Genomic DNA, 241,501 nt, shown 5'->3' with positions numbered 1-241,501 from the left:
TGGTTTACAATGAAGAAAGTTAATGGGGGGGGGTATTAAAAATTAGCTCTGCTTTTCAAAAGACGAAAAAATCCAGTGGCACTAAACTTATTTATCTCTGGATACTTGGAGTAGGGAGGCACAAATAACTTCCAGTGTCTTGCCTCAGTCACCTGTTGTGGAGGCAGTAAGGATAAGACTGTTGAGGGTCAATGGCATCGTATACTGCAGATGAAACAATTTAAAGTGATTTCAGGCTGCATCTGATTGAGTTGTCATTTCCCCAGGGTCATTTCGTAGAAAAAGAGCTGGAGGAATTCATTACCATAACTCATTAGCATAATTCATTAGCATATGCCATACCTCTTGCCACCACCGGAAGTGTGTAATTAGTATAACTGATTTGCATATGCCACACCCCCTGACATCACCTATTCTGGCTGTTTTGGACCCAATCCTGGCCATTCAGGGGCGAAATTGGGCCCAAAATGGCAAAAAGGGGCTGAAAATGGCTGAAAAGGGATCCAAAATGGTCAGGATCAGGCTGCTGCTGAGCAGGAGAGTGATCCACCACCCGTCAGAGGCCCAATCCAGGCCGTTTCAACTCCAATCCAGGCCGAAATGGGCCCAAAATGACCGAAAGTCGGGTGGACGGGGCCACCTGACATGTGACCTCTTTGGAGAACTGCCGGAACTGCATTCCTGTGCGTTCCCCCTTGAAATGAGCCCTGCCCTTGATCCCAGAGATCATGGGGTTTGCAGGGAACAATATTAGTAGCCGTGTCAAAGGGCCTTTTCTTCTCCGTCTCAGTAGAGTTATGTAGTGGGTTGTTAGTTGTTTGTCAGTTTCAAAGATGGAGACCAAGTAACAATCTTAAGAGCAGTGGTGGTGCACTGGACAACCAGAAAGAGGCTGTGGAGGTTTTACTGTGCTACTAATGCCAGGATATGATAGAGTAGTACAAAAGAGGAACGTGGGCAAACAGCTTAAAAATCCCTTCCTGCCCACTAAGTATGCAACTTAATAATCCAGTGCCCACCAGCTCACATAAAAATGAGGATGTAAACACATCATTCCCAGATAAGGCAGCTTCACTTAGGTATATTTATAATAAATGCATAGGATATAAATGAATAATAAATATGCAGATGATATTCAGTGAGGCCTCTGGGCTTGATGGACACAAATCAATTATAGATTTGACTCTTAAGGATCTGGAAGAGAAATCCAGGATTTTGTCTTCAGGATGCATGAAAAATACAAATAAGTATTTCAAGATGGAGTTGTATGGACACACTTCTTTCTTTGTGATTCCTGAGGGGGTATCATCACTTGTTGGTTAGTCCAGCCTTCTCCTTGGGTGTGCTCCATGCTTCACAATCCAGGTTATTAAGAGAGCCTGGGGACAAATCTATTATTCCCACCCCCTTAAGTGGGTTTATTCAAAGCCACAAAATGGGACTGGAACAGACCAAAGTCAGTTTTTGTGACCCCTCTATACACTGCCAGATTCATCCAGGCCCTCGCTTGGCCTAAGCCATCGTCCTCTCTGCTGATGGATACAAAGACTGGGTGCGGGAACGCTTGTATTGTTGCAAGTCCTCACCTCGTTTGTTCCTCTTGGGCTCTTTTTGAACTGAAAAAAAGATAAAACTGATACTGAGCATGTGGTGCCAGAAATTTCCCTGTTACTACTACATAATTCTCTGGTGAGGACTTCTTCCATAGCATCCTGACTGTGGAACCAAAATTTATACAACAGACTTTAGCAGGGAAAGACTGTTCGTGTTGCTCACAGCCCTAAAATACCCTCAGCTTGAGAGGGAAAAGACTGCCACAACACCAAAGAGGTACCTTCACCCTCTTCCCTACATGGTGACATATTTTATATCCAGCCTTTCACAATTCAGTCTTTGTGTTGTCATTCATTACCTCGTTTTTTTAATTGCAAGGAAGAGGATGAGGGTTTTCGCTCTTTCTACCATTCTTTGGAGGAAAGTAGTTAGAAGACAGATTCACTTGTTATGCTGTGACAATTCCAAATAAAGCTCAAGATTCCAAAATCACGTAAATGTTGTTGACTTGATACTGGGTGGGGTGATGCTAGGAGAGACGGTAATAGAACACACAGAACTCTTTTGTGGCTCTGTTTTCTCCCCTGATAATTTATATCCAGCCTTTGTCCTCTCAACACAACGTAGCTTATAATCAATAGTATGAAAACAAAGTAAAACAGCACTATAAATAAATAGCAAGAGAATAAACAATGCAAACATCATAAAACGAATCAACAGCTAAAAGCACTGCAAAAGTCAAAGGCTTTGAGAAATTTGTGGGCAGAAAAGGGCTGTGTATAGGCTAGATTCTGTCTGGGCAGAGTGTTTCAGATTGTGGAGCTGGCTGGCTACTATACTCCATCAGATGCCATGCTGGAAATTGTCTGTCATATGTGCCTTGATGATCAATAATCTGAAATGGTTTTGCTGCACCATCTAGCAGCTCTCATCGAGGTATTGCTTCTACTTACCACTAGAGAGTTAGCAGGTATGGCATATTCATGCACACCTGGACTGATCACAGAAGGGGGTATCAAGCAGAAGTGTGTTTCCTTAAAAAGAGTACTAAGAAAGCAGTGGAATGCCATTTCTGTTTAATATGCACCATAGCTCATTGCTTGTCTATGCAGGTCTTGGCCAGAACATTTTCATATAAAACCTAAAGCAAAAGTGGGGGATACAACTTTTAGAAACAATTTTATTTCCTTTGGAGATGGTGTTATACAAATCTTTTTACTCTGACTTGATTTACACATTTTTGGCCATTGTGCAGCGGGATAAAATTGCATTAGTTGTCAGTTGGCAGTTCTTGGGATTCTGCATTTTGCAGTGGACCTGGAAACATGCATTTATGCTTTGTATCTTCCTAGTTTTCAGCCTGCAAATGGGAGCTTTGAAAAGGAAATGTAGCCCCAATAGATCCAATTGGGCAAATTAGATAGTCTTCATGACACCAATATGTCTGTCCTCGTGTACTTGCCTGTCACCGACAACTTGAGAGTGTCTCTTCTAATAGGCTACATTGGAAACAAATTCCTAGTTGGACTGAGGGAATTACAAAAGAAAAATGGTAAGGCACCTTACAAAACCAGTAGCCAACCTGATGAATCTGCAATTCTGGAGTGCATGCTTATCACCAGCTTTTATGTTTGAGAATTGGCCCTTCCTGATCAAACATCTGAGAGCCAGTTTAGTGTCATGGTTAAGAGCAGCAGGACTCTAATATGGAGAGCCAGGTTTTGATTTCCCCATTTCTCTGCTTGAAGCCCGCTGGGTGACCTTGAGTCAGTCACAGCTCTTCCAGAGCTCTCTCAGTTCCACCCACCTCACAGGGTTATTGTTGTGAGGATAATAACAACACACTTTGTAAACCATTCTGAGAAGCTGTTAAATTGTCCTGAAGGGTGGTATATAAGTTAAATGTTATTAACAGTATTGCTAACAATATGTTTCAGAGCAAGTCCAGTAACAAGATTATGTATGACCAGTCAATCTTTGGAGAGGTTACAAAGGGGTTTTGACATCCCTTCAGTTCCTGTTTATGTGTGGACCAGAGAGCTAAATTCGATTTTCCTGACTGAGATTTTGATTAACCAATTAATTAAGACTGATTAAATGTAGTGAAAAGTGTGCTTTCAGGCCTGCATACCTTGGCTAGAGATGAAATGGTTAATGGATAAGCATTGCTAAAGAGAGGGAATTTCCAGAGGAGACTTGCTCCCAGCCCAGGTGCAAGTGGGAGTCCAGAGAGCCAAGGCCGAAGCATTCCATCCCATTAGCTTATCTAAGACCAATTTTGGATCTTAAGAGACACTGGTACGTGCACAGAGCGATGCAGGTGGACATAACTGCAGAGTGTCTTCCTCCCACGTCACTGCAAAGGCCCTGATTGGTCCATGAAATCCCCCCACACTACCTGGCAATTTGGGATGAATGGGAGAAGTTCAGTTATGCCTTTGTCTTGAGTCAGGGGTCCAGTCTGGATTCCTGTCCACTGGCTGCTTTGTCTTGCAACCAGGCTTTGAGGTGTGGAATCTGTGAAGCCAGAAGCTGCATTATCCTATCATCATACTTAGGCTGCCAAAAAACTTTGCCAGGTATGTTAAGCATTAAGTTCTTTAGCTTTTATTGTTTTATTTATCCTTCTGCATGATCTCAAAAATAGTCTTTTACTCGCCTTGCATGCCGTGACCTGGATAGCCCAGGCAAGCCTAATCTCATCAGATTTTGGATGTTAAGTAGGGTTGGTTTTGGGTAGTACTCAGATGGGAGACTTCCAAAGAAAAGGGTTGCAGAGGCAGGCAACGGCAAACCACCTCCGTCAGTCTCTTGCCTTGAAAACCCCACCAGGGGTCACCATAAATCACCTATGACTTGAAGGCACATTCTACCACATTCACCATATCAAACAACTGTGCGGTGTATGTCAGTGCCCAAATAAAGGGCTGTCACTGAACTGTTAGAGAAGGTTAGTGTGATTTCTGGGGTGCAAGTGTTGCCCTCTACCCTGCCTACTTAGGGAGCCAATGCTCCAGGTGAGCCAGGAGGTGCCCAGGACAGCTACACTGAGAATGGCCACCATTTGTAATATTTTGAACTCCGTAATACAACATGTGCCCTGACCTGGATAGCCCAGGTGAGCCTGATCTCATGAGAAGCTAAGCAGGTTGGCCTTGGTTAGTAATTGGATGGGAAACCTCCAACAAAGACCAGGGCTGCAAAGGCAGGCACTGGCAAACCACCTCTGTTAGTCTTTTGCCATGAAAAACCCCACCAGGGGTTGCCATAAGCCAGCTATGACTTGAGGGCACTCTCCTCCCCAATACAATATATACTGCTCGAACTTATTACTTGGGATCTGCAGTCAAATGCATGGGTGCTGATTTTGAGTTTATATGAGGAATTCAAACCCCTTCTTCACTCCCACACTTACAAATTTTTGCTAACATACCCTATTGTATCTGTTTCACTGAATGTCCTAACTGTTCATTATTGTACTTTGCTCAGTGAATGTCCTATCTGTTAGTTATATTGTGTATCACTTCCACTGTGTAATCCACCCTGGATCTCAGTGAGAAAGGATGACTATAAATACATAATAATAATAATGGCATGGAATAGGTGGCAGAAGTTTCCTCAGTAGGCACTATGGCCTTTTGATAGCTCTGTTAAAATACCCATCAGAGGTTGGACATGACCCTTGCCAGGTGTATCTGCGTGTGTGTGTGTGAGAGAGAGAGTGCACACAGGTTTCAGTTTGGGACAGACTACCTTGAGGTTCAGGATCCCCCTTAACATCTGGAGTGGACTACAAGGTGTGTGCCTCGAGGGCGCACCTTTTGCACAGAGAACAAAAGTGCCCCAAATCTCTACAGCTCTCTCCTCCAAAGAAACTCATTTCAGGAACTGCTGCCCAGTTTTGTTTCTTGGGGATGGGGCAAATGTATCACCACATCTTTAAAAGTCCTCAAGATGCCTTTCAGCCTTCTGTTCCTGTCCTTTGAGGTGAAGAGGGCCGTGGCACAAGAACCCCCTTATTACACACAGCATCCCACGTGGATTTTGCCCATTCAGGTCCTCTCATCCCCACAACAGCCTTTCAGCACGGTCCAAGGGGACCCTTCCCCCCTTTTGTCATCAAAAAGTGGGTTGGATCCCACCCAGAGGGTGTTTTCAAGTCGGAAGGGGCCTCGCCTGGGTCCCTGCTCAGTACACGTCCCCCATCCAGGCAGGCGCTGCTGACTCCATCCACATCTGCTTTGTATGAATGCAGTTCCCATGGGAGTAATCCTAAACTGATTCACACAGTATTAAGTCCCTGCTGTTCAGGGAAGTTTACTCCCAGGAAAATGTTATCCTGCAATCGAGTGGAGCACAAGTGAATGGCAAGTGAACAACTTGCCATTCAAGTGTAATTCGTCACTTCTAGCTTGGCCCTTTAAGTTTCGTTTCCTGATCTCTCTGCAGCTTCTGGCCTTAAGGGAAAGGCTCAAACAACTACATACTACCAGGAGCGGAAAGGCCTCTTTGTTCTTGCGGGGAGCGAAAGGTAGGAGCCGGAGATGACCATTCGGTTTGATTTAGGCTCGCCGGGCATTGATCATTGAAACCTCCTCCTCCTGCCAGGCATTTGGCCTCCGGCAGGCATCTAACTGGCCTTGGTCTGACCCAGCAGCCTTGTATATTTTTACCTTTGCATCTGAAGGAGCACCTGCAGTTAATGCTACCTTTCCAAACTGTTTGAGAAGAAAGGGCTTTTGCAGGCTGCATCAAATGACATCAGGCTCACTGTCTAAAACTTTAAAAGCGCGGGACTCTAATCTGGAGCACCGGGTTTGATTTCCCCACTCCTCTGTTTGAAGCCAGCTGGGTGACCTTGGGTCAGTCACAGCTCTCTCAGCCCCACCCACCTCACAGAGTGTTTGTTGTTGTGGAGATAATAATAACATCCTTTGTAAACTGCTCTGAGTGGGTGTTAAGTGGTCCTGAAAGGGAGGGGGGATATAAATCGAATGTTGTTATTATTTATTTATTCATTCATTTATTTGCTCGCTCACTCACTCACTCACTCACTCACTCAGCCATGCACTCCTTTTGGTCAGATCCCCATTCAGTTTATGTGAATAGGGGACAAATGAAGCAAATAGTGTAATGGTTAGATTGATCCACTATGGCGCACCCCCCCCTAAAATTTCCACATTTTAATGGACAGAAACTCTTGTGCCTTAGACAGCTGCATAACAGGCAGAACTCAGCAGATACTGTTTAAGTGGCACTTGCTGAAATTTCTGCCCCCCAGGTAGCCTATTCTATTTAATTTCTTTTTTTTTACCCAGCTAATTGTTGTGGGTCAACAGGCGCAAAACAAAGTAAAGAATTCCTGACTCTTTGAGAATGCCCACTCGGTTGTCCAGCTAATCAACTTGAATTTGTAACATCTGCCTTCCTCATCCTCTCATGATAGAGCGGAGAGAAAATTTTCTCCCGCTCTTTTTAAGCTCCCATTTCCTGCTTAAACAACTCAAAATATTTTGTGCTCCTCTCTTAGCTGCTGTATCATAGTAGTTAAGTGCCTGGGCTTTGAGCCAGCACGCTGCTGGTTTGACTCGGGTCGCACTACTGCCATGAGCTGCACAGGTGGCCTTGAGTAAGCTACTCCTCTAAGCCCCCGGATAATAATAATAACACTGATTTTGTTAGCCGCTCTGAGTGTGGCACTAATCTGTCCTGAAGCACACTGTTGTTGTTGTTATTCTTAAATTAACTTCTATAAAGTTTTCTTTTCACTTCTTAAAAACCATTTCAGCTCCCTCCACCATGGCTTCAGCTGAAAAGCCCTCTGACATTGTCCAGAAGGCCAGGGGGAAGTTGACTGAAGCTCTTCTTCAGATAGAGACCGACTTGATCCTGGATGTGGTGGATTCCCATCTGCTCCTCACTCAGGGCGAGTACTTCTCCCTGAGTTGCACGAAGGATCCGCAGGAGTTGCTACAAAACCTGTTTGACACAGTGTTGAAAAAGAGAGAGTCCGCACAAGAACAGTTCTTAGACTGCCTGGAAAATCTGAGACACGCCTTCCCCAGTTTGCTCCCAGTTTCTGAATATTTGGAAAATGGTGGGTAGTGCTTTCTGGTGTTTTGTGTCTGTTCCTCCTCCTCCTCTGGAAAGTAAATGCTGCCAACTTTTAAAAATTAGCTTCTGTAACTTTAACTGAACGTTGACTTGTGGTAACTTGTGTATGCCTTGAAAAGCATTGCCTACATTAAAAGTTGTTTATAAAGGCACAGCATAGGCCAAGCGGTGTTTTTTCCTTGTTAGTTGTCGAATATCTTGTCATTTTTGTCTGATGGGGCTTTTGTGTTTTTAAACAGCTGCATTACAGGCAAAAATTCAACAGGTGCAGCCTTTTTGCCTCTGTGCCTGGCATATCTCTAACCTGTTGAATGTTGTTACATCACACACAATGTGTGTTGTGCTTGTGATGGTATGACTATTCACCCAAGTATCTATGTAAGAATCTTCCACTTTGAAGTGAAATGCTTGGGAATTAAAGACAAGCTGCCAATTCAAGCCGACTTCTCGAAGAAGAGGTTGATTCCCTCCTTCCTTTTCCCATTTGGAGTGACAGAGAGGAAGCAATAAAACAATTTGGAGGCTAGTGAGGGAGACGAAGGACAGATTTCACTCTAACCTGTAAGAAATAGAGAAATTTGGGGGGCAGGAAAGCAATAAGAAGGGGGGGGGTAGCCATTCTTTGGTTGTCATGCTTTGAAAAGATACAGAGAAGCAACCACCAAAGAAAGCAGAGATTTGCAGACATACCATTGGATGAGAGATGACTAACCAGATGAAGAAGGTAACTGGGATTATTTGAATCTGAACAGCATCCTTGGAGCTGATTAGTAAAATTTGCATTTCTTTTTAAACATCAGGGAGAAGTGTAGGGAGAAGGAATGTTTTTACTTATATTTTCTTATACTCAGATGTTGTAGTCATATACTGTTTGACCTTTTTTTTTATCTATCCAGTATTTGCTGTCCTCTTTTTAGATTTAAAAAAATTCTTTTTCTGAATTTGGAGCAAGAAAAGCCTCGTGCTTTGCAATCGATCAGGCACATCAAGGTATAACGGAGAAACAGGTAGCTCCTGCTTGGTGGAGAACCTCTCTGACAAGCAAGGTTTTAAGAATGTCCCCCCCCCCGCCTTCACATTGTCTGAAAGGAAGTGCGGGGGAGGGGAGGGATTCTGATGCTATTAAAAAGTTTCTCTTTCAGGCTGGCAGATTGTAAACCTCATAGAGTTCTGTGGTGGTAGCTGTGAGATACTCCAAAAGGGTATCGACTGAGTCAAGTGAAGGCTGGAAAGTAAGGAGAATTCATTGCTGAGGTCTAGCAACTTGAGACCAATCAGTCCTCCATTCCAAGAGAATCTGAGTCCAGTGGTACCTTAGAGACTGACAAGATTTTCAAGGTGTAAGCTTTTGACAGTCAGAGCTCCCTTCTTCAGACACCTGAGGAAGGGAGCTCTGACTCTTGAAAGCGTACACCCTGAAAATCTTGTCGGTCTCTAAGGTGCCACTGGACACAAGTCCAGCTGTTCTACTGCAGACCAACATAGCTACCTACCTAAAACTATCATTCCAATGGATGAAACAGGTATGTAGACATGCTTTATTACAGTACTGTCTCCAGTTAATGGTAAAATGGGGATGGTGGTGGGGGTGGTGGAAGCATTTCAGTGTTTCGTAGGGATATTCAATATGTTAGAGATCTGTATTTGTGTTTAATTCCTTCTTTGGATTCTTATCAGGTCCTGTAAATCCCACAAATAAACTTCAGATCACAAGCAATACCATGTTTTCTGAGAAAGGAAGCAGTACTGAAAATAAAGCTCAGAACTTGAATTCTGGTACATCCTTCATGGTTCCAAAGACGGAAAACACGGACAAGAATCCAGATGCTTCTGCATCCTCAGAGGCTGGAAGAGACATTGAGAAGCCAGATGCCGCTTTGCTTTCAGGGGACATGTGTGGAGTTAGGAATCCGGACGCCATGGACAATGGAAATAGAGTGGAGAATGTAGACGAGGCTGCCTCGTGCCCTGAGAAAGAAGACCGAGATGAGAACGTGGAGGTTTCTGTGTCCCTGGAGGCAGGAAGTGAGGTAGAGAGCCCAAACGTTTCTCCATCATCCAGGACAGGAAGTGGCATTGAGATGCTGGGTGCTTCTGCATCCAAAGAGAAAGAAAGTGAAGCCAAGGGCCTGGATGCCTCAGGAGGACAAAGTGGAACCCCATTCCCAGTGAGAATGGAAACAGCTGAGAGCCCAGACCATGGTTTGTATCCAAATCAAGGGTTGGTGGGAGGGGCCCAGGTTTCTGAACTGCAGTGTGCTCTGGCAAAGCTGTTGATGCTTGAAGTGAGCTTTTCTCTTTAGCAATTAGTAAGGAAATACCTGCTAGGCTGGCTTTTGGAAACCGCACAGAGCTGCCATTAATGGTGGGAGAGGTGAGGTATCAGTATTTTGATACATAAAATGAATTGATCGCCCTCTCAGATCAGCTTTACTTGTTAGTTCCTGTGCAAATAAAGTTGAGAAATCTGGATCCTTTTGTGTCCTCAGAGGCAGGAAGGGATGCTGAGGGGCCAGATGCTGGTATGGTGCCTTCAGGAACGGGAAACAAAGATGAGGACCGAAATGTGGCTCTGTCCTCCAGCCAAGGAAGTGGAGTGAAGAATCGGGATGCCGCTGAGGATGGAACTGGAGTGGAGGACCCAGGTGTGGCTGCTGCGTGCCCAGAGAGAGGTAAAAATTCTAAAAAGCAAAGTAGGATCCAGTCCCCAGTGAGAAGGGAAAGAGCTGTGGGTTGTGCGTAAGAACATAATACGGGTCCTGCTGGATCAGACCATTGGGCCATCAAATCCATGATCCTGTTGCAGGGAACCAACAACCTCACCTCCCAGTTGTGGGTGCTGACCACAACCACTCCAGCAACCAGGCATGCATTCCACTTGCTTGTGAGACTGAAAGCTCTCCCTTCCCAAATGTCAGGCTTTCCAGTTTCGGGTTTGTTTCTGGGATGTAACCAGGCACAAAACATGAATTCTCAACTCAACTTAGTAGAAGGTAAGTTTATTGATTAAGGAGTGTCTCCAAAAGCATTACGCTCTCTCACTTAGGCAACAAGCATTAAAACAAGAAATCCCTACTGTTGCTAAATATTAAAACTGCATATCCAGAACTTGCCTTGACCTGCATAGCCCAGATGAGCCTGATCAGATCTTAGAAGCTAAGCAGGGTCGGCCTTGGTTAGTAATTGGATGGGAGACCTTCAATAAAGACCAGGGTTGCAGAGGTAGGCAATGGCAAACTACCTCTGATAGTCTCTTGCTATGAAAACCCCACCAGGGGTTGCCATAAGGCAGCTATGACTTGAGGGCACCACACACACACACATCTAAAATGTAAGAACTAGCTACCTAAGCACCTCTAAGTGGTTTGCATTGTTTTCTCACCCCTCCATTAGAAAATGAGCCCTCTCTTATGCTTGGTTGATTCAGCATAAGGCCATGCTAAGTGAGTTGAGAGGGCATATTTTCAGGCCTCGGTGAATCACTTGGCAACTCAAGAACCAATCAGGGCCGTCGTCACACGGGCATCTCTTCCGTTAAATTTACAGCATATAGCGTCCTACCTGTTATCGGCACAGTAACGTTTCTTTGGGTCACCTAACGGCTCTTTGCGCCACCAGCTGTCCACACCGAAGCACTCTGTTCTGTTCTCTCTAACCGCGCAGAAGCAGCTCCTCCCCCCTTTTTTTTTATTATTCTGGCGTTTAATTCCGCTATAACGGAATAACAGCATATAAACATTCCGTTAGAGCAAAACATTACGACCCTTTTGTTTTTCCAACTTTGAAATTATATAAATAGCCCTTTGCCCACAGAAAACTCCCTGTCTGACGTGATCCCCATCGCTGAAGACTCTGCCATGGCGATTGAGTCATTTTTACTTCAGCAGAAAGTTTGCATTGTGTTATGTCGTTATGGCGTTATAAGGACATAATAAAATTAAAAAAGGGGGAGTTGCGGGAAGAAATGCATTCTGGGATTGAAGGGAGGGCATAGGGTGTTGCGAGGCGAAATACATCGATGTGAGGCATTCACACTGAGGCACAAGATGTCGCGACTATCAAGCACAAAGCAGAAGAGAGAAAATCGCTACAGTGTTGGAATAAGGTAGGTGTTTGCCGGGAAATAGCACCATTTTAGCGCTAAATAAAAGCCCGTGTGACGACGGCCCAGGTCTAAGCCATCAGTTGGCATTTCAACTGTGTGAAAACTGGGGAGTTAAGCACAGAGCTCTCTGAGAACAGTCTCTTCAAGGATGGATCTCTAGGGAACATAGAGGCTGCTCAGGTGTTTCCAATCCGCTCTGCAAACACCTTCCTGGGCTAGGCCACAAACCTTACAATACATACAACCTGAACCTAAGTTCAACCATTTTCTTTCAAAGACCTAGTCTCAGGTTAACAACTTCCATACACCTGTTTTCACACAGTGGTCAACCAGTTCCCTTGGAGGGCCGACAAACAGGACAGAGAGGCTAGGGCCCTCCCCTGACATTGTCCCTAATTCAAAGCCTCTGAATAGCAAGATTCAGATCCAGTAGCGCCTTAGAGACCAACTAAATTCCCAGGGTATGAGATTTCAAGAGTCAGAGCTCATGCCCTGGGAATCCACTTGGTCTCTAAGGTGCTACTGGACTCAAATCTTGGTCTTCTACTGCAGACCAACAAAGTTATCTACCTATATCTGCCTCTGAATATGGAGCTACACTTTACTGACCATGCTTAGTAGCCATTGATGGACCTTTCATCTGTGAAAAAAATTTACCCCCTTTAAAAGCCATCTGTGTCTGTGGCCATCACTACATGCTCTGGCAATGAGTTTAGTTACTTGTGTAAATAAATATTTCTTTTGTCTGTCCTATGCCTATTGCCCATCAACTTGTCCCCGAGTCCTAGTATTATGGGAGAGGGGGAAGAAACTTCCTCTGCCTATTGCCTGTATCCCTCTTTTCCATACCATGCATAATTTTATAAGCCTTTATCATGCCCCCCCCTCAGCTGTCTTTTTCCTGCGCTAAAAAGTTCCAGACTCTCTAGCCTTTCAGCACAGGAAAGGTGCACTAACTACTTAAATCATCTTGGTTGCCCCCCTTTGTACTTTTTTCAGTTCAGATGCATACATGTGGCCATATGGTGTAGCCTTATACTGGATCAGGCCATTGGTCCAGGAAGTGCAGTGTTGTCTCCTCAGGCTGGCAGCTGCTCTCCAAGGTCTCACGCAGAGGTCTTTCGCATCATGTGCTACCTGATCCTTTTAGCAGAAGAGGGAAGGGATTAACTTGGGACCTTCTGCATGCCAAGCAGATGCTGTACACAGACCTCCCCACCTTCCCTTGAAAAAGAGCCAGAGGAAACGCGCTTCACAGGATTTAGTTTGCGGGCAATTTCAGCTTCCTGGTTCCAAACTCCCTTAATTTATGTTATGTTCTGGTAATTGTTTTAGTACAGAAATCTGGGTTTGAGGAATAAACCAACAACTCTTCTTGGAAAGTGATGATTTTGGAAGCGGTGTTTAATCTGCAAAAATGTTGCCTGCTAATACAATTTGGATTAATTTGCTGCAAAATCTGGGCTTCAGTTTTCTTTTTGGTGCAAACCACACACGGTCCTACCATGATTAGGCTATAATCTGTTTGTTTGACTCAGTAGTAAAGTTGTCAGGTCTTCCAGTAACTGGCAGGAGACTGACCCGCTGCTGGGGAACCCTGGTAGACAAACATCATCATGACACTGCTGGTGACGTGCTGATATCATTCCCGAAATTGCAGAGCGTCCCTTGCCACTTCCGTTTGAAGCCAGAAGTGGTGCTGGTGTATTGGGCACTTTCCTGCCCTTCCCCCCCCCCTCCCAGTTTTTCCTGCACATGCCCAAGGCATCAGCAGGCATCAGAGGGAATTGGTGGGAGATTGTCCACCATAAGTGGAAACCTGGCGAGCCTACTCAGTAGAGAGAAACAAAGCAGGGAAACCCCGGGTAGTCAAAGGCTACAAGAAACAATACCAGGAATATACAGACAAAGAAATTTTGGATTTTTGTAACAATATATTAGTGCAAAGTGTGCAAAAGTGCAAAGTGTCCACAATAAATACAATTTCATACAAAGTAATAAATATATAATAAATACAAGGTAACAGTTATACAAGATAACAGTTGTTTGTCCGTGTTTTTGTAATGTTCATAGAAAAGCGTCTGGTTGAGAGCTGCAGTAGAGCCTTCTTAGGAATGTAGGCAGAGAGTCCCACAGGGAAGGGTGACCACAATCCAGATCAAATGAAAATATGGATGTGCCAGCGGGATTATGCTTGCATATTATACCATTCCCGTTTCGTATAAACAGCTTCTTCCTGGGCACAGTTATTGGATGTACACCTTCCTAATGGTCTTCAGTTAGAACAGCTCACCACATGATATCTTCATTACTGGCATGAACCACCATTTCAGCGCAACGGAAATGTCCGTTGCGCTGAAATGGTGGTTCATGCCAGTAATGAAGATATCATGTGGTGAGCTGTTCTAAGTGAAGACCATTAGGAAGGAGCCTACTCAGGGCCAAGCTACAAGTGACAAATGACACTTGAATGGCAAGTGTATTTCTCCCTGTTCACTTGCCCTCCACTCAATCCACTTGCCAGGCAAGTGTCTTTCGTCATGTGTAGCTTGGCCCTCAGTAGCCTGTTGCTGCTGACAAGCTAGGGAGATTGCAAGCAATTGTGGGAGCACCTCCAGATTGTGCTGTCGGCCCTGCAACTGACCTGTTTGTGTTCCTCAGTATTTCTGCACTGGAGCCTGGATAGCTAGCACACTTAAGCTAGTATGGTGTATATGTCCAAGTGTCAGGCTTGGGAGATCTGGGTTCAAATCCCCACTTAGCCATGATGTTCACTGTGTGATCTTTGACCCATTTTTCTCTCTCAGTGTAAGTTCTCAAGGTTGTTCTTTGAATAAAATGGAGGGTGGGTGACTTTTGGCTGTATGTGTCGGGATAGGTTCCCTTTCCACAGTGTATAGCTGGACACAGGCAGCTTGCTGTGGGAAGAGCTATGGTTCAGTGGCAGAGCATTTGCTTGGCCTGCAGAGGGCCCCAGGTTCAATCCCCAGCATTTCCAGTTATAAAGGACCAGGTGGTAGGGAATGTGAGAGACCGCTACCTGAAATCCTGGAGAGCTGCTGCCGGTCTGAATAGACAATACTGACTTTGATGGACTGGTGGTCTGATTCAGTATAAAGCAACTTCATGTTTATAAAGAATGTATAGGCATTTCTATGAATGTATGGAAAGTGAGGGGTGCAGACAGCAACTGCCATCCCAACCCCTACTCCAAACATTCACCATACAAGGATACATCTTGTGAACTGTGCCAGCCGATTTGCGTAATGTATCTTTGATTTCTAGCAACTGCAAAGGATCTTGCCATGCTGCAGGACACAACACACACACCTGAGCCAACATCTGTTGAAGAGAGATCCTGTTTAGGAGAGGACGAAGCAAATCTGAAAGGAGATGTTTCACTTGGACTTGCCCCTCAAGCTGTACTTACAGGGCAAGGAGTTCTGCAAGGTGGGTTCTGCTGAGAATCTCTGGTTCTGTTGGGCTTTGTTAGTTTTTTTGTGGAGGCTTTGGGTCAGTGGTTGCTCTTCTGTGTTTGGGTAAGCCTTTCTCCTAGAGAAAGCATGTGATCCCCCCCCCCGCCAATAGGCTACAATGGATAGTGACTGGGAGGACCTTGTTCAGGGGCCCACAGAATGACCCCCATAGTCCAATTCCCTTGAAACTTGGAGGATATTTAAAGGGCTTGCAGCACTCACTATGCTGCAATACTGGCGTAGTTTGCTTTAAAAACAGCCCCTACAGCCCCCTGGAAAGATTCTCCATAGGGAATGATGGGCCTAGTTAAATTGGAACATGTTAGGAATTAACTGGAAAACCAGTACTGGTACATCTGAAAATCCTGAATTTGATTGGGATTCCCAAATATCCCTGAAAAATACTGATAAGGAGATTTTTGGGAATACATTCAGACCAGATATACCAAATTGCACACCCCTAGTCAGTACCTTGACCATGTAGGGTATCATGATAAAAGATAGTAAGATATAAACAGGAAAAGCTCCAAAAGCAGCACCAGTGCCCTCGTCTTCCTGCCCTTACTAAGGCCCTTGCCAGATGTTCCAATATGTCTTATGTGCCATCAAGTTGCCTCCAATCTATGGCAACCCTGTGAATGAAAGACCTCCAAAATGTCCTATCATTAACCAACTTGCTCAGATCTTACAAACTGGAGGATATGTCATCCTTATTCAGTCAAGCCATCTCGTTTTAGGTCTTCCTCTTTTCCTACTGCCTTCCACTTTTCCTAGCATTATTGAATTTTCCAGAGAATCTTGTCTTCTCATGATGCGACCAAAGTATGATAGCCTCAGTTTTGTCATTTTAGCTTCTAGGGAGAATTCAGGCTTGATTTGAACTAGTACCCACTTATTTGTCTTTTTGGCTGTCCATGGTATCCGCAGAACTCTCCTCCAGCTCGTTTCAAATGAATCCATTTTCTTCCTGTCAGCTTTCTTCACCATCAAATATAGGTTCCAATATATCGATTTCTAAACATGTACGTTTCATGAAGCTATATTATAAACTGCCATACCTTCCTTCAGGGAATTCTGGGCCTTGTAGTTTAATGAGTTGCTGAGAACTCTCTTCTGCTTCTGGAAAATGGAATGGCATTTCCTTGGATTTCTTGGGAAGTGCTGCTTGCCTCCCTCCGTGTCTCTTCTCTTACACAGGTTTAATCTGTGGGTGACCAAGCAGGGCATTTCTTTTGGTGATGCCGGTCTGGATGGCTGTTCGGAGGGAGATCTGTCCTGTATTTGGTTTCACTTTCGTGTTAAGGAATTTTTTTAAATTCTGCTGGTGCTGTGCTGATTTCTGTGTATTGTTGGATTTTAGTTTTTGTTTCCCAGTATTTGGCTGGCAATATGGACAGGGCTGCTGTTTAGGTCTAAATGTTTTTATTCCTGTGTATGCCCATTTGCCTGTAAAGCGGGAGGTGGGGAGTGGGTCTTTTTTGTTTGTTTGTTACCTTAAACAGCATGAGGGCAAGGTGACCTTGGGGCTGCCCCCTTCTCTATATTACCTTGTTATACTCCATCGCTTAAAGTTTTTATCTCTGGCCTTGCTTCCAATGCTAGAAGTGATGACGGCGCTGGAAGAAAAATGCTTTGAAAAACGAACTGCAGGCAGTTACTGCAGAGAAAAAGCAGGGATATATTGTCGAAGGCTTTCACGGCCGGAGAATGATGGTTGTTGTGGATTTTCCGGGCTGTATAGCTGAGGTCTTGGCATTGTAGTTCCTGATTGGAGTTTGTTCCCCTCATCTGCATATTATTTTCACTAAAAAAGAAAAGCCCCTCCTTATGGGAATGGAAGGCAGGGAACGGTGCATGTTTTTCCTGGCTTCCCTCATCATACATTCTCCATTTTATGTTTAAAAGTAGCTCCCCACCCCCACCCCCGCATGTAAATGAGCCTGCACCAAATCTAGTTTGCCTGTTAAGTGTTTGGTAGCTTGCATCTTTTAAATTGTATTTTAAATGTATTCTGCTATGAGCTTTATTTTATTAGTTTATATATAGTCTTTTAAACAATCACTCAGTAATTGATCCTGAGGCAATGTATAGTAATAAACACGGCACCATAAAACCATCATTGTAAAATATAGTTTTGATAAACTAGAGCCACTCAATAGAATTCCACATAAAACCAGAGAATAAAATGCAATATACAATATTGAGGAGCTAGTTGTATCTCAAACAGTCCAGGGAACCTATCTGAAGGCCTGGGTGAGCAAAAATGTCTTTGCCTAGAATAATAGCTGGAGAAACTTAGCACTCGAGGAGCCTGTGGGGAAGGGGAGCCACCGTCAGAATGCCACGACTGAGAAGTCCTGTTCATTGTAGCTGTTCAAGTTATTATTGAGGGGATCTCTGGGGTATATCCATTGGGGACTTCTTGAGAAAGGAACTTGTTTGAGTTATGAAATCAGGTTCAGTATAGATATAGTCAAGCTTTTAAAAAACAAGATCTGAGGTTTTTTGAAACCACTTAAGAGCGTGTTTCCAAAAGCAACTAAACCATTACCATTTTGCTTTTCCAGCTTGGTAGTTAATTGTGAGTTGACAGTTAATTGTGACTTGACATTTCTAGGTTACAGTCTGGAGCAAAGCCTGGAGCAGAAAGCTGAAGTTCAGCAAGAACTGGAGCAAGAGGAGAAACACCCTGCCAAAGGTATTATCTTACCTGTTGCCCACGTAAATCTTTCACTCATATTGTCTGCTGTCCCTTTTAGGGCCTTATCCAGGCAGGGCCACCACAAGGTGTTTGCATCCCAAGCAGGTTCCAGGTGCCACACATTGGGGAGCATAGCACATGCCTATCAGTGCCTCCTGTAGCTTTGGTAGAAGGGAAGAAAGTGCCACTGGAGTATACCTTGGACCTGGCCAGCAGCAGGGCAGGTCTGTGAGATGACCAGTGGCCACAAGTGAACACTAGCCACTGGGTCCATGCCCTTCTCAAATTGTGCCACCCCTAGCAATCCCTTGGGTTACTTGTGTGGTGAATTGGTTTAGTTGACCAGGATCAGACCTGCTTTGCTGCACGCATGGAAGCAAAACAAGGTGTTTTCTTCCTCTATGGTTTGACGTGTCAGTTGAATTAGGTTGGGAAAACAAATTGTTTTACATTTGATTGATAACTAGTTAAAGTTACCCTAACTAGGAGAATACAATAAAAAAGAAGCAGTGAATAAAGTGGCTTAGTATAAAATCCACAGTAGTTATGTTAGAGTTTAAATCTTACACCTTCAAAAGCCCAATTCCCCCCCACACACTTAGGACTGCCATTTCCTTGCTGCTGGCAGAGAATCCCCCAGTGCCGTCAGGAGCTTCCCACCATATAGCTAGCAGGGGAGTGGGGGTGGAAGGAAAATGGAGGGACATCAGCAGCCTCCCAACATGCTGTAGTCTCTTCCCATGCACCTTAATATAACATCAGCACATTGTCAGGGGGTGCTGGGAATATTCTGGTATTTAGGGGAAAGTCTATGATTAAAGCACAGAGTTTTGCCCAAATACCAGAGTGTCCCCAATGCCCTCCAACAACGTGCTAATGTCCTTCTGGGTGCATGGGGACTGACATCAGTGACACGAGCCCCTTGTGACCTTGTAAGGCCCCTTCACCCCCCCCCCACACCAGTTGCTGGGGGTACCTGGCAACCCCCCATTCCTTTTTCTTTTTAAAAGCTTCTTAATCCTGGTGATTTCGACTCTTCCCTTCCTCCTTGAATTTTCCTGGTAATAAGTTTCAATTGCAAAATAATACCTTATGCAGAACCAAGCATTGATATTTGCAAATACACTTAAATGTATGTCAAATATTATGAATACTGAATCTGGAATTTCTGGCCAACGTTGTAGATGACTTGAGCTCTGTGTGCCTCTTGCTGTTGTTTCTTATTGAATGGATGTCTTTGACTAGAGTTAGCTCAGTTAAATCATCTGATGAGCCTTCCTTGCTTACTTCTGCTAACTCAGGACCATCGGGCTGCCCTTCCTGCTACTGGATTGGCCTGGCAAGTGGTGAGGCCAGCCCCTGGTGGCCATAATGACCAATCTACCCCTGCCTTGACACTAGTGTGAAAAACAGAACCATTCTGTGTAAGTGCATAGGAGAGAGACGGGGCTGTCTAGAGTCACTTCTGGCTCCCAGGCATTTCACTGCTCAATCTCAGCCCAAACAGCTTCTGAAAACAAACCGCACGACTTGTCTAGTTCTGTGGACCACCAGGGATAACCTGGAATTTTGACTCCCTGGCTCTCCTTCTAGTTGGCCCTGGGAAACCAGTAGGGAAGTGCAGGGGCTAAAGCTCCATCACACCTGGACCCCTTTGTATAGATGACTCAGTCCCTCCAGAATTCACTTGCGACTGCTGAGTCCATGAAACAGATTGTGCGAAAGAAGAAAAACTCTTTCCGTAGAGAATGAGGTTGTTGATTGTAGTCACAGCAACCTATGTCTGGCAGGGGAGGGTTTTTTTAAAAAAACCCGTCTCCCCTGAAGAAGAAACAACAGCTGTTATCTCAGGGATATAGTTGTGTTCTTTTAGCCTAACCAACCTCTAAGGGTGGTCATCATAAGGATAAAATGGAGGAGACCTGTCCTGAGCTTCTGGAAGGAGATGGGGGCAAATAATCATGTGGTGGACAGCCAGATAGATAGAATAGCAGTGGCAGGAACACTTTTAGGACCGGGGAGAGCACACCAAAACATCTGCCCATCAGTTATGTATAGGTTTTGCTACTTGGCCCTCACTTTAATAGATTTTTTAAGTTGCTTTGAGGGCCGTATGCTGTGAAAAGATAGGGTAAAAAAAATATTAAGTAAAATGTTAGGAGAGGCTACAGCAGTCTTTTGTGATCCACAGCGGACTAGGTTGTAAAATATAATAAATTCCCCTACAATCTCCTCCTACAGAGAGAGAAAAAGCAATTAAGGACGTTTTCAGAAAACTAAAATTGCAGAAGAAAAAAAGCAAGTTCTCCCTACAAGAAGTCCTGGAAATCAGTTCAGGGAGTCTAAAGGAGAGCATCCCTTGTGCCGTGGGGGACCTGCCATGGCATTTTCTGAGGAAGGTCTTGGCTCTGAATGTGACAGCCAGGAGCACCAGCCTTGAGAAGGAGGCCTCTGATGATCAGAAAACAAGAGAAGAAGAGGAGGAAAATATGATTGATGACAGTATTTTCTGTACTGTCAGGACTGACGAGAGCATTTCTGTGAATCCCCTTGATGTGCTTTGTGCTGTTCTGCTTTATTCAGAGAGTTTCCTCCAGCGGGAGATCCTTTTCAAAATGTCCATGTGCCAGTTTGCCTTGCCTTTACTTCTGCCTCCTTTAGAGACTTCTCAGTGCACCCTAATGCTCTGGGCCATGAGAGACGTTGTGAAAAAATGGCGGCCCCATTCCCTGGCTGACAGCAGGGGCTTTAGAGAGGAGAGCCTGGTGCTCACGTCCATGCCGACCATCTCCTTTGTGCGGATGGGGAGTCTGAGTTTCTCCAAGTCCAAATTTCTCAACGAGTTTCTGAGCCCCTCCCAACAGCACCACGATTTCTTCGTACACCGAGACATAGAGGGTGGGAACATCCCTCGAAGAATCGCTGATGGATTTGTAGAGATTACCTGGTATTTCCCGGGAGGGCAAAAGAGCTTGGATCTTTTCCCAGAGCCACTTGCCGTTGCTAATCTCCACGGAGATGCTGAGGCACATTGGGTACAGTTTAGCTTTTTATCTGAGATATCCTCAGCAATATTCATATTTGCTGAACACATTGGTATAAGAGAATATGCCCTTTTGTCATCGCTGAAGGAATCATCAACTAAGTACTACTTTATCTTGGAGAATCGTGGTGGAAAAGTTAATGAAACTTTGAATTTCTTAAAGAAATTGGTTCCAGTGCTTCACCTCAGTAAATCACATATCCTAGTAAAAAATAGCATGACTAATACAGCAGAATTTGTCGAACAGCTAAGATCCACCATTGGAAGAATAATCAACTGTCCTCTGAAATGTGTGAGTATACAAGAGATGGCTACTGTGGCCCATGAGCTTACGATACAGGTGGATGAGGACTTCAAAGAATGTCAAGATGCTCGTAATTGTGCTTTAGAAATCACGAGAGATGTAAGAGATGTAGCAGATTACAAAAAAGACATGCTGAAACTCCAAGGTGATCTCTGGAAAAACTTGGCAAAAGTGGAGAAAGAATTGTGCAGGATGGATAGGCAAGGGGACATGCCTTCCGAAAAGTATAGATCTGAACTGACAGGCAAATTGATGGTTCTGCGTCAACAGCAAAATGAGTGCGACCTCACTATTGGTTTGATCAATTTCATCCATGGCATTAAGGATTCACAGTCAGCAAAAAAGCATTACTTCTTAAAATGGATGAAGTTCAACCTGGATTGCATTGCTAGGGCGAATCTCTCCAAGTTACGAGCTGAGTATAAAGAGAAATGTAAGCATTTAGGAGGCGAGGTCCGGAAGATAGCAGAGGTAGACCAGCTGATTTCTTCTTCCTCCCTGGGTGTTGAGCACTTCATGAGAGAGCTGGGTCAGTTTTATGAGGCAGAATATTTGATGGTTAAAGAAGGAAAATTAAATAAAAACAAAAGGCAGTTTGCCCATTTCCCCAGCATTGCTGCTGACCTTTTGCTGGAAGGATTTCCTCTAGAGCTGATCGATGGAGATGCCTCCAACATTCCTCTGCAGTGGATAACTGATGTTCTGACTGTATTGAATAGCAAGCTGAGAAGTCGATCCAGAATGTTTGTGATAACTGTACTGGGGGTACAGAGCACTGGCAAGTCCACCCTTCTCAACACCATGTTCGGATTGCAGTTTGCTGTGAGCAGCGGCCGATGTACACGCGGTGCCTTCATGACCCTTCTTAAGGTCAGGGAGAACTTGATTCATGAGCTGGGTTGTGATTTCATTCTGGTGATAGACACAGAAGGCTTGAAAGCTCCTGAACTGGCCAAGCTGGAAGACAGCTATCAACACGACAACGAATTAGCCACTCTGGTGATTGGGCTGAGCGATATAACAATAGTGAACATGGCCATGGAGAATGCCACTGAAATGAAGGATATCCTGCAAATTGTGACCCATGCCTTCCTCAGGATGGAGAGAATTGGGCAAAAACCCAACTGCCAGTTTGTTCATCAGAACATCAGTGACGTTTCTGCACATGACCAAAATATGAGGGACAGGAAACATCTCTTGGAACAACTCAACAACATGACCCAGGCTGCAGCCAAAATGGAAAAACTTGACAAGGACATCAAGTTTTCAGACATCATGGATTATGACCCAGAAATACACAACTGGTACATCCCAGGCCTGTGGCATGGAGTCCCACCTATGGCCTCAGTCAACAGGGGCTACAGTGAAAAGGTCTTTGAGTTAAAGAAGTATCTATTTGAATTCTTAAGGGAACGTTCAGAGAAAAGGAGTCCCAAAGACATCCCTCAGTTTATTGAGTGGATCAAGAGCCTGTGGAATGCCGTGAAACACGAGAACTTCATCTTCAGCTTCCGAAACAGCCTCATAGCAGAAGCTTACAACCAGCTATCTGCCAAATACTCTGAATGGGACTGGGGCTTCCGCAGAGAGATGCACCTCTGGGTATCCGAGCAGGAAACTTTCATACAGAATGCCTCACCTGATGAACTTGACTGCTGGAACTGGCAGCTTGAGCTTCAAGAGAAACTTTTGCCTGGAGAGCAACAGATTTTGGAGAATTTGAACAAATATTTTGAAAATGGAGCATCAAATCTGCATTTGGTGGAAAGGTACAGAGAAGACTTTGTCAGGAGCACCAAAAGCCTGAAAAGTGAGCTTGAAAGTTATTCTTACAACAAATGTAAAGATAGCATTCACATTAAAAAGGGTTGTCAAAGGATTGACACCCTTCAAACTGAATACTTGAAAGTAATTGAAGGAAAAGTTGACAGGCTCCTTGAAGAATGCAGGAAAGAGGAGCGCAGACTGGATAATGAAGAGCTGAGAAGGGAGTTTGAAAGAATGTGGACAGAAACGTTGTCAGAAATATCACCCATTCGTTTAGAGAAGAGGCAGATATGTGTAGATGTTGAACGGTGTTTGAGGAAAGACTTGTCTCATCGTGGAAGTTCGGTCAACCTAAAAGTACAAGGAGCAAAAAGTTTGTTAAACTACAGGATGATTACTTTTCAAATGAAACCAGAATATATAAAGTCATCCTTATGGAACAAAATGAAGTGCATGTTTTCTAAAAAGGAGCATTCAAACAAAGCTGAGGAAGTTGCCAACTCATTGATGTCCAAATGCATGGTGTACATTGATGAAAAGGCCAGCTGCAGAGGAGATTATGATGAAACCTATTGTGGGGAACTTCTGCATATGATCAATCAGAAGCTTCAGCAGGACGAGGTGCAAAAGCTTCATACCACATCCTGCTTCGAAGTGGACCTAAAACTTCACATTTTAGGAGAGGCAGCTCATGTATTCCAGAACAAACATGAAGATTTCATTAAGGAAAACGATCCCCAGATACGCCTGGAGAAATTAAAACCTCAGTATTTCTCCATTTTCAGAAATCATTATCTGGAAAGAGATGCCCAACAAAATCGGGCTAAGGATTTTTGTGACCAGTGCCTCCATCCTGCCCTAGTGGATTATGTCAACAAAAAACTTGGCATAGAAATAGTGGATGACATCCTCAGTGGTACACAGTCCATTGGGTACACCAGTCGGAGCTTCTTCCAGTTTACGGTCCTGAAGGAGCTGTTGGAAGAGAGAAATGTCAACAATTATGTGAAATATATCGGATCCTATGAAGAGTTTGTGAAGAGCTGGATCATGAGAGAAATACTGGGGCACTATGCAGACAAACAGCATCTGCTCAACCTGGAGAAGGATATTCTCTCTGCAATAATAAAGAAAACTGTAGAAATGCTGAAGTACCCGCAACATGAAGGTTGTAACACGATCTCAGAATTCTTGGCAATTTTTTGCAAAGCAATGCAGAAGGATTTGGTTATTTCTAAGGACAGCCTGGTGGGAATACAGTTTAAGAACATTACTGATCCTGGGCAGTTTTCTGTCTGTGTTGCAAGTTTTCTTCCTGATTTGGAGAAACAAATACTATCTGAGTTTGATGACTTGGATATTGAATTGAAACTTTCCAAACTGCCAGTGAAGCCCCAGGATGAGTTCTTCAAGCGGGTGTTTGGCTGCAGGAAGCAGTGTCCCTTCTGCAAAGTGCCCTGTGAGGCTGGAGGAAGTGCTCATAAGGCACATTTTGCATCTGTCCACCGGCCTCAAGGACTGGGAAGATGCAGAGAAAAAGATTCACAAAAGCTAGTGTATAGCCTGTGCTCCACTGATGTGGCTTCCCAGTGCCGATTCAAAAATCTAGAAACAGGCTGGGAATGGCATCCGTACAAAGATTACCGAGTCTATTATCCAGACTGGTGCATCCAACCGGATCCCAGCATCAATGCTTCTGACTACTGGAAGTTTGTTTTTAAAGAGTTCAATCATGATTTTGCATATTACTATAAGGCTAAGCCAGCAGATCTGCCAGAGGACTGGAAAAGTATTACTGAGGAACAGGCACTGGAGGCTTTAATGGAAACCTACAATATGCAGTAAGCACTACTATCGTGAAAGCGTTTGGCTAATAGTAAATACTGTGAGTTTCACCAAAATTTGGCATTAATGAAACAGTTTAAAATTTCTGCAATTATTTTTTTGCTAATGTCAGATGATTCCACAAATTATACCCAAGGTTACACATCTAGCTTGGCAAAACAAACCATTTTTAGTCATCGTCACATGATATCTCCTCGAGCAAATCAGTGGTAACTCAGCAGCACAAATGCCTGTTTTGTGTTCTCTGGCAAGATCTGTGTTCTCCAATGAAGGCTGGATAAGGGAATCAAAGCTCCTCCCCACTGACTGCTGATTTTGTTGCTCCTGAGATCTAGTTGAGAACACTTGGAAAAGATGAAGGATCTCACAAAATCCTGCAACCTTTTCTGGGACAACACAGAAGACACTTCCTAGATGGACCCCCTGGAAGGCTACCTAGTCTTAAGATAACGTTGATGTACGTACAAAGCTTTGGCCAATCTCAGTCAAGAAACCAAGTTTTGAGCCACCACCTGGAGAATGTTTTCAGCAGAACGGCTGAGCTGACCTTTGCCTGCCCCCTCCTCTTCATGTAAAAGTTTCTCTGTCTCCTGTTGCTTTCCTCTTTTTTCCCATTTTCTCTTTCCTTCTCCAATCTGTGCAAAGTTGAGTTTGTTTTCCTGAACAGCAACTGCACTCTGTTAACAAACTGCTCCAAGTTTGAAAAAGAAGCTTGTGACAGCCACAATTCACACTTGTGCAAGTTCATGCATATTCGTAGTAGAGTTAGTTGGACAGTAACCTTTCTTATACTTGTTGTGAGTGACTCATAACAATTACTTTCTTATTACTGGTGCATATACATGAAAACCATGCAGGGGAAAACCCTTTATAAATATCATACTTAAGCAATGGCTGCATGTATTGATTTTTATATGTAGAATTCTTTTCATATATTGTAGAAGTCTTTTCATATATCGTAGCATTTTTGTCTAAAAATGGAAATAAAAATAATTATTGGAAGAGGCACCAGCTTCCAGTTGCATTGTATTGTTTATCTATGTGATTCAATGGTTTACAATGAAGAAAGTTAATGAATGGAATATTAGCCGGGTAGCCATGTTGGTCTGTAGTAGAATAGCCAAAGTTGAGTCCAGGGGCACTTTAGGGACTAACAAGTTTTCAGGGTGTAAGATTTCAAGAGTCAGAGATCCCTTCTTCAGATGCAAGTAGGAATGGAGATCCCTGAGTGTTTATATCCCAGCCAGAAGGTGGGAGAGATGTTATGCTGAATGGCATCAGGATGCAAAGGTACAATGCAGCTTGATTGGATGCACTGGGAGTGATCCCTAGCAAATCCATTCATGAGTATACCCCTGATGGCTCTAAAAGGAAAACCCCTGGGAAAGTTGCACAGGGAGGGCAAGAGAGCGGGACCAGCCCTGGATGCCTGGCCACACTGCTGAGGCCAGCCCTGGGGCTCACCCCAGGCAACCCCCTGCTGCCGGAGGAGGGGGAGGACTCAGGGCATGAGGGTGCAGACCCCTGCCAAAACATCCCCGAGCAAGCCCGTCCATGTGCACCGGCCTGCCAAGTTGCTGTCCTCAGAGGCACTGCCAACCCCTTTGTGCTCTGGTGACCCTGGGACACAGCATCTCACCTCTTGTGCCAGGTCTGCAGCCACCTTTGCTGGATTGCCACACACATTGCAGGCAGAGTGGAGGGGATGTTCTCTACCAGCTCCAGGCTCCATGCCCAGGAGCCTATCAAGGCTCTGCATCCCCCACACCTTCGAGGACCACAGTGACTGCAAGGGCTGGACCAGGCTGCTCCACCACTCCCTTCCAAAGACAGTAAGTCTGCCTGCTGGGACAGCTCCTCCACAAATGCTACCTCTGAGGACTCTGTGAAGCCCAATGTTCTATTCTCCAAGCCACCAATACACATCTGGAAGGGCTCAGGGTGCAAAGATGCTCCATGACACCAACAGAGAACATCAGGGCACAGGGAGTTCCAGGGGGAGGACAGAAATGGAAAGCAACCCCTCAGTTCATGGGGAGGAGCTATGCTACATGGGTCTACGGCCGTGCCCTGTGCCCGCAGCCATCTCACCTCTGACCTCTGTTTCTGGTGGCTGCACCCAAGGCAGCCACTCCACTGTCAATTTCCATAATCTAGACCTCCACTGTGGGATGGGTGGGGGATGGTTCTGGTCACCAGATTGTCTGTGAAGCCCCCTTTGGGAATGGATGAGGGTCCAGAATGGCACTGATGCCCTCTTCCTCTGGATACAGTGCTGGGCGCCTGATCCCCAAGTTGTCAGCCAGTACAACACTCTCCCTGGAGCTGCCACCTGATGGTGTCACCCCTGAGCAACTCATCTGCAGGACAGAGAGATGGGTGTGAATACATGCCAAGGTAGGACCACCCACACCCGAGATGAACCAAGGCCTAGACACCCACTGGCTAAGACATTGGCAGCCATCCACCACAACAGGAGGGCTTTGAGAATGGTGGACTATACATATTGTAAATAAAGTAAGTAATAGCCGCAGAACCAAGAAAACCCTCTACAACTGTCCACTCCAGTGGGGTGCTCTGAGCCATGAGAGCTCACGTTCTTCTGAGCCAGCCAGAAGTTGTTCTGCTGCAGGGCGGATATCTCCATCTGGGCAGCCTGGCCCCACTCTACTACTAACATATGCCACAAGGCACCGAAATGAGCAGTAGCAGAGTTGCCCCTAGACGTGGCGAGTCATTAAATTGTCATGAGGAAAAATCTTGATTCTTCTCTGAGATATGGACCGTATATATTTAAATGGAACAGCTCCCACACAATAGACGAGAGAGACAGAACTTTAATGAATAAAGGCACAAAGGCCTAAAGTTCTTTTAAAATCCAAGTAAGCTTCACCTGATCTAAAATAACTTTTCTTGGCAGTTTTCTAATGTCATCCTAAGCAAAGTTAAGTCCATTGAAGGCAACAGGCGTAGAAGGGTGTAACACTGATTCAGACTCTACTTGGAAAATATATAGGCTGTGTTGATAGAATTCATTTCCATATCATCAGTCAAACAATTGAAAACGAGTGGACTTTGGCACCGGAAATAAGTTCATAGGGGCGGTGATGTGGGAATCTCCTGTGTGCTGACCACACTGAGTGGGTTATGGAACTGTCAATCAAGTTCCCTCCAGGATGTTTGGATATGAAAGAGTAGATGTTGAGGCCACACCCAAACGGTTTGCCACTTCCACAGATCCCAGAGACCTCAACTATTGGGGGAGTCCACGTAAGTAGTTGCATTTAAGTCTTTTCCACACACTCCTTTTATGTTCACTGGTAATCTGGCAGTTTTATCTCAGAGTGTTAGAATGGTGCCAGAAACCGAACCGCGCACAAAGCATGAAATCAGGGTGAGGGGAGAGGAATGGTAAAGGAGAGTTTGTTGCTGAATTCTGGGACACAACAGAGTAACAGATGTCAGGTGAGTAGCAGAGATACGCACATAGAAGCTGCTCTACTGTGACATAAACCGAGGCAGCTTTTTGTATCCCATTAAGGGGCATAAACCTCAAGGATATTCTCCTGGGAATGCCTCTTTAAAAAGAATTAGGTTTTTTTTCACAAGTTAAAGCTTTGTTGTGTTCTTGTATAGTTCTTGACAGAGACAGAGAGGTACAGAATCCAGCCTCCCAGCACAGCTAAAAGACATTGTTTATTCTTGCCCCAGCAGTAGCCATCAGCCTGGACTCCCTAAGATTTTGTGCATTTGAGGTGTAGTCTAATAGTTCTATAATCTAAAAATGAATGAAGTAGTTCAGAGATGGGACCTTTGCTGAAGAATATATGACGCTTGAAATGCATCCAACAAGAAAACGGAGTGCTTCAGGCTCCCAGCTCCTTTGGAATTTTGACACAGGGTGATGGTAAAACCGCAAAATGGCTGCTGCAGGAGGTGGAACCAACAACAAAACGTCAGCAACATGCATAACTAACTCTTCAGCATTTCAGGCAGAAGCTTTGGTTAACAGAGTGCCTTCTAAAATGAACTTTTTAAAAAATAATTTCTTGCATACACAGAGCAACAGAGTGAAGATCCTTGCACTGTGGTGGCAGCTGCTGCTGAAGCATCTTTTAAAACTTGCACAGCCAGTCAGATCTCCAGTGGCCAATCTGGGCAACTGCCCCACGAGGCACCATCCACTTTCTAAACACACTTGGCAAGCCCCAGGAAAGATGTTGGTGGGCAGCGTGGCACCCACGGGCACCTTATTGGGGACTTCCAAACTAAGAAATAGAGCCTCTCTGCTTAGCACTCTTTGAGGTTCACCTCTTTCCTTGATTTCAGAATGGTCCATCTGAGGACCCTCAAGTGGAGGATGCCAGAAGCCGCACACCAAAGAGAATCTGGGCCCTCGGTCTGTGAACTTGGCTGTTTCACCAAACACATAATCAGCCCTGTGAGCTCCTGAAACACGAGAAGGGACCACAGCGTGTAAGGAATAAACGCAATCATAATCACCATGTGTGAGCTAAAAACAGCCCACGCACGGTGATTTTGATTCTGTGAGCTCCTGAAGCATCTGTGAGCTTTTCACATATGCACGAGATGTGTTGCAGAATGTGGGGTTCTAAAAAAGTATGATTGCATTTAAGGGGGAAAGAACTGCAAGCTTCTAGTCCTCGGGGTGATATTAGGTCCTGTGTAATTTTTCCTTGACTTTTTTTTTAACCGACATGCTGTTATGGGGTTGCAATCTCTGACAGAAATGAAAGGATCAGAGGAGCTTCTTAACCATTTCCTTTCCAGTAGTTTTTTCCACAACTGAGCTATGCATTGGAATGTCTTCTGTTCTTTGCAGGAGTTTCTGGCATTTTTAAAACATTAATATAGAATTTTCATAAAAAGGACTGCTTCTGAGGTAAGAGTGCTTCTCCTTGCAGTTTCAGGCCCTCCAATCCCTCAGGGAAAAGAAACATTTTCATCCATTTCAAATAGTTCCAACAACAATCAAAATACAAACTAACAGCTAATTAATATAAACACAATCTTCCCTCCCAGTAATTAGTATAAGAAATTCTCATATCTAAAATACTAATACAGAATGTTCATAGAAAGGAGTGCTTCTGAGGTGAGAGCGCTTCTCCCTGCAGCTTCAGGCTCTCCAGTCTCTCAGGGAAAATTGCGCCTTTTTTTCCTTATATCTCCCTCTGGTGGACCAAGGGTTACACATGCACAAACCCTATCAGAGGGGTGTCAAATTCTCATTGCAAATATCAGCCTCTGCAGCTCCATTTTTTTATAAGTTGGTGGGGGGGGGGACAAATGTCACGTAGTTCCCCCGTGTCCCCTCCCCGTTCTGAATCTTAGCCATTTTACTTATATTTCCCAATTTTCCTTTCTGTCACCCCAGGGCAGGATTTCCAGCACTTGTGCAGATGACATGCCCTCTGTGCTTTTCGCGGGATTCTTACTGTGAGATTCTCGCAGCTTTGAGCATGCGAATTAATTCCTATTGCTGGTGCATGACCTAAAACACAGAGCGACTGTTTTTAAAACAATCCCATCTTGGAGCAGAGTCTGCGTTGTTGTCAGGAGGCCTTCAGCTAGCGGTGGCCTTTTTATGTAAAGCCCAAATTTTCCACAGCGCGCACTCAAGCTTCATTGAACCGCTTCGCCCTTCGAAACCTTTGAGCCCTTCTCTTGGGAGGGACACGCCACGCCAGGCTTTCAGAAGAAATACCGGTTTGCAGTTTCCTTCCGAGCAGCGGCTGCCCCCGGGAAAGAGCGATTGGAAAGTCCGAATCAACTTTTCCGAGGGAGGAAAGGTAACAGAGAAAAGTGATCCCATGTAAGGAGGGGGCGCCTGAGGGAGCTGATTTCAGGTGTTTCTTCTGAATCAACACCCACGGGCTAAGAAATCCTAGGATCTTAGCGCCCTGGACCCTTAGCGAAGCTAAAACTGACACGAGGAAGACTGCGCCTGCGCGATTTTCTTTCCTTTTTGTACAGTGATCTTTGTTAATGTTTGTTTCCGCGCGGAGGCAATCCAAGGTCACGGTGGAGATGGTTTAAAACACGTGATGCAGCGGGAAAGTAAACGAGAAATCACAGCCACTGTCTCCCTAAAAAGAGAGAGGAAGTGTATGATCGTACAGGTCTCCAAATGAGATCGCCCTCACCCACTTTCCTAACTTGCACTTCCCACTTTAAAACATCTTGGATGTAATATTGCAAAAAGCAAATCCGCTCCTTTGTTTCTTCAGAAGCTCTGTGTAGTCAAGAGAACAAAATTGCACAAGTCCTATGAGAAATCCCAGACATATTCATCATAAAACTTCTATAAAACTAATAAAACAAGAGTCCAGTGGTACTCGTAGGGCTGCCAACTTTGGGTTGGGATTAATTCTTAGAGATTTGGGGGTGGAGTCTGGGGTAGAAAGGGAGCTCAGCAGACATTTAATGACATAGAGTTCGCCCTCCAAAGCAAACATTTTCTCCAGAGGATCTGATCTCTGTTGTCTGGAAATGAGGTGTGATTCCAGGAGATCTCCAGATTCCAGCTGGAGGTTGGTAAGCCTAAGTGGCCATTTAAAGACTAACAAAACTTATTCCGGCATTAGTTTTCATGGGTTAGAGCTCACTTTGTTGGATATAAATTCATCAGGCCCAATTTCTATACACAACAGAGAGTCGGGGGTGAGGGGAGCATTGCCCAGTTTGTCCAATGCAGAGGGCAGAAGAGCTGTGAGCATTGTTGACATATTATGACATGGATCACATTGTAAGATGAGCAGGTGAATGAGCCTGAGATGGTGCAGCTGTTCTTATAAAGTCCTGTAAGAATATTGCCTGAGAATATACGTGTCTCCATTCTGCCCTGAAACTGCACTTAAATTTCACTGCATACAATTGGGAGAGAAGAAGCAATGTTCACTTATACTTGGAAGTAGATTAGACTTGCCAACTTCCAGGTGGGACCTGGTGTTCTCCTGGAATAGAAACCAATCTCCAGGCTACTGAGATCTGTTCCCTTGGAGAATTTGGCAGCTTCAGAAGGTTGACTTTGTGGCATTGCATCTCTGCTGAGATCCCTTCTTTCCCAAAGTCCTTCCCCCCCCCCCGCAAGTTCCACTCTCAAATCTTTAGGAATTTCTCAGCCTAGAGTTGGCAACCCTTAAGTTGGAAGATTCTGTACTGACCCATTCCTGCAAGTTTAGATCAGCGCACTGCCACTGGCTTGAGGTCCCTTCTTTTTGAAATTCACACTTGACTGTGACAAGATCCATGGCCTTCTTGGTGGTGGCCCCCTTGCTGCAGAATGCAGGGTTGTCAATTCCAGCTTGGGAAATTCATAGAGACAGTGGAGCTGGAGGAGAGGAGGAAGCTCAGAGGGGATATGATTCTTTAAAGTCTGCCCTCTGAAGCTGTCGTTTCCTCCAGGGGGCTTATCTGTAGTTTGGAGATGAGTTGTAATTCTGGGAGAACTCTAGACCCCGTGGCCTGCCACTTGAGGTGTGTAGAGCAACCTGTCTGGCAAGGGTTAGAAAGCTGCTGTCCTCCAAAGAGCTTTTGGAACCTGATTGAGGTCCTGCTGATGTTGTTTGCAGTTACATGCCGATACGACATCTATGACTGGACTGATGGTATCTTCAGTTTGTTCTTGAGGAATGTTTGAGTCTGTTTTCTTTTTTCTTTAATTATTTTATTATGGTTGCTTTCAGCTTTATTGCGGTATATAATATGGCATTGAATTACATTTGGAAACTGCTTCATCAAAAGCAGAATGAACTGAGGTTGATTTCTTCCGTTTCTTTCTTCTGGCATCAGTGCTTCTAAATGCTGGGCAGGCATTAGATCAACAGGTGAAGAACTTATGGCAATGAAAGGTACAAGAACCCTGCCAGAAAAAAGTAGGCCACCTTCAATCAAAGAAGCAAGATTCCATGATGGAGGGTTTGTTTTTTTAAGATTAGGCTAGTCTGCTCTCATGAGGGTCAGCTAAGCAGGGTCAGCCCTGCTTAGTATTTGGATGGGAGACTAGCAAGTAAGATGAGGGTCACTATACATAGGCAGGCACTGGCAAACTTGACAGCACTTTCCACCACCACTCCTCACCCACATTTTGTTCCCCTTACAGCTGTTTTGTTCTCTTTACATCTCGATCCCTTTGCTGTAAGCAATGCCCAGAGAACAAGGGAAAGATCTCAAGCCGGAAGGACGCCCGGAACTGGGCGAAGTAGGCGGGATTCCCCTGCCAAAGACTACCTGCAACGAATGGGCCCGGATCCAGAGCTTCCAAGCGAAACCAGATGATTTGCTCATTTGCACCTATCCCAAAGCAGGTAAGTGGGGTGAAGCGGCATCCGATTGGTTGACTAGTGTTTGCAGAACAAACGTCTCTAGGCTGGATTGTGCTGAATACTCTATGCAGGTTTTTTTTAATGTTATATTTCTTTGGATGGTGGTTAGGGCATGTAATGCCATTCATTCTTTTATTCATAAAATATAAAGATGGGTATCTTGGTTTTTGTTTGAATCAAGTTTCTAGTCCCTCTGATTTGCCAGGATAAGCATGAAGCCCCGTAAGCAATTCCTGAAGAAATCTCCAAAAGTACAGAGAGGATGAATAAGATTTGCAGTGCTAAGGAGTTAGCAACTTCAGAGGTTTGTTTTGTCTTTTATGTCTAGCAAAAGCATCTTGAATTAAATAAAATAAGCACATCTTCTTTCGAGGTGTATTACCTGTTCAGACTGCAGAATTAATCTCTTAGTGCAGAACTGGATTGCTTAAGTAAGCACAGCACTGGACAGATAAAACTGATCCCCTCCCTTTTCCTACTGAAAGGTACTACATGGATACAAGAAATAGTGGACATGATCCAACAAGAAGGTGACCTGGAGAAATGTCAGCGGGCTCCTGTGCATCACCGACATCCATTCATCGAGTGGGCACGACCACCCCAGCCCTCAGGTGAAAAGATTCGTGGGATTTCTGAGTGTTACATGCCAGGGCTTTCCTCAAGGAAACCTGACCATTGTGGTTTTAGCAAGATAAGCTTTGAAGCAATCTCTGCAGCATTGCAAAACTACAGTTCCCAGGCTTCCCTGGAGTATGAGCCATGTCAGTTGAAAATGAAATCCCACCCTCAAGTCATAGCTGATTTATGGCAACTCCTAGTGGGGTTCTCATAGCAAGAGACTAACAGAGGTGGTTTGCCATCACCTGCTTCTGCAACCCTGGTAGTCGTTGGAGGTCTCCTGACCCTGCTTAGCTTCTGAGATCTTATGAGATCAGGTTCTCCTGGGCTATCCACGTCAGGGCAAGCCATATCAGTTAACCCTGATTAAAAATTGACTCATTTTTCACAAATGAGGTAGGATCAATTGTTTGACTACAGTACCTGACTTCTTTGGGTAGGGGTGGAGCAGGCCGATGCGATGCCCTCTCCACGGACTCTGAAAACCCATCTGCCTGTGCAGCTCCTCCCACGATCCTTTTGGGAACAGAAGTGCAAGGTGAGGATGCGGAAAGGGCCCTGGGTGGCTCTCAGGCAACAGCTGGCCACATGGCCCTTCAGGCTGTGTCAACCAGTCACCATTTCTGATTGTTTATGGGAATGGGATGAACATCCCCCTGCCTGACTACTTGCAGGGAGACCACAAGTGAGTGGATTCCTTCACGCTCATGTCCCTTTCGGTGAGTCCATAAGCCACCACTTTGCAGTGAAGAGATCTCCGGATCACGGACGGCGCAAAGGCTGTTTCTTGCAGCCTTTCTGTGGGCACAGGATCCTGGTATATTGCTGAAGCTATGCTAGTTTCTCAGCGCCATCCTAAGCAGAGTCACATGTTTCTAAGTACATTGACATCAGTGGACTTATAAAGGCATAATTCTGCTTAGAACTGCACAGTCAGTATGCTTATGGTCTGTGCGAGAGACTGTCTCTAAACAAGACCACTGAGCTTTCTGGAGAAAAAACTGGCCATGAATTGGTCAAATAAATATATACTTTGAAAGATTAGTGTGTCAGACTATAATCTGGGAGACCCAGGTTCGAATTCCTGCTCTGTCATGGAAGCTCGCTGGTTGACACTGGGCCAGTTACTCTCTCTCAGCCTAGCCTACCTTGCAGGGTTGTGTAGCACGGATAAAGCAGAGGAGAGGAGAATGCTGTTGTCAACTGCTTTAGGGAGTCCCCATTGGGGAGAAAAGAAGTGTATTTATAAATAAATAAAATGCTTCTTCTCTGTCTCTCTGGCTGCATCAGTTCCTGTATGTGGCAAGGAACGCCAAGGACTGCATGGTGTCCTATTTCCATTTCCAAAGGATGAGCAAAGTGATCCCTGATCCCGGAACCTGGCCCGAATATTTCGAGATTTTCATGGCAGGCAAAGGTATGGAACCGCCTTCACAACATTTTATAAAAAGTTAAAGATACCCATAATCAAAAGACAATGACATGACCACATACAGTAAAGAAAACATGTAATGCAGTACCTCAGTGTAGATTCCTTTCAATAATTGCACTCAATAACACCCTTTTAAAGTGGTGCTGCCTATAACTTGCCGCCTTGTGTTTATAGTTCAGTGTCTTATTTTGTTCTTTCAAAGAGAAATGCCCTAGTCCCTGTGGCTGTAAAAAACATATGGGAATGTGGAAGTGTCTGTGGTATGAAAAGGTTCAGAAATAGTGAGGGGAGATCTTTGTGAATGAAGACCTTTCGTGGTCAAGAGGTGGAGCTGCAATCCTTTGCATAGTCACTCCTTTCTACGTTCACTGAAGTCAGTGGGCATACGGGACTGCACCGTAAATGGGTTCCCCTAGGCAGGCACCCAATCCCTTTTGAACCCTCTATTTGCACACAAAAAGATGTCTCGTGTAGAGAGACTCAAAGTGTCCACATTCCCAGAGTCTTGTGTATCTTTTTTCAATTGAGCAGTCCAGTCTTATACGGGGAAGCATGCAAATTGCATGATACTCAAATATATAATTTGTCCCGTTTATTCTTATTGCGTAAGTTAAAGACTTTGATCTAGTAGCTAAAGTTTATCGTGTCTAAATTTCATTGAAATTGTTAGTGGTGACTTGATTCCATTGGTTTCAACACGTCACGAATAACTGTGGCTGGACAGGACCTTCGGGTTTTGTGCTACTTCTGACTGCTGAATTTTTTTCAAAAGTTTTGAGAGTGCCCTCTGCTGGAGAACTGGTTTTTATATACCTCCCCATCCTCTTGTCCTATCTGTATCTTCCAGTGGGCTGGGGGCCATGGTACGATCATGTGAAAGGTTGGTGGAAGGCAAAAGACAGTCACCGTGTGCTCTTCCTCTTCTATGAAGACATGAAGAAGGTGAGCCTTCCTGGAAGGAGCTTGCAGGATGCAGGTGGCTCTGCAATACCAAGTCTTGCCTGCATCTGCGTGGTTTTTTTTCAAGGGTGGGGAATATGATGGCTAGATTCTCCTTTAATCTTAAGAGGAGGTATGAAGTCTGGTGAATGCAAGGCCCTCCTGAATTTCCCAGAATTCTCTTCCCTTTCCCATCAGCCTCTGCTTCCCTGCAACACAAAAGCTGGGTTGGTACCCTTGCCGGGAATGTGTTGCTGAAATGATTGGCTTTCTTGCCGTTTTTATCCCACCATCTTCCAGCCTACAATCTTGAACACCTTCCCAGGCAAAGTCCAGCAAAAAGTATTTCCTGTCATGTGTGTTCCCTACCATCGTGAAATCTGCTCTGCACCCATGTGATAATAGAGGGAGGGAAGTGAGGGCTATCACCGTCTCACTCCCTTGTTCAGTCAGCTGCACTCAGAATCAATTGCGGCTGAGAACCAGGTAGCTGCCCTGCTGCCATTCATGCCAACCTCCAGAAATCCTTGCTAAAGGAAGAAGCTACTAGTCAATAGGTCAAGGCAGCTGCCTAGAGTTGCCAACCTCCAGGTGAGGCCTGGAGAGCCCCTGGAATTGCAACTGATATCTAGGCTACAGCGATTAGTTCCCCTGGAGAATATGGCTGCTTTGGACGGTGGACTGTATGGTATTATATCCCAAGGAGATCTCTCCTCTCCACAAACCGTGCCCTCTCCAGATTCTTCCCCCCCAATTCTCTAGGAATTTCCAACCAGGAACTAGTAGCCCTAGACTGCTGCCTCACCACTCTGTCTCCATGCTCACCATTGGCCCTCTTCCCCTCCTTGGCTTGTCCCTTGGTTCTGCAAACTTTTCCCAATCCCTGTTTTTTAGATTTGCCTGTTTCCTGCCTTGATGCTTTCAGACAGGATCTTGCTTTGCTTCCTACATTAGAGGGCCTCAGAGGGGAGGGAACACACAGCCCATGAGACTAGACCGTATGGAGGGACAGCTGCAAAAACAAAAAGCCTTGTAAATTGGCTTGTATCACTTTAGAAGCTCCTATGCACAAGTTCTCCATTCAGGGCAGGCTTAGAAGGTTTTAAAGTCTAAGTAGTTCCTTAGACCAGGGTCCAACCTGCTCTGAACCTTCACACCAGGTCTCTGGGCTTTGCCAGGTAAGATCTCCAGGCACGAAGCTCTCTGCCTGGTTTTATTTTCTTTTGCCAGTGCTGCTTCATTTTTCTCCATCTCTCCAGAACCCGAAGCATGAAATCCAGAAAGTAATCCAATTTGTAGGGAAGCAGCTAGACGAGGCGACTGTAGACAAGATTGTCCACCATACCTCGTTTGATGTCATGAAGGACAACCCCATGGCCAACCGGGCCGGCGTGCCCCTCTCGGTCATGGACCAGTCTATTTCCCCCTTCATGCGGAAAGGTAAAAATACTGCTTGTTTCAAGCCAAGCCAGCCATGCCTAGTCTGACAGATCATTTTACCCATACATTATATCTTCTTCACATCCATGACACACCATGGAATCAGAATAGTTGGTGGGGAGTTGGCCTTTTCTCCATATTTGGAGTATAGAGGACCACCTCAATCCCAGAATATGGACCTGTATAATCCTTTGTGTCATTCAGTTTTGTAAATGAAAAAGAAGCTTGTTAACTTTGCCCCAACCACCCACAACCGCTGTTCCTGGGGCTGAGAAATGGGGAACATCACATAAAACTCTTCCCTACTCCATTTTTGAATGGGTTTCTGTGTGTGTCTTATAGGGACAGTTGGTGACTGGAAAAACCACTTCACTGTGGCTCAGAATGAGCGATTTGATGAAGATTACCGAAGAAAGATGGCGGACACCACTCTGACTTTCTCAGTGGGGTTCTGACGGTCAAAAATACCAGTACTGGAAACCCTTAAGGGGATCTCATTTGTAGGCAAAGATTCCACTTATTCAGCTTCCTCTAGAGCTCCACTCATTCCAGCTATTTCCATGAATGTGTGCACCCTTATTACAACCAATTAGAAGCCTTCATCATGCCAAATTTAAAAAAAAAATTGTCTTGGAAGTCTTGAGTTTTTCATACTTATGTCACCTTGGACACGGTGTTGTAGCATGGTTGCATTTGCAAACGGCAAACTGTTTGGTTTCTGATGCAGAACTTAGCCTAGCCTCTTACGTATGTACGTACGTGCTATCAATTTGCAACTAAATTATACTGACCTCAGCAAGGGGTTTCCAAGGGAAGTACGAAGCAGAGGTACTTTGCCATCGCCTTCCTTGGTGGTCCCTCATCCAAGTACAGACCCTGCTTAGCTTCCAAGATCTAAGGAGATCGGGCTATACCGTGCTGCCTTCCCTCCCCAGCCTAGCCTCTTAGGCTCTTAAATATTCTCACTGTGGCTTGGGGCAGGAAAAAAATCTGGCCTCTGTTCCTCAGGAGTGCAGGCAAGATCTTAAAATTGTGAAGATAACATCTCCACTGACTGAGCTGAGACTTAGGGCTCAGGTACACATTACTCTGGGAGCGCCCTTGAATGGAACTACCAGTTTTTTTAAAGTTCCTTATTAGGCATGCAGGGGCCCAATTCAGCTTAGGACTGCTGTGCTGGGGGGGGGGAGCTTGCCTCTGGACCATTTTCTTGGTGAACCAGGCAAGGCCCAGTAAGCCATACGCAGTAGAGTCTAGTGGTAGGACTTCCTTTGACCAGTGGAGAATGTTTTTATACCTTCCACCCTGTTATCTGTCAGTCTCTCTACACCATGTTGCGAATTACCTGGGGATGCTCAAGTGCAAGATTTTATGCGTGGCCCTCAATTCACGTGCAGGCTGTTCTTGCTCGACGCACGTGCATGCCGCTTTCACAGGAGCTCCCTTTGTGTGATTGTATCTGCAAGTGTGTCTGGAGGACAGAGCACCAAATCAGCTCTGTTTTCACTGCAAGTACGTGTACTGTGGGCTCCTTTGACTTGCCAATTTGCATTTCTTTAAGATGTGAGAAAGTGTCAAGATCTGCATTTCAATGAATGGATGTGGGGAAAACTGGGATACTTTTAGCAGTCGAGGAGGAACTGATTGCACATGTGAACGTACTCAAGGGGAGCAAATTGAAGTGTGATGGTGCAAGCGAGTGCATGGAAAGTCGGAGGGGGGACACATGAAATGAGGTTCACTTGAGCATCCCTAGGTACCTCGTAGTGTGTAGAGAGACTGTGTGTGCCCGCCTCTGCTCCAATCTGGTGCATGCCAACATTTCTTGAATCCACCATTTCTCAGCTGCTGAAACGGAGGAGCAAGGAGCTTTGTAGAAATCAATCCTCAGATCCTTGGGCTGCCCCAAATCCTGTTCAGCCCCATTCTGGATTCTGAGTTGTCACCAGATTGGTTTTCAGCTTCAGAATCGTAGCTTAGAAGGCTAGGAACTTGTTCAAAATAAAGAGAACCTGGTGACGCCTGAGGTTCTCTGGCCTGCCTGTTACCAAATCTTGCACTTCCTTGGCATAACTGCTGGGGGCAGGAGACATCTGTTTCCAGAGAAGGTGGATAACTTAAGACTATTAGAACAAGCCAACACAGCAGCAGTGAGAAACTGATGGAAATATTTTACTACATTCTCAGCACACGGAGTGGCATATTTCCATGTTCGCTTATCGTCTGAGCATCTGCATGGTGATATCATTTCAGCAGCGACCCAGGAACCTCCCTTCATTTCCTCTCGCTTTATTGTCCATTTGGATTTGGGACAAGAGAGTCGCTTTCAATGGTTCCTGTGTTTTGGCCAAGGGCCGGGCTATGCCTCCTCTTCCTATTCTCCTTCTCCTTCACCCACTTATGCAGCACTGCTTGTGGCCAGTTGATTTGGTAGTAGTATCGGTTAACTTCAGGGGCGGACTGGCACTGCCATTCTTGAGGAACACTGGATGTTGCCCTGTTCTGAAAATGCTGGAGATGATGGCCGTTCGCCTCATTGGCTGTTGCCCCAGTCTGAGAATGCTGGAGATGATGGCCGCTCATCTCATTGGCTGTTGCCCTATTCTGAGAACACTGAAAATGATGGCTACTTGTCTCATTGGCTGTTGCCCAATTCTGAGAATGCTGATGGCCGCTCGTCCCATTGGCTGTTGCCCCATTCTGAGAACGCTGAAAATGATGGCCACTTGTCTCATTGGCTGTTCCCCAATTCTGAGAATGCTGGAGATGATGGCCGCTCGTCTCATCCTCTGGTTCTTTCTCAGACTTCTTTGCAGAAGTCTTCTTGGCAGATTCTCTTGGAGGCATCTGAACCCCTGTGTCTGCAGATGGGTTCACAGCAGAAGGATGTGATGGTGCCGACTTTGGATCTCCTTCATGATGTCCCCTCCAAAGAGTGGGATGGGATGCTCTTTGGCTGGCTGCCTGCATAATGGTATGCTTGTGACCACCGAGAAGGCTGGGAGGGGCAGGTCTCTCTTTTGGGCACGGGTTCATACACTAGGCAACACACTACCAAGGTGGGAGGCTGAGGCAAATTTCTAAAACAAGATTAGGAATGCAAAAAAAGGGATGAAGAGAGAATTGGTAATGAAAGTAAGGCAAACAGTCAGGCGGTGTCTAGGCTTTCAAACCAGCTTAACTGTTGTGGTTTTCCTCTTTCCCAAAAAGTATGCTGAATATAGTTTTCTGAGGGGCTAGATGAAGGATAGGCCATCCATTCCACCCATAATGTTTATTTACTTCATTTATACCAGGCCATTCTTCCCAATGGACACCCAAAGCAGCTTAACCTTGTTCTCCCCTCCCCAATTTTATTCTCGCAACAACTGATGTGTTGTGAGAAGTGTGACTGGCCCAACGTTACCAAGTGAGTCTCTGTGGCAGAGCGGCGACTCAGACGTGGGTGCCCCAGATCCTAGCCTAAGATTCTAACCATTACACAACACTGCCAATAAGCACATGCCAAGAAATGGAAAAGCAGTGTCCTTGGGGATTATCACAAAGCGTAATTACCTACGACTTCATGAAGGACAAGTAATTACATTGAATCTGAGGCAATTACCTTTTTTCCTGGAGTAAGTGTGACTTAATCCTGGCCAAGTTGCTTCTGGGTAAGGACTTCAATTGTACTACAATAAATGAAGTCTCCTTGCCACTGCAAAATTAATGCCCTTGGGCATGTTCTTAAAGAGAGAGTATGAGAAAAGGAGGAGAACGACAGAGAGTGAAACCTGACCACAGGCAGTGACTGACCAAGATGGAGAATTTACAGTCATATTGGATTGTTCACTGCTGGGGTATAATTTTAACACAAGAAGGTCAGCCCCGCAAATTACATGAGATTACCAATATTAATGTCTCGTAACCCAAATTAATATATAATGTTCAACAAGCACGAAACAAAAACTAGAAATATGCACAGAGCCAATTAATCTGAGATCTGTTTAATGGTGTGTGTGTATGTTATGAGGGTACACACACATATAATAAAAAACTATACTGAAATTCACTTTTCTAATTAGTTTTATACAGGGCTTTTTTTCTGGGAAAAGAGGTAGTGGAACTCAGTGGGTTGCCCTCGGAGAAAACGGGTCACATGGCTGGTGGCCCCGCCCCCTGATCTCCAGACAGAGGGGAGTTTAGATTGCCCTCCACACCGAGGGCAATCTAAACTCCCCTCTGTCTGGAGATCAGGGGGCGGGGCCACCGGCCATGTGACCATTTTCAAGGGGTTCCGGAACTCCATTCCACTGTGTTACAGCTGAAAAAAAGCCCTGGTTTTATCATTTTCTGTTAAGCGTAAAAAAGACACCGTAATGGTAATAATCAGGCTGGCCAGGCCCACCCTTTAAAAAAACTAGCTAGACGAAACAGCTTAACTGTTGTTGCCCCATTATAGAATATCTGCAGTCTTTGATGAGGGCTAGCTTGCTGAAACTTCTTTCAGCTTCTTCCCCCGGCACTGGCAGCGTGCAAAGAATCCATGGGGCACACACCCTTCACTGCAAATTAGTTGCCACAAGCTCAGTCTCTCTATCGAAACCATTTTCCATCCTGATTTTGTTCATCTGCTTACCTGCATTGTTGCCTGACTACAGCAAGGCCTAGCCTGTTTTGAAAAACTGGAGCATAGATTGGTTTCCCCGAGTTTCTTTTTTGTCCTCTTTCTTACCCCCTTACTTTTCTGACTCCCTAATTTGTATTTATGGTGACCATCAGACCAGGCAGCATGGCGCATGTGTGAGTTTGTAACAGTGAGCGAATTAGACACATATATGTTGGGCCTGCAAATCCTACCAGAAGAAGCAGCAGAACTTGCTCCCAAAGTCTTATGGTGCTTTTCTTCCTCCTTCCCACCAGGTGTCCCTCTTTCCAGCCTGCTTATGTAAAAGGAGCTCTGGCCCTGGTCGTTCTAGGTATGATAGACCTACGAGACCCAGCACAGTTCAGAACGTTGCTCGAGTTTGCTTCTCTAATACTTCTTCAGACTGGCTCCAGCAGATCTCACAAGATCTGGGCAGTAGTACCTTATTAATGTCCTCTGGCATGATTTACACCTTATCCTCAGTTTTTTCCCTCTTATGGTAATGGTACGGTTGCCAGATGGCCTCCCCTCTAAAACAGACGAGGGCTCTGGCACTCACCAAAGTGCTCCTTTTCACTCCTGACTCCTGTGTAATGATGTCACTTCATTGAGATCATCAATGCTGCCCCCACCAGGGTATGTCTGCCACGCACTTCCCTGACATGCAGGAGGAGGCTGGGTAGGGTTGCCAGCTCCAAGTTGGGAAATTCCTGGAGATCTGGGGGGTGAAACCTGGAGAAAGTGGGGTTTGGGGAGGGAAAGGATCTTGGCATGGCATAATTCCATATAGTCCACCCTCCCGAAGTAGCCATTTTCTCCAGGTGAGCTGATCTCTGTGGCCTGGAGACCAGCTGTAATTCCAGGAGATCTCCAGCCACTACCTGGAGGCTGACAACCCTAAGGCTGGGCCAGCCAGTCGTTTTGCTGGCTGAGCACTTCTCTGGCACTCAGAAAGGCAAGTGGGCCTGCCACTTCCTGGATGCCTAGGAGGCTGGGCTAATGGGGGGGGGCTTCTCTGGTGCTCAGCTGGAAGCAGGGGGGAAGGTGGCACAGGCATTGCAGGAGGCTGGGCCACCACCGGTCACTCACCTGCAGGGGAGGTGGTGCAGGTGGCACTGGAAAGCCTGTTGGCACCACTGCCAGCTCCTGCAGACTAGCTACCAGCCACCTCCTCTACCAAGGGCCATATCTGGTATTTTATCCACTTTCCCTTGGACAGCCCAATTAAAAAATGGACTGTCCAGGGAAAACCGGACACCTGGCAATCCTAGGTAACGGCGATTGCAACATTGGCCAGTACGAGGGTTGCCAGCAGTCTCAGGGGCCCAAGACAGGGTGGAGGGGGCTAGGTGGCAGGGGAAAGTGGGAAACTCTCCTCTGGTGCACACGGATTGAAGGCACACTCTCCTGTGCTCCCCCTTCGCAGAGGAATCCGTGTGCACTGAAATGAAAGTGAGTGAAAACCGCTCCTTTGGAGACAGTTTTCACCCAGCTCGTTTTCAGCGCATGCACACACACATACACCGCAACTCCTTCCTTTGTCCTGTTGGAAAATGAGTGTGAGGCTGCCAGGTGAGTGAGGCTGGGGCATGACAGATGGCAGTGGGGGTTCTCCCTCCCTAGGCAGGGGGATGGCAAGCCTAGCCAGGCCCCTCTGGAGCTCTGGGCCCCAGTAAAGTGTACCCTTCCCCGCATGTGGGGTCTCTGATAGATGGACCATTGGACTGACCAAGCAGGGCTCTTCATATGTGAGCAATTTAACCAGGATCGTGTATTCATGCCAGATATGGGGAAATAATTGACCAAACACTTTGATATTCCTAAATCGAGAATAAAGTTCAGAAATGAGGCTATCACAGACTCACTTCTTTTAGCTTGCTAGCCAAACCAGAATTATGCACAAAAGGTTTATGTTATTTGGCTAACTTTTTTTTGTGGAGCAGATATAATCTGGAGTAGAATACTGCATCCTGATGGATCTGAGTTCATCCTCCCCTATAATGGATTCACTGTATGTTCTTGGCAGATCTCTCAGCCCAATCTCTTTTTATCTGTGCTGCAGGTACATCAGTGAACTCTATCACAGGCTTATTTCAAGGGTGAACATGATAACAATGGTATAGCAGGATGCTCATTAGAAGTCCGCTACAAAAAAGCCCAAAGCTGCCTTTTTCCACCTGTAGAAGAGCAGTAGTGGAGCAGAGTACAAACTCTAAAGGTTCCAGAATCCCTCCCCAATTTCTTTTTAAATCAATGTCTCAACAGGAACCAGCTAAGCCCAACACACATACCTATGTGAGATGTTTTGCAAGGGAGTGATTCCTAGCATCCCAGATACCATCTAGTAGCCTCCACAGCTTGAAACAGTGCAGTAGCCTGAGCAGAATGGGTGTGGTTGCTGAGACCTGGAATTTAATCTTTTGTTAGCATGACAACCAAAAGACCCACTAGTTGCCAAGACAACTGGAATTCACTTGAGGATGAAATTTCCATCCCTCAAGCCAAGGTCGAGCTAGAAATCCAAGGTACCTTTTTGCCAGGTAGCTAAGGTCTTTCCATTCACAATGATATTTTAGTCTCTACTCCAGTGTTTCCCAACCAGGGTTCTGCAGGACATAAGCCGGGGCTCCATGAGAAATTGGCCAAGAATTCAACATTTATGCAAAAATAAACAAGCCCAAGTATTACGCTGAAAGTAAATTTTATTTTGACTTTGGTTGTGAACTTTAGTTTGATGTTAAAGTAAACTTAATTTTAATTTGATATGCTTTGTTTCAGAAAACATTCATCTCTGTGCTAGGCTTTATACTTGTTTTCAAATTTTCTGCTACCAGACTCTATTGTATCTGTTTCACTGAATGTCCTATTGTACTTTGCTCAGTGAATGTCCTAGTTGTTGATTATATTGAATTTCTTTTGCATTGTGTAATCTGCCTTGGATCTCAATGAGAAAGGCAGAGTAGTAGTAGTAGTAGTAGTAGTAGTAGTAGTAGTAGTAGTAGTAGTAGTAGTAGTAGTAGTAGTACAAAAAAGATAGGAAAAATGCTTCACTTTTTTCTTACAATGTGATATAGTGGTTAGATTGTTTGACTAGTATCTGGGAGATGCAGATTCGAATCCCTGTTCTTCCATGGAAGCTCACTTAGAGCAGAACCACAAGTGACAAAAGGCACAGATTGGACACTTGTCAGCTTCCCTCAAGTTTTGATGGGAAATGTAGGCAGCTTGGCGGAATGTTGGACAAGTGACAGTTGAAAAGTCCATTGGACAGCAGTTGGAGAGCGAAGCCGCAAGACCAGGATGCCTACATTTCCCATCAAAACTTGAGGGAAGCTGACAAGTGTCCAATCTGTGCCTTTTGTCACTTGTGGTTCTGCTCTTAGTGACCGTGGTCGTCACACACTCTCAGCCTAACTTACCTCATTGGGTTACTATGAAAATAAAATGGTGAAGAGGAGAATGATGGGTCCCCAATTGAGGAGAAAGAACAGGGTATAGCAGCTCTTTACAAATAGGTTTTCTTGGCAATAATTTACCAGGAATTGAATTGTGCTCCTTACCATCAACTTTTTCTGGCCTGTAAATGTTTTCCTAGGTTTCTATGCTGGTTTTAATCCTTTTTAAGCTAATTAAATTTTTCCATTACCATTTTGTTTTTCAAAAATGCTCCTTTTAAAAAATGCTATAGCTGTTTCTTAATCTTTTATGTGGATTCTCGCTTTAGATAGCTAATGTTTTTAACGCTTAATTATGTTATCTTGGAAAGGTAATTAATGAATGCTCAATCAATCAGTAATTTAGGAGGACTCTAGCTGCTGTTTATGATGGGTTTTTATAGTACAACAACAGCCAGTGAAATGTCTTTTTCTTTCTCCTTTTAGTCAGTCATCATCCATTCAGGCATTTGTTATTACATAAGGTGGGTAACATTTTTACATCATTAAAAAGAAAAAGATTCTATTAAACAGCCGTTTCAAAGAACTACTAGTGGGGAGATATCTAGAAAAGGTTTGCAACAGGAATCTGCAACCTATGGCTCCAGAGCCAAATGAAGCCCAGTACAGAACCAAATATGGATCTTTAGAAAATAAAAATAAATCTTTGAAAGTTAAGGTATATTGGAGGAATAAGTGGGGTTCTAGAACAACCAGTATGAGAAGGGAATGGGGAAGCAAATAATTTGATGGGACTAAAGGCCTTCTTGGAGATGTTTTAGAGAAAGGGAAATGATAGAGATGGACAGTTGTCAGTAATCCAAGCGCAAGCTACAGACAGCACAAAACAATCATGCTCGCAGGCTGCTCCTGTGTATATTTATCACTTATTATCACTTATGCTACAATAAAGCTGGTTAGTCTTAAAGGTGCTACTGGACTCTTTTTGGTTTTGTGAAGACCTCGTGTGTGCCATTTCTTAGTAAAGCTTTTGCAACAAGCAAGTGTTTGTGCTATGGAAACTTTATGGATTATTAAACAACCAGCGAATTATCAGTAGTGCTCAGTCATATATTTTCAGCCTTCTTATATTGTCTCGTTATTGGTCTCTTACTCTGAATTTTGGTGTAGTTTGTCTCTTTAATTATAAAAAGTTGCTGATCCCACCTTTAAGCCTCCCATCTCACGAAGGTGAATGCTTTCCTAAATTAAATCCCTACCCTGGAAGTTGAGTGGGTGTCCCCTTCCATCCTAATGTTTGTCGGTTCTCCTTTCCTTCTCCCTTCTGTTCCTCTTCTAGATTTTGTCTGCTTGACTTATTCTGGTCTAGATCCTTTTGCTTGTTTGTCCTTGCCTGCCTCCATAATGTGCTTGTCCTGCTCTGCCCGCCCCCCCACTATACTTCTGGTCCTTCCACCCCAATGTGGGCCACTATTGCCCTCAGTCTAGAGTCATAAAAATCTGACCTGGACCTGGCCTGCACCAAAGCATTCGCTGGACATCTGCAAGGTCATTTTGTTATTGAGCCTGATACCTATTTTTGACAGGAACTTCTGCACTGGGCTAGTACTCAAGAAGCACGCCTATAACTCTCTCAGGATTCATATGTAGAAGTATCTATACAAAAGCAGCGAAAGAATGAAAACCTAACTGCAACATTTTAGTAATGAATGAGCATACTCAATGACTGCACCACTGTGAGACAGAATAAGGAATCCCTCCCAAAAGTAATTGTCAGGCATGCTCAAAGACCTTCTTTCTAGCCTCTGTGCCCCTGCCTAGACAGGTGAGATGGTGGCCACTAGAGACAGGACTTTTTCAGTGGTGGCACCTCACCTTTGGAATTCCCTGCATCTTCCTTCCTCTCATTTCCTGTGACCAGCATTCCTTTTTTTAAAAAAAATGGTAATTGACGGTATAATTTAAAAGCAATATTTGATAGAATGCTATAGTTTAGTGCTATAGCAATATGTTGATTGGTGGTGGTGAAAAGTGCTGTTGAATCATAGCTGACTTACAGTGACCCCTGATGGACTTTTCAAGGTAAGAGTAGTGGTTTGGCACTGCCTGCCTCTGCACAGCGACCACAGTTTGCCTGGGCTATCCAGGTCAGGGCAAATATGTCAATTACCAATGTTTTAAAAAGCACTCTAGTGCTGCACGGGCCAGTGCCAGGAGAGATGACAGCTGCAGGGGACTGAGGAAACAAATATGGTAATCCTTCCCATCTCCATAGTGCACAGAGGATAAGTGGTCATAGATCCTGAGGAGTTAGCCGTGTTAGTCTGTAGTAGCAAAATCAAAAAGAGTCCAGTAGCACCTTTAAGACTAACCAATTTTATTATAGCATAAGCTTTCGAGAATCAAGTTCTCTTCATCAGATGCCTGATCAAAACTGATCAGGCATCTGATGAAGAGAACTTGATTCTCGAAAGCTTATGCTATAATAAAATTGGTTAGTCTGAGAGGATAAGTGGGTGCTCCAACTCACCCCCTCCCAGGAGTGAAACCTTCGTGTGAAAGCAGCCTTGATCTCTGTGTGTGGTGCAGCTATTAAATTCATGGAGCCACTTCTACTTTTTTTAAAAAGGCGGCATCCCTTATATCGACAGATTAGAAAGATCCAGAAGCGGTTCCCCTGAATTAATTACGGCTGAAATGGAAGTGTGATCCTAATTTGGCACATCTATTTTGCATGATTCATTGTCAAGTGAATCCCAGGTTTTTTTTTATCTAGGCCGCTGGCCTAATTTCCTGGGTTGCTATGCCAACGCCCTCAGGCCATTCATGAATAGCTAGGCAGGGCCTCAAAACTGGATTTAGCTTGTTTCAGAGCTGAGTCTTGTTCAGTGGAAGAAACCATTCTACACACATAGAAACCACTGCTTAATATTTAACTTTTTGTAAATGTGACAGCTACTGATAACAAATAATAATCAAAATAAAATTATTATTTTTGGTCTGAGAGTGGTAAATTTCCATAATGATAATTTGTTCATGATACCTGTTTAAAAAGCTGAAGGAAAGTGACTGAGATTTTTATTTTATTTTTGAACTCCATGTATTCTTTTGATCTTAGATGCAGAGGAGTTAGCCGTGTTAGTCTGTGGTAGCAAAATCAAAAAGAGTCCAGTAGCACCTTTAAGACTAACCAATTTTATTGTAGCATAAGCTTTCGAGAATCAAGTTCTCTTCGTCAGATGTACCATGCATCTGACGAAGAGAACTTGATTCTCAAAAGCTTATGCTACAATAAAATTGGTTAGTCTTTTGGTCTTGGTTCAGAAATGAAATAGGATCCCTTTGTGTAGGAAGGGTTTCCCCCAAAACATCTGAAAAGATCATTTACGTCTATCACCTTTTTCAATGTGAGGGAGAAAAATGCTATGATTTTTTCGAGGACTATTCTCCCTTGTCATTCTCTCTTCTATCTTAAAGAAAGAAAAGGACGGACTTCATAGCCTGCCCTCTCTGCTTTCTCTTTGAGACTATCAAGAAGAGATGTCTGAAGATGCTGATTGCTTTCTTTTTTTTTGTACAGAGATGAATTTGCATTCTAATAAAGCTGCCTTCCAATCGCAAAGCTGGATTTTTTTAAAAACAAAGCTCTGGCAAAGTTCTTCTGAACTCCTTAGCTTTGTTTTCTAAGAACTTTGAACCAATGAGCGTTTCTCCAGTTGCTCCCAAGCACCAAAACAAAAATGCAGTCTATAGATCAGAAAGCTTTTTGGGGACAGGCTTCCCTCAGGAACAGGATTTCAGAGGGCATTCTGGGCTGCCCTGAGAGGAGGGAAATTGCGCAGTAGAGGCAGAAGTCTTTGCACTCGCAGAAAAATTCATCTGGATCCAAGTCTATGTGAACTGGGCCTCATCAACCAAACCCCTGGAGAAAGCAATGAAAAGATACACATTGGGCACCTCGAGGGAAATATACTCATTAGGATCAAGATGCAAGAGATTTGTTTTACGGGAGTTAAGCCTGCATTAAAATCAGTGACATTTACTTCCAAGTAAGCATGCATAGGATTGGATTTCACAAAGCCTAATTCATAGGGTCATATAAGTGAGAAGCAACTTGAAGACACATGACACACATGTACACCATAATGATAATTTATTTCTATAACCCCTTGATTTACATGGAGTTTACAAAGGAAACTTTAAAAAAGACAGGTCTTTGTCCAGAGAGACTTACAAATGAAATGTTGACAGAGAGGAAACGCGCAAAAAGCCTAAAAGACCTTGTATTTTCCTTTAGCAGAAAGAATGTTTTCAGGGTGTGTTTCCTGCACCCCCCTCACCTTTCTGCGTAACCATGAGGACATAAGTCTTTTGAAAGGGAAAGTATATTCTTACAACACTGGTCAAATAATTAAATTATGTACCACAAAACTGGTGGCCAGGTCACTTTCAGGCCGCTTTCCCTTCCCTAGAGATCTACTTCCCTTCAAACTCTATATTCAAATTTTTACAGCCTTATTCCCATTTAAATATAACCCATTATTTTCTCCCCTGTAATAATTATTTGATATTCCACAAAGCCAACTTGTGTTAATTCAGAGTTTGAAGGCCTGGGTTCAAGCGCTTTCTCACATTGTGTGGCCCCATTTACCAGACAGATTGGAACAAACCATACTTTCTCATGCTGGGAAACACAGTAAATCTGATAGGGTTATTCAGATATCAAAATTTATAGCATGTTTTGAACTTTAGATGTAATGTATATATTAATAATGCATCAAGTTGATTTATTAAAATCTATTATTCATGGATGCAAAATAATTAAATTGGAATCATTTTGTTAGGCTTGATGCTGGTGCCACTGGGTATCTGTTTAATTTCGATCTGATAGGCAATGCAAATCCTACCCAGCGTTACTTCAGTCGAAACTCATTGAAATCACTGGGTTTAAACTAAAGTAACTGTGCATAGGATTCAGATAGGTAGTTCTATCGGTCTGCAGTAGAACATCAGGATCCGAGTCCAACAAGATTTTTAGTGTATTGGCTTTCCAGAGTCAAAATTCCCTTCTTCGGGTATCTGAAGCTTTGACTTTGTAAAGGCTTATACACTAAAAATCTTGCTGGTCTCTGGAGTGCCACTGGACTCAAATCCTGCTGTTTTCTATATGATTGTGCTACAGCAGTTGCTTCGGACATCCAATGTATCTTCACACTGAAGACCGCCGCATGCCTCATACTCATATAGCTGAACTATACGGATTTTTCAGAACCTCCTCACCCTCGCGTGCTACTTTGGTTGCTTCCGATGTTTCTCCGTCACCCCCCCCCACTTTGGACTGTACCATTTGTGTGCAGTAGGGGAAAACAAAGAATCTCTGCAGTCCTGAAGCACATTTTTTTTGGAGACTAGTCCTGTGGGCATCAGTGAGCTTTAGCACCTACACAAACACGTTTTACGTATAAAGAATGCTAAGAAGCAATTCGGCAGTTAAAAAGCAAAACTGGCGCTAGGAGAGCAGTACTGAGATTTCCCCCCCCCCTTCCACCTTTCTCCTCCTCCTCCCCTCCTGCTTTCTCACATGGTCTAAGCCAAAGGCAAAGGGAGGGGCGGTATATTTGGGGTGAAGGGTGGGGGGAGGAAAGAGATTTAAGCCGAGGAAGCGGCCGGAGAGATTGCTTTGGCCCACGTGGAGGGGAAAAGGGGCTGCTGCAATGGCGTCGAACGGTGAGAAAAGCCGTGCCAAAGGCGTCCGTTTCTAAGGCGCCGGTGAAGGGCTTGCAGTGCCTCTCAATGGGGTTGAAGAGGGGAGGGATCCGTAGGCTGAATGCCTTTAAAGGGGGTCGATCTTTCTGGTTCTCAGGTTTGAGTAGAAAAATGTAAAGGGAGGGGGGCTTCTCAGTAGATCGGGGGTTTCCCGGGAAGGAGGAAGACCAGCTCGGAAGGCGACCGAAATGGAGGGGGTGCAGGCTTGGCTCGAGTCCGGCTAGCTTGAATTGGTGTCAAGAGGCGATTTGGGTGGCTGGTGGAGAAGCCGGCGTTTTTAAAGCGTTCAGTGGCGGATGCCTCTTGGCTGAAAGGGGTTTCGGGCGTGCGTTTTTGAGGAAAGAGCAACAATCACTGCACATTGTACGCAAGAGGGAACGAGGCTTTGGTGTGGGCTTTGTTTCAAGAGCTTTTGGGGGGGAGATGTTTTCTTTTGCTATTTAATCCTCGTGTAATTGGGGAGGGCAGGAGAGAGCGATAGTTAGGGAGCCTTTGCTCAGTGTTAAATGGAGGCCTCGGCTTCCTTTCGAAATAAGACTCTGGAAAGCTTACGCCCTGAAAATCTTGTTTGCGAAGCGCAACTTGACTCCAGGCCTGCTTTGAAAACAATGTTGAGCTGTTATTAATAAATGTTGGGACGTATGTGGGCGTAAGGGATGGTACGTGGCTTTCTCCCCCTTTGTCGTGTTGTGGGGGCAGACGGAGAACCTTTGAATCCTCTCGACTGCGCAATTAACGGCCGCCATTTTGTGCGAGGGCTCGGGAGGCGCGGCGGAGAGGAGAAGCTGCGGCGTCGATGCCTCTAGAAAGGCCTGGCGGGCGGGAGCGAGGCGCACGGGGGTTCCAAGGAACCTTCCAGGGGCAGAGGGACCTAGGCGGGCTAAGCAGCTGCGCCTGCGCAACCCGGACTGGTTGAGGCGAGTCCTCTTGCCCTCTTGGCTGGCGTCCGGGAGGGGGAGGGGAGAGAAACGTGGGGATGACGTCTTGAAAGAGGCGGGAATTTATTTTGAAAAAGGTAGGGAGGCCGCGCATGCGTGTCGAGACTGCCTTTGTCGCAGACTTGCATACGGGTCCTTTTAAAAGAAAACCTCCCTGTGTTGCGTTGTTGCGGCAGAATTCTTGTTTCGCCAACTGCCAGGTTGCGCGCGCCCAACTGGCGCTTGCAGTTTTTCTGCCCCCCCCCGCCCGCGTTTTTAGCCCTCAAAGGGCCAGCCACCCTTCCCCGCGCCTTTGTCTGAATTTGAGAGGTGGGGGATTGCTCTTCTGCGTCTAACGCCTTGACCACGTTTTTCCATGGGTGGGTAATTCCCACCCCCCGGGTTAAATCAGTAGCCTCGGGTTTGTGGCTTTCTGCTGGAGGTGGCTGTGTTACTTAGCCTTGAAGAGAACATGCTGGTTATTCGACTTGTATTGGACAAAGTTGTTGAGAAATTCCCTTAATTCCTCTCTACCCAGTTACTCCCTGACATCCAACCATTCTTTTCCTCTTCTTTGAAATTTGAAGTCAGTTTCTAGTCAATTCCTTTTTGATCAAAGAGAAATTTGAAGAGCAGATGGGCAGGAAGGGAGATTCGGCAGAATGTCAGAACATCACTCTGTAGATGTTCAGAGGCAGGTGATATCTTCCCAAGCCGCCTTACCTTCCCACTAGAGCAGCACCCTAGGGTGGTGGTGGGGGTTAACATTAAAAAACTGCAAGGGAGGAAGGTAAAAAAGGGTACGGAAGAGGAACGAAAAAGAAACACTGATCTTAAAAAAGAAAAAATAAGAGTAATCAATGGGTATATCTAAAAAATTGAATTTCAGAAAAAAGTTTGCAGTGTCATAACCCTAAAATAAAATCAATGTTTATAAATGTGGTGCAATAATTCCATGCCTTGGAGCTGTTACAGCTCTGTTAAGGACAAGTTGCCTCTGTCGCCTTGACTTTGGAGGAGGAGGAGGAGGAATCTTTTTTTCGACCAGCATCCTGTTTCTCACAACTTTCCATTTCCTATTGCTATTCCTTTTGGGTGCAGATTGTGTGGGTACCTTCTTTGATCAATGCAGTTTTTGTGAGTGCATTGGAACTGCAATCCTCTTATAACTGGTGTGTATTTCCTACTTAGTGTTATTTATCTAAAGATTCATGCCTTGCACTTGCCTATAGCTCAGGGCAGCTTGAGTATAAGAAAGTGCCTGGTGCAAGCATCCACATATGCTTTGCTTCCTCAAATATACCCCAGCTCTACTTAAACGTTGATTACTTCTTTGTAGAAGTTAGATAATTAAAATAGATCACATAGAAACCTTTGTTTTAAAATGGCTCTCTTGTTTTTTTTCCCTTTGCAGATTACAGCCAGTCGGCAACACAGAGGTAAATAAGCCGTTGAATTATTCATCTTGCATGCATGAGTAGTGTGTTTGCCAAGTTTTTTGCATGTGCCTTGTACATAACTATGACGTTAGCTAGATGTGAGTAGCACTTTTTTCTTGTGGCCTTGATGGAGGTCACGCTAATCATCTGTGGAGAAACGTGGAGGATGCTAGAATGCCATGAGGTGTTCCAGTTAAATAGATCTAGCGCATCACATGGATGGCTTGACTAATCTCAGTTTTCTATTATGAGATAAGTCTTAACTTCCTAATAGAACTGGATGCTCCTGGAAGAATTTCTATTAACGCTTGTCAGGAAGCAAATAAAAAAAAATACCAAGTTCTGTTTGGCAGTCTGAATAATAACAGTTGACTGCAATATGTCCAGGAGTGCTACGCCTTCTAAAAAGTGATAAACTGTTAATAGATTTTAACACATTTTCTTGTAGGTGGTTTTTTATTTATTCATTATTATTATTAGATTTTTTTTCATAATGCTTAAAGTTCTGATTATTCTCAGACATATATTAACTTTTCTTATCCAGATTCCTATTACGGGACTTGTGCAAAGAGAATATAATTTTTTGTAGTTAGGGACGTTTACCAGGTGATAAGCCTACTGAAGGAAGGTAGTTCAGCTTTAAAACTATAGTTCTGTCCACTTTGATGGGTCCCATTTGCCTGGGAGAAAGGCAGGCTTATTAACGTTTCAAATAAATATGTATCAAATATGTTGATACATATTGGTGTGTGTTTTCATACAATCGTAAACCAGTTTAGTCTTTTAGGAGCCATGGCACTTTTTGTAGTCTTCCTTGTGTGTTTGTGATTGTAGAAATGTTGAGATGCCCACACTTGGAAGTGGGAGTAATGTTGATTGTGGTGTTTGTTGTTTGCTTTAACTGCATTTTTCCTTACTTGCCTTTGTTTCAGTTACGGGGCATACCCAACTCCACCTGGGCAGGGCTATTCTCAGCAAGCTAGCCAGCCCTATGGGCAGCAGAGCTACAGTGGTTATGGACAGTCAGCGGATACCTCTGGATATGGCCAGAGTAGTTACAGTTCTTCTTATGGCCAGACGCAAAGCTGTGAGTATTATATCAAGTTATATTTCTTGACTTCCTGACTGTACATAGTGGTAGACTAGGAGACAAATTAGACTACAGAAGGTCCTTCCTTCCAGTATGAAGAAAATGATAAGTATTTTATGTCTTTATTCAAAGTTGGAGTAAACTGTGCTTAAAGTATTTTCAGTCTTCTTCACACTACTGTGAAGTCAGGTTGTAGAATGTTGAATTATTAAGTTTATATCTGGGCTTTTGTCCATCATGGAAGTCAAAGTAAAATGCTTAAAAGTTTCCTGGAAACCTATTCAAGTATTGGCAAGACCCATACCTGCTTAATTCGAACAGAGTCTGCACATTATGTGCCATCCAGCTATATTCTGGGGTTCTGATATGCTGATATGGGGCTGAATCTGATCTTCCATTCTAAGCTGCTTGATGGTGCAAAATGGCTTCTGTATTCAGAGTTTTGAGGATTTGTTGGCTTAGTGATTGCCACTGTGTTTGGTTGCAGGAAATAGGCTACTAAACTGCCAGAAGTCTGTCTTCATTTGTCCTTTGAGAAAAACTTATCAGTCCTAATTAGATACAACGGCATATTGTGGGACAACAGATTAGGTAAAGTTACTGGATTTAAGAATGAATTCTCTTTTTAACAGCTGGCTATGGCACTCAGTCAACTCCACAGGCGTATGGCTCATCAACTGGGTATGGCAGCAGCCAGACTTCTCAAACATCCTATGGACAGCAGTCCTCCTATCCCAGCTACTCGCAGCCACCAGCCAGCTCCACCACCGGAAGGTAACAGTTGAGAAACCTCGTGTCTTTCATAACGGGAACTCCATGGAGGGGAATGCTAATACTTTCTGCCAGACTTGGGCTACATCAAAACAGTCTCCAACTTCATTGTAGCTTTTAGGATATCCCTTATTTTTTTCTTACTTAGCTAGAGCACAGTGGCTAGAGGATAGATTCCAGACATACTCTGCTTTAATGCTCTTAATTCCTGTTTGAAAGCACTGTGTTTAGTGCATCCACAGTAACACCCAGGAACCCCTTCATAATGGGTCAGTTTTGGGTAGAGCCTGAAAAGTATTGTAGGTTATATTGTGTATTGAAGTCCTGCACATGTGTGTATATGTCTCTTTGAAATCTGCAGTTACGGTAGCAGTTCTCAGACCTCCAGCTACGGACAACCCCAGAGCGGGGGCTATGGCCAGCAGTCAAGCTATGGCAGCCAGCAGCAAAGCTCCTATGGGCAGCAGCCTTCCTACAACCCACCACAAAGTTATGGTCAACAGAGTCAGTATGGCAGCAGCAGTAGCAGTGGAGGAGGTGGTAGTAGTGGATGTAAGTTACTTTTCTTTCTCTCTAGTCTGTCATCTGAAAAGTCAGCCATGAATTACAAAGCACACTTTAATGCAGTGCATGCACCAGAAGCCAGTGGTTGCTGCCTAGTGAGGAGCCAGAAGCTACACCACTTTGGACCCCCATTCCATAGGTCTTAATTCCCAAAGAATCTGTCCTGGAGTTTGGTGGGGGGGCAATCCATTCATGGATACCCTCTTCCACCAATGTAAAATCTCTTTTGCCTGAGAAATCCTGGTTTCTGGCCGGCTGCTGTTAATCTAGATGTTATTGTTACTTCCCTCCTACTTCTCTCCAGCTGGTGGCTATGGCCAGGATCAGTCCTCCATGAGTGGAGGTGGCAGTGGAGGTGGCTATGGCAGCCAGGACCAAGGAGGATATGGAGGCCAGCAAGACCGCAACCGTGGCAGAGGCAGTGGAGGAGGTGGTGGTGGTGGATATGGGAGAGGTGGATTTGATCGAAGTGGTGGCAGAGGTGGCAACAGAGGCGGTCGTGGAGGCATGGGGTAGGTGTCCAGCCATTTGTTGTGGGAGAGGGAGTGGGTTTCTCTTCATTAGCTTCTAGTGTTACAATGGAAAAAAAATGCTAACCTCTTTTGGGAGGGTGCAATGTGTGACTGAAACATGTAGTGTTCTGGATACACAGGTGGGAAACCACCATGTATGTCTTTGAGGTCACAGTGCCACATTTCTGTATGGGACGAATTTTAATCGATGTCAAACGTTGGTGGTTTTTCCTGTTTGCATGTTAAAGGAGTTAAGCTCTTTTTTCTGACAATCATTTGTTTCAGTAACAAGTCTGTGCATGGGGGCAAAGCATTTTATTTTTGTCCTTGAATCCTACTTAGATCTGTTTACGACCTCAGAGTTGCACTTGATACAAAAACTATTATTGTTCCTCAAAGGTGAATTACGGTCTTCTCTCTTTGAGCCGTGTACTGTTCTAATTACCATTATATATATATGCACACACATACAAGGATTTCAGTACTTGTATCTTATGGGAAAGTTTATCTAGACAGTAGGATCATCCTTCCACTTCATCCTAGTGTTAACCTGATGAGATGTACTGAGGGGGATTTTGTTCTATAAACTACTGATGAATCAAGGGTTATAAAAATTTATTCAGAAAAGAAATGATGCTGGGCAGGGCTTTGATACAGATTGTGAGCCAGCTTGCCTCGGGGATATAATTTTGTGGTCTAGCCACATCATGGTTACAAATACAGGTAAAAGGATGTGCGTTGGTTTTCCCTATGTAATGGTTGCACTTGTGGTTTAATGTGTGGCAAAGCAGTATCTTTACCTGCTCTTGGGTGTGTGATCCACCTCCCTTTTTGTGGAGGAATGTTTCACAATGCTGTTCAAGAGGCAATGATTGCTAAGCAACATTTGCTGTATGGCTCCAGCTGACAGCAGGAGAGATGAGATAGTAGAGAGGTGAGTATAGGTGGGGGCAGCTGAAGGGTTGTTTGCTTATGAAAAGTAATTATCTGTTAACAATAACTGCTCTGTTAACAAATTCTGCATTTTGTGTGCCACAGGTGTGAAAGTCAATGAACTTTTATCAAATCTCCACCTTCCACTGTTAGTAAAGGGTTTGAGGAAGGGAGAGAGATCTTATGGCAAGCAGATATGCAGTCTTTAGAGCTGATATAATTTACTATCTGAGTACACTATGATGAGAGAACTTGGTTTTTTACATGCTTTCAAAGCAGATATTGGTACTTAGGGTTGTAAAAGCATTGCCGAAGCACAAGGCAAACTTGAGAAGGGTGAACTGGAAATAAAATGTGCACGGTGTACAATATTTTAAAAAAGAGCTTGGTTCACCGATCATGCCAAGAAATAGGACGGCAACAAGGAAAGCAACATTATCTCGAAAGCTGCATCACGACGCCTCACGTAACGGTTCAAGATCGGAAGCAAGAATGGCTAAACATGCTAGAGCTGTTTTTATTTGCAAACCTTCTCAAGGGTGTATTGATACATTTTTAAAAAAACATGCTGAGGATCAGGAAAAAGGTGGAGTAGGTTGTCTTTAGATCTTCAGGAAGAACCAAATCTAAAAGTGTTGGCCAGCGTCTTAGTGAAACTGGTGTAGTTTCTAGCAACAAACCTTTTTAGCCATGGAAAAAAAGCATCATTATCTTCTAACTTATCTCCTCAGCGGTGGTGAGCGAGGTGGTGGCTTCAATAAATTTGGTGGTAAGTCCAAAGAGTTCAAAAACTTGAACTGCAAAAGTGTATTTCTATATATTATTTTTCGGAGACTCTGATGTTGTATGCTAGAAACGTTTGAGAAGCCACCATTTATCAGATAAAAACCTATGGGAGCACCCCCTGTTGTGGCACATGTGCCAGTATGGTCATTTGTATCTGTGGTGTTGACTTCCACGTTATGGGGCTTTCTGCTCAGGCAGGTTCTTGGTACCAGTACAGCACATTTTGGTTGTATGTTTTGCAACAAGATGGGAGAAAATGAACCCCAGACTTGTGTACTTTGGAGAATGTGAGAAAAAAATGCCACTTTGTAAGTGTTGGGTTTGTGTGTTGATCCCTTCTTAAAAACACACAAGTGAGCATTGGGTTAAAGTGTGCTAATGGAGGTGCATGCAGTCCTGAGAAAATGTGGTAAAAACCAAGGTTTTATGGTACCTTTAAAAAAGTTACTTGTACAGGGTAACAATATGGGAGGAACAGCTCCCTTCAAACTTGAAAGTGCAATTTTTGGTCTGAATGAAACTCATTTAAGAGCTCTTTTGATGACAAATAAGTGGTTTCATGGGATTCCGTTTTAAGCAAGTTCTTACTATTTTGAAGTTTCACAAAAGGTATTTTTGAGCTTGAATGTACCAAACATAAAGGATTGGTTTTAAGGAGAGTTCCCATAGGGTTTGCTGAAAAAGGCTTGGCATGAACATTTTAAAACTCATTTATGCAGGGTTGGTTAATGCATTGAGACCAGTGTTGGGCATATGCTTTCAAAAACTATTTATTAAGATTGGGTGCAATAAGAGGTGTCAAAATGGTAAATCAAATGTTAACAGCCGAATGGTTGATGGAAGTAACCTGATGGTTTATATAAAAACACACACACAATGCTGTTTGTAAAAGAGCTGATTCTTCTGAATATGTTTGCTATGATGTGAGGCTGCCATTTCCTATGTGTAAGTTTAAGTGTCTTTGTATCATCAAATGAGTTGAGGGTAGATCGCAGTGCGCTGCTACAGACCTCATGGTGCTGAAAACATAACCTGATCAAAGGTCCATAGGAGACTCTGGATAGCAGTGGTTAATGTATCCTGTAAAAGATCTGTTCATAATAGATGCATCTATATTGTGGTCTTGACAGTGTTTCAAGTATGTGTGTCAGGAGGCTTTGCACCTTCCTTGAAAACTGGAAATTAGATCCAGTGTGAACTGGGAAAAGAGTGGTAAACTGGTTTTTCAATAAGCCGTCTTGTCACTAAGACATGGACCACTTGTGATTTCTCTTGTCCTTGTAGTAGCCCAAAGGCTGCACATGTTCCAACACTGGCCTGTTTCTAATGTGGTCGTGATGGTTATGCTGATGTGAGAAAACGGTAGGTAGTGAGAACTTCTAACTTAATCTCTGTCTCCTTATTTTCATGTGCAAAAGGGCCACGGGACCAAGGATCACGCCACGATTCAGGTATGCACTGAGAATAATGGATTTTGAAACAAGGGGAATGAATTTGGAGTCTTTGGCTGTCTATTAGTGCTGCCTCCTCCATACAGCTTGCCTCGGGGGATGAAGAGGCCTGTGCCAGACTTGCTGCAGTTGCGTGGTAGCATTTTTAAGAATAGTATGGAAAAGGGTTCTTTTGCTTATCTAAAAACATGGTTCAGGTTGAGTGAAATTGCTTGAATAGTTGATGCCTAAGTTATATGAGCAGGATTGGAAGTCATTTTTTTTGATCAAGACACAACTGTGTCCCTAAGCGCCATCCCAGACTTGCATTTAAAATTTGTATCTGTCTCCCACAATGTGGAATCCGGCAAATGCCACACACAGCATTTGCTGGAGTACTAGCTTGAGCACTTGATGTAAAGGCTGCAGGGGGTGGGGGCTTGAAAGGGAAGCAAAAACTGCAGTCTGCTCTGGATGCTGAGGAGGGTGGGAATTGAGTGTCTTGCTCTTTGTTTTGCAGCTGGCGAGCAGGATAATTCAGACAATAACACAATCTTTGTCCAGGGACTTGGTGAAAATGTAACCATTGAGTCAGTAGCAGACTACTTCAAGCAGATTGGTATCATCAAGGTAAATAGGTGTGCATTTGTGCTTGCAAGAGGGGCTACTTTTTTGTAGGTTGCTATTTGCTACTTTGGTAGCTTGCGACTCAAAAGACAAAATGAGGCTTCTGAGGAAACCTTCAGAGTCTAAGCAAGTTACTTCTAGTGGCTTCTAGACCAAAGACAATTTCTGAAAGGTTAGACTAAGAACACCTGCGGGGAGGGGGGTATTGGTCATCCCTTATAGTCATTAAAATATTGTTGTGTTCAAGTATGTGCACGTGGATTTCAGCCCCCAAGCATTTCAGATTGCTTGCAAGAACAATAGCATTCCATAACAGATGCAGTGCCAGACAGTTGTTCAAGCAGTCAAGCTACATTTGTCAAACAATGCTGTTTGTGGTGCTTGTATTTGTAGACAAACAAGAAAACTGGGCAACCCATGATAAATCTGTATACAGATCGTGAGACAGGAAAGCTCAAAGGGGAGGCCACAGTTTCATTTGATGATCCCCCATCTGCAAAGGCAGCTATTGACTGGTTTGATGGTAAGACGCTGATGTTGATGACATACCTCCCAGTGTTTGTTGTAAGGCAACTATAAATGCAGAAGAGAGCATATATGCCAATGGTGAAAATGTTCACGTCTGTGTTAAACTGGGCGGGTGTAATTTGCTCTGCTCTCCTCTGTCCAGGAAAGGAATTCTCGGGCAACCCTATTAAAGTTTCCTTTGCCACCCGGAGGGCAGATTTCAACCGAGGAGGTGGGAATGGACGTGGAGGAAGAGGCCGTGGTGGTAGAGGAGGTATGTGTCAAGGCTAAGAACTGGGAGAGTTTGTGGAGAGGAGGAATTGTTCTTTGGGCAGTTCTGGGACATAAAAGAGCCTGTTTTGTGTTAGGTCTAGAGAAGAAGATGGGTAAAGCAGATTATTTCTCTCTCTAAAAAGCATTAGCTGTGCATGCATGCAGGAGACCAGTCCAAACATCAGTAAGAAATTGTTTGCAGAGACCTTTCCACTTGGCAGTTACCACAAATTTTTCTCTTCTCCCTAGGACCTATGGGCCGTGGTGGATTTGGCGGTGGTGGAGGTGGTAGCAACAGTGGTTCCAGTGGGGGCAACAGAGGTGGCTTCCCTAGTGGAGGAGGGGGACAGCAGCGTGCAGGAGACTGGAAATGTCCCAACCCGTAAGCAGCATGCTTTTAATTGTTTTGAGTGGTGGCCAGTAAAGTTTTGCCAGTATTCATGCTGTTGAAACAAGTGGAAAACAAATTGAAGCCTCAGCCTTTTTTTCCTTTTTCCTCTCTGCAACATCCCCCCCCCCCTTCCCGGTTTGCTTTAGGACATGTGAGAATATGAATTTCTCATGGCGCAATGAATGCAATCAGTGTAAAGCACCAAAACCAGATGGGCCGGGAGGACCACACATGGGTGAGTATAGAATATGGACATTCTTGTGGAATGTTTTGAACCATTACCTCTCACTTTGTTGTAAGACACAAATATGTCGTGTGCCTTGTGGTGCATAACACATGATAATCTCCTGCTTGCTTGGTTGTGGAATGGACATTTATGTGAGCAGGAAACCACCCTTTTGGCCAGCTTTTTCGTTCTGCCAAATTTACTGTGTGCTGTTCTTTACCTTTAATGTTCTGTGAAGGACGGCATCTGTGTTCAGTATAGCAGTATAATCTCAATCACCTGTTTTTCCCTTTCTTGTCAGGAGGTGGATTTGGTGAAGAGCGCCGTGGGGGCCGTGGGGGCTTCGATCGAGGCGGTTTCCGTGGAGGCAGAGGTGGAGATCGGGGAGGATTCAGAGGTGGAAGAGGTGGAGACAGAGGCAACTATGGACCAGGAAAAATGGATTCCAGGTAAAGAGAGTACTTCTGAAAGACTTGTGGGATGGATCACAACTGTCTGGATTCACATCCTCTCCATTTTATGCAAAATCTTCTTTGTTAATCCCAGTTTAGTTGTATGTTTCTCACTCTGTGATGAGCAGGTGCCCTAAAACTACGAGTCTGTAATCTAAACTTTTTCTTCTCTTTTCCACAGAGGAGACCACAGACAGGACCGCCGTGAGAGACCCTATTGAGCCTGTACAGGATCCCAGACCATGTGAATTTATAAACTTTTTTATTTTGTATGACGTCAGACTTTGTTGCAAGTTTGTGTACTCCTTGTTCTTTGTGTATAAACTTTGTATTCCCTTTTTATTTTTGTTGCCTGTATTTGAAAGTAACCCCCATACATTTACAAGAAATGGAAATGTTTTAGTCATGTGCATAACTTCTCAGTAGGGTGGGGTGGGATACGAGAGTTCAATAATAAAGACTTTTCAGTCAATACTGAAAATAATGTGAGCGTTTTTGTGTTGTGCAGCAGATACAGTCTCTTTAAAAGCATTTTTTAAAATTAAAAACTAGGTGAAATTTTATTATGTGTTTTACATTTGAATGAAATTCAGCTTTGAAAACATTTGAAAATGTGGCTGATTCATAGTACAAGTATCTTTTACAGAATTAAAACATTTTAATATGTTAAGATAATAAATAGTACAAAAAGGCGCAGAAAATAACCAGAATGTTCAAGAGTGGCATAAACAGATATAAATAACTTAGGTGACTGTATAAAAAAATTCTCAGATTTGTCATTCAAAAAACTCTCAAATTAAGCAACGAAATTAGCCAGAAAAACTGCGAAACCAACAGTCTGAACATTTGCTCTCAAAATTGGTCAAAGTGGGCCCAGAAATAATTTCATACTCTGTGCAAATATTCCACACCAGTAGCTAGCTCCCTTGCTGTATTTCACACTTGTTGGACTTTCGATCAATTGTCAAAGGCAACCCCACGTACAATGTTATGATAGTTCAAACTGGATGTTCCTGGTTGTGACTGAACACTTTTTAGAAAGTGGGTACGGTCAAGTGAGGCTTTTATCCAGCTGGGCTTCTGATTGGCTGTGCAGTTTTTTTTAAAAATTGTAGCAGCTGCTGCCACCATAGCACCAAGGATCTTTACTGCATGATTGAAGGAAACTTTATTCACAAAAAAATACTTTCAAACAATAGGGTTTTCAGCAAGTTTTTTCCCCTGTTGGTTCTGAACCCTTGCTATTTTGGTTTACCCCCTAATTTCCACACACATTTTCCCCTTTGATTTTCGTTTCTAATCCCCCCCCCCTTTTATGTTTCTGGTTCTTTTAAGATTACTTTTACCCAAATTTGGGCGGGGGGGGGGAGCCAATTTTGAGGCAGTTCCTCTTGTATAACTTTTTGGGTTTTTTGTACCACCTATCTCTAACCTACTTTTCAGTGATGGGAAATTTCTGATCATCAAACCAGTCCTCCCATCTTGCCTTTCTTCACCCCCATCTGAGTTTTGTTTTCTGTTTTTTTAATCATCAGTTTCATATCACTATATAGACCTACCATTATAATAATAGATGCAGCAGGTTCTTGGAATTCCTAGCTTTCATTTTAAAGAACTCTAGCCTGTTCCATTGCTGAAGTATGCCTTTTTCCTTGTATCTCCACAAAGGACAGGGCTAGATACTTTTTTTAAAAAAAAAAGAAAGCAGGGAGTCCAGAGAACCTGCTGCATCTATTAATATAAATTAGATTGATAAAGTGATACGAAAACAACAATTTTTTTAAAAAAATGGCAGAAAACTTGGTGGCCAGAAAAAGAAGCGCAGGTTGAAAAGCTCATTGCTGCTGCTGCTTTGGGCCTGGGCTCAGTTCCAACAGGTCGGCTGGCTCTGGATCAGCCAGGGCAAGCCTCTCTGGTTTGGACTGCTGGTAGTGAGGGGAGGCTTAAATATGGGTGGTGATGCCGCTCCCTTTTTAGGCTTCCCCATGCAAAGATTGCCTGTGTGTTCATTTTCTATCTTTGTTTTAAAAAATGAGCCCTTACATCACTATGGGGGCGGTCCTATGCCATTGCCGCTGATGCCATTGATGACAGCAGCATACTCATGTGAAAATCCTGATTAAGGCATGTGCAGAACGAAATAAAACCGATTCCACAGTGCCATATCCAAAATGATTCCGATGCTTGTGGATTGACTGCTGAGAAAATCAGGAATAAGTTGCAAAAAAGCCCAGTATGTTCATTTCGTAAGGCATTCTGTTAAACAGCTTCTGCCTTGAAATCTTCATAACTTCACTCCCTGGTAATTTGTTAGTGGGTGGGCATTCTGTGGTAAAGGAAGACCTGACAACAGCTAGAGCATTCTGTTACTGGGAGCTTGGCCCACTGTTCTGAACTGTCTGTTTTAAAGGTGTAGAAAGATGCCAGAATCTCCCCTCTCAAGGCTTTCCTAAGGAATGGAAATTATGCCCTTAAAGGAACTTCTTTTTAAGATAGTATCTCAGACGTGCGGGGGAGAGGTTTATACGTGAACCTAACCTGTCTTGTTTATTGTGCAAACTTGCCATTCTTCATAAAACTGTAGTAAACTCATTTTTATCTCTCATTTTCTCTACATATTTTTCCCTTGTTATATCAGTTGGGGGTGTAATAAAATAACTCCACACAAAAATGAGGGCTGATTTGTCAGTAATTGAATCTGTTTACTCAAGCAACATTTTCTACAAGATAAAACATAAAAATAGTAAGTTGTACCTTAGGCTAGCTGGGCTTTTTTCAAACTCGCCTCCTTTCTGACACATGTAAAGAGGCTCAAGCCTCTGAAGTTTTCCTCCTGCATCTGGGTGACATTTCCCCGCCTTCAGACAGCAGTGGCTGGCAATGCACTGTTGTAAACCTGCCAGAATTAATTGGTGTCCCCTTTTAAGTCTTGGGCGGAAACACATGCTGAAGTCCATACAGTGTGTCTTTGTACTGTCTGGATGATCAGATGTCTTTTTTCATTTTGTCCTGTCAGTAAGAACTCAAGAAATAACAAGCAGTAAAGCTTGATGCTTAAATGTCAGCCAGAATGTACATACAGAAAACTAAAAGCAAGCAGTCCTAAAAGTGCTTTGATATAGGAGATTGAACTGGGAATTGGGCAAGCTGATGCATTGGCACTAACAAAGCTTTCTTCCTGGAGCATAGATCCAGAGGAGTTAGCTGTGTTAGCCTGTAGTTGCAAAATAGTGGAGTCCAGTAGCACCTTTAAGACTAACCAAGTTTATTGTAGCATAAGCTTCCAAGAACCACAGTTCTTGCTGCATCTGATGAAGAGAACTGTGGTTCTCGAAAGCTTTCATCCTCTTAGGTTTGCACATGAGAAACTTGTACTCAAATTCTCTGAAGCTGTCTCAGGTTGTGAGGCTCAAGTACGCATCCTTTCCAGTGGCAGACTTGGGGATTACCAGATACAGCGTGATTGAACCAGGACTCTGGTGGATTGTTCTGTGTTCTTTTGTTACATCATATGTGGCTGATGCCTGGGTTTGCTTCTCCCCAATCTTAGCCTTGAGCAAAGGAGCCAGTCTCTAAAACCCCTGACCTTCCCATAGAGAGAAAACCACACCTGAGAATGGATCCTTGTATAAATACTAATTTCCGCCCTTGGAGATGTTAATAGCATTGCATTGTAATTTGTCCAATTAACTGTTCATTTACTGCAGGCCACAACGTTCTGTAATAGCCAGTTTCCGGTTGTCAGGGAATCCAAGCTTGAGTTGGCCAAGCAAGTGTGCGCTTGGGTGTTATGTAATGCTGCTGCTGCTATCATCTGTTCACGTTTAACCCTGTGCATTCTACTGCCTCCCTTGGTGACTAAGGGCCGAGTAAGGGAGATAGCGCCAGAGCCCTGAGCAGGTGGTTTTTGGGTTGCTCAAAGGTCAGGTGAAGAATTACAAGGGGAAAAAAGGTTGCTGGTTGTGTCATGCAGAACCAGCGTGACAACAGAATGGATTACTTGTATCACCGAAACCTGAGTTCAAATCCCTACTTGGCAGAGAAGCTGAGTGCCTGTGTTCCAATCCACCTTCAGTCTAATGGATCTTACAAGCTTCATGTGGAGATAGCATAGGTAGACAGGCATAGCAATCGACAAATGACTGATGTAAAGTAATATTCAAAGTCACTTGATTTGGAATATCTCTTTAAAAAACAGCAATCCTGTGGCGTGGACTGTAAAAGAAAAACACGCATACGGTATCCCTGCTGAATTCCTGGCTGATATAAATCTACACAGTGTATTGTCTTAGGCTTCTTGCAGACCACCGAAACACAACTTCCAGCATTTTTTTGTCACTGTTTACTTTGGGCAGGTTTATACATAACTTCTGTAAGCAAAGCACACCAGAAGCAAACGTCATTTTAATCATTACCCAAAGTTATTCTTCCTCCAGGAGGTACGTTCTTCAGTCAATAATCCATCTGACATGAGATGTGTGTGCACTGAAGCCTGGAAAACTGGTTTCGGTAACCACTGAAAAAATGTTATTTTTGGCAGGGATCGAGAATGGAGATAAAGTAGCAGCTTCTAGTACCTAGGTCGTGTGGGAGGGGAAAGCTTGCTATACAGAACTAGACCTATCACTGTCTTCCTCTGGATGTTTGATGTGGAAATGGATTGCTAGAGAGGGGGGTAGCGATAGGCAGATGTTAATTTTTTTTATAATTTATAAACTGATCTGGGGGTAGGAATGGCATTCTGCACATGATCAAAAATATTTTCCCCTCTATATTACAATTACATGCATTCCAAATCTTGCACCTTAGTGAATTTGTCAGGTGCAGGATTGTGGGGGTTTTCCTTCTCAAGGTGTATTATGCATATGTTTGGAGATACTTTTTGGAAGAACTTTGGCTTCTCAAAAAATACAGCTTCAGCTTCACCAGGTTCAGCCTTGTTCTTCACTCATACATGCAAAGCCCTAATTTTAAAAATGCATTTCACTTTCACAATGAGTATTCACAGCTGATGGATCTGTAAGTAGGATTTTCCAGATGAGTGTGTGTGGTTTAGGAATACTTCAGACTGCATCTCTTTCTAAAAACAAAGTTCTGTTTCAAGTATGGTAACTAATACAGTCCAAGGCAGAAAACAATAGGAAACTTTGCTGGGATGAGATCTGCCAATTCTAACCAGGAAAATCATACCTAAGGGTAGGTTAGATTTTCATTACCTCCCAAGCCCAAGTGTTGGTGTAACCATGTGTAAAAGGAAAAAGATTTTCTGGAATGTCAATCCAGTTGCTTTATTTACACTGGTTTGGAATATTTCATTTGAATCTGACTGTGGTATGAGCTTTCTTGTAGTAAATTGGGGTCCATGGATTATGTATCACAATGTAACATGACATTTAGACAGTTGTAATAAGAACCAACTTTTTAATGTCAGAAAAATGTCCCTTTCTCTGGCATACCTACTTTTTGCCTTTCCCATTCCTGACAGTTTCCTGGTTTATTGGGTGGAGGGCATAAGAAGATGGGTGTTCTGTTCAAGTGTCCAATCCCTTTCTTAAATATTTCTGACGGCCCCTCCACATCATCTTCTGTTTGGGCCTCTTACCTCTGAAGGAAAGGGGGCCAATGAGGCCATGGTAACTCTTCCCTGCTTCAATTTAATGCCTCACTGTATTTCCTCAGCCAAGTTTATACAAAGCTCTTGAGATCACATACACACAGTCTCTATAGTGAAGTTACATTTTTGTGTGGTTGGGCTGCAGGATAGGTAGAAATCCACACAGCAGTCTGCCAGAAGTGTTCCTTGGAAAAGCCACCCTTGTTGAGTTTCTCCCTCCCGTGCCACTATTAAAGACAGGGAAAAATGAATTTGAATTAACTTCCCCACATTGATTCTTTCCTCATAGTATCATGGATTGTAGGTACCATCCCTAAGATGTCCCACTGTGAACCAGCTGCTCCCAGAATCTGTGCTCTGAACAGTTCCTCTTGCAGCAATGATCAGATAATAATGACTCGCTCCATCAAGTCATGCTAAGTTCCCCTTATTTTTGTATCGGTCCTCTGTTAAAGGGACCATCAGCAACCTGAAGCATAGGCTGCTTTCCCATCATTGCATCGGTATAGTTACTGCATGCGTATTGCATTATCGTCATTTTTTATTTCTTCCAAGGAGCATATGTGGAGCTGCTTTGTTAACAACCCTCACAACCTTGCGAGCTTGGTCAGTTTGAGGGATTGCCCCAAGTGCTGCTGGTGGTTTTTATTTAGATGTTTATACCTTGCGATCCCAATGGGGATCGAAAGCAGTTTTACAGCATTGTTCTCCCCACCCTCATTTTCTCCTCACAACAGCAACCCTGAGAGGTAGGTTGGGCTGAGAGAGTGACTGGACCAGCGTCAGCGAGCTTCTATGGCAGTGTGAGGATAGTTTCCCAGATCCTAGAGTGACACTGTAACGACTGCACCTTGTCAGAAACTTTTGGCTGGGGTTTTCGCATTCAGCCAATCCAGTGCTGTACCACACTTCTCTTAAATACACACAAGCCACCTTTAAAAAACTGCTCATGCAGAAAGCTACACCCACTTTCAGATTGGTGTCCTGGCGCTGGGAAAGCTGCAGGCAGCCTCTAAGCAAACCAGAGAAGGCACCTCTCAATTTTGGCCCTGGGTTCTGCCCTCTTCCTTTCCATTCCCTGAGGCCTGTCTTGGGATCACCTGCTCATCAACGGTTCGGGCTCATGTGCAGCCAGACAGGAAACCTTTAATTTTCCTCTTGCTTCCTGCACGCTGTTGAGTCACTCCTTCACGCGTGTCATTTGACAGGCAATGCAAAGGTTCGGAACTCCTGGAATGTCCACAGCAGAACACGAGCCCCTGCCATGGGAACATGTAGCATGAGAAAGAGCTCTTTGCGGCATCAACAAAATATGATAGCATGAAGAATTATTACTGTCATTAGGAGCTGTAGCCGAAACTATCCAGTTCAAGCAGATCAGTGTGCTACATGCAGCCTCCCTCCCACTTCTGTGCTCCCCCCATCCCCAGGACTCTAGTGTCTCAACCTCTAGTATCTTTCTCTGACTGTTCCCAGCTTGTCCCTGCTGTTTACCCCAGTTCCACCTTTTCTCTTGATCTTCTTTTGCCCCCAAGCAGATTCTGTCCTCCTCCACCCTTACTCTTTCAACTCTTGCTTCTCTGCCATCTTGCTTAATGCCTGTTCTGTCTCCTCAGCGCCCTTGCTTTTTGGAGCCCACAGACCCTTTGTGTTAATAGCTCGCTGGACTTGTTCTTACTCACTTTCTAAATGTTATCCTGTGTCTTCACAATCTCAGCCTTCCTAGGCCCTATATTTGGTTTTTCCTCATTAAATGAGCTTTTCACTTTCTCCTAAAAAGCTGCACGGTTTGTCAGCACTATACTTCTGTAGCTTCTCCCTGAACAATTGGAATGTTTATGAACGTTCCATGTCACAGCATCGTCTAACAGCGGGCTATGCATTTACCCAATGATAAATCTGTATATTGTACTTCTAGGGTTACCAGCCCCCCATCATGTTTCACGTGGCCAGCAGCTGCCGGGGGTGGGGCGCAGACACAGGAATGGGGCTGGAAACTCTGGAGTGTGTTTGCTCATTCTGGGAATAACACCATTCCCAGCATGACATGGAAACAATGGGTCAGGATGGAGGCCAATTCAGTAAAAATCAGTCCCAAATACTAAATTTCCAGTGCCCTACTAGTGCATACCCCCCCAGTAACCCCCATCCCCTGCTTTCAGTTCCTGGGGACCTGGCAACTCTAGGTACTTGCAATGTACAAAGAAGAGAGCTGGTGTGATGTAGTGGTTAGAGTGTCAGACTGGGATCTGGGAGGTTCCACATTTGTATCCCTGCTCTGCCATGGAAGCGTGCTCAGTGACGTTGGGCCAGTCACACACACAGCCTAATCTACCTCACAAGCTTGTTGTTAGGATAAAAGAGAGGTCAGGAGAATGATGTATGCCACTTCAGGTCCCCGTTGTGAAGACAAGCAGAATATAAATATCCATATAAATTTTTCTTGTCTGCTCACATCAACCCTGTGAGGTTGAACTCTGTTCATAGGCAACTTTGAACAGTGCTGTGGAAAAACAACACACAAGAACACACACAGGCCATGTAATGGAAAACCCAACAGTAATATTGTGACCAGTGTAACGAGACCTCACAAATTCCTGGATAATGTTACCCTACAATAATAGATAATTGCAAATGGTGCAATGAAAGATGTGGAAGGAGATACCACTTAAGACAATGTAATGGTTGGGAACTGGGTGCTGTCATACACAGGAGTGGGAAATATAGAAGCATGGTGCAGGGGTTAGAGTGTCAAAACTAGGATCTGGGAGACCCAGGTTCAAATCCCAACTTTACCATGGAAGCTTGCTGGGTGTCACTGGTCCAGATGCATACTTTCTCTTTCTACCTCACATGGCTGTTCTTGTGAGGATCAGAGCAATAGAGAATGATATCGTTAACTGTTTTGGGGTCCCTACTGAAGAGACAAATGGGGTATCGATATCTAAATAAACAGTCAACAAAATAAGAATGAACTCACAATAATATATATGAAACAGGCAGCAAAACACCCGCTTCGCAAGTTCTATGTGTGTATTTGATGTGACAGGAGCTCACACATCCTCTGCAGTTTTCTGTCTAATTTCCTAATGTTTTAAGATGGAAGCACAGAAATATCATGTCATAATAAGCTGGTAAGAGTCAAAGTAAGGCCACAGGTGATGAGTTGGGCTCAGATCCAAATGTTCTTGAGTCAAATCTTCCCTGAACAATGGGGTAAGCAGGTGATCTCCACAAGTCAGTGACTTAAGACTCAGTTTCCTTTTCTGTAAAAACAAGTCCAAGGCTGATCTCTAAAGACTGTTGTGAGAACACACAAAAGAAAAATATTAAGTGATTCACTACTTGAAAATGCAAATTCAGAAGACAGCTGGGCTGGGAAGACACAAAGTGGAAAAATAGCTGTCTTCTGTTCAACTGATGCACATCGGCACAGGTGTATGCACGCTTTTTGAGCGTCACAGAACTCTTCAGCTTCTGCCTGAAGAGGTCTCTGAAAGTCCAATCCAGTAAGTGTTGGTAACAGCATTCAAATCAAATTATTAGCAGGTAGCATGAAAATCAGATGCATTTGTCAGGATCCACGAGAGTGATACATAGATGGGTCACACCAAGGCACTGCAACAATTTTTTGTTGTTTGCTGCGTGCACACATGGGAGAAAAAGGGAAATACCAGATGTAAAGCAGCAGCTCCTGAGCCTTGAAAAGTTGTGTATAACCAGGTTTATTTATGTTTCTGAAGAAAGGCGCTCTAACACTTGAAAGCACTCTGAAAATCTTGTTGGTCTCTAAGGTGCCACTGGACTCCAATCCTGCAGGTTTATTTACTTAATTTATACTCCACCTTTCTCCCAATGGGGAACCAAAGCAGCTTACAACATTCTCCTCCTAGAATCATAGAGTTGGGAGGGAGCTCCAGGGTCATCTAGTCCAACCCCCTGCAAAATGCAGGAAATTCTCAACTACCTCCCCATCACACTCCTAGTAACCCCTGTTCCATGCCCAGAAGATGGTAAAAAAACTCCAGGATCCCTGGTCCAACTAGCCTGGAGAAAATTGCTTCCTGAGCCCAAGGTGATGATTGAAAGGGCCACAAGAACTAAGCACTGATGTAACCCTTCCTGCCCTCCTTCTCATGAGAATCACAGAATCGGCATTGCTGTCAGATGGCCATCTAGCCTCTGCTTAAAAACCTCCAAAGGAGGAGAGCCCACCACCTCCCGAGGAAGCCTGTTCCACTGAGGGGCCACTCTAACTGTCCGGAAGTTCTTCCTAATGTTTAGTTCTCCATTTTACCTTTACAACAATCCTGTAAAGTGTGTTAGGCTGAGCGTGTGTGACTGACCCAAGGTTGCATGGCAGAGTGGGCATTTGAACCTGGGTTTCCTAGATCCCAGTCCAACACTAACCACTATGCAACACTGTAACTTTCTACAGCACTGCACAAATCCAAAATACATCATCTACATAACTGCATCTAGTCATTTAAGAAAAAAAAAATGGTGGAAAGACAGATGCAGAAAATAATGTAAAGAGGGCCCCATATAGCACGAGGGGAAGGGATTACAGGAGTTTTTTGGGTCTGACAGAAGACTGGCAGAGTAGATAGAGCAGTGGATTTGAATCAGGGAGTTCAAATCCTTAGTTTGTCATGATAGTCGCTGGGTAATCCACTGTGACAGATTCACCTACCTTACAATGTAAAGGTAAAATGGAAATGGGGGGGGGGGATTGTGCATATTGCTTTGAGCTCTTAAAAGCAAGGCGTAAAATTTTTAGAAAAAGCACTTACTACACCAAACTAGTCTGATACCAATATACCTACCTAATATCATTATTTATAATCCCAGAGGGATAGCTGCCTCCACCCTTCTGGGATACTGTGCTAGTAGTCATCACTGGATTTGATCATTTTGCGTGGGTAGCCATGTTGGTCTGCAGTAAAAGAGCAAGATTTGAATCCAGTGACACCTTAGAGACCAACCAGATTTTCAGGGTAGAAGCTTTCGGCATCTGAAGAAGGTAATGTTGACCTTCAAAAGCGTATACCCTGAAAATCTTGTTGGTCTCCAAGATGCCACTGGACCTGACTTATCCATACAGAAAAATCCAGTCGCTCACTACAGCAGCCTCTCCAAAGGCTATCTGCCTAGGGTTGCCAACTCTAGATTGGGAAATTCCTGGCAATGTTAGGGATAGAGCTTGAGGGAGGCAGGAATTGGGGAGGGACCTCAGCAGGATATAATAGCATGGTGTTCATCCCAAAGTAGGCATTCTCTCCAGGGGAACTGATCTATGAGTCTCTCTACCCAGGCCAAGACATCTTACACAAGTAGGATTAAGTGAAAGATCTTACATTTATTCTCCCATTGTGAATATATATGCACCACTAGGGAGGCACACTTGAATATAAGACCACACAGAAAGTAAGGCGCTTGAGCGTCCCCATGTAAGATGTCTTGCGTAGAGAGACTCAATTGAAATTCTGGGAGATCTCCAGGACTCACCTAGAGGTTGGCAACCCTACGTCTGCCTCATAAAGTCTGCTGCTGCAATCTAAATAACATTACATTTTAGAAGACTTAACTCATTCATTGTAGCAAGATCAATCCATCAATCAAGCTTTGGCCACAATAAATGGGTTTGTCTTGGAGATGCCGCCCGCAAGGCTCTTTGTTATGTTGAAAACAAAAACCCACAGAAGGCCATCTCCTTCCCTGGCCTGCAGGGTCTTCTCCAAAGCCCTGGAGGGCCGGCGGGCCTCTCTCCACTTGACCCGGCCGCGAACTGAATGGAACTCATGGCCACTGGGAAGGGGCGGCCGGGCCTGCCTGCCTCCCTCCCAGTTGGAGGCGAGGCGAGGCGAGGGAGGAGGCGCCACCTGAGCCAGGTGAGCCAAGCAGAGAGACATGCAAATGGGCCCCGGGAGGGTGACTGGTTCTGGCGGGGAGCCCAGCCCGGCCCCAACAGGTTGGACGACTTGTCCGTCAGCCCAGAAAGGCAGGGCCAGGCGGGCGGCTTCATTCCCCAGTCCACCTGCCCGCGGGACTGACTCGCTGGCGCAGCTCTGCTCTCTCCCACCGGCTCTTGGACTTGGACGCGGCCCGAGGAGATGGCGGGGCTGCTGGCACCTCGGGGGCTGCTGCTGGGCCTCTTGCTGGCCTGTGGTGAGTACGCAAGGCCGCTGGCTGCGTCGGGGCTCTTACCGGGACTAGGCTGAGGCGCCTTCTTGACTTGTCTCCACACACACACCTGTCTTGTTCCAACGGGCTCCTGTTTCCCGCCTTCATTCTCTGCCTGTGGCCTTTTTCGCCTTCTCTGCATCCGTTCAAAGCTGAGTCAAGTTCAGTTACAGTTCCTAGGTAGGGTTGCCACCCTCCAAGTGGACCCTGGAGACCCCCTGGAATTACAACTGATCTCCAGGTGACAGGGATCAGTTGCCCTGGGGGAAGTGGCTGCTTTGGCGAGTGGATTTTGTGGCATTATATCCCACCGAGGTCCTTCACCTCCTCAAAGCCTCCACTGGGTCCACCTCCAAATCTCCAGGAATTTCCCAACCCAGAGTTGGTAACCCTAGGAGTTCCCCCTGACTTTTGGAAGACTGGTGGGGGGACCAGCTTGGGCTTAAGTTTCAGGTGTTCACCTTTGTGTGGCCCATGGCTGAGTCAAGGGGGGAGATGGAATCACCTGTTTGGGATAAGAAGCAGCCCTGGTTATTTGGATAGGAGCCACGGAATGAGCCCCAAAGCCAGGTCATCATATACCTTACCTGTGCGTCCCTGCGGTATGTGGCATCTGGAGGATCGATGCAGTGATTCACCAAAGGTCACCTGCACCTGCCCAGAAGTGCTGGAACTTGCATCTGCCTGGAAGTTCTGGTTTCTCGCCTTGGAAAGCCCGGAGCCAAAGACGTACGAAGGTTGGCTGCGGGTGATTTGTCTGGAAGGAACGGAGAAGACTTCTGCACCTGCTCGAAGGCACACTCGTCCTCATTTATAGTTACTTCATGTCGTTCCTAGATTGAGCCCTGATAATGGAAACAGGCTCCCGGGCTGGATTTTAAACCGTGAATCTGCTAAGCTGTGCAACAGCCAATTAAAAACAAAACATGATGTTGGATTATGATTTATGGACGTATGCTTCCTTGGCTGCTGGTGTTCAGGGGTGACAGCACCTCTTTAAGAAATCCTGACAACACAAGGAACAGTTTCTGAGCTGTGTTGCCACCTTTTAAGAGATCCTTGGACTGAAGATCTATCTTTTATCTATCAGATGGGAGTCATTTAATTTCAGCAAATGCAATTCAGCCTTTCTGTTCTTGTTCCTGAAATTAGTGCTGAGAGCACCCGCTAAGGGAGGGTGGGATGGGGTGGGAGGGTGGGTGCTACATTCCTTGAGGACAAAGGTCCTCTGAGTGTTGGGAAAACACAGACAGAAAGCAGGGTGGGGGGCTGGGAGTGTGCTCTTTCTCTCTGCCTGACTCAGGATTGGAAAGAAGTACGGTTGCCAGCTTTTCTTTATGTAGGAGTTCCTGTGCTTTTAATAGAATACAGGCAGGTATTCAACAGATAAAGAATCACCACGTTAAAAGGCTGCCCTCCTTAAGTATGAGCATGCCACTCAGTTGTGAAAGGCAAAGGTACCCTACCAGGAAAGAAAATGTCACCATCTTAGAAGGAAGAAATGTCTTAAGAGAGTGCTTTTTCAAGGGTTGGGCTCCTATCTGCTTACAAATCATTACCCTCCCCCTGAATACATACCTGGAAGCCCTGCCCTTTAATTTCAGACAGATGGACTGATTTGGTGACAAAAGAAATACAGACTGTACATGATTAGTCCAAGAGTAGAGTAGTCAAACTAGATAAGATCCGTGATCAAAATTTTTAACTGTTTTCTGAAAGTCAAGATTTGGATTGGATTTGGGCAACAGGTGTGTTTTTTTAGCTCTCTCTCATACACACCATTTCCCCAAGGGCAGTCTCCTTTGAAGCTGCTGTTTGCTCTGTGGAAGAAAGCCCCCCCTTCCAGGCAAACAGCAGAACAGGAAGGCAGTTTGCATCAGGAAAATTAGTGGGGCAAGGGTTTCTTAAAGAAAAAGAAAAAAAACCGCTGCCACTATTGTGACCTTGAATCAGCAACCATGATTGCCTGTTGCCTTTCAAAATAAACCACCACCCAAACAATTGTGGGACATTATCTGAATCACTGAAAACAGGCAGCTTGGGTCTTAGAAAAGGGAGGAAGATTTCTGTGTTCTCATCCCAGGAAAATGGGACCTTGCTTTTCTTTCCACCACTCCCTCAATGTTCTCCTAGGTTTTCTTTTTTACCTTTTTTTTTTTAACAAATAAGAAAACCAGCTTGTGAAACTCCCGTTATCTTTCTTCTGACAACCCGAAACTCCTTGTAGTAACTTGAAAGCCTTGAGAGAGAGGTTGAGGACTGATGATCTGCAGAAATTGGTGCTTTGGGGCATGTGTGCACGCATGGATATGGTGCGTGCAGATCCTTCAGTAATGTGTGTGTGTGCTTTAAGCCTGAAGTCTCCATCAAAGAAGACTGGGATAGGCTGCTATCCAGACTAAGATGATAACTTTTAGTCGACTAATCAGTTAATTGAATATAATAGGATGCCTCTGTTAGCACTTCCAAAATATTCAAAGCACTTTTCACATGTTATCTTCTTGCAGTTCTTACAACTCTCCTATAAGGTAGGCCAAAATGTTTCCCTATATTGCACCTGAGGGAGTGGGGTTGGGGCTAACTAACTTGTAGCAGGGGCAATATTTGAATATGGATTCTCTTGGATCACAGCTGCTATGTTACAGCAGTTCATAATGTTTCCTGCAGAGGTGTTACTGTTTAATGAAAGCACAATGGTGTTTTAATGTTTCCAACATTATTTTTAATCCAAATGCTTCTAAAAATGGCTGATGGCATGTTCCATCTCAGATCTCCTGTGTGAGAAAGGAGATGCCTCTTCAGAGGCAATGCCTGCTGAGATAAAGGCACGCACCATTTAAAACAAAATATGCTCCTCTTCTTTAGAACAGTTCCATGCAAATGGCATCAATTTATTCAATCAGTTAAAAAATATCAAACGATTGACTAAGATTTCTTTAATTGGGTGACATCCCGGATCCAAATATTTGAAAGGAATAAGTTAGTTTCCCCCCAGGATTTAATTTGAGCATAGATTATTTATTTTATTTGTATTTATTTATTTTAGACTTTTATTCCGCCCTCCCCGCAAGCAGGCTCAGGGCGGATTACATCAGAGAAAAACATTTCATACAATTTACATATCCTAAAAGCAGTAAGACAGTTTAAACATTTCAAACAAAAACATGCTAATAAATATAATGGCTAATATGCCAGACAGCAGCAGTCAGTATTAACTAATTAAAAGCCAGATGGTGGACGACTCTGATGGGAAGGGCTCAGATCTTCTCCTCTTTCCAGGCCGGCAGCGGCCTAGCCCAACCTCAACCATATGCCTGGTGGAACATCTCTGACTTACAGGCCTGGCAGAAAGATAGTAAATCCTGCCGGGCCCTGGTCTCAACAGACAGATTTGTTGGGGTGTAACATTTGCACCTATTTTAAGTGGCAGGGCTCAGCCTCAGAGTTTAACAATAAAGTAAAAGGTACTTCTGACCACATGCAGAGTGTCTTTCTCTTATCAAAGATGATTTACAGCCAATCAGCATTCATCTGGGATTAGGAGGCATGTCTTCCCCATGTTCTGGGATCCCAGCAGCACTTATTCAGTATAAACAATGGTAGAGAATAATTTGGAAAGCACACATCTTAGAGAGTCAAATCAGTTTGAATAGTGGGGGTGTGAACTTTAACAGAGCCACTGTATTCTTGACAGAGCTCTTAATAGTAGCATGTGATACAAAAGATTGGGTAGTTCCCACTCCCAACCCCATCAGTCTCTATCTCCATGCTAGGCAGAGCTGCATCTGTTGAAATTCTGCCTGTCGTTGCAGCTTTGAAAGCACAGAACCGTCAAAAAAAAAGAGCTAGTAGGTTCAAAAGCTTATGTTCACATAGACTCTTTTGGTTTTCTTGAAAACAGTGGGATCAGATTGGAGCTAGTTAGGTTAAAATCTGATGTCTTGCAAAAGTGGGTGTGGGTGGGACTGGCACCAGAACTCGTGGGGAGAGGATTTGGCCCCGATCTGCCATCAGAATGAAGCACATGTCTAATGTTCTTTAGGCTCAGCTTTGCAACCCCCAGGCCCCTGCAGTTCCAATAGGGGTCTTGTAGCCAGGGAGGCTGGATGGTACAAGAGGGCAGGGATAGGTCAGGTTGCTCTCTTTCGGTAGCATTTTATCCCCAAGGGTGGGGCAGTCTTATACGTCAGAGGCAGCTCACCCAACCAGTTGGCCCTGGCTCTATTTTTAAACACCCTATTTGCTTTGCTCACTGTGGTAGCTTCCTGATGACTGGGCCAATATAGCAACCAGAGTGGATGAAGACTGGTGTTAGAAGGAAAATTGGTGCTGAGATACCATAGGCCCTTTCTGAGTGTCCATTTGTGGTTGAGCTGTTCGCATATTCTTTTTTGAGTCAATCAGGGGTCTCCAAAGTGGAGCAGATGGTATCCTCTAATCTGGGGTATGGTGGCTGCATTCAGACGGCATGATAAACCCATATTTGGTGCAACACCAGTCAGCTGAGATGTCTGAATGCAGGCAATTGAACAAAGTGGAGTTTGATGGTGGGTGAAAACTGAAACCCTGCCCTCAAGTTATAGTTGACTTATGGCGACCCCTGGTGGGGTTTTCATGGCAAGAGACTAACAGAGGTGGTTTGCCATTGATGGTTGGTACCAAATATTTATAGCTGGTTTGTTAACTATGGTGTGTACTGTGGTTCGTCAGAACTCATGAATCACGGTTTGTTGAATAACTGTAGCTGCCTGGTACCAGGGAGGGGTATGCCCTCCTACTGGGAAGCAGAAGGGAAAAAAGACTTGAGTTCAAGTACTAACTGGGTTTAGTTATCTATTGTATACAAATCACAGTTCCTTGCAGAAAGCATTGTTTATTATGATTTCTGAATGTAGTCAGGGAATCTGGAGAACCGGGTAGGGTAGGGGATGTAAATATCACCTGCAGCCAAGTCAGATGATCAAATGAGTTGAATGCAGTAATCCTCCCTGCATGGATAAACATGAAGGGAGCATGTGTAATAAAATGAATTTAAAGTTGAAGATGGGTTTAGTTTGAGCCCATTGGCCTGTCTTCGGCCCCAGGGGGTCAGCACTGGAACACGTGAGAGAACAAAATATCTCTGAGCATGTACAAAGTGTTCTTTGACAGAACGTGGTCTGGTTGCCGTGTGATTAAGGATCAAGGGGAAATGATTTCCAGGTCAGAGAGCAATTTTCTTTGGCAGTCATAAACCTTGGGCTCTCTTGCATTCAGAGTAATGGATTGTATCACATGGATCTGTTTGGAAACAGAGCTGAGGAAAAGCACTACTGTTTGTGGAATGGATCTGTAGGATCCAACCCTGTGCATCGATTACAGAATTATTTACATATTTCTTGATCTTTGCATCCAGGGAGGAATTGCTTTGGACTTCAAATGAGTTTGGGCACACTGCGATCATATCAATGTGTGTGTATCCCTTTTCTTATTTGTCTAGAATCATATGCTTGATGGATTCATACCAGTGCACCCTAGAGAGTCACCATTTCTTACCCCTGCCAATTATGGCCAGCCCGGCCTTTCTGGTTTAAAATGGGATATCAAGGACTGCATTAATCATTGCATCTGGTCCAAATCACATTGTTTTAATTCTTAAATAGGATTAAGCAGTCAGCAAATCGCCTCCTAGTCAGACTAACCCCTTATCAGGGTCTTTTGTGTAACAGTACTCACCAGCACCTGCAGGGTTTTTTTTTCAGGGTTCTCCCAAATCCAAAGAGGGGAATTGGTGGAAACTGATGCAGCTTTATATATGAGTATTGGAAATTTCTTTTTAACAAACAAACTTTCCCCTTATTACTAAAAAACAGAAACGTCTTTTTTTTTAGAGTGGTCACAAGAAAGACAAACAGGACTTCTCTGCAAAACAATTACTCTGTGTTTGGCAAACAACAACTTTTTTTTCCAAAAAATGTATTTGCCATTGATCTTTTCTGCCTGCATGCCAGGGGCTGCCGGCTGACCTAAAAGAACCACTGGTGTGGCCTGTAGGTGTGCTCTTATTAAAAGCAGCGTAATCTGCCACAATCACCAGGTGAAGCTTTTCATAAGAAGGAGGGGATGTGATTACCTGCTAATGCCTGTGTGTGGAACTGCTCGTAAAAACCTGGCTGTTGAGAAGTTGTCAACCCTTTGCCAGGAGCCAAGAATCCTCAAACTCCCCCCCCCCTTTTAAAAAAAAGATCAAAGGCAGAACCCTTGAAACTTGAACTTCCCACCTCTTTGAAGAAGAGCCAAGCTAAGCCTCTCAGGGTCTAAGCCTCGCATGGCTTCTCCTTTAAGTCATTTGGTGCCTTCAGGCATGAAACTCCGAGGAGCCTCTCCGCCTTCCCAGATGGTTACTCAGGTCTTCGTGCACCGTGTGCCCTGGCTGGATGCTACTCAAGCCTGCACAGGCTCATCTCCCAAGAATCTCTGGCACGACAGGATTGCCTTCTCAGACAGATTGCTCCAAGCTCACGGGGGCGAGACGCAAAAGTTCCTGGGAAGCCGTTCCACCGAAGGGAAACTGGGGCAAGAGGAGTGAATGGACACACCCAGGAGTGCTCCTGGGCACAAGATGCAGTTGAAGGAAGAGACCGGGGAAAGGTCCAGGAAAAGTCACCTTTCTCTCCACGTCAGCATGCTGATGTCATTTCCAAAATGAAAAGTGTTGGGGCGCAGTCCTTCCCCAGAAAGATGACGTCTGCTCTGGAGAGGGTTGTCACCTTGTTTTCAGCCTTGTGAAGTCCATGTGCTTTTAGCAATAAGGCTGCCAACTCTGGTTTGGGAAATTCCTGGAGATTTGGGGACAGAGCTTGGACTGATAGGGTTTGGGGATGGGAGAGGCCTCAGCAGGGTATAATACCTCAGAGTCCACCCTCCAAATCAGCCATGGTCTCCAGGGAAACGATCTGATGCCTGGAGATCAGTTGTAACTTTGGGACATCTCCAGACCCTACCTGGAGGTTGGCAACTATATTTTAGCTGCTGTTTGTGAGGCACACATTCTGTAGATGCAGTTTCATGGTGGTGTGCAGATTCAGGTCAATAGGGAGGGGAAACTGCCCTGGTTGAATATCTGCCTGCTTTATCAGCTGATGAATGCGTCCTGGTGCATGACAGACTCCTCTTTGCCTTGGGTCTTTCTGAACAGACACTTGGTATTTCAAAGAGCCTTGGCTCAAATGAAGATATCTGCGGGACAAGGGTGAGTTCCTATGTTCAATAGAATCAAGTGGTAATAGGCCAACGTGTTTTTCCTCAAATACACCACTTTAGGCTACCAGCAAAGGTTTCGTGTTTGGGTGTTGTTTCTCCACCCCAAATGTAGCATGTCTCAAAAGTGTTTGGCCCCATCGTTTCCTTAGCATGCCAGTTTTCTATGCGGAGAGAAATGTTATATGGGAAGGGGCAGGGGGAGGGATTTAAATGTGCAGTTCCTTGCCTGAATTGACACCTTTGGGGAAAAAGCAGATCACTGTTGGAAATCTATTTCTTGTGTATATATCCTGCCTTTCTGCCAATATATTCAAGGTTCTTTACAATTTAAAACAAAACAAAATAGTTTCTTTTTTTTAAAGTTCTCTCTTGGGGAGCTTATAGCATAAGAGCCTTGCCTTGGGCTTCTTTTCCAGGGAACATTGTGGCTCAAGAGGGGGGGGGGGGCTGCTAGATTGCTGCACAGAATGAGCAGGCAGTAGGGAGATTTTTGGGGGAGGGGGGTTGAGGGAGAGGATCTCAGCAAGTTATAATGCCATATAATCTACCCTCCAAAGTAGCCATTTTCTCCAGGGGAACTGATCGCCATAGCCTGGAGAACAGATGTAATTCTCGCAGCTCTCTAGGCCTCAGCTGGAGGTTGGTAACCCTAGCAGTCAGTCAGGGATGAAGGATAGCATGAGTTGGCCTGTGGTTTTATCTTGACTTTGAGATGCATTGAGGCTCATGCTGGGTGCCATTTCACTGCACAGAAATGCTGCTGGTTTTGCATAAAAATGATAGTTATCATCAGGGCTTTTTTTCAGCTGGAACGCGGTGGAACGGAGTTCCAGAACCTCTTGAAAATGGTCACATGGCTGGTGGCCCCGCCCCCTGATCTCCAGACACAGTTTAAATTGCCCTCTGCGCTGCTCAGTGGTGTGGAGGGCAATCTAAACTCCCCTCTGTCTGGAGATCAGGGGGCGGGGCCACCAGCCATGTGACTATTTTCTCCAAGGGCAACCCACTGAGTTCCACCACCTCTTTTCCCAGAAAAAAAGCCCTGGTTATTATCAATGCTGTTCCAGGTTTGTTTTGTCAGAGTGTTTAATATGTACTTTTAACATCATATATTTTTTTTCCTGTTTCCTACTTTTCCCCTTTTGGCCCTATTCTCCGCAGTCGTAGAAGAGACCAGAAATCAAAATGGTAAGAAGCCTGTGAATGTTATACAAAAATATTCATTGAAAGTCTTACTGTTTCCTCATGGGTAAACCTTTCCACGACCACTCCGCCCTCCACCTGCTGCCATCATTCAGGCTCGTCATAGAAATGTTTTAGCCATCAACGTTTCCTATCAAAGGAAACCCAGGAGCAAGGGCTGGCAACATATTCAGCCTCAGTGCCTCCAGATCAGACTACTGCAACTCACTCTACGCAGGGCTTCCCTTGGGCTTGATCTGGTTCAGAATGCAGCTGCACGAGTGGTTGCCAGAGCTCCAATCATGGCACATATAACACCCATCCTCCGTCAGCTGCACTGGTTATCAGTTGAGTACTGGGTCCGGTTCAAGGTTCTGGTGTTGACCTACAAACCCTATGCGGACTGGGCCCGGCATACCTTCGGGACCGCCTCTCCCCATATGTTCCCTGGAGGTCGCTTCGGTTAGCTAATAAGCAGTTGCTGATGGTCCCTGGACCCAGGGAGGTCCACCTGGCCTCTACCAGAGTCAGGGCCTTTTCGGTCCTGGCTCCGACCTGGTGGAACTCTCTGTCTGAGGAAACTAGGGCCCGGCAGGATTTGTTATCTTTCCGCCGAGCCTGCAAGATGGAGATGTTCCGCCAGGCATTTGGTGGGGGCTGGGCTGTCCTCTCGCTGGCCATACCACTGAAGACCATCCACCACCCATGCAGGAGCTCGTAAGTGTGGCGCAGGGCATGATGTAAGAGCCAAGCCCTGCGCCTAAAATGCCATATTTTAACATTTATATCTGTCAATTGAGAAATTTTATTGTATGTGAAATAGCGTTTTAATGTCTATTTATGTTTCTATTGTTTTTAAACTGTGTGTTGCAGGTTGTATGTTGTTACACCGCCCTGAGCCCATGTGACGGGGAGGGTGGTCTAGAAATGCAATAAATAAATAAGCAAGCCTGAAAGGTACCTACAAAGATGCTGGTGTGCTGGCAAGTAAAAGAGTGTGGGCTTGCACTTTACCCTTCATACTGGATGGAGTGCAAGTAAATTGACTGTTAGTGGTGCTACTGGCATCTCAGGGGCTTGTCTTGGGCAGAAAAATGGACTTGCATGCTGCTGATTGGCACACCCCTACCCTAGAGAGAACCCCTTCTGTGCCAGTTCTGCCTTCATACGTGCAGGGAGGTGAAGGCCTGCATCTAAATGCTGCACATATTAATTATTTGCTTATTGATTTTTTCATTCATTTATCATCAGTCTTTCGTGCCGAGACTCAAGGCAGATGACAGAATTATAAAAAGAAAGCAGTAAAGACCAGTTTAAGAGCCCAGGGTGCTGAATGGCTGGCACATACGCACACAAATGCACCAATCTTTTATCGTCATCATGTAAATAAGAAACAACTTTCCCCCCCACTCTTCAAAGCTCTTTACAGACCGTGTCTCTCTTATCTGCAGTGTTATGTGGGGTGCCTGCCCTGGGGCGGATCGTGGGTGGTACAGACGCCCAAAGTGGACAGTGGCCCTGGCAGATCGGCCTTCAAATCCACGGTCGGCATCATGTCTGTGGAGGGTCCCTCATCACCCCGCAGTGGTTGATCACGGCTGCACATTGCTTTCCCCAGTAAGTATCCCCCGGCATAACGTGTCCCTGGGCAGCAATGGGAAGGGAAAGTATCTTTTGGAAGCACCATTAAAATAACAGATGCTGGGTTCAAGTTTCAGAGAGAGTTTTCAGTCTGGTGAGGCATGAGGGCAATGTAGGATACATAGAGAGAAATGTTCCACCCTCCTCTGACTCTTGAACTCAGAGTCCTAATGATCACGCTCCTTCTGAGGGCTCAAAGCAGTTTATGTATGCAGTCCTTTCAAAACAGCCCTGTAAGATGGGGCATTAGCATTATCTCCACATTGCAGATAGAGGACTGAGGCCCAGAGAGGGTTGCTAACTTAAGGTCATCTCATGATGGGGGGGCAAATTTCAAACCAAGGGGGTTCCCTGATTCACAGTTAGGTCTGTTTCTTAGAGCCTCTCTACACAAGACATCTTACCTGGGGACGCTCAAGTGATTTACTTTCCGTGTGGTCTTATATTCAGGTGTACTCTGTCTCCCTAGTGGTGCCTGTATATTCACAATGGGAGAACAAGTGTAAGATCTTTCATTTGATCCTACTCATGTAAGAGGTCTTGTGTAGAGAGACTTTTAGCCACTGCACTATACTAGTTTCCTAAAAAGAGTGCCCCATTGACGGCTTTTTCGCGGGATTTCTGATGTCTCTGTTTCCAAAACAGATGCAGACAGTTTTTGTGGCACCATGAAAATGGAATCAAAACTGCCTGCATCCATTTTTGGAAAAGGAGAAATCAGAAATCCCAGAAAAAAGCTGCTATGTTCAGTGAGTGAGATACACTTTTTAGGATGTGTGGAAATGAGAGAGGCACTGGGCTAGCTGCTAAGTTGGAGACAGGTCACTAGATATAGGATGGTTTGGTCCATTGGGATATCTCTTGGGTTCTTGGTGATGTATCCCTTTTACTTATTAGAAATATATTTCAATGCAGATGTGTTGCTTTTTCTTCTCTCAACAGCGTAAACCCATACGACATTTACGATGTGACCTTGGGCGCCTTCCAGCTCCAAAATCCTACACAGAACACAGTAGTGAGGAGGGTGGCGGCAGTCATCAAACATCCCCACTACACGGAGGATGAAGGATCTAAAGGGGACATTGCGCTGGTGAAACTTAATGAGCCGGTCACTTACAGCCGCACCGTCCGGCCAATCTGTCTTCCGGCGTCTTCTGTCAACTTCCCCGTCGGCATGAAGTGCACCGTCACTGGCTGGGGCAACGTGCTCACATCTAGTAAGGAGGAATAGTTCATCTTGGGACCATAATCCTTTAGGTTTAATCAGTGATTCTTGTCCTAGCTCTGTGACCCAAACCGCATCTAGGATGGGAGGGCCTGATTATTGAAAGAGGGACGGACCTCATGCTACCAGACGTTTCCTCAAAATGGCCTGGACTCGCAAAATAGCTCAGTCCCTTAACCATGTAATTCCAGCACATTTGGAATAAGAACCGGGTGCTGCGCTTTGGGTATGTGCAGGGCACCTTTCTTTTCCACACTTGTGCAGAAAGCTGCTGTCACTAAGCACAGCCCCTTCCCACTTCTAATAAATCTGTAGTGTGGCCTGTGTTTGGAATATAGTCTGCAGTTCCGTCTGTTCTTTCCCAGAAGATTTTTTTTACTGCTAGAAAAGCTACAGGAAAGGACAGTCGAAATGATCAAGGGGTTGGGTTTTTGGTAGTTTAGAAAAAAAAAAACTTCTAAGAGGAGGATAACAGAAGTTTATAAAATTAGGGATGGTTGGAGGAAAGTGGATGGGCAGTACCTTTATTGTAAGCCTGGGACTTGCAGGGTGGGAAGAGGACCGTCGCCTCTTGAAATCAATTGCCCTGAACTGACTGCCAGACAGAAGAAAGGGCTTCACGCAACAGTTACGCAATTTATGCAGCCGTATGTGGTGTGGGCTGCTGGCATAGATGGCTTTAAAGGAGGATTATACAGATTAATGGCGAATAGATGTTATCAATGGCCATTAGTTAGGATGGAGCACCATGTTCAGGAGCAGCGTACCTCTGAATACCAGTTGCTGGGGAGCAGCAGCATTGCTTTCACTGAAGGATGCTGAGAATCATCTCTGGCTATGGGAGAATATCACGTGAGCTACCAGTAGCTTGCCAGCTGCTACAGAATAGTTGCTGCAGTCCCTAGAAGACCCAGGAGAAAATTGCTAAAATGGTTTTTAAAGAAGGCTTTTATTTCATAGGATTTTTCTCTGTGCTGCTTAACTGGTAGCTCCATTTCCGATGCTCTTCCTAGTCCACATTCTTTTTCTAGGACAGAACAGAACTTGGTAATGTACTGGGGAAGAGGGTGGGGGGGAAGTAGCCTGGGATATTTTTTCCCCATTACTCAGAAGTAGCTCATTGAAGAAGAGATTGATGACCCCTGTTCTAAAATCTGGCCTGATCCTGCAGAGCTCTTCGGATGCACTTAGGGGAGAGGAGTGTAATGTCAGGTTTCCGAGGAGAACCCCGGCACCGCCATTTTTAAAATGTTTCATGTTCGAGTGTAGCGCCCCTCCCTTCAGGGCAGCCCTTCTAATCCTGAATGGTTCTCTTCTGTGCAGCCAGCCTTCCCTCACCCAAGACCCTGCAGCAGCTCGACGTGCCCATCATGGGGACGGACACCTGCCGCTGCCTGTACAGCTTGAATCCTGACCCTGAGGACCCCCACATCATCCACAATGACATGATGTGCGCTGGCCATGCCGAGGGCAAGAAGGATGCCTGTCAGGTAAAGAACGTGGAGGGGAGGAGAATCAGAGTGCCCAGTCGTTAAGGGAGGGTGGGAGAGGGGCAGTGGAGTAAATAAAAGAGCTGCGTTCTACATAAAACACAGGGTGCCTGTTCATTTCAATTACATTTGTACAGGGAAACTTCCCAGTGGACTGGTGCCCAATACGAATTAGTGCTCATTAGGTTAATTATCAATTTAGGTATTACATAGAAGTGGGAGAAAGGAGGCATTCCGGGTGGTTTGTGGATTCAAATCCCCCTATTCACCTATAAAAATGAAATGAAATCCTGCCCTCAAGTCATAGTTGACTTATGGCTACCCCTGGTGGGGTTTTCATGGCAAGAGACTAACAGAGGTGGTTTGCTGTTGCCTGCCTCTGCCACCCTCATCTTCCTTGGAGGTCTCCCATCCAATTACTAACCAACACCAACCCTGCTTGGCAGCTGAGATCCGACAAGATCAGGCTCTCCTGGGCTATCCAGGTCGGGGCTTGGCATGTGCTTGAAATCCCTTTGCTGCTCAGATTATGGTGTATTTTATGAGTTACAGCAATGGCATGGGAGCCATTTTCTGTGGGTTCATCCCACAGTTCGCGGAAAGGCTTAGAAGACGGCGGTTGTGTAGGTTCACACAAGCCCTGAGATCGCAATTGATTGCAATGGTTTTGTGATGAGATTGACTCCACTCATGAGGTTGGGAGCTTTTAAATGTTCAAGCAGCTCCATGGTCATTACCTGCAGTAAAGCAGTTCCCATATTAGACAGCGCAGCGCATTAAGAGAACATTAATCCACACATTATGGTCTTGTGATGACTACCCCAGGATGCTCTGTGACTGACCTTGGTGACCTTTCTAGAGTTCAGGCCCTTCAAATTTCTCCCCATCTTCTAAAACCCTCCCCTCGTGCCCATTGCCTTCTTAATGCCTGCCATTTTTCTAGGGTGACTCCGGAGGACCTCTGTCCTGCCGCATAGGCAATGTCTGGTTGCTGGCCGGGGTTGTAAGCTGGGGAGATGCATGCGGGGCCTCCAACAGACCTGGTGTATATATCCGTACCTCGAACTACGCTGCCTGGATTAAAGAGAATATTCCAGAGGTGGAGTTCAGCCAAGCGACTGCCGATATGGAGCCAGTGTCCGAGGAGGGCGTGTGCTCCAATACTACTACTAGCCGGCCGGGCCGTTATGATGATATCCAGCCTCCGCCAGGGTGGTCCCGTCCCATCACCCCTAAACCGCCTTCCTCAAACAGCACCGCCTACCGGGCTAGCCTTCCCTTTCTCCTTCTTTTTCTCCTTCCGATCTTCTGGTACTTCCTATAAATTGCACTTCAGTTCTGGTCAGTAACCCACATGTGCCAAATGATTGTATAGGGAAGAGGGTCCCCCTTCTTTACCACCACCACCTATACTCGATAGGATGGTTGTGCTATTTCAGTCAGTCAGATATCAAATTTTGGCTTTGTGTTCTGAAAGCATGTAATGATGTTGAGAATAGACTGTGACAGCCTTGTTGCTTAAGTACACGCTATGAGATTCAGTTCAATGCCTGCCTTGGGTCAGTGCCATGGTCTAGCATAGGCTGAGGTCAACTTGATTCATGCCTGACTTCAGTTGCCAAGCTCGGTTCTAGCTTATTCATACCAACCCAGTGCCTTTTTTAAAAAAAAGTATTTTGGCTTGATGCAACAATGTAGGCCAAAAACGGGAGCCTCTCTGCAACCTCACAGTGGAGAACAGACTCCCACTAAACCAGGTAGGAAATTCAATCTAATTTCCTCCTTGCGGCAATTCTCATCCCTTCCCAATCCAATTGTGTGATTTTGCTGCTTGGCATCCTGTGCCAGTCTTCACATCTCCTGCCAGCTGCTTTCTTATGTAAATCCTTTCTCCTCGATCAGCTTTGCAATGGACGTTCCCCATCAGTTCCCTTCGTGTTTCCCACCAGCCTTCCTGGCTTGCAAAGTCAGGCTGTTCTCCTTTCGCTGCTAGCCGTGGCTCTTTGTGGAAATTATTTCATCTACCTCCTAAACCTTCCCAGAGTCTCTTGCTAGTGCTTTCCACTTCCATCAGTGTCCACGCAGTTTCTTCCATCGCATGTCTGCCTGACCTCACTGTAGGGCAAGAGCTGGGCCTTCCCCTCCAAACTCTGTAATCTTCTTTGGTTCATTCAGATTGCCTCGACAACCCTCCCCCCCCCCCGCAACATCTCATACGCCAGCCTAATGTGATCTAAATTCACCTCCTCCCTGTGCCCCCTTTTCTAGGGTGACTCCGGGGGACCCCTCTCTTGTCATGTAAACGGTACCTGGCTACTGGCTGGGGTAGTAAGCTGGGGGGATTCGTGTGGGCAGCCCAACCGTCCTGGTGTCTACACACAAGTTTCAGCCTTTGTGAATTGGATCAAGGAAAATGTCCGAGAAGTGGCCCTTGCTGCTGTGGCTGTGGAAGAAGAGCCAGTCTCTGAGGAAGGAATGTGTTCCACAGCACCCCTCTTGCTTTTGCCTTCTTGGATTTTGCTAGCTTGTGTGGCTTTATTGTGTGCCTTTGGGGCTGGTTAAGAAGCTGTCGTTTTACCTGTGTCTCCTGCCAGCCCAGGGACTGAAAGCAAAGATGGAGAAGACTGTTACATTTTTGTTCCTCTTTTGAGTGGCAGTAAGAGCCCATTTTTCTTGTGACTTAATTTTATACTTCAGCGCTGACTACTGAACCCCCTCCACTGCTGGACAGGTTCTTTTGAGTGGATAGATGAACACGGCAGAACTCTGGGGAATTGTGTCATCAGTCCAACAACACCCAACTGCTGTTCCTTCTGAATGAACTGTTCCACATCGGCAACATCAGTGGACCTTATTTATGATGCAGTGCGATTTAAATATGAAAAAGTGCTGGAATGGGATTGCTTGGCGCACACATGCTGGCAAGATCTTTATGGACAGAGCTTCTACCCATATGGACAGAAGGGTAAAAGGAGTGACACCCTGTTCTGTGAAGAAAGGCGACAGGACAAAGAGAATCTACAGCTCACCTTCCCTGGGATCTTACATTTTTAAATCTTGTATTTGCACAATTTTATCCGGGAATGTAAGCCTCTCATTCTTGCTCAAATTGGAAAGAGAGCTTCTGATACTACTCTCATGATGGTTTTTAATAAAGTTGATGGTAGTTATGGCCTCAAGGTTGCTGTGTTATTAAAGGAGAACCATTATTTCCTCAAGCTGCACTAGATGTCAGGGCTGACTCTAAGAGGAAGGAAAGAATGTAGCAGGAGAGAAGTCTTAAGTGGTTTGTTCCTCCGTCTGCTTTAAGCCCCAGGAATGCACTTAAAGAGACCTAACATTAGGTGGGGCGAAACATTCTTTAAGGAAGCATCGAGTGTAGAGCGAAAAACGCAGCTAAGTAGTACAAGGAAAGACCATTCTGGGTCCGACTGCTTGGACAAAGAATCCCACATTTACTAGCTTGCCTGGTTAAAACAGAATGGGTGCTGATGACTTCTCTAGAAGCTACACAGGAGCTTGACTTTCACCTGGTACAGCCTCTCCTATATTCCAGGAGAATGAAAAGTTGCTCCAGACAGAATTATCCTTTCCACCCCTAGACCATGTCCAGTGAAGGGAGGTGGCTTCCCAAATTTCTGTTTGTTTCTAGACTAGCAGACAAAAGGACTTGAGGGGGGGGGCAGATGTGTAGAAGGGTGTCCAATTCTATATACATAAAAGGTAGTACCAGTCTGGGGAGGGTGGGTGGAAGTACCCTCTTCTTGATGAACAGTAATCAATGTCTGTTTCCTCCCGACTTGCCAGGACAGGCAGCAAAGTGTCATGTTGTGTACGAAAAGCCTGCAAACCTATGCTCATGCACTGTCTGCCACCATTGTTCTGCCACCAGACTCCACTGGCAGTTCCCGTTTCTAGTTTATCTCCCATTCTCAGCATTCTTTATCGCACCACCAGCAGCAGCAGAGAGGCCTCAATTCAGCACACTCCAACAATGCACCATACTTTTGTCTTTTTTTATTAAAATACTTCTTGAGGTAACAGAAAACACACCGTATACATGGAGCGTGCACCTAAGAGCTGTAGCCGAACTACCATGTGGATATTTCTTCCTATCATGGATGATGCAGGCCTCAGCCCTGCCCCCAGGAACTATGCAAGAAGATGGCTGCAAAAATATAAGCAGCCTCCATCTTCGCCTGACTGGGGCCGAGGGGCTTGCTGGACACTCCCCCCCTCACTGAGCACCAGTGAAGACAGATCCCCCAGTGGAAGAGGGCGGGGGCAGAGAGAGACCCATGACAAAACACTAGGCAGCATCTTCTTCTACCTGGCTATTGTCTGTTGCTTTTAATAAAGGCTGCTTTCAAAAACAAATACTTAGCTTGAAGCACCTGCCTTCTGGGTCTCTTCCATTAAAAGTGGACAACCTCAACAGCTGGAGGGCAAGCTTGCTACTTTTTTCAAGAGCTTCCTGTTGCTATTCCTGACTGAACCTTAGAGGCAGTTTAGCAGCTGCTGGAGGAGAGGGGAGCTGCAGTCCCTTCTGCGTAGTTCCCCTCTAGCTTAGCTGAGCCTAAACTCAAGAACAAGTGTCAATAGTACATGCATTGCCCTTGCTTTTCCCAAACCGGGGGGGGGGGGGGGCTCAGGAACAAAAAGGAGGCAGGGGCCAGAATTTTAATAGCTCCAGTTCTTTAGCATCCATCTCTTTGGTGGCAAGATGATGACAGCAGTACATGTACTGAGATGAAAAAGCCACCAGCTTTTTCAACTCTGCGAAAGTGATGGGTTTGGGAAACTTCTCCCTTCAATACTGGTGCTGCTACCGACCCACTGTCTGCTAATGGCTTCCCACATCCTTTGTACCCATTAGACTGCTGCTTATGTCATGCACTGCTGCTAATCCTTCACCTGTATAACCCACCTGCCACAAGACATAGAGGCAGCCTAAAGCCTGGTCTTGTGGTCGAGCATCTCAGAAACTGGCTGTACTTTCAGGCCTAAAAGGAATGAGATTAAAAGAGGGGCATTCCTTTTCTCTACTGCTTCAAAGGGTGGATCCCAACAGTAACATTCTGCAGGAGGAGGAAAACAGGGCGTACGAGCTCTAGCACGGTGGGGGAGGAGTGAATGTGCCACCTAATAGGAGGAGGAGCAGGAAGGCAGCGAAACTTCACCCGAAAGAGCCAGTGAACCACAGCACTCAAGCAGAGAGGCTGCAACAGCGGAAATGCACCTCCCACCCCTTTTCGCCAACCCATCTGCTCAAAAGCACATCTGGTCAATGCAAGTCCAACACAAATGCTTGGCTTTAGACCATCTCTTAAAATGTAGATGTAAATGGAGGTGGAACCTCTTCTTTTCCTCTGGTCTGCTGTTCCCTCACTTCTTGGAAATCTTCGCTTGTTTGTGTTTAGGAGGTGCCCATCTCAGGCAAAGAGAATCCACTGGAGGAGAAGAGAACAAAGTCAAAAGGAGCATAGGGGGAGAGGCAATGCCAGTGCATTCCATCCCCAGCTACAAGGGGCAGTGCCGGCTGCCCTATCTCACCAGAGAGCAGCACCTCTGAAAGCTTCTCAAAAGGCTATCACAGTTGGGGTGATGATGGAAGAATGCTCTGAGGGCATGAAACTCAATGTCAACATCACCACAACTATGAGAACAGCCACAAGCAAGGAGCATTTAACCCCATTTGTCCAGCCCAAGTCCTGTTGGGGCCCCACTACTTGTCATAAGCACCCTGAAGATACTAGCATTTCAAAAAAAATAAGCAAATGATACTCCTGAACATTTTGGTGGGTGGACCTTACGCAGCTGCCATGCCTCACCCACCAAGTGGCTTCATTACACGTCCTGCCAGAGAAGCTTCTTTATGGAGACAGTTGGGAGGGGGAAACTGGCAAACTCTTTGTGGCTCCTGTTACATAAGTGGTACACACAGACACGTCAGCGGGGGGTGGAGAAGAGAGACAATGCCTCTTTCAGTATGGATCGAAACCTGAAACCGCCCCACAGAGGCTTTGTCTCCTTGCCCTCTCACAAAGCAGTTCCGTGTTTGCACTTAGTGGAGTTTGGGCATACTCCATGACTGAGAAAACAAAGCAAAAGCAGGTAATGAGAACAGGTTTGTATACAGAACTCAATATAGGCAAGGAGGGAGGAGGAATAAATTTTGTGCTCAGACTTGATAGTGCACATTCAAATATGTCTTACTTTGCACTGTTGATTTTGCTTCCAAGCATCAGGTTTCCAAGGGATACAAGGGGGATGACTCAGGAAGACTGGGGGTGGGAATCCCATTCCTCAACCTGCTGTAGCTCTGCTTCCCTGACCTTCTGCTCCTGCATTTCTACACCCACCAGCACAGCAACAAGTAAGGAGAAGCAGGCAGACTGGAGCAACTTCCCCACCCTTTCATTTCCTTCTCAAAGTGGCACTTGCCACCATGTTTTCATACCGTCTGAACTCCACAGGGCTTTCTTGCAGTGTCTGCACATGAACGGATACCACTCTTACAGCTTACCCCCACCCCCAACAGAACTTTCTGCAAACCTGGGGATCCACAGAACCTTGCACTGTACCACAGGAGAAATATCATCCCACGGCACTACTACTTTTTATTGCTTGTGGCTGTAAAGCCTCTGACACCTGACTGGCTGAGTGGGTGTGATGGCTTGTAATATTCAGTATCACAAATTAATAAACAATTTGTAGTCCAGTTTCTCTGAGGGAAGAGAAAGTTGTCAGTTTGGCTGGGATTAAAACTTCACATTGGGGTAGGATAAGGACTGGAAAGAGGACCCAAGACAAGGAGCCTGAAGGAAGATGCAAAGTAAGAATCAAGCTTAAGGTACCTTAAGCTTAAGAATCAAGCTTAAGGTAAAGGACAAGGGCAGAGAGTTGAGTTATTCAGAGTGGAAAAGCTCAGAAAAACAGTGCTTAAAATCAGAAGGGATATAGAAAATTTTATTTTATGTATGCCAATAAAGGCTTGCTTGACTGAAGAAAATCAGAAGGCAATATATGCTATTGGGACAGAGGGGTAAGTTCTAGGGAGACTGGTCAAGATACACAATGCAATCCTAAGAGAGTTACTCCAGTCTAAGCCCACTGAAATCACTTACAGGGTGGCTAAATGAAGTGGGACAAAAGCAGCTAGTTGTTTCAAAAGTAAGAAAATGAAAAAACAATGGGTGTTAGAACTGAACTAAGGCAGAACCAGAGAGAAGAAGAAAGTGGTCAAGCAAGGGAAGTTTGGAGGGCTGAGGACCGCTTGATGGTCAGGGGATGAAAAGAACACAGAATTTTTGGTTCTTGAATCTAGACTTTGACAGAATTCTACCTGTCACTGAAGCCTTGTGACCTGGCAGTGGGAGCAGGGAATAGTTGAATTTCATACATTTACGGCAAACAGCCTGTCAATTCTTGGCAATTTGTTACCCAAATCTAGCTGCACTTGCTTCCTACAGAATCTTGACCACTTCTCCCCAACCTTGACATACTCCTACCTGTGATAGGAGGCTTCTTATACTGGGCACTCTTGAGGTGCTCTTCAACCAACTTGGGGGTGACACAGATAACATGCTGTCCCTTCCAGTACTTGACCATATTCAGTGACTGCAGTGTACTGATAATGTCATTTTGTGTGATGCTCGTCATCTGACTGTACAGGAAGAGAAGCATACAAGATACCATCAGCATGAGCTGTGATAAACCAGGCCAGGAGAATGTAGGATTTATCTGGAAGGCCACTGTGAAGCTGGGGTGGGAGCCTCTTGAGATTTGTCACCATCAGCATTAACGTGGAACTAGAGAACATTGTACTTTCGGGAGCAATACAGGAATCCACTGTTTTCCTCACCTGAGATCTTTGATGGAAAGTGTACCGCGAAAATCCCGGAGGATCTCCAGCAGCACCCATGACCAGTAGCTCCGATAGCTCAACTTGCCCAGGTCTGAGAGAGGCTTCTCTGGTGAACCCACAGTACTTTCCAGCTTGGAGAGCTCATAGCCTATGAAGCAAGAGGTTTAGCATTAAGTCCAAAGACATGGCCACAGCTCAAAAGGCAGTCATCTACATGGGTATGAGATTGTGAGGTCTCTTTAGGACTAAAATCAGAAGGCATAGCCCTCCACCAAGGAAATCTTGGTGCACATACTCCAGACTACAACTCAGATTACCACTAAAGCTTTTTGTCTATCAAGAAGTGGTAAAAAGAAAATATTTTATGTCAATTTATTTAGTGAATACTTACTAGTACACTGGAGATTATATACCATATTAGTGAATATAAAACAACAAAGTAATAGAAAATTATTTCAGGTTTAACTGAAATGGAATAGAAAGACGAACAAAGGGGGACAAGGAGAAAGAGAAGACTCAACCACTAGAAAGAAGTTAAGAGGCTGCCCAACTGTTTCACAGGGTCTTTAGCACCTGTCACTCATGACTGAGAAGGAAACAAGCTTACTGAAAGCAATGAGGAACTTCCCATAACCCCGCCTCTGGTATGGGGGCAAGGTGAGGATGCAGGCCACATTGTTACCATCTGGTGACTCCTTCTCCTAGAAAAGAAAATTGAATGTCAAGGGGTATCAAATGAAAGAACTACGAATCTGTCACTTGGCATAGTATCTGGAGAAGTTTCTAGTCTTTGTGGCTGCAGAGATATGCTTCAAAAGCATGCAGACAATATCTGGTTAAATCTCAGAGGTTCAGAAAGATTTGCAGCACGCAGTGCTTGGGGCTTTAGAGTTCTGCATAGCTCGTTCCACCTCCCCTTCCATGATAAAGGAAGCTGAGTTGCGGGAATGCACATTTTCTTAATTTTCATAAACCACAGAAATACTCTAGCCTTTCATGGTGCAGAATATAGAAATGTTTAAAAAGTAGACAGTACACAAAGCCAGGATCCTGCCCTTCTCAAGAACCACTAGAATGCAGGGTCCCCCAACATGCCACATCCAGAATCAGGCCAACCACCTTGGAGAAATAGCCGACGATATGGGCCCCTTGCCTGTCGACCTCAGTAAGAATGTAGAAAACAAAAGGCTCCACATCAAAATAGAGGGTCTTGTGGTCCAGGAAAAGCTTGGCCAAGAGACACAGGTTCTGGCAGTAAATCTGAGGGGAGAGAAAAACGCTAATAAGAACCTGGACCGCTGGGCAAAACAAAACACTTGGCAACAAGAGAGGACCCAACACACACCAGGGAGCTACAAGGGACCCCCACCTTGTGATCTTTGCCATCCACCTCATACACTGAGATGTTGTTCTTGCGGTAGATCTCCTTGCCTGGTGGTTGCCTCCACTGGCACTGGCCCTTAGAGAGAAAAGAGAATGGTTAGTAGAACTACCCACATTTTTCTGAGTACAGTTCCCTCTGCTAAGCTCTTCAACACACCTTCATTATGTTTTAAACCATATGCTATTTGGTGGGCCTAATATCCCCCACATTTCTCATATTCTGCTGCTGTATCATAGTGGTTAAAGTGGTTGAGCTGCAAATCAGCATTCTCTGGGTTCGAATCTCACTACTGCCATGAATTCAGCAGATGGCCTCACATAAGCCATTCTTCTCAGCCCCAGCTGCCCAGCTGTATTGTGGGCAGAATAATAACATTGACTTTGTTCACCGCTCTGAGTGGAACACTAATCTGTTTAAAAGGGTGGTATATAAGTACAGTTGTTGTTGTTATTATCATTACCTGAGGTCATTATTTATTTAATTTTTTCTGGTGTCCCATACTGAAAATGGATATTGTAATTGCAGACACTGAAGATAAAATGTGCTTTATCTCTTTGGTCTACCCAGCAAAAAAGGAACTAGACAGATATGCTGATACGCATCAATCCCACACAGTCCTTTCCTAAAACTGTTCTGACATCCATTTGCTATCCTACTCAACTCCCAGTGCCCCTGACAACTGCTCTTCCCCCTTGCGTACAAGGTGATAGCGGTAGGTCTTCTCAAACTTCATGTACTTGAGGCAGTACTCGCAGATCCACAGCTTGGGTTGCTTTCCATAATCCTCTGGGAAAGGTGAGAAATACCAAGCATCGATCTCATAGTTTCCAATATGGATCTTGTCCACGTATTTCACCTTGGTGATCTGGAAAGAGACAGCAACAGAGAAAGCTAGGAAACCATTAACATAGCCACACCTTTTCCCAACCCTGTTCAGACAACAAACCAGACCAAGTGCTTTTGAACACTCACTGCTTCATGTTCCTTCTCTAAAGCTGCTGTGGTGGGATCCATCTCAGCATAAGTCTGCAGTGGGAAAAAAACCAGCATGGTGGATGGCAGCAGGCAGTTTCCTTTTGGGCACTGCTTCCTGAAGGACAGAATTCACTAGTGCCATGCTGTTAGCAATAACTCCTGAAGTGGCAATCTGGCACTCAGGATTTTGCCAAGTCCTAGAACTGACACCCTGTAACAAAGCACAAGTCAGTCTCCCCAGCAATGTATCACAGCCATCACCTTCTGCACATGGTTGATCTCATCATGTTTTCGCTTCTGGTTGCGGGTGATCTTGCGCTCAGGCTGCTCGGAGAGCTCATTCATGTACTGGTCTGTGTTCTTCTGCACTGCGTCTTTGACTGTTTTTGTAAGGGCCAAACGGTTCTTATCAACCCACTCATCCAGACGCCGGTTGACTATAGTGACCAGAGAGGGGATTAATAGGTTATCCCTACCACTAGCAGAGAGAATTCAAGACTACAGCTCCAAAAGCTATTTAACTGAAAGTTAAAATGAAGGGATGGTGGTCCCATCTCAGCCTGCCTTGCAAACCCACTGAAGACCACTTCCTCTCCTCTCAATGACAAAACTCAGTAAGCTATCATCTCCAGCAGCCCTAAGGAATCTGTTGAGACTTAAAGACCATCTTCAGGAACCATGACCACTAATACTGTACAGTCGAGGGCAGGAGTACAACCACGCAGAACTCCACACAGCTGTTCTCCTACCAGACTTCAGTGCCCACCTGGAATTTCTGCAAGAGTCCTGACTTCCTCCCAGTCCTTACTAGATCTCCCAGAAGTCTTAACCTCACTATGCCAGACCACACTATTAGGTTTCTCCCTTATTTAACACTCCACGTCCTTCTTTGGATTGGGTCAAAATTTTAGAGTCCTTAGTTTAGGAAACATACAAGGACAAAGAACCTGTCTCTCTAGCTCCTACAAATTCTTGTTCCACAAGTAACTTGGTGACATAGCAAAACTTATTTAAGATATCGGGAACAAAAGCACAGCTTTTGGTATAACTGGTCACATCTGAAATGTCCAGTTAAGCATGTAGAAGGTAACAAGAAACCACTGTTGGCTAAAAATGGAATTGCCCTATTCTCACTAGATGGACACCTTAAATCTCTTCCCCATCTATAGAGAACCTCAAATAACACTCACAGCCAACATAGTGCACATAAAATTCCTCCCTGGCTTCTTGTTCATTAATTCGAGACTGGATCACTTCAGCAGAATCTGCAAAGCAACAGTTCACATTAGGGAAAGTGTGGTTAAGGGGACACCTGAGTACCAACTGATTGAAAATGCAAGTAAATAATCACAGCAACAACCTCAAAACATCATGGCCAAATTGTTCGCTATCAAGCTCCAAAGATGGGAAGGACTTGTGGGCAAAGGAGCACTTGTGGAAATTTTGCAAGTTGTGTAGCAGATATTAAAATGAGCTGCAACCCAGGAGGACACTAGTGGAAATCTCATCTCAGCCATAAAGCTCACCAGTAGCCTTCAGCAAGCTGCATGTTCCCCCAGCCTCAGTCCTTCATCTGTAACATTGGGATAATATTGGTTTACTTTACTGGGCTATTGTAATGATTACTGCTAACAATATAAATAAACAGCTCTAAACACTACATGGCTATGACTTGGATAACCCAGGTGAGCCTGATCTCATCAGATCTCAGAAGCTAAACAGGGTCAGCCTCGGTTAGTAATTGGGTGGGAGACCTCCAACGAAGACCAGGGTTGCAGAAGCAGGCAATGGCAAGCCACCTCTGTTAGCCTCTTGTCTTGAAACCCCCAGCAGGGGTCACCATAAGTCAGCTATGACCTGAGGGCACTCTCCACCACCAAACACTACATGAGCTGTATAAATGCTATTTATTGATGTCCTGCCACAGCAAGAGATCTTGTTGCTACTAACAGAGCAATCTAATGTTCTGCAACATAAGAAGTAGCCCAGATAGATAGTGGAATATTTTAAAAGGTACCCATGACAGGCTAGAACTAGAATTGCTCTAGTCCATTTTTGTTAAAAAAAACACGTATTTTGATATTTTTTACTGTGAATGTTTTAGGGATAAACACGGAAAGCACAGAAGAACTACAGGTCTGGTACCGTGCCTCAGGAAAGGGTTCAACTAGACTGGGATGATAAGAGAGCAAGGAGTATAGAGGATCTATGCATGCAATGCTGAGATGCCTCTATATACATCTGCTGTGGGCTGCTGCTGGGAGATGCCACAGCATCTCTGGGCTGCCATCAAGGGCCACATCCAGCCTAGAACTGATTATTATATGGCCTGCAGGTGGGATCACAGGTGTCATGGCAACAAGGCCTGGGCCCTGAGAAGTAGCGTTGCCAACCTCCAGGAGGAGGTCGGATATCTCTCGGAATCATAACTGATCTCCAGACAATAGAAATCAGTTCCCCTGGAGAAAGACGTTCCTTTGGAAGGGGACTCTACTGTGTTACACCTAGCTGAGGTCCTGAAACCCCTCTCTCCACAGGCTCCACCCTCAAATCTCCAGAAATTTCCCAACGTGAAGCTGGCAACCCTAATAGTCCCCTTGTCATAGCAAGGGGGTAATGTGCGGCGTGGGCCCCTGGGCACCGTCATGGAGACGCTCTTACGCCACGTCCCGTCCCCGCGCCGACACAGGTAAGTCTCGCCGATCTCCACGGTGACTTCGGCCTCTCGGGGGGGCGGCGACGAGGGCGCGTGACTTTGGCCAGCCGGGCCCCCCGCGCTGCCTGGCCCCGGAGCCGCCTCCTCTTCTTCTCGCCCCCCCGGCCCTAGGCTCCGTGACTCCGAGCCGGGGGGGCTCCCCCTGTCCCCTTCTCCCCCGCCGCCACCGTCGTCGTTCCCAGCAGCGGCGGCGCTGGCGGCGTTATCGCTCCCTCCGGGTCCCGCAGTCGCTGCCATGACAACCGCCACGGCGAGGCTACTGGCGCGGGCGTGCGCGCTACTCCTCCACAAACAACGGTTTCCAACGGTCCAGGCCGCAACCGGAAGTGATATCCCCAGATGGGAGGTCACCAGAGAAACTGGGTTGGCGCGTGAATGTGACGTAAAGCGTTAGTGGGAGTCACGTGACGAAGTGACTCGCAAGAGATGATTGGGCACGTTGCTAGGAGACGGAGGCCTCCGAAGAGAGAAGAGGCGCAAGCGGCCGTAGTTCGGGTAGACGGCGCAAAATCTAGAAGCAGAACCGATCTGTTAGGCAGATGCTATCCAAACGGAGGGGGAAAAGCTCATTTTTATTCACTTATTGATTTAAAACATTTATTAGCCGCCTTTCTACCTTAAGGAACTCAAGACGACTTCCAGTGTAAGCAACACAATAAACATAAAGATACATAAAACCACAATTTAAAAATCACAGTTTAAATGAGCAGAAGCCAGAATCTGCCCTGACCTGGTTAGCCTAGGTGAGCCTAATCTCATCAGATCGGAGAAGCTAAGCAGGGTCGGCCTTGGTTAGACTTGGATGGGAGACCTCCAATGAAGACCAGGGTTGCAGAGGCAGCGATGGCAACCCACCTCTGTTAGTCTCTTGCCATGAAAAACTTACCGGGGGTCGCCATGACTCAGCTGTGACTAGAGGGCACTCTCCACCACCCGCCAGAATCGAGTCCGCATAACACTGTCGTACTGGCCTCCCCCCCCCCGCCCCGCCTCCAACGTTACGACCTTCTGTTGTTTGTTTCTGCTTCGCAAAATGCAAGTTCTTTGATCTAAAATCTCCAACAAACAACCTCCCAGCATTCAGCATCTAAGGCTGGCATAGCAAGATTTTGGGCTGGAAAAACCTTTTCCCTCCATTTTTAAAATTTGTGTAGCATCAGCCTGATGAAGGGTTCTATAGAACCTGAAAGCTTGCATGATGAGTCATTTGAGTTGATCTCAATAAAAATTACGTGTTGTTTCTCTGAAGATACAGGCAGCCAGTTCCCAAGTTGTGGGAGCTGCTGAAGGCCTTTTTTCTCTCCTGAAATAAGAAAGTGACATCTTAGACACACGGTGGCAGCTAGCTGTGGCTCATCCTAATAAGGAGTTAAAATTGTTTCCCCTTTAGATTATGCCAGAGAAAGAGCTATCTGTCCTCAGAGGAGCTCTGTTGTGTGAGGCAACAATTCTGTGCGCACTTTTTCTGAGAATAAGTCCCACCAGTAAGACTTATCTCCACATAAACTGGTCCAGGTGTGATCGGCATGTCACTTTCAGTTTTAAGAGTGCCTTCTCATTGGACTGAGGCTAGTTCAGAGCAGTGAGTTAAGCAGAGATGCAACAAGCAGCTGCCCAAAGGGAGGAAATCTGGCTAAGGTTCTGCTGAGGAGTAACTGATTGATACAACCATGCTCTACAGAAATATGAATCAACAGTCAGTAGAAGATGGTCAAAATGCAAGCACAGAGCAGTGATTCATGCAGTGATGCAACAGGCAGCCTCCTCTGAGGGCAAGTAATTTTGCTGAATTTCTTTATGGGAGTGATTGCGTGATGTACAGAGACACGAACCACACAGCAAACTCTCCTCTGCATGTCAATACTTTGGGCCCTTAGGAGTCTTAAGTTTTAAAAACTGGTGGGCATTACTGCTCTACTGTCTGTCAGAATGTTTTCCAAGGACTCTGTCTCAGAATGCATTGTCCCCACATTGACAAAAGGTAGTTTTTGTAAAGTGAGATGAGGGGAGAGATATTGTATGGGGTTGGGTGAAGGAATCATGTTTTAATATTCCACATTTCTGGAATAAACTCAGTGTGCTGCAGAGAAAGCCAGAGATTTTTAGACTGAAATGTCAGTGGTTTTTAATGATGCATTAGAGAGCAAATGGAGGAAAAACTTTCACAGGAACACAATACGAAGCTAATACACACACAGGATAAATAGTCTACACAGACTTTTGCTCATTTTTCCTCCAAGAACAACACTATAAAATTTATTTAACATATTAACATTGGGCAGTGGGTGATTCCATTGCTCCATGTTAACAGAAATGGAAATAAGGCTTTTTTCCCCTGTATGCCCAGAGTCTATGATTATTAGACATGGATTATTTTGAGGTGTAATGTTTGGAATCTGACTTCATGCTCTAGGGGCTGTTACATCAACTTGAGCTACATTTGTGTTTCTAACTAGTTTTATAGTCTTCTGTATACCTAGGTTACATTGTTCATATATTCTGGGGGTTTTATTGATTTCTGTTTATCACCACCAATTTACTTACACATCTTGTATGCATGTTTGAATTTGCAAAGAAAACTTAAGAGATCACGGCACGAGTAGACTAGATCCTTCCAACTCAACAGTGCAGGTGCTGTATTGAAAAAGTGACAGAATGCAGCAAAATCCAATAAAGCCCTGAAACCATCAGGTTTCTTTGCCACTATAACCTCAATACCTCAATGTATGTGAGAGAACGAGTCCATATTCCCTAAGTAAGTCTCACATACATAGAACAAGCTTGTACACCATCCAAGAATGTCCAGCACTTGATAAGGGAAGATAGATAAACGTGTGTGTTATTATGTGCAGGGCTACTCTGCTAAGCTGCAGCTTGGAAATCAGAATTTCAAGGGTGTCAGTAAAATTGTGGGATTCCTTGCAATGTCATGGGTAATGCTTGGCACAGCTCTGGGATTACATAGCAATCGATCTTAGATAACAGATACAACAGTTGCTTGTGACAGCAGAATATCTTGGGCTGGCTGTGATTATGTGAAAAAATTCTCATTATTTGTAGAAATCGAGAAAATTCCGATTTCCTTTGTTCCCCCCCTTTTTTTGGAAACCCCAACCATTCTACATGAGCCATTGTTCCTTCCACCTTAGCCAAAGTGTGAGAATGACAACAAAGCAACATATTGACTTCCTTTTAAGTGTTCCTCCCATTGGGTGTCATTTCGGATGTGGTGCCAGCACTTGCAGGCTCTACTGTGCACATATCTGAAGTGCAATCTATTCAGTGTGCCAAACGTTTGTTTAAATGTTCTGTCATGTCTCAGATTCTTAATATACTTTCCAAACTTACTCCATATTTCAAAGGTATTAACTGAGGTGTCGAGATGCAGTGTTGCTACTTGTCTGAGATACAGCAAAGCACTAAAGCCTGGGGTGGCTTCCTCTTCACAGCTGTCTATTCGCATTCAGGGGTGTGTGTTTTTGTAGACTCAAATACCAGATCGACACAGTGACATGCAAGGTTCTTCGTTCAGCTATAGAGCAGTTTTTCTTTTCTATGCTAACCCGTGGGAATTAAAATTCTGGCCCCTATGAACACACTGTTGACTAAAGGAAATGACTACAAAAAGACAGGATCCTCAATGTGAGAGATGAAATTATTAATGAAAGATAGGCACCTCACTGGCTACAAACCAGTACAATTTCTAGCTCAAGGTAGTCTTTTTGGAAAAGTTTGGAGGAAATAACCTGGAGAGGCCTGTTCAGTCTTACTGAATAAGGGCATCATCCAGCCAAAGATGATCACTCCAAAGACTCAATCATTTTAGTAGAAGAGAGTTAAGCACCTATTTAATTCTCTTCTGTTGTAATCAACAGTGTTTGGGGTGTTTAATTTTGGCTCAATCTCTCCCAATTCCCCTTATATATAGCAGCATCCCACTCCCTCTAACAGTTAAATGTCTCCTGGGTGACCCTTACTTTGCCAGTTGGACGTGTCTTTGAAGTAACAGTGAACTTACGGTTGTCCGCTGAACATTCAAGGGTGTCAGGAACATGGAATGAATTAAAGAGGTCAAAGGAGATTACATAGGGTTCTTAACAGCCAGTGAGCCATGAGAACCTTCTAGAATTATCCAGAAGAATGGTCTAAGATGGACTCCATTATGATATAGCTAGGTGATGTCACGAGGTTTTCACAGTTATTCTGAAGTCTCAACAATTATCAAAATGCCTTCATTCTCAAACAAGATGAAGGCCACAAATCACATGGTGTTTCTGTATGGATTACCTTAAACACATAAATAGAGAAGCCATCCGGTTATTCATTGGAATTGTAAGTCAGAGGTGATATTTTACAACTGTTCTCTATCTGATGCTCTACACATGCCATAAGAATAAACCCCACAAATGAGGACAAGAAACTCCCTCAGAGATCCAATTGCTCTCTTCTATGCAAATGCCGTAAGTATTCTAATAAAAAGAGCATCACAATATAATCTTGCTTGTCCTTCAAATTAAAAAAGGGCCAGGCCCAGAAAATACACATTTGCATGCCTTCTTAGGCAATACTGCAAACATACAAAAAATAAAATCATTTTGCCTTTCCACTAAACTGGGTGTTGATACCATAAATACATTAAAGGAAAGTCATGGCATCAGTAGTGAACCATCTTGGCATTTGTGCATCCCATAAGAATGTAATTCTATTCACATAATCCTTGTGAAAGTGGGTATCTTCCCTTTGAAAGAGGGTCTCAAGCTGGCATCTCCGTTGCCACTACCATAAATACACTCTGAAACAAAATGGCCTCAGTTTATTTTGCCTCTTTTTCCTGTTGACACACTACGGATGCGAATAAAGGAACTGCCATAATCCAAGAGGGTAGCTCCTTGAAAAAGAGGCTGAAACCTGTATTACTAGCCTGGCCTCACAAATTTGAAATCCAATGCATACTTAACTTGGCAATAAACCCCACGACTCCATTCAGTTCAATGGGACTTACTTCCTAATCAAAATGCATGAGTGGACCATATATATGTGACCAGAAATATTTTTGGGAGCTCCTAGGACCTACTCAGTAATGAGATGCAGGGCTGGGCAGTTTATGGACCACCCAGTTTTGGCAGGATTAACTGGAGTCAGTCAGTCTACAGAGTATCAGAAGACCAAAGGCCAAGGGCTGGTCTATGCAAGGAGCATATTAACACTAGCACCCAAGGTGAGCACAGAAACGTGGTCCTCTCCAGGGTGGACGTGGGCCTGATGGCGTGGGAACTGCTGCTTGTATCGGAATGTTTTCCCACAGGCAGAGCAGGCATATGGTTTCTCTCCCGTGTGAATTCTCTGGTGTTTGACCAGTTTGGAATTGACATAGAATCCTCGGCCACATTGGGCGCATTTGTAGGGCTTCTCCCCTGTGTGGATTCTCTGGTGTTCAATCAAGGATGAGCTCTGGGAGAAGCACTTCCCACACTCCTCACACCGATATGGCCGCTCCCCAGTGTGCACACGATTGTGTGACACCAGGTGGGTCTTCTTCTTGAAGCATTTGCCGCACAGAGGGCAGGGAAAGGGCTTCTCCCCCGAATGTGTGCGCTCATGCTTCAGCAGGTTGGAACTAAGGGAGAAGCGCTTCCCACAGAGGGAGCAGGAGTAGGGCTTCTCTCCCGAGTGGGTGCGCAGGTGCTTCACAAGGTTGGAGGTGCGGCTGAAGGCCTTGCCACACTCCCGGCACGGAAAGGGCGTCTCCCCGGTGTGGGTCCGCTGATGCTCCGTCAAGGCAGAACTACGGCTGAAGCCCCTTCCACACTCTGGGCAGGCAAAAGGTTTCTCACCAGTGTGGATCCTTTGATGCCCCATCAGCGTCGAGCTTTGGGAGAAGCGTTTTCCACACACATTGCACACAAAGGGCCTCTCCCCTGTGTGGATTCTCTGGTGTTCGATCAACACAGAACTCTGTGAAAAGCTCTTCCCACACTCTGTGCAGTGGTAGGGCTTCTCCGCTGGCCTGCGGCTGGTGGGAGGAGGAAGAGGAGGAGGAGGGGGCTCCAAGATGCCCAAAAGGTTGATAAAGCCTGGAGGATCATGAGAAGCCTCCTTGGCATGGTGCCTTCTCAGCTGACTCCTCCATTGTTGCTCCTCTGCCTGAGCTTGACTTCTGCAGACCCTGGAGATCTGTGAGTTATTTGGGTGATGCAGCTGTGCCTCCCTTACATTCCCACTTTCTTGGTCCCTCTGTTGTCTTCCTGGGCTACTTTCATACCCTGAGACCATCTCTGTCTGCTCAGGACTCAGAGGTGCTTCTAGAAACAACTCTTCCATCTCTTCTTCCTCCGGTACCTCCTCTGGAAGATCTTCTGTCTCCGATTGACTTCCAACCTCAGTGCTTTCTAAAAGGAAAACAAAAATGCGATCTGCTGAGGAAATTGAGCAAAATTGTTAAGGATATTGCAATCACAGTTTCGACAACAGTAAAGTCAGGTTATTTGTCCCAAAAACACTTTCTGGGAACACTTGGATGGGTGCAAATAGTTTGTTATGGCACAAGGTCAGGCTAAGGCCTGGTTTAAACATGCCATGTAGTTGCTTTGTTGGAGCAGTACAGTTTGAGATGTTGGAGGTATGGAACGTCCCATGGGCACATTCTTTTGCCTTAGACTGCAACACATTTAAATAAGGCATCAGGAGGATTCTACCATGTCAGGAACATGGGGGTCAGCTGTTAGACAAGAGGCAAGGAAAAGATGCCACAGCTTTCCATTGACCAGGCACCCCAGCTCCAAAACAGTGCATTGGGAGAGTCTTATCGTAAGGGTACGGTAAGCAGCCAGCTGGTCAATTTGTGTATGGTTCTGTTCAAGGGAAGGAGTTGAGGGAGTGGAATTTTCAAGCTGGGCTTACAGTTAAATGGCTTTTCTGAAAAAAAGTTCACACTGTGTTAGGGAGTTTTAGCTCTCTATAGAAAGAGACGGCCTCAGACGGTCCCGTCCTTTTAAAAAGAGCAACTAGAAGTGCAGCTGTTTCTGGAGAATCGGGGTCATCTCTTCGCATCTCATAATTGAAGCACAGCTGGGCAAGTCTCAGTTGCAATGCCCTGAATCTTACAATATCCATCGGATGAAAATGTTGCTACCAACTCAGGCTAAGATTAGGAATAAAACATATATTGTTTCTGTCTTCTGCTATGGATTATACAGCCTTGGAGAGTGACAGTGGAGAGTAGCCTTTGTAGCTCATTTCGGTTTTATGTTGCTTTTCTTCATAGTAATCAAATTAGATACTTTATAGTGCCATCTTAAGGCAAGTGACGCACTCCCAAGGCCACTGATTTCATTGTTTAGGGTATTACTCTTACTGGAATGATCTTTTCTTCGATAAAAAAGTCAGTGGTGAGATACTGCTATGCAGGGCTTTTTTTCTGGGAAAAGCGGTGGTGGAACTTAGTGGGTTGCCCTCAGAGAAAATGGTCAGACAGAGGGGATTCTCTGTCTGGAGATCAGGGGGCGGGGCCACCAGCCATGTGACCATTTTCGAAGTTCCGGAACTCCGTTCCCCTGCGTTCCCCCTGAAAAAAAGCCCTGCTGCTATGTATTAATAGTGTTTGAATTAATTGTAAGATTTATTTATTCTATGTTGATATGAGCGAGCTAAATTTTATATGATTATTCCAAATGAAATGAGTTTTACTTTAAAAAATGGGTCATTGCAATGTGAATTGAACTGGGAGTTGCTAGCACATTTCTCAACTCTGCCACTTATTTAGTTTGTTACCTCTGGGCACTCTCCCATACTAGCTAACAGAGGCTCCAGGAGTGATAGAATTACCACACAATCCTAAGAATACTTACCTGGGAGTAAGCCCTGTTGAATAGTCCTCCGTAGACATGCTTAAGATGGCAACAACAACAACAATAATAAATTTGTATACTGCTCTTATGGACAGATTAGTGCTCACTCAGAGCAGTGAACAAAGTCATGTTATTATTATCCCTACCATGCAGCTGGGAAGCTGGGGCTGAGAGGCTTGCTGAGTTCATAGCAGTAGTGGGATTTGAACCAGCAAAGTGCTGCAACACAACCCAATTACTTAACCACTGTACTACACCAGCTCTCAGGGGCCAAACATAGAAGTCCCTCATAGGTCACATGAATCAAAGCAACAGACACAAGATGGTAGTCAAACACTACAACCCATCACTTCTTACTGCCTTTCTTTTATCATTCCAGATATAACCAGGGTCTCCTTTTCTGAATATTCACACTACCTAGCTCCAGAGAATCCCCTTGTTTTTAGTCTCAGTGAGAGTTACACAGGATTGAAAATTATTCCAATCATAACTTCTATTGCAGTAGCTATTTTAGTGAAGGAACAACCTTTAAAGATGTACAAAAACAACCCGAAGAAGACCTCTGTGTACCTCAATTGCTTTCACACACAATTTTTTTAAAAAATCCCCAGCATTTCCACCAACTTGTATAACATCATACAAACACATAAGTTTTTTTTTTGAACACCTCCCTCTGAAGAAGAATCTTGTATACCTCTCGCTTCTTACATTTTTACACGAGTTGACCATAATTGCCTTATTTCTGTTTTTAATCTGGAATTGAATATGAAAACCACTCCCCCCCATCTTGTGACCTAGCAAAGATTTATTCTTCATTCTTACCTGTGTCTCCAGATCTCTCCCATTTCTCTGTTTCTTGCAATTGCTTCTGTTCCATCCTGAGCAGCGTCACTGAATTCTATCAAATCTGAAACAGCTTTTGCAACCCTCCCGCCTCCTCTCCCCGCTCCAAGACAGAAGAGAGATCAACCCCACAGCATTAGGCAGTTATAACAATCCCATGGTTTGCAAATCGGTAATGCCTGCAGAGTGGCAGAGGGAACCCAGTGATGATGTCACATCCTCATACCAGTTCACATGATGCAGGGGGAATCAAAGGGAGAGGGGAGGAAGAGGAATGCTGGAGGCAGTTGCTAGGGAACCAGAAGAGAGAGAGACACACACAAGGCAAGGAGGGGCTAAAGGAAATGAGCACTTTCAGTTCCTCTTATGCCTAATAGCTTGTGCTAAGATAGTGATAAATACTGCCACCAGGATATCTTTATATATTTAAAGAATATATATCTTGCCTCTCCACACCTGATCTCCAAAGCAGTTTCCAAACACAAATGTTAAAAAAATAAAATACCAGGATTTAAGTCCAGTGGTACCTTAGAGACCAACAAGAGTTTCAAGATACACACTTTTGAATAACATTTATATACCGCCCTTCAGGACAACTTAATGCCCACTCAGAGCGGTTTACAAAGTATGTTATTATTATCCTCACAACAAAACACCCTGTGAGGTGGGTGGGGCTGAGAGAGCTCCTAGAAGCTGTGACTGACCCAAAGTCACCCAGCTGGCTTCAAGTGGAGGAGTGGGGAATCAAACCTGGTTCTCCAGATTAGAGTCCCACACTCTTAACCACTACACCGAGAGTCAAAGTTCCCTTCTTCAGATACAAAAGTTTTGACTCAAAAGCTTATACTCTGAAAATCTGGTTGGTCTCTAAGGTGGACTCAAATTCTGCTGTTGTACTACAGTCCAACATGACTACCTACCTGAACTAGGATAAAATATACATTAAAGCGGGTTAAAATCAATAGCATGGCCAATATCTGCAGGAGTTGTGGGGGAGGGGACACAGCCATAAATGGCCTCTGAAGAAAGAGTTCCTCCAGCAGAGATTTCCTCCAATTCCCCCCACCATACACACACAGTGCAGTACAGACCTCTGTACTTTTTTGCCCCTACACTGTTCTTGTGGGTCCACTAACCACCAGGAACAAACTGAAGGAGGGCAGGAGGGGGGAAGTAGGAAAGTCCTGCTCTGTGAAGTCCATAGATGGTTGGATACACACCATTAAAAGGGGGAAGCCAAACCAATATGCTGGGGATCGGGGATGGCATTCTATATTGAGGGTGCCCTGGCAGGAAAGGGTCCACTCCTGATCTAATCTAAACCCATCTAATCTCTAAAGGCTCTGCTGAGCCTGGAAAAGAGGTAGGTTCATACAAGGTTAGGCAGCCCTTCAGAAACTCCATTTAGAGTTTTCTAGACCAGTACTTTGAACTGCACAAACTGGAGGCCTTTAGAATTGCCCCCTTTCTTCAGCCAGTTCACTGTTAACTGCCACAGAAACGCATTCCATGGCATGCTGAATATATATCAATTCTCGACAATCAATTAGACTGTACTTCCATCTAGATTTACTCTGACTGGCTGTGGCTCTTCAGGGACTTAGGCAGAGAAGGGCCTTTAACCAGCTTGCTTAGATCCTTTAAGTGGAGGCAGCAGGGATTCAATATGGGGCCTTCAAGGTGCAAATTGTGCACTCTACCACACAACCATGCCTCTCATGCAGGTGGCAGTGGGGAAATGGTGGTGACCTCAACAGGGTTTTTGCTTTTTATTTCGCCAAAATAAAGTGACCAATGTCACCTCTTCTTCTTCATTGCAACCCATGAAATGATACTGCCATGTCCGTGATGTCCGAATGTCAAACCTTTCCAGCCAGCTGTTAGCCAGATCTCCCCGAGGCCTTGTGTGCTCTGACCATTTGTGCTGTTCTTGAGTTGCCAACTCCTCAGGAGGACTGGAGAATGAAGAGAAAGCAGTGGCTCATTTGGATATGTTGACTCACTTATATATAGGGACAACCCCATATCTAGCATAAGTCGCTTTTTGAAAGCCAGTCCTAGGATCAGAGTGTCTCTGAGCATTAGTACTTTCCTGCTTTCAGGGTATGGCAGAAAAACTACATAGAAACATTTGAAATAAATTGAGGGGAATTACCTCAGATGATAGGGTAGAGCAGTTTATGTAAGATTCCTTTTACTTTCATGCAGCTTGTTTGGAATTGAATTAGGTTGACGCCTAGTTGGGGAGCCTTCTATCGACCTAGTCTTTTTTTATCCCACCCTTTTCCATTAATAATTTTACCTTTACAACAAGCCTGCAAGGTGGACTAGGCTGGGAGTGTGATTGGTTCAAGGATACTCGGTGGGCTTCGTGGCAGACTGGAGTTTCGAACCCAGGTCTCCCAAATCCTAACCCAAAGTGGTAAGCCCAACATTGCACTGGCTGTCTGCCATTCTGGCTCCAGCTGCTGAGATGAACTTGGAGCATGAGGGTGGGGTGGGGGGAACTGATCTGGTAGCTTTTCTCTGCCACTTCTGGCACTGATGGATATGGGGAGGCCAGGCTTTATATTAGGAGAGGGCCCAGAGCTTTGGCCCAGATCCTTGGCATGTCTGCAAGAAATGATGCCAAGAAAGCAAAAGGGGGTGGTTGTGTCAGTCTATTGTAGCAGAATAAAACTAAAGTCCAATGGCACCTTAAGGACTAACAACTTTTATTTCAATATATGCGATTCACAGTTCACTTATTTACATATCCGAGGAAGCTGTGACTCACAAAAGCTCATAGTGAAAGAAATGTTGCTAGTCCTTACAGTGTCACTGGACTTTTGTTTGATTTTGCCAGGAAAGCAGCCTTTCACACTTTCACAAATATACAAACAGCGTTGTGCACTGCGACCAACTTTTCCAGTGCCACAAGCATTCAGTTCAAACATTCATCTCTTCAGCATTAGGGTGTGTGTGTGTGTCCGATTCCTTTTTTAAAACAGGAAGTAACACTCTTCAACTGGGCAGTTTACAAAGCCCAAGGTAGGAATATCCCCCCTACCTCATCCTGCTTCAATCTCAAACTTCTACCCCAAGCTAATGTAATCCAATGTAAACAATAGTCCTGTCAATCCACTTATGTTTAGATGTTGTAATTGCACTGAATTTTTTTTAAAGGATGATTGCAGTGAACAAAATAACTGGGAGAACAACATTTATTTTTATTTTTAATGAACAGGGTTTAGATAATACGGTCTGTTCAGAAATGAAGATCCCCCCACCAGGGTAGTGATATCTGACTTTTTAAAAAAATCGTATTTCAGGGATATTCAAGAAAGGAAGCCAAAGTGCCTCCAGTACTTTAAAAACAATGGGGCTATTTATCCTCTGTGAATTTACTTGGACAGAGAATGTATTGCTGCTCTGCCTTTCTCCTCTGCAGTCTAACATGGCAATTGAGAAGTGCTTTGTGAAAAGTTTAAAGGTTCATGATAAACATGGAAAGGGGGTCAAAACATTTAGTGGCATCATAGTTCAACTGTGAATATAAGAAGCTTGGATCCTACTCCCAAATTCCATGTGTGCTAGACAGCCTTTGGCATAGAGTGCATTTCCTTTTCCGCTAGCATTTCCATTTTCTGAAGATCAATGGTTTTCAATGAGCTCTTGTGCAAAAGGAAGTACTTCACAGGAGAGGCTGTTAGCATGCATGGAACTCATTTATAGGAACCAAGCAGATGTTCTTGGGTTGGATCCAACCAACGCTTCTGCGGCTAAAAAAGACAGAAGGAGTTTTCCTTCATTCCTCCTCACCTCTAAGCAGTGAGAAAAAGGGGAGACAGAGGAAAGAAGCAGAAGGGCACAGAGCAACGAATGGGAGGGGGCGGTAGGATAGCTTTGCAAAAGTTGTCAGGCTACAAGAAAGAAAGAAAGCGAGAAAACAAGAAGCCAGGTCTCTTCCCATCTGCAAATACTTGGCTGCCTGGTCAGTTGGAGGCAATTTTCCATTCACCATAGGTCAAGGGTAGGAAACCTTTTGTGGCCCAAATGTCAGAAAAAGATGCAACATCTACCTGTGAATATGTTACAGCACGGCACACAAAATGGAGAGCTGGGGAGGGATGTAGTAGGTCAGGTGAGCTTAGAGCAAGCCAAGCCCCAGCAGTGTTGCTAACATCACTGTGGATTCGACTGGAGGCTGTGCAGGTCTCGGAGATAATGATGGGCGTAAGTCATGCCAGCAGAGCTGCCAATGCCTCCAATCGCTGGTCAGAGATCTGGCCCTGGATGCCAAGAAAAACGCCCTAGTGTGCTGCTGTCAGCACAAATGCCAGGGGTTGTCTAGCTCTGCCATAGGTGACCAGGGGACACCGTGATAACCATCAGAGAGATGTGGGGAGTGGCTCTGGATCTGTGGCAGGGCCTCTGCTTTAAATGCAGAAGATCCCAGGTTCAGTCCCTGCATCTCCAGTTAAAAAGACCAGGCAGTAGTGAAACACTTCAGCCTGAGACCCTGGAGAGCTGCAGCCAGCCTTAGACAACACTGACCCTGATGGACCAGTGGTTTGATTCAGTATAAGGCAGCTTTGTGTGTTTGTGTGGGGACTGTGTGGACTTGGACAGGGAGCTGAAATGAGTTTAGTTACTGAGCCTTTCCTGAGCTTACACTTAATGTGCAAATTATTCAGAATCCCTCATATTTTTTTTTGCAGTGTTTTGGGGGAGAAAGAAAGATGGAGTTCACCACATGGGACTGCACTAAAAAAAAACCAGACTAGATGGCATACAGTGAAATCCTAAGTAGAGTTACTCCAGTCTAAGTCCATTGAAATCAATGGGCTTAGACTGGAGTAACTCTGCTTAGGATTTCACTGTCAGTCAGTGAGACCAGGGGAGCGGAGAAGAGAGATCAGGTGCCTGGGTTGATGGGCCCAGGGAAACTAAGATTCAATTCAAGGGCCAAAACTGGTAAAACCACAGCCTGGAGGAGGCCTGGGCCAAAACTCCACAGGGGCTGATAGGGTGAGAGGAGTGTAAGAAGTGAAACAACCCTACAGAAGAGCTCTATGCTTTCTCAGACAGTTGTATGATCGCAGTCGTCTCTGCCTGAGGGCCTACAGGGAGAGCGGTTACTGGTTCGCCCTCTTCTGAATGCACCTGTTTCTGGTGCCGGGTAAACTGGGGTTTGTAACGGAAAGCTTTCCCGCAGACCATGCATGCATAGGGCTTCTCTCCTGTGTGGATTCTCTGGTGCTTGATGAGGTTGGAGCTCACACAGAAGCTCTTTCCGCAGTCTGCACATTTGTAGGGCTTTTCCCCTGTGTGGATTCTCTGGTGCTCAATAAGGATGGAGCTCTGGGAGAAGCACTTCCCGCACTCCTCGCACCGGTAAGGCCGCTCTCCGGTGTGCACCCGATGGTGAGACACCAGGTGGGTCTTCTTCTTGAAGCGCTTCCCACAGAGGGAGCAGGGGAAGGGCTTCTCCCACGAATGGGTGCGCTCATGCTTCAAGAGATTGGAACTAAGGGAGAAACGCTTCCCGCAGAGTGCGCAGGTGTAGGGCTTCTCACCCGAGTGGGTGCGCAGGTGCTTCACAAGGTTGGAAGTGCGGCTGAAGGCCTTGCCACACTCCCGGCACGGGAAGGGCGTCTCCCCCGTGTGGGTGCGCTGATGCTCTGTGAGGGTGGAGCTGCGGCTGAAGCCCCGCCCACACTCCATGCACGTGTAAGGCTTCTCACCCGTGTGTGTGCGCTGGTGCTCCACCAGGGTGCTGCTGCGGCTGAAACTTTTCTCACACTCGCTGCATGTGAAAGGACGCTCCCCTGTGTGGATTCTCTGGTGCTCGATCAGGTTGGAACTCTGTGAGAAGCTCTTCCCACAATCGGTGCAGTGGAACGGCTTTTCTGGCACACGTCGGGTTGAACTGGCGGCTGGTGGGTCTTCGAGGATGCCCAGCATATTGATGTAACCCCCCAAACTTGGCACATTAGAGCGCCTGCGCCGACGTCTGAACGGTGGGGGAGTTACCTGTGGCTTCTCTTGGCTCTTGCAGATCTCTTGGAGGTTCGGAGCAGCACTATCTAGGGATGACGCGTTTGCAAGGAACTTCATTTCTCCCTCAGTCATCTCATTATCTAAGTAGAAAAGGAGACCTTTTTACAGAATTATAAGCACCACCACATTAAAAGTGCTGAGAAGTTTTGTTCCTCAACCTTATCAAGATCATAAGAATTGCTATAATTGGTCAAATCTCTTGCCTGGGTTCATGGTTCTGTCCTCAGTTAACTTCATTCCATTAGAAAGTTATACATTGTGTATGCCCTGCTTGTAAATTACTGAAAAATAATGGCTGTGATGCATGCCTGCTTGGAAGGATGGCTTGTAGCAGTCCTTAGCCCCACATGTGTAGAGAGACTGACGCAATTCAGTAGCAAGGAAAAAGTGCTTACACACATCTGGGGTGATCTTATTAACGCTACACATGTGATTACTAGTTCTGAAAACAGCTTCTAGGGCTCAGCCCTGATGGATCCTGGCTCTACTTGAGTTCTACATCTGCCACCTGGCACAGAATCCAACATAAAAAGAGGAAGTTCCTAAGAGCTGATGATTCTGAGACATCTTTATGTCCATCCTTTCTTTTCTCCCAAGCTGGGCATAGTTATTTTCAAGGCTGGTTCTGATTAGACAGTATGGGCATCGAGGTTGCAAAATATGTCTCCTGGAGTGGTTTGGGGACAGAGATTGCACACCTCTGAAAATATTTAGCCAGTCAAAAGAAAGAGGGCATCACATACATTGGTGGTTTCTGTCATTTCTCACCTGAACAAACTTTGATGCTTGGAATCTTCCCTTCTTCAGAGGCAGGAAGTTCTGGGACGTGTACACTGCCTTCATTTTGGGCCATCCAAAAGACCAAGGAAAACTTTGCTGAATTGAAAACCTGCTTGGTGAGAGATGGAGAATCAAGATTTTAGATGCTCTTTCTTTATGGGAAGCTCCAGTCTGTATGTCAAAATGAAAGATATTGCTATACAAACGCACACACAAGCTGCCACAACTATACATCTTCCGAGAATATGTAGGCTTTTGAACTTTTAATTATCTCATACAGATAATTCCAATCATTAAAAATAATTACACAGACAATAATCACAACACATCAAACTGACACAGAGGTAGGTGTCAAATAACCATGACTTAATTTGAGCCTGTGAGGATGTAAGAATTTAAGAGCATATCAAAAGCACTCCTCTGTAAGCATAACTGTAGCTTTGGCAACTCTACTTTTAGTGCTATTTTTAAAAATTAATTTGTGATTTTTCCTCTTTTTTTAAATGAGCTTGGACAGACCAGGATAAAATAACAACAAACTGCTAAAGTACCAGGGCTTAGATCAAGCAAGGCTTTAAGCCCTTGAATCTGGCTTTAGTGCCAGGTTTCAGCCTAGAATATGGGCACTAATAGTGCATCCTAAACAGATTTACACTCTCCTGACTTCAGTGGACCTAGAAGAGTGTAATTGTTTAGGATTGTACCGATAGTGTCTCTGAGAATGCAAGGAGTGCGCTTCCTTTGCTAAACAATTTCATTAAACCCTCAACCATCTCGGATCAAGGGGAAAGCGCTTTCTGGGTCAGAGGGTGGGCCTTCCAAGCAGGTTTGAATCCACAAGTTTACCATGGATAAAGGAAGCAGAAAAAGTGTGTGAATTGGATGACGATCAAGGCGGAAAAAAGAATCAAATCAAAATGTACTACAACAGGTTACTGGATGGGATGCTTCCACCTGTGGCCAGACACTTGCTTTGTTCTGCACAACACCTGTGGCAAACAGACTGCCTGAACTGTGCAACATCATAATTTTGTAAAATTTCCTAATGCTGGATGATGGGGATGTTGTAACCTTGTAGTCTGTGATTTTACAGCAACTCAGAGCACCTGAGCCAGCAAGAGGATGGTGCAATCCAGACTAGGGAAGGACAAAAACTTAGCTATCAAGGGGCAAAGGTAACAAAGCACATGTGTGTGGATAGTTGAGGAGGTGGAGAATAAAGTAACATCACAGGTAGCTTCCGGTGGGTAGCCTTGCCAGTTTGCAGTAGAACAGCGGGATTTGAGTTCAGTGGCACCTTAGAGACCAACCAGATTTTCAAGGTATGCGCTTTTGAGAGTCAAACTTCCATTTGTCAGATTTTTCAAGGGTATAAGCTTTAGAGAGTCAGAGAAGGGAGGTTTGATTCTGGCAATCTAGTTGGTCTTTAAGGTGCTACTGGACCCAAACCTTGTCATCCTAAACAGGGTTGGCATTATTTCTGTCCACTCCGAAGGGAAACCCACACTTCCACACCGCCCCCACCATAGAGACCGTGTGAAGGTGGAGACAGCATGGAAGGGCGGTGTGGGGAAAGAAAAGGAATTCCCACCCAGCAGAAGCACGCCTTGGCACTATTCCGTCCTCACCCACCCACCTCAGCCCTAAGGGGACTGCAGTGCAGGAGGAGAAATGGGCTGGAGTCGTAAATTAATCTCAACACCCCCACCATTGTGTTTGCAGGGCTGGAGCTGCTGCCAAATCCTTTCCTGCCCTCCTGCTGCTTCCCCAAGGCCTCTCCACCCCCAGCTCCTCCTCTTTTGCCTCCCAGCTGTAAATTCAGAAGGCAGCCCCCCAGGGCCACCACGCCTGCCTCCCTCCTGCCCTCCCTGCTCACCCGGGGCTGCAGCGGCTCACCAGGCGCCCGGCCAGCCCCCTCTGCAGGCGCAGCAGACGGTGTGCCCCCACGAAGGCCGTCCCCCGGAAAACCCGTCCCGGCGCTGGCAGTTCCCCCTGCTCAGGCAAGCACCGCCTGCCCGGCTCTTCCTGCGGCGAGGGGCGACTGCCGCGGAGGGAAGAGGCCGGTGACAGGCGGTCGTGGGCAGGCTGAACTCCGGGCAGGAGTGACTCGACATAGGGTTGCACGGTTTCTCCTGGGTTCCAAACCACAAGTTATGTTTTGCACGTGTTCATTAAGCGGTACATGTGCCATATTCGTCTCGGTAGAAATTAGTGGATTTAAACTGGAATAATTCTGCATGGGACCCCGCTGCCGAATACACAGGGTTGCAAACCTCCAGGTGGGGCCTGAAGAACTCTCGGAATCACCACCAATTTCCTGACTACAGAGATCAGTCCCTCTGGAGAAAACGGCTGCTTTGGAGGGTGGACTCTAAGGTCTTATAACCTGCCCTCCTCAGGCTCCACCCTCAAATCTCCAGGAATTTCCCGACCCGGAGTGGGCAACCCTAAAATACACCTTGCCAAAGGAATGCAGCGGATACTTTCTCATCAAATGTCAAGCACCTGCCTTTCCGGTCTAGAAAACAAACAAAAAATAGAGAAAGGTTTCTAAAACCCCACATGCCAGACCCGTGTATTTTATTCCAACAAGTTACTGATTTCAGCCCACCTCCCAAGGAGCTGGAGTTAAGGCTTGCAGGTCAGAAGAAATACCCTCCAAGAAGGGATAAGGCCCTTCATTATTACACAAATGATTCATGTGCCTTTTGAAGATTACCACTCCTTTTTTATATATTAGCAATGAGCACACATCAGGAGTGGGCTCGTCCTCTCACTTCTAGGGAAATGACTCACATGTTAGTATTTCTGCCCATACTTGCTTCCTTCCCTGGGCTGGTCATGGCAGAGTAAGAAAAGAAAGCAGATGATTTCCTGGAAATCTTCTCCAAAACTGAAAGCTCAGCTTCTAGAGAGCAGTTTGAGCTTTTCAGCTGACTCTTGTTGCTTTTCGGGACCAAGGTTATTTTTTTTCTTGCCACAACAATTTGTCAGGATTTCCCTTTCTTTCCAAACAATCCATTCCATTCTCTGACCCACAAGACATTCCAGTGTCTGAGACACGGAAGCATGTGAAGGTAGAAATATAATGATTATAAACCTTGAAGTTCCATACAGATTTTATGAAAGTCTTCAAACCTCAATAATAACATTTCCAGCATGACAGAGGTGATGATGCTGGTCAAGAATACTGAGGTCTTGATGGGTATTGTGCTACCCACATTTGACGAAGTTCACTCACTCGGCTAAGAATCTAGGGGGTATTCTCAATTCAGCAAGATCTGGGTCCAGTAGCACCTTAAAGACCAACAAGATTTCCATGGTATAAGCTTTTGGGAGTCAAAGTTTCCTTCAACTCAGCATTATTGCTGGAGAAGTCAATACAGCTGCCCCCAAAAAGCATTCTTGTCTTTACTTAGCCAGAAAATAACTCCCTAGTTTGACCCGATGCATTGATCCATGCCATGGTAACCCCATAGCTAGACTACTGTAATGCGCTCTACATGGTTTTACCCTTGAAGACTACTCAGAAATTCCAGATGGTATAGAATGCAATGGCTCGTTTACTATCAAGAGCTTGGAGGAGTAAGCATATTACACCTATTCACAGTCCCTATATTAATTACTGATTAGTTTCTGGGAATAATTCAAGGTACTGGTTATCGATGTATTGTCGAAGGCTTTCACGGCCGGAGAACGATGGTTGTTGTGGGTTTTCCGGGCTGTATTGCCGTGGTCTTGGCATTGTAGTTCCTGACGTTTCGCCAGCAGCTGTGGCTGGCATCTTCAGAGGTGTAGCACCAAAAGACAGAGATCTCTCAGTGTCACAGTGTGGAAAAGACGTAGGTCATTTGTATCTACTCAGGAGGGGTGGGGTTGAGCTGAGTCATCCTGTAAGAGTTTCCCAAGGTGTGGAATGCTAATGGCGGGAGGCTTCACTGTATCCTGAGGAGGTTCTTTTGCATATGGATTGGTACTTGATGTGCTAATCTTCTCTGCAGGGCTATTGTCGGGGATAGAATGTTTTGTTAGCCTGGTGTTTTTCAGAACTGGCAACCATGCTCTGTTCATTCTTAAGGTTTCTTCTTTCCTGTTGAAGTTTTGCTTATGCTTGTGAATTTCAATGGCTTCCCTGTGCAGTCTGACAAAGTAGTTGGAAGTGTTGTCCAGTATTTTGGTGTCCTGGAATAAGATACTGTGCCCTGTTTGAGTTAGGCTATGTTCAGCCACTGCTGATTTTTCAGGTTGTCCAAGTCTGCAGTGTCTTTCATGTTCTTTTATTCTTGTCTGGATGCTACGCTTTGTGGTCCCGATGTAAACTTGTCCACAGCTGCAGGGTATACGGTATACTCCTGCAGAGGTTAGGGGGTCTCTACTGTCTTTTACTGATCGTAGCATCTGTTGTATTTTTCGGGTGGGTCTGAATACTGCTTGAAGGTTATGCTTTTTCATAAGCTTTCCCATCTGATCAGTAATTCCTTTGATATATGGCAAAAACACTTTTCCTGTAGGAGACTGTTTTTCCTTGGTTGTTTGATTCATCCTGGGTTTGATTGCTCTTCAGATTTCATTTCTGGAGTAGCCATTTGCCTGAAGTGCGTGGTTTAGATGATTAATTTCCTCATTGAGAAAGTGCGGCTCACATATCCGTCTTGCACGATCCACTAATGTTTTCATTATGCCTCTTTTCAGTCGGGGGTGGTGATTGGAGTTTTTGTGTAAGTACCGATCAGTGTGAGTTGGTTTCCTGTAGACCTTGTGACCTAACTGAAAGTTTGCTTTGCGGATGACCAAGGTATCCAGGAATGGGAGTTTTCCCTCGATTTCTTTCTCCATTGTGAATTGTATGTTCAGGTGGATGTTGTTGAGATGATTCAAAAACCCCATCAATTCTTCCTCCCCATGGCTCCAAATGATAAATGTATCATCCACAAACCGGAACCATACACTAGGTTTGTGGGGTGCTGATTCTAGAGCTGTTTTTTTCAAAATGTTCCATGTAGAAGTTTGCTATAACTGGGCTGAGTGGGCTCCCCATGGCCACCCCATCCATCTGTTCATAGAATTCGTTGTCCCATTGGAAGTAACTGGTTGTCAGACAATGGTGGAATAAGGCTGTTACATCCTCTGGGAAAATCTGATTAATAAGTGCAATAGTGTCTTTTACTGGAACCTTGGTAAACAGGGATACAACATCAAAACTGACAAGTATGTCTTGTGGATTGAGTTTCAGAGAACTGATTTTGTTGATGAAATCTGCTGAATCTTTGATGTAAGACGAGGTTTTCCCGATGTGGTCCTGCAGGAGATCTGCCAGATGTCTAGCTAATTCATATGTCGGTGAACCAATGGCACTCACAATGGGTCGGAGTGGGACTGAATCCTTATGTATTTTGGGGAGTCCATATAGTCTAGGTGGCTGTGCTTCAGTCTTGCATAGTTTTCTGTGCGTGTCGGGATGTAGTGAGGAATTCTTGATCAGTGCATTTGTTAGCCTGGTGATTTTGCAAGTGGGATCTCGTTTTAGTTTTTTGTAGGTGGAGGGGTCCAGGAGTTCCTTAATCTTCTTTTTGTATTCCTCTGTTTTCATGATCACTGTAGCATTGCCTTTATCAGCTGGTAGAATGATGATGTCTAGATCTGCATTGAGGGTCTTGATGGCATTTCTCTCTTTGTGTGCCATATCTCAAAGGAATTACTGATCAGATGGGAAAGCTTATGAAAAAGCATAACCTTCAAGCAGTATTCAGACCCACCCAAAAAATACAACAGATGCTACGATCAGCAAAAGACAGTAGAGACCCCCTAACCTCTGCAGGAGTATACCGTATACCCTGCAGCTGTGGACAAGTTTACATTGGGACCACAAAGCGTAGCATCCAGACAAGAATAAAAGAACATGAAAGACACTGCAGACTTGGACAACCTGAAAAATCAGCAGTGGCTGAACATAGCCTAACTCAAACAGGGCACAGTATCTTATTCCAGGACACCAAAATACTGGACAACACTTCCAACTACTTTGTCAGACTGCACAGGGAAGCCATTGAAATTCACAAGCATAAGCAAAACTTCAACAGGAAAGAAGAAACCTTAAGAATGAACAGAGCATGGTTGCCAGTTCTGAAAAACACCAGGCTAACAAAACATTCTATCCCCGACAATAGCCCTGCAGAGAAGATTAGCACATCAAGTACCAATCCATATGCAAAAGAACCTCCTCAGGATACAGTGAAGCCTCCCACCATTAGCATTCCACACCCTGGGAAACTCTTACAGGATGACTCAGATCAACCCCACCCCTCCTGAGTAGATACAAATGACCTACGTCTTTTCCACACTGTGACACTGAGAGATCTCTGTCTTTTGGTGCTACACCTCTGAAGATGCCAGCCACAGCTGCTGGCGAAACGTCAGGAACTACAATGCCAAGACCACGGCAATACAGCCCGGAAAACCCACAACAACCATCGTACTGGTTATCACCTACAATATCTTTCAAGGCCTAGAAATGAAGTAAATAAACATGAGATTTACTGTCTGCAAATGATGCCCTAGAATCTACCACCTCTGTCTGGCTAATGGCAAAATTCAAATGATATCTTGTATGGTATTATTGATTTTATATTGTATGTCATTGAAATATCATTGATTTCTTATTAGGATGGCACAGTATATCTAACAGCTTATTAAAAATATTGAGTCTATTCTGACAAATATCCACATTAAGTGTGGAAGTCATCCAATGTAGAAAAACTCACAGCAGGTAGTACATCTGGATTTATCCTGTGGGCAAGACGCAACCGGGACCTAGAATGTTGCTTACAGATCCTCAGGGGAAAGGTAAAGGAGTAACTATATATTGTGTACCATTAGCTGCTTTCCAGAAAGGATTATGTCTTGGAGCCAATAAATGAGTTCTTTGTGCACTAGATCTGCTGTGGAGATGGTTCACTTTTCCATTTGTGCAAGAGTTTAATGAAAACCATTGATCTTGCACAAAAGGAAGTACTAGCAGAAGCAGCAAATTCCATGGCAGAGGCTGCCTAGCATGTGCAGAACTTGTTTCTAGGCTCTCAGCCTATGTAATTAACAGGGCAATCCTAAGAAACTCATCTTCTAATCCTACTCAGGTATTTTAAATTGGGCTCAATCTAAGGAAAGTGTCTTTAGGATTGCTCCGTCACTTCGAGCATTCCATTATTAAGTTCACACTTAGTGGAATTGACCTTGGTTAGGGATTTCCCAGACCCAAACTCTTCCCATCAACCATCAAGGAAGCCCATAAACCTCTTGCTTATTTGCTTCCATCTCAAAGTTCAGGTTTCCTGTGCCAAATGACATGTTCAAATGTTTTGTGAGCAGAGCTCCCAAAATTGTTACTTTTTGTCTTTGGAAACATGCACAGGGTGGTGGTGATTTTGATTGGGACCACAGCACAAGAGGGAGGGATTTAGTTCAGCCACCCTAACAGCAGCCTGTACATGGGCTTTCTCTGTGGTGGCCCCCCACCCTGTGGAACAGCTGGCCTGAGGTCAGGAGAGCCCCCATGCTCCTGGCTTTCTGCAAACAATGCAAAACCGAATTATTCAAAACGGTTTTACTCAGATAGGAGGGTGGTATTGTGTGTGTGTCTGTGGGGGGGGGGTCTCAGATGTTTCGCTAACAAGTTAGGGACCATAAAATTCACTGTTGCCTTCTATATTATCTGTTGCTTTAAATATGTACTCCTATATACTAGCTGTGCTTCATGTTGTGTAATGTCAATCCTAGAATTGATTATCTTCTGTTTCAGCAATTCTTCAATCCCATATTGCTAATGCTGTCTTTGTAAACTTGTATTCATTTACCTGATGACATTGTTTATGTAAATATCCTTTACACCATATGGAAATGCTTGCCCTTGTCCTTGATACTGATCGTACTAATCTCACACTATGTAATCCACCTTGAGTCTGTGAGAAAGACGTACTATAAATGACATAAATAAAATAAATATCTGAAATGGCCCCACAGAGTCACTATTTGCCCCACTGGGACAAACATGCAGATAATCTTGTGTTTTCCAGGGGAGGATTCATGTCTTGGATTCTCAGATTCTTTCAACTTTGTTTTCCATCTCTGAATTTTTAAAAACCTTTATGGGCAATTTTATGTTTTGTTTTTTGCTTAAGCATTTTTAGTTCCAGGTTTTCTTTGTTCTGTTTTGCAAGAGGAACTGCCTATGAAGAACAGAAAGTCCATGATTCTTTCCCCTAATGGCTCCACTACAAACAGCCAGGTTTCACCTGATCTCTTAGTTGTGCCGGTGTGTGGAAGCACATACAAAAAAGTGGAAAAGAACCAACAAAGAACCAAGAATGGAAGACATTACGTGGCAGTTGGGAGTTGGATTTCTATATAGCTTTGCCACCAGCTCACCACGCCCCATAAAGGCTTACGGAAAATCTGCTGCACTGGTCTGTAGATATTCAAAGCTGGCTTCCAGGGAGCCCTGCAGAGAGGGACGAAGTTTCTAGCACTGCATGAGATCTCTGGCAGAATTCTTCTGTATCTCAAATGCCAGAGCATTCCAATCCCACCTTCTCACCCTCTGAATAAAGTCGCAGCCTGGAATCACACGCTTAACTTGTATTTATTAAAAACCACCCACAAGGCATGCAGAAGATTATTCCACAAACATAACAAATTGTAATTAACAAATACTTAAAAGATGCTTCTTTCCCAATTAAAAAAACCTTTTGGGGGAATGTTGGTAAAATAGTCTATAATAAAACATAAAGAAGACTATGGGAATGCACCTGCAGAGAACAGGAGCAAGGAAAGGACATCAATCCAGAGAGTCGTATGGGCTATTAAAATCAAGTTTGATTGTTCATTGTGCCATCTGCATCAAGAAAAAAATCTCATTATGCATTACTGCACCTTCTCCCTTCCCTTCCCTTTGTTTTCTGTTTAGTAGGAATATCAAATAATATTCAGAATGGAGGCCAACACCGAAGTGGAAATGCCCAAGGCAGCAAACAAGACACAAATTATGAATACTCATTTTCAACGTACTTAAACAGCATACCTCATTTGTGTTACTGGGCAATGAGGGACCTGTTATTTCATTTGTTTTTTTACTAAATTTGCATCTGCTATGATTTGGCAAACAAAGGGAGCAGAGAAGTCCCGCATTGTACCTCTTTTGCTGTCATAGGCCAATACAGGCCTCTTAGCTTGTCAATCACATCACTATATTTTCTGGCCATAGCCAGAGCAAAGAAGAGACTTTTTACTGAACAGCTGTAATTTTTCTTTTGCTTTTCTACAACAAGGACTAGAGGTGCACTTTACAAAACTTACAGTGTGGGCTTCATAATGCCCTACCTGAGCATCAGTGGAAAGGTCGGTTTCACTGGAGATATTAAAAAAAAAATTGGTCCCCCTGCTCAGAATATTTGTCCCTCAATTCATTACAGTAATCATTGCCTGTAGAAAGTTATTGGATACAAGTCAATGGATAGAAGAGGATGGATAGCTATTCCTGGATTGTCGCACAACAGACATCTTACTCAACTGTTTCTAAGATCACGGAATTGTTCCCACGTGCCCTGTCTGCATTACCTGCCCTGCAGTAGAAAAGGGGTATCTTCCCAATGGGGGGCAAAGTGGATGTTTGGGAGATGATATCCCCCAGGCCCCTGAGTTTCCCATGTGATTTGCTTTCCCTGTGCCTTGGGATGGCGTTGCTCTTTCTTCTTGGCGGCCTCATCTCCCTTCAAGATCTTGAACAAGGAACTTGTTCTTGGCCTTCAAGGCCTCATACAGCCGGTCCTTGCAAGAGCGGTCCCAGCTCGGCACCAGCTTGTACAGCTCCCGCATTTTAAACTGGTTTGTCTCCCGTGAAGCGATTCTTTCGTACTGCTCATCATCTAGGATGGTCCCGTGCAGCAGATCCAGAACCCCCTCCACTGTGGACGTCCTCTGGATCAGCTCGGCCCGGTGTTTGTCAATGAAGTGTGGCTCCTCCTGAGGCCCTATCAGAGAAAGAAAGAACAGGAATCTAGGGAAATGTCCATGTCAAAGACTTAAACTGTTTTCCAGTCATTTCCTCCTTCCCAGTGCCCCAAGAATCATAGCTTTGTGAGGGGAGGCTAGGTAGGGTTTTCCTACACAGAATTCTTAGTACCTCAGCAAACTACAATTCCCAGGATTCTTTGGGGGGTAGAAGCGATGGTGATTACAATAGTATAAAACTGATTAGTTTGTAATAGTGTCAGTGTGGCAGGAAGCCACGGCTGGAGTGGCTAGCAAACAGCCACACTGTCTGGTCCCCAAACATGACTGGGGATTGACTATTTCTTAACAGATTGGAAGGGCTTACCATTTCTTCCTGAGAAGCCATGGGAGGATTGCTCAGCAGTCTGAACAGAGCCACTGTTACCTGGAAGAGAAAGAGAAGGAGTAGGTACGTGTATGAAACAACTATAAGGAAACACAAAGGAGTGATTTATAGCCCAGAATCCTGTCAGGAACTTGCTAGAATGTTCCATGTTGTGGCCTGTTTATGCACAATCCTAAACATGGAAGTCTAAGAAGCCACAGAGGAGGAGAGTGGGAGGAAAAAAAGGAGGGCAGAATCCTACAGGATACAAAAAATGATTCTTTATATAATATTTTCAAAATTCCAAAAGTGCAATGTGCTCATAACACTTCCTACAGTGTCTTCAAAGTTTCAAAAATGCAACGTGCTCATAACACTCCATACATGATTCAGTACATATTACATAAACAATCTTACAAGGTAGGATGAATTAGAGATGATACCATTTAAATAACCAGTTCATGAAATATTTTCCGGGAGAGAATAGCCTACATAGGCTTGAGTCTTTGTTTGAAGTCAGTTTATCCTTCTATGTTATTATGACTTAAGGTGGAAATATCTTAGTTGTTGTTTCATTCCAGCATGGTGCAGATGTAATTGCCAGTGAGGAAACAAACGCTGGGGAGTGCTTCCTCCTGGGATAGCACACCCTAGAACGCTCTCCCCTGGAACGCTCTCAATCTCTCAATCTGAGGCCGGCTGCGAACAGATTTCACGCCTGCTTCTTCAGGAGCTTCTGTTTCTAAACCAAACATAGGGCTTATCAGCTATGCAGCGAGCAACATGTATGGAGTGTTATGAGCACGTTGCATTTTTGAAACTTTGAAGACACTGTAGGAAGTGTTATGAGCACATTGCACTTTTGGAATTTTGAAAATATTATATAAAGAATCATTTTTTGTATCCTGTAGGGTTCTGCCCTCCTTTTTTTCCTCCCAGTTTATTACAGGTACAGCCACCTATTTTGTAACAGAGGAGGAGAGTAGCAGGGTAGGAAAAGAGGGGATTCAGTAGACAGCAAAGCTGTAGTTTTGGAAGATTCCACAGATTTCAGATTGTAGGGATAAAAGAAGCTTTCAAAGTCAGATCACACAATCAGTTTACCTCAGACTCATGGCAACCTGGAACCCATTGTTCCTAGGAAGTTACGAGGAAATCAGATTGTTAATGTAAATCCATTTTAACACTCTCTGAAAGAGGAAATAAAGCAGCTAGAGTTGGGTGTTTGGAAGGGGCTATTGGTAAAAAGGGCCAGTAATAAAATGAAAGGAATCAGTTTTGCCAGTTAATGTAACAAAGTTTTATCTACTTTCCCTCTTCTTCAGAAGAGTCCTGTATAATCCAAAAATCTTGAGTATCAAGAGAAGTTACTCCAACTGTGACTAGCACCAAAGCCATTTACTATTTTGGTGATTAACAACTTTTGTGTCACTTGCTGCAGGAGTACAACTTTTTCAAATAGGAGCTCAACATCCATTTTAGAGAGTGCTCCAAGGGCTGTTAGAGGGTACATATTTTACAAAGGCCCAGTACAGGGATTAACATTTTTCCAGCACTCCAATTAGGGTGTTTATTCTGGAAAGGAAGACAAAAAATGTGAACCTGATGTTCTTAAATAAGAAACTAAGATGTTTTGATTTTTAAAAAATTCAAAAAAGTTTTGCCAAAATATCTTCAGTTGTCTTTCCCATTATGTTACATTTTTGCATGTTCGATGGATGGATTACTTTTTTTCTTTTTGCTTCCTGGTGCCCTTGTGCCCGGCTCCGCCCCTCCCAGATAAAATGGAAAGTCAAAGTTTAGTCTAATTTCCAGCAGCATTTATTACATGGCTGCAGATCAGCACAATCCATGCATTTTATGTCACGCCTGCTCTAGCCCATTGCCTCAAGCAGAAGGAGGACGCAATGCGCGCCTAGCTGACGATTTCCTTAAAACATGAGCAGCAGGGGGAAGGGTTTCCGCCAGCCAATCGTTTCGGCCTTTTAAGGCTGTGCACAAAGTTCAGTTAGAACAACACAGTTTCAGGAGACGAATGCCAGGCAGGAGGGAACTCTATAGGAAAGTGAAACCAAATCGAGGCATTTCCAGGAAGAACAGCGGAGAACAAAAGGCTGTTGGGTTTAACACGAAGCGCTTCCCTTCTTCTCACTCCCCCACCCAACCACCCAGGTTGGCCAAGACCTTCCAAAAGGGGAACAAAACGTTCTCGTGCACCCGAAAGCAGGTGGAGACGTTTCTCCTCCCGGCCGCCCCATCCCCACGAAGAAACGATCCGGATCGAGCGACGCTCCCGATCCCGATGTCTCCTTACCGATCCCGGTGACCGAGAGGAGCTTCTTCGCCTGGCATTTGAGGTTGATGCTCTCCAGCACCTCAGCGGTCACCTGCACGGCGTAAGCGTCCGTGTAGTAGCTGATGAGCAGGTCGCAGGTGTCCAGGGCATCCGCCTTCTGCAGCCGCCCCCGGGGGATGTTGTCGAAGCCCGCCCGGACGGGGATCTCGTTCAGCTTGCGCTTGAACTTCTTCAGCTGCTCCTCCTCCAGGTCCTCCAGCGCGTCCACCAGGTGGTCGCGGAGGGTCTTCCCCATCGCGATCCTTCACCGCCGGCTGCAGCTGCAGCAGCGCCTTTTCCCGGGACAGAAGCGGCCGCGCGGGAGCGTCTGGCTGCACGGGAGGGAGGGAGGGGGGCACTCTGCGGCCGCGCTGATTGGTGCTGAGGGAGGAGGAGGAGGGGTCTGAGCCCTGAGGCTCTTCTGCAACGAGGCAAGCGCTTTCTGGGCGAGGAAGTGGCGGTTTCCGGCGTGCAGCTGGAACTTGCAGTTTTTGCAGCGCGTGGCCAGGTCCAGGAGAGAAAAGAGCTCCTAAAAAAACATTTATACGTCGCTTTCCCTCCAATGAGGACCCCAAGCTGTTTACGCGGATTTCCTCTATACAACCCACAACAACCATCTTCCCCTCCTCTTTTTTCAATCCTCACAACCACCACTTCGTATTGTATATTTATATTGTAAACCGCCTCCAGCACTAAACATGGGGGAAAGACGGTATAGAATACCAATCAATAAGCCAACCTTGTGAGGCAGGATCTGAATCCAGCGGCACCTTAGAGTAAGCTTTGGGGAGTCAAATCTCTTTTTCGGAAGCTTACACTCTGAAAACCCGATTGGACTCCAAGGCGCCACCGGACAACAATCGAGCTCTTCTGTTGCAGACTAACACAGCTAGCCACCTAACTATCCTTGTGAGGCAGGGTAGGCTGAGAGAAAGCATAACTAGGTCAAGTCACCCAGTGAGCTTCCATGGCAAAGTGGGGATTCGAACCTGGGACTCCCAGATCCTAGTCCGACACTGTAGCCACTACACCAGTTGGTTCTGGTTGCAGGGGGTAGTGATGGTAGAAGAACAAGTCTGTAAAAAAATACATTGGGCTAGACTGGGGTTGATTCAGCAGGGCTGCTGGGTGCCAGGAGAGGTTCAGTGGGTCTCAGGCTCGGTGAAAAAAGGATGGGTCTCCCGGCCCTTAGAGAGCCAATGCTGCCTGATGATGCTGGTTGTAAAACAGCTGAAATGTTTGGTAGCAGGGCATCTACTTGGTCTCAGGTTCGAAGCATGGCCACTCCAGTTTAAAGGCTCAGGCAGTAGTTGATAAGAAAGGCCTCTGCCTAAGACCCCGGAGAGCTGCCAGTCTGAATAGATGCAGCTTTGAAAGACCAATGGCCTAACGCACCTTACAGGGAACATATGAACTATGTGCCTTCATCTGTTTGTGCCAAAGAGTCAAGCCGTGCTTGCCTTGCAGAGGAAACCAGTGCCTGGATAAATGGGTTGTGTAAGCTGTGCCCGCCTGCGCCTTCCAGGTAAGGAAAATTACCCAATGCACTAGAAAGAAAAATCAGGTTGTCTACAGATCGCAGGTGCATTTCCTGTAATTTGTGAACAGGGCTAGCATGAGGTCATTTCCTGTGTCCTGAATAAGGCTGTGACAGAAAACAGACGGCCCTAAACCTGCCTTCAGCTGAAATACACTGAATTTTTAAAAAGCAGAGCGGGACTTTGTGAACTATTATGCTTTAGACAGGGCAAGAATTGCTTGCCTGTCTGAGGCATAGCAGGCAGAAATCCAACAGGTACAATCTTCCCCCATCCTGAAGATGCAGCATAGTGGAAAGCCACACTCTACAGCCAGAGGAAAACAGCAGGGCTGGCTGGAACACTGCCTGGGTGTATGGGGAAGGGAGGCTGTTTTTCCTGTACTAAGACTGCACTCCCAAGTAGAAGATCATCCTGGAAGAGCAGCACTTTTATTTTTCTGCTAAAATCCCCCCCTCCCACACTGCTTTAGGAAAAACAGGGACGCACACACTCCACCTGCCTGCCTGAATGGTTAGGGAACCAGAGAGCATGACCAGTCCACACAAGTAAAACTGTGTGGGAAACTGGAGAAAAACTGTTTTGCAGGTGGCTATTTTTCCCCCTCACATGATCTAGGGAGCCTGGAAAGCCAGTGGACACTCGCTACAGAACGGCGGGCTTTTGGATAAATGAATGTGCAGGTTTCTCAGAGCCAAGCTACAAGTGACGCCTTACACAGGTTGGACACTTGTCAGTAGGGATGTGCGTTTCGGCATTCAGAATGCCGAAAGAATGCCGAAACAAAAGTGTTTCGGCTTCTTTCGGGGAATGCCGAAACGTTTCGGGGAATGCCGAAACGTTTCGGGTAGCCGAAAGAAAAAAGCCGAAACGTTTCGGGATTCTTTCGGCTTTCTTTCGGCTTTTCTATGGGAAAATGCCTCCGTCTTCCAGGACGTCTGGAGGAGGCATTTTCCCACCGAATAAGCCCAAAATTGGTGGGGACCTTCCTCTAACCCTTCTCTAACAACCACCCAAGTTTCAGACAGATTGGACTTTGGGGGGCCATGTTATGGCCCCCCAAAGCAGGTCCCCCCATCCTCCCATAAGAAAGCGAAGGAGCAGCATATTGTTAGCATGCTGCTGCTGATCTTTCTTCATTATTTCCTATGGGGAAAAAATGAAGAGGCAGGCTTCCTTTGCCAGGGGTGGCATTTTGCATGCAAAATGCCCCCCAGCCCTCAGGGGCCCTTCTCCCACCCCTCCTCCCACCCCCCACCAAGGCTCAGCCTGCTCCCACTTGGGGGGGCCATTTCATGGCCTCCCCAAGTAGGTGCTCTAATCTCTACCACTGACAGCTGGGGGAGGCTTGTGTTGCCAGGGGTGGCATTTTGCATGCAAAATGCCCCCCAACCCTCTGGGGCCCTTCTCCCACCCCTCCTCCCACCCCCCACCAAGGCTCAGCCTGCTCCCACTTGGGGGGGCATTTCATGGCCTCCCCAAGTAGGTGCTCTGCTCTCATCTCTACCACTGACAGCTGGGGGAGGCTTGTGTTGCCAGGGGTGGCATTTTGCATGCAAAATGCCCCCCAGCCCTCTGGGGCCCTTCTCCCACCCTTCCTCCCACCCCCCACCAAGGCTCAGACTGCTCCCACTTGGGGGGGCCATTTCATGGCCTCCCCAAGTAGGTCCTCTCAGCCCCTAAAGTCCACCCCTTACAGCCCCACACAAACCCAATTCCCCCCCAGCTGCCACACACAGACCCAAATCCCCACATTAGCCCCTCACAGACCCAAATCCACCCCCACCTGCCCCACACCCATAACCCCAGGAACAGGCTGGCAAAGGCCAGCCCTCTCCCTTTGTTCCCTATGCTGGGAACTTCTAAACTCTCTTTCCCTAGGCAATTCTGCACAGCCCAGGGGTGCCACAATGGTGGGCACACTTCTGAGTGCCAGCTGGTCCCTGTGAAAGAGCACCTGAACCACAGACACCCTCCCTCAAATTCCCCCACCACCTACAGAGATGGCTGGCCAGCCAGCCCCATTGTTCCCTATGATGGGAACCAACTGCACAACAAAGAATAAAACAAGAACAACACAAAATAAAGTTTAAAAAAAATTATATTCTCCCTTCCAAAGTACAAGTAGGCAAAGCATTATGACACATTACACCAGCAGTCCCCCACACAGAAAAATTAAAACAAAACTCACTTAACATCAGAGAATCACAAAGCATGATTCCTGTCAAAAACACTTTATTTCTTGAACAGCTTTAGGTTACACAGCAGGGGGGAACACCAAAGGGCATGGCAGCACTATCTTACACAAAAATAACACAACTCACTTCACATCAGAGAATCACAAAGCACAATTCCTGTTAAAAACACTTTATTTCTTGAACAGCTTTAGGTTACACAGCAGGGGGGAACACCAAAGGGCATGGCAGCACTATCTTACACAAAAATAACACAACTCACTTAACATCAGAGAATCACAAAAACACAATTCCTGGCAAAAACACTTTATTTCTTGAACAGCTTTAGGTTACACAGTAGGAGGGCACAACAGGGCATGATAGCAATGTACTGCAAAAAATAATACAACCCACTTCACCGTTTTTGACAGCAATTGTGTTTGTGTGATTCTCTGATGTGAAGTGAGTTGTGTTATTTTTGTGTAGTACACTGCTTTCCTGCTCTGTGGTGCCTTCCTAAAGCAGTTACAGAAATAAAGTGCTTTTGACAGCAATTTTTGGGGGTGATTCTTTAATGTGAAGCGAGTTGTGTTATTTTTGTGTAAGATAGTGCTGCCATGCCCTTTGGTGTTCCCCCCTGCTGTGTAACCTAAAGCTGTTCAAGAAATAAAGTGTTTTTGACAGGAATCATGCTTTGTGATTCTCTGATGTTAAGTGAGTTTTGTTTTAATTTTTCTGTGTGGGGGACTGCTGGTGTAATGTGTCATAATGCTTTGCCTACTTGTACTTTGGAAGGGAGAATATATTTTTTTTAAAACTTTATTTTGTGTTGTTCTTGTTTTATTCTTTGTTGTGCAGTTGGTTCCCATCATAGGGAACAATGGGGCTGGCTGGCCAGCCATCTCTGTAGGTGGTGGGGGAATTTGAGGGAGGGTGTCTGTGGTTCAGGTGCTCTTTCACAGGGACCAGCTGGCACTCAGAAGTGTGCCCACCATTGTGGCACCCCTGGGCTGTGCAGAATTGCCCAGGGAAAGAGAGTTTAGAAGTTCCCAGCATAGGGAACAAAGGGAGAGGGCTGGCCTTTGCCAGCCTGTTCCTGGGGTTATGGGTGTAGGGCAGGTGGGGGTGGATTTGGGTCTGTGAGGGGCTAATGTGGGGATTTGGGTCTGTGTGTGGCAGCTGGGGGGGGAATTGGGTTTGTGTGGGGCTGTAAGGGGTGGACTTTAGGGGCTGAGAGGACCTACTTGGGGAGGCCATGAAATGGCCCCCCCAAGTGGGAGCAGTCTGAGCCTTGGTGGGGGGTGGGAGGAAGGGTGGGAGAAGGGCCCCAGAGGGCTGGGGGGCATTTTGCATGCAAAATGCCACCCCTGGCAACACAAGCCTCCCCCAGCTGTCAGTGGTAGAGATGAGAGCAGAGCATCTACTTGGGGAGGCCATGAAATGCCCCCCCAAGTGGGAGCAGGTTGAGCCTTGGTGGGGGGTGGGAGGAGGGGTGGGAGAAGGGCCCCAGAGGGTTGGGGGGCATTTTGCATGCAAAATGCCACCCCTGGCAACACAAGCCTCCCCCAGCTGTCAGTGGTAGAGATTAGAGCACCTACTTGGGGAGGCCATGAAATGGCCCCCCCAAGTGGGAGCAGGCTGAGCCTTGGTGGGGGGTGGGAGGAGGGGTGGGAGAAGGGCCCCTGAGGGTAGGGGGGCATTTTGCATGCAAAATGCCACCCCTGGCAAAGGAAGCCTGCCTCTTCATTTTTTCCCCATAGGAAATAATGAAGAAAGATCAGCAGCAGCATGCTAACAATATGCTGCTCCTTCGCTTTCTTATGGGAGGATGGGGGGACCTGCTTTGGGGGGCCATAACATGGCCCCCCAAAGTCCAATCTGTCTGAAACTTGGGTGGTTGTTAGAGAAGGGTTAGAGGAAGGTCCCCACCAATTTTGGGCTTATTAGGTGGGAAAATGCCTCCTCCAGGCGTCCTGAAAGACGGAGGCATTTTCCCAAAAAAAAACCCCGAAAGAATGCCGAAAGAATGCCGAAAGAATCCCGAATCCCGAATCCCGAAAGAGATTCTTGTTTCGGCTTTCGGCTTTAACGGTAGAGAATCTTGTTTCGGGTAATCCCGAAACAAGAAAGCCGAAAGTTTTTTCCTTGCACACCCCTACTTGTCAGCTTCCCTCAAGTTTTGATGGGAAATGTAGGCATCCTGGTTTTACAGCTTGGCTCTCCATTACAGCTGCAAGACCAGGATGCCTACATTTCCCATCAAAACTTGAGGGAAGCTGACAAGCGTCCAACCTGTGTCAGGCGTCACTTGTAGCTTGGCTCTCAGTCTTTGGAAAACATCTGGGTATGGGAGCCTCCATCCCAGTTCATACAAACCGTCTTGAGCACCACCTAGTGGACAAAATCATTACTGCCATTAACCTGTAGATATAAGCTGTTACCAGATTTGAAGTAATTGTGAGTATTGCGAGAAAGCCTTCGACAATATATAATTGTGAGTAATCGATTTTAGCGTTAGTAAAGTGTGCGGTCGAGTCGCAGCGCGGTGTGCTATAAGTAGTCAACCGTAGTTAGGTTTGAAAGTGTGAAAGACTGAGCTATTCGAATTTTGTGTAAGTATGGAGGGCGGGGGGAGGGGGGGAGAGAATTCGATTTTTGAACAGTCAAAAGCAGCTTCCGGGGAGACGCTCAAAAATTGCCAGCGCCGACTGTGTTGCAAGTCGCCACGGCGGGGCATTGGGAAAAGTTTTCAATCAGCAATGATCGCGCCTCGGTTTAACCTCATAGGCTACGATATCGCCACTGCGCAAAGTTAGCGCCCTGCTTGCCAGCATTTCGGCTCCCAGCCCGACGACTCGCCCTGACCATACGGGGAGCGCCCAGCCGGGCCAGCCGGAGGGGACGGAGAGCGCCACCCGCCCGCCCCCGGCGGCGCCCCTCGCCCCCGCCCTTAAGCAGTGGGGGGAGGCGCCCCCTGCCGCTCCCCCGAAGGGCCCCCTCGCTGCAGGGGCGTCGGGCCGCCTTATGCTAATCAGGGCGCCGTCCCCACCCACCGGCGCCTGCCGCGGAAAGGGCGAGGCCACGCCCCGGGCGAAAGTGCTTGCTTGGGGATAGGACGGCGGGCTTTGCCCTTCAGGCGGGCCAAGTTCGCAAATCTGGCCAAAGGGTCCCCCTCACGCCTCGGTCCTCGCCTGGGATCTCCCTGAGAAAGGCGTACCATAAATATAAATAAATGAATACATCCCATCGCCAAAGCGCCCTTTGTAGGTTTGCTCGGACAGAAGTCCAGCTGAGCCCAGGACGATTGACCACAGTCTGGGGGATTCTACTGGAAGGCTATGGAGGTAAACTGTGCGGTGGGGGCCTCTAAGTCATCCGCTGCTGGTGATCGACGGCACTCTGTACATGCCCAGACGGTTCCTTCCGAAAAGGTTCCAGACTGTCCTGATAGTTCAGTTTGCTAATGGCAAAAGTGTCAGTCTTTCCTCTCTTCCCCGGTGGCCTTTTTAATTACAAATGAACGTGAGGCTCAGGAGAGAGAGGTGCAAGATTCGGGTCCAGGACACTTTAAAGACCAACTAGATTCCCAGGGTATGAGCTTTCGAGACTCCGCACTCCTTTCCTCAGATAGGAGGAGTGGGAAAAGTTTATGTACTCTGTACATGCCCAAGGCAGTCTTCGTGAGAGCCTCGCTACAAGTGACATCTTCCACACGAAGGGCACTTGATCATTTTCGCAAGTTTTTCTGGGTACTGAAGTCCCTCTCCCACACCCCTTTTCCTTCTGTTCCTTCCCCTCTCCGTTAGCACGGCTGCCTGAAGAGACGGAGAAAGCCTACGACAGCAGCTTTTGCATTTGCATTTGTCTTCAATGAGTGACAGGAATGCCCACTAGGAACCACGTGGAGGCTGGGAGGCCATTTGGAAGCGAGGGGAATGAAAAATGCACAGAAGCTTGCTGCAGTGCCACTAATTTAACCAAAAAGCAAGCAGAGTCCTGTGACATCTTCAAGATGTTTAGCCTTCTTTTTCATGCTATCACCATTTCCCCCTTCCCAGTAGCCGCCTGCTGCTCGATGATAGATTCACAGCAGATATATAAATATTCATTTATTTATATAAATGTGCATTTATATCATGTATAGTCCGCCTTTCTCACTGAGACTCAAAGTGGATTACACAGTACAAGTGTAGTATAATCAGTATCAAGTACATTTCCATACAGTTAAATATGTTAAAAGGGGTGAGGTGGGGGAGCTGTTTTCAGGCCATGTCATCTCCACCAAGAGAGACCACCAGACAGACAGAAAGGTAAAGGGAATCTTCTTAATCTGACATTATCATCAATAAGATCTGGTCTGTACTTCTGGAGCAGTTCTACTACAGATAGGCAAATTCAACTTTCTGCATATTTCACCTCCTATGGGCAATTTTAAAATGGCACCTTTTCATGCTTTACAGAAAATGCATTCATTTTATGCTTTTTCATTTATACTGTGCCTTTCTCCCCAGTGGGGACTCAAAGAACAGGGTTGTTCTGTTTTATCCTCAGAAGTCAGTGGTTAGGCCAGTGTGTGTGACTGTCCCAAAGTTACCCAGCAAGCTTCCATGGCAGAGCGGGGATTCAAACCTGGCTCTTCCAGATCTTAGTCCGACACTCTAACCATTAAACTATCCTTGCTTTCACATGTTTAGTCCCTAAATGACAAGATGTGAAATAAGAGAAAGTTCTCTTGCCTTCAGTTAAAATGGTAATTTATGCAGTAAGTATTGCTTTTGCTTATAATCATCGTCATCATCATCACTCTGCAATACGTATTAGAGTGTAGGAAAATATAGCAGAGTTTGTGCAAAGATTGCGCATTGGAAGTAATGAGAATAGATTCACACACACACTCCAGTGTAGCTCTGTAAAATTGCTTTACTAAAGGATAAAAATTAGAGTTACATTTGGAGAAAATAATAAATTGCTAAGCTGACTACATCTTGCTAGATAAGAAGTAAGTAAGAGTGAGAGTGGTAGTGAGAGGAGAGAAAGGTGAACAAAGAGCAATAAAACTTCAGTATATAGAAGCAATTAATTGCCCCCAATAAACTAACTGCCCAATAGAAAATCCTAGTCTTACTTCATTATGCTTAGTGACACCCCTTTCTATGGCGGGAATCTTATTCGAAGCTCTAATGGTTACATTCAAAGTATGTTTACTAATTAAGTAGGTAACACAAACAGTTTAACTCTTTCATGACTGAAATGAAAACACTTGCTAAATTCCTACATAGAGTCCCGCTCAGAGCAGTGAACAAAGTCCATGTTATTACCCCCACAATACTGCTGGGGCTGAGAGGAGTGGCTTACCCAAGGCCACCTGCAGAGCTCATGGCAGTAGTGGAAGTCAAACCTGCAGAGTGCTGACTTGCAATCCAACCACTTAACCGCTATGCTACAGGAGCTCTTATCAGGGAACTGGATAAAGAGGAGGAGGGTGGAACAACCAACTGGGACAAAACAACCTCTGTGTTCAAACCAGCAGGTGAAGTGCAGCATAGCAAAGAGAAAATAGGAGAGAGAGTGGAGGTGGATTTCCTGTGCCTGCAAAGGTATTATTCTGCCGTCTTTGCTGCCTCAGCTCCCTTCAAGTTCTTGGACGAGGAACTTGTTCTTCATCTTCAGTGCACTGTACAGCTTGTCCTTGCAAGCCCGGTTCCAGCTCGGCACCAGCTGGTAGAGTTCTCGCATTTTTTCCTGGTTGGTTCCTTTTAACAGTACTCTTTGATACTGTTCTTCATCCAGGATTTCTGATCCAAAGAGTATATCCAGGACCCCCTCCACGTTGCAAGTCCGCTGGATCAGTTGCTCCCGGTGAAGTTCGATAAAATGCGTCCTTTCTGTCAGGAAATGAGAAAAGCAGACAAGGAGGCAAGAGAAGTGGAGAGACTCCTGGGAGACTCTGTACATTGGACAAACCAGCCAACCTCTACGCAAAAGAATAAATGGACACAAATCTGACATTAGAAATGGAAACGTCCAGAAACCAGTGGGAGAACACTTCAATCTACCAGGACATTCCATCAAAGACTTAAAGGTCGCTGTGGTTCAACAGAAACCTTTCAAAAACAAAATCCAACGGGAGGCTGCTGAATTGGAATTCATATGCAAATTTGACTCTGTCAAGCTGGGACTGAATAGGGACTATGAATGGTTATCACATTATCACAGGTAACAGATTTCCTTTACAGTGGCAGGGTCTGGGGGAGTCCAGTGGTGCCTGGCGTGGGCTTTCGGGGACCACAGTTCTCTTTGTCAGATGCATCTGACGGGGAGAGCTGTGGTTATTGAAGGCTTATACTACAAAGGAATTCAGGGCCGGATCTAGCGCTCCCGGCGCCCGGGGCACGCTTCCGACGCAGCGTGATGACGTCATTTTGATGCCCCCTAACGGCGCCGGGGGCAGACTACCCCCCCGCCCCCCCTCTAGATCCGGCCCTGTAGGAATTGGATGGTCTAGCTGTTTTACTGCTGCAAACTAACACGGCAAACTCCTTTGAAGCCTCACAACTGACCCCACACCAAAAGGAGATGTTTACATTTACTAGCAAAGGAATGTTTTGGTTGCATCCTCCCTCTCCCCCCGTAATTGCATCTTCTCTCTCCTCCCCTCCTCCCCCCTCCTCTTCTATATTTGACCAGTTTCTGTACCATGCATCTGACGAAGAGAACTTGATTCTCGAAAGCTTATGCTACAATAAAATTGGTTAATTTAAAGGTGCTACTGGACTCTTTTTGATCCTGGGAGAAAAGATGGGATATAAGTATTTAAACAAATGGGGGAAAAGAAATATGGAACCCAGTTGTTCTGTGAGAATCTGTCTGTACCCTTCACTTGCATCATTCTGGGACTCTTGGCAACCACGAAGAACAGTCAGATTGTTCCAGGACAGAAGGGACACCAGTCCAGTGGAGTCTCGGGGCCCTTTCACATTTCCATTTTAATCCAGTTGTTAACAATTACTGCCCTGACTTCATGTAAAGCGATATGGGGATGGCCATTTCAAACAGCATTTACATCTGTATATGAATGGCCATTTCAAAAAGTGCCACTTTTTCCTCTGGTGTGGGAAGGCCTAGGCCCCCTTCCAGGGTGATCAGGGCTTTTACATTTCTTTAAAAATATCACTATAGCACTGTGATGATAGCCATAGCAGGTTCTCTGAATTCCCAGCTTTAATTTTTTAAAAGAAGTCTTTAGCCCCTTCCATTGCAGAGATACGCATTTTCCCTTGTATCTTCACAAACGAAGAGGCTACAGACTTAACTTTTTTTAAAAAAATGAAAGCAGGAAATTCAGAGAACCTGCTATACCTATTGTTACAACACTATAGCACTAAGCTACGTATGTTCAAAAAATATGCTGATATTGGGTGGTTAAATAAAAAGGCCACCCTGGCAGCAGAGCAAGACATTTCATACAGTACTGCACCGTGAATGGGAAGCGCATTGAAAACCTGAGAATGGAAGAAAGCAGTTTTCAACAAAACAGCTAATTTCACAAGCAGCTTTGTCTGAAAAGGTTTTAAAAATCTGTTTTCATTTGGCAGCCAAACCAGGTCTGTGTAAAATGGCAAAAAAAAAATCCGTTAGCAACTAGCAACCAAAACAGATAACTAGGGCTGTGTGAAAAGGGACCTGGCCTACACAGGGATAAATCAACCAGGGGGGGGGTAGCCTGCCCCTGGCACCACCAAAGAGGGGGCACCAGGCTCGGCTGCCAGCTGCTGGGAGCATGCTGGAGCTGGCAGTGGCAGCAGCGCAGGCAGCTGAGTGGAGGGCTGGGAGCCCGCCCACGCCATTTGCCTTGCACAGGACACAAAGCACATGGCAAGCCGGCCGCCCTGTCAGCGAGGCAGGCGAACAGCGCGGACAGCCTCCCAGCCCTCCCCTCAGCTGCCCACGCTGCTGCCGCCAGCTCTGCAGTGCACAGTGTGCGAGGCGGTCAGCTTGCTGTGTGGGCAGCACGCCCCCGGACCCTGTGTGATAACATCACTTTGTGACATCATCATGCAGTGTGCGGGGGCGGGGATCTTGGATCCAGCCCTCAGTCTAGGTCATGGGATAATCTGGCTCAAATCACAGCTTTGCTCCAAACACTTAGGTGACCTTGATCAAATCACTATTACTTAGTTACACTTCCAGTATTTTCCTAATCAAAAAGAGTCCTAAGTCACTAGGTTGTTGGGATTTGAAAAAAACAGTAACATATCAACACTTTTTGAATGGAATTTACATCAAATGGAGGCCTATGAAGAACCACAGGAGAAGGACACACAATTTGGAATTCCCATGCCTTCCCCTCAAGTTTTCCGCTGCCTACGATTTATTCAATGTTCAGGGCCTTGGACAATCTGATTTCCCATCTCCTCCATTTTCCCTTTTAACGGGTGCTTGACATTCCACCCTCATCAGGCCACTTTTGAAGGTTATCCATATTATTTTGGATAATTTGTAACATTTTCCAGCATATGTAGGGAATTTCCTGAGTACATAGAGCCCTCACAATCCCCCACTACCAGGTTATTGTCAATACCTTCTCTAATTTCCAGGCGAGAAAAGCGCTGTTCCACCTGAATTGCTGCTTCACTATGCTTTAATTCAGTGGGGGCTGTGGGAACCAACAAGTCCTCTAGGAAAAAAATACAAGAAAAAGGATCAGAGCCATTTCTTCCAAGACATTTTTCTTTACCCTGAGGCTTCTCCCCTTCAGGGGAGTGTAACTGCACACACCTGTTACCAGAACACAATATACATATGCCTCCAACCCATAAAGGCCAAGGGGCATTTTAAAGAAGAGCAGCCTCTTCTTACTACCTTCCTGTGCTTTATGATTATGAGATGCAATCAGAGCAAGTGCTCTTAATACTCACTGCTTTTTCTAAGTTAACCTTGAGTAGATCCAAGAACATGTATTTGAATCTCACTTTGAATCTTTCCTACCATCTGTGTTGAACTCTAATGTGCCCCTACATGAAGACCCCTTCATTCCATACTTGGAGAATATCTGCAAATGATCTTTCTAATGAAAGGTGTTGTCCTGCAAATATTTTTCATATAGCAAATATATGGATCTGACCATGGACTCCACTCTCTTGGTTACCTATGGTGAGTAAAGGTGACAAGCAGGAACATTTTCTGAACGGGAAGAGAGTTTGGATTTTTGCCCTTCTATTCAGGACAGTAACTTCAACAAATCACTCTCATATACATGTCAATTATACTTGTGAATGCATAATATTGTGGACTTTTGTGCAAGGCTGCTTTACCTTACCCATAAAAATCCACCATTAAACAAGAGATACCTGGTTCGAGCAAAGTATCCCAGACACAGCAACGCTCTTCCTTGTTTTTCATACTGAGATCAACTCTCTCGCTTTTTATGATACGGACTTCCACAAAGGATTGCAGCTGTCCTGGGGTCTTGTAAGTAAATTCTAGTTCCTGATACAGAGTTAGAGAACATCAAGTTAGGGAAGAATTCAGAGCACAAAAGAACAAATCGACCAACTGTTAATCAAGAGGCCACTCTGAGCATATGGGGAGTTTTTGTGGCTATCTGCATTTTTTTCACACCCATCTCTTGTTATCCCTGCTTCTCCCATCATACTTCTCAGAATAGGGACTACATTTTATTTCAGTTGCTGTTATACTCTAAAACACTATGCACAGTTTATTTTAATGATACATATTAATAATGACACCTAGAAAGAGCAGACCTGATTTCCAAGGTACAGAATGGTCCCAAATTGGTTTCAGCGACATCTACAACTTTCAAGACTAACTTCACAGCTCTGAGGGCTGAAAATCTGCCTTTGCTTTAAAAAAAGAAAAGCAACTAAGACGAGATTTTCAGAATGCTGGATTATGTACCTTCTCTCATGCAGTGCAATCACCAAATAAACCCCAGACTCCTCATGTCACTCATTAAGACTTATTAACTGGCAGTCTCAGCCCCCTCCAACCAAGCCCCCAACTTCTCCATAAGTTCTACATAAGGACAATCGAGAGAAGATTACCAATTTAGTTCACTGCAATGGTGCATAAGTATTTTTGAGAGGTGCGCCTACCTGTGGGCTTATCTTGAGGTCTGCTGAACTGGATACTGTATAGTGAGAGCCATAATGCAGGGGCTCCTTTGTTTGAGGTGGTTTCCGCACCAGCACTGAGTGGAACTTCTCCTCTTCATCTTTGATTGCCTGTTTAGAGGGAAATGGGCATTTCTCACCAAGACAGAAATGGAGAAAAAGTGCAATGCAATACTATTGTGGTTTTTGATTAATCAAATTGTGAAATCAGACAACCTGGATTGTTTTACATAGAGAGAGACTGGGCTGTAGGCTGCGAGGGAAATGCTTGGCTCCCCCCTTCACAAAATGGTGGAAAGTTCAGAGTAAAATCATGCTGTTCAGCAATCCCCTTGCCTTGGTAAAGCTGTTGCTTTCCCAGTATGAACAAACAAAACTCACTGAAAAATTGAGTGTTGAGAAAATAATTTAATAGCATTTGACATTTATGGCAACAGCTCTTCTGTGTTCTGCTCAGATCCAAACAGACCAAGAGATTCAACAGGGATTGAATGCAAACACGTTAGTCTTTTTTAAGTGGGCAGGCTGCATGTTAAAAATGTAAATAGTGTAGGGTAAATAATTTACCTTAAAAATGTGAATAGTGAATAAGAAAAACATAGTTTCAGATGGGTAGCCATCTTGCTCTGCAGTAGAAGAGCAAGATTTGAGACCAGTTAAAGAACAACAAGATTTCCAGAGTATGAGCTTTTGAGAGTCACGCTTCATCAGATACAAAACTTTTTTGTATCTGCCTACAGGAGTTTTGACTCATGAAAGCTTTTACCCTGGGAATCTTGTTGGTCTTTTAGGTGCTACTGGACTTGATTCTTGAGAAAAACATGTATCTGAAATCATGTTTATCATTCATGTTTGATCAGCAGAGGACCAGGAAGGCTGCCACTCTTTGCCAGGTGTACTCCTGGTCAAAATCTGTGCTGCAGTCCCAGTTCTAATCATTGGTTCTGGATTCGTTTCATAATTGATCCCCAGAAGGTCTGGCAAGGAGATGCAGGAGCCATCTTAGCAGCCCCTCTTTTAAGACCATCATGTTAGTTCAAGAGTCAAGAAATAGATTTACTTACAAGTAGCCCTTGAAAGTGTTCTAATTTATTGATAATTCTCAGAATTTATCACCCACTAATAAAACACCTGCTCCAGCCTGCATTCTACCTACGATTACTCTGCAGGAGGGGGGCTGCAGCCACTCTTGTCACTTCTCACCTGTATCAAGGAAGAGTCATTGGGAACCAAGTAGAGGTTAAGCGCCGTGATCCTCTTGTAGGCCTGATAAAGCAGCACCACGGCATGCACACGGAAGAACTTATCGTAGATCGGTTTGATTAACACTCCCAGCAGAGAGAATTTGGGATTCTCCAACACAGCATGAAACTGGGTCACCTGCGCTGGTTTCTCCAGGGTCATCCCCACATCAGTAAAATGGGCGATTTTCATCTGGGACTCATCTGTTTTTCTCCCTAGGAGCAAGTGGTTAAGAAAGAAAGGTTCTCATCTGCTTTTTAAAAACAACCTTATTATTGGAAATTGATGGTGGAGCAGTTTCCCTCTGTCCTGGTGTCTATGAAAGTGAATTTAGGATGAGTCAGAAGCCAGGACTTCTTTCCCACAGATGAAGACACGATGTAGAGGTCTAGTCTAGTATAATGATAGAAGGGGGGCTATGTGAAGGGAATCTAGATTTCTCAATCTCTCATTCTGGGTTACAGCACACCTGCAGGGACTGCCAAAAGGCTTTCAAGACCATAGGCAAACAGCACCCCCCGCTCACATAAGTGGAGTGATGCAGAGGTGTTGCAAACGGAGCTGGGTAGGTATACAGCCATTGGGCTCCTGGGCTCCCTCCCTCTGTCTGGGGAGCAGAGCCATGGTGGCCAGGCAAGAGCCCATGAGCTGAGGCAGAAGGGTGAAGTAAAGGGAAGGGTTGGCAAACGCCCACCCGCCCGCCTCCTTCAGCCTTCTTGCCCTTTGGTTTTTGAGAACAACCGTCATTAACAGCAGTTGGGTGAGGTGGGCAGGCAGATGCTGCTGCCCTTAGCAGTAGCAGAGACAAGTGAGAGAGCTGAGTCAAACTGTTATCTGCCATCACTGCTCTTTCTCTTTCCTCACTGCATCGCCTCCATTCCTCCTGGCAACATGAGAGCAGCACCACTGCATGATTGAGGGCCTGCTCAGTTGGCCTGCCTTTTCCCTGCCCCCTGTCCCCCAGATGAAAGAGGGTGGGAAATTGAGATGGGCACGAACCAAAATTAAGCACGAACCAGGCTGGTTCATGGTTTGCAAAACGTGGTTCATCAGATCCCATTTCTGACGAACCGCCACAAACTTTAGGCTGGTTCATTTGGTTCGTTTTTTGGTTCGTCACTGCGGACAGCTTGGTGCCAATCAATCAGTTTCCTAGGCAACAGGGGATAGACTTCCTGCAGATCTTCTGCTGACCCGAAAGTGACCTTCTGGCCCAGAAGTGACCTTCTGCTGACCTGGAAACGATGATTTTCTGACCTGGATGTGACATTTTCACGAACCAAACGAACCGGTTCGTGAACCAGGGACAGGTCTGTGAAAGTTCGTGGTTCATGGTTCGTGAAATTTGATTAATCACAAACTGCATGGTTTGGTTTTTTTCCGGTTCGTGCCCATGTCTAGTGGGAAAGCAGGAGTTTGCCAGTTTTGCTTGTCTGGGCTCCATACCCATCTGCTACAGGCTGCCTTTGCATGCTAGTTGTGCCTCCTGGGGCTGCCATTTGCCATGGCCAATCTGGCCTTGGCCTGCCTTGCACCTCTTTTCTCCTACCTGCTCTGGTGCCCTCGGCAATCATCCAGGCATGCTTAGATGCTTTGCCCATCTGACACCAATCTCTATTTTAATGACCTGCAGATGCAGCAGATGGCAGTGCTTGCTTGATCTTCTTGAGTCTGAGCTGATGAGAGACTAGATCTATTAGTGGAGTTAGTATTTGCAGAACAGGTTCAGAGCTCTGGGGTGTTTTTGAGACACAGGTTGATGTCGTGGCCAAGACTACAGCTGTTTTGCCAGCCATTTCTCAGACTCACCCAAAATGGCCATGCTGATCTGTGCTTTTGCAGCCTCGCTGCCAGATTACTGTTCTACACTCTATGAGCCAAACTACAAGTGACGCCTGACACAGGTTGGACACTTGTCAGCTTCCCTCAAGTTTTGATGGGAAATGTAGGCATCCTGGTCTTCGAGCTTGGCTCTCCATTTAATTGAAGTTTACAGAGCAGCAGTCTATCGGAGGGAGAACATGCAGTCAGGAGGGGAGTGCAGGCGTTGGGCTCTTGCCGGGTACCCCCTTCCCCTCCACTGAGTGTGTGTGGAGGGGTTTCTGTAAACAAGGAAAGGTGGGATATAAATATTTTAATTAATACATTTTAGGGTTGAATGAGCAGAAGGTTGGGGGAGGGACAGAGGCTTGAGAAAACAGCTTGATGCCTGCAGAGGATTAAAAGTGATGTTTGGAAGAGGGGATGGCCCAAACAAATGAGAAGAGGAGAAAATCTTAGGGAGGAGTCCAGATTGAACAGAAAAGAGGGAGAAAAATGGGCTGAGAGGTATATCTGGCCATGAACTGTACAGTCAATCTGTCTTTAAAAAAAAGATGCATTATGATACCCAATTTTACAACCTATTTTTGTTCTCGTAACTGCCCTACCTCTGAGACACAAAAAATGAGGGAGGTGAACAGCTGCCACTTTCTCTTCAGCATCTGCTCGGATGTCAAACAACGGACCGGCCACCATCCATGTCTGCATCACGGCCTCGCTCAGGTGCTGATCCCAGGAACGAAATGCATATTCAAGAGTCACGGCCGCCTTCACCTCAAACTTGAGTTCGGTAACTGAGCACAGGAAGGTGCCTGCCTTGGGGAGGTGAATTCTGCATGCCACAACAGAGAAGAGAAGAGGGGGAAATGTCCCTGATCCGTCAAGGGGAAGGTTCTCTACAAATTACATGAGTTCCCTGAAAACAGTGTAACTCAGAAAGTTTCTTTCAAAACAGGCCAAAATTGTTTACTGTGCCCTGAAGGATTCAGGCTGCTTTGCTGACACTCGCATCAAAGAATTCTCAGTGAGGAAGAACCATTCACTGAACACCTAAAAACAATGTGCAAACATTGAAGGTCTATACTATGCTTTTAGTTTGTGTATTTCTAATCTAGCCCCCAAACCAGGTGTTGCAATCTTTTTCTTTAATGAGAGTTACTCCTAAATAATGAAAAAAAAATCTCAAGCTCCCTGCCTAGCATCTTATTAGATTTTGTTCTAAGCAGCAGAGAGAAAAATAACACAATAAAAGCTTTCTTTAAAATATAAAAGCCTAAAGTGGCTCTTTCTTCAGGGGGATGCACAATAAACTCGTGAGCTACTGGTATTTCAAGAGCTATCTATTGGGGACCCCTGCCCTAGACCCTAATGAAAACTCAAACAATGCTATGCAAAAATAGTCCATTTATTTACATCATTTATAGTCCGCCTTCCTCAGAAATGGACTGAAAACTCAAATGTGGTTTCAAAGGCCCCAGGGAACTGTGGGCAAGCCAAATTCCCGAGGCTTGAAAACAAAAGGGCTGTGTAATACTTGAGATTGTCTTGACCTGGAGAGTCCAGGCTGACCCAATCTCCTCTGATCTCAGAACCTAAGCAGGGTTGGCCTTTGTTAGTAATAGGACGAGAGACGTCCAATGAAGACCAGGGTTGCAGAGACGGGTAATGGCAAACCACCACTGTTAGTTGTCTGCAAAACCCCAGCAGGGGTCACCATGTCAGCTGTGACTTGACAGCACTCTCCACCACCAATTCCTAAGCTTATTTGAACACACACAAGGAAGCTCTTCAACTATGCTTGCCAGCTCCAGGTTGGGAAGTTCCTGGAGATTTGGGGGTCATGTTTGAGGAAGGCAGGAAACTCAGTGTGGAGAAGAACTGAAGACCCAAAGCACCTATCCTCTGTAGTCACTATAGGACTTCCTTTTCTCTTAGACTTGCTGGTATACCACAGAATCCACCCTCTGAAGCTGCCATTTGGTAGCCTGGAGACGAGTAGCCTGGAAATGAGTTGTTATTTTGGGAGAACTCCAGGCCCTACCTTGAGGTTGACAACTCTGTCCTCAAACTAAGTTGAATCTCTCTTATATAAGTTTTGGAAGCTCTTTCTTCCATTATTGGTATTTTTATTTTACAATGATAAAAGACATTCTAACTGTTGATTATATAACTTGAAAGTGAAATGACTAATTATTAGTTACTGTTCTGTTACTGGTATTTTATACTGGTATATTGTGGAGCAAAGTTCAGAGGAGAAAAATAGCAAGCAATTGAACTTTAAAAAATAGTCTGATGCTACTTTCTTTGCTTGCTTCCCTAAGAATTTACTAGCTGTTTGATCAACAATTATAAGACAAAAACCCCAGTGGAATATGAGGCAGGAGCTTGTGGAAACAGCATGCAAAGAGTTTTGGGAGTGGGGACTCTCTATCCTTATTCAAGCAAGCTCAGCTGCACAGCTCTCCTCTTCCTGAGTTTTGGGAGCGTCCCTGTGCTTGCCCACAGTGCCCTAGAGACTTACTATTTGGGAGATTTTTAGCCAGCTCTCTCTGAACTCTGATTCATGACTAAGTCTTGGATGAAAAAAAAAAACCAGAAGTTTTAAACAAAACTTGGAGAATGAGCTCTCAGGAAGGGGTGTCCTGTTTCCATCTGATTTCTGTCAAAGTTTATACACTGATGCTGAATGGAACAGAGTAAAGTTTGGCCACCACTAGTAAAAAAGCTGCATCAGAACCAGGACTAACTTGAAAGTTAACATACACAGTCTATTATTTCAGTCCTTTAAGGATCCTTTAACAAGTCCAGTCTGATTCTGATTCTATACCGAAAAGCTTCTGAGGATGGAAAAGGATGCAGAAAGCAGTTAGTTCTACTAAGGCTATATTTCAAGCTCAAAGAGGAGAAACTGACTTAAGAGTCTCAGCTGCTCCAAGATGGTTACTCTGGACCCTCACCTGTATGTTGTCAGCTTCTCTTCGGCATTTGGAACAAGCTCTGGTTGGATCTCTAGAAAATCCTGAGGAACAGGAGATTGTATTATAGCTGGTTCTTTGTAAAGCTAGATTTTGGGACATACAGGCTTGATATTAATTCTATTTCCAGCTTCCATACACATACTGGGAACAACTGAATTCCACTGGAGTCAGTGAGACCTACAGAAAACAGGGTTGCACTTACATGTAACTGTTATTCACTAAGGTCTTCGTGCAGGTACACACTGGGGCTGCGCTTGTGCAGGTTAACTGCTTGGAACAGGATTTTTCTATCTTTTAGGCTACCGGGGGGGGAGTGACCCCTCCCTCTGGACCGCTCCAGAGTGTTTTTTCCCACCAAAACAGTCATGTGGTTAGTGAGGTTGCCCCCTTCTTCCCTCAGTTCTTCTGTGCTAAATAATCATATTTTCAGCTTCCATACATATAATGGGAGCAGCTGAATTCCACTGGAGTCCGTGAGACCTCCAACAGAACCTTTGGTTCTCTTTTGCCCACCCACAGAGGCAAGGGCAAGAGTAACAATTAAGTGTGTAAAGATCATATTGCATTCTGCTTACTGGAAACAAATCCCAAGCCTTGATTCCCCACTTGCCAATTCCTGTCTACTTTAATCCATTATTCCCCACTCCCCAATTTTTGCCTGGAAAGAAGAAAACAGGAATTCTTACTGCTGTCAGACTGTGGTTCAATAAAAGTTGCCCTTCAGACTATCTCTTGCAAAAAGACATGAGTCCTTTGGTTTCAAAGAGTTTACTGAATAAATGCAACCATTGTAATCCACTGACCAAGATAGGTATCCTGGCTGGTAAATAGGAATTGTTGCGAATGGAGATACAGAGTTACACACAGAACAGCATAGCCCAGCAGTTCCCATCCTCCCCCCACTGTTCCCAAAACAAGTTGCTTGAAGCTGTGAAAACGAAACTTTCTCAGGGTTAGTGAAACAGTAGACAAAACATTCCCCCTGTAGATAAGTGCTGTTGGCTGGTATGTCACCTTGCAAGAGAGAAGCTTAAGACAGATACAAAGTTAAAATGGAGTTTCTCTGGCCACATTTAATATTAATGTCAGACCTGACATTTCTGCCCCCCCTAAATGTCCTTCCCCCTGGTTTGAGAGGGTACAGATTGTGAAACTGTTTGATTAATCTAGGGGCATGAACATGGATATCTTCCACCCACTCATCGAACCCAGAATCAAAGTCGTTCCAACGAATAAGATAAAATAATCAGTTGCGTTTAAACTTAGAGTCCAGAATTTGTTGTACTTCATAGTGAACCTGGTTGTCAATTGAAGTTGGCCGGGTGGGGGGGGGGGACATGGGCGTGCCGTTGGTCTGCCGGTGGAACCCTCTTTAATAAGCTGATGTGGAACGTTGGGTGAACTTGACGTAAGTTCTTTGGTAAGTCCAGAGTTACAGTTACTTTATTAATGATCTTTTGAATGGGGAAAGGTCCCAGGAATTTGTACGCCAGTTTTCGGCTGCTTTGGGCAAGTTTGAGATTTTTTGTGGAGAGATACACTTGTCAGGTTCAGTGTGTATATGAGCTGTACTGACTCCATTTTCTAATGCTAAACGAGGTACAACAAATTCTGGACTCTAAAATCAAACGCAATCAGTTGTTTTACCTCATCAGATGGAAGGACTTTGACTCTGGGTTCGATGAGTGGGTGAATTCTGTACATGTTCATGCTCCTAGATTAACCAAAGCTTTTCATACTCGCTACTCATATAAACCTGGGGGGGATTTATTTTAAGGGGGGCAGAATGTCAGGTTCAGTGTGTATATGAGCTGTACTGACTCCATTTTCTAATGCTTCTAGTGTTTAAGTGCTTTCCCCACAGGTGCACCAGTTCCCAAGCAGACTTCTCACCGAACGAGATTGTTTTGTCTAACACCGTTCCACCCAGGATTGGCCTTGAGAGAGTCCAGCTTCCCAAGACTGAAAGATGTTGTTTTGAGAACTGTGGGGGGAGGCTGGTTCAGCTGGGAACTGTTACTTTGTACCTCATGCTTTGCCCTTCATTGGTAACAATGCTCTTGTACCATCCTGAATCTCCTATTCAGGACAGTGGGCTATAATGAATCATTTCTGCAGTAAAGTTTCCTTATTCAAACAATGGACTCTTGTTTGCTTGTAGAGGAGAACCTGTAGGAAGGACATTATCTAGCCACAGTCTGACATTTTGTTACCAATCATGTCTAAGTCGGGCCCATCGGAATCCAAAGCAGTCCCGGACAGGGATCCTTTGTTTGATCCGTATGCGTCTCCCGGCAATCAACAAGTGCAACCTCAAGGCCCTGCACCAGCAGGGAACGGAGCTTCAACTACCACCCCTCCTCTCATCGATCTCGACAGCGGAGGTGAAAAGCCGACGGCCGCCACCATCCCATTGTTCTCGGTACCCACACCCTCGGAGTGGGGACCCAGACCTCAAGAAACGAGAGAGCGCAGGGCCAGTGGGGTGCCCCCTCAGGTACCCATGGACGGACGCCGAAGCCTAGAAACAGTCCCTGAATTGGACAGTAGCCAACCATGGCTGTTTTGGAATAGGACGACCGAGCAGATAGAATGGGAAACGTCCCGCCGCGGCGTCCTAAGTTGGGATTATTCGGAACTCACTCCGTGGACGGAGCAACCAGAGATTTCCGAGCAAAGTTGGGTGCAGATGCAAAATCGTACCCTTGCTGTGGATTCCGGCATTTCGGCAGTTACTGGACTGGCCAAAGGAATTCTAGCAGCGAGATCGCAGGACGATCAGGGAGACCCTCCACCTTGGAGGCCGAATACCCCATTGGCAGCAGCTGCAGGGGACTCCACGACGGACCAACCGGGTCCAAGTAGAATTCAAATGCTAGAAGCTAGGTTAGTCGATATGGAAGAAAGCCTAGCTCATGCCATACATCTACTCTCGTTAATGGTGGCGGGAGAGAGACCATCACCCGAAGATATGGCTATACAAATAGCTACCCTACAAAGCGTTATTTCTAACCCGAGGGAGCCCGCCCCATTGCAGCCGCCGCCCTCGAACAATCCAGGGACGGGAGGTGAAGGGGATTCCTGCTCCAATAGCCAGTGCCCTGACGATACCTCTGAATCGGAGGAAGAGGGGGATCCCTGCCCTGGAGAGACTCCAACGGAGGTCCCTAGGACGGATGAAGTTCCGGATCCCGGGAATACTCCAACAGATGTCCCAGGAGGGAACGGAGAGGAGCCAACCCGCCCGACGGAATCTACGGTAATACCCCCTCCAACTTCTCCAATACCCATCCAACCGGATCAGCTAGAAGAGCCTCCAGCTCCTCCAAGGGGGGAGACACCACACCAAACGCCGGCAACTGCCCCCGTACGACAACCCCCGGGGGGGATCAACCACTGCAGATCGTACCCCGAGGACAACTTCCGAGTCCGAGATTACCGACGCCGGGAGGGGCAAGCCCGCGTGGCCCAGCACCCATCAGGCCCTTGCCACAGTGGCCCCTCCCGCTCCGACCGCAACTAATACCACCACAACAGCCGGTAAGGTTACCTCCAGCTCAGCCGGTGCTACCACCTCCCGATCAACCGGTAAGACCTCCCCCGCTTCGACCGCACCGACCCGCACCTCAGCGACCGATTTTGGCCCAACCTGTTCGGCCACCCCCAACCCAACCGGTACGGCCGCCACCAGCCCAACTGGTGATACCGCCACCAACCCAACCGATAAGGCCTCCTCCAATCCAACCCGCCCCGCATCTGCCGCCGCAGCCGGGGGGTCCTGGGCAACCCTTACTACCGCCGCAACCCTGGCCCCAATTACCCCCACCCCCCCAGCAGCCTACTATCACGCCGCAAATGCAACTAACCATTCCGATGGGCTATTACCCTACACCAGCCCCAAGGCAAGATCTTCCCATGGGCTGGGTGAAATTGGAAATCCAAGTTGGGATTTTTCCTAGTACAAGTGGTACAATTCTTCAATCGATGGGGACATCTATTCGGAAGTGAGGCCAGCCAGATCGAACATCTCGGTTCATGGCTTCAAGGCAAAGCGGCAGACTGGTATGTAGGACTATACAATGTTGGGGCCCCGGAACTCAATACCTTGCGAGGGTTGGTGGATGCTATACGGGCACAATATGAAGACCCCTTAGAAGAGACCAGAGCCAGAACAGAACTGCAAGCTATTAAACAAGGCAGCATGTCGGCCAGAGACTATGTTACAAAATTCCGACAGCTGGCCGCTAAATGCCCTAGGTGTGAGGAATCCACCAAAATAATACTGTTCAAACAAGGGCTGAACCCTAGACTCCTGGACAGGGCTCTCATGCAAGACAATCCTCCTACGCTGTTAGGATGGATTCAACTCACATGTGAAGTTGAGAATCGTATATTAGAAGTCCGGTTAGTTGAGCAACAACAACAATCAGGACAAAGACGGCCCCTAACTTTGCAGAAGGGAGGACGAGGTGCTGGATACGCTACCCGAGGAGCGAGAGATGCTAGATGGCAACAAGGTTTGTGCTTGCAATGCGGGCAAGCGGGCCACTTTGCAGCACAATGCCCCTATCGGCCTGTGCAAAGACCTCCGCTCCAACTACGGCGTCCAACCCCTGCTCCATTCCCCCCATTGCAACGCCCGACACCAGCGCCCAGATCAGGTAGGGGTCGCGGCACTTCCCAACGAAATGCCCCAGACAGAGGGTTAGAAGCAGAAGAACTCATGGAATACGACCCCACTACCTTAAATGGAGAGGAGAGCCCGGAAAGCCCCCAGTCGGGAAACGAAATGGATCTGTCGTGAAAGGGCCCAAACGACAGATCCACTCTCGACCCGTCCCAACTAGGGACCGGCCGCAAGGGTCCATATTGTTCATACCAGTGACTTTGTTAAACCCTGAAAGGAAAATGCACATCCGTGTACAAGCCCTAATTGACTCAGGCTGCTCTAGAGACATTATCGCCCCAGCCCTGGTCAATGGACTAGTATTACCAGTGCGGGAATTACAAAACCCAGTCATTTACGAACAAATGGATGGCACCAATATGAATCCCGTAACCACGGAAACAATCCCGGTGGTGACGGGCATGGGCCAACACTGGGAAAAAAGATCTTTTGTCATTAGCACCACAGCCAAATACCCGTTAATTCTGGGCAGTAAGTGGCTATGCGATCACAACCCCTACATAAATTGGGCAGAAGGAAGCATCACCTTCAGCCACGCCAACTGCGAAAGCCGTGGAATCAAAATTGGGATAGCAATCCAACCCACACCGAGAAAGCTCTCCTTACACAGGAAGAAATAAATCAAATACCCGATCATTATTGGTCTTACTTACCGGCTTTCTCTGAAGAGGAAGCCGATACCCTGCCCCCGCACCGACGGACCGATTGTGCAGTGGAGATTTTACCGGGAGCCTCACTACCAAAGGGCTGACTCTACCCTATGAGTCTCCATGAAAGGAAAGAACTCAGAAAATTCATTGACACCAATCTTCAGAGGGGGTTCATCCGTCCAGCCAATAGTCCCCATGCAGCACCAGTACTTTTCGTAAAGAAAAAAGACGGAGGACTCCGGCTATGCACGGACTTTAGAGGACTTAATGCTGTGTCAACCAACAACGCCTACCCCATCCCACTCGTCCGAGATCTTCTCAACGTCGTGGCCCAAGGTAAGATCTTTACAAAATTAGATTTGAAAGATGCTTACTTCCATGTTCGTATCAAAGCTGGGGATGAGTGAAAAACCGCGTTTAATACACCCCTCGGACAATATGAATACTTAGTTATGCCTTTTGGATTAACTGGAGCCCCATCTGTATTCATGTCCATGATAAATGAAGTACTGCATGAATTTCTGTATAAAGGAGTGGTGGTGTATCTTGATGATGTGTTAATTTATTCAGAATCAGAGGAGGACCATGTACAATTGGTTCAAAAAGTCCTGGCAACCTTAATGAATAACAAACTGCCCATCAAACTGTCCAAATGCGAATTCCATAAAACTGAACTCACTTACCTTGGTTATTGTATATCCCAAGATGGCTTGAAAATGGATCCAGCCAAAATACGGGCGATCCAAGAATGGCAAACTCCCACTACCCGTAAAGAACTACAATCTTTCTTGGGATTTGCCAACTTCTATAGGGAATTTATTGCAAATTTCGCACAGATCACGCTTCCCGACGGAACTGTTAAAAACCAAAGATAAAGGGGACCAAGCGAAAAAACCCTCCTCCAAATTGCTATGGACACCTGAGTGCCAAACAGCCTTTGAATGCTTAAAACTGCAATTTGTAACAGAACCCATTCTCTGCCACCCCGATGAAAACTACCCCTTCATAGTGCAGGTCGACGCCAGCGATACTGCAATTGGAGGAGTCTTATTGCAGCCAGTTTGGTGTAGTGGTTAAGAGCACGGGACTCTAATCTGGAGAGCCGGGTTTGATTCCCCACTCCTCCACAAAGCCAGCTGGGTGACCTTGGGCGAGTCACAGTTCTCTTGAGCTCTCTTAGCCCCACCCACCTCACAGGGTGATTGTTGTGGGGTAATAATAACACTTTGTAAACCGCTCTGAGTGGGCATTAAGTTGTCCTGAAGGGCGGTATATAAATCGAATGTTATTATTATTATTATTATTATAGAAGGGGGAGGACGGGAAGCTTCGACCTTGTGCATTCCTATCGAGAAAGTTTTCTGATGCAGAAAGAAATTGGAATGTGTGGGAGAAGGAAGCCTTTGCAGTAAAAGCAGCCCTTACGAACTGGCGGCATTGGTTGGAGGGGGCACGCCACCCATTTGAGGTTTGGACAGATCATAAAAATCTGGAGGCCCTCCGAAGCCCTCGCCGATTGAATGCCAAGCAATTGCGGTGGGCAGAATTTTTCTCCAAATTCAATTTCACTTTGAATTACCTCCCGGGCAAAACTAACTTTCTAGCGGACGCCCTATCGCGCATGCCCCAACATAAGAGCAAACGGGAGGAGACTATAGATACAGTCTTCTCACCTACGCAATTGGGAGGCGTGGTAACTACACGCAGCCGCGCAAGCCAGCCCCTTCCGCACGGCCAAGAATGGAAATCGAAACTTAAGGCTGAGGTGGAGAAGGAGGGGGATAAGGTGCCCAAATCCAAACTGAAACAATCCCCCCAGGGGGACTGGTTATCAGGGAAAAGATTTTATGTACCCGACAGTCTACGAAAGGAGGTCTTACAGCGGTGTCATGATGCCCCCACCGCAGGACACTATGGGTACTTGAAAACGTTACACTTAATACAACGGCAGTTCTGGTGGCCGGGCATGCGCAAAGACATTTCCCAATACGTAGCCTCCTGCCCCATTTGCCTCAGCGCCAAAACCCGCAAGGGAAAACCTCCGGGTCTATTACAACCATTGGAAACGCCCAGCAGACCTTGGGAAACGATATCCATGGACTTTATCACTGATTTACCAGTTTCCAAGGGACATAACTGCATTTTAGTGGTAGTGGATCTGTTTTCCAAGCAAGCCCATTTCATTCCATGTACCACTATCCCCACCGCTCGAAAACTGGCAGATCTATTCTTAAAACACATTGTAAAATTACATTCTTTTCCGTCCAAGGTAATTTCGGATCGCGGCGGACAATTTGTTGCCAACTTCTGGCGGGAGCTTTTACAGATGTTAAATATTGAGCAAGGAATCAGTTCAAGCCACCACCCTCAAACCGACGGGCAGTCGGAAAAAACTAATCAAATCTTAGAGCAGTTCCTTCGTTGCTACATCAACTTCCAACAAGATAACTGGGTGGACCTCCTCCCTCTAGCAGAGTTTTCGTACAACAACAGTGTACGTGCCTCTACAGGAGAGGCCCCTTTCAAAGTTGTGTATGGGGCCCACTTTAACCCTTTTCCGTTGGATGCTCCCCCTTCCTTCTCCTCAACTTCGCCAGATGTGTCTTCATGGTGGGGGGAGGCAGCCCAACAATGGACTCTCATCAAAAAACACCTCGAGAAAGCCAAACAGGATTACAAAAAGTACGCCGATCGCCACCGTGCGGCCGAATGGGATTTGCAACCTGGAGATCATGTTTATATTTCCACCAAAAATTTAAAACTAGCACAAATCAGCCGCAAACTGGCATTAAAGTTCCTTGGACCTTTTCCAGTGCGCAAAGTGATCAACAAAGTGACTGTTGCTGTAAATTTGCCCAAAAATCTGCGCCATGTTCATGATACATTCCACGTCAGCCTGTTGAAGAAGGCTCCAACAGATGATAAATGGCACGTCAAAGCTCCACCCATTGCAACGTTAATAGATGACCAAATACACTACGAGGTACAACAAATTCTGGACTCTAAAATCAAACGCAATCAGTTGTTTTACCTCATCAGATGGAAGGACTTTGACTCTGGGTTCGATGAGTGGGTGAATTCTGTACATGTTCATGCTCCTAGATTAACCAAAGCTTTTCATACTCGCTACTCATATAAACCTGGGGGGGATTTATTTTAAGGGGGGCAGAATGTCAGGTTCAGTGTGTATATGAGCTGTACTGACTCCATTTTCTAATGCTTCTAGTGTTTAAGTGCTTTCCCCACAGGTGCACCAGTTCCCAAGCAGACTTCTCACCGAACGAGATTGTTTTGTCTAACACCGTTCCACCCAGGATTGGCCTTGAGAGAGTCCAGCTTCCCAAGACTGAAAGATGTTGTTTTGAGAACTGTGGGGGGAGGCTGGTTCAGCTGGGAACTGTTACTTTGTACCTCATGCTTTGCCCTTCATTGGTAACAATGCTCTTGTACCATCCTGAATCTCCTATTCAGGACAGTGGGCTATAATGAATCATTTCTGCAGTAAAGTTTCCTTATTCAAACAATGGACTCTTGTTTGCTTGTAGAGGAGAACCTGTAGGAAGGACATTATCTAGCCACAGTCTGACAACACTAAGTCCCCTGGGTGTAGTTCCCAGTCGGCCACACGATGGCGATCAGCGTATTTTTTATAATCCAGTTTGGCTTTAGAAAGATGTTGTTGAATTAATGTCCATTGTTGAGCTGCTTCCCCCCACCATTCTGCAACGTCGTAGGACATCGGTTTGGGGGGAATCGTTTCAAAAGGAAAAGGGTTGAAGTGGTAGCCATAAACCACTTTAAACGGAGTTTCTCCCATAGAGGCGTGCACGCTGTTGTTCTAAGAGTATTATGCCAAAGGTAACAAATCAAACCAATTGTCCTGTTGAAAATTGATATAACAGCGGAGAAACTGTTCTAATAATTGGTTAGTTTTTTCGGATTGTCCATCGGTTTGAGGATGGTGTGCTGAACTCAAGCCTTGTTCAATATTCATTAAACTCATGAGCTCCCGCCAGAAGTTGGCAACAAATTGTCCACCGTGATCGGAGACCACCTTTGATGGAAAAGAATGTAGTTTTATAATATGTTTGAGGAATATATCTGCTAGTTTTCTTGCCGAAGGTAGTGTGGCGCAAGGGATGAAATGGGCTTGTTTGGAAAAAAGATCCACTACTACCAATATGCAAGTATGATTTTTTTGAAGGGGGAAGATCAGTTATAAAGTCCATAGAGATAACTTCCCAGGGTCTAGATGGCGTTTCAAGAGGCTGAAGTAGTCCCGGAGGTTTACCCTTTCTTGATTTAGCACTGAGGCAGATAGGACAAGAGGCTACGTATTGAGAAATGTCTTTGTGCATGCTTGGCCACCAGAATTGTCGCTGGACTTAAATGGAGGGTTTTTAAGTAACCATAGTGTCCGGCCGTGGGGGCATCGTGACAACGCTGTAAAACTTCTTTTCGTAAAGTCTCAGGTACATATAAGCGGTTTCCCCACAGCCATTCCCCTTGCTCTGACTTGGTTAATTTATCTTTGGGCCTCTTGTCCCCCTCCTTCTCCGTTTCGGATTTTAGCTTCAGCCTCCATTCATTGTCAGGTTTGGAAGGTGGTGTTGTGCGGCTCCCAGTAACCACGCCTCCCAGTTGAGTAGGCGAAAATACTGTGTCTATTGTTTCCTCCCGTTTGCTTTTAAGTTGGGGCATGCGCGACAGGGCATCGCCAAGGAAATTGGTTTTGCCCGGCAAAAATTGTAGAGTAAAATTAAATTTGGAAAAGTATTCGGCCCGCCACAATTGTTTCGCATTTAAACGTCTCAGACTGCGCAGTGCCTCTAGATTTTTGTGATCAGTCCAGACTTCAAACGGGTACCGCGCCCCCTCTAGCCAATGCCTCCAGTTACAGAGTGCGGCTTTTACAGCAAAAGCTTCCTTCTCCCATACATTCCAATTCCTTTCTGCGTCAGAGAATATTTTGGACAGGTACGCACAAGGTTTAAGCGTACCTCTCGCATCCTTTTGGAGCAGGATGCCCCCAATCGCAGCATCGCTGGCGTCTACTTGTACTACGAATGGGCAGTTTTCATCGGGATGTTGTAGTACGGGTTCAGATGTGAATTGCTGTTTTAACTGGTTAAAGGCTATTTGACATTGTGGTGTCCAGTCAATTTTAGCTTTAGGTTTTTTCGCTTGCTCCCCTTTATCTTTGGTTTTTAACAGTTCAGTGAGGGGTAAAGCGATTTGGGCGAAGTTTTGAATGAACTCTATAAAAATTTGCAAAGCCCAGAAAAGATTGCTGTTCTTTGCGAGTAGTGGGGGCTTGCCAGTCTTGCACGGCTTTTACTTTGCCTGGATCCATTTTCAGCCCATCTTTAGATATGCAATAGCCTAAGTAGGCCAGTTCGGTTTTATGAAATTCACATTTTGATAACTTGATGGGCAATTTGTTACACATGAGAGTAGCTAATACTTGTTGTACTAATTGTACATGCTCTTCTTCTGTTTCCGAATAAATTAACACGTCATCTAGGTACACCATTACTCCTTTGTATAAGAATTGATGCAAAACTTCATTGATCATTGACAGGAAAACGGAGGGGGCCCCAGCCAAGCCAAATGGCATGACCAAGTATTCATATTGTCCGAGGGGCATGTTGAATCCGGTTTTCCATTCATCCCCCTCCCTTATACGAACGTGGAAATAAGCATCTTTTAAATCTAATTTTGTAAAGATCTTACCTTGAGCCACTACGTTGAGTAGATCTCTGATGAGCCGGATCGGATAGGCGTTCGTTGAGGAGACTGCGTTAAAGTCCTCTAAAGTCTGTGCACAATCTTAATCCTCCGTCTTTTTTTTTTGACAAAAAGAACTGGTGCTGCATGAGGGCTGTTTGCTGGTCGAATAAATCCTCTTTTTTAATTGGTATCTATAAATTTTTGAAGTTCTTCTCTCTCATTTGGACTCATTGGATAAAGTCTGCCTTTAGGTAATGTAGCCCCGGGTAGTATTTCCACAGCGCAATCCGTTCTACTATGAGGGGGCAAGGTATCAGCTTCTTCCTTGGTAAAAGCTTGCAAATATGCTCTATAGGGTTTGGGAATCTGGTTCACCTCCTCTTGGGTTAGTAAGGCATGTTCCACATTGGTAGGGTCATTCCCCTAGCTCTGATCCCAACGATGAGTTTGGCAGGATGCGTTTTTAAAGGTGATGCTTCCTTCAGCCCAATTTATATCTGGATTATGATCCCATAACCATCTGCTGCCCAATATTAGAGGATATTTGGCTGTGGAGCTGATCACAAATGTTCTTTTCTCCCAGTGTTGACCCATGCCGGTGATAACAGGTACTATTTCAGTAGTAACTGGATTCATATTAGATCCATCCATTTGCTCAAATATAACGGGATTCTCCAATTCTCTTATTGGTAATACTAGTCCATGTACTAGAGCTGGTGCAATTATATCCCTCAAATAACCAGAATCAATGAGGGCTTGTACTCGAATATGGGTTTTCCGTTCAGGATTAACTAACATAACCGGCATGAATAATATGGACCCTTGAGGTCTATCCGCAGTGGGGATTGACGGGGGTTTGATCTGCCGCTTGGGTCCGCTTACGACGGATCCATCTCATTTCCTGAATTTGGGCTTTCGGGTGTCTCACCACCTATGTAAGCGTTTGGATCAAGATCCATTACTTCTTCCAATTCCAGACCTTTCTCGGGAGGGCCTCTTCGGAAAGCCCCTCTTCCCCGTGCAGTGCGCGGAGCAGGGGTGGGTCTGGTCTGTGGAATAGAAGCGGCTGGAGCAGTGCGTCTCGGTGGGAATGGAGATCTTTGCACAGGCCGGAATGGACATTGCGCTGCGAAGTGACCGCTTTGGCCACATTGTAGACATAGTCCTTGTTGCCATCTAGCATCTCTCGTTCCTCTTGTTGCGTAGCCTGCTCCTCTGCCCCCTCTCACAATTGTGGGAGTTCGTCTTTGGCCAGCTGCTTGGTGTTGCTCGACCAGACGTACCTCTTGCATACGGTTTTCTACTTCACAAGTTAGTTGAATCCACCCCAGAAGTGTGGGTGGATCATCCTGCATTAGGGCCCGATCTAACAATTTAGGATTTATGCCTTGTTTAAACATGATTATTTTAGATGCCTCTTCGTATCTAGGACATTTGGCAGCAAGTTGTCGGAACTTTGTAACATAGTCTCTAGCCGACATGTTGCCTTGCCTGATAGATTGCAACTCTGTACGGGCCCTATTCTCTTCCAAAGCGTCCTCATATTGCGCTCGCAGCGCATCTACCAAGCCTTGCAAGGTATATAGTTCAGGAGCCACCAAATCATACAAGGCTACATACCATTCTGCAGCTTTTCCTTGTAGGCGCGAAGCTAGATGATCGACTTGACTTGCTTCATCTCCAAACAAATGTCCCCAGTGATTAAAGAATTGTAATGCTTGCACAAGAAAAAATCCCAATTTAGAGGGATCTCCATCAAAGGTAGCTTCTAACTTCACCCATCCCATGGGTAATTCTTGTTGCCTGGGCGCCGGTGGTGGATTCGGGTAATATGGGATGGGGTGCTGATCCTGCCTGGGTGGCCAATCTGGTTGATACGATTGTACCGGGGGCTGTTGGGGTCTTGGTCGTGGTGCCCGAGGACCTTGGGGCCGTGGTGCCGGAAGACCCCCAGGCTGGGGGGCCGGTGCTGTTGGAGTTGGTAATCTTGGGGCCACTGGTGGTCCTTGTGGTTGCGGTGGTACTTGCGGTGGACGATGCGGTGGTGGTAGGCGCAGGGGTCCTTGTGGTTGCGGTGGTAATTGTGGTGGAAGATGCAGCGGCGGCGGTGGCAGCAATTGTGGCGGTGGTAGACGCGGTGTCCCTTGTGGTTGCGGTGGAAGCTGGGGCTGAACCGTGGCTGCTGTGGTAGCGGCCGGGTCGGTTTTTCCCCTGAACGAGGTATTACAGGATGCTCACCTTGCCTCGGGGTTAAATTGGGTGGTCCCAGTGGAGGTGGTGGCAATGGGCGCTCCTCTTGATCCGGAGGGTTTTGGTTCGGAGGCTGCTCCGGAATAACATCATCGGGTGGAGCCTGGGGCTCTCCTTTATCATCACCATCCTCTTCAATTTCCTCTTCATCCTCATCCTCACAAACGTCCGGTGGTTCGAGGGGAGTCTCCCCATCATCCGGATTTGTCGGTTGGTTCAGGGGCACTATTTCTTCTTGTTCCTCACCTGGATCTCCCGGCTGACGATTAGGAACCAGAGCTTGTAGTGCTGCTAGTTGTTGTTCAACACCCTGACCAGTCGTCCCTTCACCTCGTGGGGTGCCGTCTCCCGCTACCAGTACGGACAGCAGATGTACCGCATGGGCCAAACTCTCTTCCATACCACTTAACCTCTCTTCAAGGACTTGTACGCGTCCTGAAGTTGCTCCTGATGTCGGCTCGGCATATCAGGAGTAGTTTCTTTGGGTTGTTGTATTGTTTCCATATATTCAGCGTAGGATGCCGTCACTTTTGGCCACGGCCTAACTTCTCCCATACCTTGCGCTCCTTGGTCCATAGCCGATCTCCCCGCCAAAATTCCTTTTGCTAAACCTGTCACCGCAGAAATCCCCGCATCAATGGCCATTGCGCGACTCTGTAACTGCACCCAATTTTGTTCGGTGCACTGTCGTTGCCCCGACCACGGGGTGCTCTCCGCATAATCCCAAGTCAGCGCATCCCGATGGGATGTCTCCCACACTTGAGTAGTATCCGATACCCGACGATTCCACTCGAGTTGATCGGCCTCTCGATTCCAATGATACCAGGGTTTGCTGTCTGGGTGCTCCGGGATTGAACTAAATCTCCGGTTTCCCTCCATCTGTGACCTGGAAAATATTGTGCTCACTCTCCTCTCTCTCGTCTCTTGCGGCCTGGAGCCCCACTGCCTCGGCGTAGGAAGCAATGCCAATGGTTCTGGTCGAGGTTGAGTAACCGTTGTGTCAGGCACAAGGTCTAATAGCTGCTCCGTTTCTCCTTGAACGGGTGCTTTAGGTTCCAGTCTTCCCGAACCGGGGGAAGCATAGGGATCAAACAAAGGGTCCCTGCCAGGACCGGCCTTGGAATCCGACTGCCCTGGTTTAGGCATTGGAACAATGTTGATTCGCAACAAAATGTCAGACTGTGGTTCAATAAAAGTTGCCCTTCAGACTATCTCTTGCAAAACGGCATGAGTCCTTTGGTTTCAAAGAGTTTACTGAATAAATGCAACCATTATAATCCACTGACCAAGATAGGTATCCTGGCTGGTACATAGGAATTGTTGCGAATGGAGATACAGAGTTACACACAGAACAGCATAGCCCAGCAGTTCCCATCCTCCCCCCACTATTCCCAAAACAAGTTGCTTGAAGCTGTGAAAACGAAACTTTCTCAGGGTTAGTGAAACAGTAGACAAAACATTCCCCCTGTAGATAAGTGCTGTTGGCTGGTATGTCACCTGCAAGAGAGAAGCTTAAGACAGATACAAAGTTAAAATGGAGTTTCTCTGGCCACACTTAATATTAATGTCAGACCTGACAACTGCAGCCATTTCTTAAGTATAATACATTACATTCTTCAATAGGGAACCAAGGAGCTTACCTTCTCTCTTTCACACAAGCAGCATTTCTCTGCAAGGCAGTTGGGAATCAAACCATCTTTTCTGCTTTTCCTACCTGTTCAAGAAGGAGAGGACATCTCAGGGCTAAGCTATAAGTGACGAATTGCACTTGAATGGCAAGTGAACAGACTCACCTGTATTCCTCCCTGTTCACTTGCGCTCCACGAGCACAAGCGGAGCACAAGTGAACAGGGGGGAATACAGGTGAGTCTGTTCACTTGCCATTCAAGTGTAATTTGTCACTTCTAGCTTGGCCCTCAGCAGCAGTAAAGATTCACCATAACTATGGCTACTTTCTAGGGAAGTCTGCACTGCTACTGCTGGGCAGATGGCAGGTGAAACATAATGATCTTCTCTTTATATATCAGGTTCAGTACCTAGTAGTTTAGTGTCTGCATTTTGTTTTCACTGTGCCACACAAATACGTTATGGATGGTAACTTGATAGTAATACCAGCACTGGGGTGGGGAGGCAAAATCTACCTTAATCATCTGCACAAATAATGATTTCCATGTGTGTGCAAATGAAGAAACCCAACAGACCATCAGTCATAGCTGTGAGTTTGATTCCTCACTCTCAAGTTCCTTGATCAGGCGTTCATTGGTGCTCCTGAATGCCCTGTAGAGACAATTTTTCTGTTCTCCGTTCCAGCTTGGCACCAGTTCATAGAGCATCTCCATTATTTTTTTCTTCCCCAAGATGTCGCCATACACATGACAGCTGATTGTACACTGTTCCATTAATATGAGCGCAACTTTTCTTTCCCCAATGATGTTTTTCATCAAATACTCCTTGTGCCTTTCAACAAAGTGCCCCTCTGAAAAAAGAGAAATAGCAGATACGTAGCTTTGAAAGAGTTTCAAGGCAAAAATAATCTTTCAGACAACTACTGCCACACCTGAATCCCAACTGTGTAGTTGGTTGGGGCAGCTGGGATGTGTATGGCAAGGAGACAATGAATCTTTACAGAACTCCTCAAATTCTATTTACCATCTTTCATTCTATCCCAGGCTTCAGGCCTGGCCTGCCAATTCCAAGCCAATTAGCCTCAGCTCTAGCAGTGCACAGTTACATGTGATGCTAAGGCATTTAAGCAGCTAGACAAGCCTTGAGGTTTTCAGATCTCACTGGTTGACACATGACCCACAATTAATCCCATAAAGAGACACCTCAAGAAGGCTGCTAGGGATCCTCCGGATGAGATGTAATTGTATCATTGTCTTCCTATGTAACCATCACCCTTGTTAACGTCTTGTTAAAAAACACCATATTTATCACAAGCGATTTTGGGGTAAAGAAGCCAAACTCACTGGTCCAGGGGATCTAGTAGAATCAGGGATTAGAGTCCCAATCCTAAAAGAAAAACCCAGATCATAGTACTGATAGTACTGCCACCATTCCCCCCCAAACACAACCTAGCTGAGAGTCTCTATACACAAGAAGCAGTTCATGAGGATGCTCACGTAAAAGAAGATGCAATGTTAGCCGGGAATTGTAGTGTGAAAATAAGGAGCGGAAGCATTTTCACCTCTCTAGACCCGGCACACAGCAAGATGCTCCTCAGGAGTTTTTATTTATTTTCTCTTTGCCTCCCTAAAGGCTCTGTCAATTTCTCCTCCCCTTAATCTCCCTTCAAGCCCCCCCCAAAAGGCACCAGGGCTCTCAGGAGCATTCACATTCTCACCAGGGGAATGAGTAGAAGGCTAGGGGTGACGAGCTTTTGCTTGTCGGTGACCAGGGAAAGTCCAGGAAAGGAAAGGAAAACTTTTTAAAAAGATCTACGTATATCTAATTAAAATACCTTTGGCTTTGGGGACAGGAGAGCTGTTCTGCGGAACAACGGGGGAGGGATACCTCCCTCCGCACAAGATGCCTCTCCTCCAACCCTCTGCATTAATCAACCAGTGCGGGCTTCCTCCTTTCACTTTCCAATGGCTTTGGTAAGCCAAAGGGGAGGGGTGCGTCTGCATCAGCGTCTTACACCTGCTTGCTGGTAATTAACCCTTTTATGGTTTCTAAACTGGATTGACTCTAAGCCAAGGTTATACTTCCAGGTTAGGTTTCACAGGATCAAAACAAATGTGTTAACCCTATAATGACCGGAATTTAGATCTTGCCTAGCAACCTGGGGAGATCCTATCAACCAATCAGCACCTCATAACTGCATGTGAGGTTAGTGTTCTGCAGTTACACCAAGTCCACATATCATTACTATGAGCATATATGATCTTCCCATGTGAATCGCAGCAGGTTTGGATAAGCAGGATTGTTTGGAAAACTCAGCTTTACCTCTGAGCTTGGGGGCTTCAGCAACAGTAGCTGTGCTGCAAAACAAACTTCTGTGGATTCACTCTCACAATTGTTTTACCATAGAGTTTCCAGCAATTCCTAGAGCCACCCCATGTTACTTCTCTGTTTTCATTCACCAGAAGTGACATAATGGTGCACATGCCGTTGTGACCCCCATATCCCCCAAAACTTCCTGTTGGTTGCCAGGTATGGCCTACAACGCAACCTACCACCTATTCTGCTTGCTGCTGCTAGTGTGACAGTTTCAAGCCAGGCACAAATAAGAATCAGGCCTTGGCCCTGTCAAGAGTTCGTCAGTTCCCCAGTCAACAGTCAGAATGAAGAGATCATTTTACCCTCAAGTTCAGCAATTAGGGGTCCATTTGTTTTCTTCAACACGGTGTAAAGATGGTCCTTCTGTTTCCTGTTCCATCTTGGCACCAGGGTATACAACTGGAACATTTTCTTCTGGTCTGATTCCTCCTTTATCAGGGAATGCTGATCGTGGAGCCACTGCAAGACAGTGTTGACCCTGCAGGCTCGATGAATCACTTCCTCCTGATGTTTTTCAATGAAGTGTTCCTCTGCCAAGAAACCCATCACAATTTCAGTTGTCTTATTCTTAAGAAAGAATTTAAGACTAACTACAAACGTTTATTCTTCTCAATGGATCGAGTAGATGAATCCTCTCACAAGCTCCATGGCAGGGCTATGCAAATTAGTTTCATATTTATCCGGGACATGTATTAACACCATCAGCTCTTATCTTATATACTAATAGCCAAGTGGCCCTGATCTGAGGATACTTAAATCCAGAGACTGGAGCCATGACTAGACAATTTTTCCACACAACTGAAAATTGCCCCAGGTTTGCAAAAAAACCTGAAATCTTAAAAAAAAATACATTGGGGGATTTAAAAATCCCAAAATGATAAACGGAGTGCCTTTAACCAGATGTACTCAGTGGCTGTTGCTAGGCAACCAGAAGAGTTCAGCCAGTATTCCAAGCTTAGTTTCTGTCAGTTAAAGGCAGGGGAAGGGGGAAAGGCCCTCTTCAGGACTGTTTTGGCCTTTGTGGGAGGACTCATTGGGGACAGGCCCATAAACAACAAGCCAACTTGATACAACATGACTAGCATGACTTGCCCAGGCCTGGCTGCTTGCTACTGATTAACAGCAATACCCACCCCTCTCAAAAGCTCAAAAGCTATAGTGGTTAGAATTTCAAAGTAGGTCTGGGACACCCAGGTTTGAATCACCACTCTTCTGTGGAAATTCACTGGATGACCTTGATCCAGTCACATGCTCTCAGCCTAACCTACCTCTCATGGTAAGGATAATATGGAGGCCAGAAGCATAAGCTGCTTTGGGTCCCCACTGTGGGAAAAGGCAGTATATAAATGAAATTAGTTAATGTAGATGAGGATAGCGGACAGGTAAAAGGAAAGTTGTTTAGTGGGTTTGAAAGAGAGGATATAGAGAAAGGTGAGCACGCTAGGGTTGCCAGGTCCCTTAAGTCTCCTGGTGGGAGACTGGGACGCGGGCACTTACCTTTTAGTTTTGTGCACGGGCATGCTTCCAGTGTGCATGATGACATCACTTCTGGGAAGTGATGTCATCATGTGGGTCAAAGGGCAGCCCGCGAGCACGTGTGCTCCCCAAAGGGCTGAATCATCCCCCCTGCAGGCCCAATTTGGCCTGAAATGGGCCCATTGCAGGGCATGGGAGTGCACCGCTGTGGAGTGCTGAACCACCCAGGGGTGTGCCGTGCCACCGGGGGAGTGCCACAGGGGGAGCACCCCCCACTGGCCAGGTAAGTGGGGGCAGAGGAGGTGGGAGCAGGGGATCCCCTGCCCCTGGTGAGGGGATGGCAAGCCTAAAGCACTCAGACACTGTCAGGAGGAGGGCAAGAGAAAATAGGGAGGGGCAGGGGATACAAGGGAAAGTGAAATACCCCCTGGCAAGTCCTTGCAGGTTCCCCACCATGCATATGGGCTAGGATTGCAAGGTCCTCTTATAGTCCCAGACTTGGCACTTACCTTTCCTGTGTGCTCAGCATGCTTTACTCTTGTGCACGGCTCTGTTCCCATGCAATGACATCACTTCTGTCATCGTGTGGGTGTAGGAGTATCTATCCACTTTGCAACGGACCAAATTGGGCCTCAGATGGGCCCAACTCACCCTTTGGCGCCCAAATCTGTTCACTGCAAAGCACGTGCTCATGAGTGGTGGTGAGGGGGGGAGGGTGAAAGCAGGGGCTCCTCCATCCCCCACCTAATATGAGCCAAGCTAAGCCAACATCACGTAACTAGGCCATAAGGAAGAGTCTGCAGGAAGGTGAAGGCAGGAGCAGACAATGGTGGGTGGAAAGGAAAGAAGGAAGCAGGAAAAGGGGAGAGGCTAAGAGGGGTAGGGAAGGGAAAGAGGACATGGTGGGGAAGGGGGAAATGAAATGCCCCCTGTTAAGTCCTTGTGGGTCTCCACTTTAAAAAATCGTATAAAAAAAATGCCTGAACACAGGTAGCACATATGGAATAATTGGTACTAGGCTAACTTGTCAGTTCAGGGTAGCACTACTAACAGAAAAATTCTGGCCAGGGCTGGGTTCCCTCCATTCACTAACAAGAAATACCAATGTTCTATTATCTGTTGGTGGAGGAGAGAATCCAGGCCAAGATGCTAAAAAACAGTAGCTTGGATCCTGCAATGCACAAGCAGAAATATAAGCAGACTTAGCACAAATCTGCTTCAACAACATCTTGTGCAACACATAGTCCTTTCTTTCCTATATATTATAGAGCCCCCCGCAAACTGGCTGTTCAAGATCTTGAACAAGCGGAAACACAAGCAGGGATACAGTGTATGAATTAGTGCAAGCAGCTACCGTGGTCTTTTTCTTGTGTTCCCACTTGCGCAACTGAGTGTCTACATCCTAGATGGGTTGAGTTGCTCAACCCAGGGAAACGGGATCAGGGCAATAAGACTTGTTGAAGCACCATTCATCCTAAAACTGCCTAAACAAATGCTGTAATATTCATTTTAAAATGGAGAAAAGGCATCCAACTGCTGGCTTATGTATTTCTTCAAGAGGTACCTGACAGTAGAAGCCCACTGTGTGTTCAAATAAATATGAGATCAGAAAAGGGGAAAAGAGATTCAAAGGGGAAATAAGAAGAGATGGACAAGTGTAGAAGTGGAGGAGAGAATTTCAGAACATCTAACTTCGGAGTAGATAGGACTGGAACTTTCTTCCTCCACTTCTATCCTTCCTTCACACTCATAATCTGCAAAGGTCACATTCATAATCTACAAAACTGGGGGGAGCAACCTAGCCTGGATTCTGTCCTCCATCAACAGCAAGTCTTTTCTAGTCTTGCTGAGATCAAGAAAAAATGCTATCTATTAAAAGTAGGCAACACTGAAAGGAGATATGGTTAGATTCGGTATAAATAAAAAATAAAACAATAAGTATCCCCCTTCAACTGCCTGGGAAGGATTGTGAAACCACAGGAAGGAAAACTAAAGAATCACCCACAGACAAAATGGAATAACCATCACTTATGCAAACATGCATATCTAAACATTACAGTGCTAGCAAAGCACATTTCAAATTATCTTCTTCAGATAATGAAAAATCATTCCTGTCTCCAAATATGTGAACCAAGCTTATGTCTACCAGGTGTCATGTAACTTTTTATACATTTGGTAAAGTTTAATATTTTTTATGAAGCTCTATTGGTTTCATACGGTTTCCTGTTTAGAGTCATCATATATATATTGATGTTTTGACAGTTGTACAGGTTTGTATGTTTCCCACTATTAGATTTTTCACTTTATTTTCATTGTCTGGGGGTGAATTTTTTGTTCCCCTAGATTCAATATAAGATACTTGTGTTTGTTTAACTCAAGTGCTGATCCATTGTGATTAAGCTTCGGAAAGACACAAGAGTATAGGCTGCCTCTAGATTTACCCTCAAGGATTTTAATAACATCTGGATTGGTTTCTGCCAGCACTCGGTACAGCCGATCCTTCCGCTGCCTGTTCCGCTTCTTCTCCATCTGGAACATGGCTAACATCTGCATCTTTGCTGTGGTGCAGTTAAGAAGAGTCTTATACTCCTCATCCAGTACAAATTCACCAAGCAGGCTCAAGGGGACCTTTGTCACTCGTTCAATCAGCTCCTCCCGATGTCTGTCCACAAAATGGCCCTCTGGGGGAAAAGATATATGAAAACCATATTCATATGTTTTGCCAGTTTCCTGGGGTTCCCATACCTTTACAATTGTAGGCATTAAAATGATTGACATGACACAGACACCAGCTGAGACTAAGCAATGCTTTCTTGAAAGCTGTGGGTCTTTGTGTAAGCAATAACAATAACGATGTATTGTCGAAGGCTTTCACGGCCGGAGAACGATGGTTGTTGGGGGTTTTCCGGGCTGTATTGCCGTGGTCTTGGCATTGTAGTTCCTGACGTTTCGCCAGCAGCTGTGGCTGGCATCTTCAGAGGTGTAGCACCAAAAGACAGAGATCTCTCAGTGTCACAGTGTGGAAAAGATGTAGGTCATTTGTATCTACTCAGGAGGGGTGGGGTTGAGCTGAGTCATTCTGTAAGAGTTTGCCAGGGTGTGGAATGCTAATGGCGGGAGGCTTCACTGAGTCATTCTGTAAGAGTTTCCCAGGGTGTGGAATGCTAATGGCGGGAGGCTTCACTGTATCCTGAGGAGGTTCTTTTGCATATGGATTGGTGCTTGATGTGCTAATCTTCTCTGCAGGGCTATTGTCGGGTGTGGAGTGTTTTGTTGGCCTGGTGTTTTTCAGAACTGGAGCCCATGCTCTGTTCATTCTTAAGGTTTCTTCTTTCCTGTTGAAGTTTTGCTTATGCTTGTGAATTTCAATGGCTTCCCTGTGCAGTCTGACAAAGTAGTTGGAAGTGTTGTCCAGTATTTTGGTGTCCTGGAATAAGATACTGTGCCCTGTTTGAGTTAGGCTATGTTCAGCCACTGCTGATTTTTCAGGCTGTCCAAGTCTGCAGTGTCTTTCATGTTCTTTTATTCTTGTCTGGATGCTACTCTTTGTGGTCCCGATGTAAACTTGTCCACAGCTGCAGGGTATACGGTATACCCCTGCAGAGGTGAGGGGGTCTCTGCTGTCTTTTGCTGATTGTAGCATCTGTTGTATTTTTCGGGTGGGTCTGAATACTGCTTGAAGGTTATGCTTTTTCATAAGCTTTCCCATCTGATCAGTAATTCCTTTGATATATGGCAAAAACACTTTTCCTGTAGGTGACTGTTTTTCCTTGGTTGTTTGATTCATCCTGGGTTTGATTGCTCTTCGGATTTCATTTCTGGAGTAGCCATTTGCCTGAAGTGCGTGGTTTAGATGATTAATTTCCTCATTGAGAAAGCGCGGCTCACATATCCGTCTTGCACGATCCACTAATGTTTTCATTATGCCTCTTTTCTGTCGGGGGTGGTGATTGGAGTTTTTACATTACAAAAATACAACAGATGCTACGATCAGCAAAAGACAGCAGAGACCCCCTCACCTCTGCAGGAGTATACCGTATACCCTGCAGCTGTGGACAAGTTTACATCGGGACCACAAAGCGTAGCATCCAGACAAGAATAAAAGAACATGAAAGACACTGCAGACTTGGACAGCCTGAAAAATCAGCAGTGGCTGAACATAGCCTAACTCAAACAGGGCACAGTATCTTATTCCAGGACACCAAAATACTGGACAACACTTCCAACTACTTTGTCAGACTGCACAGGGAAGCCATTGAAATTCACAAGCATAAGCAAAACTTCAACAGGAAAGAAGAAACCTTAAGAATGAACAGAGCATGGGCTCCAGTTCTGAAAAACTCCAGGCCAACAAAACACTCCACACCCGACAATAGCCCTGCAGAGAAGATTAGCACATCAAGCACCAATCCATATGCAAAAGAACCTCCTCAGGATACAGTGAAGCCTCCCGCCATTAGCATTCCACACCCTGGGAAACTCTTACAGAATGACTCAGTGAAGCCTCCCGCCATTAGCATTCCACACCCTGGCAAACTCTTACAGAATGACTCAGCTCAACCCCACCCCTCCTGAGTAGATACAAATGACCTACATCTTTTCCACACTGTGACACTGAGAGATCTCTGTCTTTTGGTGCTACACCTCTGAAGATGCCAGCCACAGCTGCTGGCGAAACGTCAGGAACTACAATGCCAAGACCACGGCAATACAGCCCGGAAAACCCCCAACAACCAACAATAACAATAACACTTATTTATATGAATTTTTTAGAGCCCACTAGAAAGTGGGCTTCATTCACATGGACATGTGTATGAGTACACTTGCATATTCCTAGCCACACTTCCTGGCCTGCCTAAGGCTGACTGGGTCACAGCTGAGCTAAATCAATCCTCCCCCTCACACCACTACAAGGATTGAGGGTGGGGAGAAGGATATTATTATTATTATTATTATTCCTGAAGGACTGCCGACTCCCTTATGAACCTAACCAATCGCTATGGTCCTCTTTCAAGGCCTTGCTTCAGGTGTCCTCGCCTTGTGAGATTTAGGCAAGGGGGGGCAACCTGAGAAAGGGCATGGTGCCACAACTCTGAAACTCACCCCCCCCCGGGAGAACTGTCTGCCCCCTTCTGTTGCTGTCTTCCACCAATAGGTAAGGACTATTTTGTTTTGTCTGGTTTCCTCCTGTAAGTGATTTTTAAAAATTATTATTAATAGCTGGGAAAGTATAGAGTACGAGGGTAGGGTTAAGGGAAAGAAATACATATTGGTTCATTCAAATACATCAAAAATGTTTCCTCATTGTCCTTTTTATACTCCATCGGTCAGCTCATTGTTACAGCTTTTCCATTTATTTTTGTGTCCATAAAGGTCTTCAGCTTATCCAGGAATTAAGTTTCTTGGAAGCACCTTTAAATCCAATTGTAGAAGGGGTCCCAAATGTCATCATATGTCATATTATCTCTATCTTTCAGTAAACTAGATAGTCAAGAGGATGAGATCAGACAAGAGGAAAAGAGATTCAAAAGGGAAATAAGAAGAAATGGAAAAATGTAGAAGTGCAGGAGAGACTTTCATAACATGTTGAGTGGACAGAACTGGAACTTCCTTCTTTACTTGTTAAGATAAACAGACTGCTAATCCGCAAAAGTCCTGTTGGCAGAAAAACTGGGTGGAACAATCCAGCCTGGATTCTGTCCTCCACCAACAGGAAGTCTTTCCTAGTCCTACTGAGATCCAGAAAAATGCTACCTGTTAAAAGTAGGCAACACTGAGCTGAAAGGAGAAATAGTTAGATTCCATATAAATAAAAAATAAAACAAAAGGTATCCCTTTAACTGCCTGGGAAGGAGTGTGAAATCACATGAAGGGAAAACAAAAAATTCACCCACAGAAGAAATGGAATAACCATCGCATGCAAACATGCATGTCTAAACATTACAGCTGCTAGCAAAGCATGTTTCAAATTATCTTCAAATTACACATGCATGCACACACACACACATACACACTAACAACAGAGACTGTTGTGTGGAAAAATACAATGGGCTCTAGACAACGGACTCAGTGGGCCACTGTTGCAGAGCCTTGAGCAGGCTACACTGCTTTGCTGGGCCTTCCTGCCACCACTGCAGGGACTTGGGAGGGCCACAATGCTGCATTGGGCCTCCCCACTGCTGTGGAGGCCTCCTCGGGGCAGGCCTTCCTGCCACTGCAGCATTCTCCTTGGGGTCTCCAAGGCAAGCCGTGTTGCTGATGACTTACTTTTTATTCCCAAAGAGGGGGCCTGCAAATGCACCTGCGCAGGGATAAAAAGTGAGTCATTGCCAATATGGCTTGCCTTTTATATAATAGGATGTTTTGTCAGTTGTACAGGTTTGTATATTTCCTACTATTAGATTTTTCACTTTATTTTCATTGTCTGGGGGTGAATATTTTGTTCCCCAGATTCAGTATAAGGCACTTGTGTTTGTTCAACTCAAGTGCTGTTCCATTGTGACTAAGCTTCAGAAAGACACAACAATGAAGGCTGCCTCTAGATCTACCTTCAAGGACATTAGTAAGATCTGGTTCGGTTTCTGCCAGCACTCGGTACAGCCAGTCCTTCTGCTGCCTATCCCATTCCTGCTTCATCTGGAACAGGGCTGACATCTGCATCTTCGCTGTGGTGCAGTTAAGGAGAGTCTCATATTGCTCCTCATCCAGTACAAACCCACGAAGCTGGTTCAGGGGGACCTCCGTCACTTGTTCGATCAGCTCCTCCCGATGTCTGTCCACAAAATGGCCCCCTGGGGGAAAAGATATATGAAAATCACATTCATATGTTTTGCCATGTTCTTGGCATTCCCATGCCTTTAAAATTGTAGGCAATAAAATGAGAGACATGACATAGACACTAGGTGAAATAATACTTTCTTGAAAGCTGTGGGTCTTTGTGTAAGCAATAATGATAATATTTATGTGGATTTTTGGAGCAGATTGGAAAGCAGGCTTCATTCACATGGACATGTGTATTAGTACACTTGTATATTCCTAGCCACACTTCCTGGCCTGCCTAAGGCTGACTAGGTCACAGCTAAGCTAAATCAACCACCACCACAAAGATTAAGGCTGGGGAGAAGGATATTAGAACAACCAGAAGTTCACAGGATGAGGCTTTATTAATCTATATGGTGGAACAGGACATTTCGAGGCCCGGACTAGATATGATATTGTCCACATATCTGACCTATAGGCATCGCTGCTATTTTAAAACCTAAAGAGATTGCGATGGATGATAGTTTTAGGTGGGTAGCCATGTTGGCTTACACCAAAAGAGCAAGGTTCGATCCCAGTAGCACCTTAAAGAGGGCAGATGGGACAGGAAGGAACCACACAGTGCTTGTGCACTTAAAGTGAAAACTGTCTCCAAAGGGGTGGTTTTCACTCAGTACCCACTGGGGCTCCTCTGTAGAGGGAAGTCTGCTGGTTTTGGCCACGGGGGGCAGCTCAGAAGCAGTTTCTGTCTCTTGTGAGTAGGGGGGAATGGGTCCCGCGCCATGACAACCATCCTTTCTGCGAAGGCAGGAAGGTGGGTGATGCGGGGGGCAGCCTACAACTGCACACGTGGGCACCTATCTGTCCCCCACAAGGAGGGGAGGGCATCCTCCACCACCTTGACAGCCAGCATGTAAGTCTCTGCTTCTACATGTTAGGGGCGGGCCCTACTTCCCACCCTTGGTTCTTTCCTTCCAACTTTCCAATGACGGGATAACGCAGACAGTAATGTGATCCACCTGTCTCCCCAATATCCCTGAACATGGCATCTGTCTCTTCTGTCTATCCAATACAGGTATTCCATGTATCCATGCATCCCTCTATCCTATATGCCAGGGGTGGCCAAATGGCGGCTCGCGAGCCGCATGCGGCTCTTCAAGTCTTATTTGGCGGCTCCCAGAGGCTTGCAAGTTCACTCCACCCCCAGGCTCTTTTAAGGGGCAGAGCCGACCAGCCGCTCACCCGATCTATGCACCCAGCGTGCTTCCCCTTTCCCAACGCTGGAGCAACGAAGGGGCGGGCCAGGGCTGAGGACAGCCCACCCCTCCTCGCCTTGCCGGGCACTCCTCTGCAGGCAATGAGTTTTGCCGGCCCCGCGCTTGCAGAGCACCTGGGAAGGGCAGTTGGGGGGAAGGGGAAAGAGAGAAGTGAAGACACGATGAGGAAGCGCCAAGGCAGAGGTGGCCCAGGACTTCCTGCTTTCTGGCTTACTCCCGAAAAGGCAGCTGCCGAGAGCCGCTCATGGCATGAAGCACAGCCTGTGCGGGGGGGGGGGGCGGCTTTTGCATGGGTGGAAACCTCGTTAGTTGCAGGGAGGACTGGCGCACCCATAAGTGTGTGCAGGACAGCTGAGATGGAGGAGCAGGGAATGTGTTTGCTTCAGAGGACATGTGCTTGCTTTAAGATTGTGTGGCTCTGTTTTTGTGATCCTTCCTTCCTTGATTTTTCTTTCTTCCCTCCTTCCTTCCTTCCTTCCTTTCTCTTTCCTTCTTAACATTTCTTTCTTCTTTCCATCTTTCTTTTTCTTTTCTTCCTCTTTCTTCCTTTCTCTTCTTTCCTTCCTTCCTTCCATATATTTCCATACCTTTCCATATCTTCCTTCCTTCCCTTTCCATATCTTCCTTCCTTTCTTTCTTTCCTTCCTTCCATGTCTTCGTTCCTTCCTTCCTCTTTTCCATATCTTTTCATACCTTTCAAAATCTTTCCCTTCCTTTCTCTTCTTTTAATATCTTTCCATATATTTCCATGTCTTCCTTCCTTCCTTTCGTGTATTTCTTTCCTTCTTTCCCTTCCCTTCTTCCTTCCTCTTTACTTCTTTCCATATCTTTCTATGCCTTTCCTTCCTTCTTTCCATGCCTTCTTTCTTTCCTTTTTTATCCTTCCTTCTTTCCATATCTTCTCTTTTTTGTCTTTTCCTTCCTTCTTTCCATGTCTGTCTTTTTCTTCCTTTCCATCTTTCCGTGTCTTTCCCTCCCTCCCTTTCGTTTTATCCTTCCTTCTTTCTTTCCATGTATTTCCTATTTTCAATAAAACATTAGGGTTGCCAATTCCAACTAAAAAAATACCTGGAGTCTTTAGCCAGAATACTTTAGAGGTGGTGCCTTGCAAGGATGACATCACTTTTTGTGATGTCACTTCCAGGTCAAAGGTTAGGTGGTGGTCCTTCCCAAGCTCCACCCCTTCTGATGATGTCACTCCCAGCATACTGTGCCAAAACCCCACCCCTTCCTGTGATGTCATTTCAGGGCACTCCCCCAAACCCGCCTCTTCCTCTGAAGTCTCTTCAATGCATCATGTCTTGTGGCTCTCAAACATCTCAGGTTTATTCTGTGTGGCTCTTGCATTAAGCAAGTGTGGCCACCCCTGCTATATGCCTATCCCATACAGCTGTGTACCTGTCTATTAAGAAAACTATCCCATGCACCTAAGAGAGCACCTAAACATCCAGTGCTCCATGTCCAGCTTTAGGTTACACAGCAGGGGGGGGACACCAAAGGGCATGGCAGCAGTATCTTACACAAAAATAACACAACTCACTTCACATTAAAGAATCACCCCAAAAATTGCTGTCAAAAGCACTTTATTTCTGTAACTGCTTTAGGTTACACAGTAGGAAGGCACAACAGAGCAGGAAAGCAGTGTACTACACAAAAATAACACAACTCACTTCACATCAGAGAATCACACAAACACAATTGCTGTCAAAAAGGTGAAGTGGGTTGTATTATTTTTTGTAGTACATTGCTATCATGCCCTGTTGTGCCCTCCTACTGTGTAACCTAAAGCTGTTCAAGAAATAAAGTGTTTTTGACAGGAATTGTGTTTTTGTGATTCTCTGATGTTAAGTGAGTTGTGTTATTTTTGTGTAAGATAGTGCTGCCATGCCCTTTGGTGTTCCCCTCTGCTGTGTAACCTAAAGCTGTTCAAGAAATAAAATGTTTTTGACAGAAATCGTGCTTTGTGATTCTCTGATGTTAAGTGAGTTGTGTTATTTTTGTGTGGGGGGGACTGCTGGTGTAATGTGTCATAATGCTTTGCCTACTTGTACTTTGGAAGGGAGAAAATAATTTTTTTAAAACTTTATTTTGTGTTGTTCTTGTTTTATTCTTTGTTGTGCAGTTGGTTCCCATCATAGGGAATAATGGGGCTGGCTGGCCAGCTATCTCTGTAGGTGGTGGGGGAATTTGAGGGAGGGTGTCTGTGATTCAGGTGCTCTTTCACAGGGACCAGCTGGCACTCAGAAGTGTGCCCACCATTGTGGCACCCCTGGGCTGTGCAGAATTGCCCAGGGAAAGAGAGTTTAGAAGTTCCCAGCATAGGGAACAAAGGGAGAGGGCTGGCCTTTGCCAGCCTGTTCCTGGGGTTATGGGTGTGGGGCTGCTGGGGGTGGATTTTGGTCTGTGAGGGGCTAATGTGGGGATTTGGGTCTGTGTGTGGCAGCTGGGGGGGAATTGGGTTTGTGTGGGGCTGTAGGGGGTGGACTTTGGGGGCTGAGAGCACCTACTTGGGGAGGCCATGCAAAATGCCACCCCTGGCAAGACAAGCCTCCCCCAGCTGTCAGTGGTAGAGAGATTAGAGCAGCTACTTGGGGACGCCATGAAATGCCCCCCCCCAAGTGGGAGCAGTCTGAGCCTTGGTGGGGGGTGGGAGGAAGGGTGGGAGAAGGGCCCCAGAGGGCTGGGGGGCATTTTGCATGCAAAATGCCACCCCTGGCAAGACAAGCCTCCCCCAGCTGTCAGTGGTAGAGAATGAGATTAGAGCACCTACTTGGGGAGGCCATGAAATAGCCCCCCCAAGTGGGAGCAGGCTGAGCCTTGGTGAGGGGTGGGAGGAGGGGTGGGAGAAGGGCCCCTGAGGGTGAGGGGGCATTTTGCATGCAAAATGCCACCCCTGGCAAAGGAAGCCTGCTTCTTCATTTTTTCCCCATAGGAAATAATGAAGAAGATGCTCCTTTATGGGAGGATAGGGGGACCTGCTTTGGGGGGCCATAACATGGCCCCCCAAAGTCCAATCGGTCTGAAACTTGGGGGGTTTGTAGAGAGGGGTTAGAGGAAGGTCCCCACCAATTTTGGGCTGATTCGGTGGGAAAATGCCTCCCCCAGATGTTTGGGAAGACGCCGGAGGCATTTTCCCATTGAAAAAGCCGAAAGCCGAAAGCCGAAAGTAAGCCGAAAGCCGAAACCCGAAACGGCCAGCTGTTTCGGCTTTTGGCTTTTACGAAAGACAATCCTCTTTCGGCTTTCTGCTTTCGGCTTTAGCCGAAAATTTTTGCCTTGCACACCCCTAGTAGGGACCATACCACTTCAATGTTGGCCATTTACATGGGCTCTCAATCTGTTTCCAGGCACAATTAAAGATGTTCATTTTGACCTTAAAAGCCTTATATGGCTTTGGACCAGCATTCCTGAAGGACTGTCTACTCCCTTATGAACCTACGCAACTCTTTCAAAGCCTTGCTCCAGGTATCCTTGCCTTCTGAGATTTAGGTGGAGGGCAACCCTGAGAAAGGGCGTAGTACCACGACTTGAAGGTATTTTGTTTTGTCTGGTTTTGTCAATGATCCATCATACCTCCCATATGTTTTAATCGTTTTTATGTATGTGTATTTTAGCCTAGTTTTAAGTGTTTTAATTATGTGTTTTTGTTTGGTTTCATTGGCTTTTAAGATATTATTAATTATGTTTTTAATCTGTTAGTGGCATTGGTGGCCCTAATCAGGTCAAAAAGACAGGGTATACATTTTGTAAATAAATAATAAAAGTAAACACAAATGTATGGCAGAAAGCTAGCAGGAGCTGAGATCCTTCTGGGCTAAATCGGCCTTCGGTTTCCTGCAGGTACTATAAAGCTCAGGCACCGGCAGAGAAGCAGAAATCCTTAGGCGTAAAACAAAGGACTTTTGGCCCTTTGGCTCTTAGCTTGTGGCTTGGAGCCAGTGTCCTTGGATGAACCAGCCATTGAATTGCAAGCAGCCCAAGGCATATTGTTGTCTTGTTTATTTGCTTTATACTGTGTTTTCTTTTAGCTGTTGTGAATTTCTCTGGTTCCCTTATATAAACTATGGAAGTATCCACAGTGATCTCCTGTCTTGTCTTTTAATCATTGGTCAAACAAAAGGACCTCCAAATCCAAGGAAAAATGCCTACTCTCTCACCTCTAACGATTTCAAAAAAAAAAAGCAAAGGCATGCGTAACTGTTAAAAAGCATAGTATGGGGAAATCACAAATCTCACGTGCTCACTGCATGTTAGCTGGTGCTTTGGGGGCTATTGAACCTTTCCAGGACCAACCCAGATTGCATATTGGGAGGTGAGGAATTGGCAGCAGGGTAGGTCCAAAGCTTCTTTCCAGTCAGGATTGAGGAAACAATGACCTAGGAATGTAGAGCCAAATAATGTCCCACTTCATTACATTTACCTGCAAGCTGCCCAATAAGTCGTCTGTTTGTTTTCTTTAAGATTTCTTGCAGCCGATCCTTTCCAGATGTTCTCCAGGCTGGCATTAATTCATACAGTTTCTGCATTTGCTCTTGATCGGTACCTTTGATGTCTCGCATTTGATGAAATGTTATTACAGCATTGAACTCCAGAAACTCTACTACAACATTCACCCCTACAGCACAGCGAATCAGTTCTTGTTGGTGCCTCTCAACAAAATGTTCCTCTGAAAAAATATGATAAAAAGACAGCCATTAGTTTGTAGACATTGCAGACCGCAAAACCAACCCATCTGGTCCCTTTTAACATCTTCCATAAGGGCACAATACTCCATGATACTGTTCTATCTAAGCAGGGGCCGACCCTCTCTCAAAGACAGATGGTGTTGTCTAATGGTTAAAGCACCAAGCTAAGTTTGTGAAAACCCAGATTCAACTCCCTGTGTACCATGAAACTCACTGTCTGATCTTGAACCAGTCATTCTCTCTTCATCTAACCTACCTCACAAGGCTGCTGCATCGGTAAAATGTAGGACAGAAAAATTATGTATGCTACCCTGAGCTCCTTGTAGGAAAAAAATGCTGAATAAATACATTGAAGCATTTTCTAATTGGAGTGATCAATGGCATAAGTGGCCAGTTTTGGCTGGATAGTCTCTTGCCAAGAAACTCCACCAGGGGTCACCAAAAGTCAGCTATGACTTGACGGCACTTTCCACTCCACTTTGTTTTGTTTTTTTGAAAAAAATTTTATTGGGTTAGAATCCGTTATTTTTTCATTTACATTCAATTTTCCCCAAATTTTTCATTTCTAACCCCCTCCCTTTCCCCCCCTTTTGTTGACTTCCAACAGTTTTCCAACCCTTTGTCCCTTTTCCCTTACTTCTATTAAATTCCTCTATCTAAAACAAATATATATTCTCCATTATGCTAAGCAGTACATCCTTAACTATTTTTCTTATTATATACCCAAACTGTAAGTCTTTGTTCCATCTTAGATAAACAATTTATCCCATTTTCCAATTTTAAATATTTCTATATATCATAAACCATAAAAACCTTACACATTTAAATCAAACAATTTGACTTATTCTCTATATATTACTCATTCTGTCTTTTTATAATAATTCTATATAACTCTCATCACATAGTCAATCAATTTAACTCATCTATACCTTCAGACATTCACAGCGCAATCCTATGGCCGGCCCCAACGCCGACGCGGCTGCACTGGTGGTGTGGCGGCGCCGCCGGGCCGGATCCTGTGCCAGCAAAGTGTGGCCGCAGCGGCGCCCGCAGCGGCGCAGAGATGCAATTTTGGAGAACCAGAAAGTGTTGTGGGCGGGTCTGATCCACGGCCGCCGCCAGGCGCAGCCAAAGGGCGCTGTTCCTGACAAGCGTCAGGGGGAGGGGCCAGGAAAGGCGCAGCCTATGGGCAGCACGCGATCCCGGCCAGGCCCCAGAGCAGCAGGCAAACCGCGCCCATGCTGGCAGACTGCCTCGGCTCATGTGTCGGGCGGGGCTCGCAGTCGGGAAGGAGAGGGGTGGGCGTAGTCTGAGAAGCCTTTCCCCCGTTTGCCCAATGTAGCACCAAGTCCCTGGCGGCCGCGTCCAGAGAGGTTGGCATGGGACTGGCAGGCGCCCTGCCATGAGGAATCCAGGGCAGCAGCCAGTCTCTGGCAGCAGGGGACAGCCCCCAAGTGGTGCCGAAGGGGAGGGCTGGCCTGAGGCCGCCACCAAGAGGCAGACACAGCGGGCCTGCCCCCTCGTCCCCATCCCAAGGCAAAGAACACAGACACCCATTGCACAGAAATCAGCCTTTATTATTATATCATCCCACCTCCCCCAGCAGACGTGAGGAAGGGGAGGCGTGTAGGAGAGCCGTCTGTGCAGCAAAACACCCCACCCCACCCCCAAGGCGGCAGCGGCGGTCACCGGCGAGGCCGGCGGCCGGACCCCCTTGGCCGTCCACGGGCCCGGCCTCTCGCACGCAACTGGGCCCGAGGGAGGGGTGCCTCTGGGGCGGGTGGAGCTGCTGCAGCGGGTGGGGCCGGAGGGTCGAGGATGGCGACGAGCCGCCCGAGCAGGGCTTCGGCACGGACTTGAGAGGCACACCCCACCCCTCCCAACAACCATGGCCTGTTGGCGTGGGAGGCTGGCAACTGCTCCACGGGATTGGATGCGAGGCAGGACGCCCTGGGGTGGAAGGTGTTGGAATGACCAATGGGGCTGCTGCAGACGCCCGAGGGGCTGGACCCACTCTGGGAGGCGGCCGCTCATGGGACTGTGTTGCTGGGGCTGCGGCTGCGATGGGGGCGACCCTCCCCAGGCGCGCGAGACCTCCTGCCCGGGATATGGCATCCACCTGCCACCACCCTGGATTCTCCATTGGTGGGGGCTAGGGTTCCAGCGAGCGGACCGTTTGCCCTGCCATCTCCCGCCCCCTTGCAGCTGCAGCTCGCACCACCCTCTCCCTGGCTTATCGTGTGCCAGCTACTCTCCCCACCGGGGATCCCCGCTCACATGCCCCGCCCCAACCCTCTACCTGGCCATAGATACAGGGGGGTTAGCCGTGTTAGCCTGTGGTAGCGAATTCAAAAAGGGTCCCGTAGCACCTTTACAACTATCCAATTTTATTGTGGCACAGGCTTCTGAGAATCAAGTTCTCTTCGGCAGATGGGTGGTACAGACACTGGTCAAATACAGAGGAGGAGGGGGGGAGGAGGGAGGGAGGGGGCGGGGAGGCAAGACGGGGTGTGTCGGATACATTTGTGGCAATGTGCAGGTGGGGAGATGTGACGGGAGTGTTGGGGGAGGGGCGGAGGACGAAGTCAGACTCGCAGACACAGAAAACAGTTGTTGTACATCTCGTTTTATTGCACTGGAAAGAGCGGGCTTGCGTTTAGGCTGGCGAGGGAGCCGGAGCATTCCACACAGCCCTCCTTCCCGCTCGGAGGGGCGGGGCTGGGATGCAGGCCGCGGCGCGACGGTGCTTCCTGGGCTGCAGCCAACCGTCCGTCAGAGATGTTTGGGGAGGGCGGGGCGCGGGGGAGCAGCCATGCCCTGGACGTGCCTGTGGGGGAAAAAGACACGTGTGGGCTTTGCCTCATTCCACTGGCAAGGCAAGCCCCACACTCCGCCATCCGGGGGGGGGGTTGCACATGGTCGAGGGCAGCAGCTGATGCATGACGGTCTGGTGAGGATGCACTCGGCCTTGGCAAGCCTTTACCTCTAAGGGAGAGAATGAGCTGGTCACAACAAACACCTGGCCACATGTGGTTTTCGAGGCGCCTGCCTCTGAGGCAGCCAGGGGCGGCCATGGTTGCCCCCCACCCCTGCTGGGCCTCACCCAAAGCGGCAAGTGAGCGGGTGGGTTCAGGTGAATGGGCGGTTTGCACTAATCTGCGGAATGCCCCCCCACCTCCTCCTTACCTGTCAGCGCTCCGTCGGTCATCACCAGGTGGGAGCGCCAGAGTCAGGGCACCTGCAAGGAAACGGGAGAGCATGCGGTTAATTTGCAAAGTGTCATTCCCTTCTGCCACGGAAGGGTTAGTTTGTTTGTGCTTAGTTAGAAGCAACTAGCATGCATCAGTTAGCTGTGGAGTCATTCTTTCTATCACGGTAGAAAGAGAGTTAGGCAGACATTTGCACCTCTTCCCCTTTATGCGAAGTTCCCCCAGTTTTTCGCAAAGTCCCCGGAGTGCATTCTGCGCCTGCCAATGTGAATGCCCTCAGCCCGTTTCGGTTTTCAAAGGGGCAATGCCACTCAGCAGACGGGCAGAGCCTCCGGCCGAGTGCTCACTTACCTGGGGGTTTGGGCGGCGCTGGCCGGATGTTTTGTAGGGCGCGGTCGCAGGTGATTGGGTGCAGAGAGGGGGGCTCGTCCACGCCGGGCGCGCACGCTGATTGGTCCCCGGGATAGTTCTCATCCTATGCTCCTTCGGGCCATAGGGGCGGGGCGAGGCGCTCAGAGAGGGGGCTGATTTTTCGCCGTTCCATGGACGCCTATGGGCTACGCCTTCTTTTTCCGTGGCGTAGCTTTTTTGCGCCGCTGTGGGCGTTCCCGCTTCTGGAGGAGCTTAGGGAGCGGACTAACTCTGACCCCGCCTTGCTCCCCGCCCCCCCCTGCGTCGGCGTAGGGCTCTACGCCACTTCTGCGCCGCCGCCCGGGCGCCTGTGGCTTGCACCGGTGCTGGCCCGCCGGCGGGCCAGCGCCACGTCCCAGCGCGGGCGGAAGGCCACTTACGCGGGCGTACGGGCTAGATGCGCCCTCGCAAGCCTTAGTTCGGTTCCTGTTCACTTTCCGTGCCCTTCTTAGGATTGGGCTGCCCGTTTGGTGCATTATACAGATCTTATCAAAGAAAGAAAATATTGTTGGTTACTCAATCCTTATATTTAATCCTTATAGTTAATTATTTTCTATCAATATTCTATTTGTTAACCTATATATATCTATATATATGTCAATCTGTTAATCTAACTGCTTATAAATTCACATTTATCTCTTCTCCCCCCGGTAAAGTCACCCCCCTCTACATTTTATTATACTTCAGTAGTTCTCAAACTGCCACAGTTTTCCTCCCACCTCCCATTTCTTCTCCAGATATTGTTTCAGCTTCTCCCAATCTGTGTTAAACTGCCCTGAGTCCAGATTTCTCAATTTTCTTGTCATCTTGTCCATTTCAGCCATGTACAGCAATTTGTAGATCCAATCTTCGATAGTTGGCACTTCTTGTACTTTCCATTTTTGCGCATACAAAAGTCTAGCTGCTGCCGTCATGTAAAATATCAGCGTCCTGTGATGGGCTGGAATTCCCTCCATTCCCAAGTTCAGTAGCAGGAGTTCTGGGTTCTTATTAATTTGAAATTGTAAAATTTCACTCATTTCTCTTATTATTACCCCCCAGTACTGCCTGGCTACCTCACACGACCACCACATATGATAGAGGGAGCCCTCATGCTTCCTACATTTCCAGCATTTATTAGAAGTGTTCAAATTCCCTAGCGCAATCTTCTTTGGTGTCATGTACCAACGATAGATCATTTTGTAGATGTTCTCTTTGATATTTGTACATGTCGTTGTCTTCATTGTAGTCTTCCACAAGTATTCCCATGCCTCCATTGTTATTTCTTTATTAAAATTTATAGCCCATTTCACCATTTGTGTTTTAACTGTCTCATCCTCAGTATACCATTTCAACAATACTTGGTATACCTTGGATATTCTTTTCTTATCCTCTTTAAGAAGGGTCTGCTCTAGTTCCGAGTTCACTATTCGTATACCTCCTTTTACAGAGTCCGAGTTATACAAATCTCTGATCTGTCTGTACTGGAACCAATCGTAATTAGGTGATAGTTCCTCTTGCGTCTTTATTCTAAGTTTAGATGCTTCTACTTTAGTTATTTCTTTATATGTTAAACATTGTCGTTCATTATCAACAGCTCTCGGGTCTATCACCTCATATGGAACCACCCACCAAGGAGTTCCTTCTTGTAGATAAATTCTGTACTTCTTCCAGATTGTATATAGACTTCTCCGTACAAAATGGTGCAGGAACATCGAGTTGACCTTTACTTTGTCATGCCATAGGTATGCGTGCCATCCAAATATTTTTTTGTATCCCTCTAGGGCTAATAGTTTCTTGTTCTTTAATGTCATCCACTCTTTCAACCAAACTAGGCAGATTGCATCATGGTAAAGTTTCAGGTTGGGCAGTTGCATTCCGCCTCTTTCCTTTGCATCTTGTAAAACTTTCATTTTCACTCGAGGCTTCTTGCCTGCCCATACAAAGTCTGATATTTTCCTCTGCCATTTTTCAAATTGTTTAGAGTCTCTGATGATTGGTATTGTCTGTAGCAAAAACATCACTCTTGGTAACACATTCATTTTAACTGCTGCAATCCTACCCAACCATGACAGATTAAGCCTATTCCATTTAATCAAGTCTCTCTCAATCTGAATCCATAGTTTTTCATAATTGTTCTTGAATAAATCTATATTCTTTGCAGTCAGTTCAATTCCCAAATATTTCACCTTACTTGTTACTTCACAGTCCGTTGTTTCCATTAACAGTTGTTGTTTCTGCTTAGTCATATTTTTGCATAGTATCTTTGACTTCTTTTTGTTGATATAGAAACCTGCCAAGTCTCCAAACTCCTTGATCTTATCTATCACTTTTGGCATGTTCTCCAATGGGTCCTCTACGATTAACATTATATCATCCGCAAATGCTCTGACCTTGTATGAATAGTCCTTTATTTTTATTCCTCGAATTTCCTCATCTTGTCGTATTTGTATCATCAAGATCTCCAATACTAAAATGAACAACAGTGGAGACAACGGGCAACCTTGTCTTGTTCCTTTACTTATAATCAGTTTCTTAGTCAATTCATCGTTCACCACAATTGCTGCAGTCTGGTCTTTGTAGATTTCCTTAATTGCTCTGATGAATCTTTCTCCTAATTGTAGCTTTTCCATAGTGGCAAACATAAAGTCCCAGTTTAAATTGTCAAATGCCTTTTCAGCGTCAACAAAGAAGAAACCAACCTCTTTATCACAACGCTTATCATAATATTCAATAACATCAATCACTGTCCTTAAATTGTCTCTTATTTGTCTGTCTGGCAAAAAGCCTGCTTGCTCCTCCTCTATAACTTCCGAAAGCCACCCCTTCATTCTCTCCGCCAGTATCTTCGCAAAAATTTTATAGTCATTGTTGAGTAACGATATAGGTCTGTAATTTTTCACATTAGTCAAATCTTGGCCCTCTTTTGGGATCAATGATATGTTCGCTTCAGACCAAGTGTCTGGAATCCTTTGATCCCTTAGAACTCCATTGATCACCTCCTTTAGGAATGGTGCCAGCTCATTGGCCATAGTCTTATAAAATTTAGCTGTAAGTCCATCTGGCCCTGGCGCCTTTCCTAGATTTGCAGATTGTATTGCCTTACTTATTTCCTCATCCGTTACTTCACTATTCAATTTACTTCTCCAAGCGTCCGAGATTTCTGGTAGCGTCATTTTCTCCAGATATGACGCTATTGAGTCTTTATTTACTTCTTTCTTGTTGTACAGTTTAGCGTAGAATTTATAAAAGGCTCTACTAATGGTAGTCTGTTCCAAATACGTTTTGTCATCTTCACAAATTTTGTTTATTGTTTTCTTTTCCCTTCTCTTCTTCAGTTGCCATGCCAGGTACTTCCCAGGTTTATTTGCACCCTCAAACGCTTTCTGGTTCAGCCTTTTGAGATTCCACTCCAATTCTTTATTACTCATTGCTGTTAGCTGTTCTTGCAATACTTTAATTTCCTGGTATAATTTCTTTTTCCCTGGTCTCTTTTTTAACTGTATTTCCTTAGCTTTTATTTTCTCCTCAATCTCTTGTCTCTTCTCCTCTTTCTTCTTTCTTGCTCTACCATTTAAGTCCATTAGTATGCCCCTTATAACCGCCTTGTAAGCATCCCAAACTTTATCAGTTGGTACTTCTTTATTCACGTTGTATTGTATGAAAAACTTTGTCTCTCTTCTCAATATTTCCATATTCTCTTTTTCCTGTAGCAAGTCCTCATTTATTCTCCATGCTTTCCTTTTTCTCCTTTTCCCTAATTTCCACATAATTGGGTTATGATCTGAGCCTACCATCGGCATTATTTCTACATCTTTAGTCCATAACGCCAAATCTTTTGAGGCCCAGATCATGTCAATTCTTGATAATGTGGAGTGCCTTGCAGAATAAAAAGTAAACTGTCTGCTTTTAGGATGTTCTCTCCTCCATACATCTTCAAGAGTCTCTTGTTGAGTCAGCTCAAAAAAGAGCTTTGGTAATAGTCCTCTTTTCTTTTGTGCCATTGTAGTCTTTTTATCCAGTTCCAAGTCTGTCACTCCATTGAAGTCTCCAGCAAGAATTATCTGATCATATGAAAGATCGTCTAAATGCTTCCTCAAATCCTCAAAGAAGCTCTCTTTTGCACCATTAGGTGCGTAAATTCCGACTACCAACACTCTCTTTAGGTTCCAAGTACATTCCACTGCTACAAATCTGGCTTCCACATCTTTCATTATGAATTTTGGTTGTAGCTCCTCTTTTACATACAACACCACTCCTCTTTTTTTCTTACTTGAGGCCGCTACAAAGTCCTTGCCCAATTTCCCCAGTTTTAAATATTTTACATCCTGTTTTCGAATATGAGTCTCTTGCAAACAAACAATCTCACATTTTTGTTTTAGTAGCCAGTGAAAAATATTTTTTCTCTTATTCGGTGAATTTAGTCCATTTACATTCCAAGATAATACTTTACACTCCATATTCATAATCTTGTTGGTAAGTCTTTTTCATTGTCCCTTATAAATCGCTCCATCTCCCGCTCAGATCTGATACGCTTTTTGGCACCTCCAAATTCAAAGGACAAACCCTCTGGGAGCTCCCATCTGTACCTGATTTTCATGTCCTTCAACATCTGGATTAGCGCTTTATATTTTTTCCGATCTAGTAACACTGATCTGGGTAGTTCCTTCATTATAATGATTGTCTTGCCATCGATCTCCAATGGATCTTGAAACTGTTTAGTCACAATCTTCTCTTTCATATTTCTTGTTGTAAATTGTACAATCACATCTCTTGGTACTTTCCTCTGGGTTGCAATTCTCGAGTTCACACGATATGCCACATCCAGGATAGCCACAACATCCTCCTCCTCCTTCCCCAGGTATTCAGCTAACACCTCCGTCATCTGCTCTTGCGCTGTCTTTCCTTCCACTTCCGGCAGGCCGCGAAATCTCAGCTGCTTCTCCATATGTCTACTTTCCGCAACCGCCATCCTTCCCCTCATCAGCCTCATCTCTGTTTGTTGCGTATCTGCTAAGTTCTCCATCGCTCCTTCTACTGTTTTAACTCTCTGCTGCGTCCCTTGTAATTCACTTTGTATTGTTTCCATACCTTTCTTCACTTCTGACAGCTCCGATTTTACTTCTGACAGCTCCGATTTTACTGTCTGTTTAACCTCTTTGATCAGCTCCAATTTCATGTCTTTAAATTCTTTAATCACCTCCAAAAGTTTTTTATCCAGGTTTTCTATTGCCGATTGCCACTCTTTCTTCAACATCGTGGGGCTTGCTTTGGCTCGCTCCCACGAGTCCGCTCTCTTCCTTAGCTCCGTGGCGTTAAATTTAGTACCTTTTTTATTTCAAATGTCCCGGTCTTCTTGCATAAATTGATTTTAAAGGGTCCAAAATGTCGGGCGTCTTTTCTCTATGGTCTCTCTATGATTTTATAATCCAATATGGCCTACTTCCTTTTCCGCTGAGGCCGCGACCCTTCCCCTCTCAAAGATGGCGATTCCCTTCTTCCTGCCCTCCAGCAAGGGCCGCTTCTCTCCAGCCGCTCTATTGTTGTTACGCACTTCCTGTCTCCCGTCTTCCCACAGCAGATCTCGCGATGGTGTCTTTTTCTCACAGCTCCAAAGCCACAGGTATTCAAAACAATAGTCCGATTTCTTTAATAACTTCTTTAAACTTAGTCTCTTTTCAAATACAACTCCTGCCGAAGCTTCCCCTCCTTTTCACTAGTCTGTTGCAGTTTAAAAGTCTACTTTTTTTCCTCTCTGTTTTTATCAATCTGTCCCGTATCGGAAGATAGTGATCTTTACCTTCCCTTCACTTTCCTCGGGTTGTAATCGCTGTTTCGATTTCAAGTTCTCCTTTCCACTTCTTCCCCCAATCGAAGCTTGGGTATGTAGGTCTTATGCCAGCCGAATTGGCCCCAAAACTGCCGCAGAGATTGTAGCCGACCCGTCGCAAGGTGGGACCTCAAGGATCGGGAGGGGACCCGTTACACAGAGCCCCCCCTCGTCCGAGATCTAACTCACCCTAGGGTCTTGAGCGTTCTTTGCCTGCTCTCCGCCTGAAAGCAGTCGGCCGCGGGCTATTTTCACCCCGCCGGCCGCTTAAAACGGCAGTCCGGTCAGCTCCGCAAATGGAGCTGCGTTAGACCTCCATGAATCCCAAACCGGAAGTCACTTTCCACTCCACTTTGGCTGGATCATGCCTGAAATAAATAAACGATTCCGAAACAGAAACCATAAATTCACAATGCAACTGTGGGAATCAGTTAGAATCAAGCATCGTTAGACACAAAACTCGATCGAAATTGGTAGTGAAGATGAAGAACTGTGAAAACTGTGATGTCAAAATAAAGAGAACACCACTACTCAGACTGGCAGTGGGTCTCCAGGGTCTCAGGCAGAGGTCTCTCATGTGTCAGAACTGTGGCTAGATAAAATCCTTACTCCAGTCTGCCTTCTGCAATTAGACAAAAGTCCATTGTTTCCAAAAAGCATTTAATGAAGAAAAAGATTATTATAGTCCACTGGCCTGAATGCAATATCCAGGTTGGTACATATGCATTGTTACCAATGCCAGGCAAAGCAAGAGATATATATTAAATATCATAGCTGACCTATCCTCCCCACACAGTTCTCAAAATATTCCCTTTGAAGCTGCAAAAGCGAAAGCTTCCCCAAGGCCGGTTCTTGGTGGAACGTTGGTAGCCAAAACAATGCTGGTCTGTGAGATAGCTGCCTGGGAACCTCTGCACCTGGGGAAGAAAACACTGAATACTGAAAGGATTAAATATGGCGTCGGTTAAGCATAAGTATACAGAAAAGCATTCTGATCCCGACATTCTGCCCCCCCTAAGAACCCCCCCCCCCCGGTTTATGTGGGTAGCGAGAGTGGAACGCTTTCACCAGTCTAGGGGCATGGACATGTACAGCACTGACCCACTCATCAAATCCAGAATCAAAGTCCTTCCACCTAATTAAGTAAAACAGCTGGTTTCATTTAATTTTTGAGTCCAGTATTTGTTGTACTTCGTAGTGGGTCTGGTCATCGATTAACGTTGGAATAGGGGGGCCTTTCATGTGCCACTGGTTATCTGTTGGAGCCCTTTTCAGGAGGCTGACATGGAAAGTATCATGTACGTAGCGTAGGTTCTTTGGCAAATCTAAAGCAACAGTCACTTTGTTTATTACTTTACGCACTGGGAAAGGTCCTAATAATTTCAAAGCTAGTTTCCTGCTGGTTTGAGATAATTTTAAGTTTTTTGTAGACAGATAGACAAGATCGCTAGGTTGTAAATCCCATTCCGCCGCACGGTGGCGGTCGGCGTATTTCTTGTCGTCCTGCTTGGCTTTGTCAAGGTGTTTTTTGATTTGAGTCCATTGCTGAGCTGCTGTCCCCCACCACTCGGTGACGTCCTGAGAAGCGGTAGTTGGAGGGGGAAGCGCTTCGAACGGGAACGGCTTGAAATGGAAGCCATAAACTACTTTGAAAGGGGTTTCTCCTGTAGACGCGTGTACACTGTTATTATAGGAAAACTCTGCTAACGGGAGCAAATCAACCCAATTGTCTTGCTGGAAGTTGATGTAGCATCTTAAAAATTGTTCCAATATCTGGTTAGTTTTTTCGGACTGTCCATCTGTTTCTGGGTGATGGCTTGAACTGAGCCCTTGTTCAATTCCCAGTAGTTGCAAAAGCTCCCGCCAGAAGTTGGCAACGAATTGCCCGCCGCGATCCGAAATCACCTTGGATGGAAAAGAATGTATTTTCACAATGTTTTTCATAAAAATATCAGCTAGTTTTCTAGCGGAGGGAATGGTGGTGCACGGTATAAAGTGTGCTTGCTTGGAAAATAAATCGACCACGACCAAAATACAATTATGCCCCTTAGAGGGGGGTAGGTCAGTAATAAAGTCCATAGAAATAATCTCCCATGGTTGACTTGGCGTTTCTAAGGGCTGCAAAAGCCCCGGAGGTTTGCCCTTTCGAGATTTGGCGCTGAGACAGATGGGGCAAGAGGCTACGTATTGGGAAATGTCCTTGCGCATGCCTGGCCACCAAAATTGGCGTTGCACCAAGTGGAGCGTCTTTAAGTAACCGTAGTATCCTGCTGTGGGGGCATCGTGACACCGTTGTAAAACATCCTTTCTCAGACATTTAGGCACATAAAAACGGTCTCCCCAAAGCCATTCCCCCGTGGCGGATTGTTGCAGTTTGTCTTTGGGCGCTTCCCCTCCCTCCTTCTCCACTTCGGCTTTCAGCTTTTCTCTCCACCCCTGATCGGGTGACGGGGAGGGCTTGGCGCGACTGCGTGTAGTCATCACACCCCCTAATTGCATAGGCGAAAACACCGTGTTGACTGTCTCCTCCCTTTTTACTTTTATGTTGGGGCATGCGTGAGAGAGCGTCAGCGAGAAAGTTAGTTTTGCCTGGTAGAAAGTTTAAGGTAAAATTGAAGTTCGAGAAGAATTCCGCCCATCGCAATTGTTTGGCGTTTAGTCTGCGAGGGCTGCGCAGGACCTCTAAATTCTTGTGATCCGTCCAGACTTCGAACGGATGTCGGGCTCCCTCTAGCCAATGTCTCCAATTTGTGAGCGCTGCTTTAACAGCGAAGGCTTCCTTTTCCCATACATTCCAATTTCTTTCCGCCTCAGAAAACTTTCTAGAAAGGAAGGCGCAAGGTTTGAGATTTCCGTCCTCCCCCCGCTGCAATAGCACACCCCCAATTGCCATATCGCTGGCATCGACCTGTACTATGAAGGGGCGGTTTTCGTCAGGGTGTTGTAGGACGGGTTCTGAGACAAATTGCTCTTTTAATTGATTGAATGCTGCCTCGCATTCGGGTGTCCATGAGAGCTTAGCACCAGGTTTTTTTGCTTGCTCCCCCTTGTCTTTCGTTTTTAACAGTTCAGTTAAGGGGAGCGTGGTTTGGGCGAAATTAGCAATGAATTCTCTATAGAAATTGGCAAACCCTAGAAACGACTGTAATTCTTTTCTGGTGGAGGGGACTTGCCAATTTAATACAGCTTGTATTTTTTCTGGGTCCATTTTCAAGCCCTCTGACGATATACAATAGCCCAGATAAGTGAGTTTTGTTTTGTGGAACTCACATTTTGAAAGTTTAATAGGCAGTTTGTTATTCATAAGTGTAGTTAGTACCTTTTGTACCAGTTCCACATGTTCTTCCTCTGTTTGTGAGTAAATCAACACATCATCAAGATACACCACTACCCCCTGGTACAGAAATTCATGAAGAACTTCATTGATCATGGACATGAAGACCGACGGGGCGCCAGTCAAGCCGAAAGGCATTACTAAATATTCATATTGTCCGAGTGGGGTATTGAACGCGGTTTTCCATTCATCCCCTTCCCGGATACGGACATGGAAGTAAGCATCTTTTAAATCTAATTTAGTAAAGATCTTACCTTGGGCCACGACGTTGAGTAGATCTTTGATGAGTGGAATGGGGTAGGCGTTGCTAGCGGACACAGCGTTTAGTCCCCGAAAATCAGTACACAGTCTCAAGCCCCCATCCTTCTTTTTCACGAACAAAACTGGGGCTGCATGGGAACTATTGGCTGGACGGATGAAACCCCTTTGCAAATTGAGATCAATGAACTTCTGAAGTTCGTCTCTTTCGTTGGGGCTCATAGGGTATAACCGACCCTTTGGCAGGGAAGCCCCTGGTAAAATTTCCACGGCACAGTCCGTCCTCCTATGCGGAGGGAGCGTATTGGCCTCTTCCTCTGTGAAGGCTTGAGTGAATGCCCTATATTGTTTAGGTATTTGGTTAATTTCTTCTTGGGTGAGTAGAGCTGAATCAGACATAGTGGGATTTCTTCCCCAGTTTTGATCCCAACGATGATTTTTGCAAGATTCATGGGTGAACGTAATACTCCCTTCTGCCCAATCGATGTGGGGGTTGTGATCACACAACCATCGGCTTCCCAGTATCAGGGGATATTTAGCTGTGGCACTAATGACAAAGGATCTGATTTCCCAATGTGATCCCATGCCGGTTAAGATCGGAGCAGTCTCTGTGGTAACCGGATTCATGTTAGTGCCATCCATTTGTTCAAAAATGACGGGTATATCCAACTCTTTCACTGGGAGCACTAGCCCATTAACTAGGGCGGGTGCAATAATGTCTCTAGAGCAGCCCGAATCAATAAGGGCTTGCACACGGATGTGCATCTTCTTGTCAGCATTTACTAACGTTACAGGGATGAATAGTATGGACCCTGGGGGTCGGCTTAACACCGGACCAGACTTACGTGTGATCTGCCGTTTGGGTCCTTTTACGACAGATCCATTTCGTTTCCCGACTCCGGGCTCTCGGGATTACCTTCCCCAATCAGGGCTGTTTGATCGTCTTCAATGATCTCCTCCAACTCCAGTCCTCTATCTGGGAAACTCTTTCTTGGCGCTCCCCTACTCCTCAGGGCAGCTCTGGGTACCGGAGAAGGGCGCGGCGGCGCCGGGCTGATTAGGGGAGCTGGGCGTCGTAATTGGAGTGGAGGTCTTTGAACAGGCCCATATGGGCATTGCGCTGCGAAATGGCCACCCTGGCCGCACTGTAAGCACAATCCCTGTTGCCATCTAGCATCTCGCGCTCCTTGGGTGGCATATCCAGTTCCCCTGCTCCCCCTCAGAGACAAAGGTGTGGAGGAGCGTCTTTGGCTCGGGGCTTGCTGATGTTGTTCTGCTAGACGAACTTCCCGGAGTCGATTTTCAACTTCACAAGTCAACTGTATCCATCCTAACAGTGTAGGCGGATTGTCTTGCATGAGCGCTCGGTCTAGCAATTTTGGATTCAATCCTTGTTTACACAAGATGATCTTGGTGGACTCCTCGCACCTAGGGCATTTCGCAGCGAGTTGCCGGAATTGTGTGGCATAGTCTCTAGCCGACATGCTGCCTTGCCTAATTGCTTGCAACTCCGTTCTAGCCCGTGTTTCCTCCAAGGGATCTTCATATTGCGCCCGAATAGCATCCACTAACCCTTGGAGAGTTTCTAACTCGGGGGCCCCTACATTATATAGTCCCACGTACCAGTCAGCAGCTTTACCTTGGAGACGCGATCCCAGATGCTCTATCTGGCTGGCCTCGCTTCCAAACAGGTGTCCCCAACGATTAAAAAATTGCACCACTTGTACCAGGAAAAATCCCAATTTGGAAGGGTCTCCATCAAAAGTAGCGTCCAGTTTGACCCATCCCATGGGTAGATCTTGTCTGGGGGTTTGGTCTGGCATGGGGTAAACGTCCATTGGCCCCAGTTGCAACAGAGGTTGGCGCGGGTGTGAATACGGCTGAGGTTGGGGGACCGGTTGCCTTGGAGTCGGCTGCGGGTACAGAGGTTGTAGGGGCGGAGGGGCCACCGGCCCAGTTAGCGGTATCGGCCTCGGAGACGGCAGGGGCCCCCTCGGTGTAGGTTGGCGCGGGTGGCGGTTGGGTTGGCGCTGGTCGGGTGGGGCGAGGTCCCCTCAGTGAGGTCTGCGTTCCTTGAACCACCCGCGGCGTAATTGGTTGATTCGCTTGAGTTGTCGGTGGGTAAATTATAGGGGAAGTCGGCCCGCGTGGTTGTGCCGGCAAAGTTCCTGGAACCACCGTCGGTGTGGTGGGCTGACTCGCTTGGGTGGTTGGTGGAGGAATTATAGGGGAAGTCGGTCTGCGTGGCGGTTCTTCCTCCTCCTCCTCCTCGGTCTCCTCGCTGCTGCTGGAATCAGTGGTTGCAGGCTGGTCTGGGCGCCGATCCTCCGGACTCGGTTCACCACCTCCTGCCGTCAAGAGGGATCTCCCTCCAGTGGCCCCGATTTCCTCCCCCGTTTCTGGTGGTTGTTGCGGCCATATCTGGTCTTGCAAGTTAGCCAAACTCTGGCTGATGCCAGAGAGACCCGTTGGCGGGGCCCTGTCTCTGTCTCCCGCCACTAAAACTGAAAGCAGATGCACAGCGTTGGCTAGACTCTCTTCCATATTCTGTAGTCTGTTCTCCAACCTCTGTACTCTGTCCGTGGACTGCTGCGGATCTTCCGTATCCCCAGTAGTTGGAGGGATTGTCGGGTGGTCCGTGCTCAGCGTCTGTTGCCACGGCAGGGGTGCTTCTACCCCTTGTTCTTCCTGCGACCGCGCAGCAAGTACACCTTTAGTTAATCCGGTGATTGCTGAAATCCCCGAATCAATGGCAATGGTCCTACTCTGGAGTTGTGCCCATTGATGCTCTCCGACATCCGGCTCCCCCGCTCCCGGGGTGACTTCGGAATAGTCCCAGCTCAGAGCACTCTGTTGGGAAGTATCCCCTTCCACTCGCTCGGCCGTCCTGTTCCAGAACAGCCATGGACGGCTCTCAACTCACTCCGGTATAGATCCCAGACTACGCCGGCTATCCAACTGTATTTGGGTAAATATCGCGCTGATCCTCCGCTCTCTCGTCTCTCTGGGCCGGGCACCCCACTGCGTCGGGGTCGGCACGCTGAATAATGGAACGGCTGATGCGCTGGGCCTCGTTCCCTCTGTACTGGGAGCGAGGGTAAAAATGGTTGTAACCGTGGAGCCTTGTCTCCTTGGCACAACTTGAGCAGATTCCGAACCTCGAGGACCGGGAGAGACATATGGATCGAACAAAGGGTCCCGGGGCGGGACAGCTTTGGAGTCCGTTTGATCCGGTTGAGGCATTGGAAAGAGGATTGGTAACAAAATGTCAGAACTGTGGCTAGATAAAATCCTTACTCCAGTCTGCCTTCTGCAATTAGACAAAAGTCCATTGTTTCCAAAAAGCATTTAATGAAGAAAAAGATTATTATAGTCCACTGGCCTGAATGCAATATCCAGGTTGGTACATATGCATTGTTACCAATGCCAGGCAAAGCAAGAGATACATATTAAATATCATAGCTGACCTATCCTCCCCCCACAGTTCTCAAAATATTCCCTTTGAAGCTGCAAAAGCGAAAGCTTCCCCAAGGCCGGTTCTTGGTGGAACGTCGGTAGCCAAAACAATGCTGGTCTGTGAGATAGCTGCCTGGGAACCTCTGCACCTGGGGAAGAAAACACTGAATACTGAAAGGATTAAATATGGCGTCGGTTAAGCATAAGTATACAGAAAAGCATTCTGATCCTGACATCATGTCACCTTCTGCCTCATCCTGAACCTGGGACCTTCTGGGAGCCAGTTTGGTGTAGTGATTAAGAGCATGGGACTCTAAGCTGGAGAGCTGGGTTTGATTCTCCACTCCTCCACTTGAAGCTAGCTGGGTGACCCTGGGTCAGTCACAGCTCTCTCAGAGCTCTCTCAGCCCCACCCACCTCACAGGGTGATTGCTGTGGGGATAACAATGGTACTTTGTAAACCGCTCTGAGTGGGCATTAAATTGTCCTGAAGGGGGCTATATAAATCAAATGTTATTATTATTATCTGGGATGCCAAGCAGTCTGCATAACTGAGCCATGGCCCCTCGCCATGCTTTCATGCAGCTCCCATTCATTACCATTGGAGTTCTACTGGATCACTTCCCAGGTGGGTCTGATCTATCTGTCTTTTACTTTGTTACCTTAATAATACCCAAAATCTCCTGCCTGGGGCAGCTGCCTTCCCATGCCTCAGGGCAGAACTGCCTCTGCATGCAGGAAAAACAATAGCACCAACATGTACATTCTTATAGAAAAATTCACATATGAACAATTTCACACAATGACCATTTACATGCTTTCTGTGCAGGAAAGGTATAACACACGAAGCAGACCGAAGACTCTTTTCAGAAGCAGTGCTATTCTGTGAAATCACAACTAACACCTTTAGGGCAACTCACCAGGATTAGAAGAGGCTGCAAACCGAGCTGTTCTACTTGCACCTGTCGGAGACAGAGCAGAGCAGAGCAGAGAGTGGGGGACAGCATCTTGCACTGTGAAGTGAGAGAGATGCCCAGAAAATGTGGATATAATAGAATAGAGGATGCTTTAGTTCTGTATAGAAGACTTGCAAGGGCAATGCACTCCACAGAGAGAATGGAGGAGGAGCCTACCTCATAGGTGGACTGTTGCAACTCTGTCCTCCTGCCCCCCTCCCTTGTTCCTACTCTGTGCATGGCCTCAACAGCCCTGACTCCCACAAGCGTAGCTGGCAGCAGGTACAGTGCTGAAAGGGTGGGGTGGAGTGAAGTGGGCTTTGGCAGATGTGCTGGCACTATATTGCCCTGCTGTCAGCATGATGCCATGCCAGTGTCACGCTTTGCCGTGCAAATGGGGAACACACTTTTCTAGCCACGTTGAAGCAAGCAGCGTGGGATCTGAAAGTGCCCCTTTTCACACCACTTGCAAGTGTCATGAAAAGGGTGGCTTTCAAACTTCCTACCCTGCAGCTTTTTTCCCCCATGGGAGAGGGAGGAAAGTAGTGGAGTGGGAAGTTTGAAAGGAAACAGCACTTTTTTGGCTGTTTGCGAAGCAATCCGAATTGCTTTGGAAAGCTTTGATTTGGTATTTCCAAATTGGGCCAGCAATGCTAGGCCCAATTCAGGAATCCCGAATCTTTCTGAATCGGGCCCCATTTGGTTTTTTTTCCAAATTGCACACCCCTAGGTAGCATCTGCCTGATATCAGAAATGTGACTGCATTGCTCTGCATTGGCTGTGTGCAATACTCATAGAGGTGTTGGTTACCTGCTACTCCCCGCTCAGTAGATGTCCATAAGGTTACTTCGTATGGTAGCAAAGACATATTTGACTCTTGAGCTTTTGCTTTATATGGATTATCCTTCATGGCTGGCACCTTCAAGGCTGAAAAACACATTTCCCCATTTAACATGCAGTCATACACAGCCATGTGACCAGAAGGCTATCATTACCCCATTCATAATGTGAACACTGGAAATAGTGGACTGGATTCCATGATCTGTCAACCTAAGGCACTGATGGTAGTAAAGCTTCCTCACTTTGGGATTGCAAGTCCCACATGGATTTGGTGAGCAGAAGTGAACAGGGCTCTCTCCATTTGGGATTTGAACCAGAAGCCTTGGCTAGGCTTTGTCTGTGCCTTTCCACTGTGCCAGGTATGTCTTTGCAGAGTACCCTGCCTGCTCTATATGGTTGATTATCTATGGCAGGTATTTGTTGTGTAGGTTCTAATCTAAGAAACTTGGCTGCAGTCAGTCACTCAAACCCTTCTCTGCAGAGCTCCATGGAGGACCTTCACTCCACGACTCTTGCCGGATGCCCCAAAAATGCTTGTTTCAGAGGGGAGAGATGTGTTTCTTCCCTTGATGTATTCCATACATAGAGCTAAACTACACGATACAAATTACATGTGTAGAGCACGTGATTGCACTTACAGGGGTTTCCCTGTTACTTTCTTGTTCACTTGCATTTTTAAGCCACACAGGAGTAAATGCCGTGTATGGACTGGCATGGGTTTCCTCCCTGTTCCTCTGAGATGATGGATGGTATCACGTGATGTACCTTCTCTTAGCACATGCTCAAAATTTCCTCAGCCGTACAGAGCAAATTTGATAAAATTCAAATATTGTTTCCAATGGAAAACTAAATTTGGGGCTTACCAGGGGCTGAGGGGTCAATTTTTGACATAATTTAACCAAATTTGCTGGGGACCTACTCCTAACTGTCCTCTAACAGCCCCCCAACTTCCATAAGATTGGACTTCAGGCAGCCATTTTATGCCCCCTCCCCCAAGAAGGTGCCTCCAGCTACCTCCACTCTCCATTATTCCCTATGAGGAAAACTAGGGGAACTCTATAGGGGGCTGGGGTGATAGTTTGCAAGCAAAATCCACCAAATTTGCAGGGGCCTACTCCTAACTCTCCACTAAAGACCTTCCAAGTTTCAGGGGGGGGGGGTCACATTTCCCATTGGAAACAATGGCCAAATGTTATCGAATTTTCTCTGTACTGCTGAGGAAGATGTGAGCATGCATAAAGAGAAGGTGTATCATGGGATACTATCCCTCATCTTCCCCCATGCGGACCAAAATTTGTGCTCTGCACCAGCAACTCATTGATTATGACCGTGGAAACTCACAAATGCAGCTACACAAAGTTACAGGACACGTGCATTGACTGGTTACAGGACATGTTCTCAGATTTGGGAAAGGTCAACACAAGCACGTTGGAGCGCACACACTTCTAAACACTTGCACAAACACACATAAGTTGTCTTATATATTTTGGCCGATTGGGTGTGAATACATTAATCCACATTGGTTGCCCAAGTTTGTGTGCGCTACTCACACTGTGTCTCAGAGGTATGTTTCTGCAGTTCAGTTAACAAACGCTTGATTTCTTCCAATCGTATACCTGTAGAGCTGACACTAGATAGGCGCTGGTTGACTTTTGCTGGATATGCATTATCCTTCAGGGCTGAAAAACACATTTCCCTCTTTTAAAAAGCTGTTACATACATAGTCATCTAACTAAACGCTATCCTCACCCCATCCACCATGTGAACACCAGAAATAGTGGGTTGGATCCCATGATCTGTCAGCTTAAGGCACTGATGATAGCAAAGCTTCCTCAACTTTCTCTACCCTTGGGGCAACAAGGTCGATCCTGCTAATTATCACCCAATTAAACCTTGTATCATCAGTCAGGAAATTATACTCTTCCCTTTTGTATCAAAGATTACTGGAATGGATCAAGACCAACCAGATCTTAGGTTGGGAACAAACTGGCTTTAGGAGAGGATTTTCCACCACTGATCACTGTTTAATTCTTAACGAGTCCAGTAGCACCTTTAAGACTAACCAATTTTATTGTAGCATAAGCTTTCGAGAATCAAGTTCTCTTCGTCAGATGCCTGATCAAAACTGGGCAGATACAGAAGAGGAGGGGAGAAGAGAGAGAGAGAGGAAAGAAGGGGACATATATCACAAGGGGGCAGAATGCAATTAGCGTGGAGGCAATCAAAACATTCCTTTGCTTGGAAATGTAAACATCTCCTTTTGGTGTGCAGTCAGTTTGCCGTACTAGTTTGTAGCAGTGAAAGTATCCAATTCCTATGTAGTATAAGCCTTCGATAACCGCAGCTCTCCCTGCCAGCTGCATCTGACAAAGAGAACTGTGGTCCCCGAAAGCCCACACCAGGCGTCACTGGGCTCCCCCAGATCACGCCTCTGTAAAGAGAATCTGTTACCTGTGATAATGTGATAACCATTCATAGTCTCTATTCAGTCCCAGCTTGACAGAGTCAAATTTGCATATGAATTCCAGTTCAGCAGCCTCCCGTTGGATTTTGTTTTTGAAAGGTTTCTGTTGAACCACAGCGACCTTTAAGTCTTTGGTGGAATGTCCTGGTAGATTGAAGTGTTCTCCCACTGGTTTTTGGACGTTTCCATTTCTAATGTCAGATTTGTGTCCATTTATTCTTTTGCGTAGAGGTTGGCTGGTTTGTCCAATGTACAGAGCAGAAGGACATTGTTGGCACATGAGGGCATATATCAGATTGGAGGATGAGCAGCTGTAAGAGCCAGAGACAGTGTAGTTGATGCCATTGGGTCCTGTAATTGTATTCCCTGGGTAGATATAGGGGCAGAGCTGGCATCTGGGTCTGTTGCAGGGCCTGGTACCTGTGCTGGTGACTCTGCTGGCCGATTCATGATTGTAAGTGAGAAGTCGTTTAAGATTGGGGGGCTGTCTGTAGGCAAGGAAAGGTCTTCCACCCAGGGCTTCTGAGAGAGAGGTATCATTTTCCAGGATGGGTTGTAGCTCACTGATGATACGTTGGATGGGTTTGAGCTGGGAGCTATAGGTGACAACCAGTGGTGTTCTGTTGTTAGTTCCTTTAGGTTTGTCCTGGAGCAGACTGTTTCTGGGTACTAGTCTGGCCCTGTTAATTTGTTTCTTCACTTCATTTGGTGGGTACTGTAGTCCCAAAAATGCTTGTTGTAAATCTCTTAAGTGTGAGTCTCGGTCGAGAGCATTGGAGCAGATACGGTTGTAACGTAAGGCTTGGCTGTAGACAATAGACCGAGTGGTATGTTTAGGGTGGAAGCTGGAGGCATGTAGATATGAGTATCGGTCTGTTGGTTTCCGGTATAAGGTGGTATTTATTCGTCCATTATGTAGTTGTACAGTGGTGTCCAGGAAGTGTACCTGTTGTGTAGAGTGGTCCAGGCTTAGGTTGACAGTAGGGTGAAAGTTATTGAAGTCCTGATGAAATCTCTCAAGGGCTTCCTTCCCATGGGTCCAAATGATGAAGATGTCATCCAGGAATCTTAAGTATAGTAGTGGTTCCAGTGGATGGGAGCTGAGGAAGCGTTGCTGCATTCTTGTATGTCCATGGGGAGTGTTTTTAATATTTTATTGAGTTCCCTTTTGTATTGTTCAGTGGGGTCAGAAGGTAGTATTTTATAGAATGTTGTGTTGGAGAGTTGTCTTTCTGCTTCTTGTATATAATTTTGTTTGTCCATGATGACAACTGCTCCGCCTTTGTCAGCTTCCTTGATTACGATGCCAGAATTATTTTGGAGGCAGTTTATGGCCTCTCTTTCTCCACGGCTGAGGTTCTGCTTTAGGTGTTGTTGTTTGTCAATTATCTCAGCCTGAGCACGTCTACGGAAGCATTCAATGTAAAAGTCCAATGAGGAGTTACGGCCCTCAGGGGGTGTCCATGTGGAATTCTTTTTCCTGGAGTTTTGTAACGATGGTTGTGTATTGCTGGGTTGGGGGGTGGGGGCTGCTGTGATGGTGTCTGTTCAGTGCTTTGTTCGTCGTTTTGTCCAGCAGAGTGGTTGAAGAATTCTTTCAGTCTTAGGCGTCTAAAATAGGCCTCCAGGTCTCCACAAAGTTGTATGGTTTGTGTGGGTCTGGCTGGGCAAAAGGATAGTCCACGTGAGAGGACTGATTCCTCTGCTGGGCTCAGCTTGTAACTGGAAAGATTGATGATGTTGCTTGGATCCCAAGTGTTTTTGCTCTCTGTTGCAGGCAGGAGTTTTGAGAATTTCTTCTCCTTCTTGTTCTGTAATTCAGTGAATAGGTTACAATAAATAGTTTCTCTGGTTGTGGCAAACATCTCCCAGTTCCCGGTCTGTGCAGAGGGGGTGCACTTCATGGAAGAGTCTAGTTCAGAGAGCTCTTGCTTGATCCATTGTTGCTTGCTGTACATCAGTCCAATGAGGTGAATTAAGAGTTTCCTGGAGTTCTACTGGATCACTTCCCAGGTGGGTCTGATCTCTCTGCCTCCTACTTTGTTACCTTAATAATACCCCAAATCTCCTGCCTGGGGCAGCTGCCTTCCCATGCCTCAGGGGCAGAACTGCCTCTGCATGCAGGAAATAGAATAGCACCAACATGTACATTCTTACGATGGAAAAATTCACATATGGACAATTCCACACAATGACCATTTACATGCTTTCTGTGCAGGAAAGGTGTAACACACGAAGCAGACCAAAGACCCCGTTCAGAAGCAGGGCTATTCTGTGAAATCACAACTAACGTCTTTAGGGCAACTCACCAGGATTAGAAGAGGCTGCAAAGCGAGCTGCTTCACTTGCACCTGTCGGAGGAAGAGCAGAGCAGAGCAGAGAGTGGGGGACAGCATCTTGCCCTGTGAAGTGAGAGAGATGCCCAGAAAATGTGGATATAATGGAACAGAGGATGCTTTAGTTCTGTATAGAAGACTTGCAAGGGCAATGCACTCCACAGAGAGAATGGAGGAGGAGCCTACCTCATAGGTGGACTGTTGCAACTCTGTCCTCCTGCCCCCCTCCCTCGTTCCTACTCTGTGCATGGCCTCAACAGCCCTGACTCCCACAAGTGTAGCTGGCAGCAGGTACAGTGCTGAAAGGGTGGGGTGGGGTGGAGTGGGCTTTGGCAGATGTGCTGGCACTATATTGCCCTGCTGTCAGCATGATGCCATGCCAGCGTCACGCTTTGCCCTGCAAGTGGGGAACACACTTTTCTAGCCACGTTGAAGCAAGCGGCGTGGGATCTGAAAGTGCCCCTTTTCACACCACTTGCAAGTGTCATGAAAAGGGTGGCTTTCAAACTTCCCACCCTGCAGCTTTTTTCCCCCATGGGAGAGGGAGGAAAGTAGTGGAGTGGGAAGTTTGAAAGGAAACAGCACTTTTTTGGCTGTTTGCGAAGCAATCCGAATTGCTTTGGAAAGCTTTGATTTGGTATTTCCAAATTGGGCCAGCAATGCTAGGCCCGATTCAGGAATCCCGAATCTTTCTGAATCAGGCCCGATTTGGGTTTTTTTCCAAATTGCACACCCCTAGGTAGCATCTGCCTGATATCAGAAATGTGACTGCATTGCTCTGCATTGGCTGTGTGCAATACTCACAGAGGTGTGGGTTACCTGCTACTCCCTGCTCAGTAGATGTCCTTACGGTTATTTTGTATGGTAGCACAGACATTTCTGACTCTTGAGCTTTTGCTTTATATGGATTATCCTTCATGGCTGGCACCTTCAAGGCTGAAAAACACATTTCCCCATTTAAAATGCAGTCATACACAGCCATGTGACCAGAAGGCTATCATTACCCCATTCATAATGTGAACACTGGAAATAGTGGACTGGATTCCATGATCTGTCAACCTAAGGCACTGATGGTAGTAAAGCTTCCTCACTTTGGGGTTGCAAGTCCCACATGGATTTGGTGAGCAGAAGTGAACAGGGCTCTCTCCATTTGGGATTTGAACCAGAAGCCTTGGCTAGGCTTTGTCTGTGCCTTTCCACTGTGCCAGGTATGTCTTTGCAGAGTACCCTGCCTGCTCTATATGGTTGATTATCTATGGCAGGTATTTGTTGTGTAGGTTCTAATCTAAGAAACTTGGCTGCAGTCAGTCACTCAAACCCTTCTCTGCAGAGCTCCATGGAGGACCTTCACTCCACGACTCTTGCTGGATGCCCCAAAAATGCTTGTTTCAGAGGGGAGAGATGTGTTTCTTCCCTTGATGTATTCCATACATAGAGCTAAACTACACGATACAAATTACATGTGTAGAGCACGTGATTGCACTTACAGGGGTTTCCCTGTTACTTTCTTGTTCACTTGCATTTTTAAGCCACACAGGAGTAAATGCCGTGTATGGACTGGCATGGGTTTCCTCCCTGTTCCTCTGAGATGATGGATGGTATCACGTGATGTACCTTCTCTTAGCACATGCTCAAAATTTCCTCAGCCGTACAGAGCAAATTTGATAAAATTCAAATATTGTTTCCAATGGAAAACTAAATTTGGGGCTTACCAGGGGCTGAGGGGTCAATTTTTGACATAATTTAACCAAATTTGCTGGGGACCTACTCCTAACTGTCCTCTAACAGCCCCCCAACTTCCATAAGATTGGACTTCAGGCAGCCATTTTATGCCCCCTCCCCCAAGAAGGTGCCTCCAGCTACCTCCACTCTCCATTATTCCCTATGAGGAAAACTAGGGGAACTCTATAGGGGGCTGGGGTGATAGTTTGCAAGCAAAATCCACCAAATTTGCAGGGGCCTACTCCTAACTCTCCACTAAAGACCTTCCAAGTTTCAGGGGGGGGGTCACATTTCCCATTGGAAACAATGGCCAAATGTTATCGAATTTTCTCTGTACTGCTGAGGAAGATGTGAGCATGCATAAAGAGAAGGTGTATCATGGGATACTATCCCTCATCTTCCCCCATGCGGACCAAAATTTGTGCTCTGCACCAGCAACTCATTGATTATGACCGTGGAAACTCACAAATGCAGCTACACAAAGTTACAGGACACGTGCATTGACTGGTTACAGGACATGTTCTCAGATTTGGGAAAGGTCAACACAAGCACGTTGGAGCGCACACACTTCTAAACACTTGCACAAACACACATAAGTTGTCTTATATATTTTGGCCGATTGGGTGTGAATACATTAATCCACATTGGTTGCCCAAGTTTGTGTGCGCTACTCACACTGTGTCTCAGAGGTATGTTTCTGCAGTTCAGTTAACAAACGCTTGATTTCTTCCAATCGTATACCTGTAGAGCTGACACTAGATAGGCGCTGGTTGACTTTTGCTGGATATGCATTATCCTTCAGGGCTGAAAAACACATTTCCCTCTTTTAAAAAGCTGTTACATACATAGTCATCTAACTAAACGCTATCCTCACCCCATCCACCATGTGAACACCAGAAATAGTGGGTTGGATCCCATGATCTGTCAGCTTAAGGCACTGATGATAGCAAAGCTTCCTCAACTTTCTCTACCCTTGGGGCAACAAGGTCGATCCTGCTAATTATCACCCAATTAAACCTTGTATCATCAGTCAGGAAATTATACTCTTCCCTTTTGTATCAAAGATTACTGGAATGGATCAAGACCAACCAGATCTTAGGTTGGGAACAAACTGGCTTTAGGAGAGGATTTTCCACCACTGATCACTGTTTAATTCTTAACGAGTCCAGTAGCACCTTTAAGACTAACCAATTTTATTGTAGCATAAGCTTTCGAGAATCAAGTTCTCTTCGTCAGATGCCTGATCAAAACTGGGCAGATACAGAAGAGGAGGGGAGAAGAGAGAGAGAGAGGAAAGAAGGGGACATATATCACAAGGGGGCAGAATGCAATTAGCGTGGAGGCAATCAAAACATTCCTTTGCTTGGAAATGTAAACATCTCCTTTTGGTGTGCAGTCAGTTTGCCGTACTAGTTTGTAGCAGTGAAAGTATCCAATTCCTATGTAGTATAAGCCTTCGATAACCGCAGCTCTCCCTGCCAGCTGCATCTGACAAAGAGAACTGTGGTCCCCGAAAGCCCACACCAGGCGTCACTGGGCTCCCCCAGATCACGCCTCTGTAAAGAGAATCTGTTACCTGTGATAATGTGATAACCATTCATAGTCTCTATTCAGTCCCAGCTTGACAGAGTCAAATTTGCATATGAATTCCAGTTCAGCAGCCTCCCGTTGGATTTTGTTTTTGAAAGGTTTCTGTTGAACCACAGCGACCTTTAAGTCTTTGGTGGAATGTCCTGGTAGATTGAAGTGTTCTCCCACTGGTTTTTGGACGTTTCCATTTCTAATGTCAGATTTGTGTCCATTTATTCTTTTGCGTAGAGGTTGGCTGGTTTGTCCAATGTACAGAGCAGAAGGACATTGTTGGCACATGAGGGCATATATCAGATTGGAGGATGAGCAGCTGTAAGAGCCAGAGACAGTGTAGTTGATGCCATTGGGTCCTGTAATTGTATTCCCTGGGTAGATATAGGGGCAGAGCTGGCATCTGGGTCTGTTGCAGGGCCTGGTACCTGTGCTGGTGACTCTGCTGGCCGATTCATGATTGTAAGTGAGAAGTCGTTTAAGATTGGGGGGCTGTCTGTAGGCAAGGAAAGGTCTTCCACCCAGGGCTTCTGAGAGAGAGGTATCATTTTCCAGGATGGGTTGTAGCTCACTGATGATACGTTGGATGGGTTTGAGCTGGGAGCTATAGGTGACAACCAGTGGTGTTCTGTTGTTAGTTCCTTTAGGTTTGTCCTGGAGCAGACTGTTTCTGGGTACTAGTCTGGCCCTGTTAATTTGTTTCTTCACTTCATTTGGTGGGTACTGTAGTCCCAAAAATGCTTGTTGTAAATCTCTTAAGTGTGAGTCTCGGTCGAGAGCATTGGAGCAGATACGGTTGTAACGTAAGGCTTGGCTGTAGACAATAGACCGAGTGGTATGTTTAGGGTGGAAGCTGGAGGCATGTAGATATGAGTATCGGTCTGTTGGTTTCCGGTATAAGGTGGTATTTATTCGTCCATTATGTAGTTGTACAGTGGTGTCCAGGAAGTGTTCCTGTTGTGTAGAGTGGTCCAGGCTTAGGTTGACAGTAGGGTGAAAGTTATTGAAGTCCTGATGAAATCTCTCAAGGGCTTCCTTCCCATGGGTCCAAATGATGAAGATGTCATCCAGGAATCTTAAGTATAGTAGTGGTTCCAGTGGATGGGAGCTGAGGAAGCGTTGCTGCATTCTTGTATGTCCATGGGGAGTGTTTTTAATATTTTATTGAGTTCCCTTTTGTATTGTTCAGTGGGGTCAGAAGGTAGTATTTTATAGAATGTTGTGTTGGAGAGTTGTCTTTCTGCTTCTTGTATATAATTTTGTTTGTCCATGATGACAACTGCTCCGCCTTTGTCAGCTTCCTTGATTACGATGCCAGAATTATTTTGGAGGCAGTTTATGGCCTCTCTTTCTCCACGGCTGAGGTTCTGCTTTAGGTGTTGTTGTTTGTCAATTATCTCAGCCTGAGCACGTCTACGGAAGCATTCAATGTAAAAGTCCAATGAGGAGTTACGGCCCTCAGGGGGTGTCCATGTGGAATTCTTTTTCCTGGAGTTTTGTAACGATGGTTGTGTATTGCTGGGTTGGGGGGTGGGGGCTGCTGTGATGGTGTCTGTTCAGTGCTTTGTTCGTCGTTTTGTCCAGCAGAGTGGTTGAAGAATTCTTTCAGTCTTAGGCGTCTAAAATAGGCCTCCAGGTCTCCACAAAGTTGTATGGTTTGTGTGGGTCTGGCTGGGCAAAAGGATAGTCCACGTGAGAGGACTGATTCCTCTGCTGGGCTCAGCTTGTAACTGGAAAGATTGATGATGTTGCTTGGATCCCAAGTGTTTTTGCTCTCTGTTGCAGGCAGGAGTTTTGAGAATTTCTTCTCCTTCTTGTTCTGTAATTCAGTGAATAGGTTACAATAAATAGTTTCTCTGGTTGTGGCAAACATCTCCCAGTTCCTGGTCTGTGCAGAGGGGGTGCACTTCATGGAAGAGTCTAGTTCAGAGAGCTCTTGCTTGATCCATTGTTGCTTGCTGTACATCAGTCCAATGAGGTGAATTAAGAGTTTCCTGGAGTTCTACTGGATCACTTCCCAGGTGGGTCTGATCTCTCTGCCTCCTACTTTGTTACCTTAATAATACCCCAAATCTCCTGCCTGGGGCAGCTGCCTTCCCATGCCTCAGGGGCAGAACTGCCTCTGCATGCAGGAAATAGAATAGCACCAACATGTACATTCTTACGATGGAAAAATTCACATATGGACAATTCCACACAATGACCATTTACATGCTTTCTGTGCAGGAAAGGTGTAACACACGAAGCAGACCAAAGACCCCGTTCAGAAGCAGGGCTATTCTGTGAAATCACAACTAACGTCTTTAGGGCAACTCACCAGGATTAGAAGAGGCTGCAAAGCGAGCTGCTTCACTTGCACCTGTCGGAGGAAGAGCAGAGCAGAGCAGAGAGTGGGGGACAGCATCTTGCCCTGTGAAATGAGAGAGATGCCCAGAAAATGTGGATATAATGGAACAGAGGATGCTTTAGTTCTGTATAGAAGACTTGCAAGGGCAATGCACTCCACAGAGAGAATGGAGGAGGAGCCTACCTCATAGGTGGACTGTTGCAACTCTGTCCTCCTGCCCCCCTCCCTCGTTCCTACTCTGTGCATGGCCTCAACAGCCCTGACTCCCACAAGTGTAGCTGGCAGCAGGTACAGTGCTGAAAGGGTGGGGTGGGGTGGAGTGGGCTTTGGCAGATGTGCTGGCACTATATTGCCCTGCTGTCAGCATGATGCCATGCCAGCGTCACGCTTTGCCCTGCAAGTGGGGAACACACTTTTCTAGCCACGTTGAAGCAAGCGGCGTGGGATCTGAAAGTGCCCCTTTTCACACCACTTGCAAGTGTCATGAAAAGGGTGGCTTTCAAACTTCCCACCCTGCAGCTTTTTTCCCCCATGGGAGAGGGAGGAAAGTAGTGGAGTGGGAAGTTTGAAAGGAAACAGCACTTTTTTGGCTGTTTGCGAAGCAATCCGAATTGCTTTGGAAAGCTTTGATTTGGTATTTCCAAATTGGGCCAGCAATGCTAGGCCCGATTCAGGAATCCCGAATCTTTCTGAATCAGGCCCGATTTGGGTTTTTTTCCAAATTGCACACCCCTAGGTAGCATCTGCCTGATATCAGAAATGTGACTGCATTGCTCTGCATTGGCTGTGTGCAATACTCACAGAGGTGTGGGTTACCTGCTACTCCCTGCTCAGTAGATGTCCTTACGGTTATTTTGTATGGTAGCACAGACATTTCTGACTCTTGAGCTTTTGCTTTATATGGATTATCCTTCATGGCTGGCACCTTCAAGGCTGAAAAACACATTTCCCCATTTAAAATGCAGTCATACACAGCCATGTGACCAGAAGGCTATCATTACCCCATTCATAATGTGAACACTGGAAATAGTGGACTGGATTCCATGATCTGTCAACCTAAGGCACTGATGGTAGTAAAGCTTCCTCACTTTGGGGTTGCAAGTCCCACATGGATTTGGTGAGCAGAAGTGAACAGGGCTCTCTCCATTTGGGATTTGAACCAGAAGCCTTGGCTAGGCTTTGTCTGTGCCTTTCCACTGTGCCAGGTATGTCTTTGCAGAGTACCCTGCCTGCTCTATATGGTTGATTATCTATGGCAGGTATTTGTTGTGTAGGTTCTAATCTAAGAAACTTGGCTGCAGTCAGTCACTCAAACCCTTCTCTGCAGAGCTCCATGGAGGACCTTCACTCCACGACTCTTGCTGGATGCCCCAAAAATGCTTGTTTCAGAGGGGAGAGATGTGTTTCTTCCCTTGATGTATTCCATACATAGAGCTAAACTACACGATACAAATTACATGTGTAGAGCACGTGATTGCACTTACAGGGGTTTCCCTGTTACTTTCTTGTTCACTTGCATTTTTAAGCCACACAGGAGTAAATGCCGTGTATGGACTGGCATGGGTTTCCTCCCTGTTCCTCTGAGATGATGGATGGTATCACGTGATGTACCTTCTCTTAGCACATGCTCAAAATTTCCTCAGCCGTACAGAGCAAATTTGATAAAATTCAAATATTGTTTCCAATGGAAAACTAAATTTGGGGCTTACCAGGGGCTGAGGGGTCAATTTTTGACATAATTTAACCAAATTTGCTGGGGACCTACTCCTAACTGTCCTCTAACAGCCCCCCAACTTCCATAAGATTGGACTTCAGGCAGCCATTTTATGCCCCCTCCCACAAGAAGGTGCCTCCAGCTACCTCCACTCTCCATTATTCCCTATGAGGAAAACTAGGGGAACTCTATAGGGGGCTGGGGTGATAGTTTGCAAGCAAAATCCACCAAATTTGCAGGGGCCTACTCCTAACTCTCCACTAAAGACCTTCCAAGTTTCAGGGGGGGGGGGTCACATTTCCCATTGGAAACAATGGCCAAATGTTATCGAATTTTCTCTGTACTGCTGAGGAAGATGTGAGCATGCATAAAGAGAAGGTGTATCATGGGATACTATCCCTCATCTTCCCCCATGCGGACCAAAATTTGTGCTCTGCACCAGCAACTCATTGATTATGACCGTGGAAACTCACAAATGCAGCTACACAAAGTTACAGGACACGTGCATTGACTGGTTACAGGACATGTTCTCAGATTTGGGAAAGGTCAACACAAGCACGTTGGAGCGCACACACTTCTAAACACTTGCACAAACACACATAAGTTGTCTTATATATTTTGGCCGATTGGGTGTGAATACATTAATCCACATTGGTTGCCCAAGTTTGTGTGCGCTACTCACACTGTGTCTCAGAGGTATGTTTCTGCAGTTCAGTTAACAAACGCTTGATTTCTTCCAATCGTATACCTGTAGAGCTGACACTAGATAGGCGCTGGTTGACTTTTGCTGGATATGCATTATCCTTCAGGGCTGAAAAACACATTTCCCTCTTTTAAAAAGCTGTTACATACATAGTCATCTAACTAAACGCTATCCTCACCCCATCCACCATGTGAACACCAGAAATAGTGGGTTGGATCCCATGATCTGTCAGCTTAAGGCACTGATGATAGCAAAGCTTCCTCAACTTTCTCTACCCTTGGGGCAACAAGGTCGATCCTGCTAATTATCACCCAATTAAACCTTGTATCATCAGTCAGGAAATTATACTCTTCCCTTTTGTATCAAAGATTACTGGAATGGATCAAGACCAACCAGATCTTAGGTTGGGAACAAACTGGCTTTAGGAGAGGATTTTCCACCACTGATCACTGTTTAATTCTTAACGAGTCCAGTAGCACCTTTAAGACTAACCAATTTTATTGTAGCATAAGCTTTCGAGAATCAAGTTCTCTTCGTCAGATGCCTGATCAAAACTGGGCAGATACAGAAGAGGAGGGGAGAAGAGAGAGAGAGAGGAAAGAAGGGGACATATATCACAAGGGGGCAGAATGCAATTAGCGTGGAGGCAATCAAAACATTCCTTTGCTTGGAAATGTAAACATCTCCTTTTGGTGTGCAGTCAGTTTGCCGTACTAGTTTGTAGCAGTGAAAGTATCCAATTCCTATGTAGTATAAGCCTTCGATAACCACAGCTCTCCCTGCCAGCTGCATCTGACAAAGAGAACTGTGGTCCCCGAAAGCCCACACCAGGCGTCACTGGGCTCCCCCAGATCACGCCTCTGTAAAGAGAATCTGTTACCTGTGATAATGTGATAACCATTCATAGTCTCTATTCAGTCCCAGCTTGACAGAGTCAAATTTGCATATGAATTCCAGTTCAGCAGCCTCCCGTTGGATTTTGTTTTTGAAAGGTTTCTGTTGAACCACAGCGACCTTTAAGTCTTTGGTGGAATGTAATCCAACGTTGTTCGTTGTTTGTACAAAGCCCTTTTTCAAACTCTTTTCGTAATCAAGCCCCATAAATTTTTATCTGATTTGAACCTTTCTAGAAGTTTAGCATAGAAAAACCATTGACATTTATAACCTTTAGCTATTAAACCTTGTTTTCAGTTTACAATCTCTGTTTGGTAGTCCTCTCACCTCTATAAAATGCTTTCTGTGTTGAAATCCAAAGCAGTGTCTTCTGTGATAATCTCAGTTTATATTGATTCCAAATTCTCAAGATGGCTTTCCTAATGTAATGACTTTTGAAATCTGCATTGACCTTTACTTTGTCATACCACAAATAAGCATGCCATCCAAATCTCAGGTCATGAACCACCAATGTCCTCTCATTTCTTAGAAGCATCCATTCCTTCATCCACATTAGACATGCGGCATGGGAACCCTAAGCTGTTTCTCTCCTTCACATCTTAACAAATTTTATATTTAACTTGGTTTTTTCCCCTTGCCATTTAAAAGTTGAAATATCCTTTTCCACTGTTTAAATGGTACATCTGAAGTTAACACAGGTATGGTTTTGCTATTTGGATCTCGGTGATTACAGAATCTTTTGATCATCCTCTTTGCCAATTTATATGTAGGAAACAGGCATTCCTTAGTGTGTCACAAATGTAGACAGAGGAGCATAAACTTGCTGGGGGAGAGGAAATTTGCAATAATCTCCCCCGCAGTCTGGGTGGAATTGCAAAGTTCCTTTCCCCCCAGCAATCTCATGGTCCTCTGGTCTTTGAAAACTTATTTTAAGATCTAGCAGATTCCACCCAGGGGGAGGGGGTGGGACTAAAGGCTTGCACCCATAAACTATACTAGAAAAATGCTTCTTATCTAATTTTGCTTGTATTTTCAACCTTCCTCTTTACAGCAATCCCAAGAGTTTCTTTTAAAACTACAGTTCCCAGGAAAGATTGTGTCACCTGACACTTGAAGAATATGTGCCAGATGTCTTGTGTAGATAGACTCAGAGCTAAACTACATAGTGATGCATGGCATGTGTTCTTTACATGGCAGGTGATGTAATGTTACCTGGGAAGAGTAGCATTACAAAAAATGGCCACTCAGGAGAGGAATGATTATCACAGTGCCTTCCTCTGCCAGGGAGAAGACCTTCGTTCATGCAGATGATTATGAAACAATTTTGTTTTAGTTTCACCTCTGCCCCCACTCTGCTTGCCTGTGGAAGACTGGGTCACTGGAGGCGGAGGAAAATCAGCAGGAGCAGCTGCCTCCATAGCACAAAGCCATCACTGGGACACTGAGAGATCTCTGTCTTTTGGTGCTACACCTCTGAAGATGCCAGCCACAGCTGCAGGCGAAACATCAGGAACTACAATGCCAAGACCATGGCAATACAGCCCAGAAAACTCACAGCAATCATTGTTCTCCAGCCATGAAAGCCTTCAACAATAAATCGCTTTGATTGCTCAATTTTCTTCATGGAGGTAGCAGCGCCAACCAAACTTGCTGCAGACTTGGAGCAGTGGGGCTGGTTGCTCATAGCAATCCATTTCTCTGCGAAGATGTGAGGGTCTGGCTATTCCAGACCAACAAATTGCCCCGAGCAACCAGTCCTGCCACTCCAAGTGTGTGGCTTGGGTTTGGTTGGCACTGTTCCCTCCACACAGAGCACAATGTGGAGAAAATTGAGCAAGCAAAGCAACGGCTTTGTGGTACGAAGCAGCTATTTTTGATTATTTTCTGAAATTGGCCCTTTCCTTTCCCCAGTGGAGGACGGCTGTGACAATCATTCCTTTCCTGAGTGGTTGCTTTTTATAATACTACACATGCCAGGTAAACTTGTCTGATCTGAAACTTAAAGAATACGTGCCAGGTGTCATGTCTAGCTTCGCCCTCAGAGACACAGCATTACTTGGGATTGGCTGAAGCAGGTAGTCAATCATACAGAGGAGGCTGGCTGAGGTCAGACCTTATTGCCTAAAAATATTTGGGATCTCTGGACCATTTTCTTTTACCCCCATTTTGGAACAGAATGGAACCAGAAGATGACAATAGCATTGGGAAGGGGTAAAGGACTCCTCCATTGCCTTGGTGCTGCAAGGAATTCTGCACACGCTCTGTGCAACCTGCTGCAATCTAGGTAAGGTATATTAAGGTGAAATACCATACCGTTTTTATTTTGAAAGTGTCTGTTTTTTGTTCTCTTCCCTGTATTTTGTATTTTTACCTCTTGTTGCTGGGCCCCCATAAAATCTAACACTATCCTTCCTTTTTTATAAAGCTGGGGCATTCCACAAAAATAGAGTTCCTGATTGTTTCCGCAGCTAAGATTTCCTGGATGAGATTCCAAGAAGGTTGTTTTAGAATCCTTCCTTAAGTTTTACTTTTCCTTTTAATTCCATTCCCAGGACTAGCTCGGGTCCCAGACCACAAAAGAAGGAACGTTGCCAAATTCATCTTGTCTGTTACCTGAATGACTTCTTTGGAACTTTTTGGCTGCTGCAGGAGCTGTGACAGAACAGAGTGAGAAGGATTCACTTTATGCTGCTAGAACAGAGTGAATCAAAATGGGCCCTTGCAATCTATGACCTTAGGGGAGCTGCTTTCCATGGAACCCTTGGTCTAAGGGAATCCTTAGCAAGGAAAGTCACCCCCCCCCTACCTTCCTACTCTAACAACTACATAACAGAAGGCTAATTGGGAAAAAAAATCACAGCTTGCAGTTCACCTTGCAATGAACAATGCCAGTGTTGAAGTTCAACTCTAACCCAGCCGAGGATACAAATTTCTTCAGCTTGTACTGCTCAGCTATGCTCTACATTAGGCATCTTTGTCTGGCAGGTTCATCAGCAGTTTAGGCTGTAATTTCTGAAGTGTAATTTTCTAGGGTGCCTGATTCTTTCGCATGAATATTACTTGGTCATGCACCTGTACTTTCTATTGCCCCTTTTTACCCCTTTTGGACCCAAACACTCTCTCCCAGTTTCTTCCCCTTTCATGGTAAACCCTTTTGGCTTCCTTAGTAGAATGTATTTCTCAGCAGATATTTCTCTGAATCTCTTCTCTGTATGCCAGATGGCCTGGACACTACATAGTTTACTATAAGGTATTTTCCAGGGTTTTCACCCTGTTACTTAGTTATTGTGTTAGGCCTAAGCTGAGCTGTTCTCAGGAGGTAACTGAATGGTGCCCTGGAAGCCATGGCACCTTCCAGGGAACCCTTGGTCTAAGGGAGGGTCCCAGCAAGGAAAGTCACCTTCTCCCCTTCTTACCCTAAAAACCACATAACAGAAGGTTAATTGAAAAGCATACAGCTTGCAGTTCACCTGGCAACAAGGTAGGACAGTGCTGAGGTTCAAGGTCTGTATTAGTAAAATATATAGCTGGATCTGCAAAGAAAGGGAAAAAAACAGTGTGGTGTTTAAGGATCATGATAACAATCTGGATAAATTTGGAGGGAGACCCTGATCACTTTGAGATGTTCATATGTGTGACTCTGATGCTAAATCTGTGTGGTGATGATCACTCCAAAGTTCAGATTTTCCTATCCCACCACACACATTTCTTCAGCGTTTACTGATTAGCCATGATCTACATTAAGCGCTAAGGTTTGCACAATTTCTCTCCAGTCCAGGTTGTCATTTCTGAAATGTAATTTTCCTAGGGCACCTGAATATCAGATGTCAGATGATCCATAATCCGGGGACCTTGCTTCTGGGAAGCTGGCACAGTCAAGGAACATCGCTTCAGCATCAAAATTAAGGAATCAAGGTGACCTGGGACGATGACATTCCCAAAATTCCCTTTTGGCTAGGTTGCGTTTGCAGCATTAAAGATGCAGTTAAGGCAACCCTTTTGCCAATGTGGGTGGCTGAATGAGAACTGAATTGGGGTGGTAAGGTTGCCCAGAGTTCAAGTGCTCCCAGATGATGCTGGGGAGGTATTTTAATACTGACATGCTTCTGATGTGCAAGAGTAAAAATTTTACAACTGGAACTGGAAAGGAATACAAATTCTTTTCTGGTTAACTGAGCCCAATTCCATATTGAGCATTGGGTTGGGTTGGTCCGGTATCACTGCTTTTGAGATATTCCTGGGGCACACTGGAGTGCCTGAGTGACCCCTTCAAAGCTATCCTTTCCAGGGCATTGAATCATTTTAACTCTGTACAGTACAGGGTGCATCATCATCATCATCTTCATGTACTGTATTCTTCTGCTTACTCTTGTGATCATTCATTGGGAAGTCCTGAGATCCCCAATCCTATTGGCATTATTGGGATTTTGAGAAAGGGTGGTGGGTGCCATCATAAAATATTTCCGGGAGTAGTAATAAAATATTGGGTTGTTTCCAAGCCAAGTGATATCTCATGATGAGTGAGTGTGTAAAGTTAACTTATTGCAACCCCTTAGGATAGCTGTGAAGATTGTTTTAGAATCCTTCCTTAATTTACTTAATTTACTTTCACTTGTAAATTCCATTCCCAGAACTAGGCCTGGTCCCAAATCTCAAAGGAAGGAACGTTACCAAATTTATCCTGTCCATTACCTGAATGACTTCTTTTTAGGTCCGTTTTCACTGCTGGAGAAGCTATGAAAGAACAGAGTGAGAAGGATTCACTTTATGCTGCTGCAACAAGTGGATCAAAAAGGGCCCTAGCAGTCCATGACCTTGGGGGAGCTGGGCTTTTCAGGGAACTCTTGGTCTAAGGATTTTCCCTGCAAAGAAAGTCACCTTCCCCTCTTTCTACCCTAACAACAGCATAACATAAGGTTATTTGAAAACCACGTTGCAGTTCACCTTGCAAGGAAAGAAGGGAATGTTGCAGTTCACAATCTGCACCTTTTGAAAACATAGGAAGAGGTGTAAAAAGAGAAACAGTGAGCAGTTTAAAGATCAGTAAAACAAACGGGACATATTTTAGAGTGACCCTGATCATTCTAACAAGTTCATAACAAGTTCTAACAAGACTCTGGTCTGGAGCATGTTTCCACAAAAAATAGTGTTCCTGATAGCTTCTTCAGCTAAGATTTCCTGGATGAGATTCTATGAAGACTGTTTGAGAATCCTTCTTTAATTTAGGTTTTGCTTTTCCTTGTAATTCCATTCCCAGGTCTAGCTCTGATCCCGCATATCAAAGGAAAGAACTTTGCCAAATTTATCCATTACCTGAGTCAGTACTTTTTGAGTCCATTCTGGCCGATGCAGGAACTATAAAAGAACAGAGTGAGAAGGATTCACTTGCTGTTGCTGGAACAATTGGGTCAAAATGGGCCATAGCAGTCTATAATTTGGGGGGATATTTAGTGTTGGTAACCTTAAACAAGCCATAGGGCATTATATACAATCTTCTTGTAAACTTATAACAATCTTTTTCTTGGTATAACAATTCAAACCAGACAAGACAACCAACAGTAATCTATCACATAATTCAAAACAGCAGCAAAATAAGAATATCAAACACCATCATGTAAAACTAAAACCAGCAATCAAAGATCATAAATAAATGCTCAGAGCAATAAAATCTTAAAATACAGAACAGCGGAATAAAACCTTCAAAAAAACCAATGTTATAAAAGCAGGACCATGACCAAAGTACCTCGTGAGGTGGGAGAAATATCCTTGTCCAGAAGATGAGAGAATAAAATGTCTACAAAATTGTAAAGTTGATGCTAGTCAGATTCTTGGCATATAGTTTTGGTGCTGCTGTGCAAAAGCAGCGCCGGATCCAGGCGCGCGGGTGCCCGGGGCAAACCTTGTCCGGGAGCTCCGCACACGCGCAGTGTGGGCACTTCCGGTGCTGTGTGATGATGTCACTTGTGACGTCATCACGCAGGGCGGGAGCCATGCGTGCCTGCGTGGCAAGCCAGCCACCCCAGTGCCTGGTGAGCCATGGAACTGGTGGTGGCGCGGGCATGCACTGGGGCAGCTGGCTGGCTTGCCGCACATGCAGGACCTCCAAGCCCTGCGCTCAGGAACCCTCACAGCAAGCTCTCGCTGCCAACAGCTCCACAGCTCACCAGGCGCTGGGGTGGCCGGCTTGCCGCGCGGCCAGCTGAGTGCAGGGCTAGAAGGCCCATCGCGCAGTTAGCGTGCCCCACTGCCCTGTGCCGCCCGCCCCAGCCCATGATGAGCTGCAGAGCTGGTGGCGGTGAGGGCGTGCGCTGGGGCAGCTGGCTTGCCATGCTGGTGGCTGAGCACAGGGCTGGGAGGTCCTGTGCACAGCCGCCCCATCAGCAGGGCTGGTAAGGGTCTCCCAACCCTGCACTCAGCCTCCCAGGCAGCTGGCAGCCACTCCCGGTGCCCCCTCTTTGGCGGCACCGGGGGCAGGCTACCCCCTGCCCCCCCTCGATCCAGCCCTGTGCAAAAGACCCTGTTTCTGGTGCTCAATTCCTTCACATGTGAAAGCAAAAGCATGTACTGTAATGCTTCTGAAGATAATTTCAGCTGGTGGGCTGACTGCTATGGTGTTTCAGAACATGTAAGGCTTTGATGGTAATAACCAGCTTTTGAATAATTTCCAGAAGCAAATAGGTAGCCAGCATAAATATTTTACAAGTGTTAAGATGTGATCTCTGCAGAATGTGCCTCCAAATAGCCTAGCTGCTGCATGTTGAACTAGCTGAATCCTCCTAACAGTCTTTTCACAAGGAGCTCAACCTAATTGTACTAGTCTGACCTACAGGTAATCAGAACATGACCAACAGTGAGACTTCCGGTTTGGCTAATGGTGGGCTGAAGCGGTCCAGGGAGCTGGACCGTCAAGAGTGACTGTTTTGAGCAGGCCAGGTGCTCAGATCACCGGCTGCCACTTCTCTCCAGGCAGGAGAGGAGCCAGAATGCTACAAGTTCCAGAGAGAGCGAGATCTCTGCGGGGGGGAGGGTCCAGGACGATGGATCTCCCACACCGCTTTGAGGTACTCTCGAAGAAGGACGAGCTAACATCTCTGCAGCACTCTTTGAGTCATTGTTCGGCATAAGCCCGCCAGGACCCAAGCTTCAGAACCAGATTTGGCTAATGGGTAACGAATGAGGCAGCACGAAAGACCCAAACGGAACAAATTGAGGTAAAAGATTTTTATCTGGCTTTCGGATTTAAAAAGAGAAGGAAAATCTCTATTAAAAATGAAAATTGTGGACTGAGGTGATAAAATAAGACAGGAGCAAGACACCTTGAAGGAAGATTTGAAATCTGAAAGATTATAAAGCGTAAAAGAAGAGAAAATAACTTTTGTTTATGCATATTTGTGGTTTGGAGAGAGATAGCTGGCTGTGAGAAAAGGGGAGGAGGTGGAGGAACGGCTGAGCAAACATCGCGAGAGGACGGAGCAAGAAGAACACCGAGTGGAACTGCCTAGAGAGGCTTGATTTGGAAAACAAGAAGAAGGAAGTAAAGCAGCAAAGAAGTTCCCGAAGAAGCAACGCGAGATATAGCAGCGAGAAGGCAAGTGGAAGGGGATACTCATCACTTTGAACTACCTTAAAGTTGCCATAGAAACTCTCCGCCCGATATCTGGTGAGATTAAAATAATACGAATATTTAAAGCAAAGGATAAAGAAGATGTCGGGGGGGGAGAAATCTAGTGTGAATTTGAAGAGAGTGGAGAAGAAACGGCAGGCTGCTATGCGATCAGCTATAAAATCGTTGGGAGAAAAAGTTGCAGAGGGACACAAAGCGTTGATACAACATATTCGGGAAATGAATGAAAGTTTTATTAAAAGCATTAAGGATATATTTAAAACAGCTGTGGAATTGAAAGATGAAGAGCAAGCAACTAGTCAGACAACTCAAGGAGACGAGCAGGCGGCAGAAATGGATTACAAAACAGCAGGATGTAAACAACAAAAATGCGAGGGGCGAGGAGAAACGGAGCAGTACTTGCAAAAAGATCTGAATGAAGATGTATTAGCATTTTAAAGAATCAAGTGCAAGGATTAACAGCAAGCATGAAAGAGAGAGCCATCTCCAGTTACTTCAAGTGGAAGAAGCTACTAAGTGATAGAAGAATTCAAGTGAAGAAGAAAGCCGAGAAAAGCAATACAAATACAAGAATCAAGTTACAAGTGGGAGTTACTTAAATGACTAAGGCCACAGTTTAAAGTCTGAAGAGTTTATTTTTCATTTCTTAGAATTGGGATGTATGGGGTTTTTAAGGTTAAAAGTCAATGGAAGAATTAGTAAATTAGGTTAAAGTGAATAAGGGAAATGTAATGTATAGTTAATTAAGTAATTGATATTAAATAAATTTATATATAAAATGGTAGAAGGAATTAAGAGGAAAGCAAAATTGTTAATAGTCCTTTTTTATTATTGTTTGTCTATTTGTAGAACTGGGATGTATGATGCAAATGAAATGTCGTGAGTTAAATGATAATGGAAAGTTAACTATGCAAATTGATACTAAGTAAATCTACATATAACTGTAGAAGGAAATAAGAGAAAGGTTAAACTGTTAATTTTAATCTATAGTGTTATTTGGGAAAATATTAAGTTAAATGTATTTAGAAAAAAAAATGGGAATTATAAACGAATGGTTTGAAGAAATGTATATGAGCAAAAGAAATATGTTCTGATGGCTTTTTAATAGTTTATTAATGGTTATAGAATTGTATTAAGCAATGGTAAGTTAGGATTTTACCTCTAGTACATAGGGACAAAGGAAAAGTAATATAGAATAAATGATAAGAAAATACGGGACCGTAGTGCTGTCGGGAGTCTGCATAGAAAAGGGGGGAGGGGAGGGGTTGGGAGGCACTTAGGGACAAAGGGAAAGGTATCTGTAAGATATGAATAAATTGTATGTCAACCCATCCAATAAAAGTTGTTTAAAAAAAAAAAAGAGCATGACCAACAGTAACCAAATCATACTCTTAGTTCATGTGGTGAGCTAACTGCTGTGGATAAAAGGTATTATATGCCATAGAGGAGGTCCATGCCTCCATCTGCAAGCCTGTATGTAATAGGAAACTGCAAACCTGATCCTTAAGGGGCAGTGGAACCTCATCCAAAACAGGCTGACTACACAATTCATAGTTGGCTTTATTAACCAACAGCACTGCAGTCTTATTTGGATTCAGTTGCAATTGATTCTCACCTAGCCCATTACTGCCTCCAGGCACTGGTTCTGGACATCTGCTTTCTTGCCTAAACTCCAAGAGCTGGGTGGTATTTGCTTACGGGTAATGCCTCTGTACAGATCTCCAGTTAATAGTTGAAAACAGCTGATAAAGAATAGAGTGGGACTTGCAGAATTTCATATTTCCAATACCATGGGGCCAAACTTTTCTTGCCCAGAATTTCTGGAACCAGTTTTCCTAGTAGGAATTCAACTAGCCAATTGTAGTATCCGTAAGACCCACTTTAGACAACCATGGTCAGTGGAATCAAAAGGTGATGAGAAATCAAATAATCAACAAAGTCGAACCCTGGTGGCCTTTCTAATAGTGAAGGTTATCAACCAAGACAATTAAAAATTTCAGTACAATACAAGGGTGAAAGTACCTTAAAATTCTTGTGGTCCTGTCTCTCTTGGGAGCCTAAAGCAGAAGATGTGCGATACTACTTCAGCCACTTTCTTACCAGTACTCAGTAGGGACTTGTACCAGCTTATTTTCAACTCTGATCCTATAATTAGACCTGAAATCAGATAGAAATGCATCCAGATAATCCATTTCATTTGAAGAGAGACTGGAGTTGTATTTATTTACTTTATTTATACTCTGCCTTTCTCCCAGTAGGGACTCAAAGTGGCTTACATTGTTCTCCTGTCCTGCATTTTATCCTCACAGCAACCCTGTGAAGTAGACTTGGCTCAGTGTGTGACTAGCTAAAGGTCAGCCTGTGAGTTTCCATGTCAGAGTGGGGATACAAACCTGGGTCTCCCAGATCTAAATTCAACAAACTAATCACTGCAGGGCCGATTCCAGACAGCCCTCCCCCCTCCGAAACGTCGCGCGTCGTCGCACGGAAACCGCGAAATATTGCGTTTTCTCGCACGAGTTTTGCGCGGCGTCGTGCGATGTCGCGCGAAACTCGCGCGAGAAAACGCGATATTTCGCATTTTCTGCGCGACGACGCGCAATGTTTCGGAGGGGGGAGGGCCATCTGGAATCGGCCCAGCTGTTGCTTGAGCACTTTGTTCAGAAAGGGGATATTTGCCTCTTGTTGATAGGTATTCAGCTCTTGAAAGTCAGGTGGTTCTCACCCTTTTGTACTTTATGCCCCACTGTGATTAAAAAAGAGAAGAACATTTAATAAGCATTCCCATTATTATATTTATGATTTAAAGTAAAGATATTAAAAGTACAATGGATAATCCCTGGCAGACAGGATTTTTAAAAAGTAGCACACCAAAGACATTTGCTGGTGGACAAGGGAAACAGGACATGGCAAAGGTCACCATTGACTAATTCATGGTGTTGGGTCAACAGGAGATGACATGTCATATTTACAGGTGGACACAGGATTGAGGAAAGTGAATTCTTAGTAATTGTTATGAAAATCCTGTGTCCCACCATTTACAGGCCTTTTGTTAATGCATTGTTTGTATAGGAAGCACGTTCAGCTTCTGCCATTTCATTTCATATAGAAGTATATTTGCAGCAAAATAATAAATGTATCATTAGCCCATGTGAATATTTATGCAGAGGGCTTACACTGCTGACCACCACAGAAGTCCCTTTTGTGCAGCAAATGTGTCATGCATGAAGCCCACTTAAAAACACAGGAGGCTTTGGTAGGTGTGCTGTTCTGGGAATTAACAAATTCATTTCTTTCAGCAGCCAAAGGACAAGTTATCAATGACTTCCTTTCATCTGCAGGGGGAAAAAAGTGGAGAATGAGAGAGGGCCTCTCACACCAAAGATGTACCTTAGAGAGCTTGGACAGTGAAACTGAACATGGGACTCTGCCCATAATTCAGTTCTCCATAGAATGTTTAAAATTTTATTTTCTCCATCTGTAATTTTGGAATCCAAGATCATTTTATATATTTACTTACTTATTTATGTTCTCACTGAGGCTTGAGGCAGTTTACACAATTAAAAACAATACGAGCATAGCAGTATAATACAATTAACAATACAATAAAACTGGATTACAAAATTATGGAACACCACATAAAAAACAATATTCTGCATACAGTAAAACAATATAGTGCATACAACAAACAACGAAATAGAACTGGACTACAAACTTCGAGAAATGCCTAAGTCAGAGTTTTAGAACTACTGTGTTTATTTCTTTAATATATAACCCTCCTCACATGCTGCCTCCCACATAACCCCATATTCCTCATTTCTATTGTGGAAAATATTCTTTTCTAAAGGAAGCTCTTTCTTTTATACGGCTATCACTATTTCACCCGTGCTGCTTCCTGTTCACTGATCTTTTCCGTAATATAAATGAATGTAACGTTTTCTACAGTTCTCTTCCCATTAGTATTCCCATTTTCATATGATGGGCCCAATATAGCCTGGGGCAGTCCCATGGCATCCATGAAATCTTGAATTTGACCTGAGAAACCAGAATGGGCACAGTCAGCTTAGTGCGTGGTAAGAGGCAGGAAGAAGTGGCTGTCTTAACCAAGAGAATACATGGTGAGAGTGTAAGGAACTAGCAAGCTAAAGAAAAGCCTCGTTTGTGGACATAAACAGAGGCGGCTTTGGATGAGTAAAGCCATTCAGAACTGGGGTCCAAACTGGAAAAGACTATTAGCCAAGGAAGGATTCTGCAACGCACATTCAACGCATACTTTGAACAATCAAAGTAATAAAAATGTAATCCATGGTGCATGACTTTAATGTACAGTAACTGAATGCTTGGGAAGAGCATTCACTACCCTTCCTACTCATTGGAGTCATCCCTGAAGAAAAAGGGGTTTGAACATAGCCATGGAGAGATCAAATCATATCCCTGAAGCTTTTCAAAATCAATAGCTATGGGGTCTATCAGAAAAGAAGATGGCCAAAACTAGCATAAATACCAGTGCATCTCCTGCCTGTTGCCCTTCAGGTTCCAGAGCTTTCTCTGTCCCTTCAGGTTCAAGAATGGTCACCCATTGAACAACCAGGTTCTGAGATTTCCCATGTGCAAGCAGCATTCCCCGCACAAAAATAGCATCTGCTCTTAAGGAATCCTGTTCATGTAGTGACAAATTCATGGATAGTGAACTTCTTTGATGCAGTGGAGGAGGTGCATTGCTATGCGATAGCATCAGTTGCTATCCATCTGTAGAAATCGACAAAGACAGGCTTCTTTGTAGTTTTTTGCCGATCTTTTCTCTCAGCCAACTATTGCATGCAATTAAGTCCTACTATTACAAATATTCAGTGATGGGACAGGCTGGAAGAGAAGGAGTGACTGACTGCACTTTTTAAAAGCCTAGAAGTGCTGTACAAACAGATGAAGGACTGTGAAGGATTAATTCTTCACAGAAATGTAGTCTTCTTGATTAACATGCTACTCCAAGGAATCTGATTGGGGAGCATGGGCTGAACAAAGACTTAGATGCTTAGGAGAATGGAGTCTGATATCAGCCCCGACTCAGAGCAGTTTAACACAGACAGGTGAACTGTGGGAAAGTTGACAAGGAAATTTGGGAAGTAGGTGCAGACTCCCATTCAAGCCAAAGGAAGGGGATAGACCTTTTGGTGAGAGGAGAATTTCCCTACCCAGCCAAACAGGGAATTAGCTCTGAAGAGTGAAGAGAATCTTGGTCTGGTGTGGTAAGGGACTGCCTTTGGAGACCTTAAGAGTAGACATGGGCACGAGCAGCATTACTAATGGAAAAAAACCATGAACAGGCTGCTCAGCTGCTTGCAAACGGGCCGTTCATGATGCGCCATTCCAGCTGAACAGGCAGTTGGCACAAGCCTTCTTCGTTGCACTCAGCCGCCGTTCGGGAAGCTAGACACTCAGGCACCTACAATCAATTGCCTCTGTCTGCACTCCCTCTGTCGCCCCGACACCCAGTCAAAGGCAAACTTAGCTTGATGGGCAGGTCTTCCTTCCAAGTGTGGAGCTGCAAATCGATTACAATTGGTAATGTGGGAGCAGACACTAGGGAGGGGGGGTGTTCTGTGGCCATGGGAACTCCAATCTCATCCCTGCAAACCCTGTTAGGCAGTTCTGACTGCAAACCACAGGCCTCCTGCATTTCTCAATGAGTCCTCAGCTTATAAAAGGGCACTGCGCTCCCAGTTCTGGTTTCACTTTCAGCAAGCAGTGGAGTGGGACAGAGCTGTTAATAGCATTTTGGAGAAGAGAGTGGGAGAGTGCATTGGAGCTGGGCTTTTTTCTGTGTGGTGGGTGGGATAGGGAGCTATCCCCTCTGGTTCCAGGGCTGCTGCCAGGCCCTGGGGCCAAGCTCAGTGTGCACCTCGGCTGAGGGCTCACATTATTATCACTGCCTGATCTGGTCAGGTCTCTGGGAGTGTTGGGCTAGGGCTCTAGCCCCTGTCTGTGCTCCAGGGCTGCTGCCAGGCCCTGGGGCCAAGCTCAGTGGGCACCTCAGCTGAGGGCTCACCCTGATTATTATTATTATTACTATCAGTATCAGACAGTGCCTGATCTGGTGGTCAGGTCTCTGGGAGTGCTGGGCTAGTGCTCTAGCCTCAGCCTCCTGTTCCAGAACTGCTGCCAGGCCCTGGGCCATGCTTAGTGAGCACCTTGGCTGAGGACTCACCCTGATTATTAGTGCCTGATCTGGTCAGGTCTCTGGGAGTGCTGGGCTGGGGCTCTACCCCCTCCCTCTGGTTCCAGGGCTGCTGCAAGGCCCTGGGGCCAAGCTCACTGGGCACCTTGGCTAAGGGCTCACAGTGTTCTCTCCTTTTCTGTCCTCCTTAATTCTAGTTTGGTGGAACAATGAGTCTTCCTGTTGTGTTGGTCGCCAAGGGTGGTCGTGGGGTGAAGTGCGAAGGTAGTCCTCCTGTTTTACTTGTGGAAAGCTGTACTGAGTGTGGCTTGTAGGCAGCAGAGAGTCCTCCTGCTCCCCCAAATTCACCTCTGGGGGCTGTGGAGGAGGCCAAAGAGGTCTTTCTGCTGGGGGGGGGGAGAGGATCTCTCTCAACATTTTGCAGATGGGTGGGTGACGGATCCCTGGAGGAATGGTTTGTGTTTTATGAAATATCTGTCCCATCCCCATCCCAAACTCTCGGTGGTGTCCCCGCCTGCAGTCCACCCCTCACCCTGTCACCCGTGGCCAGCTCCACAGTGCAGCCTGTAACTGTTTGTCCTCCTTCCCCTGGGACAGTTAGCAGTCCACATTTCAATTCCTCCATACGGAGGCACTTTCTGGCCCTTCCTAATGACCCCTGTGTGGTGTGGTGCCATGCCTGTGACATCCTAGTGTGCAGGGGCAAACCCCAAAGCACCTCTCTTCAACGGCCCTGACTCGGCACCTGAAGACGCTCAACCCGAGCCTGTGGTCTCCGTCCTCGCCCAGCAAAACATCCGTTGGGGGGAGAAAGGGGGCAACCAGATTTCCCAGAATTACAACTGATCTCCAGACTTGTTATACTTGAGCAAAATTGCTGCATAATATGCTTTCATATCCTAAAATGGTAAAGAGGCTTATAGACACTTTTTATCACCTTTCTAATGATAAGCTGGCAAAAAAGAGAGAGGGTTTAAATATTTGAGTTGATTTTTAAGGATGAGGATATCTGTGTGACAAAGATTAAGAAGAGCGGCCTCAATCAATCACTGGCTGAGAATGTCAGCTGATCATCCATTCGTTGCCCCAGTAGTACTTTTTGTGGTGCTCCCTTGAAAGGTGGTTAGCAAAGAGATATCAGCTGTGGGGAGCACTGGGCTTGCCAACTTTTAAACAGGTCCCTTATAATATCAATTTGATCTGCTGTAAATACCAAGCAATGTTATTTACCTCCATGCCATTAAAAGCTTCACCAGCTCATTTCTGTACATTAGGCCTCTATTTTAGAAACCGGACATTTTCTGCAGGCCTCTTGACAACTCTAGATTCACGACACTATAGTATTTAGGTAAAATGGTTAAATAAATGCAGAGAAATACAACCTCAGTAACGATAAACAATGCAGAAAAATGTGGATACAGAAGCTGAGGGCTGATTGTTTTAAGAACAGTTCTGGGAATTGTGCTACAGAAGAAATGACAAGAAGTGAAACAGTTAACATGACAGGCAATTTCTGAAAGGGAGAGTCATTATAGTTACTAACTTCAGACAGGGAAATTCCTGGAGATGTGGGGGATGGAGTCTGAGGAGGGCTGGGTTTGAGCAGGGGAGGGCCCTCGGTGTAATGCCTTCAAGTCTACCTTCCCTAGCAGAGCAGCCATTTTCTCCAGGGAACTGATTTCGGAAATCTGGAGATCAGTTGTTATTCTGGGAGATTTCCATGCCCCCCTGGAGGTTGATAACCCAATTTAAGCTGAAAGTAAAAAAAAAAAGGCTCCATGAAAACCATTTTTTTTTAGAAATAAGATGGAGTGATAAACTAAGCTATGCTAATGTACCACAGAAATACACAATACTATACACAAAAGATGGCATCAGGGAGAGAAGTTCAAATCCTGCAATTTTCAGTTAGATTTTCCTCTTCATTCCTTACCAGATCTCTGCAATTCCACAAGCCCCTCTGCCAGATATTCTTGAATGCTTCTACAGTGATCTCTAACCAGCCATCCCCATAACGATTCAGAAGGCAGTAACTCCAGCTTATACAATCTTCATTTTCAAGCCTCCAGAAAGAAAATCTTGTCTTCAGTTCGTTTATTTGTTTTGTGAAGGCCTCAGCTCATCTTTGTCCAGCTTTGTCGGGTCATCAGCAGCAGACAGGCGTTCTTAAACTATTCCATTTCTGCCCTCCAAACAAACTGTTCATAAACCTAGCAGACTAGCATTAAGTAGTTGCTGCTTTGCTTCCAGACTTCTAAACTGAAAGTAAATTTTTCACCAGCACATGAGATGCCGTTTCCTGTGGTTTTTTAAAAAAGCCCCTTTCATATCTTCCCCACTAACATCCTGGTTTATCATGGACCTCAGGGCTGTTCTTGAGCAAATTTCTTGTTTGTATTTCTCTGGAGCTGCAGTTCATGGAAACCCCAGTTATAGTTTATTGTTGCTGTAGCTGTTAAATAGTGGGTCCAGACTCTGAAGTGATTTCAACAAGCTCTTTATTCAGCAGGAACATCTCTGAAACACAGGCAGCAAGCTGCAAATATTTATATACAACTTCAACCCCCAAATCACGCCCCAGCTTTATTAACGCTCAATAAGAATCACCTAACTAGAAGCCCTTGTTTGCATCAACTATATACATGGTAACTTATTTACAGCATAGTGATTGGTCTTTATTGTGCTGTTATGATTGGATGCTGCCAGCACTAAACAACCAATGACAATGCAGACTTCAGGAGCCTTGTTTGTGATAGAAGCTCGACCGATACATAACACTCCTCCCGCTAAGTCAGAGTTGACCCCTCAGCAAATATAGTCCCTTGGGGGTGGGGAGGAACCTGAACCCACTGGGAACATTGCAAGTCCGCCAGAGGCAGAGGAGAGCTCAAGGTTGGTGGTTGTGCCGGCTGCAGTACCATGGATGGCCCGTGTCACAGTTCCGAGTGGCTCTCAGATGTAGTGCTTGCCTCTGGACCCTGTAGGGTTGGTGTCTGAGGAACCAGTGGTGTGATTTCGTTGTCTGTCTCCTGTGTCACGGTGTTTCTCAGGACGCTGGGTGTAGGCACGCCTTCAGGCTCCATTGTCCTTGCTGGCCATCTGCATAGGAGCTGGTCCAAGTGGCACCGTAGCCTCCTGCCGTCGGCCACGACAACAGTCTACGACACTGGTCCAGTTACTACTTCTACGGATGCTGGCACCCACACTGGGCCCTCACTATAGTATCGGGCATAGACCAGATCTCCCGGCTGAAAGGTACTCACCTCTCTGTCTGGTGAGGGCTGTTCCTTGGGGGATAGGTTGGGTGCAGCCTGTCCAGTGTGATTGTGAGCCTTCTGTTCATGAGAAGCTCGGCTGGGCTGCAGCCTGTGACAAAGCTGGATGTGAGGTGCTGCTGTAACAGGAAAGCAGACAATCACATCTGCCAGTTGCCTTGACTGATTCTCCGGAGGCTGTCCTTGGTTGTTCTTACCATCCATTCCGCTTGCCCATCGGTGGATGGGTGGAATGGGGCTGACGTGACTTGCCTGATGCCGTTGTCAGCCAGGAACTGCCGGAATTCTGCCGCCGTGAACTGCACCCCATTGTCAGACACCAGAGTCAGGCAACCCGTGTGTCGCAAACAGCCGACAAAGGGCTCAAATAACTACGGCAGTGGTCATGGCAGAGACAGGAACAACCTCTAGCCACTTCAAGTACGAGTCCACGATAATGAGGAATGTTTGTCCCTGGAATGGCCCAGCAAAATCTAGGTGGTGTCTGGACCATGGTGCCCTTGCTGACTCCCATGGGTGCACTGGAGCTTGTGCTGGGGCTGGGCGAGTCTCTTGGCATGGCTTGCAGGTGTGGACCCACTACTCGACAGCCTTGTCCATGCCCGGCCACCAGACATAACTGCGGGTGAGTGCCTTCATGCGCATGATGCCTGGATGTCCATTGTGTAGTGCCTTGAGCACTTGTTGTCGCAGCTTAGGAGGGATGACAACTCGGTTTCCTCACAGCAGATAAACCTTGTGTATGGAGAGTTCATGTTGCCCGTGGAGTATGGCTGGAACTCTTTGGCCAAACGGCCCTCTGGCCACCCCCTCCACACCCAGTTGACCACATGAGCAAGGGTGCAGTCTTTGGCAGAGTGAGCAGCTACATCAGAGGCTCGTATCGGTGGACTCGGCAGGTCTTTGAGCAGCAAGATGTGGTGTGCTGGTGAGGGGTCAGCCCCTGTGTTGGGCAGTAAAACAAAAGAGGAGCCTTCCACCAGAGGCCAATTAGTCACGAATGTGGCATATACAAGCTCACAAAAATTCTCAAAGAATATAACAAGGCAGGTACACCAATAGAATGTCTAACAAAACATGAGCTTTATCTCTTTAATTACAAAGTTTAGTCTTTTTGCAACATAAACTTAATCTCTTTATACAACAATGTTGTCTCATACGTAAATTGCAAAACCAAAAGGAGAGTTCCCCCGAGGGAGCGGGGACCGGGAGAGTTGAAGCAAACCGAGAGTGTCCATTAATAAATACTTATAAGGGCACACAGTCCCAATTTTTATGGACCACGGTGTATAAAAATAGTGATAACAGCTTGAGTGTTAGACCGTTTCATAAAGCCACTGATCGTAATTCATATCAGGCATATCAGTCTTTCCATCCACCGCAATTAAAGCAAAATATCCCATATGGTCAATTATTGCGGTTGAGGAGGAACTCTTCAAGTTACAATGACTACAGACAAGAGAGCCTTTCCATGCTGGCCGTCTTTCGCAGCAGAGGCTACCCCCCGAATATTATTTATAGGGCAGAATCCAGGGCATTATTAAGATCAAGGGAGGAACTGTTACTCAGGACGGAGCGAGGACAGAGGGAAGCTGTCAGATGGGCCATTGACTACACTCCATTTTCAAAACAGATCAGCAGGATTGTCCGGAAACATTGGTCATTAATCAATGACATTCCGGGTTGTGAGAACAGCCCACTGATAGGATTTAGGAAAACAGCTAGTATCAAGGATTTGGTAGTGCATTCGGCTTTAAAAACCCACATAGCTCCCACTAGTGGTCATTAAGTCCCTGTAGGATAGCTGCGGTCATTGTGCAGCATGTAAATACATCATGAAAGGGGATTTGGTTCAAGTACCTGGAATGAAGACACCTATCAGGTTACAATTTTTCATTACATGCCAGACAGCTGGAATTGTATATTTGATTTTATGCCCTTGTAATAAGGTTTACATAGGCAGCACGGTTAGACCACTTAGAGTTCGTATTTTGGAGCATGTATCTAGGACTCGCAATAAGGTGTTGCAGGCTCCTCTCACTCTTCATTGTTTGGAACACAATCATGGCGCAGAGGCCATCAGAATCATCGGGCTATTCCAGGCCAGTAAAGGTGAGGGCTTGCAAAAGGAACTGTTACATAAGGAAGCCTTTTGGATCCACACCCTTGACACCTTGGTTCCTAAGGGTCTTAACAACGAGATTGTTCTTAAGTGTTTTCTGGATTAACCTTACAGGGGTGGTTTGGACACAGCTGTTACAGTTTTGTTAGATGAGATTCACATTTAGGTAGATCACCCTCCTTGGAGTACGTCAGATAGCATCGACTGTGCGCCCTTATAAGTATTTATTAATGGACACTCTCGGTTTGCTTCAACTCTCCCGGTCCCCCCTCCCTCAGGGGAACTCTCCTTTTGGTTTTGTAATTTACGTATGAGACAACATTGTTGTATAAAGAGATTAAGTTTATGTTGCAAAAAGACTAAACTTTTAATTAAAGAGATAAAGCTCATGTTTTGTTAGACATTCCATTGGTGTACCTGCCTTGTTATATTCTTTGAGAATTTTTGTGAGCTTGTATATGCCACATTCGTGATTAATTGGCCTCTGGTGGAAGGCTCCTCTTTTGTTTTGCTTGTTGTAACCAGGGCTGGCCCCTTTGTTCTTTGTTACCCTGTGTTGGGCAGTGGCAGGTGGCTAAGGGCATCAGCATGTCCAATTGCTTTACCTGGCCAATGCTGCAGTTCATATGAGCAGGCTGACATGAACACAGTCCAGCGCAGCATCCAGGGTGGGGTGTTTATTTGTCAGGAGCGAACAGACCTGTGGTCTGTAGCGATGAGGAAGTTCCGGCTGTAGAGGTAATCATGGAACTTCTTTATGCCTGCTACGATGGCCAGGGCTTCCTTGTCTATCTGGGCATAGTTGCGCTCCACAGATGTCAGTGTCCTAGAGAAGTAGGCGATAGGCACTTCTCGCCTGTTGGTCATCCTGTGGCTGAGGACAGCCCCAATGCCATATAGTGAGGCATCGCAGGCAAGAACAAGTGGCTTCCTTTCATCATAGTGTGTTAGGACACTCCCAGATGACAGCAGGTCTTTTACTGCTTCGAATGCTGCAGCTTCTTTTCAGCCCCAGACCCAGGGGGCAGAGGAATCGAGGAGTTGATGCAGCGGTTCTGCAACTGATGCTTTGTGCAGTAAGAAGGCATGGTAGAAGTTGAGAAGACCCAGGAATGATTGCAGTTCTTTCGTTGATCCAGGAGGTGGTGCGCTGCGGATAGCCCGGATCTTAGCTGGTGTGGGATGGATGCTGGCTGCGTTGATAAGGAACCCCAGGAACTCCACTTGTGGAGTCCCAAAGTGGCATTTTTCTCACTTCATTTTTAAGCCTGTGCTCTGTAGTTTGCTGAGGACAATTCAGAGGCGCTTTGCAAGTTCGCTCTCGGAGCCTCCCGTGATCAAGACATCATCAAAATATGGGATGACACCTGGGATTCCCTGGAGAAGACCTTCCATGATGCTTTGGAATATCCCTGGTGCCACATTGACACTGAACTGCAGCCACTTGGCTTTGAATGCCCCCCTGTGTGTCATGATTGTTTGGGCTTCTGCCGTGGTGTCGTCCACAGGTAGCTGCTGGTAAGCTTGGGCAAGGTCTTGCGAAGACTTTACCCCCCTGGAGGGACGCCAGAAGATGGCTCACGACAGTCACAGGGTAGGCATGTTGCTGCAGGGCTTTGTTCACTGTGCATTTATAGTTTGCACAAATTCTGACTGCTTCATTTGGCTTGAGCGGTGTTACTATAGGAGTTTCCCATTTTGTGTGGGAAACCGGCTCTAGGACTCCCTGCTTATCAGACAGTCCAGTTCCTCATCTATCTTAGGCTTGAGTATGAAGGGGACCCAGTGAGACTTAAGGCAGATGGGTGCCACGGTTGGGTTGAGGTTGAAAGACATTGGAGGACCGGTGTATGTTCCTAGGGAGCCATCAAAGACCTCAGGAAACTCATTGCACACAGATGCAATGTTGTGATAGATCTGTTGTACACCAGAGACCAGGATGGTCTGATGCTCAGCCCCCAGACTTGCCAAGAGGAACAGGTGGGGGACAGCCTGGAGGCAGCTCCTCTGCCACCCCAATATACCAGATCCCAAACTTGCCATCAACAGAAGGAGGTAAAGAAACACCTAAGCCTCAGAGGGCTAGACAAGGCAGGTGGAAGCCAGCTAGCCCCACCCTCCACTGGGAGGCTGGGAACCCAGGCAGGGAGAGTGAGGACAAGCAGGAGGAGATCAGACCAGAGGGAGAAAGCCCAGGAAGCAAGGACAGCTAGCTAGCAGCAAGATAGTCAGCAGCCTTACCTGCAGTAGAGGAAAGGCAGCACAGGGCCATGCCCAAGCCTGCAAGCAGGCTAGAAGGAATCAGCCAGAACCAGGTGGGGCTGAAAGCAAAGCAGCCACAGATGGAGCTGCCTGAGGCCCTTAGCAGAGACAGCAAAGGCAGCCAGCAAAGCATCCACAGGTGTGACTGCCTACGACAGCCAAGGCCATGGCTAGGGTGCTGGGGGCATGGCTGGCAGGTGGGGCCTGGAATGGATGAAGGGATATAAGGGAAGTCCACTCATAGAGTGGTGTGGGTTGTTGTGTAGGAGTGTGGTGGAGAGTTAGGAGTAGAAGGGGAGGGAGGGAGGGAGAGAGATTCAGAATGAAAGAGAGTTGTAGAGGTGGCAGGTGGCAGGCAAGGCAGAGAAGCAAACAAGAGGATGAGAAGGTGAGGTCTACCCCCTCTCTGGCTGTTGTCCAGAGGCCTGCACCACGCCTACAGGAGGCCACACAGAAGGCTTGGACAAGCACTAAGGCAGCCAAAGCAGCTGTGTCCAAACTGGGGTGGTGCAAGGCCACTTATAGACAGCTCAGGTGCAGCACTAAGGCCCCCAGCACAGCAATGCCCCAGACCTAGCTAGGGGGATCCAACAACCAAGGGCACTCAACAGGCAGCAGTCCAACTGGTGCAGCTGCGCCCAGGTGCGGATCTGACAAACATTTATTCTTCTGCTCCTTGTCTTGGGAAGGGGCAGGAAACTACTCAGGATACAGAAAGCAGGGTTACTTCAGATACTAGAGATCTTGGCCACACATTCCCACTCTGTCACAGCCCCTCCTCACCTCCAGTCAGCTTTTTCCAGGTCTCACACATTAATAACCATTGGATGGGACTAATTGACCTGCTGAGCTGCACTAAATTCACAAGATTATACAGGCCCACTTTGAGTCTCTGTAAGAAAGGTAGACTGCACATGAAGTCAATAACATTATTTGGAGGAAAAAATACATCTAGCCATTGGGACGAGGGGCGGTGAAAATGCTAATGGACTTGCTATACCCTTCTGAAGAGCCTCCAAGTACTACAAGCTGACTGAGCACAATGGTGGAAAAATTGCACTGCTCCTGGCAGGGACTGGACACAAACTAGAAACACTTGTTCACATGATCTGAGGCAGAGGAAGATAGCTTCTGTAAGAACTTGTATAAAAAATAATTTATTTAAAAATTCTCTGTAATCCAATTAATTAACAGTGCAATCCTAAGCAGCAGGGTGGAAACCGCATAGGAAGAGAACTAAGCCTTGTGCTGGCGTAAATGGCACTTATGTCGATGCAAACCCCTCTCTGCCGGTGCCTGCCTGGGACGCAGTACTGTAGACTGGCTGCTGCAGGCAGGCACACTTGGCAGCCAGGCGGAGGCGCAAGTCTGGTGCAAGTCCCCACGCTGGCGCGGCAGGGGGCAAGGCGTGAGTTAGTTCACTTCCTAACCCACTCCAGCCGTGGGAACACTCCCCAGCAGTGGAAAGTTGCGCCATGAAAAAAGGAGGCTCAGACCATAGGCACCCATTGAATGGGAACACTCGAGCCCCTCTCTCAGCATCCAGCACCGCCCCCTGCAGCCTGAAAGATGGGAACCACCATGGGAGCCAATCTGCGTCCGCTTCTGGGGTGGGCAAGCCCCCCTCCTCGCACCCAATCATTTGCAGATGCACCCTACAAAACGTCTGGCCACGCTGCTCATGACTAGACATGGGCACGAACTGAAAACATTTAATGAACTAGCCGTTCGTGGTTTGGTGCCGATGACAAACCCGAACCAGCAAACCGCAACAAACTTTTCCAGTTGCCGAACTGGTTCGAGGTTTGTGGTTCGTGGGCGTCAGAACGGCCCCTGTTGGAATGTTCCCGGGGAGTATTTAACAAGTTCTCCTCCAGCCAGCACCCAAGTTTGGTCAAGTTTGCAATAGGGATCATGGAGTTATACTCTCTCCAATCTGAGGCCTCAAGGAAACTCCCACTCAATACAATTAGAGCCACTGGTTGACATTGGCCCAGTGTACAAGGGGTATACTTGAAGGCATGCCGCCTCCCCCAGGGGGCGGGTGGTATGGTCACTCGCCGGTGGCACCTGCCATGTGTCTGCCCACCAGGCCTCAGAGGAGTGCGAGTTTATTCCCAGTGCAGGCTAGAAGGTGGGTGGTGATGGCAGCTGCCAGGCCTGGCAGGCACGAGGAGGCGGTGGCATGCCTCCTCCCCTCAGGGGGTGGGGGGTCTGGCTGCTCAACAGCAGCACCCCCCATGTTCCCTCCCGCCAGGCCTCAGAGGAGCGCATGTCTATTCCCGGAGAGGGCCAGAATGTGAGTGTTGATGGCGGCCGCCAGGCCTGGTGGGCATGAGGAGGCGGCGGCGTGCCTCCTCTCCTCGGGGCAGGGGGTCTGGCCACATGCTGGCAGCACCCACCATGTGCCTGCCCGCCAGGCCTCAGAGGAGCACGCATCTATTCCTGGCGCAGGCCAGAAGGTGGGTGCTAATGGCAGCTGCCGGGCCTGGCGGGCATGGGAGGCTGGGGGGGTCTGGCCACCTCCCCTCAGAGGTCTGGGGGTCTGGCCGCTTGCTGGGGGCACCCCCATGTGCCTGCCCGCCAGGCCTCAGAGGAGTGTGCGTTTATTCCCAGCGAGGGCTGGAGGGCGGGTGATGTCCCCTCTCTATTTCTATCTTTGTCTACATGCAATTGTCCTCACCCGAGGGTCCCACTGAGGAGTAATACGGTGGCAGCCAACAGCACCCACCTTCCTGCCTCACCGGAAAGGATGGGAGGGAGAGGACATGTCATGTGGGGGGGGGAGTGGGAAGATCCACCAGCAACCGCCAGGCCTCACAGGAGCGCACATTTATTCCCAGCGAGGGCCGGAGGACAGGTGATGTCCCCCCTCTTTCTATTTCTATATCTTTTTCTACATACAATTCTCTGACTATATACTATTCCCTCACTGTTAACAGACATTCTCTAATGTATGCACATACATTCCAGTGTATTGTTCATTCTACTTATACATTCTCTAATGTTTGTCTCTTTCTCTGTTTTTGATTTTTTCTTTTATCCATGGATGTGTCGTGTTTGCATGTCATTTGGAGGGGAAGTGGCAAGATCGCCCAGAAACCGCAGGGCCTCATCCAAGGGTCCCCCTGAGGATTTCTCCGGTGGCAGCCAGCATCACCCACCTTCCTGCCTTGAAAGAAAGGACGGGAGTTGCGGGACACATTCCCACCCAGCTGAAAGGGGTCCCGTCAGTCCCGTTGACAGGAGAGCCGCCACGCTGTGCAACCGACTGTATCTGTATATGATATAATCGGCTGCGCAATTGCAGCCAAGCTGTCCCTCGTGACCAAGGAGGAAGCAGCAACAGGATAGTCCCTTGTGAAGCAGCGGCTGACATGACCTGCCGTCCTGCCTTTGCGGAAAGAAGGGGAGGGGCAGGACAGGAGACATTGCTTGAACAGGTCAGAGTGATTCCTGAGAGGGAGAGACAGAAATGGGACAGCAGCAGCAGCAGCTGACATCGGCCACCTTCCTGCCTTTGCGGGAAGGACATGAGTCGAGGGACCCATTCCCCCCTGCTCAGAGGGCTTAGTGTTTGCGATGGATAGGGGCACCGTGCAGCTCAAGTACATGGGCAACAGCTCAGGAGCTGTTGCACAAGTGCCCAAAGGCCAGCATCACCCACTTTCCTGCCTTCACAGAAAGGAGATGTCATGATGATCTGGCTGTGCCAGGAAGGCCTATCAAGGTCTCAGAAGCCTGTTAGCAGTGGGAGTGGACCTGGCTAAACCTGACCAAAACGTGCCAGCCCTCATTTGAGATACCCACAGGACTCGACAGGCAAGGGTGCTCGGCGACAGCATGGAGAACCAAGGGGTGAAATGTTTTAGTAGCGTGCAGAAGCCCACACACTCCGCACTGGAGAGGGGCAAACCATGTAGGCAATCGTCTCTTCCAAGACACGAAGGCCTGCCTCCTGAGCCATCAACCTCGAGGTTCTAAGCGGCACTGTCCCAGACCCCGAGGGGACAACCTCCACGAGCATTGCCTGCCAGAGCACTCTGCTCCCACCAGTGTCATCCTCAGGGCAAAGTGACCCTTCCACTAATCCCCGCCCAGAAGAGCTGTTCACCCGCTTCCCCCCCCCCCAACGGATGTTTCACTGGGCGAGGAGGGAGACAGGCTCGGGTGGTGCGTCTTCAGGTGCCAAGTCAGGGCTGTCGAAGACAGGTGCTTCAGGTTTTTGCCCCTGCACACCAGGACATCACAGGCATGGCATCGCACCACACGGGGGTCATTAGGAAGGGCCAGAAAGCGCCTCCATACAGAGGCATTGAAATGTGGACCGCTAACTCTCCCAGGGGAAGGAGGACGAATGGTTACAGGCTGTGATGTGGAGCTTGCCACGGACAATGGGGTGAGGGGTGGACTGCAGGTGAGGACACCACTGAGAATTTGGGATGGGGATGGGAGGGATATTTCATAACACACAAACCATTCCACCAGGGATCCATCACCCACCCCCTCCTCAAAATGTTGAGAGAGATTCTCTCCCCCCTGCAGAAAGACCTCTTTGGCCTCCTCCACAGCCCCCACAGGTGAACTGGGGGGAGCGAGAGGACTCTCTGCTGCCCCCGAGCCACACCCTCTACTACATTCCACAAGTAAACCAGGAGGACTGCCATCGCACTTCACCCCACAACCACCCTTGGCAGCCAACACAACAGGAAGACTCATTGTGCCACCAAACTAGAATTAAGGAGGACAGAAAAGATGACTACTCTGTGTGCCCTCCACTGCAGTGCCCTCTGAGCTTGGCCCCAGGGTCCGGAAGCAGCCCTGGCACCAGAGGCTGAGGCTAGAGCCCTAGACTAGCACACCAAGATGCTGGTAATAATATGAGCCCTCAGCCAAGGCACCCAGTGAGCTTGGCCTCAGGGCCTGGCAGCAGCCCTGGCACCAGAGGGAGGGAGGGAGGGACTAGAGCCCTAGCCCACCACTCCCACAGACCTGACCAGATCGGGCAATACTGTGTGAACCCTCAGCCAAGGTGCCCACTGAGCTTGGCCCAAGGGCCTGGCAGCAGCACTGGAACCAGAGGCTGGGGCTAGAGCCGTAGCACAGCACACCAAGATGCCTGGACAGAACAGGCATAGAGACTAATAATAATAATAGTGATAATAATAATGAAAATGATGACTATGGTAATAATAATAATCATTTGGTGAGCCCTCAGCCGAGGTGCCCACTGAGCTTGGACCGAGGGCCTGGCAGCAGCCCTGGCACCAGAGGGAGGGACTAGAGCCCTCACCCACCACTCTCACTGACATGACTAGATCAGGCAGTGATAATAATCAATGTGAGCCCTCAGCCGAGGTGCCCACTGAGCTTGGTCCCAGGGCCTGGCAGCAGCCCTGGAACCAGAGAAGATAGATCCCTATCCCCAAAATCCAAGCTCAATTATACTCTCTCTGTCTCTCTCCCCAAAGGCTAGCAAGCAGAAGCTCTGTCACACTCCACTGCTCGCTGAAAGTGAAACCCAGCCTGGGAGCCCACTGCTATTTATAAGCACAGATCCAATTGAGCAATGCAGGAGGTCTGTGGTTGGCCGTCAGAGTTGCCTATCAGGGTTTACAGGGATGAGATTGGAGTACCCATGGCTACAGAACACCCCCCTCCCCCTCCCTCCCCTGGGTGTCTTCTCCCAGGTTATAACCACTTTGCATCTCCATGGTTGGAAGGAAGACCTGCCGATCAAGGTAAGCTGGGCTTCCATTTGGGTTTCCAGGGTGACAGAAGGAGCGCAGACAGAGTTCAGGCATTCCCCCAGCTCCGTTTCCAAGGGAATTGACTGACGGTGCCTGACTGTCTGGCTTCACGAACTGCGGAAGAACACACCAAACCGGGCCTCTAACGAATGCTGGTTCATTGGCTGTGGACGATCACGAACCGCCGATCGCGAACGGAAAATTGGGCGGTTCGTGGGTTTTTTACGTTCAAATTGCAGTTTGTGCCCGTGTCTACTCATGATTTCAAGTAAGTGAGCACACGGCCGAAAGCTCTGCCATTTTGCCTTCTGCCATGGGTACTTTGAACACGAGGCAGAAGAGAGGGTACCCACGGTGGCAGGCACTGAGTGCATTTTGGGGACTTTGCGAGAAAACTGGGAGAACTTTGCACTCGCTCAAGGGAAGAAGGGCAAAGTCCAGAATGTCTGGCTAACATAACCACTCAAATTTCCTTGTAGATTATCTGACTCTGAAGTTCCATCTCAGTAATGAGCGAGGTAGCACTTACAGGTAAGAAGGAGATGGGGCGGTGGCTAATGCAGCTCGCTGATTTATGCTGGCTGCCCCATCACCTGAACTTGCCTGACTGCTAGCCTTGGCAGGGGAGAGGATGGTGGCAGCAGCCCCTGCTTGCCCCAGAGGTAGATGCCCAGAAAACGACTGACGTGACCGGTGTTTGTAACTACCTGCTAACTTTCTCCCTTAAAGGTAAAATCACCCCAAGGCAGAGTGCTTCCTCGCCAGAGGGTCTTGCATCAGCTGGTCGCTAGCTGCACCTATGGGGCTCCAGCTGCTGCTCTCTACTATGTGCATCTTCTCAGATGTTGGAGTGTGGGCTTTGGCTCGGCCATAGACTGGGCTGAGTTACTTGCTGCACATCTGTGTTTTTCTCTTGCAGGCACATCGCAACTGTCCAGGAGACAACCAAACATGTCTGCTTCAGCCCCCCCCCCCAATCCTCTGCAAGTGTCATTCAGATCCAGCCCAGGAAGCAATATCTCAAGGCAGTCAGCATCTCAGCCTCGCCTCTGGGAGCACAGAATGAGGGCTGCTCAAAATGCATTGCCTATCGAGGGACAGTGGCACTTTTTCCAGTTTAATAAAAGTGTTGAAAAATAACAAACTTCTGTGTTTGCATGCCTGACTGACGTTGTCATTAGCCCCTCTCTCAACTCCCTGTCACACATGTGCCACTCACACATCCCCACAAATGTATCAAGTGGCACCCTGTCCAGCCTCCCTGCCCCCTTCCTCCCCTCAATGTAACTTCAGGCAGTGGGGTGGGAAGTGAACTGTGGCCCATGAATGTCTGCGGGGGGGGGGGGGGGAAACACAGGAGTTTCATTCTCTGATAGTCTGAGCTGCTGGCATCTGATAAGCCAGGAAGATGGTCGCTGCACGTGGAAAGCTGCTGCCAGGGGGTGGTGGATGTGTTTGCGGAAGCAGGGATGGACTTGGCCTATCTGGCATGGGGAGGGCCTGTCAGTTCACTCTGGGGGGGCATCTCCCCAGTACTGGGGCATGGCTGACAAGATCCAGCCCTCGTTCTCGCATTGTAGAGAAGCAGTGATGTGTTCAAGTGGCACTGCAGCAAGTTTGTGTGCATTTTTCATTCCCCTCGCTTCCAAATGGCCTCCCGGCCTCCCACGTGGTTCCTAGTGGGCATTCCTGTCACTCATTGAAGACCCCCCCACCTGCTTCTCTGGAACCTGGGGACTACTTAGGGTTGCCAGTCTCCAGGTGGCAGCTGGAGATCTCCCAGAATTACAACTGATCTCCAGGCAACAGAGATCAGCTCCCTACTATCTGGCCCTACTTTTCAGGGAGGGGGAACCTGTTGCTTTTGGTGGTGGCAGCAGCAGCGGGTATTTGCAGGTGCACCAAGCTGCAGCCACCGGCCTGGCCCTCATCAGAAATGGAGGCTGGACTGGCGAGAGGGTGGGTGTTCAATCTGGACCTTCACTGTCACCTCTGCTCCCCTCCCTGGCAGGGATGCCTGCTCTCTGATGGGGGGGGGGGTTGCCTATTGGCGGCAGCGGGGATCACAGCCTCCCCATTGGCTGTGCCGCTGCTTGCCCCTCGCCTGAATGTCAAGGGAGGAGTGTGGCCATTGGCTGGTGTGAGCGGGGTTGTCAGGGGAACGGCGGGCAGGCACTCCTGGCAGTGGCCACATCTTGCCTTGTCATGCTTGGGCACCAGTGGGACTCTCCTGCAGAAGACCATAGGGACCCGTGCAGTGGCGCCCCATTTACATCAGCGCTGTCTGACGTAAATGGGGGGTTAGAATTGGGCTGCCCATGCACTTTTTTTTTTAAAAAAAGATTCATTTAACCAATCACCAATTTAACTTTGCAACCGTATTCTGAACCCGGAAGAGAAAGCCTTGCTTTACTTAAATTCAATCTCACGACAGCTGTATTTGGAAGAACTGGAATCCAAGTAAAGATTTCTTCCCCTAGATGAGACATACTTGTCATGGATATAGCTAGAACTATAGGGAAACAATTACTGGATAAGACCAAGGAAGTTATTCAAGACACCTATGTACACATAAACAAGGGGAGCCCAGCCCCATAGCTAGATAGGCCACGAAGGGAGTCTAGAGGCCTAGAATAAAACAACCTTGGAGAAGGGCATAAAACAATAAAATTATACAGTTGTATTGCCAAGTGTAGATTAGAAGAGTTATCTAACATACTAATACACACAATG

The 241,501-nt window shown here is 45.9% G+C and overlaps 8 protein-coding genes, 1 non-coding gene and 1 pseudogene across 14 annotated transcripts; 4 read left to right on the top strand and 6 right to left on the bottom strand.

Moving 5' to 3' along the window:
- The first annotated feature begins 7,353 nt into the window (after window positions 1–7,353).
- On the top strand, window positions 7,354–25,028 carry LOC129339547 (interferon-induced very large GTPase 1-like). The gene is made up of 5 exons (XM_054994128.1): window positions 7,354–7,651; window positions 9,346–9,870; window positions 10,158–10,340; window positions 17,867–17,947; window positions 20,192–25,028. The coding sequence occupies exons 1-5, from the start codon at window positions 7,354–7,356 to the stop codon at window positions 24,907–24,909; spliced, it is 5,805 nt and encodes a 1,934-aa protein (XP_054850103.1). The 3' UTR covers window positions 24,910–25,028.
- A 3,111-nt stretch (window positions 25,029–28,139) lies between these two features.
- On the top strand, window positions 28,140–38,278 carry LOC129340533 (sulfotransferase 1C2-like). Of its 2 annotated transcripts, none has more exons than XM_054995382.1 (8): window positions 28,140–28,179; window positions 33,032–33,236; window positions 33,740–33,865; window positions 34,313–34,410; window positions 35,163–35,289; window positions 36,152–36,246; window positions 37,503–37,683; window positions 38,026–38,278. In XM_054995382.1, the coding sequence occupies exons 2-8, from the start codon at window positions 33,074–33,076 to the stop codon at window positions 38,136–38,138; spliced, it is 903 nt and encodes a 300-aa protein (XP_054851357.1). In that variant the 5' UTR covers window positions 28,140–28,179; window positions 33,032–33,073; the 3' UTR covers window positions 38,139–38,278. The 2 variants fall into 2 exon arrangements, with proteins under 2 accessions (XP_054851357.1, XP_054851356.1); XM_054995381.1 differs by lacking the exon at window positions 28,140–28,179 and adding an exon at window positions 30,557–30,719.
- Window positions 38,279–51,351: 13,073 nt separating this feature from the next.
- On the top strand, window positions 51,352–64,168 carry FUS (FUS RNA binding protein). 2 transcript variants are annotated; one of them, XM_054995371.1, is made up of 15 exons: window positions 51,352–51,432; window positions 53,803–53,827; window positions 54,760–54,914; window positions 55,550–55,691; window positions 56,050–56,240; window positions 56,557–56,764; window positions 58,429–58,466; window positions 59,902–59,934; window positions 60,434–60,543; window positions 60,934–61,063; window positions 61,211–61,321; window positions 61,570–61,702; window positions 61,858–61,946; window positions 62,239–62,386; window positions 62,571–64,168. In XM_054995371.1, the coding sequence occupies exons 1-15, from the start codon at window positions 51,420–51,422 to the stop codon at window positions 62,608–62,610; spliced, it is 1,566 nt and encodes a 521-aa protein (XP_054851346.1). In that variant the 5' UTR covers window positions 51,352–51,419; the 3' UTR covers window positions 62,611–64,168. The 2 variants fall into 2 exon arrangements, with proteins under 2 accessions (XP_054851346.1, XP_054851347.1); XM_054995372.1 differs by lacking the exons at window positions 56,557–56,764; window positions 58,429–58,466 and having other exon boundaries at window positions 51,357–51,432.
- A 9,830-nt stretch (window positions 64,169–73,998) lies between these two features.
- PRSS8 (serine protease 8) lies at window positions 73,999–90,145 on the top strand. Of its 2 annotated transcripts, none has more exons than XM_054995379.1 (6): window positions 73,999–74,171; window positions 82,590–82,616; window positions 84,062–84,227; window positions 85,194–85,468; window positions 86,800–86,966; window positions 87,910–89,327. In XM_054995379.1, the coding sequence occupies exons 1-6, from the start codon at window positions 74,117–74,119 to the stop codon at window positions 88,288–88,290; spliced, it is 1,071 nt and encodes a 356-aa protein (XP_054851354.1). In that variant the 5' UTR covers window positions 73,999–74,116; the 3' UTR covers window positions 88,291–89,327. The 2 variants fall into 2 exon arrangements, with proteins under 2 accessions (XP_054851354.1, XP_054851355.1); XM_054995380.1 differs by having other exon boundaries at window positions 74,002–74,171; window positions 89,235–90,145.
- Window positions 90,146–90,968: 823 nt separating this feature from the next.
- Window positions 90,969–100,225, bottom strand: KAT8 (lysine acetyltransferase 8). The gene is made up of 11 exons (XM_054995374.1): window positions 99,854–100,225; window positions 98,383–98,457; window positions 97,454–97,629; window positions 97,190–97,243; window positions 96,918–97,082; window positions 96,203–96,292; window positions 95,953–96,093; window positions 95,441–95,534; window positions 94,831–94,981; window positions 94,478–94,632; window positions 90,969–92,416 (listed from the first exon to the last, which is right to left on the bottom strand). The coding sequence occupies exons 1-11, from the start codon at window positions 100,143–100,145 to the stop codon at window positions 92,352–92,354; spliced, it is 1,458 nt and encodes a 485-aa protein (XP_054851349.1). The 5' UTR covers window positions 100,146–100,225; the 3' UTR covers window positions 90,969–92,351.
- Window positions 100,226–102,051: 1,826 nt separating this feature from the next.
- Window positions 102,052–117,342, bottom strand: LOC129340536 (zinc finger protein 883-like). Its single transcript, XM_054995384.1, has 4 exons — window positions 117,297–117,342; window positions 115,409–115,529; window positions 113,766–114,720; window positions 102,052–105,861 (listed from the first exon to the last, which is right to left on the bottom strand). Exons 2-4 carry the CDS (start codon window positions 115,491–115,493, stop codon window positions 105,093–105,095), a joined length of 1,809 nt encoding a protein of 602 aa, XP_054851359.1. The 5' UTR covers window positions 115,494–115,529; window positions 117,297–117,342; the 3' UTR covers window positions 102,052–105,092.
- Window positions 117,343–124,036: 6,694 nt separating this feature from the next.
- Window positions 124,037–128,457, bottom strand: LOC129338874 (apoptosis-associated speck-like protein containing a CARD). The gene is made up of 3 exons (XM_054993402.1): window positions 128,104–128,457; window positions 125,790–125,849; window positions 124,037–125,442 (listed from the first exon to the last, which is right to left on the bottom strand). The coding sequence occupies exons 1-3, from the start codon at window positions 128,378–128,380 to the stop codon at window positions 125,174–125,176; spliced, it is 606 nt and encodes a 201-aa protein (XP_054849377.1). The 5' UTR covers window positions 128,381–128,457; the 3' UTR covers window positions 124,037–125,173.
- A 6,052-nt stretch (window positions 128,458–134,509) lies between these two features.
- LOC129340745 (U4 spliceosomal RNA) lies at window positions 134,510–134,650 on the bottom strand. The gene has a single exon (XR_008598051.1). It is a non-coding gene; the product is annotated as a U4 spliceosomal RNA (small nuclear RNA).
- A 2,110-nt stretch (window positions 134,651–136,760) lies between these two features.
- On the bottom strand, window positions 136,761–227,611 carry LOC129338334 (uncharacterized). Of its 3 annotated transcripts, XM_054992468.1 has the most exons (27): window positions 227,293–227,611; window positions 221,207–221,341; window positions 216,874–216,915; window positions 216,253–216,294; window positions 215,031–215,093; window positions 214,174–214,212; window positions 210,646–210,774; window positions 209,066–209,182; window positions 208,220–208,312; window positions 204,997–205,125; window positions 203,419–203,535; window positions 202,573–202,665; window positions 199,350–199,478; window positions 197,770–197,886; window positions 179,262–179,507; window positions 173,354–173,596; window positions 169,247–169,486; window positions 165,632–165,859; window positions 163,561–163,803; window positions 162,968–163,041; window positions 147,990–148,051; window positions 145,641–145,864; window positions 143,173–143,426; window positions 141,952–142,080; window positions 141,187–141,325; window positions 140,418–140,513; window positions 136,761–137,721 (listed from the first exon to the last, which is right to left on the bottom strand). In XM_054992468.1, the coding sequence occupies exons 3-27, from the start codon at window positions 216,896–216,898 to the stop codon at window positions 137,459–137,461; spliced, it is 3,534 nt and encodes a 1,177-aa protein (XP_054848443.1). In that variant the 5' UTR covers window positions 216,899–216,915; window positions 221,207–221,341; window positions 227,293–227,611; the 3' UTR covers window positions 136,761–137,458. The 3 variants fall into 3 exon arrangements, with proteins under 3 accessions (XP_054848443.1, XP_054848446.1, XP_054848445.1); XM_054992471.1 differs by lacking the exon at window positions 163,561–163,803; XM_054992470.1 differs by lacking the exon at window positions 169,247–169,486.
- Window positions 227,612–228,774: 1,163 nt separating this feature from the next.
- Window positions 228,775–231,623, bottom strand: LOC129339546 (uncharacterized protein K02A2.6-like; annotated as a pseudogene).
- Between the last annotated feature and the right edge of the window lie 9,878 nt (window positions 231,624–241,501).

Source organism: Eublepharis macularius, chromosome 12 (assembly GCF_028583425.1).
Source record: "Eublepharis macularius isolate TG4126 chromosome 12, MPM_Emac_v1.0, whole genome shotgun sequence".
Taxonomy (NCBI): domain Eukaryota; kingdom Metazoa; phylum Chordata; class Lepidosauria; order Squamata; family Eublepharidae; genus Eublepharis; species Eublepharis macularius.
Note: the sequence above shows the minus strand (reverse complement) of the source record. Positions and strands in the feature narration are given on the sequence as shown.

Excerpts from the sequence above, each read along its gene's own strand:
- LOC129339547 (XM_054994128.1), top strand. The coding sequence starts at position 7,354 with ATGGCTTCAGCTGAAAAGCCCTCTGACATTGTCCAGAAGGCCAGGGGG. Across the intron at positions 7,652-9,345 it reads TTCTGAATATTTGGAAAATG|GTCCTGTAAATCCCACAAAT; the intron begins GTGGGTAGTGCT and ends GATTCTTATCAG. Across the intron at positions 9,871-10,157 it reads AGCTGAGAGCCCAGACCATG|AGGCAGGAAGGGATGCTGAG; the intron begins GTTTGTATCCAA and ends TTGTGTCCTCAG.
- LOC129340533 (XM_054995382.1), top strand. The coding sequence starts at position 33,074 with ATGCCCAGAGAACAAGGGAAAGATCTCAAGCCGGAAGGACGCCCGGAA. Across the intron at positions 33,866-34,312 it reads ACGACCACCCCAGCCCTCAG|GGGTGGAGCAGGCCGATGCG; the intron begins GTGAAAAGATTC and ends TTCTTTGGGTAG. Across the intron at positions 34,411-35,162 it reads TTTGGGAACAGAAGTGCAAG|TTCCTGTATGTGGCAAGGAA; the intron begins GTGAGGATGCGG and ends TGGCTGCATCAG.
- FUS (XM_054995371.1), top strand. Across the intron at positions 54,915-55,549 it reads TTATGGCCAGACGCAAAGCT|CTGGCTATGGCACTCAGTCA; the intron begins GTGAGTATTATA and ends TCTTTTTAACAG. Across the intron at positions 62,387-62,570 it reads CCAGGAAAAATGGATTCCAG|AGGAGACCACAGACAGGACC; the intron begins GTAAAGAGAGTA and ends TCTTTTCCACAG.
- PRSS8 (XM_054995379.1), top strand. The coding sequence starts at position 74,117 with ATGGCGGGGCTGCTGGCACCTCGGGGGCTGCTGCTGGGCCTCTTGCTG. Across the intron at positions 82,617-84,061 it reads AGAGACCAGAAATCAAAATG|TGTTATGTGGGGTGCCTGCC; the intron begins GTAAGAAGCCTG and ends TCTTATCTGCAG. Across the intron at positions 85,469-86,799 it reads GGGCAACGTGCTCACATCTA|CCAGCCTTCCCTCACCCAAG; the intron begins GTAAGGAGGAAT and ends TCTTCTGTGCAG.
- KAT8 (XM_054995374.1), bottom strand. The coding sequence starts at position 100,145 with ATGGCAGCGACTGCGGGACCCGGAGGGAGCGATAACGCCGCCAGCGCC. Across the intron at positions 96,094-96,202 it reads TGGATGGCAAAGATCACAAG|ATTTACTGCCAGAACCTGTG; the intron begins GTGGGGGTCCCT and ends CTCTCCCCTCAG. Across the intron at positions 94,982-95,440 it reads GAAGTTCCTCATTGCTTTCA|GCTATGAGCTCTCCAAGCTG; the intron begins GTAAGCTTGTTT and ends CTTGCTTCATAG.
- LOC129340536 (XM_054995384.1), bottom strand. The coding sequence starts at position 115,493 with ATGGCCCAAAATGAAGGCAGTGTACACGTCCCAGAACTTCCTGCCTCT. Across the intron at positions 114,721-115,408 it reads AAGCATCAAAGTTTGTTCAG|ATAATGAGATGACTGAGGGA; the intron begins GTGAGAAATGAC and ends TTTTCTACTTAG. Across the intron at positions 105,862-113,765 it reads GCTTTCCGTTACAAACCCCA|TTCTGTGTTGATCGAACACC; the intron begins GTTTACCCGGCA and ends CTTTTCACAGAG.
- LOC129338874 (XM_054993402.1), bottom strand. The coding sequence starts at position 128,380 with ATGGGGAAGACCCTCCGCGACCACCTGGTGGACGCGCTGGAGGACCTG. Across the intron at positions 125,850-128,103 it reads CCTCTCGGTCACCGGGATCG|GTAACAGTGGCTCTGTTCAG; the intron begins GTAAGGAGACAT and ends TTTCTCTTCCAG. Across the intron at positions 125,443-125,789 it reads TGGCTTCTCAGGAAGAAATG|GGCCTCAGGAGGAGCCACAC; the intron begins GTAAGCCCTTCC and ends TTTCTCTGATAG.
- LOC129338334 (XM_054992468.1), bottom strand. The coding sequence starts at position 216,898 with ATGGACTCAAAAAGTACTGACTCAG. Across the intron at positions 205,126-208,219 it reads TGCAGCCTCTTCTAATCCTG|CCCTGAAGGATAATGCATAT; the intron begins GTGAGTTGCCCT and ends TGTGTTTTTCAG. Across the intron at positions 197,887-199,349 it reads ACATACCTCTGAGACACAGT|CCTTGAAGGTGCCAGCCATG; the intron begins GTGAGTAGCGCA and ends TGTGTTTTTCAG.